The 248,724-nt window shown below is 40.5% G+C and overlaps 3 protein-coding genes across 4 annotated transcripts; 2 read left to right on the forward strand and 1 right to left on the reverse strand.

The window, feature by feature from the left end:
* Positions 1–29,684: 29,684 nt before the first annotated feature.
* LOC310935495 (low-density lipoprotein receptor class A domain-containing protein 4-like) lies at positions 29,685–160,586 on the forward strand (the record flags this gene model as incomplete). Of its 2 annotated transcripts, XM_083899415.1 has the most annotated exons (5): positions 29,685–29,724; positions 60,131–60,271; positions 153,526–153,680; positions 156,158–156,208; positions 160,002–160,586. In XM_083899415.1, 5 exons carry the CDS (start codon positions 29,685–29,687, stop codon positions 160,584–160,586), a joined length of 972 nt encoding a protein of 323 aa, XP_083755541.1. The 2 variants fall into 2 exon arrangements, with proteins under 2 accessions (XP_083755541.1, XP_083755542.1); XM_083899416.1 differs by lacking the exons at positions 29,685–29,724; positions 60,131–60,271 and adding an exon at positions 124,300–124,393.
* A 28,725-nt stretch (positions 160,587–189,311) lies between these two features.
* Positions 189,312–193,840, reverse strand: fam210ab (family with sequence similarity 210 member Ab). The gene is made up of 4 exons (XM_083894916.1): positions 193,714–193,840; positions 191,462–191,926; positions 190,151–190,262; positions 189,312–190,004 (listed from the first exon to the last, which is right to left on the reverse strand). The coding sequence occupies exons 2-4, from the start codon at positions 191,884–191,886 to the stop codon at positions 189,657–189,659; spliced, it is 885 nt and encodes a 294-aa protein (XP_083751042.1). The 5' UTR covers positions 191,887–191,926; positions 193,714–193,840; the 3' UTR covers positions 189,312–189,656.
* A 41,979-nt stretch (positions 193,841–235,819) lies between these two features.
* Positions 235,820–243,548, forward strand: mc5ra (melanocortin 5a receptor; the record flags this gene model as incomplete). Its single annotated transcript, XM_083887605.1, has 4 exons — positions 235,820–235,945; positions 236,386–236,492; positions 238,356–238,544; positions 242,978–243,548. The coding sequence occupies 4 exons, from the start codon at positions 235,820–235,822 to the stop codon at positions 243,546–243,548; spliced, it is 993 nt and encodes a 330-aa protein (XP_083743731.1).
* Between the last annotated feature and the right edge of the window lie 5,176 nt (positions 243,549–248,724).

Raw genomic sequence — 248,724 nt, forward strand, 5'->3', positions numbered from 1 at the left:
AGTATTAAACTATCTTTTGTGTGTGTGTGTGTGTGTGTGTGTGTGCGCGAGCGTGTGTGCGTTTGGGAGTCTGTTGTGAGTCTGTCAAACCACAGTGTGTCAGGTAGCAGGATTCAATATCGAACACCTGTCGGAAGCAGTAACACACATACACGTGCACATACACTGACAGTAACCACACTGATGACAGGGTCATTGTCGGGACACGACCACAGCGGAGTATAAAAGAGTCCCCAGTTGCTCCATTACACCCCCTGCCACTCCTCCATCCATCCCTCCTCGTGCATGTTTACCTCCTCTCTGCTCCGGTGTCCTCCGCGTTCCCTCCCCGCACTCCCACAGATTCCACCACTCTTTCCTCCTCTCATTACTCTACGTCTGTCTCTCTCTACACCATCTTCCTTCCATTAGGTGTTGCACCCGGATAATCAAGCCTGGTTGGGTTACAGGAAGGAGTCAGCAGGGCAAAAACAAAATGCTACAGCTTGTTTTGTTTTTTTTTTTTAAATTGCAGCAGTCTGCGGGGCGACTGCTGTTTCTGTGATCCACTAACTGAGAGTTTGACTGAATGACCGGCCAGCTGCTTGGGTGGATGAGCCAGCCAACTTCTTCTTTTGAAATACAACGATCTGAAATTATAATGCTGCAGCGTATGAGTGGTGGATTAAATATATATAATGTGTGACATTTCTGCATAGAGTAACTCACATTTTTCCAATGCTCTTTAAATCCATTGAGTCCTTTTTGTTTCCTACTCAAGGTTACTGAACATTTCATTTTCATTGCCTTTTAATGACATCATCTGTCTGACTTCTTCGTCTTTCTCACTCCTGACCTCCTGTGAGACGTCAATGCTACCAGTCGCCAGTAGTGGTGGGTAAAATTATTGATTTAATTATATCGTCGTCCATCCTCGTGCAGTACACCAGAGCAAATGAATGAGATCAACTGGACGTTACCTGGCTGAAAAGAAGAAGGAGTTTACGGCGGGATAATGGAGAAAGCTACGTTAAGTGATGCTCCATCCACGTTCAATACGTAGACTTTATGCGCTTTGTGGATTGAACGGAAAAAGCGTGTGACGTCATGTTTACGTGACTCCGGATTGTTAAAATGAGTCTCCAAAGTAACGCTAAACTTTAAAAACAGAGGCACACATATGCAGTAAACAGGTACGCTGGTTATTTGTAGCACTGCTCTTTTCGTTTAATAAACAGACCGCTCCAGTTTGACTGTAGGCGTGCCAACAGCGCTAAAGGAGCTAATGCAGCTAACAGCATTTGGTTTAAAGGTCACATAGAGTGGTCCTGTTGCACATACATAGTTATGGAGGTCTACTTACATATATTAACTTGTTTTTATGGTCAAAAACCTCCTAGTTGCTGGAAACGAGCCGATAGAAATCTGTCCTTTTTGAAGCACTTGTCAGCCGCGCTATTTCAGCCATAAATCTCGCCTGAGAAGACAGACTGTGTTGTGATTGGTCAGTACCCCGGAAGTGACATTCGGCACACCCGCTCTCAGAAGCGCAGCTCCCCCTTCTGGAACGGTGGATGCACTGCTCCTCATTATCAAAACATTGTTTTAACAGTGTTTTAAAATAGCTTTGTCACGACTCCCCGCCGCAGTCCCTTTTATGACTTTGACCCAGAGTCAGAAGACACTGACGCTCGTGAAACATCTCCACAACGGACGTTATTCTTCTTCTTCGGTTAAATGTACGCAACTGGATGTTCCCGTAGTGCCCAGAGCAGGACGATCGGCTGTTCCGGAGAACCGCTGTTTACGTAACTATAACGGGATTTTCAGAGATCTCGTTGAGCCCTGAGATTACAGTAAAACACAGCGTTCTCAGCAATGGCTGAACTGTTTGTTTTGAAACTTTAGGGCTTCATAAACAAGTTAATGACCCAGATACACACTAAAAAACTGCGTTAATTGGAACTTCCGGTCTAGTTCCGCTTTAACAAACAGATCGCTCCAGCTTGACAGTAGGCGCGCTAACAGCGCTAAAGGAGCTAATGCAGCTAACGGAGCTAACTGGTAAATGGTGCCTGGACTCCGGTGTCGCGGCACGTAAACATGACGTCACGTGCGTCTTTTTCCGGTCAGTCATGCATGCAACGTGCAACATGCATTAGCGTGTGTTAACCTAGTGCCCAGCATTAGAATAAATAGAGAAATCCTGCACTTTTAACTTTTCTTCAGTGAGACAAGAGAGCCCTTTATTCGTCCCACAGTGGGGAAATTTACAAATATCGTGATGTATCGATTTTGCATTATCTTGCAATATATCGATTATCACAGAATCGTTGTATCGTGATATGTTTTTTCTTGTATCGTGGGCCATCATGGGCCAAAATAACCTGGAGTATCATTTTGATTGTCTCTGATTTGATTCTGTCTGCTGAACTGAAAAAAATATCAGAGCGGTTTGGAGATGCCGAGTGGGAAGCGGCGGCATCAGCAAAGAAGGCTGTAGAATTGAGTTAAACACACACACCGAGGATTTATGATCACATTGTTTTCACACACAGAGCACTAAAAAACCCACTGTATGTCCTGGACTCTGCCTCCATGTGTCGCAATAATATATTTCCTCTTTGTCTCGGACACAATATAATCAGTCTATATGTATGCCGCACTTTGAGTCAACACTGCCGTCTGACATGGGAATTCTGAACTCATGTTTAAATTTTGTCTTTGGCGTTAGACAGAATGCACACACAGCAGCTTTGTCTGTCTGCGTCCATGTGCAGTAGGTGAGCGTGTCGTGAATCTCCTGTGCGTGGACACTGAGGACTGACAGCAGAAAAACTAGTGCGCTGAACGACCGTCTGCCCTTGGACAGTGTTGCCCTTTTGAATCTAAAGCATTTGTCTATGACCATGTATCTCCTCATATTGCATGTGCAATAATTAAAACGTAAGATTGGAATGAAAAAAAGCAAACACACAAATTAAATTGAGCTCCTTTGCCTGTTTAAACGTCTCATAAAAAAAATGACTGACGATGCTGGCACAGCATCTGAAAATAACCACACAGCTGTCATCACGACTTGATTAAAATACGATTTAATAGGTTATTGGTATACAGTGACATCACCTTTTTCTAATTTGCGCCCCACCCTTTTCACACGAGCGAGAAAATGACAGGTAAAATTGCACAATAACACGTTTAGTGTGAAATAGCCAAGACCTGAATAAAATCATGCATTTTCAGATTCGTACCTTCTTTGTTAAGTTGTCACAAAGCACTATTCAGTCAGTCAGCAATCTACGGAGCCCCTAAAGGGACAAGAAAAAAAAAAACGTTTCAGGTGCTCACCTGATACGATCAGGTGCTCACCTGATACTTTCAGGTGCTCACCTGATACGATCGGGTGCTCACCCGATACGATCGGGTGCTCACCTGATACGATCAGGTGCTCACCTGATAGTGTTAGAGGCTAAGCTAAGCTAACCAACTATGTGTGTGCGTGCGTGTGACGTCAGTGAGTGAAACACTGTCATTTTCACACAGAAACACAAACCGAAATGAATGCAGTGGATGATCTCACGGACATCATGCCCGCATGAAACTACTTTCTGATGAGCACGAGAAAGTATTGTTAACAACGCCAATCCGGCAGTTCCCTGAACCGCAGTAAAGGGACGGCTAACTCCTTAGCTTGGGTTAGCTCGTTCGGCAACAACACAACAACTGCGGGACTCCATCTGCGTTGAACACAGCACTTTATTTCATTACAGCAGGGTGATGCACAGCCTCTCTGGGTAAAATGAGTCTCTCTCGTAAAGGGGAGAACATAACAAAGCAACATTATGAAGCGTGACAGTCTCTCGCTGCGGCTCTCCAACATTAACAACCACACGGCGCACACACACTTCCTGTTTCACTCACTGACGTCACACACACGTACACACATAGTTAGCTTAGCTTAGCCTCTAACAGTATCAGGTGAGCACCTGATCGTATCAGGTGAACACCTGATACAATCGGGTGAGCACCTGAAAGTATCGGGTGAGCACCTGATCGTATCGGGTGAGCACCTGAAAGTATCGGGTGAGCACCTGAAAGTATCGGGTGAGCACCTGAAAGTATCGGGTGAGCACCTGATCGTATCGGGTGAGCACCTGAAAGTATCGGGTGAGCACCTGATCGTATCGGGTGAGCACCTGATCGTATCGGGTGAGCACCTGATCGTATCGGGTGAGCACCTGATCGTATCGGGTGAGCACCTGATCGTATCGGGTGAGCACCTGATACAATTGGGTGAGCACCTGAAAGTATCGGGTGAGCACCTGATCGTATCGGGTGAGCACCTGATCGTATCGGGTGAGCACCTGAAAGTATCGGGTGAGCACCTGAAAGTATCGGGTGAGCACCTGAAAGTATCGGGTGAGCACCTGAAAGTATAGGGTGAGCACCTGATCGTGTCGGGTGAGCACCTGATCGTATCGGGTGAGCACCTGAAAGTATCGGGTGAGCACCTGATCGTATCGGGTGAGCACCTGATCGTATCGGGTGAGCACCTGAAAGTATCGGGTGAGCACCTGAAAGTATCGGGTGAGCACCTGAAAGTATCGGGTGAGCACCTGATCGTATCGGGTGAGCACCTGATCGTATCAGGTGAGCACCTGATCGTATCAGGTGAGCACCTGAAAGTATCAGGTGAGCACCTGAAAGTATCAGGTGAGCACCTGATCGTATCAGGTGAGCACCTGATCGTATCAGGTGAGCACCTGATCGTATCAGGTGAGCACCTGATCGTATCAGGTGAGCACCTGAAACGTTTTTTTTTTTGTTTTTTTTTCTTGTCCCTTTAGGGGCTCCGTAGCAATCCCATACAATGAAGCAGCGCAAACACCCCGAGCTTCAATTTGAATCATCCTCCCCAAACACAAAGTTTTGAGTAAACACATTAAAAAAACTAGACCTTTCAAAAAAAAAAAAAAATGTAAAAGAAAATCCAACCTTTTGAATAACAGTAGAAATAAAAGTTTATGTGTTTCATGGGCGAGTCAGGAGGGGATCATTACACTACCAGCTTCATACACGGCTAAAGAAAATGAACAGTAGTAACGTGATTCTGCATTAAAATTACTCCAGCAAGTACAAATCCCCCCGATTTAATGTTCTTAATCACTGTTGAGCAAATTCGGCAGATTTAGTTTCTCAGAACGCAGAGTTAAAAAAGAAAAAAAGAATGCCCTCTTCCTGGATGCAGCAGCTCACACAGTGTCTGCCTGTTGTGTGTCACGCACACACACCCAGCGCACGCAAGACAAGACGGCGGGCACACAAAGACAGACGTGGTTACTGACCTGCAGGGAGAGATGGTGTGGCACAGATGGAAGGATTTACAGACAGCTGTGATTGCAGCACAGGGTGTGTTCACATTACAAGTGATTTAGTTTTGTCTGGGAGGAAAATGAGAGGAGAAAGTGGCAGTAGGGAAAGGAACGGCAGGCGTGGACGCATTGATGTGATTGTTGTAACAGGCGGCGAGACAGAAAATGACAGACAGTCTCAGACTACCTTCCCCCTCCCTCTCTCTCTCCCTGTCTCTCTGCATCTCCTCCTCTCCATCATAAATGTTAACACGCTAAAGAAAACACAGACGAATGCTCAGCTAGACATGTATGTGTGTGTGTGTACTCCCACCACACACACACACACACACACACACAAACAGGAGCCAGACAGTGTGTATGAAGTGCAGCTTCAGTGAGTCCATCAAGTGTAATGACTGCAATAAAATCCCTCCTGGCTGCTTCTCTCAGCATACTCTCCTCCTCTGCGTCCCTTTATCAAACTCTTCCTTCACTACATCAAACCCCCGCCCTTACCTTTCCTCTCCTATCTCCTTCTTTCCTCTCTTTTCCTTTTCTCGCCACCTTTCTTTCCTTGACTCTAATTTCTTGTCATCTGCTCCCACTTATTGTGGGGCTGATGTATGAAACAGCGATTCTTTTTTGGGAGGTGAAGGTAATAAATACCCCACCGAGATGTTATACTGTCTTTGTCTCTCCAAACATTATGAGGAAATAATGGAGCAGCTTGATGCTAATGGGGAAGACCGTAGCGCGGAAGTTTGTCAGCCATTTCCCCGCCAACTTTTTTTCCACGTCATGAAGACAGGGATGCTCTTTCCACAGCTTCACACATTTTCCCGCTCAGTTTTTTTTTTTTTTTAGCTCTCATCTCACAGCACCAACTTCATCATCGTATTACTTTTTGTCACTTTTCCACATCTCTGTGTTCTCATCTCAGACTTTCTGTGTGGAGGTCACGAGGCGTCTGAGGTCCGTCCTTGTCTGTCGCTCACTACTGTGACACACTACTCGGCATAAATTCTTCCATTTTTATGGCCTTTGGATTCCAACACCCTTTGTCTGTCAGATGGGACTATGATCATGCTTAAATTGTAGGATTCTCTGACGTTTTTGTGGTTTTAAGGTCACAATTCTTTTATGTCATGATAAATCATTCAATGTTTTAATTCCCATGTTGATTGTAACCAGTCTTACGGTAAAAAAAAAAAGGAATCCAGGTCCAGCAATCTGTTAAGTTCACTAAATCTGCACTGCACATGGAAGGCAACACCGCTCTAGTTCTAGTACGTTAATTCAATGCTTAAATCCAGGGTTATGTCTGGTGCTACAAACACGGCCTATAGCGCTAGTTTCTCGCTTTAGCACGAGTTGAATTTGGAGGAAGTCACGCTCCAAATGAGCACGGAGGTGTTGTCCGTGTTAACGTAGTCACGCCTACGTCCTCATCATCTACACCGCTGATTTCAGACGAGCGGGTGTGTCGACCAAATCAGCAGTTGCCGTGGTTACGATAAATTAGCAGCAGCTTCAGGTTAGCGGGAGGAGGTAACGTGTAGTCGTGCTACATTGACCACAGTCACGCCTGTAGGACGTCACACTGGGGGCATGGTTAAATCCTCGATTCCACCTTGGCTTGCGATGGCGGAGATCGTGACATCGTTTCAATCGATATTCGATTTGTAAAATCGAGATCGTGACACCGTTATTAAATTGTGTAGTCTGACTTCAAGCACTCATTTGAGTCTTTCCCTTTCTTCTCCTTTCTTCCTTTAGTCTCCTCCATGTGAAACTGTACAATGCCAGCAGGTTGGCTGCCTCTTTTCTCTCCCACTCAGCTCCCTGCCTTCTCTCCTTTCCTTCATCTTTCTCTTCTTTTTTTTTTCCTCAGTTCCCCCACTCCTCTCCCAGACGTACACACTCTCTCACACACACACACACACACGCACTCACACCCTTCTCTGCATCCTTGTGCGCCGATAAATCATTTGCAGAGTAGCAAAAGCTGCAATGACTCATCTACTATCTAGACCACCTCAGCAAGAGAGAGCGACACAGAGAGTGAGAGACAGAGGGTGCCCAAATGGAAATTAATGAAGTGAAAGAGGAAAAGTCAAATGTATACCGAAAGAAGAAAAGTCAAATGCACAAGAGCAGCTGTGAATACTAAAGCCCGTGGGAGAGAGAGAGAAAACATCACATCAGAAAGAAGTAAAAGTCTAATGTGATGGATGAGAGTCGAAGTGAAACGAGGAACGTTGGTGATGATGTGGGAAAGTGTATGTGTGTGTGTGTGTGTGTGTGTGTGTGGGGGGGAAATGGACAGACAAAAGTCACGATATGAGGAAAACATGAGAGAGATTGTTTAATACTACGTTTATGCGATATGCATTAGGGCTGTTTAATTAATCACACAGAATGGGCTTTTATTCTGGAAAGAAAATGCTGCATTCAGTGGAATTCTTGGTTTAAACATGCTGCGCGAGTAACGATAGATAATAATTAAGGTAAATTCAAAAGGTGCATTCCAATTTGCATGTTTACTCTTTTTTTTTTAACGTGCAATAAATTCCATTTGCTTCAAGTTCAAGTCAATGAGTCATCGTTTGAAATAATCGTGATTTCAATAGGACTGTGCAGCTAGGGATGTGAATCAAAACAATACAGTTTGTATAAGATAATGTGATTTTTAAATAAACTGATTCAGATGATGTAATCACACAAAGGCAAACGTAATTCAAAACAAATAAAAACTTACTTACTGTACAGAAAAAATAGCTTGCATAAATAAAAGCTTAGGCTAGCTTACAAAATAAACTGTACACAAATAACACAAACTGGTGTTTTGTGTGGTTTTTCAAAATAGAATGTCCAAACAAAAATCTATCGATTTTTGAAGTTTATGAATCGATTCAGAATTGTGGCTGATTAGAATGTGAAATCGTTTTCCCCCCACCCCTATGTGCAACAAGGCGAACAAAAGTGACCTTTATTTATTAACTTAAGTGTAGATATATACAACTTCACTTGCTTGAGTTTGACTAATACTGGAAATTAACTCAATGGACATGGTAACTTTTTCTCCTCTTTACAGAATGGTGAGGAAATAACAAAGACCTGGAGTATCTTTCAGTAGTGGAGTTAAGTTAAGGCATGTTTCCACTGCACAAACTAAATTAAACTACAGCAGAAATTATTTTATAATAATAATTTGAGTTGATGGCGTTGTTGTAGAGCAGGGGTCACCAACCTTTTTGAGATGAGAGCTACCTTAAGGGTAAAAAATAATATGGAGGGCTACCACATTAACATTTTATTTTTTTTGTTTACCATTTAAATGATTAATATTATGCATTCAACTGCATACACATTAATTCCAGTGCTTACTCCTAACGATTACCAGTTTTTATAAACAATATCAAAGATATTTTACTGAGCGATCATACGGATACATGCAAGTGAGGTGAAGTGAAGTGAGCCCACGGGCACCGTATTGGCTGCCTGCGGGCTACCAGGTGCCCGCGGGCACCACGTTGGTGACCCCTGTTGTAGAGTCTGTTGCATCACTGCAGCTTGGTGGTCTGGAGTGGAACTGCTTAGTCTTTCACACGTCGTCAGGCTAATTTTGCATAATATTCCCTCGTCTCTCACTGCGGTGGAAATGTGCCAACAGGAACCACACAGTTCCTGCAAATATGCTGAAAAAAAATTAAATAATGTGCCTTGGTTGGCCTTGGTTTTTGTGTAACACTGCCTGAAGTAGAAACCAGCCAAAGTGACCTGCCTGTGTTCCAGACATCCTCATTTCAAAGAGTACAAAACCACAACTAGAACACACACAGTGTGTGTGTGTGTGTGTGTGTGTGTGTGTGTGTGTGTGTGTGTGTGTGTGTGTGTGTGTGTGTGTGTGTGTGTGTGTGTGTGAGAGAGAGAGAGAGGGGGTCAGGAGACAGAGTTAAATTGGTGGTGGAGGTGTAACAACTCTTGGAAGCTGTAGAGAAAATGAGAAGGTGATGCAGGCGCCTCGGCTATCGCTGGAGAAGACATTTTTTTTGCCTGTTTTTCAATTTACAGTTAATGAGATTTTCAGCAGCTTCTCTCTGTTCTGCTGTTAGTCTTTATCCTGCTCCGTCTACACAGCCCCATCTTTTATACCTCTGCAGTTCCCCCTGTCTGAGCTGGATTGGCTTTTTTTTTTTTTTTTTTGTATAAGTAGCTTACCACTGCAAACCGTGTGTGGGCCATAGTGTGAAAGTGCTGTGCGGTGTGGATATACTTGTCTGTGCGTATGGGAATATGTATTTTCTATTGCCTTTGTTTGTGTGTGTCTTGTAGCAGCATGCACTGAGGCATTTCGCTGCGTGTCCTTTGATTGTTCTCCTCTTCTCTACAGCAGCCTGACATCCACAACACATTTTTTTTTTTTAACCAATATATCAAGCGCCCTGGCTCCTTTTTACAACAGCCTCTTCCCAGTGGCTCAGAGTGAAGTGGAATTACATACATTTATTCAGCCCCTGGCCTCCAACTTGCTTCCTTCACAGCCACTTGTTCTCTCTCCTCTCTGTTTACATCAGCAGAAATGAAGCTCTGGGAAAAAGAAAATAAATAGATAAATGTAATATATATATGTTTCCATTACTGATGCGTTTCCAAATCGTGGATTTGGATATCTGCCAACAGTGATATCCACATCCTTGAGTAGCGTCGTTGTTTACTGCATGTGTGAGGTTACGCGAGACTGAAACTGAAAAAGTTTAGCGGTGAAAAGATTCATGTCAGTTGATGGGCAGTTTTCTAGTTTAGCCTTTCCAAATGCATGCTCTAGTTCAGGGCTCTGCAACCTGTGGTTCTGGTTGAAGAAAAAACAAAATCTATTTATTTTATTTTTTTCTGCCCGAAAGCCATTCACAACACTTACTTGAAGTAATGTGAACATGAAGAAGTGCACATTTTGGAGTCTTTTTAGTCATTTTTAGATCCATGTACTTATGCCAGGCAGGTTTTCTCAGGCATAAACTACATCAAATTGTTTTATTTAATTTCAAAGTCATTTTTGTTCTCCTCTTTACAAGAGGTTGGGTATAAACAGTAATGGAATGTCAACAGTTTTCTTATATATATAAACATTTATACATGATATTGTCTTCATTTTAAGGGTCAAATAAGTTTTTTGCGGCTCCAGATAAGGGGCAAGAATGGCTCTTTTCATTCTAAAAGTTGCAGACCCTTCCTCTAGTTTGCCCTTAAATTTAAGTTTTGCTTTAAAGGTCCCATATTATATCCTATTTCTCCAAGTCAAACTCGTTCCCTGGTAAAATGAAACTTAAAGGACAGGAAATGTCATCAGCCACAGGGACTACTGGTAGCTAACAGCATTTGGAAAAGTGATCATTTGCGGGCTCTAGCAGGCACATTGCCGTCATATATAACATGAATCCACTGGACAGATAAATCCTCTGAGGCTGGAAGTTTGTGTAGGACTCTGTGCTGCACTGTGGAGCCAAGAATAGAACTTTTGGCGGACTTTGCAGACTTCCGGTTTCCGGATGCCGATGCCCTCGCCAACACTCTTGTGTGTTTATAGGACACAGCGGAGCTCCGCGAGACAACAATTCCAGGAATTTTGTGTCTTGTGACGTCCCAAGGAGTGCGGAAGTCAACATCGCTTGTTTTATCTCCTGTACTTAGACTGAGGAGGACCACAAAAACATGAGCGAGTCATCTTTTCACACTTTGGCAACTGGTAGGGCCAAAGAGAGTCCCAAATATAAGGATTTAAATGATTAGAAAGTTGATTTTGCATAATGTAAGAACCTTGTCTTTAATGATATGGATGCACTTCTTGCACTGTTTATCCATGACATCGTTTGGCTATTTGATTAGCCAATTGAAATTGACAACAACACAATAGCGTTCTTGAATTAGTTTTTCTCCCAGATTTAGTTTTTTTCTTTTTTAACAAGTATTTTTAGTGGAAGGTGGGCTTGGTCGTGTAGAGAGAGAGACTTCAGCACCAGCAGACCACAGTTCAAGACAATGCTGCTGTGAGGACATTGGAGTGTTGTGTTTTCATGTGAGACGCTGCAAGGAAAACATGGTCTTTTTCTGACCCCAATCAGGTGCGTTATAATCACTCTCATTTCTCAATTTCTGCTAAAAGTACCATTAAAATGACATGTACACTCATGTCTGTATATGATGAGAACATAACATGATTTTTTTTTTTTGGGAATATCTTATCAATGTGTGTTTGTGCATGTTAACATCAGAGACATGGTTGACAGGAGAGGGAAGAGTGTAGCATGTAAACACCATATCAGCATGTTTAATAAGCAAGACAACAGCGTAACGTGAGGTTCTGACAGCAGTAACATGAAGGATGAGCCGAGCATCATTTGTCACTCTTGTGTCCCATTACTGATGCTGTTAAGTTGGATATGTTGAACCAGCAGCATGTTGAAGTGTCCACGCAGCCGTGAGCCCAAGCGCTAATGAAAGAAAAGCTAAAAAAAAGGATCAGTTAAGGTAAAAGAAGACAGAGATTAAAGGGGATTTGAAGCAATCAAATATGTGTCTGCACAGAAGAGAGTGTGGAGAATAAATAAAAACATGATCATGTAGATAAAGAGGTGGAAGCTGATGCTGCTGCTTCTTGTGCCGCTAACGGAGTGGCACAATGACGAGACGTGCCAGTAATAACCTGGTGAAAAACAACGTACGTAGTTCAATCCACAATAAGTAGAGCACCAATTCTGCTCCAATCCTGATGTTTACAGTGACACAGCCAATACACATGCAGATATTGAATGTGTTTGTTTTATATTTATCGTTCTTTTGCAGCAATGACACAAAGTTTTAGCCCTTCACATCATCATGCAGTGGTTGAATAACCACAAATGTAATCAGACAAACGTATTAAATAAGTTTTAATATTAGATTTAGACTTGAACTTAGACAGTCTTTATTGTCATTCAGTATACCCAGTCAAAATATACAATAGGGTTAAAAAAAATACAAGAATATATCATTACATACAGTAGAAGAATACTATTAAGTGCAATAGTTAAGTGACCTGTGGAGTTAAGTTTTATTAAGATATCTGCCAACAGTAATACCCTTAGGAACATGTCTCTAATGTCTGATCATGGCATGGAGATTCAGTCAGCTCTGAAACCCCTAAAAACAACGCCGAAAACACCAAATGTAGTGTCTCCAAATCAACCGTTCATCTTTGCACCTGCAGAGGGTGTCATCTGCATATCTTACAGTATGTTTCCGCACCTCGCAGGTGCCAGCAGCACAGCACAGGCCTGCCGTCCGTCTAATAACAGACGCACTGACACTGACAATCTGTCCCTTCCGCTCTCTGTTCTCCATTTCTTCCTCCACATTCAAACAAACCTCCTCCTCCTCCTCCTCCTCCTCCTACTCCTCCTCGCTCTCACATTCCACCCTCACTCTCTGTTGTGTGTTATCTCACAAAGCAGAAATGGCCCCCCCACAGAAAGAGACCACATAAGATTATAAAATCTATAGCTGCGCACACAGTGATCCCATCGCTGTGGGCTATGAGATCACTGTGGGAATTTCTCAGTGTTGGCACACATTATCACTAATACCACACCTCTGAACCTTTGTTATGGCCGTATACTGGCGGCAAGATGTGTGTTTAAAGAGTGTGTTTGCTTGAGGTGAAGAAGCCCTGTTTATGTATGTAAGATGAGTTGTATGATTCAGACTGCTGGGAACAACCCAAGTGTTGGTGTGTGATTATTTGTGTGTGTCCCAGTGAGGTATTTGTTACCAGGAAAGCGTACGCTATCATTCATTACAGGGTCCTGAGAAGGTAATAGGAAACAGAATGAGTCATCATATAGGTGGTGGTGATACAGCATGACTGACGCCTCAGGCCAGGCAGCACTTTAGTATATATATATTTCTAGTCTAAGCATAATTAAACTCTCCTGCGTAATCAATATAAACATTGGGAGGGGGAAAATGTGTGTGCACGGCAAATTTTAACCTGATTTTCAAAGATTCGGTGAAAGAAATGGCACGATTGTGTGTGATTCCATCAACTGCTATTAAGCTAATATTGTGGTGTAACTTGATGATGTAGGTCAGGCGGCATGTCCAACCGGGCCTTATAAAAAATCTGTCACGATCTGCAGCTTTGGATTTATTATGTATTACTAGTGCAGTGCCCGTATGTATTCCTATAGTGGGAGCTGAAGAAGATTTTTCAGTTTTGGTAATGCTTGATAAGGAACGTGCAAATGTAAATAATTTTCGATTATCATTAGCATAGCTAGCTGTTTTGTGACGGTCAAAATGAAATGAATTAAAATTTGCATTGTGACTAATGAGGTTGAGGTGTTTGTATTATGTTATCCCTAGGCTAATGCTAATCGTCGCCTCGCTGGCTTACCGTTGGAAACAGGTTCGCCAAGTTAGTGGCAAAGTAGTAGCATGCTGAGGCAAAATAAATATGTGCTTGCGTATTGGTGAATGGACACCGACTTCGTTGTTTCAGTATAACACCATGTTCTGCGATGAACCATGTGAAAATGTCTCACCCAGCGTGAGGACCGCCTCTTCACTCCTTGCTCCAGACAGCACAGCTGCTGCTGATGAGCCGCTGCCTGCCTGGTGTAGTGTGAAAATTAAAATTCCTCCAAAAAATGAAAAATGAAGCATAAATGAGAATCAAGTATGCACACCATCGGGCCATGCTCAACACATATCCAAAATCTTAGGGCGATCTGACTAACGGTCAGTGAGATATGCCCGTCACAGACAGACAGACAGACAGACAGACAGACAGACAGACAGACAGACAGACACAATTTGCTTTATAGATAGATTTAGGGCCAGGGATGGACTGGGACAAGAGAATCTTCCTGTTCCCTCTATCTGACTCCACATGTGAAGGAAGGGCAGAATTATTATAACTTTTTTACATTATTATGTTCACTTGTTCACCCCTGCCTGGCTTATATTTGGTTACATTGCCATTTATGAAACTTGCCATAAAACAGTGCATTTGTATGTAACTTGTACTGTTACTTTAAATGTCTGAAGGACCATTGGCCAAAGCCAAAGGGTTTGGACACCCCTGATGTAGATAAAGCTCTTAATATACTGTATGAGGGTGTTTTGTTGCTATTTAAATGAATTATTATAGGACTACGTCTTAAGTGGACGTTTTTAAAGAACAAAAAAAACAAAAACTGACTACGTCCATTTCTATATGGAGTTTATGGATGGCTCATAAACTGTAGCTGGCTTCATTCTCTAGATTTTGTCACAATGTAATAATTTTATTGAATAAATTACAATAAGTATTCTCTGCCTTTACGTGTTTAAATCATCAAAAAAAAGAAAAAATACTGAATTTCATTTTGAATATTAAAATAAAATATAAAAATGTTGTGGTTGACAATCAGAGGGAGACAGTTAAATTAAGTTACACACACACACACACACACACACACACACACAGTAATCTGGACGTTTGTGAGTGTAATTGTGTGCTTGTCACTTCAGACAGACAGGTTGTCTAACTGTCAGCTGTGTCATTGTGTTTTTTGCTTGATGACAACAATCAGCGGACAATCAGGACTCCAATGTTCAACAACAATCACCGTTATTACTCATTAGTCTGCATTGTCTTCCCGGATTTAACAATGGCACACTCTCAAATGCTTGTTTAAAACAACTTCTTTCAAATAACGAAGTGTGAATCACGAATCCCTGCGAGAATTACGTGTCCCGGTGATAATTTCCAGCTGAAAATCTTCAGCACATTGTGTTTCACTTGAGAAATTAAGCACGAGGACCTTGTCTGTTTTGATTGATGATATTGAGTTAGTGTTTTATATCCCTGAAGATAAAAAAAAAAAAAAAAACAGAAAAGCACACTTTTGATTTTGACTTGATGATTGTAGCAGCTCTGACATTTTTTAAATTCCCCTCATTTCTTATCAGTGCCATCTGGAGACAAAAGGTTACTCTCTCCAAAAATTGGAATCGAGAGTTAAAAAATGTAAAATCACGGCAGCTGGTATTTATTCAAGTCCCCCAACTTCTCACTACATGTTATTTTTGGTTTGCCATTACAAAAGTACCTCCTCAAAGTAGGCGTGGTCATCGCAGCACAGCTGCATGAAACTGCCTTGACTCCGTTTTATACGCGACACACACAAACTAGTGACTAGTGACAAAAAAAGATTTGTTCACAGAATTGTTTAGTACTTCCTCCAAGTTTTGGGAATTTTTAAGTCGTTTTAACTGATCTACAGTTCGGCATTGTTCGGTTTGATTCTTGTGTTGGGCGTCTTGCTCATGACTCTTCCAGTGATGGCAGTGGAAAAGCAAAAAAAAAAAGAAGCGTCCCTTGCCGAGTCGAGTCGTGCCGTGCTGGGACCGTGTAGTGGAAAAGCAGCTTTAATGGATACTACTTAAATCACTCCTCTATGATCCTGTTTTGACATGTTTACATACAAAGTCAACGCAATGATGCAAATGTAATTTTACTGTGAATGTCATGAGCTCAAGCATTAGCCCATGGTGGGTCGCAGGCTGTAATTTTGTTAGTTACTTGCGTGTATGTTTTCTAGTCTTGCATGGACTCGTCATGCGTGTGTGAAAATGCTAAACTGCATTTCATTATTTCTTTGTTTTATTCTATGTTCATGTGAACATATGGCTTATGGTGGTAAAACTAATGAGCCTGTGCCTCACAGCAACAGAGAATAACCCTGCATATTAAGTCCAATGAATTTATGTCCTTTTTTTTCTTTGTGTATAGTAACAGTGACCTTTGTCTGAATAATGCAGAGATCAGTGTGCAGTGACTGGGAAGCTCCATACGGACTCTGAGCTGAAGTACATTATTATGACATTCATTTTCCTTAGTCAGCTCCTTGCTTCGCTGCGGTTTTATGGCTGCTGAGAGACTGAACTTAAAGATTAAGTTGTTTCATGTACTGTCACCTCTAATGTCCTTTTTAGAGCAAAATGGCTCGACCTATTTGCCCTGCTCACTGGTAAGATTCAGTTTGAAATGTCACGGTGGCCCCGCTGCAGTTTGTGGCATGAAACAGTAGTTCCCAAAGTGAGGTCAAGGCACCTGTGGGAGCACGGGGACTGCAAAATGAGGAACACTTAGCTTCACTATAGTTTTTCCTTATATAGAGAGAGTTAAAAAAAAGAAAAAAAGAAAAAAGGAACACGCTGTTTTAGCTTGAACATGCCCCCATTCACATATACTAAAAATAGAGTCCAGTCCTCACTTAGCCCATAACCACTGGCACTCCCTCCATGTCACAGATCTGATAGTGTGTGTGCCTCATCTCCTCTCAACACTCAGCTACAGTCACAGACACATTTTCCACTTGTCCTCGGTGATAAGAGATGAGACAAAAGCCATTATGGTTTGTTTTTGAGAAATTAGCTTCGCATCTGACAGAAACAGCTTGCGCACCTCTTTTTAAAGGTGACAACTTCCAGCGACATAAACCTCTGAAGCGTGATCATTCTTTTTTGTGGTATTTTTGAATCCATATCAGAGTGTGGATGTTGTATACAGATTTTGTTGGCTGGACTTTATCATGAAAGAAAACAAGAGCAAATAGCTGTGCTAAAATTGTGTGTCAAGGACAAACTTTGTGCATCTTACAGTAATTGCATCATGTTAATAGTCTATTGGACCCAGTGGGACTGGGGCAGAAAGATGTAGCATCGCTGTAATCTGTAATACAAACTAACAGGTTTCAGTCTGTGACCTCCTGCTCTCAGAGCTTAAAAAACTCTACATTATTATCACACAGTTTGGGAATTTGGTCAATTTTCTTTAATCTAACACGATTTGTTGGCCGTTTTACATTTGCACAGGACATTTATCTGTCGTGTTTGTTTGAAATTTACATTTACAGTGTCCTATTTATTATTTGTTGGTTGTACCGGCTTAATGGTTGAGTTTCATTCATCTTCTGTCGCTTATTCTTCGAGGGTTGCAGGGGGAAGCTGGAGCCACTCTCAGCCGACATTAGAGTTTAGATTCTCTGCCTGAGCCCGAGCCGATATTTCCTGCCACTATCCTAGGGCTGGACAGGGCCGGGCCCTTGATCAAGCATTTGTGTTTTTTCTCGCTCGTCGTGTTCGTGTGGTATGTTATAGCTTGTGCTGTGCAAAAGGTTAACGCACGTTAACGCATGACACGTTTCCATGACGACTGACCGGAAAAAGACCGGAGTCCAGGCACCATTTACCAGTTAGCTCCGTTAGCGTCATTAGCCCCTTTTCGTGCCGTTAGCGTGCCTACAGTTGAACTGGAGTGGTCAGCGCTACAAATAACGGGTTTAAATCGGGCTTGGGCTCGTAATTACAGTTAATTACAGTACATTATTACAGTTACGGGCTCGGATCGTGCCGGGCTTGGTCTTTTGGGCCTGATCTAAGCTCTAGCCTACATAGGGCAGCAGACACTGTACTTGCATCACATGGCCTAACACACAGTATTTAATTTCTGCTGTGGGTACAATACAACCAAAACATACACGCGTGTAGAACCATAGCCAGGAGAAATAGCTGAGCCCATCGTTGCAGCGTATATGCATCTTATGTTCACATAAAACAAAATCGGTCTCCGTCAGTAGTTCTTGATGCAGCGCCGCCTCAGGCGAGGAGGGAAATACGTTATTCAAAAGGTTTGGTTTGTTTCCCTGAAGTGCAAAAGTGTGAAAGCGAACTCGGAGCGGCTGAATGAGTCGAGCCAACTCTTAGGTGTGAAAATGACCTTAGACGATTATGTCCTGCCCACGCCTCGTGGATGTGCACATTCATGTTTTTCACTGCATGGTGACTGTGTTATATCTGTGTTATATTATGACTACTGTTTTTGTTTTTCATTCATATGCTGTATGTGGGTTTGGGTGCGACATGGGTGTGTGTGTGTGTGTGTGTGTGTGTATTTAGTGAGTGTATGTGCATGTACAGTATGTGTTAGCATCTGTCATTGTGTGGGTGTATGTTCAGTCTTTTACTCTGAGCTCTCTCTCTCCCTCTCTGGGGAGGTGGCTCGCTCTCTTTGGCTCTGCTGTGCCGTCTGATTTTCTTTATTTTATATTTTCTTCGGTCACAAGGAACAAGATGAATTCTTGCTGCATGACTGCAGGATGTAATGTCTCTGCTGCCTGTCGCTTCTGCACATGTTGTTCTTCTTTGTGTGATCTTTTTTGTGTGCGTGTGTGTGTGTGTGTGTCTGCCACCGTTTTCATATACCTGCATGATTTTCTGTGTTTACATACTTCTTTAAAAGGCATGTAAGGCTGGATCTGCGTGTGTGTGCGTGTGTCAGTAGAAGTTTAAGTGTTTGTTCTCTTCAAAGGGACCCTTTTAGAGAACAGTCGTTTCACAATAATCAGAATTTCGGGCTGCTTTTATCCCAGCATTCACAACATTTCCCCTGTAAATTGGAAAGTAGGAAGTGCAATGGTTCGTGGCTGACTGTATGAGGGCTGCAGAATATCATAAAAAGGCATTGTGTTCAAACAGTTAAAGGTTAATTTCCTGGTAAGCTGTATAAGTAAGAATAGAGTTCTTTTGAAGCAAAGTTGGAGTAAAAAGACCACGACAAAGGAAATAGAAATAATAATAGCAGTTATTACAGACCACACCAGAGAAGATCTCTCCTCATTATAACCTAAACTGTGGCGAAAGTGTTGCAGTGTTGTTTTATTGCGACACTTGTGAAAGTGCTGACCCATCTGTGGGGAGGACAGGTGAAACATCCATAATGTGTTTATAATCCATTATCATCCTCCTTGTTGATCATCTCTCCTTTAATCGTGTCATAATTATCCATTCCTTAGTGACTGTGTGTGTGTGTGTGCTCTGCTGCCGCTGTGCTGAGCACACACTTTCACATTCGGTAAATTGACCATGTAGGGGTTTGTATGTATGGAAAATAAAACAATGGTAACACTGATGGGCAACTTATTAGATCAGTATGTGCACGAACAACGTTGTTGTCAGAATGAAGAGTAAACAGAGTCTAGACTAGTTTGGGCTACGGTAACTCACTGAATAATCATGAGCAACACAACAGAGCTCACCGAGGATGGTTCTACACCAGCAGACGAGCATGTCACATTACACAGGGAACACAACGCAGCCTCAGAGGCACTGGAAGGTTGGGAAAAACATGACAACCTCTGATGAATCTGGATTTCTGCTGAGGCTACAGATGGTTGGCACAGAATTTGGCTTCTCCAGCACGAATCCATGAACCCAACCTGCCTCATGTCAACAGTCCAGTCCTGTGGTGTAATGGTGTGGGTAATATTTTCTTGACACACTTTGGCCCCTTAATACCAGCTAATCCTTGCTGAATGTCACAGTCTGTTTGAGTATTGTTGCTGACTAGGAATGGTGTGATATGATACTGATATCACAGCCTTATATTTCTACTTTTTGAGCTTTATTTCACCAGGTAAAGTCCCATTGAGATCAAGATCTCTATTACAAGGCCAGGAGGTTATTACTGTACAAGGCGGATTTCAAAGAAATTCAAATATACAATAGTTACAATACAATTTAAAAACACAGTCACAGTTCAGTGGAGTCTTGTTGTCTGTGTGATGAGTTCAAATATTGTTAGTACAAACAGTCAGATATGCAGCAGTTTTTTACATCTTTAAAAGAGTTTAGCTCTCCAAAAGACATTTGCGCTGATGCATTAACCTCCTAGCTATAACCAACCATTTCAAAAAATAAATAAATTAAGCACGCCACCCACTTCCTTGTCACGTGACGGTGGTGTGGGACATCCGTCTCTGTGTTTAGTGAAGCAATTATGTCCATTTCTGTTTTGACCAATTTTACTTTTCTGATATCTGATAAAATGATTATGGCCAGAGTCAGACTGTGATCGATACAGAGAATCTTATCAGTTCACCCTTTCCATCCTCTTATGACCATCTTGATAATCAGGCAGCCTGGATTTATTTTGATTTTAAGGCTTGTCAAAAAAACTTTCACTTTCACAGGGGTAATGACAGGTATATGGGCTCAAAGCTCTATTTATCTGCTTTCTTGTATCTATTCATCTGTCTTCTACCACTTTATCCTCCACATGAGGGTGGCTGGTGTTGCTTTGCCAAGCTCAGCTGACATAGGGTGAAAGACTGGGTCACACCCTGGACAGAACACCGGTCCATAGATTTAGGTCAGGATTGGTAATAGAAGTATGAGATAAAGTGATTGTGAATGGTTGTATGTCTTCATATGTTGGTCCTGTGACAGATTGGCAGAGGTGAACCCTTGTCTAGTTGCCCTACTGTCTCTAGAACAGTATCAGCTGGAATTGGTTCCAGCTCCCTGTGTGACCCTGAAAGGATAAACCATATTGATAATTGACGGATGAATTCCTTCCGTGCATTTTGTTGTTAAAGCGATGTCATGCCTCGGAGTAGCAATGAGCCTTGTTTTCTAAAATGGATTGCTCACTCACGTCTGCGGGGGGAAAACGATTGTGCTTTTCCCCTTTTCATGCTCATTTAAGCGTCAAAAGATTTCATACCAGTGCCATATTCACCATGAGAGAATCCACTGAGGACAAATGTGGTCAATCCACAGCTACATGGTTAGCCCTCCTTCTCTTTAATAGTCTTACTTTGCCTTTGAAACTAATGAGATATATTACTTTTACAGTAGTCTGTCCAATTGTTGCTATGGCAGCCATTCCAGTGGAAGAAGTTCATTGCACCCTGATGGTGATCAGGGTCTCTGTAGCTCATCACTTTGCATGTATTGTTTAGCTCAATAAAACCAAATGATGCACATGAGCCCAGTGTTTCGTGCTCATAGCCCATCTCTGTTTTGATTTATCTTCTAATTTGTTAGACTTTCCCATCTTTTGTCTGGATTTGATCCTCGGGAGGACAATCAGCCCAATCAAGCCCGCATACAGAGTAATGCAATAAGAGACATTTAACAAATCCTCAAGGAATACTTGAGGAAAGAATTTTTGATTGAAGTGTAGACTAATTTTCCACATGGCTCTTGTCTGTTAATGTCAGTTTGTCCATTAGTATTGATTGTCTGAGTAGACATTTTACAAAAGTTCTTTCTGGTCCATTCAATGCAACAAACATTCAATATATATAGAAACTATTTATTCTTAGTTTGTTTTGTTTCTTTATCCAACCACCTAGTGTTTCTGAATCTTAAATCACTTTACCTTATAATCCATTTCTTTGTATCACATGCAGTATAAGATTACATATAACATAAGATGAATATTTAAGCTTTTATTTTATTTTATGATAAATCACTAGTGCCACTTTTCCACTACATGGTCCCAGCTCGCCTCGGCACGGCACAACACGGTTCAACTCTTTTCCATTACAGGATAGTACCTCCTCACTGTGGGCGGATTCATCACAGCACGGCTGCATGAATCTGCAGTGACTTCATTTTATACACGACACACAAACTAGTGACTAGTGACCTGTAAAGAAGTTGTTTTCAGTGTAACTGAATCATTAGAGTCAGTTAAAGGGGACCTATTATGCTAAATCAACTTTTTACTCATTTAAATCCTTATATGTGGGACTGTGGAGGTCCTATCAGTCTGCAAATTGTGAAAAAAAGATGACTCACTCATGTCATGTCATGCGCTAAATTCCTGGAATTGTTGTCTCGTGGAGCTCCACTCGCCAGCGAGAGTGCTGGCGAGGCCAATGATATCTGAAAACTGTAAGTCCACGAAATGTTCTATTCTTGGCTCCACAGTGCAGCACAGAGTTCTACACAAACTTCCAGCCTCAGAGGATTTATCTGTCCAGTGGATACATGTTATATATGACAGCAATGTGCCTGCTAGAGCCTGCAAATGATCACTTTTCTGATGTCATTTCCTGTCCCTTAAGTAGTTTATAGTGCGGAGAGAGTGGAGGCGGGACTTCCGCTACAAGTAAAGCGACTCTTGATTTATTCTCTCGCGTTTGTCTATACAGGCTCCCGTAGAAACATGGCGTCGTGGCAATGCAGTAGCGGTCCGCGACCATGTTATTTTACATGACTTTTTGAAACACTACGAAAATGAAACAAAGAATATTATACAGCGACTAGACAGTGCAGGAGCACATAATATGTATACAAAAGTGGATTTTGGGTTATATAAACCCATAAATACTACACAGTGTCCCTTTAAGTTTGGCGTTTTGAACAGGGCTGTTTTTGGCAGGGTGATTGAACTGCTGTGGTGCTTCATCCTTATGGTTTTTTGACCAAAGCATGTCACAGACATGTTCATTAGGACACCAGGGAACTAGGTTAACTTGGAGAAATAGGGTATAATATGACCCCTGAACGAGTTCAGTACTGAAATACAACGGCAGGGTTTGTGATGCCGCTCGCGATAGCCAGCTTTCAGCAGTGCTATAGCTAAATACACCAGACTTGAGACATTTCTGTGCTAAATGTTGGCGATTAATGCAAGTTTTCAGGATTTTTAAGTCTTTTTCTTCCTACAGTTCGCAATCGTTAGCTTTGGTTCTTGTGTCGGACGTCGCACTCATACTCTGACCAATCAGTGGCCGGCAGACTGACTACATCACGCATAGTATCAGCTCAGCTTGCTTAGAACCTCACCAGAGCAGATACTACAGAAAGTACCAGGTAGGTATTATCGCTAATGGAAAAGCAAAATAACCGTGCTGTGCTGTGGCGAGTCGAGTCCTGGTGGGACCATGTAGTGGTCACGCACGTGAAATGTTAACAATGCTTCCTAATCACAGGTATCCTGTTAATGGAATTTCACCATGAACAACTTACAGAGAACAAAATAACGTCGTTTCTGTGAGCATTTCAGGCCCCTCGACCTGTCTGACCCTATGTCTGTCTGTCGTTCTGTCTATTAGGGCATCTCCACACACTCGGGGTTGATGCATATCCAGATTAAGGCTGTCAGATTTTGTCACACCTCGCTGGCAGTCAGCGTGACACCGAGCCAGATCAGACAAGGATATGACAAATGATGCCTTTGTTTGGTTTTTGCTTGCCAGTCATTTTGTGCACCATTTCACACATTCAGATAATACTTTTCCCCTACAGCGAATAATAACTTTGGTAATTCATCCAAAAGGGGGAAAAAAAAAAGGGTTGTGTTTTTCACCTCAATATTTTCTGCTTTATTGTGTAAGAAAGAGACAAGATGATATGAGGCTGTGATCTAATAAATTGCTATGGGCTGCAAGTTATTTGAAAAATAACAATTTGTCCATAACACATTATTTTTTACTTTTAATTACTCAGCTGGACAACCAAAGTATTACATTACTTTTTAATATATTTCACATTTATTGACATTAGCCCTTTAACGCCTAAGCCTCAAAATGTTCATCTGAACAGTTTTTTTGCTTATTTTAACCATGAATGGGCCAGAAAATGTCCTGTGAGTAAGTGCTTTTGCCTATTTTTCCAGAATAACTTTCAAAATCTGGCAGTTATTTACAATTCACTGCATCTTAAAATAATGTATTAACAATTTAAAATAAAGGTTTTTGTGTGTAAAATTTTAAATTTGAACAGTATAAAACATATAAAAAAAAGTGAATTAGTCTTTGTCTCAATGTCCAAAAACAGGCCAAAAAAATGGAAACTATGTACAGAGGTTTCTCAAACTCTCTCCTCTCTTGTGACAAAAACGCTGATTCACCGTCTTCCTGCAACAGCGCAAGTGAAATTACTATAATGACCACATTAATGGTTTTAACATGCAACGCCTAAGCTTTCATCGGGAATACTTTTTTCCCGATGGCACAAACCGTTGCATAATTGCAGTAATGCAAGGTGCGCTTGCGAGAACGTGTCGTCTGCGATGCGCTCGGTGTTAAAGAGAATTGTCTTTTTGTCTTTGCTCGTAGATAAACAGTAGGCTGTGTTCTTACCGAGGTGTGAGACAGAAGCTGCCGGGCTTAAATAAAGAAAGCTTTGTTTACTTCGCCGTGGCCACAAGCCAAACTTGTCAGAGTGGAGTCGAGATTGGGTTGGACTAATGAAGCACCACTGTTTCACTGAAGTACACAATATGTGCCCTTTTAGCGTTAGATTACTCAAACTGAGTAATGTTTTTAAAATATTTGAAAAACCTCTTTGGTGTATTTCAACCCTGGCTTACATTATTATTATTACATGAAACACTGTGAGTGAATACAGCACAGTACTGTTACCCAAAGGCCTCATTTCGACTTTAACATGTGTCCTGTATGATCCCATCACATATGGACAGTGTCACCTACAATTCTTAACACACCCATTAACGTCCTGAGAAACCACATTCGAATTATTCAGCCCTAAGCTGCACTGTGAACGGTCTCGCCCTTGTTATCAAAACTCAAATCCAAATAGACACCCAGATATTTTCATGAAGGCATTTAATGAAGTATTTCCTCTGGCTGATGCTCTTAGATAAGTGTCAGACTAAATACAAACAGTCCATTTTATTATTATTATTTTTTTAACCATATCTTTTGCAGTAGAATGTGAAGTATCTCAGCGGCCGCAGTTCTTATTCCGTTATGCAAGTGCATTCTTAGCATGCTTGAATTTTCAGAGTAGCAGATAGTTCTGGTTAAACAGTCTGTCTGACTGCAGTCCCACTGATAACTTCGTGTCCCTGCGTGACCCACTGGACCAGTCAGAGCTGCTCTCTGTACCCATACGTTGCATTAACACACATAATCATATCAATGTCTAATAATGCTGTGATGGAGAATATAATTGTACCTGCACCAGAGAGGCAGAGGTCACATGCTCTGCTCCACAGCAGCATCAGAGCTTATTCTCTTACGGAGGTTTTTATGTATTTCTTTGTTAAAAAACAGACTGTCAAAGCCTTTGTGTCTTATTTGAGTTTAGTGTACTTCACTCGTCTTTAATGCTTTATCAGTTTGAAAATATTCTCAACTAGTTTTCTGACAGTGTCACTAGTTAGCAGCAACTAGTGGACTGATTAATTGCAACATAACACCTTGCTTATAATATCCCTATACATTGTCATCAGAATATGCGTCTAACCCTACATAGCCCTTAGGATAATATACTGCAACTAATGATTCTTTTCATAATTGATTATTCTTTCGATTGTTTTCTCAAATAAACGTTTGGTCCATAAAATGTCAGAAAATTTTGAAAAATATTGACCAAACATCAAAATGATGACATCCACAAACAGAAATGATTCAGTTTGAATGTATTCTTTGTTAATATTGACTTGAAAATTCTATCTAGCTTACAATAATACACTCCTATATATATATATAGAGAGAGAGTTATTTTGAAGTTTCACATAAGGACCCATTCTAGGACTTAAATTAAATTAGATTTTCCAGTTAAGAATGTCAGCTTAAACATAGAGAATGTGTTCTTAGTAACATTACAACAAATACTTCATCTATTTCCTCAACATCTCTCTCTGTTTCACAAAATGTGCACAAAAATGTTTGAAACAGACGGTTTGTCTAATGTTTGCCAATCAGTGTCTGTGTAGTATTGTGATGTTGGAACTTTGCAGGAGTGATGCATTATTTCTTCGTTGTTGTGGACCTTGGAGACGGATGTGAAGACGTCTCAGGAATATTAGGGTCACGGGGGTTAGGTTAGGTTAGGTTAGGTTAGGGTTGGTTTGGAACCTGAAAAGTTGGTTCTCAGCTGTAACCAATAAATAGTGGTCATATCTTGGGTTGTGAAGATGAGTGGAAAGTGGACGAAGTATGGAGATTTTGCCGGTGTTGTGTTTACTTCCGTCTGAGTGACTCAGAGTAACGTCCTCCCACTTTGGTTCTTCTTAAACTGGTGTGAATGTGGGCTGAAAGCACCAGGGTTCTGAGGCTCCTGAGCGGCACCAGAGCCACGTCTGTCCGTCTGAAAGCTCTTAGAGACAAACAATCATCCAGAGAATCCGGAGAAAATCGGCGCTCACATAGGGAGGAAGTTGTAGCATTAATTTTTACCTACATAAAATGTCTCTTGTGACCCTCCAATCAACATTCAGTTAGTAGAAATGCTTCATTTAAATGTTCTATAGAATTTCTCGTGAATTCTCAGTGACAATGCCGCACACTCACAAAGAACTGTCTATTGTGTTCTAGTCCATTTAGTTTTAAAATGCATGTTGCTATGTTAATGCCTGGCACCCACATTACTCCAGCTTTTGAAGCCCTAAAAGAGAGAGAGAGAGAGAGAGACTTTGGGAAATGCTGACGGCCCCTTTTTAGTTTAAAAATTGTGGGGTTGCAACATTGCTGTTCCTCATTTGTGCTATTTTCTGCAACTAAGCAACCTAATACTGAGCAGACAGCCTGCTTCCTGTTATCAGCACGTAGCTATTTGGATGGTCATGGCATGTGGATGCAGCCTTAGCTAAAACTAACGCATTATATTAGTTTAGCCAGTGCATGTTGCTATTGAAATAGCAGAAAGAGAAGTCTCTGTTGTCATTAATTCTTGCTGCAGTGATGTTTTGATGTTGCTGTTTCCCCTGCTACTGAAAACAAGGCAACGCATTCACGCTAACAAGCCTCTGTCGGCCTCTGTTGGTCATATTGGCAAGTGCGGAAACACAGACAGACACACAAAGCCACCAAAAAGAAATACTTCACTCCCACAGAGTGTGTTTTACTGTGTCACGATAAAAACCCTCTAAAGCACTCCGAACTATCCAAAATCTGCATCATAATAAACATTAAAACTATTTAGATAATCAAAACACAGACATGACTTGTTAAATGGCTCCATTACTGTTCGTAAACTCTCTTTTCAACGAGCTGAGGAAACATCAAGTATATCTGTGATCTTGAACTATCGTTTAATAACAGTGCAGCCTTTAATGTTCTCTCTGAATGTCCCAGACTTCATTGACGAAACTGTGAGTTATATTCCAAACATTTGTGAGATCAGACAGACCTGAGAAGAAAACAAGTCTAGGTCAAAGCCGAAAGCAGTTTTTATTATTTCATGAAACATTAGCTGCTCCAGTCAATATCAAACAGGATTAATGTGTGATAATTCTGCACTAATGTTGTAAAAGGGCCAATTCGCTTCTTTACTTTCTCCTTTCATCCTTTTCCTTTCCCTCTGCCCTTTCTCTCCTTGAGGAATACTTTGACTGGCTAATCGCTACAAATCCAAAGTATCTCATTTCAGCCCAATTAAGGATTTGAAACTGTAGCAACCCCAGAATAGTTTTTAATCCCTGTTCTTCTCTGTGGTCTTTGAGACGCGCTGGCTGCTAATTTCGCTTAGTCACTGGCAAGACAAAATGATGACGCACAAGAAGGGCACATAATGAAGTAAATGCCTGTCGACGGTGCAGCAGCAGCCGAGTCCTCTGGTTTGTTCACTTTTCCATTTGTCGAGGCGCAGGCTGTTGTCTGTATTCTTACCATGATAAGACTCGATAAGAAGGAGCAAACGCAGCTGGGATAAGACTGAGATCTGTCAAGCTTTTGCAAAGCTCAGACAGGGCGTGTGTTTGTGTACCGTCTGTCTGCTTTGTTCGCCAGCAAATTCCTCCCTTCCTTCCATCGTTCTCTCTCACCCCATGTTGTTTCTTTCTTTAAACTTTTTTTTTAAACTTGCAACTCAATATCTCATGTTTTTTTCCTGATATCTTTTCAGATTTATTTTTTTTACATCCTCCTCCTCTTCTCTTTGTCTTTTATCGTTGCTCTCATAGTTCTCAAATTCATCATTTACTCTTTTTTTAACGCATGCCTTCCTACTTTATGATTTATCTGTCTCCTCTCATCGTTTCGATTTGAATGTTCTTTCCAACAACAAAAAGAATACTCTTTGTTACTCTTTCACCAAAACTGGTTTTCCTCTGATCCCGTCCTCCTCCTCCTCCCTCTCTTCCTCCTCATCTCTTCTTTGGGGGATTTTTATTCCTCTCCCTGACAAAAAGCAGTACTTGGCACTTTTGAAATGTAAATAAAGTTTTGTTGTTTCCTCAGCTGCAGCCTCTTCTAGCCCTGTTTATCAGGCAGACTTCAAAGTGGCACACTGACATGTGGTTCTGTACCCCCCTCCACACACACACCTCTCCTGCTCTGTGAAATAGGGTCACAGGCGGTGCTTGGCTTTCAGAAAAACTTTTCCCTTTCATGTAAGAACCTGGTAGCTGAGAGGAGCTAACGGGGGCCATGCCAGCCAGCCACCCACCCACTATCCAATATGAGACGCACACACTGTGGTTGTGAGCGTGGGCATGTGTGTATGTGTGTGGGTGGGTGGATGTGGATTAGTGTTGTTTTTGTGCTCTTTTCCCTCAATTGGTCATTGCAGGGCAGCAGATATTCTAGCTCTTGTATTCATTTTGCCGAATGTTGTTAGGTTTTTTTGTGATTTTATTCACTAACTTTGCTCCTGTCCGTGTTTTTGTCTCCCTCTTTTTTTCTCCTCTAGTAATTGTGCCAATGTGAGAGCACCTCAGTACCTCGTGCTGAGCTCCAGACTGCAGCAGCGGGACAAAAGACCTAAGAGAGGAGAGCGAGAGAGAGAGAGAGAGAGAGAGAGAGAGAGAGAGAGAGAGAGAGAGAGAGAGAGAGAGAGAGAGAGAGAGAGAGAGAGAGGACGGGAGGAGAGAAAACACAGAAACAAGCCAGCAAGGAGAATCCAAGGAGACAAGATGTTGATCAGAGCTGAGTTAAAGAGACAAACCTGATATAGACAAGAGAAATAGATAGTAAATGTCACAAGGAATTTTGAAAGGTTCACCTGCAACCAGACACCTGTAGAAGTTGAAAGACCTGCACTGGTCATGGCTTTGGGCCTGTCTTCTGGTCCAACAGAATCCACTTTAAACACACCCCCACTGAAACTTCTCAAACTCGCTTCTCTCCTCCTCTAACTTTTCACAGCGCTCACCTCCCAAAAAAAACACCTGCATCTCCTCATGTTATGCTCCTCTTCCTCTAAGCCATCCTTTCACACCATAAGTAAAAACAGTCCAAAGACTTTCCACACCATCATTCATTTTTTTCGAGAACCGGGCAGCTGCACACTTAGTGAACAAGACTGACCGCGAGCTGTCTCGCTGAGGAGTGGAGGAGGAAACCTCTGTCACCTATGCCAGAGTTTGACAGGCAACAGGTTCTTGTATTGCCACACATGGACTGTTGATGAAGAAAGATGGCAGTGAGAATGGCAGGTGCCACCCCTTCCTCTCGGCCACCCTCCCTCCCCCCCGTGGCCGCGGCTCGGACTGGTTAAGGTTGGTGTATTGGCATCCATCGCAACAGCAGCAGCAGCAGCAGCTGACAGAGTGTGGGAAGGAGCAGTATGCAGGAAACTGATTTACCAGCCACAAATGCCTTCAAAGGTAAAAATAAAAATGTGTCTGTGTGTGTGTGTGTGTGTGTGTGTGTGTGTGTGTGTGTGTGAGTATGAAGGACATTTTTCAGGTTGCCATAGTAAATTTCCTCCTCACCCTCCAAGGTTGGTTCTAATAATAAAATTGAATAAGGACCTACATGAGTGAGAGTGTTGTCCAATACAATTTAATTCTTGTGGCCACACTTTGTTTATATTGGGATCTTTGTTCAAATTAGTCCAACATTTTGTGACAGACAATTGCACATGATAGAAAGCCGTTAGGTCGTGATGGCACTTAACATTATTTTAGGCCGCTTCTGCGCCGGTTTGAAAAAGATAGTCGAGCAGTGAAAGCTCATTAGACCGTCAACAAATTTACTCAGTTTACTCAGCTAATGAATATTAAATTTCCTTGTGTATTCTGGGAAAAGTTTTTGAGCCTTTGCTGAGCTGATTGGCCCAAAATGTGGAGAGTGTAGACACAGGAAAAGACGGAGAGTTTTTCACGCCACTAAAGAAGTTGTTGTTCAGGTTGAACATACATGAAGAATACATCCTTTATTTAAAGGAACACTGCATAGTATTTATGGGTTTATATGACCCAAAATCCACTTTTTTATACAAATTTTGTGCTCCTGCATTGTCTAGTCGCTGTATAATAGTTTTTGTTTCATTTTCGTAGTGTTTCAAAAAGTCTTGTAAAATAACATGGTCATGGGCCACTATAAACTACCGTAATTACTTCGCCTTTAATGTTTAATCTGAGTCAGTCTCCATCAATATTTAAAAAAGAAAAAATGAGATTGAAGTGGGAACAAGGGCCTTTCTGCAAGGAGTTTGCATGTTCTCCCCGTGTGTGCGTGGGTTTTCTCCGGGTTCTCCGCAGCTAGTGTTTCTAACGAGGGCGGATGGATACTGGAAAGTAATAATTCAACATACTTTAAACATGTTTCAAGATATAATCGGACAAACAGAATCATCATTCGCAGTAAATTAAAAAAAAAACCAAAAAACGATTATTCAATTTCCTGAACAAGGAGGAAAAACAACCAAACTATTTACGCACTGTGTTCCACCTCTTGTCAGTAGGGGGTGCTACAGCACATACTTTTCAACTGGTAGTAAAAATGTGATTGTTTGACGCTCCTTTCAACTGTCACTGAGCCACCACCTTCCAGGATAAAACAGAAACAGATCCTCATTGATCAGGAAATCCTTTCAGCTCATCTCCACGTTCTGTGTGTGTGTGTGTATGTGTGTTTCTTTCCACCCTCATTCTAACATGTTACCTGGATTACTCCTTCTTTTAAGACTGCAAAACTGACACGCACTTTTACCCGCAGGTTTCATACATGTATTGAAATACATGAATCATGAGTCACTCTTTGCACATCACCTGTCATGTTTTTTTTGGGTGAAACTCCCACTTTTCCCCTCTCCTCTCTCATGACTGCATATGTATGAGTAGGAAACAAGCGCAGTTTGCTTGTCTGTGTCACAGCAGACAGACAGACAGACCGCGGTTTTGCCATGCTCAGTCTTTTGTACATACCATTCCCTGTTTTCAGATGCACATTGCAATGGATTAACATCTGAACTGAGTGCTAACATGTTGGTACATCTGCCCCATTGTACCTTAGTTGTAAGGGTTGTACTGTTGTAACTGGACACCTCTCACTCATCTTTGTGTTATTTTAACGCCAGTTTGTTTGGTTTTAAAGTGCAGATTATTAATGACATATTAATTGTGTTGCATACTAATCTAAAAAGCAGGTGTTACAAAAAAATGTGTTTCCTGGTCAACAGTCATAATGTAACTGAAAACCATGAAGTCAACAGAGAAAACTTCATGGTTTGTTACCACCCATAGACTGTATATAAAAACCGCAAAATGTGCAAAATGAAATTCCTGTGCCTATATGGTATATGCTGTGTGCTCTTGGCATTTATTTCTGTCTACAGAAACAGCCGGATGAATGCACAGGTATGCACGAGTGTCAGCACCTTGTTGAGTGTTCATCTTTCACTCAGCACAGTGATCCTAAACATACAGCCAGAAAAAAAAAAAAAAAAGTCTTTAGTGACAACGAGACTCAATGTAGAGAGAGACATTCATTACATGCAAGACCTGAAGGAAGCAGCTGCAGAAAAGCGCTTGGAAATCATTACTCGGGAGGGAGGAGATACACGGTGTCAGGTGATTTCTATGGTTCTAATAGACATACTGATCACACATCAATACATACTTCTCCATGGGCTCCAGGCACCGTGTTCAAATGATTAAATCTCACACTGTTCTTTCTGCGGTGATGTAAACCCACTTCAACTGAAGCTGAGACTTCATGCAACATCCATTATTTTATTTCAAACTGAATGTGCTGACTCGCAGAGCCTGAAGAACAGATAATGTGTAAATGTACAAAGCTGCACTAGACAGGATTACAACCCCCCCCAAAAAAAAATAAAAATAAGTAAAGTTGATTATCATTGACTCTCATCCCCGGGTCGTTTAAATGGTGATGTTCACTCACTGTCCTCAGCCACACCTACCAGATAAGCATTCATTTTATTTTAGCACATGCAAAAGCAAGAGTGTTAGAAAGGATATAATTAACATAAAGATTAGGAATACCAATTTGCAACATTACAGATAAATAATAGACATAAACTGAACTAAAATAGTAACTTCAGTGCGCTGTGTGTGACAGGAACATGAAATGTAAACACATCCAGCCCTTCCCTGTCTTTACATCAGGTCTTGAATGTAAAGAAGGGATAGGAATGGGAGAAGTGGACCTGAGATAATCTCTCCATCTCGGAAATGCTCCACCTATATTGACACTTGTTTTATTGCTTTTATTATGTGGCTCTTTTTCTTTTACACTCTTTTTCTTTTTTTTAAAGTGAAACAGAGCAGATTTACAGTGCGCTGAAAGGTTATCGTGGAATTCATTCGTTCACCGTTTTACCCTCCACATTAGGGTCACGGGGGCGCTGATGCCAATCCCAGCCGACAAAATGCGAAAGGTGGTGTACACCCTACAGGTCGCCAATCCATCACAGGGCCACATATGCCACTTTTCCACTACATGGTCCCAGCGGGACTCGCCTCAGCATGGCATGGCATAATTATTTTGCTTTTCCATTAGGGATAGCACCTGGTACCTGGTACTTTTTTCAGTACCTGCTCAGGCAAGGTTTCAAGTGAGGAGAACATGCAAACTCCATGCAGAAAGTCGCTCATTCTGACCAGGTCATGAACCAGCCCAGGTCTTCTTTCTGCAAAGGCCTACAGTTGAATTACTGATCAAAAATGTGTTGCCTATCCCAGCTTTACTCCTTGTTTATTTTCATGTGAAAAAATGGTGAAATAATTCATGGATAGCAACAGTTTCCCAGAATGCAGTGCAGGCACATCTATCCAGAGAACTTTGTTAAAAAAAAAAAAAAAAAAAAACTTGCTGAAAGTTTTTTGCAATTAGACAATCTTGCTGATTCATCTATATCTTCCTTTACATGAAGGCATGTACGGCATGAATGAGTGCCATTTCTGCGCGTATTGACATTTATGAGGGAATTGAACAGGTCTATAAGGAGAAGAGTGTCGACCGCTGCAGAGAGAAAAGCAGCTCTCACTGGAAATAATGGGCACTGTGCTGCCGACAATATTAGCCTCTGTAGACTGGAGTTTAATAGTTTCTCATTAAAACATTATCACTTACTCTAATTATGATTGTTGTAATTGAAGTCGTACTCGGGCTTACAGGAGAGCTTCTGACGAGAGATCTCGTCGTCTGGGGGGTGATAGCCCTCCCCTTAATGAAAGGGTTAAGACTTGTGAAACGCTGACTCGCCTCAGATTAATCACGAGGTGAAGTCTGTCCAATTTTCAACATAGTAGCGTTTGAAAACATATACACCCACAGAAATGAAGTCGAGATGAGTGCAAATTGATTTTATGCAGATACAAAGCAGCAGATACAGTTATAAGAATGATGCATTATCTTTAATTAAATCTCTCAGTATTGACGGGTTTCTTGCAGACAATGGAACACTGTGAATTGATAGTCGTCTTTGTTCTTCCCTTATGCTGACTTTCTCCTGTCTCCAGCTCCACATTGTGTGTGTCATTGACTTTTTTAAATTTAATTCTGTCTAATTTTCTTTTATGTAGAACAGGTGATATGTTTTGTTATCTCACAGGAGGAAAAGCACAAAGGCAAATAGACACTTGAAACGAAAGGAGCCGCTGTTAATGGAATTGATAATAACTAGGAGTCAATTAATAGTCAAATTGTGTGTGCTGTCATTGTTACTTAGAGTGACGGGTCTGTTCAAGGCCCTGTGTACTCACACATGTTGTCATGGCGGATAAGACATCATGTGACTAAATTTAATGTGTCAGCGATGAGAAAAAAGGTGTAATTGATCCGTTCTGAACAGGCACAACATATGCTGATAACAGCGCAGGTAGGGAGGACTCGAATGCAGAGTCAAAGGCAGGCTGATGAAGTGAAGTTGCTTCATCAGTCATGTCCAGCAGAGTAGGATGAAGAGGTCTGGGTGAGCAATCAGTATAGAAGGAAATTGAACAAGCTAAAAGAAGGAAAGGACAATGGCAAGTGGACCTTTGCATGGGTGGTCTGATATGAGACGAGGGAAAATGGTCAGAGAAGTTCTCATGTGATGGTACCGGCAGCGGGGGCTACTGGGTTGATATCAGCTCGGTCATCAAGAGGAGCTCCCATCTAGACATGGAACCAGGAATTGGTAGGGGTCGCTGAAAGGAGATCAGAGGCAGCTTTGACATTTGACTCAGGTACAAGTAATGGCTGAGATCTCAAGATTTCAAGAAAAGACAGACTGTCTTTTGAGGATGGCCACTTTGAGTGCAGCTCAGGGTCTGGCTGAGTGTCCATCATACTGTAGCACCGGAGTGGACACTCCAGGTCAGTTGGTAGCTGAGACTCTGCAGCACTGGGCATCAGAGGCTCCAGGTCAATTGGTAAGTGAGATTGTAGTACTTGGCAGCAGAGGCTCTGGGTCTCTGAGCACCTGAGGCTGTGGTTCACTTGTTAGCTAAGGCTCTGTAGTGTTTAGCGGCTGACGTGTCCCATGGCAAAAACAGAGCAATGGCAGCCACATCTTTCTCTGTGTCCTTCACAGAGCTGTGAGAATGGCCAGGTGATTACCTTTGAAAGATGGCTGCTGGATGTCAGTCTGGCTCCTTGAGCAGCTCACTGAAATTGAAAAGGATTTGAGTCTGAAAAATGGTGGCGTCGATGGCTAATGACAGGAAGACTGCAGACTCACTGACATGAGTGTTATAGGCTGAAGGCTACAATGTGGCTGGCTACCATACTGTTGTGGTATTCTGTCATAGGCAAATGCCTTTGCTATGATATCACGACCGAGATGCATATTCATATTTGATGAAAATAGGCTGTTGACAGGCAGGCACAAACAACACTTCAATAAACACAGGTAGCATGGGAGCATAAACAGATTATTCAGCCAAGAAAAGGCGACAATGGTAATTTTAAATAGTAGCTGGGGTGATGAAGTAACAGAAGTGTGAGTGGGCAGGCAACCTCAAGTAATTGAAGATAAGAAACTGATGAGTAGGTGGGTAAGGAGACAGAGAAAAAGTCTGGGCACATCTAGTGGGCGGACAGAAAATGACAGGTGTGGGGAGATGAAGAGACTAAGGGACTTAGTCAGGGAGAAATGAGCAGGGGCTGCAAACCGGGGGCCAAAGGGAATTGAGGAGCACATAGTGACACAAAGCTCAGGAAAGTGAAGCAAATGTCAATCATATGCAGTGTGTACCCACCTACACAGTCCTGAGAAGAGAATTTAACAGCCAATATTTTTTTCAAGTCACCATGTGTGGATGGAGAGAAAATGAAGATGGCTGGTTCACATAAATAACAGGAAGTGAAAATCTCCTTTTTTTTCTCCATCCACTGCTTTTTCTTTGTAACAATCTGTCTCATTTCCATCGTCCTCAGCTTTATCAAGAACTTACAATGGGTCCACTAATATTTATTCACTGGCGAACAGTCTCACCTCACAGGCAGAGAGAAACTTTTTTGTAAAGTTCTGGCACCAGATTGGATAAAGTTTTGCAAGATTCTCAAAAAGTTTCTCCTCAATTTACTTTCAGAAACTTCAGACTGAGAGAGAGAGAATATAGATTTGTTAAAATGGATTTTAGCTGAAGCTTTTTGCTCAGTACGTTTACATGCACAGTTTAATAAAGCTAAGACCATAGTCTGACTAAGGACAACTTGCAGAGTCCCATTGATTTATTGGCTGTGTACGTCTGACTCCACCTCCGTAGGTGGCGCTGTGTCTCTCAACAAGATAGTGTGTATTGAATCAGTTTCCTGGTGACCTTTATGTCACAGAAAAACAAACGGTGAGATGCATTGTGCTGTAGTTCTGTCTGTTTTGTACCTGCCATGGCCGTAGTATTTCTGGCACACTGCAGTTTATACGTCTCCTTCTACTTCTGAGTCTAAGACCGGGGAGGAAATGTTGGTGCATGCGCACAACGGCAAATCTGAGTCCAGTCTGATACATATAGCTGAAATCGGACTATGAATCACATTATCTGGGTATTAGTTAGTTAGACCAAAACTAGCTGTATTTTAGTTGGACTAACATGTTTACATGACATTAAGAAAACCAAATTATTGTCTTAGTCCGACTAAAATTAGACTTTTACTCTCAATACACAGTAACTGAAATGCGATCTTGTTTGTAAAGCACATGCAAATAAATACCACCTCTTGTTCCGTGTTTGCTGAGGCGTTAGAGCCGCTCCTCTGACGTCTCCATTTCCACTGTTAACCACATAAGAACGTACCACCTCCACTCTTCACCAATTTTGTCAAAGCAATTCCACTTGCAGCTGAAGTGTGCGGGATTGAAAGACCTGGAGCGCACAGCGACTGACAGAACCCTTATTCTGCGGGACATGGGATCTCTCTGAGACAGACATCTTACTTTGTCACCATATAGAAAAACTCACTCACCCACTGGCAGATTTACTTGTAACCTAACTGAAAGCTTTCTGTTGTTCCATACGACTTAATTACATTTAACACAGCCCTCGAGGGGCTGACATGCAGCATGTTCGCTGTGTGGTTAACATTTTGATTAATGCGTTGGTTTTCAGATCTCTACACACCCACTTTCCTGTAAATATTTATACACATCCTGCTAATATATGTATGTACTGTGGTCGACTAGTGCATATGTGAAGAAATCACTTTTTAGAGTTGGGAATAAAATCATTGAGCAGTGAGAGACAAACACATCGACATTCTCGCAGAGGCAGACACTCGTTGTGAATAGCTGCAAGGTTAACGTAAGATTGTGTTTAAAGTCGGGTTCCTTAAAATTGGTAAAATACACACACTTTTCACAATGTATGGCCTTCACTCAGCTGCGTGTTTTTCCTGCCTCTGTGGCGAGTGAAAACTAACCCACATTGATTTCCATTGTGAACGTGTTGTATGTATGATGTGCTCAGGTGTGGCAGGAGGAGATTGCTGACCAAGGTCATGTTCGAAAAAATTTACCTCGCACTGGTTTTCCTCCCTTTAGTATTCTTTTCCCTATGTTGGCTTCATCCTTGATGCTAACTATGATAGCTTCATCCCTCCTTTCCCCTCTCTGGACACCTTCTGCCATCCTTATTTTTTTATGTAAGTTCTTCCTTTCCCAGTCACTCTAATTTATATTTTCTCCCTTATTTAATCTCGGATCAAAATTATACAAAAATTTACAAATCTTACACTTTGCATAAAAGTAAAAAAAAAGGCCAAATTGATTACTTTGAATTTAAACGTGCCATATGTAAGAATGTGGCCAAAATTGGTTACTACATTCAAATTCAAAATACCGAGGTCTTTTAGGTTTCGTTTTCTGACGTAACTGGCAACCCGTGGTTGCTCGGCAGCTGAGACTCTATTGACTGCAATGATTGGTAGACGTCGGTAGGTGGCGCCACATGCCAAAACATGATTTCAAAACATAAACATGATTTGCAGTCTGCAAAAAAAAATGAATGCAAATATTTTGGCTGTACTGTTGTTGTTGGTGTGTTCAGTGACATTTTATGGTTTTATGGCCAGTTGGTTTAGATTTATTACATAATGCACCATTTGAATAAAGTGCACAGAATTATGATTAGTTTGTGGTCAAAGAAAAGGAAAGCCCAATTAAACCCCAAAACTAAAGACGAAAGAAGAGCAGGGTTTGTTCGGGAGCTTCAGCTCTACAACTTCAACGCAAACTTTTGGATGTCTGTTGGACAGTTTAAAGATTTTACTAAGGTCCCGTAGCAAACTCAGTATACTAATTTACTGTGGTACCACCACACCGCAAACTAGGAATCGGTGCGAAGTGGACATTTCTGCTTAAATCCATAAACTTTCTATTTGAATTCAATTCAAATAGAAAGTTTATGGTTTATGGTAAGACCCCCAATACTGTAATTTTAAGCATGGAGTGGCTTCTTTGGTGAAACAAAAATCTTGACTTGTTGCAGGTTTTCTGGTGGCTGGTCACATTTGCTTTTTTCATTTGAATATTTTGAATGTCACATTGTCAACAGCACCCTTTCTGATTGATTGAATGTGCACCTGTTGGAAGCAAAAATCGACCGTGGTCCCGTACAAGGCCACTATATTGCCCAGCGAAATTAGGTTTCTAAAGTGAAAGCTTGCATTGACTCTTTTCAGGTTCATAAAATAGTTTGTATGTATGAATAAAGTGCATGAAACATGGTGTCCAGTGTTCCAAGGCTTTTCATTTAGCGACCTCTACCATGTACAGTGGGACACATTGGTTCGGGGTTGCATTTAGTCAGAATTCCACTTTAATTCATCTTCTTTAGATTGAAGCTGCCATAGACAAAGAAGAGAATACATGTCCGTTCAATAAAGACGAACAAAGGAGATTTAGAAGTTGTAAATGTTGAAAAGTTTATGTTTTTTTTCCTTGCCTACACCTCCCTTTGAGACGGCTATATGGAGACAATACTGCAGAGTCACTCTCAATAACAGTCCAGCCTCTCTTTTCTTATTCTCTTTTCTGTATCCGACACATTTCCTCACTCCTTGTCTCTCTTGGTGGTCCCCCTTTTTCTGTCCATCTCCCTTTATCTCACTCTGTCTGTCACCCCCCTTCCCACCCTCCCTCCCCTGCTCCATCTCTCACAGTGTGGTCTCCCTCCACAGGCAGGACATATTGAGCTGTTGAAATGTGGAGCCCTTACTCGTCTATAAAGTGACTGACAGCTCAGGGTTATTAGAGGACGACCTTCTACCCCTCTGCCCACCTGCTGCTGCCTGGGGCTGAGACTCAGATCTACTGTCTGGCTGTCTGTCTCTCTGTCTGTCTGTGTACCTGTCTCTGTGCTGGTCACACAATGCATAATTCTGATCCAGTCACATCCATGTCACATTGATTGTTAAGGTGGACTTTTAAAGGTTTTTTACTAGGTTGATAAATAACTTAATCACAATATCTTGGTTCACATTTGATAGTTTTGGCCGTTGTTTGTAATGTTTATGGCATTATTGTTGTTTGGGACTGCATTTGCATTTTGTAATTGTTAAATCAACTACCTGTGGGAGCTTATGGACGTGGAATGGAATTGGGTGTGCACGGGTCACGGGTTCAAATCCTGTAGCGTTTTTTTTGTATTGGGTAGCCAGTTCTGTTAGAAACCTTTATATATATATATAATGTATATGTGTGTGTGTGTGCGCGCATATTATGGAAGTGCATTGCATTCATTTGGAAGAAAAAAATCCAACATTTTTTGTATAATGTTGTTTTTTTCTGTGTTTCTGAGTAATTTGTTTCCTGTTTTTCGGAGTAATTTGTGTGTGTGTGTGTGTGTGTGTGAAGGCTTGCCATCTTTGACATTGTCAGAGTACTTTCGATGTAGTTGGGCTCGTTGTCAGAACTCAAAAAGTAAAGACTGATTTCGCTAAATCCATTTCCCAACTGTAATTAGCACCACATATATAATCACTGACATGCAGACGAGCAATTACAGCAGCATTTTCTGCTAAATTATCAACACATATAGATATAAAAAAAGCATAGATTCTTCTTCCGATGTTCTACTTTTAATAATATATAATAGTCTAAAGCACAAACTACAGTTGAAGCGTTTACTAAAAGGTTAAGTTTAGAGAAGAGCTTCGCCTGGGTTATATTGCAGTATACAGTACTGAAGTGTACCAGTGATTAGGGTTGCTTATGATAGATAGACGTAGGCGTCGCGCGGGTAAGTGAGGACGCAGAATATTCACAGTTTGACTAATCAGTTGGCTCCTTCTACATATAGCACAGACAGCAGTGGTAGAATCTGTGGGAGCAAGTGGAAAAACCTCATGACTGACGGCTGACTTTCTGTAAAACAACAAGACAAAGTAGAGTCACGGAGTTAAGAGTTCGGTCAGACAATGACAGCTGAGTGCAATCTTTCTTTTGGAATTGGGCTTGTAACTGGAGGGTCGCCGGTTCAAATCCCAGGAAAAAAGCATCCCTCATTGCTTCCTGGGTGCAGATAAGTGCTGCCCTCTGCTCCTGCACCCAGTTTGTGTATGTTCTCTACCGGTGTGTAATAAGGATGGGTTAAATGCAGAGGTCAAATTCACCATCACTAATTGGTATGTGTGTGAAAATAATAGCAGTGAAGTAGAAGCACTAATAGTAGTAGTAGTTTATTTCGAACAGGCTAACGATATATATATATATATATATATATATATATATAAATGGAATTTACAACAACAAAAAAATAATAATGATGCAAAAGTGGATCATCAAAAACAACCCGAGGAAGGAAAACAGCACAATGATTTCATTTACATATCCGAAAAGGGGGTGGGAAGAAGTAGACTGAAAATATTTTGAGCCGCCAACTCCCGTGATAAAGTTCACGTCTGCCTCATTACCGAGTGCTGAGATGTTTAATTTTTAAGATGTTTAATTGTCTCTTTTTCCGTGACCCCACACGCTTGTTACTACAGGAACGGATTTACTTCATCTGTTTGTTCACACAAACTCCAACACTGTAGCATCAGCAACAAAATACAGGCGGTCGTGTTACTCATGACCAACATTACAAACACTAACATGCATTAAAAACAACTGCGCAGGTCGTGAACTATCGTCTAAAAACAAAAACAAGGACTGCATAAAACACCGCTCCATAATAATGACTATTGGTCAGCATTTCTCTGTGTGTGTGTGAGATTGTGTGTGCGTATGTAAATTGTGCACCATATCAGTTCACTGTAATTGCACGATGTATGACAAGATAATTGCATGTGTGTGTGTGTGTGTGTGTGTGTCGCTGTGGATGTGGAACCGTGTGCACACGCAGGTGTGTTCATTTAAATTAAATGCTGCTCACCTTCCGACTAATGTTAATAAACTAATCATTTAAAAGCATGTCGGTCTTAGAAGCCCAGTGTGCAACATTTAGGAGGGGTTTATTGGCCGAAATGGAATATGCTACCCTTTTGTTTGTGTAAGTGAATAATCTGTTAAATCAAATAATTGTTCGTTCATGACAGACATAAAAGCACATGGAAGTTTCATAGGACCTTGCTTTATGGAGGCTGCTTTTCACATTGTGTGTTTAAAGAGTATCAGTAAACAACATGTTTTATCGAGTATAATATACGTTGAAAATGTTTGCAAACCTCTAAAGGAATGTTTTTAATGAATTTTTGAAATTCAGGAAATGATCCATTTACCCTGCTGCACTTTGACAGTGAGCTGACTTTCTTCGAAAAAACTAAAAGTATCTCGGAATGACTTGGAATTTACCATCATAATAGTCGGCATCGTCCTGAACAAGGATCCGTTGAAAATATTTGCAAACCTCTTAAGGAATCATTTTAATACATTTTTGAAATACATTTTGAAAGTCATCTCTGCTTTAAAAAACAAGTCAATAACGTGGGCAATTTCAAATTTTTGATTCTATTGAACAATAAGCAAGGCCACTGCCATTCAAGAAGAGAGCTGGGGTGGAAACTGTTCCGTCTGGGGTGGTTGACCCCAGTTAAATATACTGCAAACCACTGATGGCCATTATAATATAACAAAGACCATTTAAACCATTAAGTGCTTTAACCATTGAATTAGTTAATATTTAATGTGAACATACCCTGATCTATCATCATGTTTTGTGCCTACATGACTGTGATGGGGACAATGATATAATTTTTTACAAGAATAATATAACATTTGTGATTATTCCTATTATTCAGATTTTTTTTGGTACCTGCTCTGGCAAGGTTCCAAGCGAGCTGATTATAAAATGTGACGTCAACAAATTGCTGACCACTGATTGGTCAGAGAGTGACGTCACTGGAGTCATGAGCCCGACGTTCGACACTGGAATCAAACCCGCCGTTTTTAAAAAAAACTTGCAGCCAGCAAACATGTCTGCTGTCCCCAAAAATATGCCATGTTCAGCCCCATGAGACAAACTGTGTTTTGTAATTGTGGGCTATATAAATAACATTTGGTTTGATTTGATGCGGCATTTGAGGAGATACTTTGAAGTAATGGACGTAAACGACGTGTCTGATACCCGTAACGAGTAGAGTCGAGTAGAGCAGAGTAGTGCTAGAACTGTTTCACGGAAAAGCACCAATCGTTTGAATGGGCATTATGTAGAAAACCTGACCCACGTTTCAGATCCTGAGCATATTTTCAATAAGTGATATGGTGATTCTGTTTTTAAAGACATTCTCCTCAGCATGTGCGGCTCCTTCACTGCCTCTCTCCCCATCCACGATGCTTCTGATAGACAGTTGAACAAACTGGATGATGACAAAAATGTATCACAACCATTTTCCAAGCATTTCCTTCACGGACTGCTGTCGTCTCCGACAGCAAGGACACATCGTTTTCATGGTCGTTTAACCAGCCTTGATTTGTTTAGCTGAGCAGCCTCAGACTATACCTATCTGCTCTGATTCAGCTGTTGATGTGATGGCTGAGGTTACCGAGTTTAAGATGTTATTTTGGCTCAGCCTGTCGGAGCCAACCCTCCTGCAGAGATCCTCTGCTAGCTCGGCTAGGTACCGCGTAGGCGTGTGTGCGAATTATGTGTGTGTTTGCACGGGTGTAGGTGTGCTTTCGCGCGCATATGCGTGTCTGTGCAGTGCACGTTTGTGTGTGTGTCTGTCTGTACTTTAGTCACGTGTGTGGGCGATGCGTGGGCCGAGCGTTAAACCTGACAGTGAGCAAGCAACCTGAGGACATATTTATGAGGTTTCTCACTGTAGATGCTAACCAGTGAATATTAACCTGGTGCTCTCTGAGCACCTTCAGCTGCAACACTTTCAAATATCATTTCTTGTCTGAGTAATGCACTGATAAGTCTGTTATGGAGGAAAGTGAGTTGGAATAAACTGCGTTAGAGTCTTTGGTCAAACTGCACCGTTTTTACCGTCAAGTGAAGACAGAAGCTATCGTGTTTTGTATATAAATGCATGTACTGTAGTGCACATGCACTTGCATTATGTGTGAGGTCGTAAACTCGGCAGACCTATGGGTTTAACTCGGCGTGTAAAGCATGTTCAGCTTATTCCCAACTAATTACGGCTGATGTATATTCAAATGAGACTGACCAACTGGCTCAAACAGGTTATTAATTTGTGAAATTAATGTCCAAGTCACACAAGGAAAGCGGTTTAATCTATAGCAAAAGAAACTAAAAAAAAACCTGTTTCAAAATGAGAAAAATGTGAACTTATCACTTATGTTGTTAGCATGTCACACTGTGCAAATGACAGACTGTCCCTGCAGCTGGGTCAGGTCAATTAAAGGCTGACATTTTAGTGAATGTGATTTAGTGAATCAAGTGATTTGTTTGAACTAAAACTCTGTTCAGAAAATTGTGTTAAGTTTCCAAAGAAAAAATGCACATTAAATATACATCCTCGCCAGACAAGTTTCAAAGTAGATGCAGTTTATTACAGAAGAACAAAGTCTCATTGTTCTGCCATTCAATTTTCACCTTGTGTTTATTCTTATATTTATCGTCATAACAACGGATAACACAGTTTCCATGGACAACAGACTTTACACTTTGTGTCTCCAACCAAATTACAAAGTTGCACGGCGTCTGTCCTCAAAGCTGAGGTCACACAGTGAACATACAGGGATAGTTTAGGTTGTTTTTGAAGTGTGGCTGCACGAGGTGACATATTATCAACACTGACTTTGGTCTAAGCGTGCTGTTGCCATGAAATCATCTGGAAGCTGAACACTCACTCTCACTGATAACATACCTGCCCTCAGGGACACATCGAGGAAAAAAAAAAAACCCTGCTTAAGTCTAAATAGAATTTTGTAAACTGTTCACTCTCCTGCACCAGATTCCGTAGCGAAAATCAGGGCACACAGCAGTTGCTAATCCACTGCTGCCTCCATTATTAAGTTCAAATGTGTCATCTTGTCACTCTGGTGTTTGAAACCCTTTGCCCGGATGACACAAAATACCAAACCAGCGGCTCCTGTGGACACATATCAGCATTTTTGTCTCACCTCTATTTTACAATTTGTCAGTCTCTACTCAGCAAAACCACCGATGATTGAAGACTCCATAGAGTCTCTTTAATGGAGTTTCATAGGCTTATTATTGCACGGCAATAAAATATTGATATCAGGGAGGGTTCTGTTAGGGAGTAGACTGCTACACTACTGTGGGGAGATAATGTTAATGTACACAGGTTAAATGATTTCACAGTTGTAAGGCTATCTACTTCTCTGTTTTAAAAACACATCAATTCTGCACTGGATACGCCTGCTTTCCACATTCCCCTGCATTTTAGAGCTTTAAAAACTGCTGTCTACACTGATATTGAAAACCCATTGGCCACAACTTGACTGTCGGCTGTAAAGGAAAAGTTCCACGAACATTAACTTTTCATTTCGGGTTCTTTTTAGTTGTATTTTTTGAAAACTAAGCGAACAACTGCAGAGGAGAGAATCAGCTTCCTGTGTAGATCAACACATGCCGTGTACTGGAACATCAGGGCCGAAACACTTACTAAATTAATCGTCAACTATTTTGATAATCGAAAAATCTTTGTTTTTTTTCGGTAATTAAAACAAGATTTCTGATTGTTCAGCTCCTTAAATGTGGATATTTCCTTTGTTTTCTTTGCTCCACATTACAAATAAATAATTAAAACAGAATCTTTTTGGTTTGTGGACAAAACAAGACATTTGAGAACATAATTTTTTCTAGCCGATGAACATATTCTGCCATTTTATGGACCAAACGATGGACCAAGCAATTATGTTATTGAACAGGTTATTCACTTACACAAACATACTTATGTAAAGCATATTCCATTTCTGCCAATACACTGCCAAAATGTAATAAGATGGAAGGATGGTGTTTTCAGCTAAAAACGATCTGCATCCAGACGAAGGTTTAGGTTTGCATTTCTGTATCAGAAACAAACAAACCTAAAAAGGTATATCATGTAGGGCTGCAACTAAAGAGTATTTTCATTGTCGACTATTTCCAATATGAGCGAGTTATGGTTTGGTCCATAAAATGGCAGAATATGTCGACTATTTCCTAGAGTGAGCATCCATCTTCTTCATCCGCTTTATCCTCCACATGAGGGTGCACCCTGGACAGATTGCCAGTCCATCACAGGGCCACATATAGACGGACAACCATCCACTCTCACGGTCAATGTAGAGTGTCCGATGTATTTAGAGGAAACCAGAGCACACGCACATACACACACAGGGAGAACATGCAACCTCCATGTAGAAAGGCCCTTGTTCAAACTGGGTCACAAACCCCTTTTTTCAAAGTGTAGGAAGGATAAAGCTGAAGAAAGTAGTCAGCATTACTCCAGTGCATTGAAGGCAACATGGAATGGGCTGTTTCCCATAGTGTAAAAGAATGAGAGCAACATGACCTTCTCCTCATGCAATCATTCCTTCACATGTGTGGAAATGCACATGTGGTGTCAAGCACGTGCGAAGAGTCGCCTCTGGGACAAAGTCGATGGAGAAGGTTCAAACACAGTGTAACTTTGCTGCCATATAGCACGGCAACATCACCCTGAGGCATACACAAGTACATTCCCTTTCTGCCCAGAAAACACACACACACACACACACACTGTGCAGAGCAGTAGTGATGCATTGTCTGGACTGCAGAGAGGAGACAGCCTGAAGGTCTCTCTACCTCTCTCCCTCTTTCTGTCACTCTCTCTCTCTTTCCTCTCTCGTTCCCCCCTTCACTATGAATGTCAATTGCGCCAAGTCAGCACAACTCTGACATGCTTAATTATCCTGGCGGAGTCAGGGAGAGGAGAGGGGAGGACGAGGTGAGACACGAGAGGATACTGAGAAAAGGATGATGAGATGAAAAGAGAGGAAGAAAAGAAAAGTATCAGGCAAAATAACCACGAGGCTTTTGGTGGAGACAGATTCACAAAGACGGACAATTCTCCTGTTATTGTTTCACTACTGCGTCTATGTTATTAAATCCGGGTTGCATGTCAGTTTTTTTTTATTGTGCTGATTCATACGTGGATGTGTGTCTTTTTCTCGGTCTATTAAACGGTAACACCACCTCTACATAATCACGTGTAAATACCAGTAAATAATATAAAATGTACGCAAGCATTGAAGGAGAGGACAAAAGGGGACGAGATGACCACAGACACAGCGAGAGAGAGAGAGAGAGAGAGAGAGTGTGAGCTAAAAAGAACAGTGAAAAGATAAAGAGGAGTGGAGCAGAGGGACAGCAGTTTGGAAAGATGCCCCAATTCTTCATGGCTCACAGACGCATCTGCAACACATTTATTACCTTACTGCCCTGCAAACCTGCTGCCGCCTCATATCAAGGATGCAGGCTGGAGGGCAGAGAGAGGGAGAGAGAGAGCAGAGAGCAGCCAAAAAAAGAAATCTGCTGAAATACAAAGAGAGAGAGATGGAGAGCAAGCGGACATTAAACAGTCTGACACAGACAATTCACAGTAACCACAGAAAGTGCAGAGCCCAGTGCCTGACTGCTCTTCAGTATGAAGCCACATTTTATTGTGCATTATACTCAAAGTAGTAAAACCACCCTGGATGAAAGAAAAGTGATATTTCATTTTTAGAACACATGGGAAATGTTAGGCATGGTTTGACAGGGACGCCGCAGACTGTTTACGCGCGGGGGCGACAGCAATCATCACATGAGCAAATCACGTTCTTCCGCTGCTTGAGTCTGTGTGGAGCCTCATTCACCCAGGTCATCGTTATCCAAAACACACTAGCTATGTGTATATGTTTATATGGACACAGAAGTAATCAGAATATAAATATGTCATGTAAACATGCCGATCTGAAGACTCTGATCCGACACAGCTCATTCGGAAAGAAATTCTGAGCAAGCAGGGCTCGTGATCAGATGAGTGTTCATAAAATTCCTGTTTTGGTGTCTGATCGACGTAAAACGGGACATACAGTATTTCCATTTTGTCACTGAATTTTGTCCAAAGAAAAGACGCCGAAGAGGAGGAAAATAAGACGGATAGCAGACGGCGAGGGGACGAGCAGACACTTTTGTCGTTTGTTAACGACGAAAGTGGAAGTGAAGCTTCTTCTTCTACTGTTTCTACTTCCACAGAATTAAACAACACTGCACATGTCAAAATAGTCAGTTACGACTGAACGATTCGTGCATGTATACTCACACCACAAGTGGATCATTGAATTCAGTGTTCATGTAAACTGGGTTTATTCATAATTAAAACAACTTTTCAGATTTCTCAGCTTCTAAAATGTGAATATTTCCTGGTTTCTTTGCTCCATATAATAAATAAATCATTAAAACTGAATAATTCTGGTTCTTGGACCATTTTATGGACCAACCGATTACTTGATTAGTCAATTGTGAAAATAATAGCTATTTGCAGCCGTACCTGCAACTAGCTATTGGTGCTACATGCCTACATCAGCTTTACAGTAAAGAAACAGCTGATCAGTCTCTTATGATAAAGGAAATTAACTTTCAGTTTATAAGAGGAATAAAATGTAAAAAAAGAAAAAAAAGAAAAGGAAAAACTTTATCTTTAACTCCATCTTAGTACTGACATTAATGTCAGGGCTTCATCTCATGATAAAATGCCTCATTGTAATCAGCTCTCTCTCCACATAGAAAATCAATAGTGGGAGTCTCGCGGCCTGTCTGCAGAGATGTAGAAACACACTGACTTTAGCACTAACACTGGAGGACATGGTGGGAACCATGTGTTCTTTAATGGCCCTACTTATTGCTTTCATCCAGTCTGTATGTGCTGTTTGTGAAGTGTGCCACAGCATACTACATCATCAGCTGCATCCTTTTTAATGCTTCACACTGTAGTGCTGCGAGTTCCAGCTCTGAGAGCAGCAGCTGCAGCAGAAGCAGCCCACTGTTTCTCATTTAGACACACACACACAAACGTGTTTGTATATCTTAGTGAGGACACATCATAGACATAATGCATTCCCTCGCTCCTTATCCTCCATCACAACCAAGTGCCTAACTCTAACCCTAAAACCAGGTATTAACCCTGAAAAAGCACTTTAAAGTTGTGACAAAATGTCCCCACAAGGTCAAAAATGTCCTCTCAAAGATAGGTTTCTACGTTCGTTTGGTACGGAGCCTCAGACGAGACGAAAAGCTCATGGCCACGAAATAGATATAATATCCATCCATCCATCTTCTACCTCATTATCCTTCACATCAGGGTCACATATGCCAATCTCAGCTGACATAGGGCGATGGGCGGGGTACACCCTGGACAGTTCACCAGTCCATCACAGGGACATATAGAGACAAACAACCATCCACTCTCACATTCAAACCTACGTTCAATTTTAGGGTGTCCAATTTAGCTAAGCCCCATATTGCATGTTTTTGGACTTTGGGAGGAAACCGGAGAACCCGGAGAAAACCCATGCACAGTTAGCGAAGAGGGCTGAAGCTTTCGGGATGGACAGAGATAGTGTGATTGAGATTTATTTTAGGTTTGGGATTGAATTACAAAGATATTCTGAAAAGCCTGGCATTGCAAGTAATCATTATTAGTGGGAGGCATTTAAACAGAATATTAAGAGCCAGGTAACCCCCGCCTCCACTTCGTTGAATGCGTGTGCGCTCCTGCAGCACGGGATACAAATCCAATGCCAGGTTTTGAGAATATCTTTGTAACTTGTGCAGCTTTCCGGGTAATTCATGAGAATGTTATTAATACTATTCATTTTGTGTGCACATTATACCTATTTCATGGCCACAAATCAGATTTTTTTTCCCCCATGTTATGTCTGGGCCTTCGTACTTTGGACCTCACAAAGTAAATTGTATAAATTGTAATGGTAAATTAAATTTCTCTGACTCAGAGCTACAACTGCCCATCACCCTATACCTGCCCAGTACAGAATACTCTTTTGTGTATAGTATATTGTGTATTGTATCTTGCCTGAACTGACACCTTCCTACAACATCTGCAGGGAGTTGGCTCCCCGATACCTACAGTAGACAAAGAGGTTTGAAAATTCCGCCTTGAATGGCAGACTCTTTGTCTATTGGAGGAATGCAAAAGGGGAGTTGCTCAGGTATATGTGGAGGTCTCACTTTGCAGGATCACTCCTGTGAATATCTTTTCCTTGCAACGAAAATAAAAACTTGTCGGCCAGCAGAAGTTCTCTATTTCATCCTTAACCATAACCAGATAATGCCTAATCCTAACCTTAATCTAACCACAATTTAAATCTAAACCCTAAACAAAACCAGTTCCTCAGAAATGAAGTACTGCCTCATCAAGACTTGGTGTCTACTGGTTCTGACAAGGTCAGGGAAGATGCCAGAAAAGGTCCTCAAGCGGCACTAAATACCAGTACACACATACATGCTAAAAACAAGACTTGGGTCTGCAGTCTGTCACAGGAAATCGGCGACTGCGACACTTTGTTACATCACAGGCACAGTCACACATCGCAGACTCAGACTCTCAGACTCACTCGCCAAAGTGCGGTTCATGCACACGTCTTTTGTCCAAGTTTTCAGACATTTCCTTTTTCCCAGACCACAGGATGTGGTTTCTCCCTGTTAGAGGAGACCGCATGGGTTTGAAGGTTACAGGAAATAATAATAATAATAAGTGAGAAACAAACAATCAGCAATCATGTCTTTGAAAAGGAAGACTTTTTTTTTTTTTGCTTCACAGATGATTCATGGGAAGCATCAGCTCTGCAGTGAATGAAGCAGCTGAAAGTCAATATCACACATCCTGCAATTTTCCACGAGTGTCACAATACACACTTGATACCACAGAATTCTGGTTTCAGTGTTATCGTCGTTGCTCTTCATCTCACGCTCCATTACTTAATACGCCTGCTCTGCGCCATCGTATCCTCATTATCACCTTCATCCTCAAAGCTCTGATCACCCACAGTCTTATCATCATCATCATCATCGCCATATCTCCCACTCTACTCTGTTACTTCCCTTCCCTTTCTTTCTTCCCCTTCCTCTGTATTGTCGCCACATGCCATCTGTGCTGTTGTCTTTCTGCTCCTCTTCCTCCTTCTCACTGCTTGGCTCTCGCCAACAGGGCTCACTGTTTACCTGCTTACATGTCAAGACAGACAGACTGATGGACAGACAGACTGACAGTACACGTTAAGATCTTTAGTTGAACTTTTTATAGCAGAGTTTGGTCATAGCTGCTCAGTTTCTCTGTCCACTCAAGGCAGAGATGTTTGGTTTAATAAGATGTGAGCAGTCGTGCTATCAGACAAATTAAAATTTTGTTCTGTTTCTGACCAATAGAAAGCAACAGCAGATAAGTCCCACTGGTTTATCGCACTCTGCTCCAAGACTGACTGGCTGCACATCTTATCACCTAAAGACATCGGCACTGGTTCAGTGCGCTGAGGGCGTACGACCTGTGGATGTCTTGAAACTGAACAAAGATAAAAATGTGTAGGTTTTAATTATTAAGTTAAGAGTTAGCAGAGATGTTGTGCACTATACCAATCTTCCAGATAGTGAGATTAACTCTGGGTCATGGGCAACAAACATCTACACAGCCGTAGTTTGTCCCAGAAAAAAGTCTTTATAACCATGCAGTTGACATTTTGGGTCCTTCCTTCCTCAGAGATCCATTATGTGCACCTGCACCATGTCAGGTGACTCCACCTTCCTAAACCTTAAACTTCATCTACAGCTTGTCCTTTTCTGAGGATGACAGTGATGATGATAATTTCTATATTCTTCCCTGCTTTCCATTCTCCTTCTCACCCACCACTCCTTCACTAACCTCCTTTCCTTTCCCTTTCATTCTTTCCTCTCTTCTACCCCAACCGGTCGAGGCAGATAGTCATACACTGAGGGCCAATTCCAATTCCTATCTTAACCCTCAATCTTAACCCTCAAGATCAACCCTTAATCTTAACTGGCCCTCAAAACCAAGTGTCGAGGGTTATTTTGTCACTTAGAAATGGGACACCCCTTAAATGCAGATACATCTTCAGACTGGCAGGGGGGCAGAATAACGCGAAAGCTGCGTCCAGTCTATCAACTCCAAAAAGAAGAAGAAAAACACATTTAAGTCACAATTATTTATTTATTATTTTATTTCAGTCAAGTTATTAGGTTGTCAGTTAGTTATAAGATGATACTCATACAAATACCACAACCACGGACATATTCAGCTGACAGTTACCACACACCACGGCTTATTGAAAAGTAAATGATAGCAAACGATCGCTTGTCCGCACCGGCCGGTGATTGACAAACCATATCCATAATATGGGCCTAAACTAAGATAATACAATGGTTTTCATAATTTTTATATCTCTATTAACAAAGAAAATACTTAATTTGTATCGCACTCGCTTCGCTGCTTTCGACGCCATCTTTCTCATGTGAAAACACGCAATGCATTCTGGGTAGCCCTTGCTCCCAAGGGTGGTCTTGGAAAATCTCAATATTGAGGGCGATACAGCCCTTAAACTCGCCCCTCAACTTAATTTTTCTGGGGATCCGGACAACACTTGCACTAGCGGGAGCGCGCATTTTTGAGATTGAGGGTTAAGATTGAGGGTTAAGCAAGGAATTGGAATTCACCCTGAGTCTGGTTCTGTGTTCCTGTTGGGTTTCTCTGTAATAACTGTAAGGTCTTGACCTGATCATATAAAGTGTCTTAAGATAATGGATGTTATGAATCAGCATTATAATTGAATTGAATTGGATTGAATCATGCAAATGAAAAAAAATATCAAATCAAGTCTAGTTAATCTATACAAAAACCTATGGTAATCTCGAGATAATAAAAAGTAACTCATTTTATCATAAAAAAAAAAAAAAATCTAAAATACTGCTAATCAATCTGAATAAAACCAGACTTTCAAAATACATCTAAACAAAACAGAAACATGTCCTAGATTGAATTTTTCAAAATTGGACTAATGCATAATCCTCAAACTGGCTTAGGTCTTAGCTCTGCACTTAAGTAAAATAAAGAAAGAAAAAGCCAGTACAGAGAAAGAGACAACAGCAGGAAAACAAGCCAAAATCCAGAGCCATGCACAAAGTATTGTTTTAAACCAAGATATGCTAATACGATGTGCACAATTCAAATGTTGCTGCCAATTTCATGTGTCAGCAATTAGTTTGGCAAGTATCTGTTGAGTCACTTTAATATTCAGACAGAATGAAATATGACTAATAAAACAATTTGTTTCTCTCAGCGTTAAAGAGCCCATATTATACCCTATTACCCCAAGTTAAACTAGTTCCTGATGCCTTAATGAACATGTCTGTGTCATGCTTTAGTCAAAATATCATAAGGATGAAGCACAATTGCAGTTCAATAACTCTGCCAAAACAGCCCTTTTCAGAATGCTCGGTTTTGTGCCTGGTCATTTACATGTGAATGAGACCCAGGTAAACACACACCCACTGCTTCCAGGGGAGTGTTGATCTAACTTACTATCCACAGCCATAATGTCGCCACTTATCACCTATTGTCATGCACCGTCGTCCCAACCCCCGCTCCATATACCCCATAATAATGTCCGTTTACCCGTTGTTACTGCGTTTCACCGTAATGCATAGAGTGACCACGATTTTGGCTTCTCGCGATCATAAAAAACATTAGAATCGAAGAAAAACGATTAATGTATGTAAATTCCTATGTTAGAAAAACACCTTGAATGCACCAGTGTTACTGCAGCTGCAAGTGACGTGTGTGGATCAATAATGAGGAGAGAACGTGGAAACACGACAGAAAGGTAGGCTTTGGTTGAGAAGAAATGTAGGACAACATCTACATCTTTCTGCAGTGCTTTCAAAACGCTCTTCATATTATTGATCCACACATGTCACTCGCTAAAGGCCACATTACTGCAGCGGCACGTAACTGGTGCGTTCAAGGTGTTTTTCCAGCATAGGAATTTACATACACGATCAACAACAAAGGGCTTGTGAAGCTTGTGAACATTTTTTTCATAAATAAAATATATCCACTGGACACACAAGTCCTCTGAGGATGGAAGTTTGTGTAAAACACTGTGCTCCGCTGTGCAGCCACTCTTCCTTCCTCGCCTGCACTCTCGTATTTCACAGGGACAAGGAGGAGCTACGGTGGAACTGTGAACTACTCTGCCTGGCGGGGTGCTAACATTCACGGTGAAATGCTCGCTATGTTGTAATTCTGCGGGAGGTTTAAACATTGCGTGTTTTAAGTGGAACCACTAAAACATGACTGAGTCTTGTTTTTTCACATTTTGGGGACTGGTATGGCCCCCTGAGTCCCAAATATCAGTACTAAAATGATTAAAAAGTTGATTTTGCACAATATGGGCCCTTTAAATAAAAAGCTTCAACTTCAGTGAAGGGCTCACAGCTCTTTTTTGAAGCAAAGTGAATGTCTTTCTACTGAAGACAAGTGGCATAAATGTGTCTTATTTTCTACATTCAATACAGTCAACACCAGTCTTTTTCGTCTTTGATTACATAAAGTGATAGTGCTTGGCAGCAGTGAAGGCCGGTACAATGAAGCGACTGCTGCTGCTGCTAAGTTATCGCTGTTGCTGCAGTATGGTGATGTTGCAACTATATGACTCTACAGAGGGCTTTTAATTTGATATAGGAAGTTTTTGATTACATAACTACACAAAGAAATAGTGGCAGCAAAGGGAATGCTGCTTGGCTGCAGTGAACGTGAGTAGAATGAAGCGACCGCCGCCGCTGCTCGGTTTTTGCTGTTGCTGCAATATTGTGATGTCACAGCCGTGCGCGTATGACTCTACTGAGGGCTTTTAATTTGATATAGGAAGTTCAGATACGAGGGTGTGGAGATGGGGAAGTGAGGGAAAGGTAGATTTAAGCAGCTATCCCAAGGTTTTATAGATTTTTTAAAAACCTAATTAATGAATTTTCACTCTGACATATGCACCACCTGGGTATTCGACAACAGAACCCACAAATCCCGGTGGACATCTGCACTGGTGGACGACTGCACCATCAAAAATCGTCAGCCTCTTTAGAACAGCATACAACTGTGTTCCAAGGACTGAGCTCACTTCATCCGACTGCTCAGCCTGTCCTTTTTATTTTGTATCGACGTCTGACACTTCAGACAAAGTTTGAATAATCGAAACCCTGCATCAACCCATTGCCTTTTTCCTTTTCAAAACAGCTACACTGACCTCCCGCATAACTAAAAACATGGTGTTCTTATTTCTAAGCTTCAAATTCTTTTTATTTAAGGAAAGGAACAATGCATATTATTAATACACATTAAAATGTAAATATGCCAGGTTATATAGCCTGAGGCTCATTTCCGCTTGTAGTCTCATGGCAGGTTGATGTTAAAAGGGATAAAAATGGAAATACATCCAAGGGAAACAAAAACATAGGGACATGAGAGCTCACGGATACACATACATACTTTTATACTTTATAGTATTTACAGTACATGCATACATATACACATATAGAAACTGCTGTTAATAATAAAGTGTTTACATTGGATGGTAGTAAAGTGCTAATGTTGCACTCTGGTGGAAATGCACATAAACCTATTGCATAAACCCCCTTACACATCATTTCACATCTTTTTAAATGTCTCTGAAGGTGAGACACTGTTCCAAAAAGCACAACCTTTGAATGAGAGGACATTTTGAGAAAACCATGTCCGCTCACTCAGTTACCGCTACCAGTGGCTCTGGTTACACGTGAAGTCGATCAACTGCCAGATTCTTTGTGTAATAAACTCAGTCAGCCTCAAAACTCAAAACAAAGACAAGATGCCTTAAGTACAAATAAAAGTTTTATACAAACAACAATCTCACGTTTATTCAACTGCTGCCAGTAAATCCTCCTTAATGTTAAATACTAGGTTTTTCAGTGTCTGTCTAAAGGGAGTTGTGTTAGTTTTCAGGTGGTTTTGCCAAACTCAACCTCTTAGGTGTCGTCTCATGTTGCTTGTGTGGTTGTTACTTGTTAGCGTGTCATGTGGTTAGTGTCAGTTAGAGCTGTGATGCACTTCATATACTGTTTTTTTGTGTGCATCACCATGGCAACAGTCAAACTCACTCTTAAAGTTAGATGACAAAAATAGAAGTTCACTGAAATATTACCTTTATTCAAAAGTAACATGTTTATTTTTATGTGGGATGAAACAAACCTCTCATGGAACCTTTAAAAAAAAAAAGAATGTGCAGAAAGGTTTGGCACGCAGATCAATCTAGACGTGGCTTTGGGTATGACCAACAATACTCCAACCGTCATTTGATTCTGAAGGACATCTGAAGGGAGTTTTAGGGTGCATTCACACCAGCCCTTCTTAATCGAACCCGAGTTCGTTTGCTCAGAAAGTTGTAAAAAACGTAGGTCTCGGTCTCACTTCAAGTGAACCAACTGCAGGAAGCGGACTACAACTCAGGGTATTGTGGGTAAACACAACCAAAACATGCACCGGGAGATGTATGAGCGAGTTTTCTTGATGCAGCGCCGCTTCAGACGAGGAGGGGAATATGTTATTCAACAGGTTTGGTTCATTTCATCAAAGTGCAGTGTGCGTCCCCAATCATTTAGTGGACTATTATGGGTAAAAACAACCGTAAACATTTGGTGAATCTCTATCCTCGTCTGCATGGCCACGTGTTTCCAGGCAGGATGCTTAAACCAAAGTTGCTTGTGCCACTCGTGACGGCAGTGTGTGTGAAAGAATGTGATAGACGTGCGAAGGAAAATGCCCTGCAAATAGATGCGCAGTACGAATGTGAGAGTGAATGGCAAACCTATTATGTAAAGCAGCTTTGAGTGGTCATCAAGACCAGAAAAGTGCAATATAAATGCAGGCCATTTACCGTACAGGTCGTCAACAACACACACACACAAATATCCCATTATTTCTGAGAGAAACAGTCGATTACAGTGAATCATGTATGAGGAGAAACTGTTATTTAAATCAGATTACTTAAAGATCAGTCAGCGGAAGAAGCTGCAATTTTTCATTCATGTGTGAAATATACCTACAGTACTTTATGTGCAATGATTTAGAGTAAAAAACAACATTTGACTTTCATTAAAATGAGGGACTGCAGTAATGGACTTTATTTTATTTACAGCAGATTCACGAGACAACTAAAATGCTCATTTCAGATGATGGGAAATGATCTATTAACATTTTCAAAGTGTATTTTACTTTGTCACTGTTTTTTTTTATTATTATTATTACTGTTATTGGTGTTTAACAGCACTACAAATACATTTGTCTCATAGATAAGAACGCCCCTCTGTAATATATCTGTCTCCTGTGTACAGTTCATTTTATTTACGCTGTCACATGTTGTTGACCTCGTCTTGTTTGATGGTGATCTTCAGAGTGCCTTTGTTTGTGTCGTACTCATTTCTTCATCCTTCACATTTAATTGTGTGCTGATCAGATCTTGGCAGAACCTCGTTGGACGTAGGTGTGGAGGAGGTGATGCGGGGGGGGGGACATCGTTTATCTCGCCATTCAAGTCTGGCATTTTCAAATCACACTAATTAACCTGTGCGTCTGTGCCTGTGTTTGTGAAAAAGGTGGGGTCGGCGTAATTCACCGGGGCAAGACAGGTTTACTGTTGCCTTGCATTTTCTGACATTTTAAAGCTTTGCTTCAAATTTATGTGAAAGCAGGAGAACAGGAGCTGGATGCTGGACAGAGGAGGGGGGGGGGGGGGGGGGGGAGCAGAAGTGGAGAGAAGTGGGACAGCAAGATGATTGGAGAGGAAAATCAAAGAGACAAACTAAGAGGATGAATAGAGGGGAGAAAGAGAAGACAGGGCAGACAAGTTCAGAGAGTAATAAGAGAGTAACTGAGCTAGAGAGAGGAGGAAAGACAGAAGATTATATGAGACTGAAAAAGGTGGCTAGACAGATGATCAGAGTAATAGAAGAGACAAAATGAAAGACAGAGTGAGGAGAGGAGAGGCTGGCCAATTTACTGAGGCTTCACTAATTGCCACTCAGAAGAAAGGGGAGAGGGCTCTCTCCAAAGAATGGTCATACTGGTCTGTTCTTTGAATCAGATCTCTTTTCCTGCCTCCCCACACCCTTTTGCCTCCTCACTGCCACCCACTCTCGTCTAGACGAGAGCAGAACAAGCTGTTCTTGTTATGCCAGGAACAGGAGGGGGAAAAAAAGTGCAGTGTCACTTGGTCGCTCACTGCCAGAAATGTTGGGGCGAATCGGAAAGGACTCGCAGCAGGAGCAGACCTGTAAGGTGTGTCCATGTCTGCCGTGGTGTAAGTGCAGGTATGAGCCAACTGTGTTTGTTTGTGTTGATTAAACACAGCTGCATGGCCCCTCCCCGACCGCCCCTAATGGATTTCATTAAAATGTTTCCTTCCACTTTCCCCCGTGAAGGATTACTTTTTGCTTCCATCTTCCATCTGTTGCCTCGTCAAGGACAAAAGCTCCAAAAAGAGAACAAATTCCAACCAGAAGTGCGAAAAATCTCACTGAGACTTGATTACAGTGGTCAATTAGACCTGTGTAATCAATTTAAGTAATGAGTTTGGCGCACAGGAGTGAAACTGATTTGTTGCCATGGCAAAGGCATCATTCAGCTGAATATTTTAGTGGGTGTCTGTCTAAATCAGTCCAATTTTCTCAGCCTCACGTACTCTCCATATGACTCATTAGCTAGACTCAACATTTGAAATTATTCTCGAAAGACAATTTAACACTTTCTTTATTTTCTTTTTTTTTATATGTATTGGTGCCAAGTGTCAGGTCTGTTGTGCCATTCTGGATCTTTCTAAGTTACTGAGCTTTAATCCTCTCGGCATCCAAACGACAACACTCGGCTGAGCTCGGTGTGCTGTGTCTGATTAGCGTCTTTTCATTCTGTGGCCACCTTATTTAGAACACAGGAAATGAACATGGCAGAAGAGAGATGTTTTCTTACATCTGCTTTAATCCTCTCGGACCTCTGGGTCAAAGATGAGCTGATGAGTCCCATTAATCCCAAACACACTTACTACTCTCTCTGCGCCACATGCACAGGTTTTCTACGGTTCGGTTTGACCCTGCTCTGAGAGTAGGTGTGTAAAAAAAGTAACTGGAGACACCATTCATCTGCATTTCACCTGCATGATGATAGGTTTACGCTGTACTCTGCAAATCATCTGGTTGAGGCACTGTGCCAAGAAATGTACTGTAGCTAACAGGAAGATTGCTAACAAGCAAACAAGGACCTGAAGTACCTGAAATTATGAAAGTCTATCTGGAACCACGAGCTACATGCACTTAGTGATCTCATTTCCTGCAGAAGACAGGAAGTCACAACTTTTTAGTTTCACGGCACAAGGAGGTGCAATGGAACTTGCAAGAGGAGCAAGACAGATACAGATTACCACAAACATCTGACTCACATGCTCGTCCTGCTTAAATACGTCCTAGCCCTTTGTTCGGGGCTCTCGTCCTCCGAATAGGCTACTTAGAAGAAGGCCCTGTCCCAATTTCCACTTGGTTTGGAGTGCCCTCAACCGTAAATTCCCCTCGTTGAGGGAAGTGGCTTCCCTATGGAATTGGGACACCACTATATGCAAATTAGCATAGCGAGCATAACAAACATGCTAACTTACGTCACATGTTGACAATTCTACCGGTGGAGGGTGCTACTATTTCCATTCAGGAAAATATCCTCTGCAATGACTTGGCAAATAGCCGCTAGCTAGCTAGTTAGCTAGTTAGCTAGCTGCACTCATAAATTGTCAGCTATTTTCTGATATTAGTGTTCAAAGCTCAACGGTCCTTTTGATGTATATCAAACCAACATATTCCAACACATTTCGACATTGCTTATTTACGAAAATGTACTTACAACGAAATTGTTCCTCTGCAGATGTGGCAGCCATTTTGGTTGAAAAAAAATCACCTGGCTCGCTGAATTCGCAAAGCATCATGGGTAATGTCATCTTCTACTTCGTTTTAAGCCTGCATCAGAGCTCACTACATTTGAGGGTCGATTATAAGGGCAAAATCGCACTCCCTCTTGCTCCCCCCTACACAAGAACGTGCAAACTTTAGGTAGTCCGTTTAAGCGTATAATATGTAGGAGTAATCAGACTTTGAATGGAATTATCTCGGTATTTTAGTCCGACTAAGAATAGTTTGATGACTAACAATTTTACATGAAACACAGAAAAACCTAACTATTTTCTTAGTCTGACTAAAATCAGACTTTTAACATGCCGACTGATAGTTGTCAGAATATCGTTACCCTTTTTTTTTTTAACTAAAGCATTCCAAACACTGCTGCTTTAAGCTTTTTTCAACACTGTCCGGGACAGTGGCACATCAAAGGAAAGACTCTAAAAAAAATACATTTATTCATTTGCTGGTTTGAACAGAAGACTGATTTTTTTTTTTTTTTGTCTCTTTCTGTTTGAACTCAGCCCAGAAACTGTGTTTTTACATTTGAGTTTCTGGGTTTAAATGAAAAAGTGATAAGAAATAATTGTTTCACACGACCTTGCACATTGCACGGCACAGTTAGGGCGTCACATAACTGCAATATTTGAATATTGTGTTGTCGGTATACAGTAGTTCCATTCTTGTATGTTTGTGTTTTATTTTTTCAGAACATCTCCTGTAAATGTGTTGTGTTTTTTTAAGGCTTTATCACTTTTTAATGCAACGTTTTGCCTCAGCTTTTCAGGTACATACAAAGGAACCAAAAAGGAATCTTTTGACTATGACATTATTTCGCTAAAGCTGAACATTTGGAATAGCTTTGCCAAAAAAAAAGTGACTTTTCTTCTCCTGTTGTCACCCTCTTCCTCAATAGAGTGCAAGTTCCACTGCACCAATGGGAATTGTTTGCGTCTGGGCTCGCTGATCTGCAACCAGCTGAATAACTGTGGGGATAACAGCGATGAGGAGAACTGCCCCGTGGTCACCCAGCACCCGCCGCCAGGCATCTTCAACTGTAAGTGCTGCAGGATAATGCTACACCTGTCACTCATTATGTCCCTCACACCACCGAAGCTCACAGGTTCCTTCCTCGTCCCCTGTGATGCAGGTGGAGTTTAGACGTTTTGTGACATGCACATTCTTAAAGTGATGATTTTGCACGCACTGTCAGAACATAACACGCTTTTTCCCAGCACATGTTAAGAGTCATAACACTTTAATGTATAATAATTCCTATACACTTACAAGTCATAACACTTTCACTTCATATCATCTACTCATCTCCAGTATTTCAACCTAAGCTACATCTTTCTCAGATGTCACAAATATGGGAAAGACCTCTACCTACACCACTGAGGAATTGAATGTCTTTTCGACATTTTCGACAACCATATGCATTTGATTATGTTGTTAAAGTTTCATGGACATGTTTCTCATAATAATGACTTCCTCGCGTCACATTATTCCTCTGGTTTCACGGCTTACTTGCTTAAAAAAGAAATGCTTTTTGGAGAATATGAACTAAATAATAAATAAATAATGATGAAAATATTGATTCAAAAGGATTTTAATAATGTAGGGTTGAGTGTATTCTTCTGCTTCTGCTCAGTGAAAATAGTCCTTCAGGTTCTTTTGTGCTAGAACTCCATTTACAGCAACCAAGTAATGCTCAGTGGTGGAAGTAAATATTACATGATGCACTGACTGGCAGGCTGAAACGTAGTTTAATATATAATATTTCCACCAAGTGGTCCAGTTTGGTTCACTTCTGTACGGTATTGCAATTCCATTTCAATTGTCATGTGTCGAGAAGGGTGACAAAATAACTAAACCGATACTGTGTTTGACACTCTTCCGTTGAGGTACCAACGATGGTAGTGAAAAAACAACAGTGTTTCTCCGCGTAGCCTGTAGCTTGTCGTCTTCTTGTGATAAACAGCCTCATGCCACAAAATGCTGGACGGTCCTGCATTGTAGCTCTTTATTTACTGTGTTGCGTCTTCTTGCACTGGTGTGACTTTAAGCGAGTGCACCAAATCACACTTATGGCCGTTTTCAATTTGGTGGAGAGACGGATCCGCCACAAAACTCTCTGAACTGAAATTGTGTCTGGTTTCAGTCGCCATGTACGCACATGCACTACACTCCTGTGTTCAATACACAAACATAGCTACTCATTCATCTATTACATTTGGGATTTTGGGATTGATTTAGAGATATCCCGGACGAGCCCCCAATTATGTTTCTCCCACACTCTTGGATATAAAAGTGCTAAGTAGAAGCATATAAGGTTCTTCGGCTTGTCCTCATAGGAGAACCCTTTTTGGCTTCAGGTAGAACCTATTTATAAATGTTCCACCTGGAACCCTTTTGGAGGGTTCCACCAAGAACTCTTTCAAAACCCTTTATTCAGGAAAGAGGTTTTAAAGGGTTCTCTGGATCAAAATGGTTCTTACTGGAACCATTAGTGTTACCAAGAACCCTTGAAAAACCCTTTCCCGAAGAAAGTGTTTTTCAAAAGCAAATGGTTCCAGGTAGAACCTCAGCCCTTGTAGAAGGACACTTTTGGAACCCTTATTTCTAAGAGGGCAGGGTCATAACAATGACATATGAATAGCTATGAAATTTACCGTACCACCAGTATGGAAACACAAGCCAGGTGTACAGTTCCACACAGTACTTTGGCGGTTGGTGGAAAGGACACTTAAGATCATAAAAGCGTACCTAGCAAAGGTCTGGCGACCTGGCGAGTCGGACCAGACGTGTCTGTAGAATCGTTCTCTTCTTCTTCTTTTGCGTCCTATTCCCTCCGTCCACTTGTACCGCCACCTGATGATGCAGTGGGGTACTACAGGACCTTGATGTGCAAGTATACAGCGTTTGTGATGTGCGACGTGCAGTTTGGCATGTGTGGCATGTGTGCGGAAGTATACCAAGGCCTTAAGTGGATCACTGGTAAGAGCCTTTGGGCATAGAAACTGTCAAAGAATAGAATAGAATCATGTCTGAAAACAGACATAGGTAAATGACATGGTTTTGCACGTTTCCATTCCCTCCAACTTTTTTGTTTAAATGCCTTTGCTGCTTTCATACGCACACTCTCCACCACTCATCACCCCACCAACCACCTCCTTCTACCTCTTGCTGAGCAGCACTGGCCAGGGACCGAGATGAGAGTGTTCCCTCGACTCATCACGATCAATGGAGAGAGAGAGAGAGAGAGAGAGAGAGATAAAGGGAGAGGGTGAAGGACACCAATGGGCTGTGATGGCTGCCTGCCAGGCCACTTTGATGTGCTGCAGCATTCTCTTTCAACAACTTTTAGGAGAAGAGGGAAAACTTTTTACAGCAGCAATTTCATCCTTGGCACAGTATGTGTGTGTGTGTGTGGTGGGCTCTTTACTTACTTCTCTCCTTCACTCCCCCACCTCCATAGCTTTGCCTCGCAAACTTTGTTGTGTAGTAAATTCTCACTTTTTGTCTTCCCGTCTCAAAGTGCGAGTGTGTGTGTGTGCGTATATGAAATATTTACCTGTGTTCTTCAAATATTTAGCCGTCTAGAGTGAATGTTAATGTAAGTGTCTGCTGCTCGTGTTGTGAGAAAGCCGGATAATGATTCTAATTTTCTTAGCTGGTGCATATTTTCCGGTGATGCCTGAGAGACACAGAGAGAGGCAGCGATGGGTGGGTGGCAAGAGAAAGGAAAATAAAAGGAGATATTACCCCCCAAAAAAACGAGTGGCAGGGGATTGCAAACAGTGCAGGCAGACTTCAGAAGAGGAGAGAGACACCACGGGGTGCTGGAAGTGAGACAGAGAGCCAAGCACAGAAATGAAAGTGGAAAAACACAGATAGCAAGAGTGAGAAAGACAGAGAGGGGGATGAGGTGGAGAAAGAGACGCAGGGAGATGGAGAGGGACATAGAAAATGTTTTTGTGGTAATGGAGTTTGCCATCTTGTTGTAGCCGCTGGCTGTTGCTGTGGCAGTGGCAGACAGATGGATCATGAATACTGTCTAGACACACTGCAGCCCAATGCCCCGCATCTCACTCCCTGCACCTCCTCTCCTCTCCTCTCCTCTCCTCTCCTCTCCTCTCCTTTCCTCTCCTCTCATCTCCTCTATTACCTGTGATGGAACTGAGGTGATTTCATACAACTTCATTTTGTTTTTTTCAGCCGATATTTATCATGAAATATGCACGCTCATCACGATGAAGCAAAGAAAGCATACTTATTATCTTTTCGCCAATGAGGTTTTTATGTCAGCTTGTTGGTAGAGAATTGTTGTGCATTTGCAGATTACGGGGCTGATCCAGGATTTTCTTCTATTTTTTCCACTTAACTGTTTCTTATGAATGATGAATCATTGAATTGATCATTTCCGTTTTTTATATATTTCTGCTCTTAACAAGTCGACATTTGTGTAGGTTTGTTTGGCCTTGGTGGAGGTATGTGTTCTGAGTGCCGTTCTTGTCTGTATGTGTAAATATGTTATGATATGATATATATATATATATATATATATATATATATATATATATATATATATATTTTGTTTTAAAAAGGGAAAGACCTGAACAAGCTGATGAGTCAGTGTTGCTGAATCATTGCTTGTTGCCTCCTCTTTGTCCCCTCCCCTCATGAGAAAACACTTACTTTGTTTATGCTGTCTCATTTCTCCAGCGCTAATATCCTCATAAATACACACCTAAACATATGGTTTTGTTTTTTTCTTGCAGAATTACAGGTGAATGCACTTGTAGTTGTAATTAGTATATTAGTCTTTGCCCCACTGCCACCTTCTTGCTTTGGCAATTTTCATACAAACCTAACATGTGTCCTGTGTGTTTTACTGAAGGGAGCATGAGATTTGATTGGACTCATCTGTGGTGATTTCAGGTGATTGATGGTGATGATGATGATCATCATTTAAAAAAGCACACGCTGTGCCAAAACACACTATCTTGCAGTTGTGGGTATAGGAACATCCTTGAATGTTCCCTCTTCTACAGAGGTCCACAATGGTCGTCCATGTCCGTGATGGTACGCAAATCACTTCCAAGGAAGATCAGCTTCCCTGGGAATCAATGGATTAGTGGGTGGGTGCGGACGCTGGGCTTCTGCATGATTATTGGAGGAGCTGTCTGAAAGGCGGAACCAGTTTATGATTGACAGCTTTGCAGAAACAAAGACGAAAGCAGAGCTTTTTCAGCCTCAGTTTCGTTTGTACATTTACTAGAGTTGCACGATACTCACAGTACCCACAGTACACAGCGGTGCCAAATCGTAACGGTTCCTACGATATGAGAAATTCTACACGACGGTAATACCATGGATTACGATATACCGATATACCGATATACCGCGGCCAATTTCCGCGACATATCGGCTGCGTCTACTCTTCTCCCGGCGTCCCGACTTCTCACTGCATGCTACTCCCTTGTAAACAAACCCACATTGCAACCACTGCAACTGAACCACACAGCTGCTGAATGATTGGCTGTTTGCCTGTTACTGGTGACGTCCGGGGATATGATAGGCTGTTTCCGCACGCTGGGTCTGCCCATCTGTTAGCTGATTGGCTGTTTGTGCGTTTCTGCCCGGCAAGAACGAACTCCATGAAGACAGCTCCACTTCGATAGAAATTCGCTTCAAAACAAGCTAAAGTTCACAGTTCACGGTTTACAGTCACAAACACGAGACAACACACTCACCATGGCAGAAGCACCAGGCCCGAGCGACGAGTCTGCCTCGGTGGTGGCATCGTCAGTAGCTCCGCTAACTTTGCTCTAAAAACGGAACTCCAAAAGTCACAGTTGGAATGATTTTGGCTTTAAACGAGGCACAGACGGTAAAGAAATAGATGACGGTCGTCCACTGTGCAGCCGCTGCCACCAAGCTATAGGAGCCTAAGGAGTGTCGTCACACAGACTTATATGTCGAATACCAGGTTAGTACTGTTTATTTTCTCATTGGCTAATATTAGACTATATGCTCCGTGTACAGGCTGAGGAATGAAGAGTTTAATGATGTCTAAGTCTTAATGATAAAGTATAAAGCACATAGAAAATGCATAAAAAATATAGTTTTCACAGGGAATCAGTTCCTGTTTGTTGTATTTTGTCCTCTATGGTTTATTATGTTGGAGAAGAAGCATTATTGTCAAATTAAAGATAGTGAATTTGTCATCCTAAGTTGATTATTTATATTAGTTAAACATAAATTAATGTGCAAAGGAAATTGAATGATTATTTCATTTCAACCATATACACTCTAACTTCATTTATTTGTTTTTATTGCTTATATGCTTTTGTTCATGTACCCAGTTCTTGTTGACCCAGTTATGAACTAAAACCATTCAGTCTTATTCTTATTTATAACTTGTACAAATACATTGCAGTTCATAAAAATAATAATAATAAAAAAAGGCTGCAGTGTCCCGAACTACCCGGAACTGTGATACTTTGTCTGGTATCGTACTGTGGTTACTCATTTTGGTATCTGACAACTCTAACATAATGAAAACACTTATCATAGTGTTTCAGTTTTACATAATTATCTCAGTTTCTTTGCTCTCGTTGTTCGTTTGCCAAGTTCACGTAAGAATGTATGTGTAAATAACTGGGCTTGAAATGAGCTTCCCCTGTTTTAAAGACTTCAAAGACATAAGAGTAGACCCTTGATGAACCTGATGGTCACGCTGGTTGAGATTCAGAGATGCTGTGTAGAAATGGGAGAAACTTCCAGAGGGACATCTCACAATCTGGTTTCCTTTAAATTCGATCGATGAGAACTGAGTCCCCACGAAAAGATAAGCCTACTTATCGTTTTCAGCTTTTTCACTTCTACCTCAGTCAAGCGCACATTAAAGATATTATGCAGAGAACAAGTGGACAGAGTGGATATCCACTTGTTTTAAGCATATCGTTCAAATGTTTGGCTCTAAGTTCTTTGTGTGGTAGGGAGAGCTAAGTTGGCTGTGAGTCAAGACTGTCACATCTTTTAAAGTGGGAGGACTTCTGATGTGGTCTTGATTAATTAACGTCTATCTCAAACATGACTTGACCTTCAAAGAACCTTTGAAGAAGAATGTGTTTTTTGCTACATGTTTCACTTGCAAGTCTTGACTCTCTTGAAGTGTGAGTTGGAGACAGGGAAGGAGCAGAGAGGACGGTTTGGGTCGATGGTCAACTCTAACTCAGCCATTGATCCCGGTCTGGTGTGAATAGCACTTTGATAGCACCTAGTAAGCCTTCAGAGTCTCTGATTGATTCTCTTTCTGCAGGAGATTCATAACTGTGAAGGCTTGTTCTCCATTTTAGACTCAGCATGCCTTCCTGATGTATTAAAGTCTCTATTTTGAGACGCACCTTTTGTGAGAAAGAATTTAAAATAGGTTTGTTGTGCTGTCAGTCTCTTTCTGGATGGAGGGAAGAATTCAACATGTCCTAAAAGGAAAAAAGACATTTCAATTTCAGTGTCATGACAGAACAACAGCAGAGCACTGCTGCATGCACCTGCAGCCTCTGTTAAATGACTAAATAATCTTCTGAAGACACCGACTGTAGACCATCTCTGCATCTTTAGCATCTTACCAGAAATAGTCTGGATTATTAAAAACCCAGGGCATGACCATGAGTATTGTCAATTGCCTGTGCTTTGATTGAAGCTGATACTATTTATCAAATCGTATGATTATTAGATCCAGCCCTGTGGCCTCTCCTGGCCCAAAGCTGGCTACTAACACTGAAAAAGCACATCATCTCACCGAGCCCTTAAGAGAAAACATTCGCAAAGCATTTCTCATCCGTCTTCTATGATCCTTCTTCACCCGAGGCTCTACAGTTGTCTCTGTTTCCATTTCCTCCCTACTTTCATCACTTAGCCTAATCTCATGGTTGAACAGCTCCGTGGTCATCTGTCTTTTCGTTTCGTTTTTGCTTTCATTTTCCTCATCTTTTCACCCCCCTCCTTCCTTTTATCTATATCTATTTCATGCACTCTGCCTCATTCCCTTGCCTTTTTAATCTTTGTCTTGATTCAGTTTGGAGCCCGGAGCCCATGTAGGGTGACTTGCTGTGTAATTAGGATGTCGGTATGGTGGTGGCTCACTCTGTGCAGCTGTTGTTTTTGCCCAGACTTGATCTCCACTGTGACTCAGAGGTCAATTAGGCAGCAAATGAAAGTTGCTGTAGGATGCTGCTAATTGAATGTGCAGTTGGGTATATGCACTGATGCTGAAGGGAGGGATGAGTAGATCATTGCTGTTGTTAGACAGTGGTGACACACATGGGAATTTATACAAGCTGGTCTGAATTTCTGCTGCAGCCCTTTAAAATGTCTCACCCTTTTCACCCTCATCAGAGTGCTGTCAGTGGCTGTTTCCATTTAAGTGCAATTCATCAATCTGTTATTTGACTTTCCAGGAAAGTCAAATGTCAGTTGAAATTGTTGTCTAGAACTCTATCTGTGTTCATCACGGCTTAATATACATGGATTCTTGGGTGTGGTGTGCAGGAATCTCCATTTTGCCTGGTATATTCTGATACAAAAATCATCAGTCCAGTCGCAGACAGGATTTGGCATGTGTACTGCTCATTGCCGTAACTCCTTGACAGTTTGTGATATCTAGAAAATTCTACTATCTAACTATGGAGCTTGTGACCCCTGAGATGGCACAGCACCCCCCGTGACCCTCCAGAGGAGGATAAAGCAGTAGATGATGGATGGATGAATACTGGAAACCAGATAAATCCGTCTGCGCCCATATACTTGTCATTACAGTAGCTCCTTAGGACAAGATTCACAAGTGTGCCACATGTTTGCGACACCAGCTTCTCAGCACCGTAAATCCTTAACGGTTGAATAACTAATCAAATTCACTAATTCTTCTGTAAACTTCCACCAGTTTTATAGTCTGTAGTTTCACAAACAGCATATTCCAATATTTCACAGTGATACGAGTTACATCTCCATGTCAAAACTTTTATTGTGAATCATCAACTTTTCTTGTCAAGCATCAAATGATCAATAATTGTCAATAATTCAGTGTGCCACCTGTTACAGTCCTTTGCATCCCGTCCTCATTGTTTCAGCATGAAGTTCACTGAGTTCACGTTCTGATTGACGGATGATTAATTAGGATGGAAGAATGAATGCGCAGAAAGAGCAAACATCTGTCACCTTTATTTTTCACTCTATTTGGAGCCTGTCTCGCTCCCTTCTCTCTCTCCCTGTATGTGTGTGTGTGTGTGTCTGTGTGTGTGTGTGTGTGTGTGTGTGTGTGTGTGTGTGTGTGTGTGTGTGTGTGTGTGTGTGTGTGTGTGTGTGTGTGTTCATTTAGATTCAGATTAAAGAAGCTGTCCAGTTGTTGTCCTCAGGCTTGCTGCGGTTAAAGGATCAACTCCCACTGTCACAACACGAGAAACATCACGTTGTGAAGTCGTGGATAAACACATTCATCAGGACCTCCCTCTTCGTTTCACTTCCCCTTTTCATCCTTGTCTTTCCATAATTCCTTTTTTTTTTCAGTCTCTCCTTTTGTCTTTCACCTCCTCTTCAAAAAATTGGCAGGCAGCCTTTGAAGCCTCGTTTTTTTTTTGTTTTTTTTCCAGCAGTGCTCAGGTCAGAGATGAGTGGCGTCTGGCTGTAAGTCTGCTGGGCCAATTAAAGCTGACAGGGGCTGCAGATGCTGGGAGGCCAATTCATGCTTTATGCATCCACCGTTCCACGGAGGTCAACTTTGTATTTTGCATTATTCACCCGTGTCCGCTTGTCTGGAGAATGCACTAGCCCTACTTGGACATTCACGACACAACCGCACATATTTGACCATGTTTTATATTCATTTTAGAGGGAGCAGAGCTTCCCTTGCTGATCCAGGTACGACTAGAGATTGAGATGGAGACATTGCGTCAATGGACAGAGGTTACATACTGGAGCTTTAAGTCCCTTTTATAGTCCTTCCAAGTGGCCAACTCCAAACTACCTGTTGAGATCAAAAGAACCGATCTGGCAGAGGTGGCTTTGTGATTGTTGACTTCTTTGTGGATATTCATGGTGGGGTTTAACATAATGAGATGTGCTTGATGTATTTCATTTTGAGAGACTGGTCATTGTTAGGAGATGGTAAAGTGCATTGGGGGGATTGAGTGCTCTCCAGAATATCTCCAAAATGATGCACATTCCAGAGCGCTGACTACGGGAATAAAAGGGGCGGGGGGGTTTCATGATGCTTGAATGTCATTTATTGTTGAGAACTTTGGAGGATTTTTAAGATCATTCAAGGACTTGGAGAGCATTTCATCAGCTTTAAGTGGAGGAAATATATGGATTAAAGGGCACTTCACCAGTTTCACACATGACGATTAAGGCTGCTCTTTGTCTATTTTTTTTTCTTCCAGACAGGCATTTTGGCTCCACATATCTGCCTGTACTAACACACTTGAAACATACACTGATATCATGCTAACTGGATGATGCATGTATTTTAAAATGCACCATTTACAGGTCCACTGTGTGACATTAAGAAGAGTTTATTCGCAGAAATGTAATATTGTACCCATAAGTATGTTTGTGTACGTGTATAATCACTTTAAAACAAATATAGCCTTAAAATAAGCCTTTCGTATGTAGTTTAGGCAAGAGCCTTGATTTATAGAGGCTAGGATTTTGTACTACACTCTTAGAAGTAAGGGTTCCAAAAGGGTCCTTCTACAAGGGCTGAGGTACCTGGAACCATTTGTTTCTGAAAAACCCTTTCCCGAAGAAAGGGCTTTTCAACACTAAACACTAATGGTTCCAGTAAGAACCATTTTGATCCAGAGAACCCTTTATAACCCCTTACCTGAATAAAGGGTTTTAAAAGGGTTATTGGTGGAACTCTCCAAAAGGGTTCCAGGTGGAACCTTTATAAAAAGGTTCTATCTGGAGCAGAAAAGGGTTCTCCTATGAGGACAAGCCGAAGAACCTTATATGGTGCTACCTAGCACTTTTATTTGTGTGCCATGTTTCTACAGCTACAGATGTGTATTTTGCATTTGAGGAAAAAATGCTTACCTGAATGGCTGTGCCTAGATAAACCTGATGCATAGCACATTAAAGAAGAAACAGGAAATGAGAGAGCAAGTGGAAGAATGGAGTGGTGAAAGAGGTGTTTTTATAATTTTTTGCAATGCAAAGGCCAGTTTTTTGGACGTGCTCCATATGTTGCACTCTGCAGTCACAGCATCTAACACACTGGACCTTTAAAAACAAGGTCAGCAACGCTTGCAATAGCAGTCGAGGCTGATGCCATATTCAAAATGGTTGCATCGGAGGAACCAGATTAATGACGGAAATTTATGTCCTGACTGATAAGACCCAGTCAGGAAGCAAACACGATTGTTTGTGTCAATGTTTGCAAAGGTCTGTTGTCCATCCAGCTTTGTGATTTAGTCTGGCTATTTTCAAACTAAAACAGGCCCAGCAGCAAGTGTTCTGTTTCAGGCCAGGAAAGCTCAGTGGTGAGGTGATACATTTTAAAACCATCTGTTGAGCCTGAGCTCATTTACATTAAAATACACTTTTCTTTGGATGCATCATTATCAAAGTATATTAGTAATGCACTGTGTTGTATCCCCCATATTGCTTTCAAAGCTCTGAACACAAGCATGAATAACAGCCAGCAAACGTTGAACTTTGTTTGATTTTTTCCTGTGTCTTTCCCACCCCATGAGTCTTCAACAGATTGGTGCTGGGCGGTTGTGGAGGTTTTTATTTTTCCCTCCTACATGTGAAGCATCGTGCACAAGATTTTGTGGTTTAATGTGACTGTGTAGGTATCAAGGTAGGTGAAATCATTTGAAAGTGGGAATCATTTTGAGTCACACACGGAGCTGAAGGTGTGACTCAGCAGCAGCAGCAGCACAAACACATCCCCGTACATGGCTGCGTCAACACTTGTCGCCAAGCGTTTACTTCGCGGCGTTATTTACATTCTGGCATCGACTGCAGGAGTTCATCTGCTGCGACTACTGTAAGAAAACAAAAATGTGACGAGATGTCACTGTCCGGCCGCCTCCTACTGAGTCGTTAGTATGCATGACAAGCACACTCCGGTGAGCAGGTCGAGGTTGGAGGTCAAGGGTGAGTGGAGCTAATGCTTTCATGCTCTTAATTCAGCTCCTCTCGGGTGTAATACCCGCCCGTCAATTTGTTTGAGCTGCGGATTTACATAATGAATTTATATTAGCCAGTGTTCTCCACATACTCTCTCCTTCAACCCCCCCAACTAGTGTTGCAATTACTCTCTCTCTCCCTCTCTCGCAACTCCCCCTCACTCTCTCCACCTCCCCACTCCAGTCCCCCTCATCCCCCTCTCATCAAGTTTACCAAGTGCTCAGAGATCAGAGTGTTTAAATGCAAACAAGCCTCATTCTCCAAACTGACGCCACAGCCCAAGCATGCCTCACATACAGCAGAGCGAGCCCCGCTGAGAGGCTTCCACAACAGATGGATGGATGGAGATGATGGGGAGGAAGAAAGAAAAAGAGAGAGAGAGAGAGGTGGAAATGGAAAAGTAGGGGAAATTCTTGGAAGTAATTTGTGAGGATAAAATAGGATGCAGAGCAGCGACTAAGTGTTGGGTGCCAATGGCCTTCTTGTCAGGGATGAGGTGATGAACAAGATATTGTGTAACATCTTTTCCACCGCACAATTTTGTATTTTTAATTGATACATTTGCCTGAAGGCGACAACCAGTGGAATATTTTCGGAGTTTTTAATTTTTCATAATTGTTGCTGCTTTGCAGTTTGACCTCGTGTGGTTAATTTATGTGTTTTTGTTGTTGCTGTTTTTTTTAACCATAAGGCCCTAAATAAAAGAAATGGCATTTAAATCATTTCAGTGTCACAAATTAAAGCAAGGAAGTGACAAACATGGAGAAGTGGAAAATATCGGGTCGTAGTTGAAAAACAGCTCAGGTAATATTATAACAGCCGAACCATTACAGACTTTGCAGTAATATCCTTGAAAGTTATAGGTAGGGATGGGTAGGAACATTTGATTATTTCATTGATTCTATTAAAAAAAAAAGAAAAAAAAAGTGGAGCAGTTGATGCAGCTATTCAGGGTCAAATTAAAAAGATGTGAAATTGAAATGTGTTTTTATCGTTGTTCTCCGTTGACCGCTGAGAAGTGATGAAATTGAATGTGTCTCGTTAGCTCAGCGACCTGTGAACCCTGCGCTATGTCGTCTTTGTTTTCTCGGAACGGATAATTTGCTGATAAAAATATGTCTGATTCAGAGACTTAATTTAAAGTCTGTTGCAAACCGCTGCAATATCTGAAAGAGTCAATATGTGGAATAGCTTACTTGACACTTACTTCACAGTCAAGTACCATGTTGTATCTTGGCATGCTGTGTTGAGTGCCTTGTTTCTAATAAACTGTCAAGTGGAGGAGAGATGATCAATTTGTGTTTGTTTTTTTTCCTCCCCCGTGTGAATTACTGTTAGATAGCATTTGAATATTTGAGAGATAATTCCCCTGAATAGCACTTGGAATGGCCATCCATATGTGCAGAGAAAGTGAATGTGTTTATTTAGGTGACCTGTGGATGAAACTCAACAATCAAGTATTTTTCCAATGAATCTGCCGACAGCAGCATTAAAAGCAGACAGAAATCGTTAAGAATTGATGTTACATGTGAGCCAAGTTCTGCCTGTTGTCTGTCCCACATGCCTTCTTTTCTCTCTGATCACTCTGTTTAGAGGAGATGTGTGGTCATTCACCTCACACACACACACACACACACACACACACACACACACACACACACACACACACACACACACACACACACACACACACACACACACACACACACACACACACCTTCCTTCATCACTGTGCATGGAGCAGAGCCACTGTAAAAACCACACTTGATGCTCTTCATGTGTAAGAGTGTCTTACAGTAGTTCACTGACATGTCTCGTCGCTATAGCGTCTTGTCCTGCTGTCCTTCCTCCTCATCGTCCTCCTTTTCTTTCAGATCCTCCTGCTACAGAATGCATGCAAGGTAATGATGAGCTCCCCCCCCTCCCCTCTCCTCATGTCCTCCTCCTCCTCTCTTCATACTGAGTTTGATAGACTTGTCTTTCCTCCTCCTCCCTCTCCCTCACTCTATTTGGGCCCAGTGTGTGTGCTCAGTAATGATGCAGCTGGGCCATTAAAAGCGGGGGGCTATTTGACAGCGCCCCATGTCTTTCATTCCCTACACCCCCAACCCCCCCCCACCCCCCACTACCTCACCCACACACACACACATAGGCACACATGCACACACTCAGGCCCTGAAAGAACCCAAATGAACCCCCAAAGGAGTAAATGGAGCCATCGCCCTAACGCTGAGTATTTCTCCATTGATGAGGATTGTGAATTTGTTTTGAAAAAAGAAAAGAGGAGGGATGGTGTGGTGTGGGGAGCGAAGTAGAGAGAGAGAGAGAGAGAGAGAGAGTTGATATTAGGTCTCTCTTCCTCTCTCTGCCCCCCTCCCTCTATCATTTGGAAGTTGTGTATGCACATGTTTGAAGTCTGTCCATTTATCTTGGGGGATTGTGCAGAGCTTGTATTGACAATTGTGCATTTGTTTGTGTGTGTGTGTGTGTGTGTGTGTGTGTGTGTGTGTGTGTGTGTGTGTGTGTGTGTGTGTGTGTGTGTGTGTGTGTGTGTGTGTGTGTGTGTGTGTGTGTGTGTGTGTGTGTGTGTGTGTGTGTGTGTGTGTGTGTGTGTGTGTGTGAGAGTGAGTGTGTCGGTGGAAGGCTAACCAAAGGTGTTAAAAGCTCTCCGTGAATGGCCTCCATACGTCAGTGGCGGAGGTTGGCGGGGAGACACTGAAAGTCCTGGGTGGTCCAGGGTTTTCTTTTAAAACACCTGCCATTCATAGACACATTTGTCTACTGTAAGAGATGGGTGGGCGGCCGGCCGGGCGGGCGGGCGTGTACATGCACGTACGCACACATGTATGCGTGTCGGGCTGACGTTTACTCTACAAATTAGATTATGGGTACAGGGAGGCCGGGGATAAACTTGGGCTTACACCAATAATCAGTGGTTAGATTAGAGCACACTGTTGCACATAACACGCGGCCGTCCCTGAAGAAATTGTGTAATTAAATGATCAGGTTTATTCACACGGTGGGGTAGTGGCTGGCACTGTTGCCTTACAGCAAAAAGACCCAGGTCTGCAGCTCGGTTGTATGGAGGAGCCTTTCTTTATGGAGTTAGCAGCTTCTCTTTGTGTGTGTGGGGTTTCTCCCAGTTCTCTGGAGTCTAAAAACATGCAGAGATTAATAAATTGACCGTAGGTGTGAATGTGAGTGTGAATGGTCGTTCGTCTCTGTGTGTTTGCCCTGCGTCAGACTCGCGACCTGTCCACGGTGAACCTTTTGTCCCTGTTTGGTTTTGCAGTGATGTGATTGGTCATTAGTTGGGGTGTTGACAGGTTTTGATTTGTTCTAACGCAACCTGCTCCGGGAGCTCGTTAGCGCAGCGTTTATCTTACCCTGATTTATTCAGATGAATTAGTTTCAAAACAAGAAAAAAAAACCCTGATGTAGACCTGAAGCTACCTTACCAACAATAAATCTTGGTGAATCCCTGTGAATGAAGGAACTCACCTTCAACTGAACCTCTCTCAGAGTGAACTCTTAATGAACCCAGCCAATCAATCTCTGCAGACAACATTCAACATCCAAATCACCTCTTTATTGCTTCATTTCCCCACCAAGGCCATACAAACCATTAGTGTCGTAAGTGAAGACCAGCTATCATACTCTGATCATGCTGCATTTGTCTTTGTGGTTGAGCCGCTTCACAGTGAACGACATAAGAAAAGTCAGGCCTTAGCTATTTCAGTATGTCATCCACCTCTCGGTACAGGCAGTAATTATCTCTTGCCTTGACTGCTGCAGTGACCTTCTTGTAGATCCCCTTTCTGCCCAGTTAAACTCTTACAGATGGTCCAAAAGGCTGAGGCGCAATCCCCCACCTTAGAGCACATCACTTTGCTCTTCATCGTCTTCGGGCTACTTATAGCTGCCCATATCAGATTCATGTCACTTACACTTGCCCTCAGAGTGACATCTACGTGGCCGCTCAGCTCCTCCAGAGAACTTTGTCTTGCAATCCTGTCCACAAGGCAATCACAGTCCAGACTGTTCTTGTTGTTGGTTCCCCAGTGATGGAATGAACGGCCATTCCCTTCTTAAAAACTCATCTCTGAGCACACATCCTCTCTGTGACACTCTAACGTCTCCAGCTAGCACTCACGTCGGTGCACTTTAGTGTCGTTCCCTCACCTTGGATAAAAGTTTATGCCAAATGAGTAAATGTAAATTCAGTGCAATGGGAGATCACAGCACGACTGTACGGTTACAAAATCTGCAGATATGATATATTCATGTAAACAAGGAGCAGCTGAAAGGAATCAGTCCAACATTTGCAGCATATGAAGGACAAAAATACTTTCTCTTTTTCCTATAAATGTAGCCATGACCTTAGCATTATCATACTATTAATGGAGCACATATGCTGTAGGTATGATGCTCCTAATGCTTGACGCTCGTGCAGTTGTCATTATGAGGAGATCTACTTATAGTTTCCCATTCAGGACAAAACATAGGAAGCCTTCTGAAAACACTACAGCGGTGTCCATCATGGCGACCCTGCAAGGCTAAAGGAAGTGTATTTTCCTCTAGCCTTGCAGGGTAGAAATAATATAATATTGAGGGGACATATTATGCAAAATCAACTTTTTAATCATTTCAATACTTATAATTGGGACTCTGGAGGCCCTATGGGTAGGCAAAGTGTGAAAAAAGATGACTCACTCATGTTTTTGTGGTCCGCCTCAGTCTAAGTACAGGAGATAAAACACTCCATGTTGACTTCCGCAGGGTATCTGATGTCAGACTGATAAATTTCTTGGAATTGTTGTCTCGCAGAGCTCTGCTTTATCCATAAAAAATGCGAGAGTGCAGGCGAGGGCAATAGTATCTGGAAGAGCGGAAGTCGGCGAAGTATTCTATTCTTGGCTGCACAGTGCAGCACAGAGTTCTACACAAACGACCAGCCTCAGAGGATTTACAGTGGCTACATTTCATATATGACGGAAAAGTTCTGGCTAGCTCCGGCAAATGATGGCTTTTCCAAACGCTAACTGCTGTGAGCTACCAGAGCCTCAGTGACGCTGACGTAGTTTCCTGTGTCTCATTTGCATTTAAAGAGACAGGCACTCAAAACCGACCAAACCACCAGGGAAATAGAGTAACTTGTACAAATAGGATATGAGTCCTTTAAAACTTTGCATTAACTCTTATCTAAATAAAAATGTCCCTATCATTTTACCTTAAGATGAACTGAACATTTGAACAAAACATTACACATGCACTCTTAGAAATAAAAGTGCTAAGTAAAACCATATAAGGTTCTTCGGCTTGTCATGAAGGTGAAGGTCTCATCATAGGAGAACCCTTTTTGGCTCCATGTAGAACCTTTATAAAAAGGTTCTGCCTGTAACCCTTTTGGAGGGTTACAGGCCAAGAACCCTTTTAAAATCCTTTATTAAGGAAAGGGGTTTTAAAGGGTTCTCTGAATTACAATGGTTCTTACTGGAACCATTAGCGTTACCAGGAATCCTTGAACCCCCAGAAGCAAATGGTTCCAGGTAGAACCTCAGCCGTTGTAGAAGGACCCTTTTGGAACCCTTATTTCTAAGAGTGTACTCACTGGTCTACACTTCTTATACACGCACAGTTTCTGTAATAGATTACTAGTAATGACAATGTCCATCAGATCGAGTCACATCTCTGTGTGTTCATGTACTCAAACCATTTTAACCACAACCTTTTTAAATGCTCAAAAACGGCGATCCATTTCTGTGACAAACCCTGACAAACGAGTCCATCTCGTCATGCCTGAGACATGTGAAGTGAGAACTGTGTGAGATGGTGTAGCGTGATAAAGTTTTACTTGTAAATGTGAACGTACTGTAAACTTTGGTCATTTAAGTTTGCTCTCACAGATGTTTGCTGTGTGTTGGAGCCATGGAGACTGTGTATGAAAAACCCCAACAGGAATTAATTGCACAAAAAAATGACTTCATCTTCAACTTTTTGCCTTAAAAAAGGTTGTGTTTGCATAACTAGAGCAGGTACTATTTAGATGAAAGGAGTGAAAACAGCCTAGAGTTCAGGAGATTTTATTTGATGTTTGGATTGTCGACGTGTAAGTGTGTGTGTGTGTGTGTGTGTGTGTGTGTGTGTGTGTGTGTGTGTGTGTGTGTGTGTGTGTGTGTGTGTGTGTGTGTGTGTGTGTGTGTGTGTGTGTGTGTGTGTGAGACAGAGTCAGCACACTTTGACGATGTGGAGTGTAACTGCCATTAGTATGCAGTTAGATAACTTTATGGTGGCAATTATCTACCTATCACACTAACTTCAATCCTTAGTTTTATACTAAAACACCTTGAATAACAAGTCTCTCTCTCTCTCTCTCTCTCTCTGGAGGGCAATCGAGCCATTACACAATTATGTTGAAATGAAGAGTGATTCCTTAAACTGCGTCCATGCATTTACATACATTACCGTTGTCTTTGTTTGTTGTCTATAACAGGAAGGGAACGCGTGAGGCTCCGGAGACAGAAAGGTCTCTTTCATATATTGTTGCTGTAGGGTGAAAGTCGCTTTAACGCGGTGCAGTTTTCTATTTTCTGAATTTTTTTTAATTATCTCCTCAAACGTCCAGCATCTTTTCTTTCTTTCTTTTTTTCCACTTGATGAAACTTTCAAGTTTTCAGCCGTCATTTATTTGTCTTCATTAAACAAGCAGCTGAAGGATGCAGCAAGCAAAGAACTTTTTCTTCTCCTTTTTTTTTGGAGTGATGCTCAGATGAGCACTTAGCATCATCATTAGCAGAGAAGAGCTCCACTGTTTCTGTTTTTAAAGGGATTAAGTGTCTGTGTGAACACCAAGGAACAGTGAAATGTTGTTATCTTAGTTGTTATTAGTTTATTAGGTACTTTTCCGTTCAGTGTCAGCACCTCCACTCACATGTGTTATGTAAATGTAGTGGTGCTGCTTTTTTTGGGGGGGTGGAGTTGTTTGGTTGGCGGCGGTGTTTAGTGGCAGTTGGCGTTGGTAATGTTGCATTACTGCCTTCCTCTGGGTTTGCTCATCCATTTCTTCTTCTCCTGCTTTTGTCCCTAATGGCACAACATTTGCTCCTGCAGACGTTATCACCACTTTGGAGATAATCACAGAGAAGGGAGAATGATAACATGGCTTCAGTGAGAGTGTGACTGTGGGTGAAAGTGGAACGAAGCGGGAGGGAAATAGAAGCATCAGTAAAAGTAAATAACACTAACAATATACTGTAGGATTTTTTTTTATTTTATATTGTGTAATTACAGCATAATTATTTCTAATAAGCTATTCTTGAAGTGGGCTGGTACTGTCTAGTACGGAGTGCCGACACTTATTAATTTTACTATTTTAAGTGCCGGCACTTTTATTCGTGTACTCGCACTTCTCACCAGATGCCGTTCCTATGTTTAGGTTATCTGTCCAATTAATTATTATGGCCCAGAATAATCATTTCTCAGGGTGCACAATGTGACGCTCACCTGCTCTCTCTCTCTCTCTCTCTCTAGAGCCTTGAGTTTTTATTTTTATTGTTAAACAAGAGCAATATCTACCAGGCAGGTGATCCGCTGTGGCCACCCCTAAAGGGAAGGAAGGAAAAGAAGGACAATATCTATTCAAAGTAATGTTAGTTAAATTCACTGACTTTTTGCCATATTTTGTGTAGTGGAAGACATCGTAATAATAGGACACCAAATCACTGTGGACTGTGTGCTCAAAGTTTGAATCATTGTTGAAAATTAGCTGAGGATAATCTGAATATACAAGTTGGTAAAATGTGTTATTTGGATATAGACTAGATTTTTATAAGGCAAGTTTATTTATGTAGCACTATTCATACACAAGGCAACTCAAAGTGCTTTACAAGGCCATAGAAATACATGAAGAAAAGGAGAAAGCGAGACATTAAAATGGCATTCATCAAAAGAAATTTTGTTAAAAGAGATAAAAAGATAAAATTACAATTTGCCAATAAAAAAGTGCATTAAAGAGACAAGAATAAAGTATTAAGAATTGGCTGCAGTAAATAATAATAACAGTGTTTTCAGGCCTGATTTAAATGAGCTGACCTGTGTGTGAGCAGACCTCAGGCGTTCAGGAAATTCGCTCCACAGGTGAGGAGCAGAATAACTGAATGCTGCTTCACTGTGTTTGCTTCTGAACACACACACTAAACCTGTTTCTGATGACCTTAGAGCTCTGGATGCTTCAGAGGGAACTTTTATTCAGTTCTTTGAAGACCAAGAGTCAGATTTTAAAATCCATCCTTTGACTCACGGGAAGCCAGAGTAGAGACCTGAGGACTGATGGTCCTGGTTTAGTCAGGACTGTTGTGAACATCACAAACATCTTCTGTCTCATGAGGACTTTCATAATTTAGTGTTAAATATTTAGTAATAGATATACATGCCTCATATGGATAAGTGGAGAATAGGCACTTGTTCCCCCCCACTTTATGCATTGCTAATAATAGTATTTCTGCTTTAAAGGACTAACATTTAGATTTAAGTGGCGTCGAGTGGTGTGGTTACAGATGGTATTCAAGTGAATATTCCTCACCTTACTCCTCAAATATGGAGCGAGGGATTTTCTCTATTCTGGGCTGCTGTAAAAAAAACAAAAAAAAAAACACACAACATGACAAAGTCTAGTTCCTAATGTAGATGTGAAGAGCTCAATTTAAGCTAATGAAAAAAGCGACTTTTAATCTCAGGTGATTACGCACTAATGAACACATTAAATTATGAATATTCTAAATCGTACACAGTTGACCTTTAATAATTGATTAAATGAATGGTGCTGAAAAATGTCTTTCTTAGTGAAAAGCGGATGAGTGTTTTTACTTCACTTAATGGCTAAGAAAAGACGGAGAGTGTTACTTTTATATAATTTAGCTTATTTATTAACTTCACTCTCTGCAGTCTCAACAGTTGTTGTTCTTCTTTCTTGCTTTTTTTCTTTCGCTGATGGAGTTCAGAAAAGTGAAGGTCTCATTAAGCACTGGAACACGTTTGAATAATTTATGTCCAAAAATGTGATAACAGACGATGAAAATTAGAACTCCTTTTTCACCAGTGAGGGAAAAATAAGCCACAGGGTGCTCCTCCGCTTTCTCTTACTTCAGACTGGTGCAGGCCTAGATTTCAACTGGAAGCCTGGAAGAGAGTGTGTGTGTGTGTGTGTGTGTGGAAGCAAAGTGATAATTATAACTGTCTGACACCTTTGGGTTCCCAGACTGGGAGGCCTTGCAGAACAGCAGTCAGTCAGCCGTGTGAGTGGGAGCTTTGTGTGTGTGTGTGTGTGTGTGTGTGTGTGTGTGTGTGTGTGTGTGTGTGTGTGTGTGTGTGTGTGTGTGTGTGTGTGTGTGTGTGTGTCTGTCTGTCTGTCGTTATGTGCGTAGCATGATTCCATTTGCATCCTTCACTGGCACATTGTCACACAGAGAGACAGTGAGAGTCCCCGTGGACACAAAATGTAATTTTTACACTTTCTGTCTCTCGCTGTCCTCGCCACGTAGGATGACAAACTGTTATGATGTTAAAAATGTGCCTCTCTCTGTTTCTGTGTGAGAGAGAGAGACAGACACATAGACAGAGAGAATCCATGATTCATCGCATCAAAAGGTGACAGTGTGGTGTTTCATTGGCTCCCGTGTCACAGTCACTTCCATGTCGGAAGTGAACTCTCATGTCTCTGCTGACCAACGATTGTTCCAGCTCATTCGCAGGCAGCTGCAATACCCCTCTAAACAGTCATTTTCTTTCACTATAAAAACTTTATTGATCTGGGGAATGTTGACTGAACAGCATATCCCGCTTCACATTCACCTTCTGCTGACTTCAAACAAAAGTTGTGTTGTTCTGTTGGCCACGGCGTAGCTCCACAGCAGCAGAATTACAGCACTGAACGATAAGTGATGTTTATTACTACTTAGTGCATCCCTGTGTGCAAAGCCTCCACTAAATTCTATAATTCACCGCTAAAAACTTGATAACTTCTGCAGATGTCAACTGCAGAACATCTCTACATCTTTGGTTTATTGGAAACCAGGAAGTGACTGTGCATATAGTCAATAAAAACATTTTGAAAAGTGACATCTTGAAAGAGTTCTCTGACAGCTGAAGTGAAATTTTCAATTTCCAAACACTTTTCAGCAGCAGTGGAGTTGGAGTCGAACATTACATGTAGAACAGAAGCTGTAATAGGATTTCAGGATTAATTTGCTGAAAACATAATGATGAATGACATTATAAAATAAACCATTAACTTTGCCTACTCTGTTCCAGCAGACATTTTCTGTATTTCACCATCTGCATTTCATTTTTTTTTCCCCCTGTGCCAAAGACCGTGGAAGATTACAGTCAGTATCGAAATGTTCAAACTATTAACCACTTTAGTTCCTCAAGCTGTTTAAGCTGTAAATTACACCACAGTAGTTTGTAATAGATAGAAGAAGAGAAAGACGAAGCTTCAGTTTTGGCATTGGACTGCAGCAGTCAGCACAAAACATGGCTGCAAACCAGACAGTAGCGTCAGACTGCCACTGCACCAAAGTGGTTGACAAAACTCTGCTGATTAAATGTAGACTGTCCATTGAATATTAAGTCCTTGCTACCAGAGATGGGGGAAAATCTTTGCTCAGCACCTTTGAGATGTGAAACATCAAATTATTAAAATAAATGAATAAATCAAGAACAAAAAAGAAGCAGCCTTCATTATGAATATCTTGCACATTAGATAAGTGAAAAGCTTCAGTGGTAAGAGAGCACTGTGACTAGTATTCGTCATTTTACTAAAGCCTTCCCACCCTGACGCCCTCTTGAGCCGTGTTTCCACCGGTTCTGTGCGGTACGTATATTTTGCTCTTTCATTAGGGATAGTACCAAAATAACTGGCTCCCACTATTCCATTTATTTTTGGTTCCTTTTGGGGTACCAGAGGTACCGGTGTGGTACTGGTTGACAGTCAGCTGATTGGGTGACAGAAAAATGTCACTGCCTTGTGACCGGTGTTTCTTCAACGCCCTCAGTCTATTCTCATATAAAGCTTGACGTCTTGTTGAGACAAACCGAGCAGGAAAAAACACGAGCAGCTGGACGTCCTACGTTCTTGTCCGTTGTGTCGTTGTCATCGCAGTGGTACGACGCCATGCTACATATTTGCACTGTCACAATCATCAGGCTTATAGGACTGGCAGGTATGAATGAAAGGGAAGAGAGTCATTACTTGACTTTGTATGGTTATGGGGACATAAAAAATGATATGTATTTAATCAGCAGTCAAATGTGATGTGTAATGCCGAAAAAAGATGTGTGAAATTGCCTCAGGATATTCTTATATGCATGTGTAAGGTTTGGCAAAATTAACCACTTATTTGGCTTCTTCTGAGGTCTACTCTGCCCTCTTCTGTTGATTGGCTGTGGCTCCTCCCACCACAGCACTGGACCACAAAGGTCTATATATAATCCTTTTTATGAGCCTGTTCCAAGTCTGTCCATCACTTCCAGAAATTAATTTCCTGAACAAGCCGAACTTTTTGATGTATACACAGATAAATGTTGATTTGGAGACAGTGATTATTATTGAGTATTTTCTGGTTCTGATGTTCTCAAGTCATACTTTCCTGTCTTTGATTAATCTATTCAGAATGATGTCAGTGGTATTTTCCATAATGCCTGGTATTACTTATTATACAGCTATACGATCAAAAATTATTTGGATGTTTCTGAGGGGTCATACCTATTGTAGATTAGATGGTGAAGCCTGTATCTGACGCTCTGGACCATCTCCCTCGTAACGTTATCCACATCAAAGAAATCCACTGAGATCAGTCGTAAATTTGAAGCGTTTACTTCGGAATGCAGGCAAAAATACAAAAAAATACAGATTATAGATTGCGTCCTATACGCATAATTGTAAGAGCAAGTGGGAGAAAAAAAAAAAGGAGAATTGAATAGAGAGGTCAAAAAACTATCTGGCTCCACTCCCCGCTCGTCCTGACTGACCACTCAATTAACATCATGTACCCCAAAAACCCTTGAGCGAGTGACACATTAAAGGTGCAGTCTGCACAAACAAAAATACCTTCTGCCACTAAAGTACGGCAAACATAACTCTAAACAATTATTTAAGTAATTCAAACATATACTTATTACATATTACATGCATGAATTTAAATTATTCTATAAACAAAAAAAAACTGCATTTAGGCTCCTACACCTATGTTCGGGTCCTATGTTCCCCAGGTCATATGTTCCCCTGGTCCTATGTTTTCCTGGTGCTATGTTCCCTGGGTCCAATGTTCCTAGGGGCCAATGTTCCCCTGGTCCTATGTTCCTGGGTCCTATGTTCCCCTGGTCCTATGTTCCTGGGTCCTATGTTCCCCTGGTCCTATGTTCCTGGGTCCTATGTTCCCCTGGTCCTATATTTCACTGGTCCTATGTTCCCCTAGGGGTTATGTTTCCCTGGTCCAATTTTCCCACGGGTCCTATGTTCCCCGGGTCCTATGTTCCCCTGGTCCTATGTTCCCCTGGTCCTATGTTCCCGGGTCCTATGTTCCCCTGGTCCTATGTTCCGCTGGTCCTTTGTTCCTGGGTCCTATGTTCCCCTGGTCCTATGTTCCCCTGGTCCTATGTTACCCTGGTCCAATGTTCTCCGGGTCTGGACCCTTTGGGTGAACCCTGTCAAATACAAAGCGGGGAACATGGGACCCGGGGAACGTAGGACTCAGGGAACATAGGACCTGGGGGAACATAGAACCCGGGGAACATAGGATCCGGGGAACATAGTTACGGTCCCTTAATGAGTGAGCGAGCCTAGCTGACCATTGATGTTCGACATGGCTAAGTCACAGATCTGCAGTTTCTTAATGTGTTTTATCATCTTGTGTCTTGTGTCTTGCTGTCATGCGGTCTCTTGGTTCAGAATTAAAATGCCTTCTCATGTCGCTGCACAATGCGACCAAATTTGCAGTGCTGCATCTGATACAGTGCCAAGTGGTTCAGCAGTTATTCTTGATGAAAAAAGCTCCAGAAAAGCCTTTATGTGCTCTTTGCCCAGCGCCGTAGAGCAGGCAGACACTTAGCAACAGAGAGCAGCTCCGGGATCAGTAACTAGCTGATGAGAAAGTGGAGCAGTTAGTGGCTAAAGAATTTTTTTTTTTTTTTTTGTTATTACCTGGATTTTTTTTTGTGAACAAAAAATGCGCCTGAAAATCATCTCTGGGCGTGGCTGAGAAAGGACATTTGAAAAATAATGATACAAAGAGAGAGTGGATAAACAGGTGGAGCTGGGTTATTATTTTAGACCGTGGATAATAATCATCAACTGTTTTATACAAACACACTGGATGCATCATGGAAAATGTGTTGCGTCACACTTCTGTGTGAGAATAGGATAATGACTACATACATTATTAAGCTTAAGCTAAATTCCTTGATCATGAAAGTAAAGCTGCACTCAAACTACAGAAATGTTGCACTGTTCTGTACGAGAGGCTTACAAGTTATTTTGGAATTCACTTGAATCGTTTCATATTTAGGATATCAAGTATTTACAAGTAGCAAGAAGACCCGGGTTTGCGACCTGGTCAGAACAAGGGCCTTTCTAAATGGAGTTAGCATGTTTTGTCCGTGTGTGCGTGGGTTTTCTCCAGTTTTCCCAGTCTCCTTCTACAGTCTAAAGACATGCAGATTTGGGGATGAGGCAAATTGGACTCTCTATTGACCATAGTTTGTCTTTATATGTGTCTCTATGATGGACTGGCAAGCTGTCCAGGGTGTGACCCCACCTTTCGTCCAATGTCAGCTGAGATTGGCTCAGCACCCCAGCGACCCTCATGTGAAGCGGTATAAGATGGATGGATGAAGAAATAGCTTGTTAGTAAAGGTCTACTGACAAGAAGTCACTGTGACTCCATCATGTAGTTAAGTTTGAACCTTCTATCTCATGAGAGTTAGATGTCAGAAAGTTGTTGTCTGGTGCTGTTTTGCTCCCTCTGGAGTGATAACCTTAATAATATACTACATGATATAGTATAGTAATATAGTACATGACGTGCCATTATTTTCCTAATATTAACAGTGTGTTTATGTTTGGTTTGGTCAGGATTTTAACCCTTAATTCTAACCTGAAGTATAAAACACCATCCTAACCAACACTGGGCGAGGCCATAATGTCTCCATCTCATAAGTCTGTCATTCACACTGGTCCTCACAAAGAGAGAAGTACCACACAACACACACTGACAAATACTATTCATCATTGTAATTAAAAAGAACAGGATGTCCAAGTAAGCGATGAGACAAACACTCCTCTAATTTCATTGTGGAGAGAGAAGGGAGTTGGACCAAACAAGCCCATAATACCATCATTTCCCTTTGTCTTGCTGTTTTTCTTTCCCCAACACACACACACACACACATATACATATACACACACACACACACACACACATACCTACCTCTCTCACTCCAGTCCTCTCTCTTTCCCTCTCCCTCTGAGTTGTCCTTTTTGGACAGAGTTGTTCTGCCCTTTTCAAAGTTATTTTGAACGCCTGGAGCTCTCATTAGTATTCAGCTTAACACTGGTTCTTTGTTTCAAGGAGAAATTGCCAACTCTTAGGCTAAATTTTGCAATAAGACACTGGCAAATGGTCCAACACCCAGACAAAAACGATATGATTAACCTGCGTGGCACAGTCTTTCTTTCTTTCTTTCAACATCCACTTTCCCAGTGGATGTTATTTTTTTTTTTGGATTGTCATCTCGTCACATCCAACGACAAATCCTGTAGGATATACATGACCCTATTGCATCACCTATGAAAAAGTGTTAACCCATACAACCCCAGTAGGTTGCGTTACCATGCCACTGAGATATGAAAGATAAGAGCGTCACTCTCCATCATGGTAACAACGGATGGTTTGGTTAGGATTAGGAACAAATTCACACTGATACACAGGATGGATAAATGTATGAACATTTTGGGAGCGAGATCATTCCTAACCTTAATAACCAGTTAATGCCTACGCCAAACATTAACCTAACCACAATTCAGATCTTAGCCCCTAAACCTAACCAGTTTCCCAGAAATGAGGGGTCTGCCTCATTAGGACCAGGCTTTGTTCCACATGAGGACTACTGGTCCTGGCAAGGTGACCGTTTATGGTCGTAAAGAGGTAACACAAGCAAGTTTTCTCTCTCTCTCTCGCTCTCACTCTCGCTCTCCACACACACACACACAGTCGCTGCTGCATGGTTTTGAACGTGAGAATCAATGTGAGTGCGGGTCCAGCCTGTGATGCTCTCAGATATTGATGGAGACGTGCGGGTGCCTGAGGTTGTATCTGTATCTGTAAATGCTGTGATAGATTTGCAGTGTACTGTAACTGCTGTTCCAGTTTTTTAAGCACACAGACCTAAAGGCAGACACACACACACACACACACACACACACACACACACACACACACACACACACACACACACACACAGAGAGAGAGAGAGAGAGCTGACTGAGCTCTGTCTGCTAGAGATTTAAACAGCACCTCTGCATGTCCTTGGAAATGTCTGGATAAAAGGTGTTAAATGCTTTTGAATCTTATATCAGATGTTTTTTCTTTTCTAAGCTTTAAGCAACTGATTGACTTGGTATGAAATTCAAATCCAGGCTGTATGAATCAGAGAGCAGCGAGCGTTAACCTCTTATTGTAATCGTTTGATTTGGCTCCAGATTTTTGTAGATTTAACATCCACTCAACTACACTTTGAAGCTTCTGAATTATTTCCTGTTTTGAAATATTACGCCGACTTCTTCGTGTTTGGACTGGGGTTTTTTTGTAGGTCTTTGTTGTAGGTTTTTGTTGATGACCACTCAACGTGCTTGGAGAGGCCAAACAGGAAGTAAAAATATACCAAATAGCCACCAGAGCATGTCAGCTCGAAGATTGATTCTGTATGAATTAAAGTATATGGGAAAATGAATTCAGCTTCTCTTTCTCTGATAACAAACTGAAATTAATTAAATTAAAGGCCCATTGTATGGAAACAGAACGTCCATGAATTTTTCCCTACATTGAAAATCAACTGAAAAATACACACAGTAATTACAAAAAAAACAAAAAACTACTGTATAAACACTTCTTTGTTCTCATACATCAAAAATTCTAATTAAACAGGCTATTAACATCACCATCAGAGAGAGCTGCCAGGTGACTAAACATATGCAGTGTTATAGGATTCCCTTTTTCTCTTTTAATTAAACACAAACAACGTGAAACCATGCAAAAAAAAACAAAAAAAACAAGGTAAATTACACCTTAGCGGCAACAGCGTAGGTGGCACCTGTATGCTGTTTCCAGGGTGACAGACTGATCATTATGGGCTGTGGGATACCATCATCTTGTCTTTACAGTCCAGGTGTTCTTCAGAGACTGGCTAAGGTGGGAAGTACACGAGGATATGTGTGTGTCTGAAGGAACAGCCTTCCTTGTTTGACTTTGTGTTTGGCTTGGAACCAGAATGTTACGATATTAGGAAGGAGCTCCAGGCAGAGGGATGACGAGCAGAGACAGCGCAGAGCGAACTCCATGCTCCGGTTAGAGCGCTCGGTCTGGCCGTTCGACTGGGGATGATAACCAGAAGATAGGCTGGCGAAGGCCCCCACTGCGAGAAAAACGCCTTCCACACCTGTGATGAGAACTGTGGGCCCCTGTCGGAGACGATGTCTGTGGGGATACCATGGATGCGGAAGACATGTTGCACCAGCAGGTCACCGGTCTCAGTGGCGGAAGGTAGTTTTGGATGGGGAATGTAGTGTACGGATTTAGAAAAGCGGTCGACGACAGTCAGAACCGTGGTGTTGTTGTCAGAGGGAGGGAGGCCTGTGACAAAGTCGACAGCGATGTGGGACCATGGGGGCGATGAGGGATGGAGAGGGGGTTGAGAAGACCTGCAGAAGGGCGGTTTGACGTTTTTTTCCCCGGGCCCTGGTGAATCTCTCCTTCAGGTGTTGGAAGGCGGAGCTGGATTCGTCGGCCCAGTGGAAAGTCTGCTTTGGAGAAGTAAGTTTGGTTAATGGTTCAGCAATGCGGCTGTAGTCTCTAATAAATCTGCGATAGAAGTTGGCAAACCCCAGGAACCGTTGGAGCTGTTTACGTGTAGTAGGGGTGGGCCAGTCCTTCACTGCCGAGATCTTTGAGGGATCAGGGGACAGCTTGCCTTGTTCTACAATAAAGCCTAGAAAAGGCACAGATTTAGCGTGAAAAGAGCATTTCTCAGCTTTAACGAAAAGTCTCCAGCAGGCGTTGGAGGACCAGGCGGACATGCTGGACATGTTCCTCTTTGTCCTCGGAAAAAATCAGGATATCGTCCAGGTAGACGAAGAGGAACTTGTCCAGCATGTCACGGAGATTATCGTTGACCAGGTGTTGGAAGACGGCTGGGGCATTGGTGAGGCAGAAAGGCATGACCAGGTATTCAAAGTGCTCCATAGGTGTGTTGAAGGCCGTCTTCCATTCATCGCCCTCCCTGATTCGGACGAGGTGGTACGCGTTGCGTAAGTCCAGTTTGGAGAAGACACGTGCTCGGCTCAGGGGACAGAAAGCAGCGTCGAGAAGAGGGAGGGCGTACCGGTTCTTGACCGGTTCTTGACCGGTTCTTCCTCGGTAGTCGATGCAGGGTCTCAAGGCTCCGTCCTTCTTCTGTACGAAGAAGAACCCTGCACCGACGGGAGAAGAGGAGGGACGAATCAAGCCTGCGGCCAGCGACTGGTTGACGTAATCCTCCATGCTTTGTCTCTCTGAGTGGGAGAGATTGTAAAGCCGCCTAGATGGTAGGGAGGACCCAGGAAGCAGGTCGATGGCGCAGTCGTAGGGGTGATGAGGTGGCAAGGAGAGGGCCCGGTCTTTGGAGAAGACATCCGCCAGGTCATGGTAAGCCTCAGGAACGCCAGAGAGACTTGGAGGTTCAGGAACCGGAGCAGGCTTGGCAGGAGACCCAGGTTGGGCGGACCGGAGACAGCAGGAATGGCAATGGATACTCCAACTGGAGAGTTGACCGGTGGCCCAATTGAAAGAGGGATTGTGTGTAGCCAGCCAAGGAAGGCCCAGGACGATCGCAGCCTCATCATGCGTAGCTAATTCGTCATCATTATGACTTCGAAAAAAAAAACCCAAAAGGGCTGTGCTATTCCACCCGCTTTCAGCGGCGAGAATACGGAAATTAACGGAAAAATCGGCGGCAGATGAGTTACCCTGTTTAAGGCTTAGCAAACGGTTGGCGATGTCGTTACTCTGTGAGGGATGATCGAACACTCGGCGCAGCTCGCTAGCAAAGGCTAAGTACGAAGCAGGGCTAGCATGTGGATTGCTAAACCTAGCGGCTGCCCATTGAGCGGCCCTGCCTGAGAGTAGATTTACCAGAAAAGCGATCTTAGCTTGGTCGGTGGGATACGTAGCTGGTTGCAAATTGAACACTAGAGAGCATTGGAACAAAAAGCTAGAGCAGCGGTTTAACTACCCAGAGTAAAATTCGGGAATGGGTACAAAAGGAAGGCGGGTTAGCTAGTGGGGCGCTAGCGGGAACTGAACTGGGTGGAGGTGAAGGGCGCTGTTAGCTCACGGTTAGCTGTTAGCTCACGTAGGGACGCGGCCATTTCGGAGAGTAGTGTGTCATGTCTCCCGATAATAACACCATGAGCTGCTAGCGCTCAGCCTACTGCCTCAATGTCTGCCGAGTCCATTTATGGTCAGAGTGTAATGTTACGTTGTTATGTTCCCTTTAAAGGGAATATCAACAACTAAGTCTAAGGATTCGGATGCAGACAGGACAACAAAGAGAGTTTTAAGGGTTTTATTATAAAAACGTAGACAGGTAAACAACTGGCAATACGGTAAGTATGTGTGTGCGTGTGAGTCAGTCTGCAGGTGAAAGGCGGAGGAACAGCCAGTCCTTCGTGGCGGGTTTTAAAGTTCGTAGAGGGGTTCCAATGGAACGGACTCACTCGGGTATTTGCCAGTAGTCAGAAGACAAACAGGATCGGAGAGTGGCGCTTCCACGGAGGGAAGCGATGGAGTGGAGTCGTCTCAGCCGAGACGAAGGCGGCGGAGGGAAGACACAGAGGACGGGAAGGTCCGTGACGCGACAGCGGCTGCTGTGAGACGAGGAGGCGACGAGGAGGAGGCAGGCGGAAGACGAAGCAGACCAGGTGAGTTGAAGTGAATCTCCGTGTCAATGGCAGCCGGCAGGAGACGTGGAGACCTGAAGAGGACACGAGGTAAGTGTCGGCTAGAGTAGACGTTTCTAGTAGCAAGTAAGATCAGTAGTTACCGGCGGTAGCGAACCTACACTCTGACGCTGGTGTCACGGCAGAGCCTCGCTTTTGAGTACTCCTGATTGGTGATCAGGAGCAGCTGGGTGTAATCGCGCAGGTGCAGTGATCACCAGCGTCACCGGGAAAGTGGGTCAACCACGCCTCCTGCAGAGAGAGAGCAAAGACACGGAGCAGCAGGGAAAACACAGGAACTTAAAGGGCTGTGAGTGAGAGTGAGGATTGTGACACAGAAGGTCGCCAGTTTAATCCCAGGAAGAACCAAGGGCTGTGGTGCCCCTGAGCAAGGCACCCAATCTCCCATTGCTGCCCACTGCGCTTACGCCAACTTGTGTGTGTGTTCATTACTGGTGTGTATAAGCCACTAATTCTAATGATGGTGATTTTTTTTCTGCCATAAACAATGATCTTGTCCCAAAACCTTGACCCAACACCCAGTCCTAATGAGGCAGAACCTCTTTTCTGAGGAGCCGCTTATGTTTAAGGTCTAAGATTAGAATTGTGGTTAGGTTAAGGTTAGGGAAAAATGCTTAATTGTTTAAGCTGGTCAAGTTGAATGGAAGTCAGTGCTGCATAGAGGACATCACAAAGAGTGATGATGAGCAGGCAGTGAGTTGCAGACTGAGCACAGTGCGACACAAACAGTATACACACACACATCTATAGATAGGACTGGGTATTGATTTAAAAGTGTAGTGATATCTGAATGTTACTGAATGGTACTTTGTTTTATCATATCCATTTTAAAATCCAAGAATGACATGACATTACAGTAAAATTCTGTATGTAAATGTATCTGGCCTGGTCGTCGTCTTCACATTTTATACTTGGTGATACGGAGGAAGTTAAAAACCACACCCAGCTGTGCACACTCACAGATGTGTAAACAGATTTGATAAAAGTTTGTAATCCCACACCATGTGTGGCACATTCACAGGAATACGCTCTACACTCACTCTTTTTTTTATCTTTACATTAGGTGTAAAACATTGTCCTCCAGTGTCCTTGAGCAAGGCTGCGTCCTTCCAGCTCCACGTACACGCTTTTGTAGCTGACTTTGGACTTTTGCACAAGAGGCGTAAAATGTCTGTACATTAGCACTTTTTTTTTGTTTTCCAAGTTGCTTCAAGGGCTCTAATCTAGACACTTTTCAAAATCTGCCGTTTGTCATTGTCACTTTATTATTTTAAAATCAATTCAGAGGAACAAAGGGAGGAACCGATAAACAACAACATATTATTCATGTTGTAGCCCAGACTGTTTTTCTCTTTTCTTCTCTTGTCTTTCAAAGCCCCCTCGTAGAGAGATCAATCATAACCGTAGCTGTCCACTCCACAAACTGAAATCTTTACTTTACATTTATCTACGTTAAACACACAATGGGTGTCATGTATAATTGGTTATCAAGCCCCTACCAGGTCATGATTCATTTATTTGAACTTTGACCCCCGCGCTCTCTGTCTGCCTTGCGCTCTCTCACCACCTGTTATCCCATTGTGCTCTTCCTGAGGGATCCACCACTTCTCATTGAAAGTGAGTGAAAAGCCTCTGCCTGGGTGCCCGTACAGTGTGCTGTCTTTGTTTTGAAGGAACAGCTGTCGCATATTCTGCATCACCTCAACCAGGGCTACAGTCAGTAATTATTCACATTAACCTGTTTGACACGAGCACTGGATAAAATGTGATTTATTGAAAGAGCTTCTTGTCACATTCTTACATTTGAGAGGTTATAGTGAGAGGTCAGACCCAGCATCTACTGAGCGACCATGGAATTTACAATGAAATACTTGTGTCCTCATCAGTATGAATTGTAACAGCACCACTGAAGCTTGTTCAGGTCAAAAACCATTTGACCGATCCATTCCTTCCAGTCTTAGTTCTATTTTTTCTTCTGCTGCAAATTAGCAAATGTTAGTATTTTTCTGCGCGGCGAAAGAATCTCTTTCCAGCTTGTGTTTTGTTGTGTTGTGATTTTATTATTTCTTTCTTTATTTCCTTAACCCTCACCAGGGAGGTTATGTTGTTGCTGGAATCTCTCGGTTTGTGTGAGAAAGTTCTGTGCGCATAATGAAGTTCTCTGGCCATGTAGAATATGAACTCGTTTGATCCACATCCAATGGCAACATACAGTAAGGGAGTTTTTTGACATTTTTGTCAATATCACGGCTAAAAATGTTACTCCTGCTTATGTAATAATGCCTCAGAAACAGTCGGCCCATGTTACTGTGTACACTCTTAGAAATAACAATGCTAAGTAGAACCATAATGTTCTTAAGCTTGTCCTCATAGGAGAACCCTTTTTGGCTCCAGGTAGAACCTTTTTATAAAGGTTCCATCTGGAACCCTTTTGGAGGGTTCCACCAAGAACCTTTTTAAAACCATTTATTCAGGAAAGGGATTTTAAAGAGTTCTCTGGATCAGAATGGTTCTCACTGGAACCATTAGTGTTACCAAGAACCCTTATTTCTTAGAGTGTAGTTTGGTCAAAGTCTGGATCTGGATCTTGATGGGGGTTTGGTCTCTCCGAGTGCTTTCTCTACTTTTTTTTGTCACTTCTGTCTTCAGAGTGACGGACTTGCAGAGATGGAGGTGGAGAATGAGAGACTTTGGTACTCAGCTGTCAGTAAGTAAGTAAGTAAACACCTACAGCTATTCTCATAACAGTGCTAATTAGATCGGTCTGCCCACACTGTATCAAGATCAACTGGTCTTGTTACTGATATAGTCGTCATGACGACACCAATGCCTGTGTGACATCATCGCCGAGGTTATATTTGCTGAATTATCAATGACGTATATTACATAGTTGTGTATAAAGATGTCTTTTACTTTGTCATAATAAACATAATGATGGTGAAGAATATTAATAATTTGTGCTGTAAATAATAACCTGAAATGCGCAATAACTTATTATGCAGCTAAGTTATGCTTTAGGAAACACTCTAAATCATTATATCCCACTTTATTAATACTTATTAATACTTAAGAACAACTGAAACACACAGTAACATTATGGGCTACATGTAAGATAATTTATGTAATTTGGTTCATTTTTGTCTGAAATGTGTGATGAATGTTGTCATGTCTCACTCTTTGAGTGAGAGAAGTGTATCTAGAGACTGGAGACAAGAATCTGAAGGACATTTGAAAGACAAGGGACTCGATGTCATGTAAACATTAGGATTAATTAGGATTAGGATTAATGTGTATCTTTGGGAACTTGATCTTAAGTAGACAGCACTAAACACAAGTGTAAATGACCATAAAAACTTCTATTACCTGCTAAAGTGGTCTGGTGTCTGTTTCATCCAGGACTGACACAATTACTTGACTAATTGATTATTAATTGCTGAATTAAGCGTCAACTAAGTTTCTCTGATTTTTCAGCTGCTTTAATGTGAATATTTTCTTTGAATACAACAAATACATAATTAAAACTGAATCATTTTGGTTTGTGGACAAAACAAGACATTCGAGAACATCATCAACAACATTTTACAGCATATTATGACATACAAATACTCAAATAATCGATCATGAAAATAATCGTTAGTTTCAGCCCTAATTTGATCACATATCTTCAGCATGCACAGTGCTAGCATTTAGCTAAAAGTGTCGTCATTCTTTCTTAGAGCCTCCCGGAGCCACTGTTGTCTGTAATGGATGAAAACCAGAATAAATCTGATGTCATTTTAATCAGAAGAACAAATCAGGACAGGAAAAAAACGCACACCCTTCAACCATCACTCACTCTCAAATTCAGTTATACCTCTGACAAATGTGCTGTAGTCATAGAACATCGAAAACATCACAACTGCAGCTCTGTCATAGGCGGAGGTTTGGTGCTGTATGTTGGAGAGGAAGTCTAACACAGCACGACATCCACAGAAAACACTTTTGTTTCACGGTGAGTGGAATCGGAGCATGAATCAGCTGATTGCTCACCTTCAGATGTATGTGCCTATTATTCAGGCAAACAAATGCATATCGGGAATATCTGGCCGGCTTATTTGCCTCAAGTGCTGATGCTGAGCAAAATGAAAAGAAAATGGCCTGTGCTCATGGTTTGAAATAATACAGAGAAAGGAGAGCGAAGAAGGAGAGAGAGAGCGCTCGCACTCCCCTTGCAGGCCTGTTTTATTGTGAATTAAATTGAAGTGGAATACAAGAGGAGTGATAATTCTGAAATGCAGAGAGCAGAAGAAGGGCAGAGAGAAGAGATGGAAAGGAAAGGTTGAGAGGCTTAGAGACAGGAAGAGAGCAGAATGAGTAGGAAGCGTGGAGACAGGAAAAGTAGAGGGGAACACTGAATCAGTGAGAAAGATGCTGCGATAAGTACTGCAGAGAGGAAGTGGGGCTGTCAAGATAAAGACAAACTCAGACAGAGAGGAAGAAGGAGATTAGAGGCAGGCTTTGACATTTTCAAGAATGATGGAGAGAAGGAGAGTAAATAGAAAAGTGAAAAAATGCCAAACGAAAGAAGGAAAGACAGACAGAGAATGAGACCAAAGAAGTGTCTTCAGGGTGCCAGCCTAGAGGAAGTGCCAGTGGCTGTAACCATGGCAGTAATACTGGTCACTATGGGAACCAGTCGGTCAACAAGGCCAAACTGAATCTATCCTTCCTTTTCTCAGGGAAGGAAACAAGAATTTACGAACACTTTGGTATTGGGAGGTGCACGATACACGATCTATTGTTTTTCACTGTTGGTCAAAGACTCCGCTATACTCAGAAAAGTTGTGTCAAACACAGTGATACAGATACATCGGGACGTCTGCAACTGTCCCACAACTGCTGCTCAAGTTTCCTCATAGTAGGTGCTTAGCACTTAAGCCTCGTTTCCACCAAGCGGTTCAGTGCAAGTGGTTTGGAATGGACCACCGTGGTTTTGGCTAAACTTGGTAAATGACATTGCTATTTATGCCGCTGCATCAGCTTTGTAAATAGCACGATGTCATACCAGCGCGGCAATAAATGACACAAAGAAGAACTCGACACAGTAAGGGAGTCTTCATTCCTGCATTTCATACTGATTCAGGGAGTAATACTGTGATGCTTAGGCCACACAACTCCATTTCAGTTTTAAACCACATCAGCTCTGTCTGCCATTCACACCACTTCAGTGTTGTCGAGCATTAACTAACAAGTGTCTAAACACTTCTGGCTCTGTGTCAGCATGAAAACTCCTATGGGTGCAATTTAAGTGGGAACAGGCAGAAACTTTGACAACATTGAAACCAGACCTTTGAAATCAACCTGCACTTGCTTTTCATTCATGGTTCTCTTTTAGTTGTAAGTCAGTTGCATCGGCTGTGAATGAAATGCAGCAGTTGCTTGTGTCAGTGTCACTTTTACGTTGTTGGTGGTCTAATAAAAGACAACCCTGCTCCTGCTGTCTTTTCGAAATTCTTTTTGTTATTTGGGTTTTCCGAAACTAAGCAAATAATTGCCGAAGTGAACGATAGCTTCCCCTACTTAGTGTTTTAATTAACATACCTGAAAACATACACCACATTCACACACACACGGGAAATGTAATTGTCATTGTCAACAGATTTCTGCATTTGGCTGCTAAATTAACTCCAATTGCAAAACTGTAACAACACGCAATAAATGAAGAACTGCTGTTGTCATTCACTGCTGTTGGTCTAGTTGCGTCTAATAAAAACAAAGCAGGCAGCAAATGTATATAACTGTGTAATTGTGCGTAAAACTAAAACGGTTCCAAACATTCTAATCATGGATCAGTGAGATTTTCATCTGAATGTATGTTTTTTTTATGATCACTGAACCCTGTGAACACATAGTGTTCACAGGGGGTGAACACTATGTGTTCACCCCCTATATCCTGTGAACACATAGTGTTCACAGGATATAGGCAACTGAACCAAAACATACTATCTTGTCTTTCACATGAACATCCGAAATTAACAATAATTTTACGTTATATGGGGAAAACCTGTTATAGCCCAACAATGCAAACCCTGCCCACTCTCTCCCAGCATGTGATGGAGTCTTCGCTACAAACCTGAGAGGCGTACATTGCTGAAGCATGACGATAGCTAGACGTTAGTGAGTACTTCCTGAAAAAAAATGACAGAGAAAGTGCAGCCAATTCCCAGTTCATGTACACAAAATAGAGTGTTTTGGAGCTTTTCACATGAAAGCCCAACACCATGGGGTGGTTTGTATGGATTATTTGATCAAATCATCCCTAGATTTAAGTACAATTATTTTATAGTAAATATGATTGCATCCAATCCCATTAATGGTCTTGATTCCCCTCAGATTTAAACTACAACATGGTCAATATCAATAACACCGAATGCCACATATCGATTCTCCTTTTTCTTTTTTCATGAATGCGTTAAATCCTGTTTCATCGTACACCTCTGCACAGTGCATCGATTCGCTCCACCACTACTGACTAGACACACACACACACACACACACACAGTGACAAATTGACCCATCTGTAGAGTGAGACTGGTTGGAAACAATCATTTGGTGTTTGGAATACGAGATGTGACCACATGTGGTCACTGGAGACACATTGAGGATGGATTCTAATGCTGGAGCTGTTCACTTGTGAGTGGAACGCTGTGTGTTATTGGGGTCTGAATCCCATCAGTCTGTCAGCGTGTGTGTAGACCATCGCTTCGACATCATATCAACGTGCTTCTGGATGTCTCTCGATCCAAATGATCTTCACTGTGGATAGCAACCGCGCTCTCTGTCCACACACGGATTGTCCGTGGATTGGTTGGAGCTATAGTTAGACGCTGTGTGTTCATGTGTTCATTTGAGTGTGTGTGTGTGTGTGTGTGTAGATGCTGTGACTTGTCCTATTCAGATTCAGACATCAGTCAGAGGCCATGTTTCCTCCCAGCAGTACAGCATGACACAGCCTCTTACTTCCTGCACGCACACACTTGCATGCGCACACACACACACTCACACAAGCACACACACACACACACACACACACACACACACACACACACACACACACACACACACACACACACACACAAACGTATCTCATCCAGCAAAGTGGGACAAACTAAAGGAAAAGATAGCAAGAAAGATGGAAAGCATTGGGCAGACAAGCAAAATCAAAAGATGAAAGTGTGAAGAAAACAAGACAGATAAAGATATAAACACACACACACACGCACGCACGCGCACACACACACACACACACAACCAGATATGATAGAAGCAGTACATTGTGTGATCTGTTCCCCAGTGCACTCGTGGTGCCAGCAGAGTTGCTGAGTGTTTTTTGGAAACTAGGTCATTGTTCCTCCCACTCAGCCTGTCTGATCCGGCACATAGCTCGGCATTTTTTTTGTGTTTTTTTTTTTTTTTGTTGTTGGGATTTTTTTCTCACAACTAAGCACCTCCTGTGTCTCGTCTTTTTTTGGGTCCAGGGGAGAAGCAGAGAAACGGGATTGTTAGTCAAGTGCTTTTAAAATAAATGCTGCTGCACGTGTATATCGATGCATACGTGGCCACGCATGGACATGACACACTTGTCACATCCACTGAAAACAAACTAGGCTAACTACTTGCACGACTGTGTCCAGCAGGGCTCTCCTCTCCTGATAGATCAGCTTAGTCCCTATTAAATATTCAGCCTCTGCATATTGACTGGGCTCAAATTGTATTATGCACTCATTGATTCATCACTCATTTCATACAAGATGGTGCGACGCGCTGGTCTTGTAGACAAGCCTACGCACACACGTTTACAAATACGCACACATACTGCAGGCAGGACAGCAAGGGCAGCGAGGCTGAGGTTGTTCTCTCCGCAATGATTAATCTTCGCTAACTGTGCCAGCAGCTGAGAAATGTGAGTATCGAGATGGGGGATAGGTGGGAAGGAGGGTACAAAGAAGTGTGAGAAGCAGCAAGAGAGGAAACAAGGTATATAAAAACTTGGAACGGGCGAAGATGGAGAGCTGGAACTAGACGGGAATGGAAAGAGAGAACCAAAAAGTAAAAGTTGGGTGACTCAGTGCGAGTCACTCTGGCTGGAGGGGGGTCCAGTCGGTTGAATACCGAGGCAACACCAGTCTGCACTCTCCATTAAAAGGTTGAGTCAATATACGAGTCGGCAAACAGCTCAGAGGGCTGAACTGTTTTCCCCACGCCGACAACGTTCTGCTGCTAAAACGCCTTCACTGCCTACACACACAGCAATCAGAGAATTATATCAGATATTACTGAATCGATATGGCAAATGCTGTGACAGTAGTTTTTGATTTAAAAACGTTATAGTTGCTTCTCCCAGTAAGTAGCCACGCAATGAAACTGTAAATTCAACTGAATCTTAAATTAATGAAATATGTTTAGTGAATGAATTGAGACACATAACAGAGTTAATTATTAACAGAAAACACCATATGCTTATCTACACTATTTTAATGTTGCTGTGAGACATATCGTGCTGTCCATTTGTGTTCCCAAGCACTAATAGAAATTGACTTGTTCAATTGCACTGTCAACAGTGATAACAGAGTCGTGGACTCTCATCTCCCAGGGGTCAAATATCATTTCCTTGGTATTGTGAACAGTAAAAATGAGGTAGTGGCTGTGTTCCTGAGGTTCCAGTCATCGCTGTGTCGCAGGCTTAATGTTGTCGTATCATCTGAGAATTTGACTGTTATATTATTCGCCTGACTGCACGTGCATACTCTGCATACACCGTGGGGAGGCCGGAGACACTCGTACAGACTTATGCCACAGGAGAGGGAGAGATTAGCTGTAACCTGTTGGTTAAAAATGAATGCAATCATTTGATAAGAAAGCCATTATTATGAGTGTCATTTAACTTCTGGACAAGCATGCATGGTTGTATTGTAAAGCTATATTAATATTTATAATCTCATAACAGTTTTGCTTCCAAACACTTGAGACTTGAGTGTTTGATTTAAGGGCAGATTTGATTGTAGGTATAAAATCCTTCTTTGAGTGATACGAGTTGTTGAGAAAAGCAAGAGCATATGATTTTATATTCACTCTTAATGTCTATTTAAACATTTGTTAGAAAATGTACACATTTAGCATACTGGTGAAATTTATAGTATTGAATGAATGTGAATGTCAAGTAGCGAAAGATGGAAGTGATAGTAAAAGGCTGCGTTAATGATTTCAGACATGGTTCATGTACATAAGAAACACGACACAACATAAAAACATGCATATGTTTGAAGCAGCAGCTGTTTTTATGTAGACACAGAGTGGGAAAGTGGAGTTTTGTGTCTGCAAACATCACAGATCCAGGAAGCTTGAAGGTATTTTAAACAAAACTCTGGTTAAAATTAGGGATGTAACGATAAACTCACGACTCGATACGGGCCACAATTTTTTTTTTGTTCACGATACGATTTTCTCCCAATTTTTTTTTAAAATCAAAATGAGCTACAGACAAATTATGACCAGAGAGAATTATCTTTTATTCGTAGGAAAAACATCTTAGAGGTGCTTTCTTTACAGAAACTCTGTAAAACAGTTTGTGTCCTCTTATAAAAGGTGCAACTTACATGGTCATCTTAAACAACAAAATACATGAAAAATATCTCCTTTCTTTAGAAACACTCTCACAAGTAAAGGCCACATTATACTTCTCTGACTGCGTAATGCGTTATCCCACTGCGTAACCACGGAGACCCCTCGAGCCCTCATACTTCTCCGTCGTGGTGACGGATACGCACTGCAATTTCCCGCCCGATCAGTAGGGGTCGCTACGCAAGGTTGTTATGCTTTTCTCACCAGTTGTATGTGTGTATATAGGGAATCCAAAATGCTGCCACTTAGGTGATTTTAAACAGCTCTATCTTAAAGTTGTTGCCTACCGTCGCCATGTCTTCCCTCGTTCTGTGCCCCGTACCTACGTAGTGACGTAAGTCCAGTGACTTTTTTTAAGATAACGTAACCTATTTCTAAAAAAAAAAGAAAGAAGAAGAAGAACATCCTACTTCTCTCGCAATCGCGATTAATTTTTTCTGTCAACCGGTGCAAATCATCACGCATTTGTACTGATTTTTAATCTAGTTAAAATGAATTGTAATGTCATAAACCATGAAAAAAATTAATCTCTGGAACCCTGATGGATACCTTACTTTTCCATTTAAATGTATGTATTTGTTTATTTTTAATGTACAAGCGTAGCTCATGGTTGCAAAGACTCAAGAAGGAGTTCCATTATATCCAGCAGAAACATTGACTTGGCAGAATTCAGAACTTGTTTTTGCTTTAACTCGAGAATTCATACACTAATTACCAGTCCTGTCCGTGGACCTCAGTGTGCAGGCTGATTTTCATTTGTATGATTTGTAGGTGATGTCGAGAGAAAATTGCCTCTGCACTGCTCTGCAAGGAAAAAACTAAAATCTGAAAAGAGATGCCATTCCATGGTAAATAATTTTCATTACCATGAAAGCATGCAATGAGAAGCAAGATAATTCATCTATCCCCACCATTCAGACGATGAAGGTTACATTAGAGAATGAAATGAGAGAAGGAAAGTAAATTCTGAATTATAAATGATCTACTCAGATCGATATTTTGTGGTGTTACTGTATATAAAACAGCTCTCAAAATAACACCATTATCACCAACGTTAAAATACCCGTCGGATATCAGTGACGGTTGCTGGTCTTTCATACAGTGGAAGCTCATTCAGGCCCAGTTATTCATATATTTAAATTCTTACATAGATTCTGCAAAGGAACGACTAAAACAAGGAAATGATGTAAAACTGAAATGCTATAATAGTCCGCACACGCCCACTGCTCCGTTGACTCCCAGAGAAGCTGAGCTTCCCTGGAAGTGCCGTTTTTTTTCCAATCACAAATAATAACCTGTGAATGAATGTTTTGTGGCTTTGTAGATCCACTGTGATCTGTAAGAAGTTGTAATGCACGTGTTAATTGTTAAATACCATAACATTGTTGAAATTGCACTTATTATGCTCAAGAAATTTCAGATTATTCAGAATGTGTTTTGCAAATAGATACTTCACTAAATTTAAAACCAAAAATGTGGAGTTTCTTATATAATATAACCTTAAATAGGTTATATTGTTATTGTTTTACTGGTCCGGCCCACTGGAGCTAAAAGAACAATGATGCTAGGGAATGCATTATATCTATGATTGTCCTCAGTAAGAAAGCTGCACAGGAATGTGTGTGCGTGCGTGTGTGCGTGCGTGCGTGCGTTCGTGTGTGTGTGTCCTCTTCAAGTAGATGCAAATCAAGTGGGTATGTGTGTTCAATTCATGCATGTGTGAGGGAAAGTTGAAAGGCATAGTGTACCCCCCCTCTCCTCTAGTCATTAATAGTACTGTTTTAGAAGTATTAATGCCCTTGATGAGCTGTTGAAAGATCTTTATGCAAATGTGGGGGTTAAGTTTTTGGACTCTTTGGTAGAAAAGACCCAGAAGTACGTATATAAGAAGTACATGAGCTTATCACTTGTGTGTGAGCCCACATTGCAGACCGGTCAAGTGATTGCACGGTGGTTTCTCCATACTAACCTGGACCATCTGATCTGCGTCCCACTATGTTGCGCCCCCACAAAGTCGGGTGATAAAAGAGTTCTGTGTCAGTGGACTCCAGAGGGGGGTCTGGAGAGACTCAATACCTGACATGTGCTGTTGACTGGAACACCGCTGACACTGACGGCTCTGTAATGTTCTAAAACACAGAGGAGTAGATAGATGACCAAGTGGAGAATAGATGGAGAGGGGAAAAAAAGAGGGTGTGAAAGGGAGCGATAGACAAGTAAAGTGGGAAGGGATGAAAAGGTTGGCACATGGATGAAAGGAAAACAGAGGACAGATAGATTAGATGAAAGAAAAGTGCAAGGAGAGGGCATTAATAGAAAGTGAAAAAGAAGCCAAAGATATGTTTTCATCTAAGTGTCAAACTAATTTTACGCGAACCTTTGAAACGCCACAAAACACATACATTTGCATTTCCATTAGTTAGTTTGGAGTGGATCAAGAGTGGCCCTTAATTTGACAGTTAACACATTCACCAGAAAAAAAGCAAACTCTTTCAGTCATTGGTTAGTCCACAATAGGGCAAGTTGTTTTTGTCCCTTAGCTTGTACTTTAGCTACTGCTGGCAATTTTCCACGCTTTCATCTCACAAGGAAAATAAAGACGTGCCCCTGACACTGTTCTACTTAATTTGTAAAACCAGAGACACTATACAGAAGACGAAGACAGACGACTTGCATAATTTTAAACAGGGGCGAAAAAAAAAAATCTCTAATGTCAAAAGCAGAGTGTGACACATATCCAGCCACTTCCTTCCACAATCCAATCATGTGCTTTATTACCAGTTATGTTGTTGCACTGATGCAAGTGCACAGTTGTTGTGGTTCATAAGAGTCCGATAATTTGAGACTGAGTGGTAGATGTCAAACAAGCTTTTAAGAGGAAAAGATTCAGCCGCCAGTGTTTTCTTAATCACTCAGAATTCCTCTGGGGGACGGGGCAACACAAGTTACGAAATAAGTCCGTTTTTGAAAAAATGCCACAAATTCTAACAATCTGTTACACCAACACTGACAAAGTTACATAATTATCTGTCAAATATTGAATTATTGAATTCTGGGCAGTTCTTCATATATGGCTCGCTTATTTAAGCTCGCTAATCAGATGGATCATCATTATAAATACTCTTTGTTCGAGATTTGATTTGTTAACTCCTTGTGCAACTTGATGAAATTTACCATCAAATGATCGACAATTTAAGACAATTAAGCAAACGACAATAAGTTACCCACATATGAAGAACAGCTAAACTTCCTTGCACACAAATGTCGGTTAATAGTGCCATATTAATGAGTTTCCATCAAAGTTTAATGGCTCAATACATCACTGCCTCTCAAGCTAGTGAGAGGCAGGATGAGACCGAGACAGAGATAATGAGAGCCTGATAAACAGTGTAATAGAAACAAATAAAGATAAAGCTGTATGTGATGCATTTCCACACACACACACACACACACACACACACACACACACACACACACTTACACTTTCACTTTCTCTCTGGATTACTGGAAAAGCGGTAAAAAACAAGAAAAAACTGTGCTCCATTGACAACACACACACACACACACACACACACACACACACACACACACACACACACACACACACACACACACACACACACACACACACACACATACATACACACACTTTCTAATCTGTCAAGGCAACAAAGGGAGGCAAGCCAGGGCCACATTAGCATGACAAACTGGCCCTGCTAGGTTGAGTGAAGAGAAAACAATTTTAGGAGACAGGCTGACTGTGTGGTACGGTGCATGCCACCTCTGGGTGGGCCTCACGAGCCATAATCATAGTGCGTGCACGCGCACACGTGCATGTGTGTGTGTGTGTGTGTGTGTGTGTGTGCATATCTTGTTTGTAAGTGTCTGGGCATGTTTATGTTGCCTCAGTTGGACCCTTTATGGAATACACACCAACCTTGTCAGGACCAGCAGTCCTCTCGGGGACCAAAGCCCAGTCTTAATCAGTGTCAACATCATTCCCGACATCCCGGTTAATGCTAGGTGTGTGAACTGAGTGAACTCATCCATAAGAAATGGAAGTCATTGCAAGGTCGTACTCGGGATAGATTTGTTTGAGTAGGCCTATGTATAAAGTGTTGTGTGTATGTTCATGCTGGTGATGGCCGTGCTTGGACATGTTGAGGTGTGTGCGGCTGGCTTAGACTACTCTGTATATCCTCTATGTGTGTCCGTGTCTGTGTGTACATGTCTTAAACTGGTTGTGTGGACCTATTGTCAAACAAACCCATCTTTGTGAGGACATTTTGGCTGGTCTACGCAACTCTAACAGGCTTTTTTTGGAGGATTAAGACCTGGTTTTAGGGTTAGAATTAGGGTTAGGTTAGGGTTAGGCATTTAGTTGTGATGGTTAATGTTAGGGAACGCAGTTAGGGATTGCATTATGTCGATGAGTGTCCACACAAGGAATGCAAAACCAGCATATGTGTGTGTGTGTCTGCTCTACCTTAATCCTGAGATTGCCAGAACTGAGTTCAGACGTACACACTGTGCAGGATATGTTGCTACTGTCAGACTAATCTAATCCTATCATCACTCTGAAACCTCATGAGGGTGAAAACACACACACACACAAACCACACACATGAAAGATCAAATTGTTGCACTTTAATAGCTTTCCACCATTTTAAATGTATGACTCAGCTGAAAAAAAAAAAAAGAATGCCACATTGCAGTAGCGTGGACGGCCGATCTTAGCTGGACTATACGCAGAAATTGGAGACAGCTGCGATGTGGTTTGCAGTGCATTTCAGGAACATTTGTCTGGAGGATAGCGGCTGAGGTACTTTTTAAACAAAGTGCTTATAGAATTGCCCGCCACTGCCTGAAAGTCGGCTTTCATATGGCGGCGCCATCAACAACTATTAAACTTGAAGACAGGCAATCTGAAAATAATATCTGCTTCATTAGCTGGATGTATGAATGTATCAAAGTCTCAAGCTCCTCTTTATTTCTTCGCACAGCTGCATCTGTCACTTCTTGTGTGTCCAACAATAAACAACACCTGCAATACCTGAGGGACACTCTTCAAAAACATGTGTGCTTGTCCCCAATTGTGTGATTCATTGTCTGCGGAGATGAATAAAAGAAAGAATGATCAGGTTGGCAGGATGATGTGAACAGGTATAGTCTAGATTTGAATGTGACTTTCTCAACACCTGCAACGCGTATGCAGCCCTGAAAATCATTTATCTGTCTGAGCTTTTACTCCTGGGACTGATATATGTCTGGTCTGTGATGCAGACATTTGCATTTTCATCGTAAAATGTTGAAAAGGGAACCAAAATAACCATCCATTGTGTCCCAGTTTTTGGCTCCCTTCCGTTGAGGTGCTAAACATAGTGGTCTGGCTCCTACAGGGTGGAGGTAGACACACTGAAGTCCGGTTATTGGTCGACAAAGAATCATCACTTACGTGCGACAGTGATAAAAAACAAAGCAGCCTGCAGCCTTCTGTCATACGAAGCTTGTCCGCCTCTCGTGATAAACAGCTACATGCCAAAAAGGAAGAACACAAAATGCTGGATGTCCTCTGTTGTTGCTCTTTACTCAGTCACCTTATTCTTTGTGGAATTTATTGGCGGTTACACCGTGTTGTGCTGGCACAGAGGTCTCAAACCTGTGGCCCGTGGGCCATATGTGGCCCGTGGGCCATATGTGGCCCTCAATCAGCTTCATATAGCCCAGCATTCAATATCAGGTTATAATGAAGTACTTTTGTATGTTTTTTTAATTTATTTACAGATTACAGATTGCATTATACTTACATTATTATTGTGATATACTGTTCCATTTAAAAATGATTCATATCATTATTATCGTTATGGAAATTTTTTTCCCGAAATTTTATTTTTTTTCCCACTTGACTGGCCCACCATGACCAGATTAGATGCGTAGATAGCAACAGTCTGAAGAACTCAAGAACCAGTCTTGAGTGATCCAATCACATGTTGGTGGGTGTGAACAGGTGTGAAAGCACCCAAATGTGTCCTGCATCTGTCTTTAGATCTGATCACTCAAACCACATTTAGGCCCAAATTGGATTTGTAAGCATATCCAATCAGAATCTGATCTTCCTGACCAACTGTTAATGTTATTTATCGCGTGTTGGAATGATTTTTATCCCAATTTCATTGTGTCAATTGTTTAATGTGGGCTCCAATTAACTTCCTCCACATGTGGTTTGCATTAGCTTTGGAAAATCGGATTTTATGTATTTTTAGCTGTCCAGACTGCCAAAAAAAAAAAAAATCAAGCTAAATACAATCTGGATATGCTTAATAAATCAGATTTTGGCTGTAGTCTAAACAAGGCCTTAGAGTTGGTTCTGGGATGCAGGTGTGAATGCAAAATCCCATCCCACTCACTGTGTTTAAAGGCCCATATGTTGATTTATTTTTGTGGGCGCCACTACTGTATCAACACGTGGCCACGTGATTTTTTTTTTCTTTAATATGACTAAAATTGTGTAGCACATTGATCCACCTGATCCACATCATTACAGTGGACAGATCTGGACAATCATTTTGTAAAGAAACATAATTTTCTGACTGAAATGATGCCAATGTGCATTTACATACAGAGCAGGGAGCCTGAGTGGTCACTGGAGACACATTCAGGTGTAAACAGATACATTTAGAGCTGTCCACGTGTGACTGGATCTCTTAGATAGTGTTAATGATATTCCTATGATTACCAGGTGCCAACGCCTTGCTTATACCAAAGGAAGCATTTCCAGTAAGCGAGAACATGTCTAAGCAAAACATTAACTTTTTTCTGTGACGACAGAATCTCATTGTGAAGCCCATAATACTGGATTATTAACAGGTAGTGTCTGTTCTTGGTTGAAATTCATTTGCCCTTGCACTGATCGACCTGATACCGGGAGAAACCGCATGAATGAAGATGAGGAGGAGGGTATGGAATGGTGGACTGAAGTTTTCTGACAGTCTGGCATCACACTGTCTTCCAGCAGGGGCATCGAAGCAGGGTAAGGAGAAACAGGGAACTTGCCCGGTGGGCGGTGTGTCTGAAAACAGCTGTTTATATTAATTTACAGCAAAGGCAATTCTGAACAAACTATTTGATTGGTAATGTCCAGGCGACTGATATGACACCATCGATGGAAACATACTAACTAGGCCCAGGGGCAGACTTTGATTTAGTTCAATGTAAAGCCCCTGGACCTTTCGCCTTGGGCCTCTAAAGTCTCTTTAAACACTTTAAACAAGTGGAAAAGCCTTGTGACCTGACTTCCTCTTCATCTCTGTGTGTGTGTGTGTGCGTGTGTTTCTCATTAGGTTAAGGCAGGGAGTCCTGGCAGTGACAGGTTTATTAAATATCTCTGGGTCCACTGTAGAAATGGCAGGGAGGGAAACCCCCACTGCTCATGTAATTAATGTGGCCACTCAGTGCTCATGTGTGGAGCCTCTGTATGTGTGTGTGTGTGTGTGTGTGTGTGTGTGTGTGTGTGTGTGTGTGTGTGTGTGTGTGAGTGTGTGTGTGTGTGTGTGTGTGTGTGTGTGTGTGTGTGTGTAAGCTCGCATTCATCAGCATATTTGCTGTTGTGTGTCTGGTTGTTTTCCCCCGTGCAGTCGAGGGACAAGAGTCTTTTTCGGGACTGAGACGAACTTCCCCCCGCTGAGAGGAAGAAAGCGAAAGAGGGAGACAAATGGCAGATGAAGAAGATGATGGAGAGAGAGAGAAGAGGAGGAGGAGGAGGATCTGAGAGGAAAAAAAGTGTCTTGAAGAATCAAAAAGACTCCGGTCATGATTGATTACGGAAAGTGTTTTTCACATGTGACGTGCCGAGGTTGGTCTTTTTCAAGCTTGTTTTTGGTGTCAACCCTGAAAAAAAGAAACCACTCAAGAAGAGAGAAGAGACGTAAGAACAGTTTGTCATGACAGAGAGAGACAGGCAGACAGACTGCATGCAGGCGTCCACTGTGAGCTCGCTCAGGCTCGGCCCTTATGTCAGCTCCACTGTTAGGGAACAAAAAGCCCCAAAAACATCATGTAGGTGTGATGCTGTTATTGGTTTAAATATACATGCTAATATCAGAATACCAGTAAATTAACTGAGTGACATACATTTATATTTAAAAAAGCATGTTAATTGAACGACTCCTTTTAATAACAGTGATTTGACAGATAATAAATGAATAACTGACAGAGAGACCTGGCCATGAAGGTAAATGCTCTGTATTTATATAGCGCTTTTCTAGTCTTGATGATCACTCAAAGCTGCTTTACACTACTGTTTTGCCACTCACACTTTCATACAGTATTATGTACAGCGCATTTCTATAACTCAACACTGATATCCATTCACAACCATCGAGAGCAACGTCTTGCCCGAGGACGCATGGGCATTAAGACTAGCTGTGCCGGGAATCGAACAGACGACTCGCTCTACCACGGAGCTACTGTCGGCCCTAAGGCAGCGTAACATAATCATTATCACACACACTGTAAAAGACATGAAATACCATATCCAGTCAGTATAGAATGATTATTAAATTGCTAATTAACAGTTACAAAGAAACGCAAACAAACATTTACATTAACCATTGTGCTCTTTTTCCTTCCTTGTAATACAGAATGTTACACTACTGCTACTAATAGTAATTAGTTTTATCATTATTATTTCTCATCTTTCTTAGTTTCTCACAACGGATATTTTACTGGTTGAAACCTGATACTGCTCTGTTGAAAGCTAAGAAGAAGAAGAAGAATTCGTGCATCACTTTAAATTCAAAATGTGAACCCAGAAACATTGGGGTTGACACAGAGGAGAGCTCCATCAGCTGCTTGGAAAAAAAGTAAATGATAGAGATTCAATGGCAGTGAAAGCTAGATAGAAAATGAAATGCTCTCTGCACCTGCACCTGCACAGACAGACAGACAGACATTCTGGCCAGCAAACCAATCACTCTCTGAGGAGGCAGCCTCTCACTGGGTGTCACTGGGCAGACACCACACACACGCACACACACACACACCACACACACACACGTTTGTGCAGCTTTGCTTCTTAGTACACTCCGTTAACTTCCATTCATGTGGTCAGCTTAAACATAGTGTTATCCCTAATCTTAACCTTATCATGTAACCTTAGCCCTAAACTTGACCAGTTCCTTAGGACCAGGTTTTGTACAGCCAAGTGTTCCCAAAGAGGTAACGAATACATGCACACTCTCACACACAAAACTACTTGACTAAATCAACGCTGAAATCGCTTTGTGCAGTCGCCAAATGCTGCATTTGAATCTCTGTGTTACTGCCCAACGTTATTATGTGACTGTTTGCTCCAGATCAAATTAGAAACACATGGTTTATGCATGCGACCAAAACCCAAAGTGTGTCAGTAGCAGGAACTGGTCAACTGGACTTAAATCTCCACAGAAAACTGAAAAGGGAAAAAAGATGTCACAGAAATCATGAAACTATTCAAAGCACCTAATATGCATAAAAACTTATGCAGTTAAAAAAAGGGCGGGGGTGTGTTTTATTTCACTTTCACAGTTTGTATTGTGTCATGCTGAAGTCGTGTTCCAAACCTATCATCAGACTAGGATTTGCCACGTGGAAAATGTTACAAATCCCTAGATCACAATACTAACACTTTCCCATCAAATCACACTTTTACATTTTTTCTTGCCGCACTAACATCACATGGGAGCTGTCGTGTGGTTAACACACATTTAAAAATAACGTTTCCAAATGCTTCTTCACCTTCATATCTGAAAATGGAGGAGAGGTAAAATGTATGTAGGTTTTTTTTGTTTTTGTTTTTTTTTTACAATGATTTGACATCATGTGGAGGTGAACGGGCTTGAATTGTAGGGTTTGTACAATGTAACTGGTGAAAAGCAGGTGGTTTGAACCCTGACTCCTCCATTCTGAAAACCCAGAATTGCTCCATAAATCTGTCATCAGTGGAAATAACCAAGAATGTTACTTCCACGTGCATGTTCTGGGTCTTTCTATAACACCCAGACTCCTGATGGTGGATCCTTTAGCCGTGACATCTATGTTCCTACCTTCAGCGAGGTGTGCGCCACCTTTCTGCTGACTTTGATGATCCCTGGTGTGAGTGCAAAGCTCCGTCTGTTCAGTGTTTGAAAACCAGGAGCAGCAGCAGCAAGACAGAGAGACTGTGCAGACTGACTGTATCCCATACTGAGAATGAACAAGCAGAGAAAATGTATTTCGACCAAGACAGTTCCGTGCAACTAATGACTGATTGTTTTAAGTCACTGCACAGAGGAGAGCTTAGCAGGCAACGCAGCACTTTGTCTGTTTGTCGACTGCAGCTGCCGTCGAGTTAATGCTGTTTATACACCTGCCTTTTTCTACTGCTTCATTTCCTCCTGCTTGTTCTATAAAAAGTGGCAGCTATTTGATTTATTTTGCTTAATATAGCTACTTAAAGTCTATAGACACCAGTTGTGGTGTCCATGGACTTGTAATGATCAGTCATCAATTATCAGCGGTGTGCACAGGCAGCAAAAAAGGCCTGAATGGAATTCACTGGTTGCTTTCGGTGCAGTTTTCAAGCTTAAAGATTGGGTTTGTAATAATATAGTATGTGTATATGCAGTGGTGGCTGGTGGGATTATTTTAGGGGCGGGGTTGTAGTTTATAAAAGTTAGTTTTGAGATATGGTGTATCACCAGTAAAATACACCAAGGTAGCCTACTTTTTAAATATGATAAACTATGCACGCAGTAGGCTGTTCATATTATGCTCGCTCCTCCATGTTGTTTTTAGGGACGTCTGTTTAGTGACACTTGGTCTGGTCCAGGTCTGGTAATCTTAAGATATACTGTAGTTTTATCACATGTCACATGTCTCCCCTCTGCCTTTTTTATGTAGTAACTGTTCAGGTAAAATTTTAACCTAATTACATTCTACTTTTGTGAGTACAGTTTTACACAAGTAGTATAAATTCTGATTAACGGCCACATGAAGCCTTTACGTTGCAGTTACACCATATGCAGGTTCCCTATGTAAACGCCCTACACCGTGAGAGTCTTTTATGGCTGTGTGATCGATGGTGTATAATAGGTGTCGCTCTGCAATTGCACCACCAATCTGTTCGACGGCGACGCCAGGAATTCCACTGCTCCAATTTTTGTAACAGGTCCCCTCTTAGCAATTCAAATGATGCTTCCTCAATTTGCTGCTGTCTGTATGTCTTTGTGACTTCCTTTAACCCTTAGTGCTCATGCTGCAGAGATCTGTGCGTGCGTGTTTATAGGTCACATCTTCAGTCTTTTTATTTGTTGTTAAGTCAAAGTTGTGATTAGGTTTTTGAGTTGTGCAAAAGTCACAACATAGACATTTTTTCTTTTATTTTTTGTTTATGAAAACGTGAACTTTGAGCTTTGACGTATTTCCAAATTTCACAAATTCAATCCGATTTTGAGTACTTTTTTACTCAGGTATGTTTAGTTTGGAAAATGATTGTCTATAGGTTGTGCTGGGGAAAAACATACAAGACACTATATTACCCATTCTTATAGCCTCTGTATATACGTTTTGATATAGTAATGGAAAAAAGCAGCCTAAAATGCTCTGTGTTCTAAGGGTTAACAGTCTATTCCCAATTTGAGCCGTCCATTGTTGAAGTGGATTCAGGTAGGATTTGAGTTGGAAGAAATCTCCTGCCACAAAGTTGACAAATTCACAGCTGTGACTAGTTGTGGGGAGGCGCATGTCTTCCACTTCCACTTGAAGACAAAATGAGAAAGCTGACAGTATTTCCCCCCCATGACCAACATGTTACTGATTCTCTAGGTTATGACCCAGCGTGGCAGCATCTGTCCATGTTCCTCACTTACAGATCAAGTATTCACCATTTGCACCCATAGAGATGAGATACCACTGCCTACTGGATGCGGTGTTAATGTTGTTATGAAGCCTTGCCTTTGGTTTTAGCGCCTCAGCAGTGAGCGCTGTGGTTACAAGCTGTTGTGTGGTGATCTGTTTATTCCCTATAGTGTTGCCTGCTACCACTGTAAAGGGAATCTAGGGGAGCGCTCCACTAACGCCGCAAGCTGTGAGGAGGGATGCTCGCAGGTCTGGTGCAAACTGTTAACTCCCTGGTCCTACTGCAGAGCGTTAGGTTGGCAGCGAGGCAGACTGTAGGGCTGTCTACAAGCTGCCACGGGCCATGCTGTTTACAAGTGGGAGTGTGTCAACCAGGGAGCTAACAAAGCTATGTGGTAGTAACATATGCGTGTAAAATCCAACCAGTGTAGGCAGGGGTCCACTGGAAGCAGCTGTGTTAGTGTGGGCAGCATTAGCGCGTTGGTCATGTTATCCTGCGCGTCGCAAAGTTCTGCCAGGGTGGTAGCAGATCTGCGGCGCTGCAACATGTTCCCTCCACCATCCATCTGTCAGCTTTTGCTCCGAGCACAGCATCTCTCACCTAATATAATGTTTTCATTATATTACTCAATATGGGAGCTATAGCATTTTGTGTGGCGTGGCCAGGCAATCGGAGAGGAGGAGTTCTTCGAGTACTTGGATCCCTGCAACTTGTTCATATGAACATCCATCTGTTCCAAATCTGGTGCCCTCGCAGTCGGTAGCTCAGCTCCGATGTATGTAAGAGGCGATGTATAACACTGGCGCTCCAATTTCATAGAAGTCTTTACTGAGAAATGACAAAAAAACTACCTGGAAATGGATTACACTTTGTTCTCGCCTTTGTTTTTCATTACTGAAATCCTTTCTCCACAGTCTGTCCCAGTCCTCACAAACAAAAACAAAGGAAATGCTAGTCCTGGGTAGTTGTTACAATTAAAGTTATTTTTGTCTCAATGAAACGTCCGCACAATTTCGGATCAGGCACTATTATGACAAATTTAATCGCATGAAAAGTAATTGCAGCTAATTATCATGTTTTTGGGTGTCATGGAACCTTTTGGTGGTTTGATGGAAGTGTATTAACCCCCGAAATGTGTTTTTGAAGAGATGGAAATTATTATAATTTGTTTTTCAAAGCAGTTGTGAAAGGTGACAGTATGGCAGTAATGGTGAAGCTGAAATGACATACTGTGTGTGTGTGTGTGTGTCGATTATCGATGAGACGGGGATGGAATGGGCAGAGGTGCAAGATGGTGATGAACATGTGACTCTTGATAAACATTTGCAGGTTTTGTAAACAGAGATTACCGTAAGAAGTCGAGTGTTGTTGGTAATAATGTACATTTTAATTTTCTCCCTCTAAAGTTGGGCTTTTTTTTCCTCTTACTGACCAAACTAGAAATCCTTGCTCTAAAGTTAATCACGCACTGTTTTTGAAGCAATTTACTGTGATTCAGTATATTGAACAGGTGATCTGTGTTGCCAAAGCCTGGTCTCTCAGCCACTCATTCTCTTCTGCTGCTTATTCCAGCTAACGTTGTGCAAAAAGGCTGGTACACCCTGGTCAGGCAGCCAACATAAGCTGCTTTCAAACACCAACCGATATCTGGACATGTTCCTGAAATTGTCCGGATTAGCTTTGGACATTTTCGGGAACTTCTCCTGCCAGCTCCTGACTCAAATCTCTGGATAATGTCCGACTGAACCCAAGGTCAGAGCACAACAGAAGGAAGAAGCTCCAGCTCAGGAAGTCTGTGGATGGCTGTGGAGATTCACAATAGGCCGCAGTGTTCATCGCATGTTAACTGCAAACTCTTAAGAGAGTATGGACACAAAGTTCATGTCTTAAAACAGCTATATCCTACAATCAACCTTCAGTCAATACAGAGCCTCCAGTGAACCCAGTTGGACTGTATGAGGAAGCTGGAGTAGTTGGCCTAACCATAATAACTATAGCCTAACCATACTTTTAAAACAAATATTTCACAAAATAACTCCATCCTTCACCTTTCTTGAATATGTTTCATGGCCCTCAGTCAAGTTGCTTCACAGTATACAACATATGAAATATTAGGACTCCTTATCCTTGATAGTCACCCATCTCTTGATAGAAGCCACGGTTATCTGTCACCATAACTGCTGCAGTGTCCTTTTCCTGGACCCCCTTTTTTTATGTTGAGTGAATCCCTTACAGGTAGTCTAATGTGCAGCATCATGGCTGCTCTTCAATCAGCCTAAGATGGCACATGTTGCTCTGCTGGTCATAGATCTCCTCTGGCTGCACTCTGATGCTCCTCCACAGCCTGTGCAATTCTCCGAGGAACGTTGTCTGGCATCGCTGCCGCGGCAGTCACTGAGCTGTCAGTGCAGCAGCAGCAGCATCAGCATCCTTTCTCTTTCCTCTATGAGACTCAACTCCTATTACCTCTAACTGCCTAACATCGCTAACTAGCACTTACTTTGCATCATCTCCCGCACGGTGTCTTATTGAGAAGGTGAAGCACTGACTACTTCCTCGAAAGTCTCCCACTGCACTGAAGCTCAGTCTCTTGCATTAACACAGTCTGCAAAATGAAGAAAGATACATTTAAAAGATGCTTATTGAAGTATAATAGAAAAAAAAACACATCTTGCATGCTATTATGCTATCATTTGCTAGCGAATAGAAATGTGGTCCAATTTTTTTATTTAACACCATAATAGTCAAGAATATTTGGAAGGGAAATAATGTCTGTGCTGAATTCTGGTCTGTTCCAAAACCAACAATTTCACTTCATGCATTTGAATCATTAAAGTTTTATCTGTTCAAGCTGCTCCTATTTTCCCATTTTCAGCTCTGTTATCATTTTCATTTCTGTTTTATTATCACTCAAACCTCGCAGTCCAGAGACATGCAGATCAAAGAGTTAGGTTCATTAGAGATAACAAACTGACCTGAGTTTGTGGATGTTGGTTGGTGACTTGTTCAGGGTGTATCGTACCCTTCAGCCAGTTTCAGCTGGGATTAGTTCTGGGATTAGTGCCAGCTCCCCCACAACCCTCAAAGGATAAGCAGTATAGATGATGCATGGATGGATGGACACGTGGTCCGGTGGTTTATTCAGACGCTAAATGCACCTCCCAACCCTTTTTCCTTTGTTTTTGTTTTATGTGCATCTTTGCTTTACATATAGATAGAGTTCAACACAGTTGTGTAGGGTTTAAACTTACAGTCGTGATGACTGTCTGAAGAGCAAACCTGGAGATAAGAGCGCAATAAATGGTCGCTATGAAATGTCTGGCATAGTTATCAATATATATGTATGCTTCCATATCATACTGGTGTGTACTTTATGTACATCATTTGATTTCATGTTTGAGCAATAGGATCATTCAGGCGCACGCATGTGAGTGTGTGTGTGCGTGCGTGCATTGACTCTGACCAGCAGGAAGCTGTAACCTGCACCATCCACATTCTGTAATCACTGCTGTTTATGACTGCATAAAACAACGCACACGCTCTCCCTCCTTCTATTTCTCCTTCCCTCAGTTTTACACACACACACACACACACACACACACATTTATAGCTGCTGTCTGTCTCACTGGCTGTGTGATTATTGCCGTCTGGGTTGGGGCTCTTATCAGTGCTGTGATGGAAGTGGCTGATGGGGACTCACACATTCACACACACACACACCAACACACCTTTGTCCTTGCCGTCTTTCTCTGTCCCCCCCCTCCCCCCCCTTTTTTTCTTTCTTTTTTTCCTCTCTTTTCCTCTTCTTTCTTTTCCTCCCTCAGCCATTGCTCTGTCCTTCCCCTGGCAGCGCAGCAGCACTGCATCTGTGCTCACCCTGCCGAGCAGTGTGCCAGTTCAGGAGATTGGCGTTAAAGCCAGACATGAGCTCATCGGCCCAGCTGGGCAGACAGCCCATTACAATGCTCAGCAGGGCCCTACCGCAGGGGTGAAAAGAGCTCAATACCTGCTGATTATCAACATCACTGCCTTTTGCTTTTAATCTTTTTCGTCTTCTTCTTCCACAAAACCTTCTCTTTTCATCTACGCCTTTTTGTCTTGTGTCCTCTCCTCATTTGTTGCTCTTGTCTCCGCTGTCTCATTTTCTGTTTCACACATTTTGCTTTGTCCTTTCCCCTCTTTTCTTTTCACTTCTCCACTGGCTTGTCTGTCACTTCCTTGCTCTTAGACCCCGACGGATGCACACAGCCTGTTCTCGTGCAGCTTTTTGTCCGTCTCCAGCATGGACGCAACTTTTCAGTCAGTGCTGAAGAGACAATGACAAGGATGTGTGTAAATGAGTAAAGAGACAGCTCGTGCACCTGTGCGGGCACAGGATGTGACGCAGCACTGCAGCTGGACCAGAGGCATGAGACAGCTAACATGATGAAGCATACTGGATGTTTTTGTTGAGTGCATTTTCCTGTGCTGCAGCTTGACTGTCTGAAGTCTGTTCCTTGGCTCGCCGCGCGACAGCCGATGAAAGCAAACTCTCACTCTCTGTCCTCTCTCTTCCTCCCTCACTCCGTCTCCAGCTTTGTCAGCTGATGAGATTCATTGCGGTTAATTCATGAATCTCATTCAGCCTCGGCATTAAGACCCTGTCATTTCAATCTTTTGTTCTGACATTTGGAATGGCATTCGGTAATAGAGACTCCACACAGAAGTCACGCGGTGTTTCGAGATATTGGTCCGACTGGAAAATGTTATGTTAGAGTCAGAATGGATCGTCGTCATGTGCGAGCGCTTTCATCACACAGAGTCGGTCCCATGACAGGGGCAGCATGTCAGGAGGAATGGTTCGGATAAACAGACATTAGTTTAAAAAAAAATGTTTTACTGCCGTTTGGTGCAGAGCTGCTTATTTCACTTTGGTGCATGGGCCACTGTCATCTTAAAGGTTTGCTCCACCGATATGTCTGTAATTTGGCAGCTCGCGAAAGACCAAGAATGTGTCAACTGAGACATCCAGACCGCTAATCCTCATCGGTCAAGCTCCAAAACCTCTGGACCCTGCATTGACCATAAAAGAAAACTCATTACAGTCTTCCTGTCTTTTGAATGCTGACATCTACACAGTTTGAGTTGTGGATTTAGAAAGTTGAGTCTTGTCAACCTTTGGTTTAAGAAATGGCTCCTTGTTAAGTGTAAACCGGAAGAGAACCTTCTGCAAACTGCTGTTACTGAGTCAAGTCAGCTGAGGCTTTCAAGTGACAGAGAGGAGGTCCAGGGACTGACTGAGCGGAGTAGCACATTTGGGACCTTTTCCCAGCTCTGCCACAAGATGGCGCTGTGAAATAGTCTGTCATTGAGAACCACACAGGCTCATGGTCTCCTCACCCACATCTCAACTAAACTTTAAGCACAGTTGGCTGATAATCTGTGGTTTGCAGGAGATTATCTTTGGTTGTTAAATATTATTTGCTGATTTTTTTTTTTTTTTTTTTCCCACAGCCACAATCGACATCTGAAGTGTGTCTGGTTTACCTATTCAAAATAATATGTTATTCTTTTTTACAGAGACTGCAGTCAACCTAGATCAGTTTTTTTTTGCCAAACTCAAGGTCCAAATGATTTAAACTGACATAAAGTCAAGAAAAGACGGGAAAAAGGACACTTGTAAAACCAATACAGTGCTAAACCTTAGAGTCTAACGGCAGCATTCAGTGAGATATAATGAATAATGTCAGAAACTTGCTGACGAAAAAATGTGCTGTATTTGCACATTTTTATATGTTCAATTGGGTCACGGTTGTTTGTCATTGTCTTTAAAAAGTTGACCCCGATGTAAAAAGTTTGGGAAAAACACTGCCTTAACTCAGTCTTCTGTCTGCATTTGAATTAAAAATAGTGTGTGTTTTTAATAATTCACGAGGTAAAGGACTTGGTGGAGACCCATCGATGGGTTGCAGCAGATTTTGTTATTTTAAACAACATGCATCAATTAAGTTGCATTAGCCATCGCAGAGAAAATAATGTTATATTATGCACACATTGGGTTAGCGGGTCAAGATGGTTTTTCCATCTTAAAAAAGTGCCTCTATGAGAAATTTGGCAAACTATGATCACTATGAAGTAGAGTTTTCATCGAATACACAAGTAGGATAAAAAATGTTTGTAGCGTTTTGACTCAATACAAGACATAAATGTTTTTATTTATGTATTCATTCATTGATAACACAAGACACAACCGCTCCCCCCTTCATCGTCCATCGTCCAGAAGTGACAGTGAGGAAGACGGACAGCAGGTTACGTCAGCTCTGGACAGGTGGACAGATGATTAGCGGAGAATCGCTTTTCCCCTGCGTCACTCAGCATCACATCACCGAGCGAGTGACTCACACACGTCTGAACCAAAACGGTCACAGCAAAAAAAACAAAAAACAACAAACACAAAACCTGTGCTTATATATGAGTTGAGGTGGTGTTTGGGTCAGGGAATGTCCAGGTTTAATGTAAGGATGTTTGTGGCAGGTGAGGCGTAGGTTCTGGTTGCTGTATGTGCGTTTGTGTTCAGACCACAGCTGGGGAGGTTGGGGGGGAGGGGGGGTGTGGGGGGTAGACTAGAGTGCATTTGGTATTCTGCCTGCCCAGTATTTATCTGTCTGTTGGCTGTCTAGTCTGGTCTGGCCTGTTAGTGGTGTCACCCTGCATGCTCCCCGGGGGACTAAATTGATGATCCAGACAGACGGCGCGTGTGTGTGTGTGCGTGCGTGCGTGCATGTGTGTGTGTGTGTGGTGGGTTTTTGTAAAATACATAGAGGCAACAGTAAGAATTGATATGTGGGTGAGAGAGAGAGAGCTGTGTGTGTGTGGGTGTGTGCGTGACCTCACATTAAGACAGAACAAAAACCCACTCCTCAGTGTGTGGATGGATGGATGCCGCAGCATTAGCTGACAAGACATCAGAGCCTGTGTTTGTTGCTTCAGTAAAATTATGACAGCTGCCAGGTGTTTGTAAATTGCGTCAGGGTCACGCATCAATTGTTTTTTTTTGTTTTGTTTTTTCATACCACTTTCAAAAGTGTCGATACACTTATGGAGGGAGCGTGGGATTTATTGGTGGCTGTCAAGGGTTTTTTTTTATTTTTTTTGCATGATTGGATATAAAACTTGGCTGGGTGATGCGACACTTAATATATAACATCTGTTGGAGGCCTTCGCTTCTCCAGTTTACTCATTCTCCTTCACGTTTATTGCCTCTGGTTCCTGGTTGTTTTGACAGTGAAAACGGTCAATTTCCGTCTCTGTCGTATGCACAGATACAATATAACCTTAAGCTGCTTTCAGGAAGCTCTGCAGGCTCACCTGAGGAGTGAGGAAGGTCTGATGTCACTAGCCTGCCTCCTTGGCTGAAAAGGCAGAGAAGCAGCCATGAAAAAGTTTCCTCTTCACCCTCATAGTCCTGACTCAAGGCCACATTATACTTCTCCGACTGCGTATGCGTTATCCGTCTGCGTCACCACGGAGACGCCTCGAGCATTTATACTTCTGCCTCGTGGTGACGGACACTCGCTGCAATTTCCCGCCCGATCAGTAGGGGTCGCTGTGCAAGGTTGTTGTGCTTCTGGCTACAGTGAGCAATGGCGTCCGAGAAAGAAAGAGAGAGAAAGTCTGTTGTTGTTGAAACAGTGGCCGTTTCTCACTTTTCTGTGTGACGGAACGCAGTTTTAAGATAATTTGAGGCGAGAAATTGGCCATTTAGAGTCTAAACATGTGTTGTGTGTGTTAAGATATGACGTATTTATAGTTCGGCAGCGGCGTTATCGGCGGGGATCAGCTCCGCCTCTCTCAGGACGCCCGGAGCGCACTGTGAGCCGGCACAGAGCAGCTTAGCTCGGCCTGTCCTGAGGACCAATCGCAGCTCTTGCCGTCTCCGTTGTCCCTTGACGGAGTGACGGACACTTAAAAAATATTTCGTGCAGACGGAGACTACGCAGAGGCTCTTCGACAGTCTCTGCGTCGACGCAGAGTCTCTACGTAGCCTACGCAGAGCACTAGAAGGCCACATTATACTTCTCCGACTGCGTATGCGTTATCCGTCTGCGTCACCACGGAGACGCCTCGAGCATTTATACTTCTGCGTCGTGGTGACGGACACTCGCTGCAATTTCCCGCCCGATCAGTAGGGGTCGCTGCGCAAGGTTGTTGTGCTTCTGGCTACAGTGAGCAATGGCGTCCGAGAAAGAAAGAGAGAGAAAGACTGTTGTTGTTGAAAAAGTGGCCGTTTCTCACTTTTCTGTGTCACGGAACGCAGTTTTAAGATAATTTGAGGCGAGAAATTGGCCATTTAGAGTCTAAACATGTGCTGTGTGTGTTAAGATATGACGTATTTATAGTTTGGCAGCGGCGTTATCGGCGGGGATCAGCTCCGCCTCTGTCAGGACGCCCGGAGCGCACTGAGAGCCGGCACAGAGCAGCTTAGCTCAGCCTGTCCTGAGGACCAATCGCAGCTCTTGCCGTCTCCGTTGTCCCTTGACGGAGTGACGGACACTTAAAAAATATTTCGTGCAGACGGAGACGACGCAGAGGCTCTTCGACAGTCTCTGCGTCGACGCAGAGTCTCTACGTAGCCTACGCAGAGCACTTTACGCAGAAGTATAAATTGGGCTTTACGCAGAAGTATAAATTGGGCTTCATGCAGACAGACGGTGTGTCACAAAGCTGTGTCTTTCTCGCAGCAGTGTCGCTGTCACTCGCTGGAGAAGCTCAGTTCTTTTGGGGCTTTTCCATGATACAGTTCTAACACTACTCGGCTCGATTCGAGATCCTGGTACCTGGAGCTTTTTTTCAAGCGTGCTGAGCCGATATTATGTAAATGTGACGTCAACAGACTGCCGGCCACCGATTGGTCACAGAGTGTCATCACTGGTAGAGTCATGAGTGCGACGTCTGACACAAGAATCAAACCCGCCATTTATTTAAAAAACGAGCAAACATGGCTGCTGTCCACAAAAAAAACACCACTTGGACCTGTTGAGGTGCAGATGTTCCTGTGTTTGGCTGACGAGAGGATCCAGAGAGCTGGACGTCGCATATAGGGTATAAAGTATGTAGGGTCTAGTCGAGTAGAGGTAGAACTGTATAATGGAAAAGCAGCAAAAGCTAACATGGTTCTCTTGAATGACGACCAAGGCACTCATCGATCACCTCACAAGTTCCCTAGTCCCATAGATTGAGAACCTGCTGGTTGGGATCGGCATTCAGAGAATCTCTGCAATTTGAGCAGCAAAGATTATATGTAGGTCCTGCTTTAACTGTGAGCGTCTGTATGTGTGTGATTTGGATGTGAGAGTTGTACAGTAAAAATGAGGAGGTGGTATAGTGTATGTGTGTGTGTGTGTGTGTGTGTCGCGGTGAGGGTGGGGTGCTGCGGGTGTCTAGCTGCAGCACGTGCCGCAGAACCATAGGACAAGGAAGGGGTTACCTCAAGGTTAGCCAATTCAAAGAAGCATCTATAGAGGCTGCAGTCACCTTACTCAAAGTGCTCTCTGCACACCAGACCAATCACTCCCCTTCCTCTCACCCTCCCTCATTGTCAGCCAGGCCCTCTGCTAGACATCTGAGTGAGGTCACCCCCCATTCAACCCACTCATGTGTGTCTACTCCCTGCAGCACACACACACAGGTTTGCACAGCTATTCTTCTTGGGACACTGCATGGACATCCAGTCATCCAGTCAGCTGAAACATAAGCAGCCTCAGCATCATCCCAAACCTGTGCCTAATCCTAACCTTAACAAAAACACTGTTCAAATATTAGCCAGTTCTTCAGAAAATGAGACTCTGCCTTATTAGGACTTGCTCTCTTTTAGGACTACTGGTCCTGACAAGGTCAATGTTTATGCCACAAAAGGTCTTAGAGTGCACACACGCACACATACTCAACCCCTGCCCCATTCAAAGTCCATTGCGGCCTTCAAGTCCTCTTCATGCAGCTCCACTTCCCACGTCTAAATAGTGCACACACGGGTGCTTTTGCTGTGACATAAGTGACTAATAATAATGTGAACCTCACAATGCGAGTTTTCTTTCATGTTTTAGCTTCATTTTGCATGGCAACACCAATGGATTAAATAAATCAAACACATACTTAATGAGCTGATGTGCTCTCAGAACTCATCTTAATATATATTTTTTTGGTAATCAAAGCAAAGACCCCAGACTTAAAAACAGATGCAACACTCTGATATGTATGAATAGTCTCGTGGTGGTGGTGGCGGCGGCACAATAGCCAATTAATATATTCTCTGGCTAATACATGCAAGGCGCTTCATGAATATTAACCAGGGACAGCAGACAGCATTTAAACAGTAGCCTCTGCAGAAAAAAAGTCGTCTTTTACTCATTCAAACACCTTCATCGTGTTTTATTCGGCTTTCTCATTTTAGCCGTTTGAAGAAAAACATAAATTAAACAAATAAGTTTCACAAAAACATTGAAACAAAGGGGGGTGTAAATGTTTGTGTGCACCATTTATTGGGGGTTGACACAGACAGACAAGTCTTATCATACGTTCAAATGTTTGAAACGGTGCATTCTCAGTGACAGGGGTGTGTTCCTCTGCTGCTGTAGCTCAGGACATTTTCCATTTAGCTGAATATGTTTTCCTTTTTGGACCATTTTCGTTTTAAACCCAAGAGATGGCTGTGCATGAAAATCCCTGTAGATCTGTTGTTTGTGAAATACTCAGACCAGCCCGTCTTGCATCAACGAGCACACCATGTTCAAACTAAGTCATTTAAATCAGCTTGTTTCCTCTGATGTTCAGTTTGAACTTCAGCCGGTCATCTCGACGAGGTCTTTGTGCTTGAAGACATAAAGCTGCTAAGGTCTCAAAACATACAGTACACGAAGAACCCAAAAACAAAATATGTATATGTCCGGACAGTATATCAGGCATCTAAAATATACTTTAGATTGACCACAGGTGTAAATGTGAGAGTGAATGGTTGTTCGTCTGTGTGTGATTGCCCTGCGATGGACTGGTGACCTGTCCCCTGCAACCCTCATTCATTCATTCATTCATCTTATATCCTCCATATGAGGGTTGCAGGGGCGCTGGTGCCAATCCCAGCTGACATAGAGCGAAAAAGCAGGACAGGTCAGCCTCAGACGAGATCAGGCATGCTCACAACAATTCATGCAGAGGATAAAGAGGCAGACAGTAGCTCAGCAGTAGAGCGAGTTGCCTTTCAACTTGAAAGTTGTGGGTTAGATTCCCAATGGTGTGTCCTCCGGCAACACCCCAACGTCCCTCCCGATATGGCTGTGCCTGGGTATGAGTGATGGAAAAATGCAGTGCACCATTGTCACTTATGTTTCAACCTCATATTGACATACATGTCCTGTATACAATTGCAGTATTATGTACATATTTACCTACAGGTTCCAAATTTACAAGCTGTTTTGTAATGCCCTGACTTAAATGTCCATGTAAAGTTCCCTGTTGTTTCTTTACATGGAGGTGTCAGTCTACATGCACTGATTAAGGTGTTTTTTGTTGGTTTCTTTTTGGAAGGGGGGGGGGGGTAAATGTTTGAAGTCAGGAGTTGAGACATTTCTGTCTGATCCTGATGGCAGCACCCTCCCCTGTCTGGCCCCTCCCCCCGCGAGCCCTCTGGTTGGACAGAGCGGCTGTCAGTCAGTGGCGCGGGGCGGAGCTTGAGCGCGCTGTGTCTGCTGTGCTCCGGTGGAGGAAAGACAGCTGCTTGCGGCGGCGGAGGAAGAAGGGAAAGGAAGGAAGGAACGTAGAGAGACCTACGCTATGCGTTAGACTCGGGCAATGGCTTGTCCTCAGACTTTTTGTTAATTCGCTCGCCCCGCCGTCCCGAGAGGAACATGGCGTGAGGAAAACCGTGGAAAATAAGTGCGAAAGTGTCGGGAGTTCTTCGTCGTGGCGGACTCTGCTGCCACTGCCTGGAAGTTTTGTGTGTGTGTGAGCCTGTGCGAGTGTGTGTGCGCTTTCTGCTCTCCCCCGTCGGGGGGCCCCGACGGTGGCGGCGGCTCTCTCCCCGGAGCGGTGTCCCGGTCTGCCCAGCCCCATGCAAAACCTAACGGCCCCAGGCGGCCCCGGCAACTCCAATGTCACCTGCTCCTGCAACTGCACCGCTTCCCAGCCACAGGGAATGGAGATATGTGAGTACCGCTTTCCTCCTGACCTGAAAGACCTACCGCGAGACTGTGCTGCCTAATCCGCTGTGTGCGCACTGTAACAGTGCAGCAGCGCAAGGACGACAAGTCACACTTGGCCGTTCGTTTAAGACGGTACTTCACTTTGCCATCGGCCGGTTCCGTTACAGCGAGTACGGTCTTGGTTGGGGGGGACTTAACATTATGTCCACGCTAGAAACTTTACAGTGGCCCCAGTCCAGCAGGACCGTCCCAAACCTTTTTGGGGCTTCAAGCAGAACTTGATTTGATCCTCCTTTTCACCATCACCATCGGCGTGAGGTCATTCTCACACTGTAAGACAGCAGGAATTAATCGAACAAATAACTAGCATTCAAATTACAATCTGTGCATTTTAACTATGTCATCACTTTGATTCCTTGGTGCATGGCATCCTAAGTTTTCTATATGAATAACTTTGTCAACATTCAGTGTCAGCACTATGACATTTAATTGTTCACTCCTTAAAAACTAAACTAATGCTTCTGCAGTCTCGCTGCAGTGTCTGGTAACTCGAAGTTCAACAAGCGATATTTATTGGCAATAATTGATCATGTCCGTATCACAAACTGTACATCACGGTTTCCACTAGGGCTGCAACGATTATTTATCGATTACTCAATGAATAATCAACTAGTTTGACAATCAATCAATTGCTTTGAGTGTTTTCTTTCATAGTTAAAACAAGCGTTCTGATTTTTCAGTTTCTTAAATATGTATATATTCTGGTTTCTTTGCTCCATGTAACAAAGAAATCATTCAAACTGAATCATTTTTGGTTTGTGGACCAAACAAGACTTTTGAGATCATCATTGTTTCCAGATTTGGGAGTTACAGATCAACATTATCCAACATTTTATGGACCTAACAAGTTGCAGCCCTAGTTTCCACCAAGTGCTTCAGTTTAGTTCAGCTCGCTACGGCACAGCTTGGTATGGTAAAACCTGATCTAGCTCGTGTTTCAACCACAGCTTGTGTAGGCCGGATGGTGATAGCTGCATCAACCGCGTAAACAGCAAAACCGTAAACACACATCACTGTAACAATGGCGCGTTCTGTGTTTTTTTTTAGTTTTTTTTTACAGGGTTTCTGTTGTGGCCTAACCGTGACAATTCACTGTCGACCAATCAGCAGACAGCAGTGTGTCTAGCTCCACCTTGTAGGTGCTGTACGACACTGGTACATACCCCAATAAAAAAGAGGGAATTTTACTTTGGTGCTCTTCAATATGTCATGCCTTTGACAGTTCTGAACTGAACTGTACCAGTTGGTGGAAGAGGAGGTTATGATTACTGCGGACAGAATGTAATGTTTAAAAAATGCTTTTGTTGGATATGTGTTCTTGGAGGCCTCTCTGTGGCCACAGGGGCCCGAAGCAGCCGTTTATTTTACTAATAAATGCGTTGGGTCAGCTCTGCCTCAGTGTACTTATGATCTTTTGTGTTGCCTTTATCAGGCAGTCTTTATGGTATTGTTGAACTCAAGTAGTCATGAATATTGCATGATTATACTGCAGCAACAACAGTCAGAATTAAAATGTGTCGTGTTGTTTCAGCAGTAGCACTGTTCACACTTATAGATTCAGCTTTTTCAGTTTCACATGTTTACAAAAGCTCTCTCACAAGAACGCTCTTGCTCGAAAGCTATTTCTGTTCACTCTTTAGTTTGCTGCTTCACTTTTTTTACTGGATGTATTCTGCTATAGGGTTTGGTTTCATACAAACACCTTGTGATTTAGCCCTATATAAATAGGCCTGCTGGGGCTGAGCACATGCTCTGAGGGATCACCACAGAGGGTTAAATAGTTTGCCTGTCAGCACAGACAGGAAACGCTGGAATGGTATGTTATGTCTGTCTGCCTTGTGAGCAGCCCAGAGAGAAACTATCATTATCAGCTCTGCCCCTAATGCCGCCGCCTGCTAGATCCACTGCAGACGTTTCCACTTTATGACTGAGGCAGAGCAGGCAGAGAAAGCAGACAGTTAGAGAGGCAGAGGAAGCTGCCAGACGCACATTTATACAGTATGCATTTAGTCTGACTGATCTTCAGACAGACTCATGAAGACAAATAAACAGGGAACAGGCATGTAGCAGACATTCACACCATCGGCTACATTCCCAATCAGACAGCCGGAGAACTACCGACGGGATAAGATCAGTGGCACGCTGGCAGACAGACATATTGACAGGGAGACATGCAGACACACAGACATGCTACAGACTTACGGACAGAGTTACAGTGATGTGTAATTTCCATTGGGGCCGAGGCCAGGCCTGGGCAACGTGAGGTGAACGCAGGATATTAGATTTAGATTTGGCAGCAGAGTGTGGTTGCACTGACGCCACAATGTAACCAAGAAGTGAGTGTATGTGTTTGTCTGGCCGGCGCACTTGTGTTCCACCATTCATTTTCTGTGGCATCTTTCGTATTGCCAGCCAGGAAAAAAACACATCATCAGGCAGAAACTGGTGCATCCACACAGGCACAGTGAGACAGCAGAGAGAGCCTAACTCAATAACCAAGCAGAACTGCCTCAAGACTCACACAATGAGCAGACATGCAGTGCTGCAAAAAATAACTGTCGATTGATACGTGCAGTGTTTAACTACAAGATAAACTGTGTCGAGGGTTTATGCCAGCATCTGTGTTTGCTACTTTGGCCTGGTATTTCCAGTGCTTCAGAAGGTCTATCTACTTGGGCGCGCGGGGGGGGGGGTGCTCCATTCACAAGTGGTCTGAAATAACCGTGCCCTACTGTAGTGACCGTCTGGTTTGAAAAGAGCTCTTGTATGTCGGCTGTGTTGTCATGCAAACTCGGCAGGGCTGAATAACGTAAGCCCGGCATGCTTTGATGATTTCTCTGCCTGAAGAAAAGAGCTACAGGAGCGGGAGGTCTCGCTGATGTGTTCTCTCATTATTCAGACAAGGAGGAAAATTGAAAGGGACTACAAACATAGAGTGAACACAGTGCAAACAGTGTGTCACGACCAGGAACCCAACCTCAGCCTACCCACTGGGATTCACATGTAGGAGGTGAACAACAGAGATCTTGAACAAGTGTTAGTCTTGGACTGTTGCTTTGCTTGGATTCATTGTGTAATGCAGTTACCTTATATTGTGAGTGTTGTATTATTGTAGTGCTGAGTTCAAACGCAGTCTTGTGTTTGGTGTGTGTTCTTTAGCTTTAATGTGAGCCCCACTGGTGTTTTTCACCCTCTGCACACATTTTACTACCCTTCTTAAACCAGTGGGGAAATGCAATATGTCAAATGCATGGAAATAGACATTTATTTTCAATCAAAATCAGATGGACTTAGACGGGTGATTTTTAGGCTTTTTTGTCCGACTTAAAAATGTCTCTCTTGGCTGCAAGAACTTCATTAACAATGCTGCCAAGTGCCAGTCAAATAAGAGCCAAGGTGAGAAAAGTATACGTGTTTTAATTAATTATTCTTCAGTTTTAGCATTTTAACATGTTTGTCAAAGAGATGAAAACGATGGCTGTGTTTTTTGTTTTTTTTAAAACTGGTAGCTCAGTGAGTTTGGTAGATTAGAATTAGAGCACGTCGTCTTTCAAATTGAAGGTTGTGGGTATGATTCCCAGCTCTTTGTGAATGGCAAGACTGTTGTTAGCGCTTGAGTTCATCAAGACTAGAAAAGTACTATATAAATCAATACAGACCATTTCAAAGTGATTGGACTTGTTGACCTACTCATCATTCTGCCCATATTTTTAATTTTTTAGTATTTAAGCTAGGGTCAGTAATGAGTTTTTAAACCCTTTTGTTATCTATTTTTATATTTGATGAAATCTTTTTCAGGTCCTGACAGCAAACAATGAATAACATTGTCTGAAAAAGTTGTTGTCTGCAGTCCTTGCAGTGCTGTGATTGCCTGTTTGTGTTCGCCCTGGCCGTGCTCTCCAGAGTTTCGAGTGTTGTTGGGGAGCAAAGCCTTGACGAGAGCGGGAGGGATTGGGTGTGTCAGTTGCAGTGTAGCCTGCTTTTACTAGATTTTTTAGACCTGCTTTAAGTGAATTCCTCACACAGCTTCATGCAATATGGAACACACTCGTATAGCAATCATTTTATATCAGGTACAGAATTCATCCTTTACTTGAATCATTGTGTTTGTTTTGCATGCTTTTACTGCTGTGTTCCTCCAAGAGAAAGTTTTAAGATGTTGGGTTAATGCATGTCTGGGATACTATCCGTTCCGGATGTTTCTGGTACTTACGTAAAACTATAGCTGAAAGGAATAATAATTACACTCCATACAAAACACAGCCATGGAGATTTCCCCGAAAACCACATACATGGGCTTTCCTCTTTTCCTGAGAACTTGTCCATGTGTCAGAGACTTGAGTGTCTGTCTGCGTGGATGTGTGTGTAACAGTTATCAGCGGCCAGCCAGCCAGACGGATGCAAACAGCCTGATCTGTAATCCTGTGTATGAGTGGTGTTAGTGTGTAGGTGGCAGCGGGGGTCATCTGTCAACTACCTCAAGCCAAACATGCACACAGCCACTTGTTGACTCTCAGACGCACTCACAAAGACGCACACATAGGCCCACACATTTACACCTATATATATGTATGCACACATACACACACACACACAGACACTCAGGCTCAGCCAATATTTACCCTGCAGTCGCTAGCCAGACTTTCAACCCAATCTCTCACTAAGCTCTTTGTTGTTTGCTGTTTTTTTAGCCTCTGCTTTTGTTTGTTGGGGAGGGGGGGGGTATTTTTGTAATTTGTTTAGTTTCTAATGTACTGTCATGATGATTAAATTCTAATAATGAGCCATGGGTCACACAAAAAGACTTCAAACTCAAAGTCTGAATAGAAAGTTTGGGACCCTGGGGAAGGGGTGTGTTATATATATATATATGATTGCAATATATATATATATATATATATATATATATATATATATATTGCAATCATCGCTCCTGTAATTAATTTCACTGGGAATTTCTGCACTTTAGTGTCTCTCAGTGGACCCTTATTTAGTCTGCCACCTTTGGTTTCAGCAGTGAACAGTGGTGCTTTACTCACGGAGGTTAAGAAAGAGCTTCTTGTTTAATTTAAGGGGCTGATGTCAGAGGGGTCCCCATTCCCAGACCCTGTTCTTACACCGTGGATCTGACCTGCCAGTGCACTCTACAGATTCAGGTGACTGGACCACACTAAAGAAGGAAATCTTTATTCTGGGACAGAGCATGTTGGAAAAATCCATACCTTTAAGTCATTTGCAGAAAACATTGGTTTTTGCTATTAAGTCCAGCATCATTATCGTAGCTGTGCTTTACTCACCTTAGTTTTTCTAGTTAATTCAGTTTGTCCCCTCTGGCTTTAATATACAGTACTGTGCAAAAGTCTTAGGGTTTTGCTGTTTTTATGTCTTGCAAATTCTTGGCGTTTGGATTGGAACGATGTGACTGAACGCTGGTCTCGCATATTAGCAACATTTAAATTGGTTAATCTCATACAAAATGTGTGTGTAATCCTCGAGCATGGCATGAATAAATGTGGCGTAATGCACCATATTCACAGCAGATACCTTTTGATAAATAGTAGGACATACACAGATGTTTCCAATAACATTAATTGGTTTTTGAGAGAGCGGTGCTTTTGTTACAGCGTAAGGTTCGTGTCACGCTAAATACTTAACACTTTCACCTGTAAAAGCTGTTTTGTTTTTCTGAAAAATGTGTTATTTTAAAACTGCATAAATGTTTCCCATATTTTTTGGATGTGTTCCAATAGAGTGATTGGGAAATAATTATACTGTATGGGCGTCATAACATTGCTAAAACAACTAATGATAATGGCCTGAGACTTTGGCACAGTACTGAATGTATCTATTCAAAATTAAGACCTGCTAAAATCCAGAGTTCGTAAGGAACAGCCTACAAGCTCATCAGACCATCTTAAGTAATTACTGGTTAGCTAAGTGCTGTTGTTAGGGTTAAGGGTTCATTTCTTCAACAGCATGTTTGCATTGAAAGCAATTGAAAATAAATGTGTTGAAGTTTTATAAGGGTTTTTACCCGTAGATGGCAAAGTAACCAGCAAATCTGCTGACTCATCCGTTAGCTTAGCTTTTAGCTACACCCGAGTGAGGAAGTAAAGTGGACGGGGCAGCGTAAAGAGAGTTTAATCTCAGGTGACTAATCTTTGGTGGAATGTCCCAATATATTTGAGGGATTGCAATGTCTGGAAAGAATAGGTTCAAACTTGATTTTTGGAAAAAGTGACCACAGTAGAACATCTTCATTTTTTATGTCATTACTTTGGCAGCCTTGATGCTGACTCTACCTTTTCCAGTGCAATGATATCCCATCAAGCAGGAATTTTTGACAGAATGTTGCAAAAGCAAACAGTCTGTCATGTCACTGGTCTTCATGGTACTTTCTTCTGCTGCTTTTCCAGTTTCTGCCATATTATTGTTTTTTTAGTTTGTATTTTTAGACTAAAATGTATTTACAGTTTTTTCACTGTAAGAATTAGCCGCTGTTCTTATATCTGAGAGAACAAGTAAATAGCACTTTGGATTTTATGGACAGAACACATTTGTTCGTGGCAGTTGCAGACGTTAATGAGTGAAATATTAAAACCCGGGAGAAAACAGCAGAGTGTTTGTATAGCAAGACCATTCCGTGGAATGGAAATATTCAGGATGTCTTGTGTTTTCTGAGATTTACGCTTCATGTGTTTAGTATCTCACGACTTTTAGAATAAAATAGATGTCTGGGATTTGAATAAAGCTTGGCCAAACAGCTGTGACTGAACCGCTGGCATTTTCATAGGGCTGGAGAGGGTTATGAATGTCTTTAAAATTAATGCTGTTTGGGTCGGGTGTTCTCAATCTAAAAAATGCCAGTGTGCTGTGGAGTATTTGACTGCAAACTATGGAATATGTTTATATTTTGTGTTTTATTTATTTATTTCTTTGCTGTTGAATTGATGTGCGATTTCCCTTTGTTTCGGCTCAGTGTGTTTTTACATCCGTCAGTCTCACACTGGCCCCCGGGATGGTGAACTCCAAATTTGGCTTCCTTTTTTTTCTAAAAGCAAAAAATGTAGCTTGACCACCATTCACTGTTTTTGTTTCGTTTTTTTCCCTCCCCTTCTTTTCCATCGTTCTCTTGCGGCCGCCCTGCACGGTGTTTTCGGAATCAAACTGACAACCCTTGAAACTACAAACACTGTGGAAAGCGCCGCCAGGAGCAGCTCTCCTCACTTTGGCCGAGCAGGTTCAGTCTAGGCTCTTGTTACCAGAGTGCAAGGCAACAAAAAGGTCAATCTGTGTGTCCTTCCACTTGCCCCTGCAGCACCTTCACCACTTCCTGCCCCAGCCGCGTTCACAATCCTGTCACTGGCTGCTGGGGACACCCTTTGTGTCTAGATTTTGGATCCCCAAACACCACGTACACGCACCCACAGAAAAAGAGACATGCATACACACCCTCACCCACCCTAGACGTCCTCCATTAGTTCCCAAAATACCCTTGGGACCGGGATAGATTTGTAGTCCTAGTGTGTTTGAAGACAGGCCATCCGTCAAGTGTGTGACACTGGTAGTGAGGGGGGTGGTGGTTAGTAGTCTGCTGTCTCGCTCAACGTATATTTACACACAGTTCAACCGTCTGAGATGCTGAAGAAATCCAGTGAGTCCCGCTGTCTGCTGCATGTCTCATGATGCAGCTCTGTAGACCATTATGCTACATCCAGACACACACTGACGGACAGGACATAAGCACACGATGCCCTTTTTTTTCTTGCCTTGGAGCTGATTTGTTTTTCCCAGGAATCAGGCAAATGAAACGCTTGGCATGTTTATTACCCTTTGCGAACCCCGTCTCATGGCACGTCTCTTCTGTCCAGCCCACATGAAACAAAACACCGCTTTTGAAATTGCAAATCAAATTTTTGCATTATATGATACAATGTTAAAGGAATAACATCAAACAGACGCCCACTGTTTGTCAGATTCTGGGTTAACTGTTTATTTATATGTGCAGGAGGAATACACGTACTTTGGAGTAATGACATGTCTCTTTGGGTGGTTTGTTTAGGTTTTGACTTTGGTGGTTCAAATGGTAAAATCTAAAATAGTGGAACTGGTTTGGTGGTGGATTAGAAGGTTCTGCAAAATCACTTCAGAAGAGGAACTTTGTTATTGACTGAAGGTGAATGAGTATATATGGGCTAGTGCACCAAACCCACTACAAAAGACACATTTCAAGATGATAAAGAACTTTTTATTTATTTATTTATTTACATAACTGCCTCTTCACCTCCTACTACACTGTCTAAGGGGGTACATTTACAGCCAGTGCCACCTGGGCTGCTGACTGCACCCCAACAGAGCTTTGCTCTGGAGCTGACCTTATCACAGGAAATTACAAGGGTTGCACTAGAGGCAGACGGGGAGAGCAACAAAACAAACCTGGGCATTCCTCTACAGGTACCCGATATACTCACGCTGCAGGATTAAACCTGCAGTACAGATACAATAACCCAGATGGTAGTTAATATACCCATAAGGAAAAGGAGATGCTGTACCGTACCCCACACTGCTGTAACCTAACTGTGTGACTGCAGTGAGTTCCTTCCATATCATTATTGTTTAACATGTTAACCCACTTTAACCTCCCAGCCTGAAGTCAAGCTGCAGAGGATGTGTGTGGGTGTCGGAAGAAAAAAAGTCTTCCCCCTCATCCTCCACTTCTCCCCGTGTTCTCCTCGCTCTTCATTAGTGATTCACAGACCGGTCAGTCTTGTGTGTCTGGATGGGGAGAGAGAGAGGGGAGTGGGGGGGGGCAAAAATCAGACAGCAGTGTCTGATACCTACCACCCCCACCTCTCTCCTCCCAATTCTCCCCTCAGCAGCCACCAGCTGACCCCAATCAGACACAGAGCCTGCTCTATTGTTTGGCTGGGGAGAGGGGACTCTTGCTGGAACAAACACACGCACACATAGACACAGTCGCACACACACAGACAGACTCAGACGAGGGTCAGAGGGAGATAGAGGCTGTCTGGTCTGGTCTGGACTGCCTCTTTGACTCCCAACCCCCAATTCCTCTTCTCTCCTCTCCTCTCCTCTCCTCTCCTCTCTTTGCAAGTTGCAATCGTATCTGAGGCTTGTTATGCAAAGTGTTTTCCATTGCCATTGTCTTACTAACTGAATTATCATGTGTCATCTAAATTCATTTATGTTCTTGTCTATGTTGTCTACTTTGCAGACATTTTTTGTTTTTGCCAAGGAGAAAAAATGGCTTCTTTCAGCCGTGTGGTGGGCCTGACATTGTTTATTAAATAAGAAACACTGAACGTACCATTGGTGGATATGTGCTATACATGTTTTTGTGAGGTTGTAGGACATAGGATAGCATAATTGCACTTTGCCGCACAGGCAGAGACGTCATGTGTACAGTGCTAGGACTTTGATCAACTGATGCATTTTCTTGTGCATGTTTCTGATGTTGGTGAAGCTTATTCAGAGTGAAGACGGCACAAAGATGGAGAAAGAAAAACCTTCACCCGAGAGCTGTATTTATAAGTGTAATCACAGGTACTGTGGACATTATAAAGCATGAAACTGCCTGTTTACACGTGTGTCTAGTAATACTGAGTTAACACTGTATCTTTGGATGAGTGCCCGCTGTACATGAGCACACAGGTCTCCACCATTACTGTGTTTGTGATGGAGTTGACGAGCACATTAGGCATGTTTCAATGCACCGTGTCCAAAAGATATGTTGAAGTTTTAACTTTGTTCCTACTCAAAACTGATATTTAGTTTAAATGTATTGTTTATTCAGTAGGGGTGGGTCAAAATATTGATTAGGTGATGTATCGTCGTCCTTCCCTTCCCTTCCCTACACCAGGGCAAAAAAAATAAGTAAACTGTCCCTGCCAGTTTCACTCACTGGGTGTTGCTAACTCATGTCTCCTCAAACGAATGCGGGAAACTTGGGCGGAAGTTACCTGGCTAGAAGAGGGAGTTTACAGCAGTGAAAGCTATGTGAAGATGTCGTATCCGTGTTCAATACATAGACTTTATACACTTTGTTCTCATGTTGTGAATAAATAGAGAAATCTGGCACTTTTAACTTTTCATTTTCTTCAGTTCAACCGATATCCTCATGTATCGTTGCAGGATTGTCATTCAGTATAATGATTATCACAGAATCATTATATATCGTCCACGATATTATTGGTATCGTGGACCAGGTATTGTATCGTATCGTGAGGTAATCTGTGATTCCCATCCCTGATATTCTGGTTGTTGTTTTTTATTATCTACTGTTCAATTTGATGTTCACATTTTGTTTTAGAAATACATTTTAAAAAGCCGTTTTAAATGCCATTAACATTCGTGTTGTAGTTTTTATGGTACAAATCCAGGTACAGTCATCCAATATTTTTCAAAGTTGAACAGTTCTCATGGAAATACTGCAATTAAATATTTTTTTACCGTTGCTTGTGAGGGTTTTAAGGACAGACATTGTTGGACTCATAAATGGAGATACCAGTCATTTCTCCACACACACGATCACAGGATGCCCTCTAGTCCACTGTGCAGGCATACACGGTCCACTCTCTATCAAAGCATTTCACTTAGCATCAATCCTCCAATTTGCATGTGTCTTGTGCAGAGAAGATTGCTACTATTAAATTTAAAACGGTGTGGGAATCTGTGGTTCGTGATCATAATGAGACTGGTTGTCATGGAAATAATAGATGAATGTGTAAAAAGGGATCACGTAGGCTACCTGAAAGTATTTGATTGAGAGCTTATGTGCTATTTTTGTGGACATTTTCACACTCTTATCGCATGGAGTTCTTAAAGAATGTCCCTTTCAGGTTTAACTTAGACTCATTGGAAAGTTGAGATTAAAGCGATGATGGCACATTCATCATTCTTGGCATTCTGCTTGAAGCTAATGTGGCTGCTGGCTAGCTCTGCCAATGATGATTAGGGCTCCTGCTCTGTGCGGCATGGAGATCCTGTGTGTGAATTATTAATATAGGTCATATTCGCAGCATCCGGCCCAGTGCTGCCCCAGCACTATCACAGTACACAGCCCCTGCCCCCCCCCACCCACAGCCAGCCCCATCTGTCGTCCAGATTAACCCAGGGGATCACCAGGGTCTAGACTGGGTGAGGCTTCATGAAAAGGGTCCCATCGAGTATCGTGAGTGGCCGTGCCATCGTGTGACAGATTCAAGTCCAACTCGAAAAAGTCCTTCTTTGTGATTTGAATGATTCTTTCTGCAAACATACAATCCCACAGCAGTTATGCAGCAGTCTACCGCTGCTCATGTGTGGCAGTTATGGCAATTATATTTACACGAGACAGGAATCTTAATATGAAGAGTTTATGGCTCCTCATAAGAAACTTGTCCCCGACATGAACCCGTGCATGTATGTCGGTGGGTGGGTGGGTGCGATGTTGGCAGTCCCATTTTAGGATTCCAAATAGCTTTCTCCCAGTTAATATGTGACTGTTGCTGCAGTGGATGTGTACAACTGTGGCTGAATGTCAAGGGGCTGGAGCATATTGCTGATGTGTGTGTGTGTGTGTGTGTGTGGGTGAGTCCTAAACAGACAGACATGCCCTCTCAGCTGTTTTTTGTCTGCAGAACCACACACAGTCTTCAGTCTAATAGTGTGGTGTTCTGCTGAAGGTTTTACTCAGAATATCCTCCTGAATTGTGTAAAAAAAAAAAAATCAAAAAAAAAATCTAAACACTTGAGACAAAAACCTCTCTTCAAAGCTCTCCAATGAATTGGGATAAGTGAAAACTCACCATGATCCTGGCGTGACATTTGCCATCTGACAAGAAAGAGAGGCCAACATGAGCAGAGGCAGTACTTAAACGATTAGTAAAAAGATATAAAAGTGTGTATGTCTGTGCGTGGGTGCTGCCAAGTTGTTGATATCTCTGGTTACACTTGGTTTTTGTGGCAAGTTTTACCTCATTGAGTCTGGAGCGTCTTTTCATTCGGCAGTATTCGCCTTGAGCTTAACTCCCTAAGTGATATTTGTACAGAGAGAGAGAGAGAGAGGAGAGAAACAGGGAAGTGGGTGGTGTGGGTGGGTGGGTGGGAAGATGTACTGCAAGAGAGACAGACACAAGAGGTAAGACATGAGTGAGAGGAAGAGCAAGACGAGATGGAAGGAGTCAAGTCTGCATTGTTCTGCCGCTCACCTTATCGACCGTTGCTGATGAATTCTCATGAAAATTTCATTAAACACGCAAGAAAAAAAAAATGCTTTTCTTTAATATCACATGCCTGACCCCAGCTGGATCAACCCATTCTCTCATCAGTCGAGGAAAAACACATGCACACGACAAGCAAACTGTTTATTTGAAAAGCTTTTCTTTAAACAAAGAAAAATTAATATAAAATGAAATCCTTTTCCCACTTCACTCCAGAGCCAGGTTAATTACTTGATGATTATTTGCCTTTGTTTACAGGTGAATGCTATTTAATTTAACTTAAATCCAGCTTTTTTATTGTACTTTTTTCAAAATGCCTTGAAATTTAATTAGTTTGATATTTTTTTTGTCAGTCATTTAACCTTTAATGACCATCACTCAGTGATCTGTCGGTAGAAAAACCTTGCTACAAACTAGAAATGAGAAAGACAACATTAGTTATTACATTTTGTTATGAACTAACAGATTTTTGGACTATTTTTTTATATGATGGGCCTCACTTTTTGTTGACTAAACAAATAACTGGATAGGTTTTTCTCTCCAGACGTTAAAGTTAGGTCATTTTATTTCTTTCAGAAAACCTTTGTTTATCTTATCTATTTGTTCGAAATCCTCCTCACGTCTTTATTGGGGTTGTAGGAATTCATTCTGCATGGATTTTGAGCTGCGAAACTATATGCAAAATATTATGATTTAACCTTCAAATACATCACCAAATTTTAACCCCTTCAAGCTTATTTATTATAGATTTGTGAATAATGATATATATTAGGGATGTGAATCTTTGGGTGGCTCTCGATTCGATTCCGATTCTTAGGGTCACGATTCGATTCAAAATCTATTCCCCATTCGATTCAAAAATTGATACAATGCATAGTGTGGCATCAAAACAATACAGTTTGTATAAGATATTGTGATCACACAAAGGCAAACTTAAGAAAAAAGTTAACATTTACTCATTCAAAACAAATAAAAACTTACTTACTGTACAAAAATATAACTTGCATAAATAAAAGCTAAGGCTAGCTGCCTTTTTCTCCAAGAAGTTACAAAAATAAACTGTACACAAATAGCACAAACTGGTGTTTTGTGTGGTTTTTCAAAATAGAAACTTAAAAAAAAATGTGAATCAATTTTTTCCCCCACCCCTATTATATATATATTTTAATTCTTGGAGTAGCTTTTGTCTGAGTGCTATAATAGGATGTATGGAATCATTGCAGGTTTGCATATTTAATTTTACACTAAACCTGAGAAAGGAGGAGGATTTTCTCTTTGACAGAGTGGTCCAAGCTGCATTTGTATTAACACGCACCCTCTGCTGCATCAGCCACTGAAACTTTGGCCTAGTTTTTACTTTACTGCTGTCGATTGTTGTGCGTCTTCAATTTTGACGGACGTCCCCACAAGAGAGCTCTCCAGCCTCTGTTGTAGCAGAGCTTTGTTTTTTGCTTTCAAGTTCCTTTTCACTACGTCCGAGTCTTCTCTGTTTTGCCTGTGTTGCTGTTTCTGTCTGTGTCACCGACCGTGTGATGAAGCAATGCTCACATATGAGGGAGAACAGCAAGGTGGGGGCATGAGAAATGAAGCAGTGCATCAACATAATATTGATTTGGGATGGGCCATGATTATGGAATAATTGATTAGTGGTTAAATTTGTAAAAGTCATGGGAACCACTGTATTGTGTTCACTATCAGATCAGACAAGAGGTCCATCTGCAAGACAGGGACTGGAGAGTAAACTTGTGAGGCGTCTATGTAAAAAGTAAAAGCCAGAAACAAAACTTTTTCTGAATCACGGAACGCAATTTTAAGATAAGTTGAGGCATGAAATTAGTCATTTAGAATTTAAAAAATGTGTGGTTTATGTATCAAAGATATGACATGTTTAAAGTTTGGCAGCAACCTTGTCAGAGAAGGGTATAGAACTAATTTTCTCGACAATTTATTAGACTAATTAGATGCGACTTTCGGGTAATATTTTTGCATGGAATGCCCATACCTAATATTGACACTTGTTGCCCATGTATTGTCACGTTGCCACACACAATATCACTATACTATGCTGTAGTTTGCGGTGTTATTATGCATACGAAAAAAAAGATATACCAATATTACACCTTTAGCCAGAATTATTCTATCATTACTAATATTTGGACGACCACCACTGTACCTGCTTCTGATATCTCCCGGGAGGGGGTTATTCTACTTTTGTGTATGTCTGTGGACCAAAATGTCCTGCAAAGGACACTGCATATTGATTAAGCTGCTTTTTTAAATTCTTGACATTCCTGGTCCGATGTCAGTTGAGGGAAGCTGTCAGCTGCAGAGGTAAATAATGCACTGGAGCACTGCAGCGTCTGGGATGGTCTAATGCCCAGAGGACTTCATTTTTTCCCTTATTTTTGGAAAGATGTGAGCTCCTCTCCACTCTGTTTGAACCCTCTCCATCCCCGTCCACCACCAAAGTCCACACACTATTGATACGCCTGTCCCTCCCTCATGAAGCGTAAAAACACCGCGGCCTTCTTCAAAACGCGGTGTTTTTGAAGAAGTTCTCCCCTCCTTTCTCCCGTTGCACCTAGCCTGCCTGCGTGCGCCTCCTCCTCCTCCTTCTTCTTCAACTGAAGCTCTTTTTCTTTCTTGGTTTCCTCTGTTGTGAGCAGCTGTTGCACAGCGCTGCATCAAAGTTCATCCTGCGGTCACGGCCAAGTGATCCACGGAGGAAAATAGTTTTTTCGAGGGAAAATTTTTTTTCCTCTTACTTACTGCTCTTTATCTTTTACTTGTCACTTTGTAAAGACGCGCAACTTGCTTTTATTCCACTTTTTTCTCTCGCCGACTTCACTTCTCAGTCTCGTCTCACACTCGCACTGCCTTTATCTTTACGTTTAGTTTCTTTTCCTCTCCTTTCCTCTTCGTTTCTAGTGCCGTCTCACGCTTCTGCCTAATCCTGCCTGCCAGGCATTGCTTCATGGTTGTTAAGCATCTCAACCTGAAGGGGGTGAGGTAGGGGAGGGGGCACGCTAGTCATCGGGTGAAACCCATTGAACAACTTAAGCGTGGTTGTTTAGCTCTGTTGGCTCAGTACAATAAGACTGCATGTGGAAGACGTGTTTACAGCCCTTCATCTGAGAGTCACAGGGAGTGGGAGAGGAGGAAAAAGTGGGAGGGAAGGTGGGAGACGGAAAGGAGGTGGGATAAGAGAGAGGCAGGCAGAAATGATGACAAAAGTATGTATTGTAAAGTAAAAGAGACAAGGTGGGATACTGAGAGGAGGCTGAAAGAGACATGAGGAGGAGGAGAGCAGAGAATGGTGAAGTGAAAAAAAGATGGATGGATTTTAGGATGAGACAGAAATACTCACTGATGGAGAGTGAAAGTAGAAGACAAGAAAAAACGGGACAGACGGGAGTAGAGAGATGGAGACGGTCCATCTCTGTGGAGAGACAGTAAGTGTGACAGTGAGTCACAATGGAATAAAACAGCTTGCAAGCATATGCTGCTGTTGAGGAGCCATATTTTTCCAAAATGGAAACCATGATTTGTAGGCAGAGATGAAGGGGGAAAAAAACACAGCCGTGCAGATTAAACTGAGTTATTTCAAACAGACAGGGTGTAATTAAACACCAGAGGAGGAGGCCATTTGTCTCATGTTGCTTGTTTCTTCTTCTTTTTTGGAAGACATGGCTCTCTGTTTCATAATTATGTGTTTTAGCTGTTTTGCACACTTACAAAGTTTTGTACATTACCTCTGTATCCGGGCCTCGGTGCAGCGTGAAGTTGGCGCCCCTGAATCTTTTCATTCAGTCATTCAGTCTTTGAAATGTCAAAGTAATGTGAAAGTTCCAACACAGCTCAGTGTAATGGATTCATATCATACATACATACATACATACATATTTTATTTTAAATTATATTTTCCAAAACATGAAATACAAAATACTACAAGACTGATGTGTAGGAGAGAGGAGGAGGAGGAGGAGGAGGCCGATCACCCTGCAACACAAAAGTCCATCTCTGTCCCCAGCTCTCCTCGCTCAGTCATGTGATCATAATTGTTGTCCACTTGAGTCCGACCAGTTCCATTTGATCTCCAGCGATTTTAATGGTTTCTCCCTCTTCTGTGCAAAATCATGAGTCCTGTCATCAGCACAACTTCCCACTGTTACATCCCAAGTAAGTCATAACAATTTCCACAGAGAACTAGAACGGTCGTCCTCAGTCCACCTCACCATGACACCATGAGTTTCTCTAACGGTAATGTTTCAGAGGCTCTAGATTGGATTTTTAGACACTTGTTGCTTTATAGCTGTACCGTACTCCCAGAGTACTAGGGAGTGACCCCTGGCACTCTGGGATTTTATAATATCTGGGACTATTTGATAAGAATTATATTTTCTTCTTCATATAAATAATTATGATTAGGATTGGGCATTAAAATTCGGCTCCAACATGGCACCTGCGCCGATACACTCGGTGTCCACCAGACCGAATCCAAACTCAAATTTTAGTGCCTGAGCTGTTTCCCTGAGCTGCCATTTTAACCGCATCAGCTCGCTTTGCTTCTGCATCATAAGACTGTGTCCTGTTTTCTGTCCACAAGCTCACAGGTTTCTGCTACTGTACGAAAGATGCTAATAAAGTCAGATTGATTTGAGTTGTAATAATAATAATACTGTACACATACCAAGAAAAAAAGCCTTACAGGGTCAGACTTGCATGTAAATGCAATCTGAGAGGAGTTGGGTGACACTAGCATATCCAGTATGAGCCTTTTTAATCCCTGCAGATGATTCAGATCCTGTCTGGATGTCTCTCAGAGCTCCTTGTGTTCCACCTCTTCACCTGCTGTCTCCATTTGGCTCGTGACAACAGGCACAGAGGACATACTGTATGTAGCACACAGGCCTACTGTCTGGTAGGTGTCTGTTGTACCTACTAATACTGGATTTTGAACACCCATGTTATGGTTGCATGGTGAATCTGCCCACCTGAGAGGCTGAGGCGTGTGCGGTTGGGACGTGGTTCGCTGGAAGCAGGGATTGCCTGTTGCATCAAATAAACATGTAGCGGGCTGCTCATACACAGGCAGGGAGACAAGACAGACAAACAGACGGAGACGAGGCAGACAAAAGCCCACTTGTTTCTTCATCCTCCTCTCTCATCTTTTCGGTTTTGTTCTCATTTCCACTGCTTTGCTGTTGCGTTGCTCAGCCTCTGAGATGAGACACAAGATGCCATGCTTTGTTGTTTGTCTGCCTTGAACATCTGTCTCTTTTTATGTCCTTCTCCCCTAACACACTAGCTCTTCCTCTGCTGACTTTTTTTCCTCACGTCTCTTCTTTCTCACTCCTGTTGCTCCGAGATCGTTATTTGCTTTATCCCTCTGTCTTACATCTGTCTCCTTTCCCACTTCATCTGCGTCTTGTGTTTTTAGGCACTAAGGCATTTGCTGTGTAGGTTCCATAGGTACTGGATCCTGTGGGGCCGATGAGGTCATAACCACACAAGTGTTCAAGTCTGATAACAACGCATGAGAGGGTGGTAGATGTAGCAACAGCAGAGGCAACCCTTCAGTCTTGTGTAAGCACCTCACAGACAGGCAGCCCAGTCTGTACATATAATTCAGGTTTAGTGAGTTAATGTCAGCTGTTGACTTAAAATGTAAAATGATCATGCTGGATACTGATCACTGATACTTCAAAAACTTTATGAAGAAGTTGATGTTTAGTTGCTGACTTTGTGTGGCTTTAAATATGAAAGCTCTCCCCATAATAATGATGTTTTTTCAAATAATTCCCTTAAATCTCCAAACTATATAGTTAGTGCACAGCTATAGAATATGTACATCATTAACAGAGATCCATTTATAAATATGAATATACTGACTCCTCTTTTTACTCTACATAAATTACATTCTTGAATGCCTCATTTTCTGAACATTCAGTAAACAATTAATTTTAATTAATTAAAGACATACAATAAAGAAAGCTCTTTCTTTATTAGTTTATTTCCATTGAACTATAAAATTCCGTTTGGAATTTTGCCCTTTATCCTCATTCCCATGATAAGTGCCACAGTCCCTGACACGCAGTGCTTGTTTTTCCTGATTGCAGGCACATACAGTATAAATAGCTGAACACACGCTGCCAACCTGTCCAAACTAGACCTGAAACCAGATATAATTTCAAAATATTTGTCCAAACCATGGCCGACATGCCTTGATTGGTTTCTGTATCCGTGCTCTATTGTGCACATGTGTGTGCTACATCAGATGTGTAATTCAGAATTCTTTAATTTCAGCAGTATTGATTCAAAGGCTGGGAGATGAAACCATTTTGAAACGGGATCCTGATTAAGTGCAGGCTGATATTTGTGTGGTAACGCATGACTGCTAGACCATTAATGTTATTGCTGTTAGACGAAGCTAATGCAAGTGCTGCTAAAAAGACAGAATGTATACTAATTTACTAGTGCTGGGCACTAGGTTAACGGACGTTAATGCATGACGAGTTTCCATGACGACTGACCAGAAAAAGACTCATGTGGCGTCATGTTTACGTGCCGCGACACCGGAGTCCAGGCATCGTTTACCGGTTACCTCCGTTAGCTGCATTAGCTCGTTTAGCGCCGTTAGCGTGCCAACAGTCAAACTGGAGCGGTCTGTTTATTAAACGAAAAGAGCAGCGCTACACATAACCAGCGTACCTGTGTACTGCGTATGTGTGCCTATGTTTTTAAAGTTAAGCGTTACTTTAGAGACTCATTTTAACAATCCGGAGTCACGTAAACATGACGTCTTTTTCGGTCAGTCGTCATGGAAACGCGTCATGCATTAATGTGCGTTAGCGTTGACTCAGTTAACGCACCCAGCATTATAATTTACCATAATAAAAAATATAACCAACAACAAACAGTCAATCACAACCTCCAAAACGGAACTAAAAACAACAATCATTATTAAAACACACCCTCAGTGGCTGTTGTTGGGCGAAGAATTAAACAGAGGTGTTCCTCTGTTCCTGGAGTTTACAAAGAACATATTTAAAGCACACACACTTTGTCACTGCTCTCTAAAGTTATCCATTTTTCACTATATAGCCCAGATCTAATTTGGTACCTGCGATGAGATCTTTGCTGTCCCCAGTGCAGAATAATTTTCATTAATGGTACAGATTGACATAGATTGATGCGTCTGGGCGGCCGGCTGAGTTACCTTTGGCTGATATCGTCTACATGTGCTGTATGCATATGTGTTTGTTTGCATGTGCAATATTGACTGTTTGTTTAAGTGCCATCAGGTCTTGTTTGTTGTCTGTGCTTTAAAAGAACGCTGCAAATTCTTAAACTGAACAAAATTCTTACCTAAAGTAAACATTTTCCACATACTACATGACACATTGGTTGCATTCTTTCGGCTTATAATCCTAAACAGCTGGGTGCTGTAGTTCACAGCAGATGTTTGCAGGAGGAAATGGTGCACTGGGGCCATGTGCAGCTGTACGTTAATACACATATTGTTCTTTAAATGTTTGCGGCGGCATTGATGTTACTGGTCTGCTGGGTTACTGGGATGATATTGTGTATAGTACATCATATCAGTATCAACTGCAGCCATCTGTGTGCCTCCAAGTCTTAATTTTAGCCAGATTAGCCTTGGGTTGTGTGTGTGGGCTGTTGGCTAATTTCTGCACCAATGCTGTCACAACAGCCCTCTGCCATGTGTGTCCTCTCTGACTGTTGTTGAGGAGGATAGTGACAATGATGATGAAGATTATGATGATACATGTTAGCGATGAGGCTAACGAGGCCCATTGTTGCCAAAGCTGTGTCTATATTTAAGTTCCAGTGTGTTAAATGTAGGTTAAATTATTTCCATTTTACACTGTACCTGAAATAGTGCACAACTTGGACACCTCTGACCGTCTTAAAGATCCAGTGTGTAGGAATTTCGACATCTAATGGTGACACTGCAGATTCTAACAAACTTAAAGCCTCAACCCCCCCTTTCCTAATTTCATCAGGGACCTACGGTGACCTTTGCATATAAGACAGGATGTTGGTGTTCTCATTTTGCATAGTAAGCTTCTACTTTAAAAGTTTTAAATGAATGCTTTGGCTGGGTTGTCTCTTCAGCCTGCTGTAGACACAAGATTGCAGCCTCAATAACGCAAGGTTCATAAAATAAGCCAATTTTAAGGTTATGAAGATCAAATACGTTTTATTTTAAGCATGTATATCTATACACACATACTTATGGGTAGTTAATTCAGTTTTCTTTGCCAGGAAGCCCTCCTAAAATGTTGCACACTGTACCTTTGTGCCCCTCTAAAGCCACTTTCACCCCTCCCATCCTGCAGTGCCCCTCAGTGTTTACATCATTTGGGCACAGCTCAAGTGGGCACTAGATCCTCCTCACAGAAGTGAGTGTATATTACATATTTTTTGAGTGCAGTAATTGCTCTGCTATCCACACATACACACAGCCATCTTAGAGACACAGTATTGACTTCCATTCCTATGGGCAGCCTAAATAAAGCATTAATCCCAACCATAACCATAACCAGTTAATGCCTGTCCCTAACTTGAATTCAAAACTTAGCCCTAAACTTAATCAGTTCCCTCAGAAATTAGGTTCTGCCTCATTAGGACCAGGTTTTGGTCCCAATGAGGACTAATTATGGTCCTTACAAGGTCAGTGGTTTATTTCAGAAAAGGTCCCAAACAGGTAACTAATACAAGTACACACACACACAAGTGGTCAGACACAGTTGAAGCTTTGAGCAACATGCAAGGCCAGACAGACTGAACTCTGATCGCCACAACGCCCCCACACCGGCACTCACACACTGACCCCAGCTGACCCCAGCAAACACCCCTCACCCCCTCACTCCACACACACACACACACACACACACACACACACACACACACACACACACACACACACACACACACACTCATCACACCCTCCAGTCTTGTTCAGTCACTCAGACAGACTGAGAGAGTGGTCTGTCTAGCTTTATGGCAGGGTGGTAGACGTGGGTGGGGGGTGTACCGTGTCTAGACGCTATCCTGTCTGTCTGGCTCTGGTAATGTACACACACACCTGAGACACAGCAGTGTGTGTGCAGTGTGCAGTGACATGTTGAGCCATCCATCCAGCCGCGATCTCACAGACCACTCTCCTGAGCTGCTCTTCATGATTATTACAAGCCAGGAATATTGATATATTTAGACTATATTACCATATTCATGGTCTGTTATCACAGACTTTTTCATATCTTTGTTCATGTTTTATGTATGCTGATGGAGAAGATATAGCATAGTCAGTCCTTTAGAGGGCCTCAATTGGAGATTTATAGCTGGCTCAGCGTTGAATCTCATTGTTATCACTTACCTCAGCAATTATGAGAACCGGGCTATGTTCGGAAAAACTGAGGGAGGCAGAGTAGCAACCGCGCTAATATACGAGTTCTAGGAAGAAACACCTCTGATGAACCATAAATAGAATGAAACCTGTGATCAGCCGACCACATCCTGCCGACACTGGTGCAGCTGCAGCCTGTTGATATGTCATTACTTCACTAATGGAAGTAAACTCATTTTCATTTCACGATTAACACTGTACCAAAGGTAAACCACAAAATGATTAAATATCTTTGACTGTGACGAGCAAAAGAGGCTCCTAAGTAAGCATTTTGATAGGCCTCGCTGGTCAGGTGGATGATTATCTCGTCTCACCAACATGAATGTGGATGTTTTTTATTCTAAGAGCTTTTAACTGATGAAAAGTGGGAACGCGTACTGTGATGAGTACAATATTATGCAGACTGAGAAACAGTCCTGTGTATGTGTCCATCACGCGGGGAACACGCCTTGTGTGGAGTTGCATCATATGGAGATGTGCAGTCTAAAAGTTGTATTACTTTCTGTGGTGAAGCATAGATGAGGCCATTGTGTTGCGTGAGCGAGAAAAGAAGGGACACGGAGAGAAAAAGAGAAAGAGATATGGACATAAAGACAGAAGCGGGAGAGCGGAGAAAAGAAACAGAGCTGTAATTGTTTGCTCTCTTGGTGCCCGTAGTCGCCATAGCTGATACCTACTGCTTACTGTGTCTCACACACTCGCACTGTGGTTGAGTGTGGGTGACACGGTTGCTGCCAGGCAGATACGTCTTGATGCAACAGTGCAGGGAGGTAGAGTGTGTGAGAGGATGTGTGTTTACATCATTTGCTCTATGCTTATGATACTTATGCTCAGTCTGTGTGTCCGTTCATTATTGAAGCTCTCTGTCATTCTCACTAAGAGTGACTGTCTTTTTAAGTGTGCGTATTCACTTTCTCTTCTGGTCTCCTTCCATGTAGCTCTTGTGTGTGTGTGCGTGCGTGCACGAGCGCGTGCGTGCGTGCCAGCCAGGTCACTGCCATGGTGCCACAGCAGCTCCGGGCCTTGTTGATCACGGCACCGTGCCCATGAGTTACCATAGCAACGACAGTGGCAGCAGACAGGGCTGTGTGTCTGTGTGTCAAAGGAGGACTCTGTGTGCATGTGTGTGTGTGTGTGTCTGTGTGGGGGCCCAGTGTGGTGGGCAGCATGCTGTGAACTCGGCAAGCCTCTAGCTGGGCTCGAGCTCTCTGGGCAGCAGGAGAAAGACGAGCAAAGTCGGGGCAAAGAAAGCCTGGTTTATTTCAGTCTTTGTGGATGTCGTTATATTTTATACATGTACTATATTTCAGTTTAATGAATGCTCATTCAAACAGGAGAGCCGGTTGTTTGATTGCCAGGAACTTGCAGACTGAAGCAGTGACACAGCACCTGCAACTCTTCCTCCCGTCAGTCATGGAGGAAGAAGGGCATTTCATACTAAAGCACACATTTGATTGTCAGGTGTGACCGTGACAATGGTTAGGTTATTTCCTTTTCATGACTGAGATGTAGCTCTGCTGTGCAGCAGGAAAGCGGAAATGACTGCAGTGGGAAAAAAAAGCCAGCTGGAGGCTTTATTGAGCTCAGCCTGGCTAGGTTAAATAATAAAAAAGCACACACACCTCACTTGCTGCCTCTACATTTTTTCCCAGTTTTTAGGTGAACACCTAAATCTGAGTTATTTCAATGAAGATTGTACTGTCATTTCCAGTTTTCTGCTGTCATGTCATGTCCCAGAGCAGAGTCTGGTCTGGCTGCTCTTTACTGACTGCTACAGATCCTATAAACTGCTGCTTTATCTGAGGGACCATGTGCTGCTTGGCTGCTAAATAGGACTCATAACAGTTGATGCTTTGTCACCTTAGTCTGAGAGAAAAGGCATTTCCTTTGCTGATGGGAGAAGCTCTTATACTCGTATACTAAGCTACATCCACACTACTACGCATGTTTGGCATTTTCCAACTAAAATGCGTCCAGATGAGCATTTCTTTTCGGAATCTGACGTAATCTGCGATATAATTGCTGCTATATTAAACTTCTACTAAACTATTTTGTTACTCATTACTACCAAATAAAAACAGAAGAAGAAGAGTTGGTAATGGTCTGTACTTATATCACGCTTTTCTAGTCCTGGATGAGCTGCTTTTACACTAAAGTTTTGCCATTCACACGCTTCAACATGGGGTTAAAGTGTCCTGCTCAAGGACATGTACTGTATAGACGAGCAGAGCCAGGAATTGAATGCACAACCTTCCAGGTGAAAGACAACTCACCCTATGACTGAGCTACCGTGGCTCAATCCTTACTCCTCATTGTTTTAATACTTTTACATCAAAAACATCAGTACATTTTATATCAGACAATTACTTTCCGATACTTAAGTACAGTAAATATTATAAAAGGTGACTTCAACTTCTACCAAAGTAATTTTCTGGTAAGATACTTTTAGCTACTACATACAAGACTGGGTGAATGCAGGGAGCTCATTCTGAAACATGAAACTTTTTTATGGAGCTTTTCATTCACAGCTGAAAGCAGATTCCTGACTGATAAGAATCAAGAGGATAACAGTGCCATTGTTTTTCCAAGTTCTCCGTATCTGCCAGACAAAAATGTTGCCCCTGAGAATTTTTTTTAAACGAAAACAGAACCAACTGCAAACATTGCGTGGATGTAGTGGTGCCGTGTGAAATACCGGTTCATACTAAGCAAAAGGTATATATACATATATATATGTTATGATTATTTTTTCATATACTGCAAGAAAAATGGAACAAAATACTGTTCAATGTGGGGCTCTATTCACTGCTGCACTACCCATGCTAAAGAAGAAGTAACTGACACACTCAGCTTCATCCCAGGATGAGCACACACACACTTTCATTCCCGCCGGGGTATTCACTCCTGCATTAAAAAAAAAAAAAGGTTGTATATCGTGAACGTTTGAAAAATACCGTGATTATTTTTTGGGATGTAGCCTAAATTTGCAAGCAGCCTGGGAGCCGTTCCCTCCGCTCTCTGGCTCCACTGTCAGCATACATCTGCTGTAAGACCTGAATAATGCAACATGTTCTTGTAGTTTTGGACAAATAATGCTCCTTTGTGCAAACTAAACTAGTCAGGCTTTCTTTTTTCCTCACACACATATAAGGTCATCCAAGCTCAAATGTTAGGTTTATTGAGCAATAACAATGTTAGAGGCCCCAGCTGAGTGTGTGTCTCTTCAGATAGCCATTAGCCTGATTTTCATATCGGCACCAAACAGGGTGAGCCTGTATGCCTTCATTAGCCACAGAAGTGAGATTTCCACAGCATTAATTGTTTCTTGTTGTTAGCAGAAATGAATTTGACGGAGCTACAGAACAAGTTGTTCCAAGTTATACAGAGCTATGCACTGAAAATATGTGGCTAAGTGCTATAGAGAGACATACAACTCTGCCCATGTTTAAGCTGAGTTTGTGAGTATTTCAGTGATGCAGTGATTCTAGCTGATATTGTTTTTAAACGGCTTCAGTCTGCATGTGGTAATACATGATAGACTGTTAAGTACTGACAGATGTACTACTTCGTGTGTGTCTTTGCCTCTAGGCAAAAGCAAAAAAAAGAGATGTAAACAAGATCGTTTTCGTTTGTGTATCCATATTGCAACAACAAAAATCCTCTCACTCTCCCCCAGTAATTGTTAGTCTGGATAATTTCTTGTGGAAAACCCTGTCTCTAACAGGTAAATGAGTCGTCATTGAAAAAGTCATGTATGTCACATGTGTGACTGAGCGCTCAGACAGTGCTGTGCTCTGTGAGCGACTGCTGCTGCTTTGTGTCAGCTTGTCTACTCTGTGTCTGACAGCTTCTTTTCACCGGCAGGTCAGCTGAACTGTCTGACCTCCCGCTGGCCTCTATCTCGTGCACACACCACCACCACCCCTCCCCCTCCACGCGAAGGTCAAAGGGCCATGAAAGGGTGTGTGTATGTGTGTGTGCTGTCTCTACACTGTTTACTCTCTCTGTGTGCTTGTCTTTTTCGCTGCTGTGATTGCTGTTTGTGTCTGATGGTGCCAGGTATCTGACCTCAGCGCTTGTCAGTTCTGAACTGGAGTACAAGTCGGTCTGTCCGTGAAACCGAGGATTCAAGTCCAGCTGTGCGGCTTTGTTGCCCGTCATTCTTCCTCTCTTCCAATTTGAAGTTGCCTTAGAAATAAGAAGCCATTCTTAAATATTGTTGCCATTTTTTGTTGCACTTGAAAGAAGTACTGATTCAGGCATCGACACCCTTTGTAAAAAACACAATATGTCTGGTAGAGTTGTTTGACCTCTCTGATCAGTCACTTTCACGTGATTTGAATAAACCTGATGGCCCTCTCCTCACTACAGCAGAAAAAAAAGCAAAGGAACAGCTGTCCTGTCCTGCAAATTATCCAGGCTACTGAGGGAATAAGGGTTCTGCAGATACCAGACCGATATTGTTTTGACAAGTGGATTAGTGTTATAATAACATCAGACTGGTGCTGGTAATGCTGACGGCCAGCACACACTGTTCTCCAGGCTGTGCTGGAGTCTGTACACTGTGTTCTGGAGTCTCTGAACTTGGATGGATTCTGGGGTTCAGACAGGATAGGCCTCTCCTCTCCCTTGATTCTTTTCTCCTTTTCTCTTTCATTTAATATCTCCTCCTCCCTAGACTTCATTCCTACCCTCTCAACTCCCTCCCCTGGCTTCCTTCCTTCCTGACTTTCAGAGGAGAGGGAGAGCCACTCGCCGTAGCCACTGTACTTTTATTTTGCTACAAACTCATCCCCGCCCATACTTCAGAGGAGAGCTTTGAGCCCAGCATCTGGTTTGTGTGGCTTTAACAAACAGCAGAAGGGCAAAGTATGTGGTATTTATCCGTCAGGCTTACAGAAGGATGACTTGGTTTCCCAGAATACTGTTCTTTCAGCGAAGTACTCCCTCAGTCCCCACCCTGTGGCTGCTGTGGTAAGCACACAGGTCCAGGCTGGTCATGGCTGAACTGAGATGTTCAGCATTGTTCCAACAATACGTCTCCTCATCTGGGACCAGAACCCAGCCGATAAAGGACATGTTTAGTCAGAGAACCAACTTCGATACATGGGTTTAAAGTAAAAAAAAAAAAATGTAGAAATGTTGTAGGGAGTGAAACAAGTAATTATTGGTTTCCAAATGCTGCTTCCTTGAAAGTAACTTTACCTCAGTCCTCTCCCTTGTGGCTTGTTAGGTGGGTTTGGCCGTACGAGTCTGGTGCACTGTTTTTTTTTCCTTCTTCCACCTCCACACCACTTCCTTCAGTCTTATGTGTGGTTGATGACATTAGCAGACTTTTTTTGAGTTGTACTTTCACACTGGATGACTCATATCGTGATGCAGATCTTTAAGACCCAACATAACATTTTTGACGGGAGAAGTTATTTGGGTTTTAGCCAAATTAAGTAATTGTAGTTTGTTAAAGGGTAGTTCAGTGACGGTTAATTTGTTGTTGTTGCTTTATTAAACTAATGCAGTCATTAACGTGGCGGTGGCAGTCATTTGTGTTTGAGCTTGTCTGTCGTTGTTTTGCAGCGTAAGCATTCCTCTGCTCTTCTGTGGTTAATGTCGGTTGGTTGAACTGGCTTGGGGACCTAGATTTCTTTACAATGTTCCCCCCCCCCTCTGTGTGGTTTGTGTGAGCTGGCCTTCTACCTCGCAGTCTCACCCCACCCGCTTTCTGTGGCTGCTGTGGTACAACGGAGGCAGGTTTGGGTAGGTTTACTTCTCACTAACCCCGCTGTAATGCAGAAAAATAAGCTAAGGGGATTACAGATGCCAGGAAGACTGGGATAGGCTGTCTTTAATTGGACTGGGATTGGCCTCTCTGATAATGATAATGATTTTATTTCTCTTGAGAAGTTATTTTGGAAGAGAATTAAGTATTAAGTGTTCCTGCTGTAATTAAAATGCCGACCATCACTTTTCCAATTTTTTACGTAACTCTTCTTTGTCTTTTACCTGATTCCATCTCTCTTTTGTCAAAAAGTGTTCCGGTAGCTTGTGCAATCATGCTTTCTGAGGAAAGTATCAGCCAGCATTAAGGCATTAGAGCTCAGAAAGCTGACTGTACATTGTGTCTTGCTCACACACACACACACACACACACACACACACACACACACACACACACACACACACACACACACACACACACACACACACACACACACACACACACACACACACACACACACACACACACAAGTGAGTGAGTGAGTGTCCAGCCATGAGTAAGAGTGTGAGTAGGGTCCAACTGGGTGCCAAGACGAGACGAGGTCAAGACTTCTGCTCAGAACAAAGTGACAACATGTGATAAGATTCTCAGACAGGGAGGAAGCAATTGAGAGAGAATGACACACACACACACACATAGAGAGAGGAGCGATGGATGTATAAAGTGTGTGGGACTAGAAGACAAAGCAGAATAAGAATAATAGTGGGTGAGATAGGAATGCAAGAAGAAAAGACTGATAGAGGCAGGAAGTGATGTGGGAAATAAGAGAGGCGGATGGAGGGACGGACTTAAAAGTAAGGAATGTTACAGAGGTGAAGGGAAAGCAGTGATACAGGAGGGGTTGAAAGAGATGGGAGTGGGAGGAAAGGAAAATGAAAGGATTAATTAATGAACAAGAGGCAAGGGGGGAAGAGAGGTCATCATAGATCAAGTCTGGTGTGTATGCGTGCCTGTGTGTGTGTGTGTGTGTGTGTGTGTGTGTGTGTGTGTGTGTGTTATTCAGTGTTCCCACAAAGAATCCACTTTACACTGTTGACGCCACACTCTGGACACTGATATGTCCGGTGATTTCGAACACACACTTCACACATAAAGAACTGTTGGTGAACCACACTGCACACACAATCTGACAGACAGACTGACTGGGCTTCTGACCTGTGCTGCCCCCTGCTGGTGTACACATGGTAGAACACTCACAGGCGCTGTGGTTCTTTTAAAAATGTCTCAAACGTTTCCAAACTCTGAAGCTTCACTCTCGAGAGAACGGATTCATCATGAGGTCCATTCAGTCGCTGCTCCACAGTTTTGATCACATTTTCATAAATAGATGGATCCCTGTTTTCATAGGAGCGTAGACTTCTGTTCTTAAAAAGCAACATTTCATTGTTCATTGTATTAATTACAGACAATTTGACACCCTATCGTGGGACATTAAATCACGCTATGAGAGAAAGAAGACAAATTATTCTGTAATTGTTAATTGGTTAAGCAGAAATAAAGGCTTCATATTTTCCCTTTGACCCTAAAAATAATTAATGCAATAATACTCACTTACATTATTGCATTTGTCTATTTTTGTACCCACATCTGTTGTAAATGTCACGTTCTAACCACCGCCTCTCTTTTCCTTTGTTCTTCTTTGCAGCTGAACTGGAGTTTGTTCAGATTGTCATCATTATCGTGGTGATGACGGTGATGGTGGTGGTGATCATCTGCCTGCTCAACCATTACAAACTCTCAACCTGGTCTTTCATTACACGGCAGAGCCAGGCCCGCAGGCACGACCATGCCCTGCAGCAGGTCAGTGTTTGCGAATGACACAAAAAGATTCATGTGTTCTAGCTTCTAACTGTTGTCTGCATCCGTGTCCAGAACATTTTGATCTGAACTGGAGAAAAAAAACAACTGTGTGTGCATTTGTGGTCACTTTGACTTTTTGAAGTGGGACAAACAGAGTTGACCGGTTTGTTCTCAGCATGGATTAAACAAAGTGTTTAATCCATCCCCCACTTTTCCCCCAGTCACAGTCTCCGTCTTGGTTCACTGAGGTAGCAGATTTGCTCCAGTCTGCTAGGTGATTGTTGAATTGGCTTCTTCAGAGCCAGGTTCCATCAGACCTTGATGTTTAATTCACTACGCGGCTGTCTAGACAGCAGAGGCACTGCCCCCATACCGGCACGGCGACACTTCGGGACAAACACATACATAATCACTTTGATAAAGACACACTGCAAGATTGCACCCACGTAAAGTGCGTTCAACTGCAAAGGGATAAAATAAATATGAAATACCTCTTCTGACTTTGTCACTTTATTGGAAAATGTGTCACTAACCACCTTACAAAATTTTAATTATTTAAAAATCTTGAACTCTTGAAAAATACAGCGACGTTCTTTGCTCTGAGCTTGTCAGCTGGAGGAACAACACACACACACACACACACACACACACACACACACACACACACACACACACACACACACACACACACACACACACACACACATACAGACACCACAGCAGGTGAACGTTGCTGTTTGTCAGTGTTTGTACAGAATATAAATGTAAACACTCTGGTATCAAACCTCCTGTTTGAGAAACATGGAGAGGAACATGTTTGGTCGTACTTTAGCGACAGACCGCGCACAAACAGGTACTGTGTTCTTCCTCTGTACTTCACTTCCTAATCTTTTGGAATGTTAAATAAAGAGCTTTTGTACGTGTTATTGTGGAGCAGGTGCAGTCACTCACGAGTGAACAGGTAAACCACTGATAAAGTGTGCTTTTAAGGAGGAGGTGTCATGCTAACTGTGGCTCCTTTGGTCCATAATTCTTCACTCCACAGTTGGAATGCTTTGTTATTCTTTTTGTTAGACACTATTTTCTATCATAAATAACATGCAAAGAGGAGAATCTCTGCCTTTGCTTTGCAAGAATATGATGCATGGTGAAACATAAGTTGATATGTCAATCAGAATCTGGAAAAAAAAGGATGAGCTTAGTTGCCCAGTTACAGATTATTTAAATACTGATAATAACCCCACATTTCCTCTTTTTTAATATCTTCTTTGTACCACCCAGTCAAAGCAAAAACAAATTACGCAGAAGTAGACATCGTAGCCTTTAGTTGAGCGTTGCCTCCGACTCTCATGTGATTCACGTAGCTGATCCATCATTCACATCCATTGATTTTTAATGGGGAACAGTGAGCGTTACCTGCAACTGCTGTTTTTAATAACTTGTAAAAACTTCGACCGGACATTGAAAAGCGACGGCTGATGTTTAAAACATGGACTTTTTTGTAGAGTTGAATTATTAACAGATCTGAATGAAGCATTACCAGAGGTCGCTCCGTCCTCTGTGATAAGTGGTGTCACATGTCGCAATCTTTTAAATATCAATATAAATATTGAACTGTAGTAGTGATGCATTAATATGAATATCCTTTTTTTTTTAGCAGTCCATTACTCATTTATTTTCATTATACTGATTTATATTGGAAATACTTTCGCTTGTACAATAGAGCTGAAAAATTAATCGATTTCAAAAAAAGAAGTGTAAAGGCTGCAGATTGGGATATGTGTTCTGCAGCATACCTGACCAAGGATTTATACTTTTCATATACACTTGGTGGTTTCAGTAACGGTAATTCACATTTTAAAGTTGAAAATACAAAGTATTGCTCATCATATCTGTCAAAAAAAACATGCACTCAAGAATTCATAGAAAGAAAAAACATTGTCGACAGTGCCGTGTGGGAAGAAAAACCTCAAGTTAAATATAGACGGACTGAAAATGCAATTATTTGGTATTTGTACTTCTTTGTTGTAGCTTTTATCTCACCCTTTTTTTTTTTTTAGGACTGGCGCCGTCTGCCTTTTGTTGTCCTCACTCCCAGAATGAGCAGAATTTTTTTGGTTTGAAGTCATCAGGCATCTCAGCGTTGCCATTTCATCTTCTGTGTTCTCATTAAGTTGTTATATTTCAGGTGTTTAGTGTCCGCCGTCTTCCCTTTTTAGGTAATAAAGACCAATTGTGTCGTCAGCTTAATGTGTTGCATCAAAAACCAGCCCCGGATATAACACACAACACAGCTGTAATGCTAGTTAATGCACATGTATTGTCAAATATCGAAGAAAGGTTTTTGTCAAACGTTAGAAAATACTTGACATGTTTGTCGTTGATAACAGGGGATAACAATCCCCATGGCTCTCAGGCATGTGAACAAACGCCAATGGAAATCTTACCTTTTATCCTTGTTTTGTCACAATGTACAGGACGGATGTCTGTGGCCTTCAGACAGTGGTTCTCGACAAGGTGCCTCGGAGGTAAGACCACCATCACACCGTCTTTACACCTTTTTAACCCACAAACTGTTGCAACCAGTGACAGAGAATGGCAGCATAAGCTATGGAGAACTATTCACTTTTACTTATATATATTTATAGCATAGAGCTTTATATTAAAAAAAAACACATTTACTCTATCTAATAATTTAGCTTTAAGTCTATTTTTCATTTTTAATGAATCCATTCATCCAGTAGATTTGCTGCTTAACCTCTTGACGAATGCTGGGTGGTGGTAGTGTATGATTTAATGTACATGGTGTAGTTTTGTCACACTTCTCACCTCCCAGTGTTCTCATAGAGTGCGTTTACATGCACACCAAAAAAAATGATTACTGGCAATAATCGGGTAACTGGGATAAACCGTTTAAGGTGCATACATGTCTCTAAGAAATCAGATTATTGAGTGTGTTTACATGCATCTGGTGCTCATGTAAACGGAATAAATTGATATCATTATAAGATTATTGCTGTTATTGGTTTTTGAAAAACCTGTTTTTTTTTAGCATTTTCTGACATTTTATGGACCAAGTGATTAATCGAGTAATCTTGAAAATAATCAACAAATAAACCGATTATGTAAATAATCCTAGTTGCAGCTCTAGTAGCCATTGCAATACTGTAACTAGTAACTACATTAGATTGCGTACCCATCTGTCCCCAAACTGACCAGCCAAAAGCGAGAGCGAGTCACGGAAAACTGTTTGAAAAAGTGCAGCCAAACTTCCCAGTTACTGACAATATCCCCATTTCCACCAAGCGGTTCTGTCCGGTTCAGTGCCGTAAGTCACAGTTATCTGTGTTTCCATTGTTAAACTTAAAAAAGGGTACGATCGAGCACCAAGCTCAGTGATGCCAGTTCCTGAAGGGCATACAGCTCCACATGGTCTGTTGACTGGTGGAAAGAGAACATCACTTTCGCACAGGGGGGAAAAAAAACCAGCGGTGCTTTTCCGTCCCGTACCCTCTCTAACAAAGATTGTTTTCTTCTCGGAGAAAAAAAAACAGCCACATGCCAAGAAGAAAGAGCACGGAATGCAGGATGTCCTTCATTGTTGCCCTTTGTTCACTGTGTTGCGCTGGTATGACGTTACGTCATTCACGTAGCAGACGCCTATTACGTAAATAAACATGTAATGCGAATCTGGCCCTGGTACTGTTCCAAACAGCGCCGTGGTGCAGCTAAACTGAACTGGAAACAACGATAATGACTTCCAATTAAGGGGAGAGCTTAATCAAGAGGGCCAACAGGAGAGTCTGGGATGTATGGGTTGCAAAACATATCCTGTTAATGCTCGCTTTACAGACCCCGAGCTTTAAAGACATCCAGTGGAATTCCTGTCATGTCTGATTTGCTTTCAAAGGCGTAATTGCTGCTGTGTTGTAAAACTTACAAATTATGGTGGCTAGTGGAAATAAAGATGACAGCTTGCTTTAAGTAGCACATTTAACTGTGTTTGACATTCAAAGGCAGTGTAGAAAGTACAGGCTATAAAGATGGCAACTGAAATGGATGGAACTGAGGGAAAGACCTGAATGATGTCTTTTGTACTTGTGCTGTAATATTAGAGATCTGTCTGTTCCCAGCTCTTCTTTGTGTCTTTGTCGGCTTCTTTTCTCACTGCTCACCATTGTGCAACGAGCTCAGTGGTGACAGGGAAACTCTTAGGGCACAAATACTCTGGCATTTTGGCTGTGTAAATATTTGATCATGCAGGAATTGAAGCTTGTATGTTGCACTGGGTGCAGCTGGCAATACACTCCAAACAAAATCACAATTTGGCAAGACTCGTGAATACATAACTACAAGCGAATGCCAGTACACTCACTGTGACTGGTGATCTGTTTGTTTAATGGCGTCCGTGCCAGATGGAGGAGCTTACGAGTCCTGGAGAGGAAGAGAGACGCACTGGGAAAATGGGGAATAAAGAGTTCAAAGAACACTTGAAAACACAACTAATCATGTGATCACATGAAAACAATTGTATATCGAGGCTGCCTGTTTGGCCAGCTAGTCTGTGCACACGTTGGCAATCAAAGCAAAATTTGGCACTTTGTGTAGGCAAAAGGTCACGTTTGTACCAAAACAAACACTCTCTTTCCCCCCCCCCTCCCTTTGTATTAGCCTGCCAGCTTTAACCGTCATGTGTAAACAAAACTGAAGAAGATGAAGTCAGAGCTGGAAAATGGAAAGAGAGAGACAGAGAAGAAAAGGGTAGAAGGCAAGTAAAATGAGTCAGAGAGTAAGAGGTGCACGAGGATCATGAGAGGTTAATAAAGAAAAACAGTGCCAACGTTAAAGCACCCAGAGAGACCCGGGAAAAAAGGAAAAGGCCATGGAGAGACAAACACAGAGGGAGAAGCAGTCAATGAGTGTGGGTGGCTGATAGATGCAGTGATGGGGGCTGTGTGTGTGTGTGTGTGTGTGTGTGTGTGTGTGTGTGTGTGTGTGTGTGTGTGTGTGTGTGTGTGTGTGTGTGTGTGTGTGTGTGTGTGTGTGTGTGTGTGTGTGTGTGAGTGTGAGTGTGTGTTAGTGCGTGCGTGTGGCAAAGGGGAGGGTGGACGGATTTTGGTGCATCATTAATCAGCAACACCTCCCCTGACACTGTCTAGACAGCCGTCTGAGAGCTGCCCTGCTCTGTTGCGCTCTATTCCCTCTATCAGCGATACATACACCTTTCTCTCCCTCCCTCCCTCCCTGTCTTCGTCTGGGTCTCTGCATTTCCTTTTTTTTTTTTACTCTCTTCTCTGTTTCTTTCAGTCTTTATCTCTCTAGCTCTCCTTTCACTCTCCTTCTCTCCATGGCTCTTTCTTCTCCTCTTCACTGTCTGTGCTCCATCCTTCCCTCTCCTTATCTCGGCAGCCAGCCTTTTTAATCCTTTCACTTCCACTCTTTCTCTTTCTATATCTTAATTTCAAATGCCCTGATCCTCTATCCCCCCAGGTTGTTTTTTTTTTCTTCCCCTCACTCTGATGGTCTCTCCATCCTGACTGGCTTTTCATTGGAGGTTGACTATTGGAGCCACAGTCACTAATTGAAATGGATTCCCTCTTATAGTGGCTGGCCACAGTAGAAACATGTTGAATGGGACAGAAATGTGAGAAATGAGGGAATGGATCATGCTGTCAGCGTCTAAAGACATAATTGATGTGAAGTTCTCTGGGAAAAAGCTGCGCTCTGAAGCGCTGTTTTGTGAATTTATTTTACTTATTCTTCTTACTGTTAGTATAAATGTATTTTTTTTGTATAGCGTGCTGTTATACACAGCTGTCATTGAATGTGTTTTACAGAAACATTCACAAAAGCATGCAAACAAAGCCATCAAAAAATATATGTCCAGAGTGAAAACATGGGAAACAGGGTGAAAAACAAATATTGACTGGTGATTCACAGAATAAATGTTTAATATCAAATAATAATAAACCTTAGTGGGGTTTTTTAGTTATAAAATGACTTTTCTGTCGAGCTTCTTGTCATGTTCAGACACAGGTTAACGTTTTACAAGATAAGAAAAATATGTTGCTGTAAACAATATTTTTCTCTTAGAAACAAATCCTTTATCTCATAATCCTGGGTAATTTAACCTCCTTATAATCATCTGTGAGGGGAACATCTCTCTTTACTGTTCAGAGTGATTTGTCAATTCACGGTGTATGTAACCAAAACAGAGATTATAGAACTGGGTCAATACAAGTCAATTAAATGTTCTCTCTCTTCCTTCCTTCCCACCCTCACCCCTTTCTCCATCCTTCTCTCTCTCTCTCTCTGATTCAGGTGTTGTATGCTCCCCAGGCTAGGGATCGTTTCACTGCTCCCTCCTTCATGCAGCGTGACCGCTTCAGCCGCTTCCAGCCCACCTATCCCTACCTGCAGCACCAGATTGACCTGCCGCCCACCATATCGCTGTCGGACGGCGAGGAGCCTCCACCATATCAGGGTCCCTGCACCCTGCAGCTCCGTGACCCCGAGCAGCAGATGGAGCTCAATCGCGAGTCGGTGCGGGCGCCACCCAACCGGACCATCTACGACAGTGACTTAATCGACATGGGAGGAGGCGGGAGTCTTGGAAGAGCTGGGGGAGGAGGGGGAGGCATGGGCGGCGGCGGTCCAAGGCCGCCCAGCAGCAACTCGGGCATCAGCGCGGCCAACTCCAGCAACCACGGGCGCATGGAGGGCCCCCCGCCGGCGTACAGCGAGGTGATGGGCCACTATCCCGGCTCTGCGTTCTTTCTACACCAGCACAGCAATAACCAGAGGGTGGGGGGGCCGGGCAGCAGGACGATCCAGCAGCAGAGCCAATCAGAAAGCACAATAATACCTGCCAAGGCCAAGGACGGCCAGCCAGACGACCTGGTGTGAAGAAAAGGTCAGCAAAGGCAGGTGGGGTCGCCCACCCCCCCCAGACTGAGAACTGTCTCTCCACTTCACCGCTGATCACCAGTAAGCAGTGGACTGTCTCCCTCTCTCTCGCGCTCGCTCACTCTCTCTCTGTCTCTCTGATGTCCTCCTTCCAAACACGCTCATGCACAAATAAATATCGACCTTAGCTACAAGTAAACAAGGAACGAGAGGAACCCAGAGTTGATATCAGGACGTATGCACTGCATGGAGACCTTTTTTTTTTTCTCTCTCTCCATCACAACGAGAAAGAAACACACTGCTAGCACAGATTGAAACGATTTGCTTTATTTGTTTCCTCGGGTCACGGCTCTATCTGCAGGAACTGAGGAGGATGACGACGATGATTTTGCTTTTTCTTTTTGATTACTATTATTATTGTTTTCCTTTTTCCCTTTCTTTTTTTCCTTTTGGACCGGGATCTGTGCACAAAGCGAGAACTGAGCTGAGAATCAAGGACTTACAGAGAACACAACAAAACAAGAGACTCACAAATCCCAAATCTTAGTGCCAAGGTTCACGAGGAAGCAAAACAAACGGGGAAATGACTCACTCTGACACTGAAAAACACAAACAAGAAAAGTTGCACTATCTTTTTGCTGTAAAAGAGAAGAGGGAAAGATGCTATGTGATGATGATAATTCAAATGTTTTTGTCTAGTTTTAATTTCTTTTCTTTTTTTTTCGTTTATTTACCTGGGGTTTCTTTTTTTGTCCTTTTTCATAAATGGACTGACTGAACTTTGGCTCCAAAGTTGTTTAAACAGTTGGGAGCAAAAAAAAAAAAAAATCAAAAACAAAAAAGAAAAACAACCAACAACAAGTATTATAAGCTTATGTCCTTCCTTTTTTGAATACCAGAAGAAATACTTGTACCCAGCCTACAACATCTCTGTCTGCTTACACCACAGGCACAGTGAGACTTGGTAAGAGAAGAACCTTTTACTGCTTTTACTGTGTGAGTACACAGCCTCGTGGGGATGGAATCTGCCTCGTACCCAGCTGCTGGGCGGACAAAACACAGCTCACTTCCTACGGTTGTTACATGATTTGAAGATGGGTTGAGTAAACACTGAGAAAGATGAGGGGCTGCTTCAGGCTTTAAACCAACAATTCTTGGTTGAGTATCACATGAACCAAAAATGACTCGAGTCATTAATAAAATAAAACAGAAACATATCTACTTGTCCGTCCAGCAGCATGGTTGCAGCCGATTCCCCTTTTCTCAACCCTGTCCCGACCTTTGAGCACTTGACACTTCCTCTTTCCTGTTTCCTGCTTTGATGCCCCCCCCCCCCCCTCCTCCTCTCACCTCTCATCCTGGCGTGCACAGTGCATTCTGCCAACAGCCACACTGAAACTCGAACCCCGCCACCTTAACAAAGGAAACACAAAACAACCAGAAACGAGAAGGCTTGTCTCTCCGTCTTTGTGTCTCTAAAGCCACACGCGGAAAGAGAAGAAGAAGAAGAAGAAAAATCAACCCCACATGTCACAAAGTGAAGATTCCTGTCTGCATCCGCCAACACAGCGATCAGGTTTTAAATGAAAATCGTCTGTGGTCAAAGTCTAAGGGCTAAGGAAGGGTCCTTTTTTTGTAAAAAAGAAAAATAACTTTTTGAAAATCTAGCCATTTTCTCTGCTCATCGTTGCCTTCTCCTCTGCTCTTGCGCTTTCTCTGTGTCTTGCTCTCTTTGTCCCCCCCCCCCACCACACCCTGCTCCACCCCCAGAAATCTGTCCCCAGCTTCATAACGGTGTTAAAACACTGTTCATCGTCCCCTTCTTTTTCATCCATGTGCAGAAAAAAAGTGCGTGCAAATGATGCAGTCCGCCAAGCCCTTTAACGTGGAGACTGGAGTGGAGAACTTGTTTGGCAGTGTGCTTGTGCTACCCTCTCCTCCCTGTGTGTGTGTGTGTATGTATCTTGCATTTGTTGCCTCTTTAGGACCTTTTTTTTTGGCATAAACACTGACCTTGTCAGGACCAGTAGTTTTCACTGCGTTCAAAAACCTGGTCTTCGTGAGGCACAACCTTATTTCTGAGGAACTAGTCAATAAGTTTAGGGCTAAGTTGTGATAAAGTTAAGGTTAAGGTTAGGTTCTCCAAATGAATGGAGGTCGAGGAGAGTCCTCACAAGGATAGCTCTGTGTGAGTGTGTGTGTTGTTGGTCAGACCTTTTCATCAACACAGAAAAGCACTTAGTGCTCCTGCAGGAGCATTTTGTCTGTGTGTGTGTGTCTGTGAGTGATTTATTAGTCAACCCTGTCTGAGTTTGGAGATTCAAGGACGTTTTACTTATTCGGCACTGTCCATATTAACCATTATTAATTAGGCTTTCAGTGGAGTGTCTCTTGAAAAAAGCCAGAGATGCACGATGGTTACTTTCATGGCGTGTAGACGTGACCTCAGCGTAGAAGCTTGAACAAAGTGCGCTCATGGTGAGTCCATCCACAGTTTCCATTAAAGCTGCAGAAATTAGGAAAAACTCCACCTGCCCTGATAATGGTGTAAACTGAGCGCCGAGTTCACATCTACAGGTGTGTGCTTGTTTTTAATGTGCGCTGAAATATTGTCCCACTTTTCAGTGCTCAGGAGAAGCAGAGCTTTAACATATGCTAACATGTGGATGGTGAAGCAGCTGTAGGAAGAAACTTTTTCTCGTCTTTGAGGAATTTTAGAGGATGTTGTTTTTTTTCTCGTTGTCAACAAATCCCATAAAAACTGAAAGATAGTTTATCACTTAAGACGTCTCTGCACCGTCTGCGACTCACACTGGATGTGCCTGCAGTGCGGAACATCTCACATTTCATTTAGGCACAAGTGAACTGATGAGAGCTTTTTGGGGAATGGACCGCCTGCAAAAATAGACTTTTCTTCACAGTTTCATTCTCTGTCTGAGTCGCATGTTCCCGTTTCAAGCTTTATTGTGAAATGTGCAGCTTTATACTGCAAACTCGTGACCCACAGAAAACACTAATTACATGATGATGATGATGATGATGATGATGATGATGATGATGAATATGAATATGTCATTTGTGCACATAATATACACTCACCAGCCACTTTATTAGGTACAGAGGACGATGTGGTCTTCTGTGGTCTTGGGTTCGAATTCACTTAAATCACCTTCCGTCATTCTGATGTTCATGCAGGTCATGCTACGCCACTTCTACATGCCTTAATGCATTAAGTTGCCATCCTGCGTTTGGCTGTTTTGTTTGATATTTGTGTGAACAGTGCAGGCGTACCTGATAAAGTGGCTGGTGAGCATGTGTTACGTCTCGTGCTGCGAGTGGGTCATTGTGAGTTCAAGTCGAAAACAAACTGCAGTGTCTGTGGATGCTAATGGAGCCTCTTTTTGTCCCACTGTAACACACTTTAATGTGTTTTTATTCGATTCTGGGCAGTAAAGGGTGGCGCCATGAGAATTAGATATTAGATATTGGACACACACAGAGCCTATGTTGGTCTTTTTATGGGATTTACTGACAGAAAAAGCAGGACATGGTCAGATGTCTTCATACTGAGTCGTACTCGGTCAAAACAACAGAGAACTATGAGAGTTGTACAGTTGTACACAGCTACCGTTCACACTCATTTATGTTGTTTAATATTTGGTTAGATAGCGAGTGAAGAGAGTGAGGTTGCTAATTGCAGCACAGCTCTCTCTTATACTCTCAGCCGATGTCTTTGTGATGATGATGAGGACGAAATGTCTTCAGTGAGTCTGTTACCATCCAGTGTGTTTGAATGTATGCTTCCTGCTTCGTGTGTGTGTGTGTGTGTGTGTGTGTGTGTGTGCAGGTGACTACATCACTGCTGCTATTGCTGTTGCTGCTGCTACTATCGTTGCTACTGCTGCTTCTCATGCCCCCGTCCCCCCGTCCCTCTGTCCGTCCTGTCCCCTTGAGGAGAGGAATCAGACCAACTGCAGTCAAACACACAGGTACCGAGTGTGGACACCGTCTCATCACTTGTGTCTTTGACTGTACGGACCTGCTCCATGAACCCCCCCCGGCTTCTTTCCTTCCTCTCGTCCTCTTTTCTGTTGTCTCCCCCTCTGCACCCCTCGCCTTGTTCTGTCCGTGCAGTCATAGCTTGTAAATGGAGGCTATAAAGATGAATCTTATGTTTTCTACAAGGAGGTTTGCATGTTACTATTATGTGAGTAAATAAGGTGCCTAACGTTCATGTTCAAGCAGACCACACCTCGGTGAACCTGCTGCTTGGAATCCTTGCAGGTGCTTCTTCCGTGCGGGCTTCGCCGCCTGTCTGGCAGAATGGAACGCAAGCGTGTGAGCGAGCAAGCGTTGGTTCGGATTTTGCCAAAATGAAAAAGAACAACAACAATATTTGTCCTTTCCCAAAGTAGTTAGAGTGGCAACATGATTTCAGGAACCTGGAGCGGTTGTCAGTCAGGTTTCTGGAGCTCCTTCATGATTACAGAGTGAATGTGATCCTGCAGAGAAAAAAAAACATTCAATTCAAGGTCGACACCAAACTATAAATTAAGTGACCGCAGGACCAGCACTCTGTGTATGTGTGTGTGTTTGTAACTTCTTAAAATACGCAGGACCAGTAGTTGTCATGGAGACCAAAACCTGGTCCTAATGAGGCAGAAGCTCCTTTCCGAGGAACTGGTTATGGTTCAGGTTAGGGTTAGGCTGTCCAAATGAATGCAAAGTCCTTATAAGGACAACTGTGTGAACCCGTGTGTGTGTGTTTCCATGTCAACAGAACAACTCCAATCTTCAGCTCAGCCTTGAACATTTTTATTTTTCCTTTTTTTTCCCTTTTACTCCCCCCCCCTTCCCTCTTTGCTCCGAGTTCTAACCAGATTCCGCGGGAATGTTTACAAAGTATACAATGTCCATTGTGCCAGACAGCAGCGGTCGCCCCCCCGGCGAAGCAGCTGAAGCCATTTCAATCAGTAACAGGCCACGTGTGGAGCAGACATAGGAACCCACTTGCACTCAAAAAGCTCCCACCTTCGTTGTGCCTCACTTCCAACGGTGCTTTTTTCAGTAGTCTGTCTTTCTTTATGTTTGTTTGTAAGGTGCTGTATATAACTTGAATATATTATGCACATATCCTACCCAATGGGTAGACACCACAAAAAAAATGTTGTGAATAATGTAATATAATGTATAGACAATGTAAGAATTTTAAGAAGGCAGCATCAAATTTGTAAATGCCTACAGTTAAAAACAAACAAACACACACACACAAAAAAATAATGTACTTTGTCTTTTTTATGAGAAAACATGGTTTGCATAAATGATGCTTAAATAATATGGTTGCAACACAAATACAACATAATATTTTGCTATAAATAATAGTGTGTTATGACAAGGATGAGATGACCTCTGGATTAAGCAAGTTGTTGAGAAAAGTTATTATTCACTTTCTCCTTTTTTTGTTGTTGTTTTTTTTTCCTCCTCCCCGACACAATTTGATTCCTGTTCTCCTCAACAGCTCAACAGTCTTTTTTTTGTTTTTGTTTTTTATAAATCGTACGTCTCACAAACACAAATCAGTCGGCGTTTGTGTCGCGTGCATTCAGAGGTCGAACGCTCTGGCGTTTGGGAGACTGAGCGTCACATGACCCCAGTAAACCATCAGCACTTCCCTGAACCAGATGACGTCCATATTTATCGATATTTTCTATCATTTCAGACGTAGTTTCCGAGCTGCTGTGGCTCCGGCTGACGTTGGACGCCGCTTATAGCACTTCAGCTCGGCTACTGGACGATCACGATCACATGACCGCTGAACAGAAAAGGAAAATATTACTTCCTTTCTTTTTTTCTTTTTTTCCCCCCACGATAGAAAAAGTTGCACCAGCGTGAAACGTGTGTGGAAAAAAAAAACGTCATTTATTTAACCTTTTTCTCTTGAATTATTCTCTCTTTTTTTTCTACATTACAATATTATACTCAGCACAGTATATTGAAACAAGCGTCATGTTTAATCCGCAGTTCATTTATTTACAGTATGTACTAAAAATAACCTCACTGTACAATAACAGCAGAGCATGTTCATTCTTATCTATAGACGATGTACATAGCAACGCGCCATTTTCTCTACAAAGCACCAAATAAGAGGCAGTTGTGTAGTTTATCATTTCGGGAAAAGTCTCTTTGGTTAGAGCTCAACTCTCGTTCCTCTAAATGAACCTGTTTTTTTTTTTTCTCTCGTTTGTTTATTTGTTGTTGTTTATTTTATTTTTTTTGTTTGTTTCCTGCACTAGCTTGAAGAACTAGCTTGGGCTCAGACTGATCTTGATCTGATTGCTGCGCCTGCAGTGTTGCCTCCCCTCTCTCCACATATACACCGTCTGTACTCGAAAGGCTGACAAACAAGTAGCTGTTTTTATCGTTCCAGGTTTGAATAATAACAAATAATAACAACAATAGCGTCGCCACAGTTTGGTATTCTCTATCTGTCTTGACAGCTACCATAGGACTGCTTCCGTCATGGGTTTTGTAACATCGGTTTGCTTTATTTACAAAAAAAATTGAATTCTTCTCGTTCTCCCTCCCCACCCCCCCTCTGTGCTTATGAACATATGTATAAATACATATATATACGAGCACAGAGGTAAAAAAAAAATTGTTGTGTATTTTTGCCTCTTTTTATTTAAGCAATTGTGATGTAATAGGTTTTAGGCCTAAGGTCTGTTATTGCAATACTTTTACAGAAAAGAAGAAACAAAAAAAATCAGAAAATGTTGCTCTAAGTGCTGTTGTAGTCAAAGATTTTATGCTTGTACTTATGCTGTAGTCAAACTGCAGCGTAATGAATAAAACTTTAAAAGTGATTCCTCTCCTTGTGTTTATGGTGTTGCTATTTCTGTTTAGATGATGATAGTTTTTCTTGTTAACGATGTCTTTCGCTGCATCTCTCAGGATTTACAGCGGGGTCGACAGCCAAATTTCTTTCTTTTTTTTTTACTCTATCTGATGAAAAAACAACTCTTTAATGATGACAAATAACACAAACAACACATTCAGTCACTGGTTTGTCCCTTCTGTCCACCATGTCTGCACTTCAGTGCCATTATTTACGGTATTTTCATTCAAATTGACTTAAAGGCGCCATAGGTAAGAATGTGGTCAAAACGACTCAAATTCAAAATACAGAGGTCGTTTAGGTTTCGTTTTGTCCGCCATTGTAACTCAGACCTAACTGCCAACCCGTGGTTGCTCTGCAGCTGAGTCTCTACTGACTGCAATGATTGGTAGGCCGGTAGATGAAGCCACATGCAAAATCATGCAAATATTTTGATGAATATTATTCCTGAGTCGCTGTGACATATTAGGAGCATATTTTGTGGCCAGTTGCTTTAGATTTTTTATTATGGCTGTCAAAATGAACACGTTAACGCAGGATGATTAATTTGTGGAATTAACACGTACATTTTTTTAACGCATTAACGCACTTTCTCACTTTCATCGCGCTACGGGTAGACGTGCAGTTTATGAACAGGCAAGGCGGCGGGCAACTGCATGGGGCCCCGAGCCGATAGGGGGGCTCCCAACACTCTGAGCCTAAATGCATCAGTGAGCAGCTGCATCCCCGTCTCCCTTAAACAACAATGGTTGATTAGCAATGACATCCCGGTCGGAAACCTCCCTAAAGGGGCCCCACGTCTCCTCACGTTAACCTGTGTGAAGCTGAAGGAAAATGAAGAGGAGTTATCAATCAGGTAGTTAGAAGAGGAAGAAAAAAAGAGGATGAAGAAAAAAGAAGAAAGACGCGCAGTTGTAAGTGGCGCTACTGGCGCAGATAATGATATAATCATAACATTAACAGTCACTGTCTAACTAACGGGGACACAGACAGCAGCTAACATTAGCGTCAGAATGCTAGCTGACGCTAACGCTAACTAGTAGAAGCAGTGCTTCAAAGGTGCTGATGAGGAATTTCCTGCTGTGGGTTTAGTTCCCACAAGAAAACTATTTAACTTCTATACTTTATATTTTGTATATAATGTGAGTTATTTACAGTGCAATGCATAGTTTTTTTTAAAAGTTATTTACAGCATTTTATTTTTTCTATTTATTTATATTGTCTTATAATGTGGGTTTTTTACAATGTAATGTTTATTTTTTTACTAAGTTTGTATAGGTTTTTACAAGTTATTTACAGTATTTTATTGTTCTTTACATTTATATCTTCACATACTTTATTTATCTCTGCATTCCTACAACAATATAAAGAGAAAATTTGAATTTTTTTGGCATATTTACGAATGGTAATTAATCGTGATTAATCCACAGCTACCCTGTGATTAATCTGATTAAAAATGTTAATCTTTTGACAGCCCTATTTTTTTATATAATGCACCTTTAAAATGTTTAAACTAAATATTATGCTATCGGAATTAAGAGTTCCCGATGTCCAAAATGTACATAAACGCCTCCTCACATCATGATTTCCTGTGAGAAATTGGGAGACCTGGCTTGGATAGTTGACTCGGCTTCACCTAGTCCCCACTAGGTCAAAGGTGCTGCTCAGTGGCTGTCCACTGCTTCTAATTCCGGGATGGTTGCCATTGGATGATGGGTTAAATGCAGAGAAGGAATTTCCAAGATGATTTTGTTCCTGAGTGGAGATGACCGTTGACATTTCCAGATGGTGGAACGTGAGACAAGATTCGTCACAAATGGTAAATAATTCCTTTTTTGTTGATTGTAAATGAATAATTCAAAGCAATTATGTTACCAAAGAAGCAACCAACAAGAGCACTTGAACGTAGCACACTCATAGTTTTCACGGAGGCACATGAAGGCAACGTTCAATACATGAACTTCATTTTTTAATAAATTATTAATTTGATGATTTTATTTGCAACTTTAATCAAGTTTTAGGAGAATATTGTGATCTGCACGTGGAGCTGCAGTCACACAGATGGATCATGGGAGTTCTTTTGTTTGTTGGTTCTTTTTTGCTCAATTTATTCCAGGTCTTTTTCTCTTCAGAGTCGTTAAATAAAATTTATAAAAAAACATTTGTCTTTTTGAAAACAACAGTTGTGTTACTGAAACGGCAGGACAATAGTCCGCCATGAGTTATGTTATAAATTGGGCTGTGAAGTTCTTCATATAAAAAGCCAGCAAAATACTTTTATAAAACCAGTCAAAAACTGCTGTCAGTAAAATACTTTTATTGAACTTCATGTTCATTTGTGTTTGTTGAGTAACAGTGAGTTTGTTCTCAGACAGGCACTGAAGCACCCACTGAACATCTGCACAAGTCCCTCTGGAAATTCTCCCAAGATTCTCAGTGACAGATCCCCAGTGGAAACTCCAGACGACGTCTCAGGGCGTTCATGTGAGTAGGAAGAACTCGGGGTCATCCTCAGTGAGTGAGTGAGTGAATGTCAGGATTAAGTCAGGCTCCTCTAGAGATTATCCTAACGTTCTTGTCTTAAAAAATGGCTTCAGTCTCAGGGATTTGACTTTTGGAACAGACCGCTTCCTGACCGACGACAGGAAGCGGTCTGTTCCTGTTGGTCACTTCTGCACCAGCAGCTGTGCAGGAAACATTCACTGTGTATGCAAAGACACTGCTGCAGTAAAAGTACTGTAAAAACACTTCCTTTCTTTTATGTGTTGCTTCAGGTGAGCATTTAAATCTTCTGCTCTCCCCATAGCCATGGACACTTTCAGGTTACATTAAAAAAAACAAAAAACTTTTGCAACCAGAAGCAAATGACTCGCCAGGAAAGTTCCATTTTATTATATGTATAAAAAATAATATATATTTATTATTTAAATGCATAAAACATAAGTTTTCTTTTTTATTTCTGCAGTATGTCCCATTTATTTATAGACAGACCCCATCTGGTAACTTGTCACAGCGTTCACATGAGTGAAAACAAAGCTCATGTTCAAAGTGCAGAGCCTCACGTACAAGTGCAGAGGGAGGGTGCGGGCCCCCCCATCCCCACCCCCACCTCATGTCCTCTCTGTGAACCTCCCGCTGCTTCATGATACAAGAAACACAACCATCCGAGCACTGTTCGCATCTTCTCCTGACTCGTTCACACACACACACACACACACACACACACACACACACACACACACACACACACACACACACACACATACACACACACACACACACACACACACACACACACACACACACACACACACACACACACACACACACACACAGACTGGAAAAACCCATGCAGAGGAAATCATGCATACATCAGCGGCTGTTTGTTCACAGATGAGACTTGATGCACCTCGAGAGTCTCAACCTCAGCCCGACACAGACAGGAAAAGCGGAAGCGAGGAGGAGGAGGAGGTGGAGGAGGTGGAGGAAACCTGCGTTCTCGTTTTTTTCACATCTTAATCTGATCAGGAAGCAACGCTGACGTTCGTCCGTGTTCGTTCAGGTGTGAAGAAAACACTTCCTCTGTGAGCTGTGACCACCTCGGTCACTCCTGGAGATGTTTCATGTTTCCATGTTCATCGTAACCAGTAAATGACTTAATATAATATATTTAATATCACATATAGACCCTTTAATCTCACTTCCTCTCAACTATTTAAAGTAGAAAACATATGAACTATGATCACTTACTAGGGATTTAGAAAGCACAAAAAGTACACAGTAAAAGTACTTCATATTTCTTGTGTATGAAGTACACAGTAAGTAAGTGGTACTGAGTCCAATGAAAGTGAAATCATAAAGCACTAATACAAAAGAAGGATTTTATACTTCATCAAAAATGGATGATTTCCTTAATTTTTGTTGCAAAAAGTGAAATTTGACCATGGATTACTCAAAAGGTACACAGTAAAGGTACTCCATACTACTTTTATATGAAGTACAAGTTGCACTGATTCCAATGAATATGAAATCATAAAGTACTAATTCAAATTATGGATTTCATCAAAAAATGAAAGATTTCCCTAATTTTTGTTGCAAAAAGTGAACTTTGACCCTGGATTAGAATAGAATAGAATCTTTATTTGTCATTTGCAACATGTACAACGAAATTAAAGTGCAAATACCAGTCGGTGTGTCATTCACATCCGGTAAAAACTATAAAGACTATCTAAATAAAATAAATAATAAAACTTTATCCATTGATAAAACATTACATCTGTTGAATTCCACAATTACTCAAAAAGTACACAGTAAAAGTACTCTATACTACTAGTATATGAAGTACAAGTGGTACTGTGTCCAATAAAAGTGAAATCCTAAACTGCTAATGAAAAAAGAAGAATTTTATGCTAAATAAATGGATAATTGTCCTCAGTATTGTTGCAAAAAGTGACCTTTGACCCTGGATTACTCAAAAAGTACACAGTATAAAAGTACTTCATATTTCTTGTGAATGTAGCACACAATAAATACATATATATTCAAAGCCTCAGAGTACAACAAAAATAAATATGTTTCCATTTTGTAATCTGATGTAACTCATCGTTTACTTACTAATCAAAATGTCATATTATTCCAAAAGATAATCTGTGAGTAAAGATTGTAAAGAGCTGAGAAAAAGAAAAAGACAAACATGTCCTGTAGTATCTCAATAAATATTTACAAAGACAACACCCATGGACAGGGACAGTCACATGGACCAAAGCCTTAGAAAAAGAAAAATACCACTGGAGTTTTCTCATGTGTTGTCTCTCACTGATGAAGAGCATGGATATTCTGACCCCTGCTGCCGATTATTGGAAGTGCAATGAAAGAAAAATAGCTGGAAGCGACGACTCATTGGCCACTTTATTAGGTACATTTTTCACTTAGGTTTCTGCTTCTCGCAGGATATTAGGGACTACAACAAGGAAGTTATTATGACGTTTCACTGAAAATAGGATTATAAAGTGTGATTATTTGAACCCACGTGTTCAGTTACACAAGACTTCTAATCTTACAATAAAGTGAATTTCACACCATTTTAAAACTTTGCAACCCCCCCAGAAAAACAAAAAAGGGCTAACGTAATAATATGAACACTGTGCAACCTTATTAGGCACAGCGAAATTTTTTACATTTTCGATTAGCATTACCGTAGCTAGCTGTGACTGTCAGCCAATCTTCTTCAGCTCCCACTATAGGAATAAATACTTCCTACAGGCACTGCACTAGTTTCTTAAAAAGCTAATCAAAGGTCAGTGGCCGTTCAAACCCACTGCTGTAACTTTGTCACTTCACAGCTGACATCAATGACAGCACCACACGAACTGACCTTTTAACGGAAAAATATGTAAAGCAGAGAAAATCATTGGCTTTGAACAGTTGGGATGAGTTTTTTCTTCCTCCTGACCTGCGCTTCACCTCAGGCCATCACACAAACGATGTGACACTCGAGTCGTGTTGAGACACTGACTCACACCTGAGGAACAACACAGATTGTCTCTTCACTGAAATGGTTTTTCCAGGAGCCGCAGCTCGGCTCTGGCCTCACACTCACTGTGGGAGCAGAGGCTGTTTGTGGGCTGCATAAACAGCTGTTCATTAGTTTGGACAGCAGAGGTCATTGTGAGTAAATGCTTTCATATTTACATATAGATAAGACTGCTAATGAAGGAGGCAGACTGGGGCGTGTGAAAGGCGTGACAGCGCGATGCCGACATCTGTTTAGCATTCCTGCACACAGTGTCAAAGTGCACTCTTTCTTTGGAAGTGCTGTACGTCTGAACTGTCCTCCACTGTGACACAAAATCTATTGTAAAGACACGTGGAGCTGTTTTAAAAATGTAAAAGTAAATACACAAGGTAAAAATTTCATGTTGGCACACATCAATAACTTAATGTCAGGTCGTTGTGAGTGATGTCAACGACCACGGTGAAATTTGTTTCCTCCATCTCCACCGAGGGACAGGTGTACGATCACAGCTTGTTCAATGTCCGACCCGTCACTCTTGACTAACAAGGTGTGTCTTGACTAAGCAGTCGAGTCCTATGTTTCTACTATTGTCAAATTTATGTCCAATTTTGAATGATATACCATATTATACAAACTTTTTTTTTACCTTTTTGCCAAATTTTGGACAACATACTATACTTTGACTTTTTTCTCAGATTTTGAACAAAACAAACTTTAGACGACATACTATAGTATGACTTTTTTTGTCCTGGTCATAGTATGAAGTTTTTGTCAAATTTTAGACCAAAAAAAATGTTTCTAAAAAATTTCAAATTTTGGACGACATAGTATAGTATGACGTTTTTGTCAAATTTTGGACCAAAGTTTTTTTTTCCCAAAAATTGTCAGATTTTGTACTAAATAGTGTAGTATTACATTGAGGCCAACGACATTTTGGTCACATTTTGGGCTAAAAAAAAAACAGCCAAAAAAATTGTCTGATTTTGGACGACACAGTATAGAATGACATTTTTGTCAAATTTTGGACGACATGGTATAGTATGATGTTTTTGTCAAATTTTGAACCAAAAAAGTTTTTAAATATAAAAGTCAAATTTTGGACGACATAGTATAGTAAGACATTGAGGTCAACGACATAGTATAGTATGACGTTTTGGTCACATTTTTGGGTTAACATTTTTTTTTCAAACATATTTTCCGATATTGGATGACATAGTATATGACGTTTTTGTCAAATTTTGGACCAAGTTTTTTTTCAGAAAAATTGTCAGATTTTGGACGAAATAGTATAGTATGACATTGAGGTCGACGACATAGTATAGTATGACATTTTTGTCAAATTTTGGACCAAAGATTTTTTTTGAAAAAAAATTGTGAGATTTTTGTTGAAATAGTGTAGTATGACATTGAGGTCAACGACATAGTATAGTATGACATTCTGGTCACATTTTGGGTTAAAAAAAAATGTCAAACATTTTTTCCGATTTTGGACGACATAGTTTAGTATGACATTTTTGTCAAATTTTGGACCAAAGTTTGTTTTTCGAAAAAACTGTCAGATTTTGGACGAAAAGGTGTAGTATGACATTGAGGACAACGACATAGTATAGTATGACGTTTTGGTCACATTTTGGACAAAAATGTTTTTTCCAAAAAATGGTCAGATTTTGGACGACATAGTATAGTATGACGTTTTTGTCAAATTTTGGACCAAGGATTTTTTTCAAAAAAAAAAGGTCAGATTTTGGACAAAATAGTGAAGTATGACATTGAGGTCGACGACATAGTATAGTATGAGGTTTTGGTCACATTTTGGGCTAAAAAAAAACATTTTAATTTTTTTTTCTGATTTTGGACGACATAGTATAGTATGACGTTTTTGTCAAATTTTGGACTAAAATGTTTTTTTTTAAATGGTCAGATTTTGGACGACATGGTATAGTATGACGTTTTTCTCAAATTTTGGACCAAAATTTTTTTTCAAAAAAACTGTCAGATTTTGGACGAAATGGTGTAGTATGACATTGAGGTCAACGACATAGTATAGTATGACGTTTTTGTCAAATTTTGGACCAAAGTTTTTTTTTCCCAAAAATTGTCAGATTTTGTACTAAAAAGTGTAGTATTACATTGAGGCCAACGACATTTTGGTCACATTTTGGGCTAAAAAAAAAAAACAGCCAAATAAATTGTCTGATTTTGGACGACACAGTATAGAATGACATTTTTGTCAAATTTTGGACGACATGGTATAGTATGATGTTTTTGTCAAATTTTGAACCAAAAAAGTTTTTAAATATAAAAGTCAAATTTTGGACGACATAGTATAGTAAGACATTGAGGTCAACGACATAGTATAGTATGACGTTTTGGTCACATTTTTGGGTTAACATTTTTTTTTCAAACATATTTTCCGATATTGGATGACATAGTATATGACGTTTTTGTCAAATTTTGGACCAAGTTTTTTTTCAGAAAAATTGTCAGATTTTGGACGAAATAGTATAGTATGACATTGAGGTCGACGACATAGTATAGTATGACATTTTTGTCAAATTTTGGACCAAAGTTTGTTTTTCGAAAAAACTGTCAGATTTTGGACGAAAAGGTGTAGTATGACATTGAGGACAACGACATAGTATAGTATGACGTTTTGGTCACATTTTGGACAAAAATGTTTTTTCCAAAAAATGGTCAGATTTTGGACGACATAAAAAAAAATTCTTGGTCCAAAATTTGACAAAAACGTCATACTATAGTATGACGTTTTTGTCAAATTTTGGACCAAGAATTTTTTTTTCTGATTTTGGACGACATAGTATAGTATGACGTTTTTGTCAAATTTTGGACTAAAATGTTTTTTTTTAAATGGTCAGATTTTGGACGACATGGTATAGTATGACGTTTTTCTCAAATTTTGGACCAAAATTTTTTTTCAAAAAAACTGTCAGATTTTGGACGAAATGGTGTAGTATGACATTGAGGTCAACGACATAGTATAGTATGACGTTTTGGTCACATTTTTGGGCTAAAAAAATATGTTTTCATAAATGATTTCCGATTTTGGACGACATAGTATATAGTATGACGTTTGTGTCAAATTTTGGACCAAAATTCTTTTTTTCAAAAAAATGGTCAGACTTTGGATGAAATAGTGAAGTATGACATTGAGGTAGACAACATAGTATAGTATGACGTTTTGGTCACATTTTGGACTAAAAAAAAAATTCAAAATTTTTTTCCGATTTTGGACGACATAGTATAGTATGGCGTTTTTGACAAATTTTGGACCAAGAATTTTTTTTTCTGATTTTGGACGACATAGTATAGTATGACGTTTTTGTCAAATTTTGGACTAAAATGTTTTTTTTTAAATGGTCAGATTTTGGACGACATGGTATAGTATGACGTTTTTCTCAAATTTTGGACCAAAATTTTTTTTCAAAAAAACTGTCAGATTTTGGACGAAATGGTGTAGTATGACATTGAGGTCAACGACATAGTATAGTATGACGTTTTGGTCACATTTTTGGGCTAAAAAAATATGTTTTCATAAATGATTTCCGATTTTGGACGACATAGTATATAGTATGACGTTTGTGTCAAATTTTGGACCAAAATTCTTTTTTTCAAAAAAATGGTCAGACTTTGGATGAAATAGTGAAGTATGACATTGAGGTAGACAACATAGTATAGTATGACGTTTTGGTCACATTTTGGACTAAAAAAAAAATTCAATTTTTTTTTCCAATTTTGGACGACATAGTATAGTATGGCGTTTTTGACAAATTTTGGACCAAAGTTTTTTTTCCAAAAAAATGGTCAGATTTTGGACGAAATGGGTAATATGACATTGAGGTCGACGACATAGGAATAGTATGGATTTTGGACGACATAGTATAGTATGACTTTTTGTCAAATTTTGCACCAAAATTATTTTTACATTTTTTTTTTCAGATTTTGGATGAAATAGTATAGTATGACATTGAGGTCGACGACATAGTATAGTATGACGTTTTGGTCATATTTTGGACTAAAAAGACATTTCAAAAAAAGTTCAGATTTTGGATGACATAGTATAGTATGACGTTTTTTTCAAATTTTGAACAAAACATTTTTTTGCAAAAAAAATGTCAGATTTTAGACGAAATTGTGTAGTATGACATTGACGTCGACTACATAGTACAGTATGACGTTTTGGTCACATTTTGGACTAAAACATTTTTTCTAAATAATTGTCAGATTTTGGATGAAATAGTGTAGTATGACATTGAGGTCGACGACATAGTATGACGTGTTGGTGACATTTTGGGCTAAAAAAAATGTTTTCAAAAATAATTTCCGATTTTGGACGACATAGTATAGTATGACGTTTGTGTCAAATTTTGGACCAAAATTCATTTTTTCAAAAAAATGGTCAGACTTTGGATGAAATAGTGTAGTATGACATTGAGGTCGACGACATAGTACAGTATGACTTTTTGGTCACATTTTGGACTAAAACATTTTTTCTAAATAATTGTCAGATTTTGGATGACATAGTATAGTATGATGTTTTTGTCAAATTTTGAACCAAAGGTTTTTTTTAAAAAAAATGGTCAGATTTTGGATGAAATAGTGTAGTATGACATTGAGGTCGACGACATAGTATAGTATGACGTGTTGGTGACATTTTGGGCAAAAAAAAATGTTTTCAAAAATAATTTCCGATTTTGGAAGACATAGTATAGTATGACGTTTGTGTCAAATTTTGGACCAAAATTCATTTTTTCAAAAAAATGGTCAGACTTTGGATGAAATAGTGTAGTATGACATTGAGGTAGACGACATAGTATATAGTATGACGTTTTGGTCACATTTTGGGTTAAAAAAAAAATATCAAAATGTTTTTCCGATTTTGGACGACATAGTATAGTATGACGTTTGTGTCAAAATTTGGACCAAAATTCATTTTTTCAAAAAAATTGTCAGATTTTGGATGAAATAGTGTAGTATGACATTGAGGTCGACGACATAGTATAGTATGTCGTGTTGGTCACATTGTGGGTTAAAAAAAAAATCCTTTTTTTTCCCCGATTTTGGACGACATAGTATAGTATGACGTTTTGGTCAAATTTTGTAAGAATTTTTTTTTTCAAAAAACGGTCAGATTTTGGACGTAATAGTGTAGTATGACATTGAGCTCAATGACATAGTATAGTATGACGTTTTTGTCAGATTTTGGACCAAAATAATTTTTTTTTTAAATGGTTAGATTTTGGACCAAATAGTGTAGTATGACATTGAGCTCAACGACATACTATAGTATGACATTTTTGTCAGATTTTGTGCTAAAAAAAAATGTCAAACATGTTTTCCGATTTTGGATGACATAGTATAGTATGACGTTTTTGTCAAATTTTAGACCAAAATGTTTTTTGTTTTTTTTTTAAATGTCAGATTTTGGACGAAATTGTGTAGTATGACATTGAGGTCAATGACATAGTATAGTATGACGTTTTTGTCCAATTTTGGAACAAAGTTTTTTTTTTTTTTAAATGGTCAGATTTTAGATGAAATAGTGTAGTATGACATTGAGGTAGACGACATAGTATAGTATGACGTTTTGGTTACATTTTGGGCTTAAATAAATGTTTTCAAAAATTATTTCCGATTTTGGACGACATAGTATAGTATGACGTTTTTGTCAGATTTTGGGCCAAAATTATTTTTCAAAAAATTGTCCGATTTTGACGACATAGTAAAGTATGTCGTTTTTGTCAAATTTTGGACCAATTCTTTTTTTTTTTAAAATGGTCACATTCTGGACGATATAGTATAGTATGACGTACTACATAGTATAGTATGACGTTTTTGTCAAGTTTTGGACCAATAAAATGTTTTTCAAAAAAATCGTCAGATTTTGGACGACATAGTAAAGCATGTCGTTTTTGTCAAATTTTGGACCAAATATTTTTTTTCAAAAAATGGTCACATTCTGGACGATATAGTATAGTAGGACGTACTACATAGTATAGTATGACCTTTTGTAAAGTTTTGGACCAAAAAAATGCTTTTCAAAAAAATGGTCAGATTTTGGACGACATAGTATAGTATGTCGTTTTTGTCAAATTTTGGACCAAATATTTTTTTCAAAAAATGGTCACATTTTGGACGATATAGTATAGTATGACGTACTACATAGTATAGTATGATGTTTTTGTCAAGTTTTGGACCAAAAAAATGCTTTTCAAAAAAATTGTCTGATTTTGGACGACATAGTATAGTATGTCGTTTTTGTCAAATTTTGGACCAATTCTTTTTTTTCAAAAAATGGTCACATTCTGGACGATATAGTATAGTATGACGTACTACATAGTATAGTATGTCGTTTTTGTCAAATTTTGGACCAAATATTTTTTTCAAAAAATGGTCACATTTTGGACGATATAGTATAGTAGGACGTACTACATAGTAAAGTATGACCTTTTGTAAAGTTTTGGGCCAAAAAAATGCTTTTCAAAAAAATGGTCAGATTTTGGACGACATAGTATAGTATGTCGTTTTTGTCAAATTTTGGACCAAATATTTTTTTCAAAAAATGGTCACATTTTGGACGATATAGTATAGTATGACGTACTACATAGTATAGTATGACCTTTTGTCAAGTTTTGGACCAAAAAAATGCTTTTCAAAAAAATTGTCCGATTTTGGACGACATAGTATAGTATGTCGTTTTTGTCAAATTTTGGACCAAATATTTTTTTCAAAAAATGGTCACATTTTGGACGATATAGTATAGTATGACGTACTACATAGTATAGTATGATGTTTTTGTCAAGTTTTGGACCAAAAAAATGCTTTTCAAAAAAATTGTCTGATTTTGGACGACATAGTATATTATGTCGTTTTTGTCAAATTTTTGACCAAATATTTTTTTCAAAAAATGGTCACATTTTGGACGATATAGTATAGTATGACGTACTACATAGTATAGTATGATGTTTTTGTCAAGTTTTGGACCAAAAAAATGCTTTTCAAAAAAATTGTCTGATTTTGGACGACATAGTATAGTATGTCGTTTTTGTCAAATTTTGGACCAATTCTTTTTTTTTTAAAAATGGTCACATTCTGGACGATATAGTATAGTATGACGTACTACATAGCATAGTATGACGTTTTTGTCAAGTTTTGGACCAATAAAATGTTTTTCAAAAAAATCGTCAGATTTTGGACGACATAGTAAAGCATGTCGTTTTTGTCAAATTTTGGACCAAATATTTTTTTTCAAAAAATGGTCACATTCTGGACGATATAGTATAGTAGGACGTACTACATAGTAAAGTATGACCTTTTGTAAAGTTTTGGACCAAAAAAATGCTTTTCAAAAAAATGGTCAGATTTTGGACAACATAGTATAGTATGTCGTTTTTGTCAAATTTTGGACCAAATATTTTTTTCAAAAAATGGTCACATTTTGGACGATATAGTATAGTATGACGTACTACATAGTATAGTATGACCTTTTGTCAAGTTTTGGACCAAAAAAATGCTTTTCAAAAAAATTGTCCGATTTTGGACGACATAGTATAGTATGTCGTTTTTGTCAAATTTTGGACCAAATATTTTTTTCAAAAAATGGTCACATTTTGGACGATATAGTATAGTATGACGTACTACATAGTATAGTATGATGTTTTTGTCAAGTTTTGGACCAAAAAAATGCTTTTCAAAAAAATTGTCTGATTTTGGACGACATAGTATAGTATGTCGTTTTTGTCAAATTTTGGACCAATTCTTTTTTTTCAAAAAATGGTCACATTCTGGACGATATAGTATAGTATGACGTACTACATAGTATAGTATGTCGTTTTTGTCAAATTTTGGACCAAATATTTTTTTCAAAAAATGGTCACATTTTGGACGATATAGTATAGTAGGACGTACTACATAGTAAAGTATGACCTTTTGTAAAGTTTTGGACCAAAAAAATGCTTTTCAAAAAAATGGTCAGATTTTGGACAACATAGTATAGTATGTCGTTTTTGTCAAATTTTGGACCAAATATTTTTTTCAAAAAATGGTCACATTTTGGACGATATAGTATAGTATGACGTACTACATAGTATAGTATGACCTTTTGTCAAGTTTTGGACCAAAAAAATGCTTTTCAAAAAAATTGTCCGATTTTGGACGACATAGTATAGTATGTCGTTTTTGTCAAATTTTGGACCAAATATTTTTTTCAAAAAATGGTCACATTTTGGACGATATAGTATAGTATGACGTACTACATAGTATAGTATGATGTTTTTGTCAAGTTTTGGACCAAAAAAATGCTTTTCAAAAAAATTGTCTGATTTTGGACGACATAGTATAGTATGTCGTTTTTGTCAAATTTTGGACCAATTCTTTTTTTTCAAAAAATGGTCACATTCTGGACGATATAGTATAGTATGACGTACTACATAGTATAGTATGTCGTTTTTGTCAAATTGTGGACCAAATATTTTTTTCAAAAAATGGTCACATTTTGGACGATATAGTATAGTAGGACGTACTACATAGTAAAGTATGACCTTTTGTAAAGTTTTGGACCAAAAAAATGCTTTTCAAAAAAATGGTCAGATTTTGGACGACATAGTATAGTATGTCGTTTTTGTCAAATTTTGGACCAAATATTTTTTTCAAAAAATGGTCACATTTTGGACGATATAGTATAGTATGACGTACTACATAGTATAGTATGACCTTTTGTCAAGTTTTGGACCAAAAAAATGCTTTTCAAAAAAATTGTCCGATTTTGGACGACATAGTATAGTATGTCGTTTTTGTCAAATTTTGGACCAAATATTTTTTTCAAAAAATGGTCACATTTTGGACGATATAGTATAGTATGACGTACTACATAGTATAGTATGATGTTTTTGTCAAGTTTTGGACCAAAAAAATGCTTTTCAAAAAAATTGTCTGATTTTGGACGACATAGTATAGTATGTCGTTTTTGTCAAATTTTGGACCAATTCTTTTTTTTCAAAAAATTGTCACATTCTGGACGATATAGTATAGTATGACGTACTACATAGTATAGTATGACGTTTTTGTCAAGTTTTGGACCAATAAAATGTTTTTCAAAAAAATCGTCAGATTTTGGACGACATAGTAAAGCATGTCGTTTTTGTCAAATTTTGGACCAAATATTTTTTTTCAAAAAATGGTCACATTCTGGACGATATAGTATAGTAGACGTACTACATAGTAAAGTATGACCTTTTGTCAAGTTTTGGACCAATAAAATGTTTTTCAAAAAAATCGTCAGATTTTGGACGACATAGTAAAGCATGTCGTTTTTGTCAAATTTTGGACCAAATATTTTTTTCAAAAAATGGTCACATTCTGGACGATATAATATAGTATGACGTACTACATAGTATAGTATGGCCTTTTGTCAAGTTTTGGACCAAAAAAATGGTCAGATTTTGGACAACATAGTATATTATGTCGTTTTTGTCAAATTTTGGACCAAATATTTTTTTCAAAAAATGGTCACATTTTGGACGATATAGTATAGTATGACGTACTACATAGTATAGTATGATGTTTTTGTCAAGTTTTGGACCAAAAAAATGCTTTTCAAAAAAATTGTCTGATTTTGGACGACATAGTATAGTATGTCGTTTTTGTCAAATTTTGGACCAATTCTTTTTTTTCAAAAAATGGTCACATTCTGGACGATATAGTATAGTATGACGTACTACATAGTATAGTATGACGTTTTGTCAAGTTTTGGACCAATAAAATGTTTTTCAAAAAAATCGTCAGATTTTGGACGACATAGTAAAGCATGTCGTTTTTGTCAAATTTTGGACCAAATATTTTTTTTCAAAAAATGGTCACATTCTGGACGATATAGTATAGTAGGACGTACTACATAGTAAAGTATGACCTTTTGTAAAGTTTTGGACCAAAAAAATGCTTTTCAAAAAAATGGTCAGATTTTGGACGACATAGTATAGTATGTCGTTTTTGTCAAATTTTGGACCAATTCTTTTTTTTTTAAAAATGGTCACATTCTGGACGATATAGTATAGTATGACGTACTACATAGTATAGTATGACGTTTTTGTCAAGTTTTGGACCAAAAAAATGTTTTTCAAAAAAATCGTCAGATTTTGGACGACATAGGATAGTATGTCGTTTTTGTCAAATTTTGGACCAAATTCTTTTTTTCCAAAAATTTTCACATTTTGGACGATATAGTATAGTAGGACGTACTACATAGTATAGTATGACCTTTTGTCAAATTTTGGACCAAATATTTTTTTCAAAAAATGGTCACATTTTGGACGATATAATATAGTATGACGTACTACATAGTATAGTATGGCCTTTTGTCAAGTTTTGGACCAAAAAAATGCTTTTCAAAAAAATGGTCAGGTTTTGGACGACATAGTATAGTATGTTGTTTTTGTCAAATTTTGGACCAAATATTTTTTTCAAAAAATGGTCACATTTTGGACGATATAGTATAGTATGACGTACTACATAGTATAGTATGACCTTTTGTCAAGTTTTGGACCAAAAAAATGCTTTTCAAAAAAATGGTCAGATTTTGGACGACATAGTATAGTATGTCGTTTTTGTAAAATCTTGGACCAAATATTTTTTTCAAAAAATGGTCACATTTTGGACGATATAGTATAGTATGACGTACTACATAGTATAGTATGATGTGTTTGTCAAGTTTTGGACCAAAAAAATGCTTTTCAAAAAAATTGTCCGATTTTGGACGACATAGTGTAGTATGTCGTTTTTGTCAAATTTTGGACCAATTCTTTTTTTTTTTAAAAATGGTCACATTCTGGACGATATAGTATAGTATGACGTACTACATAGTATAGTATGACGTTTTTGTCAAGTTTTGGACCAAAAAAATGTTTTTCAAAAAAATCGTCAGATTTTGGACGACATAGGATAGTATGTCGTTTTTGTCAAATTTTGGACCAAATTCTTTTTTTCCAAAAATGTTCACATTTTGGACGATATAGTATAGTAGGACGTACTACATAGTATAGTATGACCTTTTGTCAAGTTTTGGACCAAAAAAATGCTTTTCAAAAAAATTGTCCGATTTTGGACGACATAGTATAGTATGTCGTTTTTGGCAAATTTTGGACAAATTTTTTTTTTCAAAAAATGGTCACATTCTGGACGATATAGTATAGTATGACGTTTGTTTCAAATTTTGGACCAAAATTAATTTTTTCAAAAAAAATGGTCAGACTTTGGATGAAATAGTGTAGTATGACATTGAGGTCGACGACATAGTATAGTATGACGTGTTGGTGACATTTTGGGCTAAAAAAAATGTTTTCAAAAATAATTTTGCGATTTTGGACGACAAAGTATAGTATGATGTTTTTGTCAAATTTTGGACCAAAGTTTTTATTTCAAAAAAATTGTCAGATTTTGGATGAAATAGTGTAGTATGACATTGAGGTCGACGACATAGTATAGTATGACGTGTTGGTGACATTTTGGGCTAAAAAAAATGTTTTCAAAAATAATTTCCGATTTTGGACGACATAGTATAGTATGACGTTTTTTTCAAATTTTGTACCAAAATTTTTTTTGCAAAAAAATGGTCAGATTTTGGACGAAATTGTGTAGTATGACATTGAGGTCGACGACAGAGTACAGTATGACGTTTTGGTCACATTTTGGACTAAAACATTTTTTCTAAATAATTGTCAGATTTTGGATGACACAGTATAGTATGATGTTTTTGTCAAATTTTGGACCAAAGTTTTTTTTTCAAAAAAATTGTCAGATTTTGGATGAAATAGTGTAGTATGACATTGAGGTAGACGACATAGTATAGTATGATGTTTTTGTCAAATTGTGGACCAAAGTGTTTTTTTTCAAAAAAATTGTCCGATTTTGGATGAAATAGTGTAGTATGACATTGAGGTCGACGACATAGTATAGTATGACGTGTTGGTCACATTGTGGGTTAAAAAAAAAAATCCTTTTTTTTTTCCGATTTTGGACGACATAGTATAGTATGACATTGAGGTCAATGACATAGTATAGTATGACGTTTTTGTCAGATTTTGGACTAAAATAATTTTTTTTTTTAATGGTTAGATTTTGGACCAAATAGTGTAGTATGACATTGAGCTCAACGACATACTATAGTATGACATTTTTGTCAGATTTTGTGCTAAAAAAAAATGTCAAACATGTTTTCCGATTTTGGACGACATAGTATAGTATGACGTTTTGGTCCAATTTTGGACCAAAATGGTTTTTTCAAAAAAAAATTCAGATTTTGGACGTAATAGTGTAGTATGACATTGAGGTCGATGACATAGCATAGTATGACGTTTTTGTCAAATTTTAGACCAAAATATATATATATTTTTTTTTTTAAATGTCAGATTTTGGACGAAATTGTGTAGTATGACATTGAGGTCAACGACATAGTATAGTATGACGTTTTTGTCAAATTTTGGACCAAAGTTCTTTTTTTTTTTTAAATGGTCAGATTTTAGATAAAATAGTGTAGTATGACATTGAGGTCGACGACATAGTATAGTATGACGTTTTTGTTACATTTTGGGCTTAAATAAATGTTTTCAAAAATTATTTCCGATTTTGGACGACATAGTATAGTATGACGTTTTTGTCAGATTTTGGACCAAAATTATTTTTCAAAAAAATGATCAGATTTTGGATGAAATAGTGTAGTATGAAATTGAGCTCAACGACATACTATAGTATGACGTTTTGGTTACATTTTGGGTTAAAAAAAAATTTCACACATTTTTTTCCGATGTTGGACGACATAGTATAGTATGACGTTTAGTCAATTTTGGACCAAAGTTTATTTTTTTCAAAAAAATTGTCAGATTTTGGATGAAATAGTGTAGTATGAAATTGAGGTCGACGACATAGTATAGTACTACGTTTTGGTCACATTTTGGGCGAAAAAAAAAATCTAATAAATTGTCCCATTTTGGACAACATAGTTTAGTATGACGTTTTGGTCAAATTTTGGACCAAAATGGTTTTTTCAAAAAAAAAAATCAGATTTTGGACGTAATAGTGTAGTATGACATTGAGGTCGATGACATAGCATAGTATGACGTTTTTGTCAAATTTTAGACCAAAATATATATATATTTTTTTTTTAAATGTCAGATTTTGGACGAAATTGTGTAGTATGACATTGAGGTCAACGACATAGTATAGTATGACGTTTTTGTCAAATTTTGGACCAAAGATCTTTTTTTTTTTTAAATGGTCAGATTTTAGATAAAATAGTGTAGAATGACATTGAGGTCGACGACATAGTATAGTATGACGTTTTTGTTACATTTTGGGCTTAAATAAATGTTTTCAAAAATTATTTCCGATTTTGGACGACATAGTATAGTATGACGTTTTTGTCAGATTTTGGACCAAAATTATTTTTCAAAAAAATGATCAGATTTTGGATGAAATAGTGTAGTATGAAATTGAGCTCAACGACATACTATAGTATGACTTTTTGGTTACATTTTGGGTTAAAAAAAAATTTCACACATTTTTTTCCGATGTTGGACGACATAGTATAGTATGACGTTTTGTCAATTTTGGACCAAAGTTTATTTTTTTCAAAAAAATTGTCAGATTTTGGATGAAATAATGTAGTATGACATTGAGGTCGACGACATAGTATAGTACTACGTTTTGGTCACATTTTGGGCGAAAAAAAAATCTAATAAATTGTCCCATTTTGGACAACATAGTTTAGTATGACGTTTTTGTCAAATTTTGGACCAAAATTATTTTTTTTTCAAAAAAATTGTCAGATTTTGGACGAAATAGTGTAGTATGACATTGAACAACGACATACTATAGTATGACGTTTTGGTCAAATTTTGGACCCAAATTTTTTTTCACAAAAACTGTCAGATTTTGGACGTCATAGTCAGGTCAACGACGTAGTATAGTAACAAAGCGCCTACTACTACTCACTGTTTATTTGTAAAACTAACTAAACTAAATCTTAAAAATAAAATTTAAAAAATTGTCATGTCATAATTTTACAATAAAGGTTTCTATTTTTTATTGTTTGAACGGTGATTATTGTTGTAAGTTTGTTTGTAAAACTATCTAAACAAAATCTGTCACGCCAGCGTGTTGGGCTCCGTGGCTGCAGCTGGGTACTATAGCAGTGTTGGGTCAAAACTTTTTTTACTTTATTTAAACTTTTCCAGTACACATATACACATATACAAAATACCTCAAAGGGACTATAACATTGCATCTCGTCGATCTATTTATATCAAAAATAAAATAAAATAAATAAAATCTAAAAGGCTTTGTTGAGAATAAATACAACAGTGAAAACAAATCAATCACAACAAGGCAATAAAGGCAAGGCTACACTCGAGGTATCCTTTTCTAAATGACGAGATGCAATTTTGTAGTAAAGTAGTAAAGGGAAGAAACATTGATATCTGACAAGGCTTTATTAGTTAATAGTGTGAAAAATTTGTAAAACGGTGAAAAAAGTATAACAGCGGAGCTCCAGGGGGTGTGTGTATGTGGTGCTTGTTGTATCCGCTCTGGGGCTCCAGGGAGGCGGTTAGGTGGTGGTCGTTGTCCCCGCTGTGGCGCTCAATATATGGACAGTACTTTTATATTCTTCCTTCATTCTTGTTTAAGATAAAAATCACTTCCGTCAAACCACTCCCGTCGTTTCGGTGTGTATATAAAGTTTTTAGAAAAAAAATCCTGTACATTAAACCACTATTATCACGCCAGGGTGTTGTTGTCACGCCAGGGTGTTGGTCTCCGGGGCTGCAGCTGGATGCTACTCCAACACTGCGAGTCAACAGGTTGGTCGAAGACCTGCACGACAGCGCCCCCACAGACCCAGAGCACTTCCGTTTTGTTACTTGCTGGCGTTTTGTTATTTGCTGGCGTTGTGTTACTTACTGGCGTTTTCTTATTTGCTGGTGTTTTCTATTTGCTGGCGTTTTGTTACTTGCTGGTGTTTTCTTGTTTGCCGGTGTTTTCTCATTTGCTGGTGTTTTGGGGTTTGCAGTGCGTTTGCCCCTGTCGGCCACCGTAGATTTTGGACAAAATAGTGTAGTATGACATTGAGCTCAACGACATACTATAGTATGACATTTTTGTCAGATTTTGGGCTAAAAAAAATGTCAAACATGTTTTCCGATTTTGGACAACATAGTATAGTATGACATTGAGGTCGAAGACATAGTATAGTATGACGTTTTGGTCACATTGTGGGTTTAAAAAAAAAAATCCTTTTTTTTTTTTCGATTTTGGACGACATAGTATAGTATGACGTTTTGGTCAAATTTTGGACCAAAATGTTTTTTCCAAAAAAACGGTCAGATTTAGGACGTAATAGTGTAGTATGACATTGAGGTCAACGACATAGTATAGTATGACGTTTTGGTCACATTTTGGGCAAAAAAAAAAAATCTTGAGAAATTGTCAGATTTTGGACGACATAGTATAGTATGACGTTTTGGTCACATTTTGGACTAAAAAAAGTCACATTTTGGACGACATAGTTTCTACTGACATTTTTGTGAAATTTTGAATCTTATTTTTTTTCCTCAAAATAAAAGTCAAATTTTGGACGACGTCAAGGGACGTTTTTGTCAAATTTTGGACAAAGAAAATTTAAAATTTTGGACGACATAGTACGATGTTTTTGTCAAATTTTGGACCAAAAAAATGTTTCCAAAACGAATTTCAAATTTTGGACGACATAGTATAGTTTGACATTGTTGTCAAATTTTGTTATAAAAAATGTTTTTCTGAAAAAAATGTATAGTATAGTATAGTATGACTTTTTTCTCAAATTTCGGACAAAATTTTTTTTCGACAGTATAGTATGACGTTTTTGTAAAATTTTGGAGAAAATCCAAGTCAAGTTACCCGCTATTAAGGTAACACCAGCAGGTAATGGCACACTGTCAACACTTTATTATTACTGAACTCACAAGTTCATGTGACATGTCACATGACATGCACTGTGACTGACCAGCATCATCTCATGTTATTTCATACAAAAGGAGTCCAGAATGTCATTATTTTTCGCTATCAAATAGAAACACGTTAGAAAAAACAATTCAATCAATTTCTTTGTCTTTACGTTAGAAAAGCCATGAGGTGATGGACGAGTACATAACAGGTGACTTCAAGCTTTAAGGTTAATTTTCCAAACTAATAGATTCATTAGCACTGCTCTCTCATACAGACTGAAACTGTATATATATATATCTGTTACTACACGAGACCCTTTTCCTCCTTACATATATATATATACATATATATACACACACCATTACATGCCTCCTCTTTAAAACAGCCAACAGAGTCGGATATCGCCAGGAGTTTATTAAGCTGCTGTCTCATCAACATTTACACTGCATTTTGGTGGGTTTGAACGAGCGGGGACAGAATGTGACACTTATAACAGACAACAGTTGACAGCTAAGGTTTATGGAAGTGAAATGTCAGAGCAAAGTTAGTGCAATGTCTCTTTTTCCCCCCTGAAACAGTCTCATGTGTGCTCCCTTACTCCAAATTTCCTAATGATTTGTCAGGATCAGAGAATGCAGGGGGTTCAGGGGTTACACGGTTAACTGATCAGCTAATTGTCTTTCTTTTTAAAAAAACCCTTTCCCTCAGAAACTCTGTCTTTGGTTTCCTGCAGCTTCTCAGACAGCTTGTCCTTAGTCTCTTCCATTTTCTCAGAGAAACGGCCCTTAGTTTCCTCCATTTTCTCAGACAGTCTCTCCTTGGTCTCTTCCATCTTTTCTGTAAATTTGTCTTTTGTCTCCTCCATCTTTTCTGTAAATTTGTCCTTTGTCTCCTCCATTTTGTCCTGGAAGTATTCCTTCACCGGCGGTGGTGTGGATAAATAGCCGTGTCTGCGGAGGTACTTGACAGATAGTGACGTGCCACCCAGAGTTACTGTATATCTGGCAGGGGTGGCAATCTGTAATAACAATAAAAGAAGGAGAAACAATAAAAACCTGATACAACCACATGTGCGATTTAATGTGCCCAGTATGTGAGAGACATGCTCATCAAACATTAATAAAAACCAAAATGTTCAAAAAAAATGGAAACCCATGAAGTCACCTTGTACATGGCGTAGGCGGTCAGAGCGTAGCCACTGGATGAGTTTCTCAAAAGACTGACAAATGACTCTGGTAGACCAATCATCTCCAGGAATGGCACAACATTCACTCCTCTGAGAGAAACGCAACAAAAATAGCTATTAACAAATTATTAACACACAATGAATTAAAAGATGCATTGTTGAAAAAATACTGCAACCCAGAAGGAATGTCACTGTCACACTGTCATTGGGTTTGATTATTACTCGATGACTAAATGTCAACAAATTTAAATTTAAATGTATTAAAGGGCACATAGAGTGGAGGTCTACTTGCATACATTAAGTTGTTTTTATGGTCAAAAACCTCCTAGTTGCTGTAAACGTGCCGACAGAAATCGTCTTTTCTGACGGTGTTTCCCAGCCGCGAGATTTGAGACTCAACTCAACCTGGAAGTGACATATCAGCACATCCGCTCTCAGCAGCGCAGCGCCTCCCTCTGGAACGTGCCCGGAGCAGGACGATCTGCTGTTCCAGAGAACCGGTGTTTAAGTAACCGGACCGGGTTTTTTTCAGTGATCTCGCTGAGCCGAGATAACAATAAAACACAGCATTCTCAGCAGTGGCTGAAATGTTTGTTTAGAACCTTGAGGGCTTCTTAAACAAGGTAAGGATGCAGATACACACTAAAAAACAGCGTTAATTGGAACTTTCGGTCTGGGTCCGCTTTAATTGTTGTTTGAATGTTTCTTTTTTTTTTTATGAAAACAAGTTCTCTGGCTTTTCAACCTTTTAAATGTGAATATATTGTTTCTTTGCTCCATGTAACAAATAAATTATGTATCCATCATTCTATGGACCAAACAAAAACTTGGATGATCGAGAAAATAATCTACAGATTAATGGAGATACAGATTTTGGCATGCTGAGTAAAAGTCTATGTAAAACAGTGTAAATTAAAAACAGGCAGAATACAGTTGCCTGTTCCGTTTGGTTGTTTGTTTTTCTTGATAACCTGGTTTTCTGTGCTGAAGTAGAAGCTCAGATCAGTGACAGGGTGCTGTGATCCTCATGTGAGTGTTTTCATAATTTTACAATCTCATTTAAGACTCTTGACTTCAATGCGTTTCAAAGAGATGTTTTACACACTAATTGCTAAACAAATATTTGACTTTTGCCTGAAAGTGATTTCAGTGCGATTTGAAGCCATTTACCATTTTAAAACATCATTATAAATCTAACCAATCACATCCACTCACAAAATATTAGATACATTGTGATAATAATAAATGATAACCTAAACTACATGTAGTGCAGATAAACAGAGACTCACTTCATAGCAGCGTAATAGAAGGATCCAAACCAGACCGAGGATGTCACCAGATGTAAAGGGATCATCACCTTCCCATACTGTTTGAAAGTCTTCTTAAACCTCTGGAACAGACCGATGGACTTGTCCTGCAGGGGGTCCACCTCTTCAGCCTCAGCCTCTTCTCTCTGGACCTCCTGTGTCTGAGGTGAGGAGCTGGACTGTGGCTCCTCCTGTGACGGCTGGTGTTTGGGCTGATGTGCCGCTCTGCTGGAGGCTGTGGTCGAGAGCCAGTGCCGGCCTGTAGGTGGCAGTGGCGTGACACGAAGAGAACAGCAGCACAGTGCTACTGCTGGCTCTGAGAGGGTGGCGCCTACCAGCAACGGGCGCACTGCCGCCATCCGCCATAGTGTCCCAGTATTAAGAATGCGTTGCATCATCATTATCATCCTCCTCCTCTCTGCTGCTGTGATGATTCAACCACTGTGACTGTGGATTCAGACAAAGACAATGTTAATCACGATTGAGCGGCTTTCTTATAACAGCCTAAAACATCTCAGTCAGCTAATGACTGACAAATATTTGTTCTTGAACTTAACGAAATGTCACTTATGGAAACTACATATTCTGCAAAAAGAACGCATCATGCACATGACTGAAAAAAAAACCCATAGTTGATTTATGGACTTCTATGTACTTTCCGGAACATATCTCAACCTCTTTTTCAACTGTACAAACACACAGGAGCATATCAGCGAAGCACTTCTGAATGCAGATGTTCTGTTGCAACAGTTTGATAACAGGGTGACACTCTTGATAACGCTCATGTTTAAAGTTTATTCATTTCACTGGTTTCCTCACACCACCCGTTATGAATTCTGGAACTGGGATAAAACTTCAGTTTATTAAGTAGACACATTTTTTCTTCTAATAATAATAATAATCTCCTGTTATAACTTTGAACCTTAAATGTGTTGGTTTGATGTATTATGTGCTTAATTAGTTCGCATAATTCGCACATACGCAATAAAGTACAAATACGTCTAAGTTCAAGGTTCACAGTTATCTTTATTGCTTTCTACGACTGCACAGCAGTAATATCATAAAATATGCCACCACTACATATTAAATGAGATGTAAACATATCAGGGCTGAAATTAACAATTACTTTCATAAACGATTATCTGTTGATTCTTTTTTTCGATTAATCAAATTCTTGATTGGTCTATAAAGACAATAATGTTTAGCAGAAAATTCGGAAAAACTTTGTTTCAATCATTGAAAAAATCCAAAACGTTAAAACTGATGAATCGATGATTAAAATAGTTGACGATTAATTTAGTGATTGAGAGAGTGTTTACTGCAATGAAAGTATTTTTTTCTTCTTGGCCAAAAACTCCCCATAAAGTAAAATTATAGTTTTTTTGTTTTGTTTTATAATTTAAAACCGAAATACAACAACCAAAGTTATTTCACCATGCAGTGGTTTAGTGCGATGTTTTTTATTCAATGAACAAGTTAAGTCACTTCAGAGAGCAGTGGTTTTGTTTACAGTTTTTATTCACAATGAAAACTCGGCTGAGTAAGTCGGTAAATATTGAACAAGGTAAAAATGAATAAAACTAAGTCTTATCAGAGTGGGGTGTTTTTTCACTCTATATCTCGTATTTCCAACTTTTGAAACATTTCTGATAAACCCCACAGACTACACTTCACCTAACTTCCTTTAATTATCTGCGTCTCGTGAATCTTAAACAACAGTTACAGAACTTAGCAGCTTCCCAACACGCTGCTAAAACTGTGTAAAAACACCACATTTACAAGGACAAGTCATTACACTCACTTTCAAAATAAAAGTATCAAAATCGATCCAGGTAAGGGCAAGGGAATTTCTGCTTACGTTTGTTTTATTTTGTAACACCTCCAACCGGAAGTGCGTGGCTTTACTCGTACCAGCTTTACGCCAGCACCTATTTTAGGCTAGTTGACTTTGGTCAGTTGTGTGTGAAGGACAGATTTGTTTTGTCCGGCAACTGTGGTGTGTTCAGATGAGCTTTAATCTCACGACAGCAGACGGTGCTCCTTATTTAGACACCGAGGACAGACTGTCTTTAGTAAAAGGCCAGTTTCTGAACGGTTGCCAAAAACTTTAGCTCCTGTCTCAAAGCCTAGCGTTAGCTTGTTAGCCGCTAGCTGCTAGCGCACACCGGGACACGCATGAGAGCGAGTGTACAATAAAAAGATGTCAGCGCAGAGAAACGAGGACAAACACTTACGGTGGAAGTGGCGTGTTGAACTCAGGACAAAGTGGTGTTCAACCGCATCCCTGTGGACAATGTGAGAGTGTCCGAGGTTTGAGTCAAAATGTTCAGGAACCACATTTATCTGAGCAGCTGCAGCGACTGCGTGTGGGAAAAAACAGCGTGTCAACTGCGGCCGCGCAAAGCACCACGGGAAATGTAGTTCATTTGGGACATAAATGTCCCAGAGGACTTAGCACTAGGTCAGGGGTGTCAAACAACAAGAACGTCAAATCTTTCCCTTTGTTTTACATTGAATTAAGTAAGTATCATATGTTTACAACATATGAACAGGATTTTTCTTGACAAAAATAAGTGCAATTTTCAACAATATTATATTATATTCTGTGCAACATAGGACTCCCAATGATAATTAAAAGAAAGTGGATTGTTTGGTAAATTTTATGTACATTTTCACATTATTGATTCAGTTATTTAACCTTATTATTGACCAAATATTATAGTTATAGTTAGTCCATGGGATATTTTTACATGTGCTATCATAGTGACACCATTTACAGTTTTTCTCCATTGGTTTGGCTCATTTCTTGAAACCGAAATTACATTCTCAAAACTCTAAGATCGTTTGGCACAACAGTCTTACAGTTCAGCACAACACCATAGTTCACTTGCAAAAGCTCATATGTCTCTTAAAACTGTTCACTCATGCTTCAAAACTAAATTCCTTTCCCATATAAATAGTCGGTGTCACCAAAATGCAAGAGATCCTTCTCAATTGGTTTGGCTCATTTCTCGAACCAGACCGGACGTTCTCAACACTCTTGGTGCTTTTGACAAAATAACCTGGATGGTTGAGCACAACACCATGGTTCACCTGCAGGAGCTCATATCTCTCCCAAAACAGTTCACTCATGTGTCAAAACTAAATTTCTTTCTCATATAAATAGTCAGTGCTCCCAAAATGCATTGTTCCTTTGGCATTGTGTAAGCACTGCAAGTCAAAATGTTTAGATGTTTTGTCACTGTGGCAGAGGACCATTGAAATATCCCTCATGTCCACCTCTCAGTCAGTCCAGTAACTTCTATGGTTACTGTACTAGTTTTTTTGTCCAGCTAACAGAATACAATTGTGTAAAATACAGATTTTCTTTTTAGGATTTTATGGTAAGAATACCATCCAAGGTTTGACATCACACATGGCACTCATACTGCCGAGGACATTGTAACCATTTTTATTCACAGATATAAACTAACTAAAATACATCAGCATAAAAAAAAATATATAGTATATATACAATATATACAATATACTGTCATATAAACACATAAACAAAATAAAGCTGGAGATTCAAAACTAACATTTCTTGAGGACATTTCTGTCCTCCCCCTCGACCTCCTGTCAATCATCCACACCCTCTAGGCCACACACTGCTGTCTGTCACAGATTCTCATCCACATCACAGAGTATATTCTCCTTTGTGATGCAATGAGGAAAGAAACAGCGTGGATGTCACAACCATCGCCTGCACTGATCTCCTGTAATATCAACACATGGAGCAGGGACCTCTGATTTTGAGCCTGATGCTCATATACTTTCTCCCAGCAAGCGGAGAAAAACTCCTCAATAGGATTGAGGAAAGGAGAGTTAGGTGGTAGGAACACCATGACCATCCTTGGATGAGTAGTGAACCAGGATCTGATGAGCTGCCCATGGAGGAAATTCACATTGTCCCACACAAGTGCATACTTTGGTAGGTGAGGCCCGACCAGACCTTTCATTTTCAGGGATCAAATCAGAATGAAGGTGGTCCAAGAAAATGAGGAGCTTCTGTGTAATTGAGGTCAAGGTCAGGTGAAAATAGAACTTTGTCAACAAAGGAGGAGTTTCACACATGTCAGATGACAGATCAGATCAAAGAATGTGTCAATTATGATAGATTTTTTCAAATGTTTCAAGAGATTCATATATGATATTCATGGTATTATATTCTTGACTAATTTTGACAATTGAACAGACTATTGTACACAATGAAATGATGCTGACGTGTTTTGCAGAGAACAACCATTAGACTGAGACTTCGACAATCAGTTTAGATCAACAAGATCAATTCACTTGGAAACTGTGCTAAATGAAGGCCAACTGTGCTAACTGTGTGCTACATGTACTTAATCATTTGCAAAGATGTCTAAGACAATTGCAATTTGATAAATGAATGAGAAATGCAATTCTGTTGTGGACAATTGCAAAGTGGTTTGGAGATTTGTCCATGTTGTTATGAGAATGCAATTTCTGTTTCAAGAAATGAGCCAAACCAATGGAGAAAAACTGTAACATACAGCACTAAAACTTGCACTTTGTTTGCACTACTGGAGTTCTACCACACGAGGGCAGCCTGCACATATTCTTCAACTTTCTGGTCTAAAACAATTGGGGAAACGTATCAGTGTTACACAAAAACAAAGTTCACCTCAGACGCCTTAAAAAAACAGTTTACAATATAAGTATTTTGTTTTCATTGAAGTTACAGGGATAAGGTTTAAAGTTATAAAAGTATAATTCAAAGGGTTAGGGTGAGGGTTAGGGTAGTTTTTATTTTTTTATATATATTTTTTTTAAATAAAGAATTAAGGCAGCTTTCTGATTTTCAGCTTCTTAAATGCTAATATGATCTGGGTTTTTTGCTTGATGCAACAACAAATTCATTAAACGGAATCATAGTTTGTGGACAAAACAGAACAATAATTTTCTGAAAAACTGATCAACATTTTCGATTATGTCGATTATGAAAATAATTGTTTGTTGCAGCCCTAACCTTGAGCTGTGTCAGTGTATCAGGTTGTATCTGCAGCCAGAAAGAAGCAACTGTAACTGTGTGAACAGAGAGTGGCCACATGATCAGATAAAATATGTGGAGCTTTCTGCAAACACAAGCCTCCTGAAGGAGGGGAGTTATAATTTCACCACAAAGCCTCCCTGACCCAGTGCAAATACTTTCTGTCTGCTCGTTTGCATTTACCTGTGTGACTGAACTCCACGCTCACCTGGGACTCATCTGGCAAGATGACAAGTTGGTCTGGTTATAAAAGGACACAAGTACATTGGATCAGTTCATTGTGACAGGTCTGACTGCAGTCATTAATGAGTCCTGTGAGTCCACCTGTCTGTGGAGTGGCTTTTACAGAGACAGCGTGGCTCCTGAACTTTAATGCGTGTTCTTTGACTGTTGCAGTGAACGACAGCCAGTCATCTCTGGCACTGGGTGTGAGGCAGAGTTCATCTAATCACTGTTCTGAGACAATAAGAGACAACAGCATCAAGTATTATACACACATGTATGAGACCACCATCCAAAGCCACAGTTGTCTTAAATTAACAACAAAGGTAATTGTCAAAACCATATGTGGAAGCTCTTTAACATTTTTAGTTTTAAACAAGTTTTTGAAAAATTTCTAAAATATTTATATATATTTATTTATTTATATATATATATATATATATATATTTATATATATAGAGCTGCAACTAACATTTATTTTCACAAATTGTTTAATCCGTCGTTTATTTTATTGAGTAAATGTTGAAAAACGTTGATCGGTGTTTCCCAAACCTGGAAATGATGATGATGTCTTGTTTTGTCCACAAACCAAAAATAATTCAGTTTTAACGATTTCTTTCGTCAAATGGAGCAAAGAAACCAGAACATATTTAAGATCGAAGATTTATCGTTGCAGCCGTAGATCATTATAATGTCCCTGAGAGCTGGTGGAGCTGAACGTGAAGTGAGAAGAGAAATAAAATGTGACTCTAATCTGAATAGATGTTATTGTAGCCACATGTCTACTGCGTGTGTTACTAAAAGATTTGACAAGGTCATGATATTTTATGTCACAATTGTGTCATAAATAAAGAGGACAAGACAATAACATCTGCTGAACTTTGATCTTTTTTTCCCCACACATTTTGCTCGGCATTACAGAGAAAGTGCTCCACAGAAAGTGGTGTTTTCCTCACACTGCTGTTTGACAGTGCTATGCAATCTAAAAATGATGGGATGTTGTTGTGGAGGTTGTACGATCAGCAGCATGCAGACAGGGATGCTGGTGTGTGTGTGTGTGTGCACGAGGTGTCCGTCACTTCCTCGTGTCCTCTGACACACACTCCATTAGAGTGTGTGCCTCCCCGGGTTCACATTTGATCTGAAATGGTTCCACTCAACAGCAGAGGTGGTATTTTTTTTGTTGTTGTTGTTTTTTTTGCTCACACGAACCCTTAGAATTCAGACGTTTAACCTCCTACGTGAGTGAATAAATCCTGTATGTGGTACTTTTCTTTGTTACCAACACATCTACCTTGGTTATTTCTGACCAAAGCGTCAAACCAGTGGTTGTGTTTGAGGTCTCCCAATGTTCTCATTATCTATGCTGTGAGTTCTGTGGGGAGACAGTGATGAGAATTCCTCTAATCTCAACCTCACTGAACAGGTTCAATAATACAGTAAATGAATATTCTTATTTCACATTTAATTGCGTCAACACATACTGTGTTATCTGTGTATATTTGATTTTTCCAATAAATTTTTTGTTCAGTGAACTACAGTCAGCAGTTTATTGCAATAGATTTATTTCTATTATCTATTATCCTTCTTTACTTCATAAACTATTTGGACATGGTTATCAAAGATGCCTTCAGGTTCAAATACTCCTACTATATTCCAAGTAAAATGCATTGTAAACTAGTATTAAACTTTTTCCTGCCTAAGTACAGTCATTTGAATCTTGAATTTTGAATGTACACTCTTTTCTGATTCTTGATGCATTTGTTTATGGAATGATTTGTTTTGCTCAAACCCAGTAGTCCAGCGTCACTTGGCCACTCCTAGAGCTACAATCTCAGATTGAGTATTTCAACTCACGAGAGTCATGGAGCATGGCGGAGTGGTGGTCAATATGCGTGACCAGTACACAGACACTCCTTATGGTCTGGTCAATAAAAGGGCACAACAAAATGTGGACTTTTGTCACTTGTCAATATGCCACACATGTCACAAATCCTGAGGGAGCGTGCCATTGGCATGCTGAGTGCTGGATTGAGCATTACAGCTGTGGCAACACAACTGAATGTTTGAATCATTCCACGATCATTCTAGGCCACGATGGACAACCTGGCGATGCCCATGCATCACCTGTGTACCGCTCTGCGTGAGGCTAATGGTGGACACGCTCGTTATTGAAGTTTGTGAACTTAGATCATCGACCCCCATTGTGTTCTTCCTGTCATTACTCCAGGACTTTTGTTTTGAAATTGATCCTAATGCTCGCAAATTAAAGCCACTTTATTGATAAAGTTGTACTGTTATTTTTGGATAGTTACTCTGTTTCGTCACATAACAATAACGACAAGTTTTTCTTCATGCATTTATATTTTTGTTAAGTGTATTATGTAGTATTCTAGTACTTTGGCCAAAACCACCATGACACATTAGCTGCAGTCTAATTCTATGGAACAGTCCACAAAGTAGCCACTAAAATTGATTTTTTTTTTTTGCCAGGGGTAACCGAAACATTTATGCTGTGTTTGATTTTCTACATCACTAACATTTTCATAATTTTTGACCAGGATTACGTACATTTCCTCATTCCTGACACACTCACTGCAGGACAGTTTCCAGTTGGCTGCACCACAAACTACTGTGACACTAGACACAGAGTCATTGTGTCTCAAAAGTCAGAAACAGATCAGGGATTCTTCCTTCCGTACATGCATCAAGTCAAAGGCCTTGTGATAGGAGGGTGACTGCGGTTTTATTTAAATCATATACGCTGAAGATTGATGGGATGGTTCACTGTGTAACAAAATGAAATGCCTTCTTGTTCCAGCTCCAGACATTATATGTGATTTTCTTTTGAAATGCAACTTATGAGTCTGGCTCAGTCTCCTGTGTTGTAATCATTCATTCATGCATTCATTCATTGTCTACCGCTTTATCCTCCACATTAGTTTTGTGCACTGCCGGGAAAACATGCAAAAATCCTGGTGCAAACCGGCAACCTTCTGGTTGCGAGGCAACACTGTGACCCCCTGTTGTAATCATAATTTATATATTAAGTGTCATTGTATTGCCACGTTTCTTGGCACACCTTTGAACGCTGCATGTTGCTGTTTTTACTGATTACTTTGAGTGAATGCACTCAGTTGCTTTGTAAATTATAAGAACCATTTCGAGGAACTAAAATATTGTTCTGCACGTTCAAATCATCTGCATTCATTCTACCCACTGTGTGTTATCGGGAGTCAGCAGCTTGTTTCAAAACCTGCAGACCTTTTCGGTACAAAGCAGAACGCTGACTCATCAACCCTGCAACCTGCACCTGGCATGCTGACACACTGAATAAATTATTTGCCTTTTTATTTTTATTTAAATAAAGACTGTCACAAAAGTATATGACCATGTCATGTGTTTGATTAATATGTAAAATCCAGAATGGAGTTAAAATCTGTCTTACAGAAAGCAACTAATGCTGTTCAAAAAGTTGCAAAATGTACGTGTATGACGGCTGGGGTGATTTTAAATCTGCATTATTATAGGAACAAATCACTCACACATGCACACATTAATAATAAAAAAAACATATTTCAGTCCAGGTTCTTTGTTACCAGACTGAAGTGACTCATATCAGATGTCAATTCTGATTTTACAGATCAGATGTGTCACTTCAGTATGTGGTTATACATCAAATATACGGTATATCTCAGGCCAAATGAAACACCAATGAAGTCGAGTGCTGTGCCCAAGAGTTAAATCTCACCTACTCATGTGCTGCTTTATCTTTCAGTCAGACAACTCATGATTGAAATGTTTAGTTTTGGTATCTCGGCTCAAAATCAATCACAGGTACACTGCATGGACAAAAGTATTGGGATGGCTGACCATTGCACAAACAGGGACTGTAATGATGCATTCAAATACATATACAGTACTTTAATATGGACTTGCAGCTATAATGGATTCCACACTTCTTGGAAGACTTTCTATGTGAAAGTCCTGGCTCACAATCTCTGTTCCAGTTTCATCCCAAAGTTGCTCGATGGGATTGAGGTCAAGTTCTTCCACACCAGACTCATCAAACCATGTCATATAGTCCTTGTTTTGTACACTGGGGCACAGTCATGTCAGAATAAGCCTTCCTCATTGTCCAAAATGTCTTGGTTTGCTGAAGTGCTACGATTGTCCTTCACTAGAGATAAGGAGCTGAGCCCAAAGCCTGATTGAAACACCTGAATCCAATACTGAACAGCTGTGGTCAAATACGTGTGTCCATATAGCGTGTGTTTACATATAGACGCGTCTGGGAGTGGTGAGCAAACGTCTTAAACTCCCAGTGGGAAACTGCAGGTGGATGCTGGGATGGAGATGGGGCAGGAGCACAATAGCACTACATTAACAGCCAGAGGGAGAGATGTGAAAATGTTGCAGTTTAAATCGGCTGACAAATAGAGATGGATCGCTGTGAGTTGTCAGAAATGCAGCAGGAGTTGAGTAGCCTGAACTATCTTACTTGTTGTATTGTTGATTTACGCGAACTCGTATATGTGCACATGTACAGTGCTTGTTCCTTCAAAGGGCAGTCACATTCAAACCAGACCATCAAATCTGATCTCTAATTAATCTGGCTGGTAATCTGAATGCAGCCAATGGATTTACTCCATGCCATTTAAATAGTATTTTTGATAAGGCAGGGCAGCACAAAATGTCACACATCTTGCATCATCTCACTCAAATATCTCTTCTGTCGAGTTAATTCCTTGTGATTCTGGTGGATTTTCTCCTCCTGTCTCTGTTTTGTCTTTGTCTGCTCGAGTCTCTGTCAGCCACGACTGCCACATGACTCAGCTCTCCATAACCACTTCATCTCTGCGGGTCTCCAGCTTCACTCAGCTCCCCTGCCTTGTTGTCAGTTTACCTTCTAGCCAGTCATCTAAAGCCAGCACACCCCCGCCTGCTAACACAAACTCCAGCTTCTATGCAATATACGTTTGTTCGGCTGTAATCAGATTCTGTGTCACAAATGATAACTAACGTTTGGAAATCTTGTCTAGAAAACTAACAGGTTGTGAAGAGCAGACTTTGAGTCAGGGAACACAAGAGAAAATCCAGAAATATCTTGCAAAAGACAAGGAGCAGAAACAAGAGACAAACAAACAGAACAGAACAGAACAGACAAACTATTAAAGACGCTGCGGGAGAACAGAAGCAAATAAATACACAAGGGAGGCAGGCTTAATAGAACACAGGTGAAGCACATCAGAGCAGGGCAGACAGTTTTGCACAGAGCACACACTACAAAATGAAACCAGGGAAACTAACACGACACAAGGGAAACGCAGAGAGCGACCAGAATGTGTCCATGAAAACACATCAGAGAGTGGAAATCAATAAAATATCTTTGTCTAAATCTCCCATTTACTGTGTCAGAGGTCATGACAATAACCGTGGCGCACATCCTCTTTATATGAAGGCAGATGTCGAGGATTTTGTGGTTATTTTATGACTTATAAGCACGTAATGAATGAATCCTTCTTCTGAAAGATACTGCGGAATTGTTAAAAGCTTCTTTGCGACTGATGCAATCCGGGGGGCACAGTTGGAATAGAGAAGGACTTTCCTCAAAGTGTTAGAATATTACTCGTTGCTGGTGATGCACGTATGCATGTCCTTTCAAAGGGCAGTCACGTTCTAACTCAAAGTCATGAATGTGAACCATCAAATCTGATCTGTGATAAATCTGAATTTAATTGGATCTGAACAATGTGGCTGGTAATATGACTGTAGCCATATTTATTGTAGAAACCAGTTAAATGTCACTGTGATCAGGCCCGTGACTTCAATATAGAGGCAGATGTGCAGGAAGTTGATGTTTTAATGGTAGTATTTTATGGTTATCTTTATGACATATAATCAAGTGATGAATTAAACATTCTTCTGGAGGATATGCAGAATGTTTAAAAGCTTCTTCGCGACTGCTCAGTCTTGCAGTGGCTGTGTTTCATAACCTCATTAAGAAAGCAGTTTCAATCCTGGATTTGCCGTACAACAGACTGGTTCCAGCTGCCTGTTTCCATCACCCGCTGACTGCTTCAGTTCACTCGAGGTACTTGCCAGTAACTTATGACATCCTGAAGGCTAATATCTATCAAACACCATGCTGTCATATGATGTTTTTCCAGATCTGACTTGACAAGGACCACATGGATGCATGCAGCACCACTGGAATGAGCAACATCCAGATAATGAGCAAATGCCCAGAGGCAAACACATGAATGTGCTGTTCATTCTGAGCTCAAACATCATGACTTCACTAAATCATCCTGGTCTGGAGTATTTTAGCCCTCGAGGCTCGAGTCAACTGTCCTTTTGCCATCTGGACTGGCTTCTGGGTCAAGCAATGAAAACCAGAGACGCATCCTGTGACATAATGCTGACACCTCACACCTATCACATCACAGTCATGCTTAGTGAAATAAAGCAGTTGACACTTATATAACTGTTAAATAGAAACAAATCATTGTCAGACGAGTTCACACGATCAGCTCCACACAACTCTCACTGAATGTCTCAGTTTTGCCATGTTTACATCTTGCGTTGCTCTAGCGAAATTCAGAAGTGAATTCCACTGCTTAAAAAAACCTGGTTGTTCAGCTCCTGTACTGGTGCTACTGCTGCTGTAAGACACAGGAACGCTGTCTCAGTCAGGTCTGAGACTAACACATGAATAGAGCTGCAACTAACAATTCTTTTCCTGATTGATTTTATTTACACCATTAATCGAGTTCTTGTCTGGTCCGTAAAATGTCAGAAAAAATGTTTTTTTCTTTCTTTCATTTTTCAGTTTTAATGATTTCTTTGTCAAATGGAGCAAAGAGATAAGAAAATAATGACATTTAAGAAGCTGAACAATCTGAAAGCTTGTTTTAATCATTGAAAAGAAAAAAACCCTCTATAACCAAATAATAGATTATCAAAATAGTTTAATATATTAATTCAGTAATCTCTCCTTTGTCCCCCTTTTTTCCTTTCGGCCCGATCAGAGATTAACTTCATGTAAAAATGTATTTTTTTTCTCTCTCCACTGATGCCTAGTACTGCTTCTACTATGTACAGTGCCTTGAGATAATGTTGTGACCGGAAGTTACGCATTGCAGCTTTAAGTTTTCAAAATCTGTTTTGTCAATCTGTTTAACCCTTTAACACCTAACCCTCAAAATGTCCATCTGGACTTTTTTTATTTATTTTTTATTTTTTGCTTATTCTAACCAAAAAAGGACCAGAGAATGTCCTGTCCTCTAACGCTTTTGCCCATTGTTCCAGAATGACTGCCATTGGAAACTCTGTACAGGCGTTCTTCCCGGCGTTCTTCCCGCTCTCCTCTCTGGCGACAAAGATGCCGTTTCTCCTGCTTCCTGAAACAGAGCGAGTGAAATTACATGTTGTCTTGTTTCCACTTGATTCCACTGGTTTAAATCACACTTTAAGACCACTGCCGCTTCACATTTCACATAATAAGAGAACAGTGTTGTGTCACATACAGACCTCATTATTATGGTATGGGCATAGGTTTAAAATAAACTGTGGCTCCTGTTGTGTAGTTAAGCGCACTAATGCCTCTACCTGCATACTTATGTTTATGCTTTGAGTCTTTGTGTGTGTGCTTGTATTTGTTGCCTCTCTGTGACCTTTTCTGGCATCTGTCGTCCTTAATGGAGACCACAATGTGTGTGTGTGTGTGTCTACATGCTTTAATTTCTACATACTATTTATGTAGCTCACATTCACCTGTTGCTTCTGCTAGAAAAAAGCTCCCTCACCCACAGCAGCAAATTAGCTGCTGCCCACATTCTCCTCTCCTCTGCATCTCTTCGATCATTTGCATCCCCTCTCACTGACCCGCATTTGCTGCCTCAGTTGCCACAGCAGCACCGATGCAAGGCTCTCCAAACTAACACAGTGGATGGCTGATCATGCTTGTCTGGTTTCCTCAAAAGTTCTCTTTCCTTAGCTGATGCCTGTGGTCCAGACGTTCTTTGAACCCTTTGAACCATTTATATCAACATTCAGCTGGATCAGCTGGAGCAAATAAATTAACATTCTACATCTACATGAGCAGTTAGCACTGACTAATATTAATCTTTTGTTGGACCAAAATGGACTAAAATTGAAAAATGAAGGAATATCGTCAGAGCTGTAATTATATGGCTATCTCAAAGTCATAGTTTTCAATCAATATAGCCCTTAAATATGGTTTCTATAAAAGCAACCATTTGTTTATTTCTTCTGTAGGTTACTGCAGTCATCTACACGGTGGATCAAGACAACACTGAACACTGACCTCCTGAGACTCACATATTTGGATATATGCATATATAACTGAAGCAAATGGTGTTTGCCTCAATGTAATATAAAAACATTTTTTTTTAAAAGAAGACATAACATAGCTAGGGTTTATGTGGATAAAAATAAAATACCTATTAATATGTTCTCATCGGCCAAGATGTCATATCCATTTCAAAGACACAAGATAAGTTGCGGAAGTATTCGATTTTGTCAATTTAATAAATGATTAATGAATTAATGTATCATTTATTTATTTATTTATCATAATGTCATTAATTATCCTCCATAGTCCTCTATAGCTGGATGTGATGGTGAGGTGAGTAAAAGTCACATCAAAGTTAAAGGCACCATGTGTAAGAATGTGGCCAAAAACGGTTACTACATTCAAATAAAAAATATGGAGGTCTTTTAGGTTTCTTTTCCGACGTAACTGGCAAATCGTGGTTGCTCTGCAGCTGAGACTCTACTGACTGCAATGATTGGTAGACAGCGGTAGGTGGCGCCACATGCCAAAACATGATTTCAAAACATAAACATGATTTGCAGTCTGCAAAAAAAATTTAACGCAAATATTTTGGCTGTACTGTTGTTGTTGGTGAGTTCAGTTTGGTATATGAACATTATTCCTGAGTCTCTGTGACATATTAGGAGGGTTTTATGGCCAGTTGCTTTAGATTTATTACATAATACACCTTTAAATAAGTACAACTAAAAGGACAGGGGACACATTAAAACCAGAATGCATCTACAGTATTTCCATTAATGAATTCTGAGCCAGTGAGGTCACGAAAACAAGCTCAATACTATTTAGAACGTCATATTTAATCTCCTTCTTCTAAATTGTAACGGTGAGACTGTAGAAATTTAACCTTAAGATCACACTAAAAAAGTTATGTTGTTTGTTTGACTAACGCACAAGCATTGTTCAAAACTTCTTTGAGGAGAGGACCTACAAAATATTCACGGTTGTACATGAGAAACACTGCAGTCATATAGAGATTTGCATTATTTCACCTGTGCCCAGTTATTCTTGTGTCTCTTTTGTATTCTCTGCTCCTCTGTGTTATTCGTCATTCCTGCTCTCAGGTCTGCTGTTTCCAACCCTTGTTCCGTGTTTTGACACTTGTAATGTGACTCATGTCGGAAGCTGCGTGTGGGCACTGACATATCGCGGGAGTGTGGGCCAACAAGGTCGAGACAGAGTTCTGCATACATTTCAGATTTCTGGCTGAATCCTGTGAGTCCAACAAAACCACAACTGAGCTGATAGCACCTCACAGGGCTCATTAATCAGTTGGTGGGTTAGAAAGGGGCTTGTTTTCTTCATTTATTCTCACTTTCCCTATGGCAACAACACTTCCCCCACTACAGGATAGAATCAAATTAAGTTTAGTCATAATAACTGCTCTTTTTAATAAATGAAACACATTCCACATCAGTCATTATACCCAGAAAAACTGTAGCTGTGAGTCAATCTAAATCGTTGGGTCAGTTCATGAAGTGCAGCTGCCGGTATAGTAAACAGTTTGTAACCTGCAGCTGTAAATAAAGTTAACAGCTCTTAAAGTGCAACCGTCAGTGAAGCTAAAGTCCAGAACTGTAAGTTATAGCTCAGCAGCAGTCGTACATGAAGTTCCCTTCCTTCCGTTTCGTGACTGACGCTCGACCCTGAGGGCGTGTGGAATCGATGAGCAGCTGCCCAGGCACACTCGAGACGAGACAAGTTACACCATTGTCTGAAAATTCAACACCTAATGCTTCACACATGCTCATCAAGAAGTATACGTAAAACGAAATTACAAGCTAAAGTGATTAAAGTGAAATAAATTAAAAATGATTAATGGTCTGTATTTATATAGGGATTTTCTAATCTTGATGACCACTCAAAGCTGCTTTACACCACAGTTTTGCCACTCACCCATTCATAACCATTCATGCACGCACACTGTCATATAGATGTGCAGCACACTTTCTATCACTCATCTTTTATACAGCACAGCCGTCTAGAGCAAGGTGGGGCAATGTCTTGCCCAAGGACACGTCGGCAAGTAGGGTAGCAGAGATGGAAATCGAACGCACAATCTTTGAGTTGAAAGATGAGTCGCTCCACCGCTGAGCCACTGTCGCCACAGGCGTTATAACTGTGCAGTTATTTACATCATAAAATATAAGGTGTTGAACTTGGATTAAAGCTGTAAAGCAGGCTGGATTGATGTATATAACCTAATATGATGGATTTTGCCAGTATCTGCTGCCCAGCGCTCCTTTCATGTGTACACTGTATAGTGTATGACAAGCTTCTCCTTCATGTCTTTAAATAATCCATGCAGCCACATGAAGGCAGCAGGACACACGTGTTAATAAATCAGCAGCCGCTCTTTGATGTCGCGAAGCTTCTTCCCAACTCTGTTTGCAGTTTTTTTTTTCCATCACCAGCATTTCAGTTTAATGAATTATCGCAGTGCTGATACGATCACGCCACAATTTGAGGTTTCTAAGGAGCTTCCCGAACCCTTACAAACTGAATCTTACCCCTCATTATCATGCTTTATACATTCATCCATTCATTCGTGTAAGTTTCACACACACTTTCAGTTTAGCAATTTAATAATGACTAGCTCCATAGAAATTAGTCAGCACTGAGCAGGGCAGAATTAGATTTCATTAATTTCAAAGCAGCCAAATTTAAAACAGAATGTCAAGCTAGATTGATTTCTTTTCTTTTTTTGCTTTTCCATTAGTGATAGTACCTGGTACCTGCTGCTTTTTTGATTCCTGCTCTGATGAGGTTCCAAGTGAGCTGACCTGACATTAAAATGTGACGTGGACAGACTGCCGGCCACTGATTGGTCAGAAAGTGTCTGCACTTGAAGAGTAATGAGCGCAATGTCCGCCACAGAAAAACAAATCAAACGAATGTCGAATTATGGATCAGTTAAAAGTAATAGAAAATCCTGAAAACATGCATTAATCTCCAACATTTAGCAAAGGATATTTCTAAAATCGCAAAGATTAACAGAGGAGTCTGCTTTATTTAGCGACAGCACTGCCAAAAGCAAGCCAGTGCTTCTTTTCCGTTACACCAAAGAGCTTTGCTCCTAAACAGTTGCGTGTTTGTCACGTATTCCCTATGGAAACAGCTCCCAGTGTCAGATCAGGAGGCGGACACCCTCTCTGTGTTTAAAGTTAGACATAAAACCATCCTTTTGATATAGCTTATAATTATAGATATGCTGCTGTAGCTCAGAGGGAACTTCTGTGGTGCACTCACACTCACCTCCTCACCCTCAGGGTATGAATATGGCATTATTACATGTCATTAACCTTCTTCTTTCTCTCTCTAGCTTGTGCCTTTCCTTCCTCTCTCTGTCTCTTGTAGGTGACTCCTGTGCAGGATCCAGATTTAAGGCTATCAGCATTGTTATCATTAGCACTAGTAGTATTGTCATCATTATTATGCCATGATTAAAACTGATATCTGTACATATATCTGTACATATATCTGCTCCTGGTCTATACCCTTTCACCCCAATCGGTCTAGGCAGATTCCGCACATAAGTTTGGTTCTGTCAGAGATTTGTTTATAAAGATGACAAACTATTTTGACCCAAAATAAATAATTATTCAGTTAAGTTTTAAGGTCCTTTTGGTAATATCTAATTTTATTTTGAGTACATAAATTAGCCACTTACAGGATATGTGTGTAATTAATAAATTAGAATGTATGCACATGTAAAAGCCTGGAAAAATTCAGCACCATTTATTCTCCTGCATCTCATTTGTGGGTCCTGCCTCAGTCTGTGGGAATGACTGTTTTGGAGTGTCATTCAGTCTATTTCCCTGGTGCAATAAAATGATGACAAAATGGCAAAGCAAAAAGAAGAGCGACAGCAAGATCGATGAGAGGAGAACAGAGTTCAGAGGGACAGCAAAATGGAGTTTGGCTTCACCTTTGTCCATTTCTATTTCTTTAACCTGGTGAATCATTCTTGTTGACTAACGCACAAGCATTCCGCTTTTAATTTTTTTACAATTTAAACACAAATGTGAGCTGATAGCTAAGGATTAGATTATTCTGTACCTTGTTTAATGTGGTTTAATGAGAATTTAAAAAGCACTGCTGCATAATCTGTCAGTTTAATTTAAAAAAAAAAAAAAAAAGGCCCCAAAAAATTGAGAAATGGAGGGACTAATTCAATCCAACATATTGAATGCATCACAAGGACTGCAAAGTAATTGGGCAACAAAGGCTCAGGAGGTAGAGTTGGTCGTTCATTAAACAGAAGGTCACTGGTTCAAGTCCTGTGTATTTCCATCCTGAAAGATCCTTGGGCCAAGATGCTAAAACACAAATGCCGCTGATAAAAAAAAGAAAAAGAAAAGAAAAGGGGAATGCTGCATAATTCACTTGTGTGAGAATGAGTCAGTGTGAAGCTGTAAAGTGTGGACAAGTCTTGAAGAAAGTTCTATATGAGCACAGTGGAGAACAGCAAACACACCCGCCATGTGGTACAGTTTTGTAAATAGTGTCAGCGGCAGTTAAATGTACATTTTGACAAAAAGCTTTTTCTTTGTGAGTGTGTCTATTTTCTCTCTGTGTGTCCTGACATTGAGGCCACACACTGTCACAGCTGCAGAAGAAATACAATAAAGCCAGGAGTATCTATCTATCTATCTATCTATCTATCTATCTATCTATCTATCTATCTATCTATCTATCTATCTATCTATCTATCTATCTATCTATCTATCTATCTATCTATCTATCTATCTATCTATCTATGTATCTATCTATCTATCTATCTATCTATCTATCTATCTATCTATCTATCTATCTATCTATCTATCTATCTATCTATCTATCTATCTATCTATCTATCTATCTATCTATCTATCTATCTATCTATCTATCTATCTATCTATCTATCTATCTATCTATCTATCTTTTGGTCCACACAGCCTGCTAAATGTATGTAGTTTCCAACTCATCATGGTGATGTGCTCTTTCGACTTTGTATTTCTACAGCTACTGTAAAACAAGTAGTTTAATTCCTCGTCAATAGCAACGTATAGCAGAAATGCTAACACCGAAAATGCTTAGAGGAAATTAAACGTGTTGACTCACTAATTGAAAAAGGCTGAAGGAAATAAGGAATGAGCGTGTCTCCGTTACTCTTGAAATGCAAATGTACTCTGGTGGCTCTTTGGAGCTTTAAAGTTGAAAACGTAAACAGATTAATTGGAGAGAGGCTGAAGATTGCGCGCACATCTCCTGGGTCTAATAACCACTCAAGAAGGCTCAAACACATTTAGTGAAGGCTCACACAAGATTCCCCTCAATGCATCATTTGGTGCAAGTGATTTGTTGGACTTTGAGGAGGCAAAACAAACACAAACACTCTCTCTCTGAGCACCTCATTTAGAAACAACATGCTGAATCCAGCCTCAGACACAAGATGCATGAACAATGATGCTGCCAAAGCTTTTTCTCAACTCACTGCTGTCTTGCTGAAAATGGAAATGGGGAAACTGTGACCATTTAAAGCTGAATAATGTGTGCAACAACATCAACACAACACTTTGTTTTGCCTCCAGTTTTCCATGAATTCCATGAATGAAGATTTCCTATATATCTCAAACGTGTACTACACATTTACTACAATAATTCATCCTCCTTGCAGGTGAGACATATCCTGACGTGGATTAAAGTAATTAAACATAATTATTGCACAGTTGTGTCATGGACTGTCAGATTCTGAGCCTATCAGTCTTGTATAAAGTACTCTAAAAGTAATACTTGAGTAAAAGTACAAATACCTGACCAGAAAATGACTTTGGTAGAAGTTGAAGTCACTTTTATATAATACTACAACACTGGAGTCTCCCATCTGTGAACACAGGACTGATCCAGATTCATCAGATCAGTTTTTCAGTCTTCGTCTGTTCCGTGTTGATGCGTCTGTGTCTCTGCATCACGTCTCTGTTCCTGGCTCAGAGTGGAGCTGCTGAACCATTCTGAGTTACCACCGGAGACAGGCGCGTGTGTGTGTGTGTGTGTGTTGGTTCAGCTGTTTCACAAATATTCAACATCTTGTACCTTTTCTATAGTCTGGTAATTGACGTGAACATAAGGTGAAACATGTTTTTATCGAGGCTGCATTTCTGCCAAATGACTGGATGATAAACTATCATTTCTGTTCTTTCTGTCCATGGAGGGTTGTTATTTAATCCCTAACCCACTGTGGTTTAATGAACCAGGTTTATTTGCTGCTAATATACAGTTTGCTGATACAAAGTTATGTAAAATCAGCACATTAAAGCTGTTAGTTAACAAACCTTTCTTGTAAGAAATATGTATATTCAGAGCTGGGCCAAGGCATAAGCAAACTAAGTGCCTGCTTAGGGCCCTGTGACCACCAAGGGGCCCCCACAAAATCATTTCATTATGTTATTGTTTTATTATATTTTATTCTATTGTTTGGATTTTGTATTGTGCAGGATGACCATATTTTTGATTTAGTGTAGCTCTTTATGAGTTTGGATGTGTTTTTTTTAATTGCAATGTGCAAAAATACAACAACTAAGACATTGTCATGGTTACAATAAATACATTGTTTCATTTTGTTGCAAGATCTTCTGAGATTGTTACCATTACTTTCCCCCCTGGCTTTGTTCATTCTGCCTCTTAAGCGTTACAGCGCAACCTACAGGCCTGGCAGATATACTACATTGTTTTGACACCGTCTTTAGGGGGAACCGATTTAAAACGGCAAAAAAAAGATAGTTTTTGTTTCGTGACATTTTCGTGTGGATGTGACCTAAGATTAAAGCCAATATCAGGGTAAGAAGGTGCTGATATTGCTGATAATAAGTCAAGTCTTGATGACACAAGCAACACAGACACAGCTGTGAATTCACCCAGAAGCATCATGTAACTTACTGCTGTATTATTGGTTTTGAAAAAGGGCCCCATATACAATCTTTGGTTAAAATGCAAATAAATTGAAACAAATTGAAATACATGTGTTTTTTTGCTTAAACTTGCTTATATGATGTAAAAACTGACTGTACGTTATTATGGGTGTCGGAGAAAAACACCACCTGTTAGTCATACTTTGATTGTTTCATCACTTGCTTTACTTCTCTTCACTTCACAGGACAAAAAATGCAGACTCCATTCACAGCCTGATGCTTTTTTTTTTTGCTGCTTCATTCTTAAGTTTATGTCGTGCTGCGTTTCACAGCAGGAGCATTTATAATGGCCAAAACACTCGCTCTGAGGAAAAGTGCTGGTGCCCGTATTGGTGTTTTGCCACGACTGTGTCTGTACAACAGTGACCATACAATAATACACCTGGATATGACACTGCTGCTTTGTTGCCTCTTTGAGGAACATATTGGAGGAAAAAAAAAGAAAGTGATCTCACTGGACGTCCAGCTTCGACAGTCATGCCTTCTGAAGAACATGCTGTAGGGCTTTTTTTTGCTGGAGAGGACAATGTGTTTACTTTCAGTCACAAGTATCGTCACTGTTGCCATAGATAAGCTTTCTATATATGTATAGACAAAAGCATTTACTTGAAAGTATGCCAAATTCATATATAGCTAGTACACTTGGTACAAATACTTACATAAATGACGAGGGAGAAGGAACAGAGGCTCGCACAGTATTTGGAGGTTCTGAAGAAAGTCGGCGCTGCAGGCTGACAAAAAAAATAAACTCGCAAATATGCAGAACGAGTCAAGCGATGATCTATCTGAAACTGATTTGTTTGCTAAGACACATTCAAGTGTGCCCTGAAGCATAGAAAACCTAAATACCGCGAAAACATACTGTATATTCATACAGTGTACATACAACATACAACATTTCACACTTAATGTTAAAGAGAATGCACTTTAGAGAAAGATGATTAAATGAAACCGCGTTAATTTGCATGAGCATGTACAGTACACACGCACGTTAGTGCAAATGTAGTTCAGCATAACATGAAAATGTATTAGTAAAATATGTAGAAATTGTTCCTAAATTGAAAAAAAACCCATATGCAAATCAGATGTTCCCTTATTTGGTTTTTAACATTGTTTCTTGTGTTCATTTCATTAATAACATTGGCAAATAATGTACGTATTGCTCTGTATTTCTATCCAGGAACCTTTTTTTTTTTGTTGGACCATTTCAGTTGTAACGACATCCTTTACAGCTCCTTAATCACAGAAAAGGTTGTGAGAAGAGTATTTTTCTCCCTCTCTATGAGGGCTACTCATGATCATGAGAGGAATGTGTGGTTTTGCCTTCAGGAGCGGAAACATCAATCGTTGCCTGAGTCATATGTTGCCACTATGTACATTTTTTTGCAAACAACAGACGTGTGAGAACCAGAATCGTACACTTGTGATGCTTTTGGCTGAAATGATGTCGATGATAACCATTTCCTAGTGATGAATGTTATGGCACAGAATGCACAAAAACACCTTCAAAACAGTTCAGGGTCTTTCAACATAAACATCTTCATGATGGGACTATTATTAGATGAAACCACCCATCAACAGCTACCGGAGATTTTCTCAAATTACAACTTTTGACATGACATATGACAAGAACTGACAGTTATAAACTATATTTTTCAACTTTTCCCACGGTTTGCAGAAAAGCAAGATCGTCAAAAACAAATTACACAAGTAGTTTCTGTCGAAAAACGGAGTTGATACATGTCGATGCACATTTTTAAAGGACTCATATTATAACCTATTTCTCCAAGTTAAACTAGTTCCCTGGTGTCCTAATGAACATGTCTGTGACAAAATACCATAAGGATGAAGCACCACAGCAGTTCAATCACCCTGCCAAAACAGCCCTGTTCAGAACACTCTGTTTAGTAGTATCTCTTAAGGTCCACCTTTAAAAAAAAGAAGAAAAGTAAAACGAAAATTAACGGACAGGAAATGACATCAGTCACAGAGTCTACTGGGAGCGACCAGCAGTTAGCATTTGGAAAAGTGATCATTTGCAGGCTCTAGCAGGCACATTGCCGTCATATATAACATGTATCCACTGGACAGATAAATCCTCTGAGGCTGGAAGTTTGTGTAGGACTCTGTGCTGCACTGTGGAGCCAAGAATAGAACTATTCATGGACTTGCAGTTTTTCGAATACCCTTTGCCCTCACCAGCACTCTCACATGTTTTATGGACAAAGCGGAGCTCCGCTAGACAACAATTCCAAAAATGTAGCGTCTTGTGACGTCCCAATAAGTGCGGAAGTCAACATCGCGTGTTTTATCTCCTGTACTTAGACTGAGAAGGACCACAACAACATGAGTGAGTCATCTTTTTTCATACTTTGGCGACTTTGAGGACCTCCAGAGTTCCAAATATAAGGATATTAATCATTAAAAAGTTGATTTTGTATAATTTCAGGCATTTAAGTGGTTTATATGGAAATCCTGGCCCTGTTGTACATGTGCATATCACATAGACTACACCACCTGAGCACCAGTGTGTGCAGTCCAGTGCTTTGTCTGTGTTTGGAGAATAAAAGCAGTAGATAAATTACCAAAAGAGAAGACAATCTGTCATCTGTTTGTTAATAACACTTAGTTGATGTACTTCAAACTTGGCACGTAAACTTACTGAAGACGCCATGTGTGTGCACTGCACTGCCAATTTGGACGTGGTTTGTATGAGAGATGCAGTAGATACACTCTTTTAAATGTGTGCTCATTACCTGCACTGCAGCAATAATAAAACAAATGTTTTTCTTTCAGGAAACATGTTAATGCAAGAAATAATGAACAAAAGTATTACAATAAAACCCATGAGAAAATTATACAAAGGTGTTAATTAGCAGGTAAGAAAATAGACTTTCTGTTTGCGATGTGCTTGCTTATTGTCTTTTTTCCCCTCGTTCTTTCTTTTCTCGCTCCTCAGATATTAACTGGCGTCCACCTGTGCTCACTTAATTTAATGCTCTTTATTCGTCAGTCTTCTCGTATCCTGCCTGAGCTGCAAAATGAACTAGTACGGGGTAATTATAATAATAGTAAGGTGTGTGGTGGTGTGAGGGGGGAGGGGGGTGCCCTCTATGTTCTCACACTGTTGGAAGAAAATTGGTTTTCCTCTTATGAGGTAAATGAGGTTTTTCTTTTGTTTGCTCCTGTTGTTTGTTGGTCATCAAACCTACTTTTGTTTTACTGATTTCACGAAGAATTTCAGGTCAACTTTCAGAAAAATAGCTTTACCTTTACATTGCTTAACAACTGTGCAGCTGAAGTACGTTAAAATGAAATGAACAGAAATGCAATTTCCCACTTTTTTGTCCTTTTGTCCTTTTTGTCCACTGCAAGCACCCATAGTGTACCACATCACATTATTTAGCACATATTTTTATCATGAATGTGTTTCCACGTAGGAAATAATCAGGCAACAGTGTATCAGTATATGACACAAAAACAGAAACACTGTCAGGGGATCAATTAGTTCTCGCACTGGGGCCAAAGGTGCACCATTAAGATTAGAGGAGGAGCAGGTTATGAAACCACATGAGTGAGGGGGGTAATAGACTGATGTGAAGATGAACAAATGACAATTTGGTGTTGCCAATTCTGCTGGTATTTTTTCATGATTTAAATGTTTTTTTCCCCCCCTTAAGGACTTACAAGAGCCGTAACTAGCACTTCAAGAGCCAAATGCAGGATATAATGTTCAATCAAGAGATGAAAAATAGTCCCCTCCAAACCCACTTCCTTTAACCCTGTGTTCATATATCTGTGCCTCAGTGCACCCTTGGTAATTTGCCTTGGGAATAATACACAACTCATTATATGGACATCCTGGGAGATGTGTTTATATGTCACATCTTTAGGCTTTTGGAAATGTGTTTTTTTCATCTTCCTACATGGTGTGCAGTCAAAGTTATGATGATATTTTCTTTAAAAAATTAATGTGAGTAGTGATAATTGTGAGTTGTGTACTTTATATATATATATGTGTATATATATGCGTGTATGTATATATCCGCATATATATGTATATATACATGTATATATGTATATATATATATGTGTCTATATACACACATATATAAATATATGAAAGAGAGATGGCTCATGGAGAAAGTAAAATATTAGTTGTTGGTAATCCCACTCCTGATGCCAAGAACACCTGGCAGACTCAATACCACGAGACTGTAATTCAGCTTATTTTGTGTATAAGTGTACATTGAAAAAATTGCATTTCCAATGAATCCAGTGTCAAAATAAACCCTAGGATTCATATTTCAATTCAAATTCAATTTGACCTTTTACAAACAGATAAGGACGTTGTCGCTGTCCTGAGACAAAGCAGCCTTTAGGAAGCCCATAAAGTAACGGTTTTGTGACAAATAAACATACGTTTCTGACAGTCGTCTGTCAGCTGCAATCATAAACGACAACCATCACATCGTAGGCTGCACAGAGAGAGAAAAATTACCTGTGTCCAAAAAACTGGCAGCAACTGTGGCTCATCAGGGTAACTGAGGAGGTAACTGTGTGATGTCGGGTGAAACGTGAAGAGACACGTACTGTTGGTGTATCCTGGTTTCTGAGACATTTTAGCACCTTTCATTTAGCACCTTTAAACCTACTTGAAATGTAGGTTGTACATTTGCTACTATTGGATGAATCCGGATGTCACGCAGCAGGCGCTGTGTAACACACGGGAGAATGGTAGAAGAGTATGAAGGGAGCGTGTGAATGCTAAACGAGTTGTTGCCTGCTATACGGCGCTCATTAAATTCAGCCAGAGTTCTGTAAGTCCTCCGTGGACATTTTTACAAAAGCAGAGATGGGCAGAGTGGATGTCAATGTTAAAAGGCAACCAAAGTGATTTCACTGGATTTAAAGAGCCTTGGACACATTTTGGCTTGTCATCAGTCTTGTCATTTGTATATATTTTAATGCAGAAATATGCAACGTGAACTTTCCTTTGAAGGCACTTGTTGACAGCTGCTTGTCAAAGTCTGTCAGCATGGACCAGATTTTCCTTAAATGGCATCTTTTATGTCACTTTCTAATTCAGGTCATGAAATAATTTGAATTTACTCACAGCGACAGTTTACAATGTGACACAGACTGTAGTTTCCAGTCAAAAAAAGGCTAAAAGTCTAATGGCAAAGATAAAGGAGCAAACATTATTCTCAGAGGGCACACTTAGCAGTCAGTGCTGACAGCCCTATGTGTCAGTGTTCCAAACTACCACACTGAACTATCCCTTTAATTAGAAGCCTCATCATCACATCAGAGGCAGAGGAAGAAATAAGGGATACAATTAAAATATACATAGTATATTGTGTGATCATGCATATTTATTTAGTTGAATACAATAAAAACAATGGGTGTTTTAAAACTAAATATCCAAATATGATGAGTTTTAAGGAAAAATAAGGATGATGAAAGCTGCTGTCAGTGGAATAATTAAGTTGTCATGCATGTTTTTTTTTTTACGACTTGTGTTTTACAACCTGTGTTTCACAAGGTTTTATGGCAATTATGCACACAGCGGAGGCAGCGCACATGTCGACAGCACACTGGATAAGTCTGTTATGTTGAGACCTGTGTCAAACAGAGAGAGTAAAATCACCTACACTGTACCTGAACTCCCATTATGTCCTAGAATAATGCTACATCAGAGGTGATTGCTCAAAAGACAGCAGGGGGAAGCTCTGCCTCCTCTAAAATGTCTACTGTTATATTTACATTTCAAAACTAAAAGTTTTCTGTCTCAGTCCCATGCAGAGTTTGCGAGTGAAGTCTAGAAACTCGTTGGTATAGACTTTGTACATTTATACACTGTTATTAAAAAAACACTATTAGCATTTCCTTGTTTCAGTTGTTCATTTGTTAATTTCAGGGTTGGAGTGTATAAATAACCTGGCCTAAAATAAAATTTAAAAAAAGACTGTGCTATATGTATGTAAAATGCTGCTATTTGGGTGAAATGCATTTTCAACAGTGTTCAAATGAACAACCTTTAAAGCACACCTCAAAACTTTCCTTTTCAGACCTGCTTTTCATGTATATTTTATATTGAGCTATTTTCACATTGTTGTTAAGTGTCTTTAAGCATTGTTCAAAGCACTACATAAATAAATTTTCCACTTCTTATTCTTATTCCTATTATTATTATTGAAAGTTGAAGGAGTTGACTAATTAATTTGCAGGCCAATCACACTTCCTAATGTGAACGAAAAGGTCTGAATAACGAACATGAGGCAAAAATAAGAAGTAATGTTCGATCCCGTCTTGTTCTAACTCCTTAATGTAGCTGACTCAACCTAATGGACAGCATTCAGGCGCACATTATCCTTTTGTACAGCAACATCAAGGCCCCTAATACCAAGTAAATAAATGGAACAGACAACAACAGGTGATTTTCTGCTCTCCTTCCTGCCTTAAAGGTCCAGTGTGTAAGAATCAGGGATACCTGGTGGTAAAGCCTGAAAAAGGCTGTAACACTTTCACTCATTGCTTTCCCAAGAACTATGGTGGCCTTTCGTATAGCAAGAAGGATGTGGTGAACTGTCACATTTGCATATGATGATTCGTTGTTTTGAAGCTGCTGTAGAAACATGGCAGAGCTAGATGGTGACCTTTGTAAAGCAAGGCCCTTTTATAAAGACCATTTTATTTATGAGAATGAGAGGAAATAGTTGATTGTTGAGTCAGTTTTGTCCGTCATGAAATCAGCTGATAAACTCGGATAGACACTCATAGTTCACACGTGACAAGGGATGGGGCCATACCACTTTGTTGTGTCCTATACCGATATCACAACCTCCAGTAAAGTTACGATACTGATATCACAAACTCCAGTAACTATGATACCGATATCACAAACTCAAATAACTACTGATATCACAAACTCAAGTAACTACTGATACCGATATCACAAACTCAAGTAACTACTGATATCACAAACTCAAGTAACTACTGATACCGATATCACAAACTCAAATAACTACTGATATCACAAACTCAAGTAACTACTGATACCGATATCACAAACTCAAATAACTACCGATATCACAAACTCAAGTAACTACAGATTTCACAAACTCAAATAACTAGCGATATAACAAACTCAAGTATCTACCGATACCGATATCGCAAACTCAAGTAACTACCAATATCACAAACTCAAATAACTACCGATATCACAAACTCGAGTAACTACCGATATCACAAACTCAAGTAACTAGCGATATCACAGACTCAAGTAACTACTGATACCGATATCACAAACTCAAAAAACTACCGATATCACAAACTCCAGTAACTACCGATATCACAAACTGAAGTAACTACTGATATCACAAACTCAAGTAACTACTGATACCAATATCACAAACTCAAAAAACTACCGATATCACAAACTCCAGTAACTACCGATATCACAAACTGAAGTAACTACTGATATCACAAACTCAAGTAACTACGGATACCAATATCACAAACTCAAGCAACGACTAATATCACAAACTCAAGTAACTAGCGATACCGATATCACAAACTCAAGTATCTACATATACCGATATCACAAACTCAAGTATCTACCGATACTGATCACAAACACAAGTAACTACCAATAACGATATCACAAACTCCAGTATCTACCGATTTTTTTTATTGTATTGTATTTTACATTTTTATCTGTCCGATATCCGATCCATTGAGTCTGACCAGTATCGGACTGAAACCAAATCCCATACCTACACATAATCCCCAATAATCCTGATGTTTAGTTTGAAGACTCTGCGGCTTAGATTGTTTAAACAGTGTACACTGTATTGCGTGTTTTACACAGCGCAGCACTTCACTATAGTCAGCCTGAGAACATTGTTACATAATGTCTCTATGGCTTCACAACTCAACAAAAATGCTCTCAAATTGCATTGTGGGACCTGTGGGACAGGAAAGAAAGTCCACTCTGACTTTCACTCGTCTCTTGTGAGTCCACAATTACATTTTTATAACTATATTTAGTGTTAGTGTCATCTTGGGACATTTTTGTTCTTATCCTACAAATACCATGGCTGAACTGAACTGAACTCATGCTGAGCGTTTTCATGTCAAAACACCTTTGTACTTCCTTTGGTTTAAAAGAAACAGTTACAGTTTCTACAAGACAGTGATGATCAAAAGTTGGTCTGGTTTGTAAGAGTGTTATTATTTCAAGTATCCATGCTTTGCTCTTCACTGCTTATGCAACATTTTCTTGTGCGTATAATGTAGGTTTTTCGAAGAAAAAAATAGTTTTTATCTCACAGAAAACTGGAGTTGTTGGTCTGTTGATGCCTCTAAGTGGATCATTTTTGCGACTTTGATTTTTAAAGCTTTCCTTCAGATAAAAGTATAACTCAAAGTTACCAATCAAGGCAACTAGAAACTCCCCATGAGCATTAACTTTTTTATGAATACACTCTGGTGAGCGGGGCATGGATGATTACATTTTCTGCCTGAAAAGGTTGTCGTCTGGATGAAAAGGTAAAATCGTGAATATGTCCTTAAAATGATGCACCAGCCATGTTGTCTTAGTTGCTCCTCATGCTGCTGCTTGGCACAGGAAACATACAGAACAGTCACCAGTAAGTATTACACAGAGGTAGCCCCTCCAAACAGAGCTTTTCAGGGACATACTACAAATATTATTATGATTATTATTAGATTATGTAAGACTAACATTAGGTAATTAGCATATTGTATAGCTGCACTTTCCAGGCATTTTCTGACACGTTTCCACACAGATTTACAAATTCCTGATATGAACCCCCAAAAATTCCTTATTCACTATTCAGTTGACAGCATGCACATTGACTACTGGTTATGTTTCATATCTCATCAGCATTCTTCACAAGACAGTAGGGGGAAGCTGTCTTGTGAAAAGAAATATAGCAGCACAACAGGAGCAGCAAGCACCTGTTGGGCTCACATGCGCTTTCCTTTCAGTGCAGCAAGCCCGTCTCGCCTTGTGCCTTTTCACTGCGGTTTTATGTCCGATCACGATAGCGATCGGCAAGACTAAATATGTCACACACATTCTTTAAAGATTATAGGCAGACTGTGGAAAGTCCGGGCGTATAATGAACGTGTCTGCAAGACACAGTAACAGTGCACGTACGCATCAAGCCAGTGTGTGAGGGTCAGCACAGGCTGTTTCTACCCTGTATTTGGACAGGAAGTGTGCAAATGTAGGGGTTTTGACAATAAAAACGATTGAAATTATTTGACTCATACAGAAAATAAACTTATTGTACAGGCAACAGGCAGACAACAATGATGATGTGTTATGTTCTTGAAGGGATGTCTTATTTAGCAGGGGTAGGTTTTTACCACCTGTTCTTTGCATCAAAGGTCAAAAAGACAAAGGACTAAATAATCTTTACTGTGTCTTTAAGGTTTCTGCTTAGACTAATTGGAGTGCTGTATAATTAAGTTTTGTACACAGAGCACTCCACTTGTGTTGTATGACTCATGAATGTTTAACGAATCTTCCTGATGATCCAGCCTGGCCGTCTCTCTCTCTCTCTCTCTCTCTTCAGTGTCGCACACAAGTGAACATGCAGTGACACAATCAGGGGGTGAGTGAATGATTTAAGTTCAGGTTTGCCAAAATGTAGCTGCAGTGATTCGATGAAATTGGTGTTTGACAGAAATCCATGCAATATGAAGCCACCAACTCTTAAAAAGAAAACACACACCCAAATCAGAGTGAATTTGTGAAATTTGAAAATATGTCACATTTCAAAGTTTGCTCCTTTCTATGAACAAAAATAAAATAAAAGTCTATTTTGTCACTTCTGCACAAGTATCGATATTCCCGTTTTTTTTTAACAATATAAAATTAATCATAACTTTGACTCAATAACACATAGGAACATTTTGTAAAGCCTGAAGGTGTGACACACCCCAGGATGTCCATATAATGACATCAGTACAATCATAATAATGTATATCATGTGTCATTGCATTTTATCTGTATGTCATATTTTTCATATATATATTTACCATTTGCCTGTATATGAGGCACAGAATATGCAAACCAACCATGTAGACGTCACTTAATGGGGCTTCCACAAAAACAAGTTGGGTATACTGTAAAATACATGGTGATGTTGCCTAAGGTCAATCATTATCGCGGGTTGGCAGAGAGGAAACTGAACACATCATTTCTTTACACTGAAAGGATGACATAAAAATATTATGTACTTGATTAAAAAAAAAAAATTGCTTGAATACAAAATAACTTCAAAACCATGACGAGGAAGTATTTTAGGAACGACTATATATCAGGTTTTCATACATGGCCGCTGGAAATAAAAGCAGCCTACGGTCCAGTGCTTTAATGCAGTCATGCTCCATCAATCCTGTTCCTCTAACACAGACTGTGAGCTACTGTTTGTAGAGAAACCTCATGATTTTAAGTATCAGTCAATTAGACGCAAGTCCATATCGTTTCTGTTCAATGAGAAAATACAGCATAGGATTCAGTGAATAAACCCAATAACCAACTCTGCTGTCACACACACTGTACACGCTGAGATACTGAAGGCCACATAGCATCTATGTCCGAGGGCATTTTAAGTTAATTCTCATGCAATTCACTCCTTAAAAAAGTACATCTATGAAGAAAAATGTTAAAGTAGACTTGGATTTGCACTAAATATGAGAATTATTGCACATAGTCCAGTATAAATGTTCTTTAAAGTGCTGATGTTTCAGTCATTTACAGTGTCATAATTGAGTTTGAATGTGCGAATGGCTTAAATCACTGCTTATAGAGCCTGTGTCAAAAATGTCACACACCTTACCCAGAGGCAGTCTAATAAGCTGTAAATGCTGCAGTAACCACGGTAACAAAGGTGTTGGTTCTGATTCACTGACTCAAGTTCTAAGACGCTCTCACGAAGAAAAACCCCCAAAGAAAAAGTGTAATATGGGCACTTTAAATAAAAGCCTTGCATTGAGTTTGCTTTTCAATGGAGTCAGTGTCTGACACCAGTGAAAATGCTGCTAAATAACATCAAGGGTCATGTGCTGCTCACTCACTCGCTGTTTTGCTACAGGATGCTTGAAGAATGGAATAGTATGTACTTTCACATAACCCCCAGTTTACGTATGTCAGTAAAAAAAAAGAAAAGAAAAAAGGCACAATCAAACCACGCTATTCTGAGAGAATTGTTTCGTTTCAGCTCTCGACACCCACCACTCACTCACACACACACTCGCACACACATTACTTAGTCTTGCCTCATTTTAGCTCCTACATACTGCAGCCTGGATCTCTGTCCCAAAACACATCACATATAGGAGCTAAATTCTTTTAAGATGAAGCTCCCCCACACAGGCAGCCAGAATATTTTAACAGAGGGGGGAAAGCTCTGTGATTCAGACTGCTGCTCCACTCATCACGCTGTGAGGGAGAATGCTAAAATCTGCCGGCAGTCGCTGTGCGTTGTGTCCATATACTGTTAGATCTGGAGAGAGAGAGAGAGAGGGAGGGAAGGAAGGGAACCCCCTCCCTCTCTCTCTCTTTCTTTTCTTTTTTTTTCTTTTTACTGCTCAGCATTTCCACTCTCACAATGCTGCGTAAATCCACAGGTCTGGTCTTCCACAGAAGCATCATTCCATCCATCTGAGCCACTTGAGAGGTGAGTCCTGTTTTTTGTTTTTTTTTCCCGCTGTCTCATTATGGATTAAGGAAACATCACTGTATTTATATATATTTGTATCTGTATATCTTTTGTTAAAACTTAATTGTCCCCAGAAGAGTGTGTGTGTGTCTGCAGAGACTCTTTTCTTTTTTTGTCACATCTGCGTAGACTTTGTTGTGAAATCCCTGGACTTACAGGACCATGTGACGTCTCTGCTCTGTGACATTTTAGAGCCGTTTGGCCAAAGATGACATTTGTCTCTTTTTTTTTTTTAAATATGAGAATACACTAATTGCTGCATAGAATGGACAATTGGCAAATATAAACAGTCACATCTGTTGAACTCTGCATCATACTAACTAACTGCCATGGTTACATAAAGTTCACCCTACCTATGAAACTGTTTCAAAATCTTGTGACTCATCAGTATTCAAAATGAGAAAAAAGATAGATGTTGTCTCTTTGCACCAGCAGCACTGTGCTCATGTGCACTGTGTGAAAAGAGGCCACCGTGGTCACATACGTTCACGTTCCTTGATGAGGTGATTTTGCTGTGAAATGTGCAGAACTGTCTTCACAGCCTCAATTAGACACAACCTCCCTTTGACACGCTCGGAGGTCCAGATGGCGTTCGGTCTCATGACATCTTGCCAAGAAAATATACTGTACATCGGGCGGAATTGCAGCTCCCTGTTAGCCGGGGACAGTTGAGAGGCTTTTACGTCAGCATGCACACACACACACAGAGTGTGACACTGTGTGGCACAAAAACTGAGAAAATCAACACTGATGGATTAGCATTTGGAAAAAAAAAATTAAATGTCACAAATATATTGAAGGAAATGCTGCCTGTTATTAATGATGGACACCCCCCCTCTAAAAAGATTAGTCACCAGTGTGATGCAGCAGCACTGAGGCACAGTCTATTCAACGCCTGATTCAATAATATGGAAAACACACAAAAACTTACCTCCTTAACTACTACCTTATACATTTTAGTGTTATGATGTGGTAAGAGTTATGGCGAGTTAATCTCTTCGGTGTGTGTGTGTGTGTGTGTGTGTGTGTGTGTGTGTGTGTGTGTGTGTGTGTGTGTGTGTGTGTGTGTGTGTGTGTGTGTGTGTGTGTGTGTGTGTGTGTGTGTGTGTGCGATCACATCCATACTGAGCTTGTCGATCAAAGTGGGTCTATTTTTAACATAATTTGAAACTCTATATTTTACGATGGAGTATTGAGCCAAACTGAAGAAAGAAAAAAGATTTAATCTTTTATGAACAAAGTCGTAACATTATGAGGAAAAAAAAGTCATCATCTTTACGAGATACTGTTTTATCGTTATGTAATTAAATGTGTTATTGTCAAAATAGCAACAGCCTTGCAGTTGACCACCACCAGGCATTTCCTCCTCCAGTCCACAAAGGAGATCATTTCTGTGAGATTATTTCTGTGTGAAATTGATAGACTCGCTTTCTTGCACAATCTTTTCAAAGTCCTGTTGTTTTATGATATGGGTGACAAGAATGAGATCATTGACTACTCTGAGGGTCGGTGGTTTGAGCCTCAACCCTGGTACTGGGGACAAACTGTCTTGTTCAAACAAAATGGCTCGTCATCAGGCTTCTGCAGTGCTTTGCTGATGAGTGGACCATTTGAATCAGGTGTGTTGGAGCAAGGAAACATCTAAAACATGCAGGGCAGTGGGTCCCTGAGGACCAGAGTGTTAGGACATGGCACTACTGTTCCGGCTATGTGAATAGATGAGACATTTCCTAGATGTTGTATGAAGGTGTGTGTAGCCTATAAAAGAAGCCATGAGAATATCAGTTCATGTATGGATTAGGGGAATAACGATATCAAAATCTCACCATTAGATAATTTTTGGATGTATTGCAATAATGTGACAGTAATACAGCCCCCATCAGTCAGCCCAGTCTGATTCATTCGGATTGCTGAGACTTTGTGTAGCTTGCTGAGCTTTTGTCTCTTTGAAGAAAGTGTGGTTAACAGATGTGATTCTTGTTGCTGGGTTATTTATGTTCCCTCGCGTTAAACACAACTGGCGACTATACTCACCTGGAGTACATGCTAAAGCTAACAAACCAACTAACAACAGAGCGACCAACAGCTGGTATCAAGTGACACTTGAACTAAGCAGGTAATTCACCTTCCTCTCATGTTCTTTCCTCTCCTTCTGAGCATGATCTCGACGACGATGGGGAAGAATGGGACAATGTTCCCACTAGTTCGCACTTCTTCTATGCTCTGCTCCACTGTGGCTGAAAACAGAACTACAGGGGTGAAACTATTTTCCTCCAAAGAGCTATTGTTTCATACTGTCACAGGTCAAAGACAGGACACTGATAATACTGTTATTAACCCAACCCTTAGGGGATCAGTGGTATGAATGATGGATGGACGATGGCTGAATGAATGGATTATCTTGTGTAAAGCTCCAATAATGCTATGATAATGCTGTTAAAATTGGGGGGGAAATGGTGGGAAATTCAGTGCGTGGGTCAAGCAGTGCCTTTCCTGATTTTAGACTGACTGGTTGTTGTTTTCATGTCCAGTGCAAGCATTTTTTACACAGTAAATGCCCCTGAACCCAGGCGTGTGTTGGATTTTGAGTGAGGTTCAGTCAGTGAATTGTTGACTCATTGCTACAGTGCTTTCGACAGCGGGATCGACAAATCGCCAAAGACCCGGGATTAAGGCAGTGTGACAAGATTTCACTGTTTTGTAAGGGACATTATCAAGCCAAAAGTATATGCGCCTGCAGGCAAGTGCACAACACTGTGCTTGTTACATATACTGATCTACCCACACACTTTCACTTTGAGCGATTGCCTCTGAGGATAAGCGATCTCATTCACTATGTGGCTAATCTGCGTCCATAATCCATCAGGTGCAATTTGCAATTAATGCAAGGGATTTAATGCATGTTTTACCTAAAATAAATCATACGCTAAATGCACATGTGCTGTGGAGTATGTTCCTTCACTTTGTCCCAATGGCTGATCACCATCGTTGTTTTGCTGTCACTCCATGTCATTGTCATTGGAGTCAGTCACGTCACGGGATCAGATGCAGACTGAGCTCGTACTGTTGTTTACAGGCTTCTGTGCTGGACTGAGCTCCAGTGTCGTGCTGTCCATATCAGAGCGATGCGAGGGCTCAGCAGGAGCAGCCTCTCTGCTTCACTGTGAGCCTTTAAATCCACACAGATGACAACCCTTTTCCATATCTGCAAATAAATGTGGCTTTACCGACATGGCAGTGGCAGAAGCTGTGGAGGAAATGAAATGAGACGCTGTAATTTGTTCTGTGATTTGGTTTCATGATAACCTACCAGATAGGAACTGAAATTTGGCACCCAAGCTGAATAAAAAGCAAATCATTTAAAACGGATACAGATTAAAATAGACCAACAGCAGATGTGTGTTTGTAAAGACCTAAAGCAGAGTTTCTATTCAAACAAGGATGTAATACATGATGGTTACTTTTCAGTCAAAGCTGAAAAGATAAGAGAAAACAGCAAGAATGAAACAGCAGCAGTATTCAGCAATGAAGTTCATATATATTATATATATATATATATATATATATATAGGTTATAGGTTCTCAATGTTCTAGACTCAGTTTCAGAATAAATAATCACGTCATCAGCATAAAGAGTGACTCGGTGGTGGATGGGGTGCGTTGTTTGTGTTGTTTGTGAAGCACGTTGTGTTACAGTTTATCTGAATGAAAAGTGCAGTAAAAATTTAAATCGATTCAATCTTAAGGGAGAGATGTCCAAATATTTTCAAAAGCAAGACATCCTTGAATCCTTGTTCATGTTGTCACCAGGACCCAGACTGTTCAGTTGAAATGCCTTGGGGAGTTTTTTAACAAAACAAATGTATGAAGGATTTAATTTTTTTTATTTGTGTTATTAATGCCTTTCTTTTGGATTGGCATTTATTCTCAAGGGCCTCAAAATGAAACCTCAGGGCCAGTGAACTTCTAGTCTGGTCAGGAGTTTGCCCGGGGGCTGGTCAAAAGAAAAGTCTGGTTTAGTGATTAAAAATGAAAATGATATCTTCATAATACATCATAATGTTGCAATTAAAACATATCTAGGATGGTAGGGCACACCATTTCAAAGTAAAAGTGCTTGTTTTGATATGTACTTCACAACAACAAAAGAATATTTATGATGCAAAATTAATCTGTAAATAACAAAAACAGTAGCTAAGTTCATACAAATGTTGATGCAATTTAACAATGCTGATAAATATGGGCTAAATTATAATCATTCTTATAAAAATATTGTTCACTGTTGGTCAGTGTGGGCCAGTTTTCAATAGAATAGAATGCTTTGAGGACTCTCCCTTGAGAAAGTCATGACTGCAAATTTGATTTGACGATTGCTCTTATCTGTGATGAGCAGCTGGTTTTTATTGATATGTTCTAACCCTGTGCAGTATTTTCCTATGTTTTTCAGATAGGATTGACAGAACTCAAGAGATTTTTTGACAAAGAAAAAGAAAAAAAGGATGAACCGAAGTGGATGTCACATTGAACTCTTACAGCTCCGCAAAAAGAGCAGCACCATGTCTCACATTTGTTACAGCAGCAGCAGCAGCAGCTGAAACAATGTTGTTAGTTCTGGGCCTAGATTAGTTTAGATTCAAAAGGATATTCGCTAAGCAGGGCAGTTTGGATGGTTATTATTTCGATCGTCGCTATCACCTCTTTTATTTGCGGAAATTACACGTGTTGAAAGATGTTCACCAAGATCAAAAGATTAAATACTAGTTGTGGAGAAATAACTGAAGCAGATTGTCACAAGAGAAAAGCATATATTTATCCTCTATTTAAACGTCTGGTATCAAGGTGGCTTGTAAAGCCTGAAGTACCTGACTATATGAAATGGGCTGCCAATCAAAGTAGGGGAAAAGCATACTCTTTTGTAAAGGAGTACTCTTTTGGTTCTTCTTGAATGGTTGACAGATATGTTACTGATTGCGGGGTTTATGCCAGAGCTTGTAATTATATTCATTTATTTGATTTAGCTTTTCATGCAGTCAAGGTGCATTTATTTCTGAGTTGACTTAATGACAGCCAAAGTGCAGTTCGCTCCTGGACATCTACAGCACACGTCCAGACACCGTTAGTGTTTTTCCAGGTTTTAGAGTGGTGCATGTTTGTCAGTAATTGAAATAAAGACGTCCGGTGCTCATTGAACATTTGACCTCTCAGTTGTGCGGTGAATGTCACGGTGGAGAATGTTAAAATGTTGTAACTGTGTGAGATGTTGTCTTCCTTAGCTGTGCATTTCTCATATCAGACTAGACTAATCGATAAATCCTAACTCAAACACATCACAGGCAATGATTTTGTCAGATCTGGTCCAGGTGCTGGTATTAGCTGCAACCAATCAATCAACCAACCAATATATAATATCATATACTGGAGTTAGAAAATGCTAAGACATTTTTTAAAAGGCTGATCCATATGTGAGGACAACAAACACTAAATTCTTAGTGTTAAAATTATAAACAACTTCTCTAAGAGAATACGATAAATTAGGGATAAAACACCACAGAGTGTTGATATACAGACAAAGTGAAGCTGCTACGGTGTTTATGTGTATGTGTGTGTGTAGGTGAAGGTCCGTAGGCTATGTTGCCAGATCTCGAGAGAAACAAGCAATGGGACCTATGAAAACAATCGACTTCAGCAAAATTACCACTTTTAACAATTACTTTACATTAGAAAACAACACAGAGGAAGTACAACACAGTAAATATCTGAACATTAAACTTTGCACCCACATAAGCACATAATATAACGTTTTTATGTGCTCATCTTCTCTTGTTTCCATTAGTTCCACGACTTCAAACCAATAAGTCGATAATATTACGGCCACTTTGTCACTGCCATTGTTCATCAAAATTTTTTTTTGATTGTTCGTCTCCTCCATCAGATCACTGTCACTCAACATTTCCCAAGTTCCATCCATCCATCCATCTTCTACCACTTTAATCCGTCTTCTACCACTTTATCCTCCACATGAGGGTCACAGGGGGAGCTGTACCAATCTCAGCTGACATAGAGCGAGTACACCCTGGACAGATCGCCAGTCCATCACAGGGCCACATATAGAGACAAAAAAACATCTATTTAGAGTGTCCAATTCATCTAATCCCCTTATTGCTTGTTTTTAGACTGTGGGAGGAAACCAGAGAACCCGGAGAAAACCCTTGTACACGCAGGGAGAACATGCAAACTCCTTGTAGAAAGGCCCTTGTTCCGACTGGGAAAAACAATGTACCCAGTCTACCTCTGATTGGCTAGTACTCGTTGCCATCAGGCTAGTACTCGTTACCAGGTGCCCGATGAATGAAAGTCCACTTCTTTTTTTCTATGTGGTAGTCTAGAGAACTAAAGTTGTGATATTTTACAGAATTTCAAAACAAGTGTTTTTCAAATAATTAATATTAATATGTTTAATAATGTGATGAATATATTACTATTATAAAATATTGCGAAAAAAGTATTATATTTGATCACCTCAGCATATACACTGTGTTTTATGGGAAGAATATGTTTTCATTATGACGCATAAGATATAACAACCTCTAGAATTTAACATAAATCATTATTTATAAGCACGACTACGTAATATGATGTAAATGTAATAATGTTAAAGCGAAAGCCAAATTAAAAAGCTGGACATTTTGAAAGTCAGGCAATGAAGGAATCAGTGAATCAGTGACATTAAAGGGTGAAACTGCAGAATCTAACAAGTGGACGACTCTTCTGTTTCTATGGTTCCCTTCATGGAATACAAATAATGTTGTTCTTTGTTGGTGAAGAACTTTGTACTCAGAATATACTGGAAAATGTTACCTATGAAAAACAATGAATTGTGAAATAAAAAGCTTCATCAACTGATGAGTTTGGTAGTGAAAGAAAAATGCTTTCATTTCTTGGAATATAAGCACAGCGTGGACAGTGTTGGCACTAAAATTCATGATTGCATTAATATTCACTTCATGGCTTCATTATTACAGGTAAATTAGACCACATTACTTTGATTATGATGGCCTGTTTTTGACTAAACATGCACACACAGACAGGTTTTTTTCGTTTCGTTGCTTTGGCGTGATTCATATATCCATACAATTAATATATTTAATTGCATTTGTTGTGCTGCGCATAATCAATGTTGCTTTACTCTTGAGACAAATTAATAAAAAAAAAAAACACAGAGAAAGATTATTGAGGTTTTGTTTCACACTCAAATGGTCAAATAAACCCAGGCGATTAAACCCACATGTTGTGTTTTGAATTTAGATGAATAGAAGACTGCATGTGTGGCCTGATAGCGTTTATAGATTATAGTGTATAAGCATCTACATCCAAAGTCGTTCTACACTGTATCAGACAGTATTAGCCATCAGTGAGGAATGTGTTTATACTTTGTTCTGTTCTGATGAAGGGGCACAAGGTCTGAGTCGATAATAGACTCCCTGAGACAGTCACGGCTGTGTGTGTGTGTGTGTGTGTGTGTGTGTGTGTGTGTGTGTGTGTGTGTGTGTGTGTGTGTGTGTGTGTGTGTGTGTGTGTTTGCCTCCTCCTCATTAGTTAGTCCGGGCCGTGTGGTTGACTCATTTAATTAAAAAATGCCTGTTAAAACTCTCTCTTATGCAGAGTGATACAACATAAAAACCAAAATATTCAGGGAAAACATGACGCTTGTTTGTCAAAGATAGTTTGTCCTTAAAGATCCCCTGAACTTTAAATAAGTGTGAAAGGCAGTACGTTTATTGGGGGGGGAAAAAACCCTCACATGCTCTATTGAGTCATATGAGAGTGAAATGATATCGGATTCATACAGGAGGATGATTCATGGGTTTACACTGGTCAATAGCATTGCTAATCAGGCTATTGGGGGGGGGGAGAAGAAGTGTGACCTCAGAAAAGCCCTCTCTTTTTTAAACCTCAGCTGTGGTTCTGACACTTGAGTGAGCATTACACGCTATGCCTTTACTTTGGGTTTATTCAGGCATTGAAAAAAGACACCAAGGACACAGATGCATGGAAAATAGACAGAAAAAGGACTTAAATAAAGAGCTGTATTGCTCTTCAGTTTGAAGCAGATCCACATACACTCTCTGCAAGTGTTTCTCCTTCATTGTCAGAACACTGTATATAACACTATACAAGGCAAGAAGGAACTTACTCATACCTATGATGCTCCTGGAGAATAAGGATATAATAATGCTCTTGTATAAAGTATCTAAAGGAATGCTTGAGTAAAACTCACTTTACTTACGTAAAAGTCTTAAAGTATATGACATTCACCGTACTTAAGTATCAAAAGTAATTTTCCTGATATAAAATGTACTTTTTTTGTTTTGTTTTTTTTAAAAGGGAGGATTATGACATGATAAGGCAAGTTGTCTTTCACCTGGGAGGTTGTGGGTTTGAGTCCAACTGTGTCCTTGAGTAGGAAACTTGTTAACACCATGTTGAAGCGTGGGTGAATCAAGTCATCAAGACAAGGAAAGCGCTCTGTAAATACAGACCATTACCAACTCTTCTTCTTTATTTGGTAGTAACAAGTAACAAAGACAGAGGAAATGCAGTGGAGTAAAAGCTGCGAGAAATATAAACTAACAACATGTTATACTTCTTTACATGACAAGACTGCAAAATGTAAATTGATAAGTGTGTGATGAGATTATTTATCTAATAATTCATGAATAATGTGTATGATTCGGGCAGGTTTCATGGTCAAGTTTGCATTCATACCTCCACAAACTAAGAGTTGCAGAGGATTACTAGGATTTATCTTTTACTATCATCTCAGTTTCCTTACATAAGGGCGTTTCTTTTTTTTTTTTACATGTTACACCGGAATGATGCAGGATTCATTAGGAAACACGTCCTGTGCAGTCTCTGTGTTGCAACAAGTCCATACGATCACTTGTTATTTGTGAGACACACCGTAATGTGGTACATCATCTTAATTGTAAATTTCCCCACGGCAGGACTAATAAAACACTATCTTATCTTATCTTATTTCAGTAATTAATCAACTGTTGTTTGTTTTGTGGCTTAAATCGACCAAAATGTAAAACCACACGCACTCTAATACCAGAAGAATGTTTTTCATGAGGAAAACTAAATTTAAAAAAAATGGCTGTAAATGAGGTCAGAAGGAGAGTCAGATAAACAAATGTGAGAAAATGTAAATTATAAAATGTGCTAGAACGATCGTGGCAATGAAAAAAAGGGGACTTGTTTACAAAATGACTTTAGTAACATGACGTTCTTAAACAACTTAAACCATGAAACCACCATGAGGGCGCCCATAATAATGTGCCCTGCAACTGTTGTGTTCAAAGTCTATTAATTAAAAGACCTAACTCATCAAAAGCTTTTTCATTTTGCCTGGAAACAAAGGTTAATTACTTTATCTGCTGAGCTCAGCTCGTGGGCATAATGCAGAGAAGTTTATCCCATTCACTGGGTGTTATTTTGTGTGGAAATTGTGTTTTTCTCTCTCTTGTCTTGCTTTCCCTTTGGTGCTCAGACATTTTTTAAACCCACTTCTGGCAGCTAGAAATGTTCTATGAGCTATATGAATCAGGGAAACTGTTAAATTACATTAAGAGGTTATCTTACCTCTATGCCAACGTGTACGTCACTGAAATTTAGTAACTAGACTTAACAGCAATGTCCATTAGCTCGTGTTAATGTGTGCTTTCAGGGAAACAGGCCTGATCTCATCTGATCTTATCACCGAGGCTTTTTTTGTGTTCCACTCAGTTAAATGTGTCACAGTCTTTTATCCCTTATTTTTCATAACAACCCATTATAAAGAAAATTGATTTAAAAAAAAAAATGTCCGTGTAATCCTCTTTGCTTTGCCTAGAACACTGCTTTTCTGTTTTTAATAACTGATGAAGATAAGTAATAAGTCTCCTGATATCATAGATCACTTATACAACCCCGAGACATGTTGGCTTTATTTTAAAAGATGAGAACTCACTTTATTATTGCTCTTAAATATTAGGAGCCTTTTACCTAAATTGGACTGTGTTCACCTTGCTCTGGTGTGTATTTGTCCTTGTTGAAACTTCCTTTGTTTCACCCCCAAACACTTCCAAAGATCTTACTTTAAATAATGCCACGTGGAAGTAATATTCCCACAGTTTCACAGTTTACTACTGTCACATAAGAAACTGGTCAACTCTGCATAAAGCCTGAGAAAGATACTGTCACAATAGCAGCTGCATTACGTGTCTAATGGTACACAATTGTCAGAGTATCTATATAAAGTAATCCATACAATAAATCATGGTTCACATATAACAAAGCCAAGCCTTTGCTATACGTGAACCTCTATTCCCTCTCTTTTAACTAACCAATCACCATAACACGTATACTTTGTGGGTTTACGACCTATTAAGTAGTCTATTAAGGAGTGTGTGAAATAAAACTTCATAGAGACACTCGAGTTCTCCGCTGTACTTGTTCTGGTCGCCCTTCCCAGATTGGAGTTTATTGAGCTGTAGCAAGCAGTTTAGTAAAAATCGGATAGAAACAGAACCACCGTGGCATCAGTTTGCAGCCCTTTTTGTCGCCACCGTTCAAACACACAAACAGCATTTTTCTTGGCAGTAGCTTCCTCAAAAAACATCTTTCATTTGCGACAAACACTTGTTTTTGGCATCTTTTCTGCCATCTCTCTTTGGATTTAGCAAGCTGGCATAAGCTCTGGCGTTGTCTTTTGCACATGCATGATTAGTGCACAAAGAGGGGTACACGCATAGGGGGAGAGAGGGGGGCAGATGGCAGTTTGATTGATGCACAACGATCCAATTCAAAGCTTCAGACGGTTCATTAAGATTGGATGTTTTTTTTCAGGCCTTTTTGGATTTTTTTTATTTCTGTGGCAATGCATTAATTAATTGGTTACAATTGGGTTGTGAAGAGGATCTTAAGCAATACAGTAAAAAATACTCTCCCACCTCACCTTTTAGACAAAAGTGCCCTAAAAATGAGTCAAGAAGGTGTTCCACAAGGTTCCTTTCTTGGCCCCCTTTTATTGACCACACATCTAAGCAGTTTGCAAATATTCTGGTTGCCTGCATGTGATCTCTTTCAATTCTGGTCAAACTGAATGTACAATGTTCTCTATGTCTCTGCTTATGTCCAAACCCCTGTTTACTAAACTGTATTCAACATATTTATTGAATTGTTGAAGGTTAACGGTTATATGCATTTAGGAGTCTGACTAGAAACACATTCACAAATCCCACTCTGCCTCTTAGGTCTTAACCAGGTGCGGCATCCTCTGTCCTTTACCTTCAACACAGCCGCATACTGCATTACCAAGCCACCAATGACCTTTTCACAGGGGAAAATAACACTCTCCAAGAAGAGTTAGTATGTCGAGACGAACACTAGTGCTACATTTAGACTCACCTTGTGGGAGGCAAGTACTGAGAGGAATATTTAATGTGAAAAAATAACCTTACAGGTGATTTAGGCAGGCGGAAAAATCCCTACTCCATTAAAATTCTAAAAGTATATGTTCCTTTTAGAAAGGGAACAGTGGCACGGGCAACAGGACAGATTTAAGAGTTAGGTTGTACGTACAAAAGTGGAAAAATAACTACATTCTCAAGTGAAGCAGCAAAGATTGGACATCAGGGCAAAGCAGTCAATTACAGCAAAGAGACACAAGGTAAGTGATGTACAAAAAAAGCAGGAAATAAGTCCACAAATCACTTAGATATCACATGTTGAAGTTATTTGTGAACGAAGTTTGTCAAAGTTAAAGTTAGTGCGGTGGTGGTGCCGTCAATATGTCGCAGCTCATATCGATTTAGATCTCTCACGAATATGATCTCATCTGTCTTCCTTTAAAAGGTCTGCTTGAAAAATGCCATACACAAAAGAGCAGCAGTGATCTGGATCAGAGCCACAGCAAGGATGAATGCGTCTGATGAGTTTTATTACCATGAGGGGGAGATGATGGGTAACTCCACCTGGGCGTACAGCGACTATCACCAAAACTACACCTTCACCCCGACGCTGCTGCCAGACAAGAGCAGCACGCCCAAACCTGCAGCATGCGAGCAGCTCCACATTGCTATAGAGGTCTGTATTAGTGTGTAATACGAAACATTTCCATCAACTTTATATGTTAATGACTATCTGGACATCAAAATATCAAGGATTTCAACAAATAATATAAAGAAAATTACAGACCCTTGCTTCAACTATTCCAATACCATGCTTTTTTTTTTTTTTAAATATCCATGTCTTCATTGCAAGAGATTTAACCCAAAAAGAGCAATGTTCCTCTGTCATATTTATTCATTTGAATAATTTCAAGATCTAGAAACAAGCTCCATCGTTTCTCAGGAAAATTTCAAATATTAGACAGTAGTTTTTCTCTTTTCCTCCCTCATATCTTCGTCACCATCTTGTGACCTTTCATATTAGTGGTGTGACATCTGCAGATGTGCAATTCTCCAGCTGGAATCCCACTAATGCACTTTATTTTGTGCTTCTCTTCCGTTGAACTTTCTCGTCAGGTCTTTCTGATTCTGGGCATCATTTCCCTGCTGGAGAACATCCTGGTCATCACAGCCATAATCAAGAACAAGAATCTCCACTCGCCCATGTACTTCTTCGTCTGCAGGTGATTTGTGCTTTGATGTCAAATCTTTCAAAACTATACAGTATAAATGTCTGATTTGTAGTATGCTGGTAGTCATAGATGTTGTGAACACAACCTAGTCAGTAATTTCTCTAAAAGTGTACAGTGAAAATGTCTGATTTACAGTAGATGTCCTAAACACACATTTATTCATTTTTTCAATTAAAGGTGCCATATGTAAGAATGTGGCCAAAAATGGTTACTACATTCAAATTCAAAATACCGAGGTCTTTTAGGTTTTGTTTTCTGACGTAACTGGCAATCCGTGGTTGCTCAGCAGCTGAGACTCTACTGACTGCAATGATTGGTAGATGGCGGTAGGTGGCGCCACATGCCAAAACATGATTTCAAAACATAAACATGATTTGCAGTCTGCAAAATATTTGTTTTAATGCAAATATTTTGGCTGTACTGTTGTTGTTGGTGAGTTCAGTTTGTTATATGAACATTATTCCTGAGTCTCAGTGACATATTAGGAGGATTTTATGGCCAGTTGCTTCAGATTTATTACACAATGCACCTTTAAAAAGTGCAAATACGAAATTTCTCTAAAACTGTACAGTAAAAATGTCTGATTTGCAGCATTATAGTAGTCATAGATGTCTTGAACACAACCTAGTCAGTCTTGTCCACAAAGTACATAGATGCCGATGTCTCCTTGAACAACACACTTAACCCTGCGTAGCTCCTGATGAATAAGTCTGACAGATGTGTGATTGAATGTCTGAAGTGTGGCGGAATGAGTTTGAATGGGTGTGAATGGAAAAACTCTCATGTAAAGCAGCTTTGAGTGGTCATCAAGACTATAGGAAAGTGCTATATACATACAGACCATAACATAATATGTTATGGTCTGTATGGTCTGAACCCAAGAACTCCCTCAACAACTTTTGTTATTTGCTGAGGGAGTTCTTGGGTTCACGTGTTGGTTGAGGAAATTAATTGCAGTGACGTTTTACAATCAACGGTCATTGTTCCTCCACTAATTATTATGACCTGTTTATCCTTGATTTTTCTTTTCTCTCTTCAACATTACATTCCCTTGTTTCTTTCACTAAAAAGTATGGACATCATTTTTTTGTAACATCTTTACGGCACTTTTTTTCCCCTCTATAATTAGTCCTTATATGAGCTGTGGATTAATTGAACATATAGGTTGTGCAGTAATTGCCAACGTTCACACAGTGCATCTCTGTGGTAATAACACCTACTTTGCTGGCAGTGTACAGCACAGATACAGAGACATAATGTTCGCCACCTACCTGCTCGAACTTTCTCACCATCACCTGCTCTCGGCCTCCTTGTCTCGTCTTCAGAAAGATGAGGTTTGATTGATGCACTCTTTTTCTTTTCATCTCCGTCTGTGAAAAGAGTAAAGACTCGGTCAATAAGTGAAAGCGTTGGTGTCCTCTGTGAGGACAGGAAAGTGAAAATATATGGACATAACATGCATCTCAACCCTTCACCATAATGAAGAATGTGACATTCATTAAATGCATTGAATTAATGCAAGTGGAATCACAGTTAACAGCAACTGATTTGTGACACACACTGGAGCTATTGGTTCAGATGATAAATGGCTCATCAAATGGTGGATGATTGGATGGATGGATGGGAAATCTTTGACATTTACAATAGAGTTTAGAACAGGAAAATCCGCTCAACACATAATATACCTTTAATTATCAAATCGTTTAAACGAGTCAGTGATTACACGAGGACCGATGCTTGAACGGTGACTCCACAGGCTCCCGCATTCATAATGGGGTAGAAGTACAAAACAGCTTTGTGAATTTCTGTATTCAGTGTTCTTCACCCTGACCTGTCCGTCTCTGCTTCCTGCAGTTTGGCAGTAGCGGACATGCTGGTGAGTGTGTCCAATGCTTGGGAGACCATCATCATTTACCTGCTTCACAATGGACAGCTGGTGGTGGAGGACCACTTCATCCGGCAGATGGACAACGTGTTTGACTCCATGATCTGCATCTCTGTCGTTGCGTCCATGTGCAGCCTCCTGGCCATCGCCGTGGACAGGTAATTGACGGGAGGAAACACAAAAGTGCACAATAAAGTGTTTTGACAGGCGGAAAACCATTACAGTATACGTCAGGATGAAAACAAAAGGAAACAAATAAGCCACAAATAAAACATCAACAAAAAAACGAGAGAGACAGACTAACAGCAAAAGGAAGTAAAAGCCAGTAAATACCAAACATTATGAATGAAATGACCAAGAAAACAAAAGGGAAAGAAGCAAAATAAAATGAAAGGACATTGCATAACGGCAACATTATAAATGTTCAGTTGGAGAGGCTTCTTGTTTTTGTGTGTTCCACTTGAAATAATTTAAGTAACAAAAGTAACAAAAGTAGTAAAGAAGTAAACAAAATGAGACGAAAGGGAAGGACAGAGAAAAAGAAGGCAACAATGCACACTGTGTGCCAGCTGCTGTCAAGCACAAACAAACAAGAACTGTGCCTAAGCATGAGAAGTACCACGTAAACAAGAATAAGTATTATTATTATAACCTTTAGGTCGCAACAGTACACAAATAACATACAGTCACTGTGCCTATTGTTAATCATTTCAGCAGGAGCTTTTCCAAGACTTCTAAATGAAAAATACTTTCATTCAATGCACTGAGCACAACTGCATTGTTCTTCAAATAATAGGAGGTTTTGTGTGTTATTAGAAACCAACAGCTGCAGACACACATATAATTAAAGGCAAGGCTATTCAATAACATAGAGAAATAACTTTCATTCTGTGCCTGTAAGGAGAAGGAGAGAAATGTCATTTTGTCAACATGCTCCATATCCCCTTCATCATATATGAAGTCTTGAAACTTAAACGTTCATCAAGAATACAAGTGGAGAAAGTAGAAATACTCTTTATAATGTGCACTAGTCTGATGTTATTCAGCATGGCTAAAACTTCTGTGATGCATGAAAATTTCGATTGTGAGCTAAAGTAATTGGGAGAGCTGTTGAGGAATGACTGGGACAGCCTGAATGACATAAGCACTCATTAGGCTTCTTCTTCTTCTTCTTCTCATTAGCACAAAGTGCACAAAACATTCAGGGAACAGTTCATGTTAATCAACACTTTAAAGTGTTTCATCAATGCACGCCACAGCTAATTTGACACCAACTGTCAGAGTGACGTGACGGCAGCACAAAATTAAACTTGTCTTTTGCCAGCTGTGTGTGTCTGTCTGTCTGTGTGCGAGTGTTTTAACAGTCAAAATTAATGTAAAATTTATCTTTGCTACATGAGCTCCTGATTATTTTCGCTTTTCCAACTCAACTGTGACGCCTAGAGTTCCCCATTCCCGACTTCTATTTTTATTCAAGGATAATACAGTAACAGTTTTACAACCAGCTCATGATTAGGTGAGTGTTGGAATAACGTAACGTTATATGTAACTTGTTATTTTCAATACCTGGAGGGTGCTGAAAAACCATTTAGAGCAGGGGTTCTCAAAGTTTTGATACCTGAGGGCCAATTTAGGAAACCCAAAATTGGACTGAGGGCCGCCAAAGGGGAAAAAAGAAAAAAAAACAGAAAGAAATTCCATTTGTAATAATTTTAATGACCAGATTGCAGTTCTACAGTTTACACTTATTGGTCTGTATCCAGTAATGTCCAATGAACATTTAACAAGCTTAGTAGCTCCTGGATTAAAACTAACTAACTATCAACTGTTCCACCAAGAACCCTTTTAAAACCCTTTATTCAGGAAAGGGGTTTTAAAGGGTTCTCTGGATCAAAATGGTTCTTACTGGAACCATTAGTGTTCACAAGAACCCTTAAAAAACCCTTTCTTCTGGAAAGGTTTTTATTTTTGACTTAGGCTTTTTTGGTGAGAAACCTCCATCCACCACAAAACATGCTAAGTAGAACCATATAAGGTTCTTTGGCCTATCCTCACAGGAGAACCCTTTTTGGGACCCAGGATTGGGTTCTCTGAATCAAAATGGTTCTTACTGGAACCATTAGTGTTACCAAGAACCCTTGGTTTTTCAGAAGCAAATGGTTCCACGTAGAACCTCAGCCCTTGTAGAAGGACCCTTTCGGAACCCTTATTTCTAAGAGTGTATAGCCAACTTGGAGGAATATCAGAAATACTGTATACCAGGGTATCTGATCTATCTGAGTGGAGCTGAGGAATTTTGACTGTAGCGCGTAGAATATGAAACAAATAATAATTAGTCACCTTATCTCTCGCTCCATCTTAATCTAACGTCACTATACCAGTGTGTGAAGTATGTGTGAGGAAGAGGAGGAGCAAATTATCTTATTAGGGAATAAATCTGCCACCTTTGAAAAGTTTGTAGCTTACACCACTGTGTTTTAACGTTGGTGATAATTGTGTTACTTCAAGAGCTCAATATTTTTTCTCAATTCTTCTAAAGAAAATGGCCTAAACCATTCCTCTGTTCTTTAGTCAGTCAAATCTGTAGAGAACATCAATGGCAGTCATCTCGGTTACTAAAAAGCAAAAAAAAAAATACCTCTGTGGTTTTCTCACACCCAGGCTGTTCTGACATGCATCACATCATACCAACCAACCATTTAAGATGAAAACATGGCCGCAACACTTACGTGACAAATCCGTGTGATGTCTGGTCTTGTTTTCAATTTTTTCACACTCAACTTAGAACAAAAAGTAAGGAGATTTTGAAGAAATCTTGCTATCTTTTCAGATCAGACACCAAATGACTGCTGTAACACGGGTCCACGCTCACAGGTGCTGACAATCAGGTGCCAATCAAGCACCTGATTGTCAGCACCTGAGGTAAAGAAGCTCCAAACAATAGACACTTGCAGCTGTTTGTCATTGGTAGAGAAGATTTGGCAAGTTCTTCATGGCCGCAACCCGCTGATGCATTTTTCCTTAAAAATGTGGCTCCATTCAAAAGGGAAATGGATTTTTATTGCCAAGAAGAATTGTTACAACAAAGACATTTCCTTACTTTTTTGTGCCCTAAAGGCCACATTATACTTCTCCGACTGCGTAATGCGTTATCTGACTGCGTCACCACAGAGACGTCTCGAGCCTTTATACTTCTGCGTTGTGGTGACGGACACGCGCTGCAATTTCCCGCCCGACCAGTAGGGGTCGCTGCGCAAGGTTGTTGTGCTTCTGGCTACAGTGAGCTATGGTGTCCGAGAGAGAAAGACTGTTGTTGTTGAAACAGTTGCCGTTTCTCACTTTTCTGTGTCACGGAACGCAGTTTTAAGATAATTTGAGGCGAGAAATTGGCCATTTAGAGTCTAAACATGTGCTGTGTGTATTAAGATATGACGTATTTATAGTTTGGCAGCGGCGTTATCGGTGGGGATCAGTGCCGCGTCTGTGGACACTCGGTGCTCACTGTGAGCCGGCACAGAGCAGCTTCGCTCGGCCTGTCCTGAGGACCAATCGCAGCTCTTGCCGTCTCCGTTGTCCCTTGACGGAGTGACGGACAAATATTTCGTGCAGTCGGAGACGACGCAGAGGCTCTTCGACAGGCTCTGCGTCGACGCAGAGGACTCTGCGTAACCTACGCAGAGCACTTTACGCAGAAGTATAAATTGGGCTTAAGTTTATATGCTTTGTGAGCACTAGAACTGATAAAATTGCAATTTTTTTCCATTTATTTTGCAAATTTTGTTACAAGAGGTTGAGTATCCATTTGAAATGTACATAAAGTTAACACATGTTTAAGTTCAGAACACTGAACTTAAACAAAGGCATACAGGAATTAGTACACTCTTAGAAATAAGGCTTCCAAAAGGGTCCTTCTACAAGGGCTGAGGTTCTACCTTGAACCATTTGCTTCTGAGGTTCTTGGTAACACTAATGGTTCCAGTAAGAACCATTTTGATCCACAGAACCCTTTAAAACCCCTTTCCCGAATAAAGGGTTTTAAAAGGGATCTTGGTGGAATCTACCTGGAGCCAAAAAGGGTTCTCCAATGAGGACAAGCCAAAGAACCTTATATGGTTCTACTTAGCACGTTTTGTGGTGGATGGAGGTTTCTCACCAAAAAAGCCTAAGTCAAAAATAAAAACCAGTATTATTGTACACAGGATTATCTTATCGTACTTGTTTATACCTTTGAAAGTTCTCTGCCCTCCATAGTTTTGGTTTCCTTACTGGCTTGTAATGGATGCTTCTAAAGGTCTCCTACATACTCTATGGAAGAACGTACAAGAACAAGCTGCGAGAAAACAAACTCATCATAAATCATATCTTCTGAGTTCATGGTGATGCCTTCAAGCTGCCACTACCATGTAACTTTGAATGGAACTAAAAGATCTTCTGCAATCAGTTTAATAAACACTGACAGTTTCTTAATTATTGCCTTATTTATTGTAGATGTGGTGAGCTGTACATTAATTTCAGTACTGGGATCACTTAAGTTGTCTAAATCTAAATCTGAACTGCAGAAATAATCGTATCAATATTAAATCATCTACAGGTACGTCACCATCTTCTATGCACTGAGGTACCACAACATCATGACAGTGAAGAGAGCCGGCTTCATCATCGGGGGAATCTGGACCTTCTGCACGGGCTGCGGCATCATCTTCATCATTTACTCAGACTCCACCCCCGTCATCATCTGCTTGGTCTCCATGTTCTTTGCCATGCTGCTCATCATGGCCTCGCTCTACAGCCACATGTTCATGCTGGCCCGCTCGCACGTCAAGCGCATCGCCGCGCTGCCGGGCTACAACTCGATCCACCAGAGAGCCAGCATGAAGGGGGCCATCACACTCACCATCCTGCTGGGGATCTTCATTGTCTGCTGGGCTCCCTTCTTCCTGCACCTGATCCTGATGATCTCCTGCCCGCGGAACCTCTACTGCGTGTGCTTCATGTCCCACTTCAACATGTACCTCATCCTCATCATGTGCAACTCTGTGATCGACCCGCTCATCTACGCCTTCAGGAGTCAGGAGATGAGGAAGACTTTCAAAGAGATCATCTGCTGTTGCAGCCTGAGAAACGCCTGCAACAGCATCTGCTCTCTGACAGGTAAGTACTGACAGACACCGACTGAGAGCACCAGTGACAAGAAAGTAATACTGGGACATAACTGTGGGAGATTCTACAATATTTATAATGTGTATATATATATATATATATATATAATATATATATAATATATATATACTATGAATTGTTGCATTGCACTTTCAGCCCGTTCAGTGTAAAGTCAAGCACATTTTTTGTCTTCTGTCCGTTATGGAACTGAGAGGGGTGTCTCAAGTGATGTAGGAAGCCTAGTTTACTATCTCATAGTAAATCTGCCATGCACACAAAATACAAAAATCAAAGGCTGTTTTATTATGTACATAATTTAAATTCCCGGCAAGGACAATTTGGGGCCATGCTTCACTTGAAAATGCATTTTAAAAGAAAAACTGTATGGCCTATCATTCATTCTAGCTGACGTTTATTCTGTCTCAACCATAAAAAAAAAAATCAATGATCTTCATATTTTTTGTGGTACAGAAATCTGAGCTCACTTGAAGCCCAGTGTATATATACTTATATATATAGAGAGAGAGATTTGCATACATAGAGGCCGGTGAATGAAAAAAAAAAAATAAATGAGTGGAGAAACAGGCTGACAATGGCCCGTCCTATAGGGCTCACCGACTGGTATGAGGAGAATGAAAGTGATGTGAATCATGTGCTATGGCCTTCACAGTCTCCACATCTCAACCCACTTGAACATCTATGGAAGGTTTTGGATCGGCCCTCTTCACCACCACTGCAGCAACAACCACCACCATCATCATCATCATCATCATCGTCATCATCATCGTCATCATCATCGTCATCATCATGAAAAGATGAGCAGTTGGAGGAGGTGTTGTGTTTCCTCCTTCCTGTCCACAGACAATCGATGTACAGGTGCACTGAAGCTGTTCTGGCGACACAGACTTGAACAACGCCTCACTTCGAGGATCTCTTTGTTGCTTTTTTTTTTTACTCTTTCAGACACTGTTGTGTTCCGTGAGAGAACTGATCATACACTGTTTAAACCTTGCACATTGGTGTATGCATGATGGCTACACCCAGGAGAGTTGGTTGTGTGCAAACTGCAGAGGCAGTGAAGCGACCTTTGGACAAATTGTTGAAGCGAAATCAACTTTAACGAAGTCTGGTCCACACTGGATGCATGTGCGGCTGCTGCGGAGCTTCTGCGATGTTTTTACATGCCTTGGAAAATCATAAATACATAATTCATATCCTCAAAATGCATACTTTGAACTCACCTATGGGCTAGGACTCTCCAATGTGGTGCCTGGATTGTTGTTATCGGTCCTGAAAATATTTCATAATAAATCGTTGAACATTTTTTTTATGGATTTCACTTGGGGAACTGACATGTCTGAAAAAATGTAGGACCACGTAAAAACTATTTTTTCAAAGAAAGTTTAAAAAAAAAAATTTAAAATTAAATTTAAAAACAGCATGAATTCTGAGATTAAAGTCACAATTCTAACTTTAATCTAATAATTCTGACTTTTGATAATTAATCTCAGAATTAACAAAATTTCTCAAAATTCTTACTTTAATCAAAATTCTCACTTTTGTTTTCTAAACTCTGACTTTAATCTAAGAATTCTGACTTTAATCTAAGAAGTCTGACTTTTTTTCATAATTTGTGTTTTGAGAATTAATCTCAGAAGTCTGAATTTAATCTACGAATTCTGACTTTAATCCAAGAAAATCTACTCTTTTTTTCCTCAGAATTTGTGTTTTGAGAATTAATTTCAGAGTTCTGATTTTTTTTTCTCAAAATGCTGACTTTAATCTAAGAATTACGATTTTAATCAAATAATTCAGACTTTTTTCCCTCAGAATTTGTGTTTTGAGATTTAATCTCAGAATTTTAACTTTATCTCTTAATTCTACTTTAATCTAAGAATTCTGACTTTTCCCTCAAAATTCTGAATTTAATCTTGAATTCCAACTTTGATCTCAAAATTCTGACTTTAATCTCAGAATTCATGCTGTTTTTTTGTTTGTTTTTTACATGTGGCCCTAATTCTCTTCTTTAGAAATGTTACAGTGGTTTACTTTGAAAATGTGTACAGGATGCATTGTTTTTGTCACATATGCCACTGAGGCAGCCATTTAAAGTGTATAGTGAAAGATGATTTCCAGTCTGTTCTGCTGTGGAACTATTTCTATCTCCAAAAAGAGCCATGGAGCTCACTGATTAAAGCTGGCCCCACTGCCTACGTCAGTTGCGGCATGACTGAAGCGAGCAGAGTGGCTTCTCTATCAGTTATCAGCGTGCCTAAATGAAAAGCTGCATGCACATGCATCCATAGCCTAAGTCTGTACACTGGTGAGTACTGCAAAGTGCACACAAAGTAGGAATGTAGGCCAACCCCAGGAATAGTATACATCAGATGGTCAAGAGCAATGCATTAGGCTGCTACATTGACGTAGACCGGATGACGTGTGGGAAATCAATTGGATTATCAGTTATCTGTGGTTGCAGTCAGTCAATCGTTGTCAGAAGAACTTTACACGAATCTCTGGGGGTTAGTTTCAGCTGTAAACACTCTTGATGGTCAATTTTCTGCCGCTGCTGCTGCATGACCCGTCTCCCCTTCTGCTGCGGCATTAGTGACAATCTGCACAGAGTCTGTTGCCCCGTCTCTCTATCTGCTGTAGTCTGTGTCTACCTGCTGTCCTCCCGTCCCCAAAGAAAACTAAATAAAGATGTACACTTGAGATGTAAATACTGAATTAACGAAACATCTGTGCAGTGCCATCTGTGAGTGTGTCTTGCTGGTGCCTACCTCTCAGCTGAGAAGCTTTACTGAACTTTATTATGAAATGTAAAATAAATAATAAAAGTAATGCTGAAATGACAATGTCACCCATTCTGCCTCATGGTTGATGCTACGCCGTTTGTTTTGCAGTGATAACATTATCACAAAGAAAAGCAAGCCATTTCTATATTTGTATTTCCACGACTTGTTTCCATTTATATAGGAATGGATGCATATGTACAGTTTAATATGCAGTAAATATACAGTACAGTATATATATATACTGCAGCCATGACAGACTATGTTGACGGGTTTTTCGAATATCAAACGCGGCTGATATCAAATGTTGTAAGATGTTATTTGAAGCACATTGTTAAAGTCGATGATATTATTATCAATATTTGATATATATATACATATATACAAATAAATGGACATAAGCTATATCTTCAATGTATTTTTTTAAACAAAAGCATCAACAGAATGAAATTGAACAGCCTCTTTTTATGCTGTGACTTCCTGTGACACAAAAAGTCTGCCTGCAAAAGTTAACTCACATATTGATTAATTTATTTTACATGAGCATGAGATGCAGATTCCAGACTGACATACACAGGAAGGGAAGAGTTCTATAACACTCCGGCTGTCACAGAGGCTTTTGTTGCACAGCACTTTCAGGCATACAAACGACAAAGAACAGCAAAGTGGATTTTTTGGAAGAAAGAAACACCTGCTGTGTGTTGTAATTGCCTTAATGCAGATTCATTTTTGCAAATCGTGCATTCAAAAGAAGAGCACATGAAAATGCTGAGAATTGTGCGCCACATGGAAGAGTGCTTTTATTCAAAGCTATTGACATTGCAGTGCAATCTACTATTTTTATTTATATTTTCCTGATGTGCTGGAAGAAAAAAAAAGCTCAGCTTTGTAAAGTAAACAAACGAACCTGTATACAATTGACTTGTTTATTGTACATTATTCACATTCCTGGTTCTCACGGAACCAGTGGCTGACGGAACACTGGAGATAGGTTAAGCCCACATGACGGTCTGTAACTGCATGTTCTGTCCTACATGTGTTTAGTGTGTCATTGAGTTCATCAGCTGTGGGCACATTTTTCTCCTGTTAGTTAACCGTGCATAAATTTGAACTGTAGCTGAAATGGTTGATGTTTTATTTAATTGTCTGAATAAATGATGAGATGTTTACTGGAAAATTTGTTGTTGTTATTGTTGTTCTGAGGTGCACTGTGGTCCTGCAAATTATGTCGAAAATAAAATGTAAGTAAAAAAAAAATAAAAAATAGATTGTGGGGAATATGCTTTTGAAGGGAACGACCATGTTAGTTGATTGAATGGATGGATAAATGAGTGGCATTTAATTTCGGGTTTCTCATGAAAAAAATAAGCATGTACAAAAACATGGAGAGGAGCATGAAAACAAATACATCAACAGTCACATACACAGCAACACAAAAGAACCAAATGTACTAGAGGCAGTAGCTTTGCATTAACCCATAATTACCAGGTCGGATAAACATGAAGGGAGAAATTGTAATGTAGACTCCCGGCTGTAGATATATGCTACACAGTGAACGCAAAGCACTCCAGGTTAAAAGAAACAGATATACAATGGTTTAAATAAATGGTGTACAAAGGATTTCTCTATGGACTTGTTTAGACTGAAGCTCAAATTGGGTTTTTAAACATATCCAGGTTGTATCTGGCTTGATTTTTTTTGTACGGCTTAAAATCACATGAGATCCGATTTTTCCTAAATCTGATTCAAACCACGTACATATCAAATGCGATTATGATCGATTTCAATCTGAACGTTTTGGTCGCTCGGATTTCAAAGTGTTTTTCACTTCATTTGCAGCGCTATTCAAAAGACAACAACAGTCACATAGATCTGGTGAGAAGGGAGTTAATTGGAAATGCGTTAGACGATCGACACAGTGGAAGAAAATTGTGTCAAAATCTGAAGAAAGTTTGCGCCGTGGCTCCACATAAACATTTGGGACAGAAAGGTCCATTTTGTTTATTTTTGCTTAGACTATGGCTCCATGGTTGGTGTAGAGGTTATGGTACGTTCCAGAGCCCATCCAAACAAATGGGATGTGGGACTTATCCTACCTGAATTGTACTAGCTCCTACTTCAAAGCGTTCCAGGCAATTGAAGTCGAATGTTGGTTGTTGACATGGACGATCGAGGCGCTTTCGCTTCATGTTTGAAGAGGCATTTTGACTGTCAGCAATTTAGTCTACTTACATACACAAGCGAGCCGTATATGTAAAAGCGATACATATCGATATGTAACGTCATGAGTATACTTTATACTATTTACCCTACTACTACCCTACACATCTACATGCAACAACGACGACATCATTTTACGCCATAACATGAAAAACAAGTTGTG

This window comes from Microchirus variegatus (assembly GCF_963457635.1).
Source record: "Microchirus variegatus genome assembly, chromosome: 1".
Classification (NCBI taxonomy): domain Eukaryota; kingdom Metazoa; phylum Chordata; class Actinopteri; order Pleuronectiformes; family Soleidae; genus Microchirus; species Microchirus variegatus.

Excerpts from the sequence above, each read along its gene's own strand:
- fam210ab (XM_083894916.1), bottom strand. The coding sequence starts at position 191,886 with ATGATAATGATGATGCAACGCATTCTTAATACTGGGACACTATGGCGG. Across the intron at positions 190,263-191,461 it reads TTCTATTACGCTGCTATGAA|AGGAGTGAATGTTGTGCCAT; the intron begins GTGAGTCTCTGT and ends CGTTTCTCTCAG. Across the intron at positions 190,005-190,150 it reads CCGCCTACGCCATGTACAAG|ATTGCCACCCCTGCCAGATA; the intron begins GTGACTTCATGG and ends TTGTTATTACAG.